Raw genomic sequence first — 245,398 nt, forward strand, 5'->3', positions numbered from 1 at the left:
GGGGAGTGGCGACTCCATCCCCGCGCAGCCAGCTCATTTGGGAGAGGTTCGGCCAGGCACAGGTGGTCCTGTTGCCTCCCCGGACTCCACCCATTGTCCGCTTTGGTACTCCCTGTCCGAGGCAACCCTTGGCACGGATGCCCTTGCGCACAGCTGGCCGCGGGACAAGCGGAAGTACGCTTCCCCCCAGTGAGCCTCATTGCACAGGGTCCTGTGCAAGGCCAGGGAAGAGGAGCATCAAGTGGTACTAGTTAGTGGTACTAGCCTCTTCTCGTCCTGGTGCTCTTCTCGGCGAGAAGACCCGCGGAGTTGCTCGGTTGGGTACGAGCTGTCCCGTCCTCAAGAGAGACTGGGGAGTAACCTCTCCCCCTCCACACTGGGAATGTATGTAGTCGCTTCAGCCTCTCATCATGACCCAAGTGCTGGGTAGCCTCTGGGACAGCACGGCCTGGTCATTAGGTTCCTAAGGGGCGCGAGAGGGTGACCACCTTCCGCGCTCTGTACCCTCTTGCGACCTAGGTGGCGGGCCTCAGCAGGCCCCGCCCCCTTCGAGCCTCTCGGGATTGCCGCTCTTTCTCAGTCCTGATAAAGACCTCCAAGAGGTAGGGGATCTGCAAGCACCCTCCGTGTCCACAGATTGCCTAGAACTCGGGGCCGGGATTCTCACGTTATCTTGAGACCCCGCCCCGGCTACGTGCCCAAGGTTCCCACCACTCTCCCGAGAGACCAGGTGGTGAACCTGCAGGCGCTCCCCACCGGGGAGGAAGACTCAACCTATCCGTGTTGTGTCCAGTAAGCGCACGGCACCTCTTCTTGGACCGCACGCAGAGCCCAGAAGCTCTGAGCAGCTTTTTGTCTGTTTCGGAGGTCAGCAGAAGGGAGGGCTGTCTCCAAACAGAGGCTGGCGCACTGGATCGTGGATGCCCTCGTTAGGGCATACCGATCTCTATTCGCCCCTGCCCGTGGGGAGTGAGGCACACCCCTCATGGGCACTGGCTCAGGGCGCCTCTCTGGCAGACATCTGCAGAGCTGCGGGTTGGGCTATGCCCAACAACTCCGTGAGGTTCTAATACCTACGCACGGAACCGGTGTCAGCCCGCATCCTGGCAAGGTGTGGGACCGGCAGCCGGTAAGGCGTACGCCTGCGGAAGCCCTTCCCCCTCCGGGGGGAGCAGTGGCGATCCCGCCTCACTTCTTTCCCCTCGGGTAAAGAACAGGCATTCCATCCATCACTAAGCACCCTTCCAGGGGACAGGCTGGGCAGAGCAGCCCTGCCCCCTTAGGCCGGGGAACAGTTGAGTTATCTCCCACATAGCTCTAACCGGACCTAGTGCTCCAGACGTGGTAACCGGGGCTCCGTGGGCTGTTCCGTCTGATGTATCCTCATGAATGGTTCCCACCTTGGCAACCCATGACCTCCCCAGGTGGACTCCCACCTTGCGGTTAACTCCTGCAGTCCGCACATTCCTCCCATGAGTTCTCCCCTGATGGTGAGGCCATGTGGTGTCTCCTCTATTCCTCCCTACGGTAGGCAGTGGCCTCTGCAGCGTTTTTTCCCCCAGGGGGGAATAATGCTTACCCAGTGGCCCGTACGGTGCCGGGCGGCTTCTCGCCATTTAGAGAACTAGGCCTCCGCCCGTGACGGCCAGTGACAGGGGCTTCCCAACTTTGTGTAAAGCTCTGGGTCCCCCTTCCTCTCCACTGGAGGGTCATAATTTCGCGTTAGGGTGTTCGTCTGACTCGCCCAGGCCAGTCAACGTCGCTCCGCAGAGATTGTGACGCGGCTCAGTGCTGTGGCGTTTTCCATAGGAACCCCATTCTGTCGGTTCGACACAACGTCGAGAGACCGACAGAAAGGGAACGTCTTGGTTATGGATGTAACCTCGGTTCCCTGATGGAGGGAACGAGACGTTGTGTCCCTCATGCCACAACACTGGCCGCCCACCCCAGCGGTCGGGGGAGGATGCTTTAGGCTCCTCAGACCAAAGGTGAATGAATGAGCACGCCGGCTTCCCTCTTATACCCGGACATCCGGGGAGGAGCCCGGCATGCAAATTTCATTCGCCAATTTTCATTGGCCTTTTCTAATTACTCAGAAGATGATAGGTTCTCAAGACAAACCCCATTCTGTCGGTTCGACACAACGTCTCGTTCCCTCCATCAGGGAACCGAGGTTACATCCGTAACCAAGACGTTTTTCTGTGTCTTTGGTGTGTTCAAATGCTCTTTTTTCAGTTGAGAGCTACTTTTGAAAAATTAAAGTGGCTGCGAGCTACTCACGTCACACAACACTTAAAACTCTTAGATGTATCATAACTTTCATATAAAAAACTGAAATTGTTGCATACGTTGACATTTAATGTTGCCCTTTAAAAGAACAGAATTGTAGAATACAGTTCTTTTTCATATTATCATAACTTTCAAATGAACAAATACACCTGAAATACACCTAAAAGATGTCAAGCTGTACATTTGGAGAACAGAATTAGAGTTATTTCATTGAAACAGTTCTTGACACTATCAATTAACAAATACACCTGAATTAAACTGAAATACACCTAAAAGATGTCAAACTGTACACACTGAGAACAGAATCAGAGTTATTTCATTGAAACAGTTCTTAACATATTATCATAACTCTTAAATGACCAAATACACCTAAAATACAGGCAACAAATATGTTGCATTCACACTTTTACAGTCAATGAGCTGACTGACACTGCATTGTTTCAACAAGAGATGTGTATGCTGGTGTGTAAGAACTTAGCTTCACTCTTATGCAATCATTCAAATGTTCATCTGTCAGTCTTGTTCTGAATTTACATTTAATCACATTCATATCAGAAAATGCAGCTTCACAAAGGTATGTAGATCCAAATAAAGCAGATTCTTTGAGGGCAGCTTGGTGAATGTTCTTGTGCTCTTGTGGGTCTACCAGACTCCAGAAATTAGGTGAATGTTGGTGAGATTTCAGCAGGACATTATTTTGGAGATTAATAATCTCCATCTCCAACGCATTGACATTGAAGAGTTCAGCCATCTGCTTTGAAATGTCATCAATGTCCATCTCCATAAAAGGGTTGGCAAGGAATGCCACACATGGCTCAAGTTTTTCAAAATCATTAAACCTTTTCTCAAATTCCTGTTCAAGCCTGGACAGAATATCACAGTACTTGCGTACATACAAAACTTCAGGTGCATCTGGGTGGCTTTCTAACATCTTTACAACTGAGGGGAAGTGTTGCAACTGTTTGTTTTTCAATTGATTCATGTAAAATGACAGCTTTGCCTTAAATGCCTTCACAGCACTGATCATGTCACATAAGGACTTGTCTTTACCTTGTAATTGAAGATTGAGCTGATTCAGTTTCTCTGTCACATCAGCCAGGAATGCAAGGTCAAGCAGCCACCCAGCATCAGACAACAGGTCGGTGTCCTCCCCCCTTGCTTCCATAAAAGTCTTTATTTCACTCAGCAAGGAAATAAACCGCTGCAGTACCTTACCCCTACTCAACCATCTGACTTCTGTGTGAAAAAGAAGATCGCCATACTCTGCAGAAAGTTCATCAAGAAACAGTTTGAAACATCTGTGCTGTTTAGACTTTGCTCTGATTGAGTTGATAATCCGAACAACTGGTGTCATGACATGATCAAACTGCATAACCTTAGAGCAGATTGCCTGTTGATGAATGATGCAATGATAGTTCAGAAATGTAGGAAAGTCTGGGTCGGCCTTACAATGTGCAATAAATCCAGAGTGGCATCCTATCATGGCTGGAGCTCCGTCTGTTGTTATAGAAACCATCTTTTCAAGGGGCAGGTGTTTTTCCACGCAGTAGTTCTTGAACACGTTATAGATGTCGACTCCTCTGGTAGTGCTTTTGGGAGGAAGCAAAGTTAAAAACTCCTCTCTGGTGGAAAAATCATCAAAAACCATACGAATAAAAACAGCTAACTGGGCTGTATCACTTGCGTCCACTGATTCATCACATTGAAGTGAAAACCATTTACACCTTTCTATGTCCTGTTCTAATTGTCCCATCGCATCTGAAGAAAGCATAGAAACTCTCCGTGTCACTGTGTTGGCACTGAGCTGGACATCAGCGATAGCAGACATAATTTCCGTCTTACTTTTGTGGTCCCTGAATAAAGTTTCGGCCACTTCGGTCATCGCTTCCTTTATCATGGTGCCATCGGTGAACGGTTTCTTGTGTTTCGTCAGGATGCGCGCCACTTTGAATGATGCCGCCGTCACAGCATTTCCTCTCTTTATCGGTTTTGTGAATAAGGATTGCTGTTTCTGTAGTGTTGCTTTAAGTTGCTTTACCTTTTCAGTCCGTAGCCCGCTACCCACAGGAAAGTCGCGCGACATTACATTTTTTACCAACAGCAACGTTGGCGCCGCAAATTAGACACACACATCTTTCGCCTACATTTGTGAAAAAAAACTCACCCTCCCATTCCTCATGAAAATAATATGTTTTTTTCCTTTTTTTGGACTGTGCGCTGTCTTTACTCATGTTTAAAACAAAGCTATTGACGCATAAGCGTGATGACGTTGTTGAGTTAAACTTTGACGTGATACGTAATTTTTTTTTAAATGTTGGTTGAAATTTTAAAGTTAATAATAAAACCTTAAATAATAAAACAATGAAAGATAAATTATATAAAATTCAAAAAATAAAAAGAATACATTTGCATTGGAGGGGCGGGACGCCTTATGTTAGCTGATTTTGATTGGATGTAATGTATGTCTTGGAGAGCTACTACCAATCAAGCCGCGAGCTACCGGTAGCTCGCAAGCGACGTGTTGGAGACCCCTGTACTAGGAGGATTAAAGCTGGAGTAAGCAATGAACAACAAGATTTTTTTTATACGCACAAGACATAGACAGCTATTGGTTAGTCAAATAAATGCGGAACAGGTATGTTTTGAGCTGTCTTTTGAAAGTTGTGAAGGATGCTGCAGTTCGGGTGGAGGCTGGCAGTTCATTCCACCGCAGGGGAACAGAATAAGTAAAGGTTTTTGCAAGCGATTTGGTGCCTCGCTGTGATGGAACAACCAGGCGTCGCTCATTTTCAGACCAAAGATGATGGGAGGGGATGGAGACCTGGAGCAGTGAGTAGAGGTAAAGGAGCAAATTTGCTGTTATCGTTCTGAAGGCCAGTGTCAGGCCAGTGTCAGTGTTACATGGGTTCTTTTAGGCTGATTGAAAACAAGACGTGCAGCTGCATTCTGGATCATATGCAAGGGCTTCACAGCATTGGTTGAAAGGCCGTCCAGTAGAGAATTGCAGAAGTCCAGTCTTGATATGACCAGAGCTTGGATCTAGCAGATGAGAGGCATGATCCGACAGGAAGGGCCTGATTTTCCTGATGTTGTAGAGCACATACCTGCATGTTCGAATTGGACCCAGGGAGATGGTATACATAGAAAGGAAGAGAAGAGCAAGAACTGATACCTGAGAAACTCCAGTTATCAGCTGGTGAGATCTGGATGTCTCACCTCTCCAGGATACCTTAAAGCAGTAGAGAACCGTGACGTTTGAACCTTGGCCCTCTGCGCATGTGCACCAACCCCTCCCCCCAACACACACACTTACAACAGTACAGTAAGGTAATTTAAATTACTGTGCTTTCTTATAGAAGTGAGAATACATCATTATACCATCACACTTACCACATGATACGTTTACAATGCTACCCCAGACTTGAAACGCAACAAGCCGAACACAGCAAAGAGAGATATCACTAAAATAACACACAATACAAATATAAATCATTATTACACTTGTGCTAAATGATCGGCATGTCGCATGTATGTGCACTTTAACGGAACAATGGACCATGTGACAGACACTGCCTCCCAGTCTAATCATAAAACCAACACAGACTAATGTACAAAATGCCAGTTTAAAAAGCGACACCTCATGAGAGCGCTCTCAGCAAAGAAAACCGGTGCTACACTAGCAGACAGTAAACAGAGATTCACCAGCGAATAAACTAGGATTATAATAAATCTTAATATTAAACTGGTGACGTTACAGTTACTACGGTCAGTATCCTATTTTCTGATTCCTGCCTGTTTCTATTGGATTTATGATTGTTTGCTGCCTGCCCCGACCCACGCCTGTTTTTGGATTACGAACTGGTTTGCCTTTGACAGTGTGTTTGCTGGTGATCGACCCTGCCTGTTTGTGACCATGTCTAATAAAGCTTTGCATATGGATCCGCACGTCTCACGTCTCGTTCGCCCCGTTACAGAATACTTGGCCACACGAGGATCCAGCGGCTTTACCGAAGAACCCTGGCCAGGTATGAACACAGCGATTCTGCTATTAGCTCTCAATCAGGGCACACGATCACTTGAGGATTACATTGAGGAATATTTATCCTTAGCAAAGGGCTCAGAATTACCGGACTGTATGCTGATAGACTTTTTTGCGATGGCATTAACCAACCACTAAGGTCTAGGCTAGCACTACTTAAAGTGACAAATGATCTTCTCGTAGCATCTGGTTGCGGCGCCATCTCTCTTTTAGTCCTAATGGGCCTGAGTGACGCTTTTGATACTATAGACCATGCCATTCTAATAGATAAACTAGAAAACTATGTTGGCATTGGTGGTAAGGCATTAGCCTGGTTTAAGTCCTATTTATCCAACCACCAATCACATAAATCTCGGGTTAAATTTAATAATAAAACTATCCATAGTTAAAAAATATCCCAGTAGCTTGTTTAATGGTGCATAGATATTACAAAAATGTACGCAGCATATGTTCATGCTGACTTTCTCCCAGTCATAAAATTGTTGTCTAGAATAGTAGGTCATGCATATACCACGTAATATTAAAATAGGTACCCCTTAGTTTTAAAATACTTACTGTATAACTATTTTTACATTTTCCTTACCCCTTTATTCCCCAAATGTTACATATTTTTTCCTTTTACCTACAGATATGTACTGTGGAGTTACATCATTGTTACAATTAGTTATGCTGTAAATTCTGTTTAAATGCGTGGTACATTGCGGGCCGTAATCTAAAGCGTTACCCAATAAATTTATAAAACGGTCAGTTCTGGTCCTTCTGATTGTTTGAGCTGAGTTCTAAGCTGTTATAAAATACCCTGATTCATAACTGCTGACCGCATTACATAGCCTAAATATTACTTTTTAAAAAAGTTTTTATGTGGTTGTCCACTTTTTAAAAGTGGACAAGATAACCAAAGCATCCAAAATTAAAAAGATAAGCAATAATCTTATTGACCTCAGACTTAGACAATGTGAACTGTATTGCATAGAGGGAAATCTATGAGTGGAAAATTACATTGTGGTAATATTACTCCAGTTCTGTAAGACTTCTGTAAGAGTTAACATTTGAGCTGCAGTGATAAATATAGACATGCATGCAGCACCTGCTAACTATCAATCTGAATGAAAGAGCAGTTGACAATGTAAGATCATTGTGACCATAAGGTCACCTGATGGAACAAATGCTTGACAAAGTTTTAGCTTTCATCATAAACGTTTATAAATATGCTTTTCTTAAAGCATGCCAATAACATTTCTAAACCAAAAAGTTATTTAAATAAGCTCTGTAATTTGTTTACACATGAGGGTTTAAAATGTTGACATTTTGTAAAACTGAGTTCCAAGTTGTTTATGGTCCACACTATCACCAAGTGGGAAACCCCCTGCAAAAAGACCATAATAGGAGTATAAAACCGCATTCATCACACTGGCAGATGAAGAAGGCTGAGCCATAAGAGCTGAGCACAGGTTCTAAGCCAACATGACACAAACACGCCATCGCACATAAAGAACAAGCTCATCCAAACATACCCCCTTCAGCTCTCCCTCTTGTGGTCCAGCAAAAAAAAAAGCAAAACTGCCTGAATCTTCTGCAGCTCCCAAATTATTTTTCAGAACTACGAACAAGATGATTAGTCCCATCACAAGATAAATTGAAAGGGGAGAAACCTTGAATCAAAATGCACATAACAACAGTCTTCAACAGGCCTTTTACTGGAGTTTTGGACATACTGTACATTACTGTGTTTGTGTAGATCAAGATGAGCTGTCTAAAATTATTAGATCATCTAAATCAACAACATGCATACTAGACCCTATACCTACAAATCTACTGAAAGAGATGCTCCCAGAAATTATAGATCCTCTTCTTGGTATTATTAACTCATCTCTGACATTAGGACATGTGCCTAAAGCATATAAGGTGGCTGTTATAAGGCCCCTTGTCAAAAAACCCCAACTCGACCCTAGAGAACTAAGGAACTACAGGCCTATATCGAATCTACCTTTCATATCTAAAGTTCTGGAAAAAGTAGTTTCAACTCAATTATGCTCCTTCCTCCAAAGGAATGACATCAATGAAGAATTCCAGTCTGGATTTAGAGCATGTCACAGTACAGAGACTGCTTTGATCAGAGTTACAAATGATCTGCTATTGGCGTCTGACCGAGGTTGTATCTCGTTATTGGTGCTGCTAGACCTTAGTGCTGCATTCGATACCATTGACCACAGCACACTCCTACATAGACTCGAAAATTATGTCGGCATTAAGGGAATAGCTTTGAAATGGTTTAAATCTTATTTATCCGACCGTTTTCAATTTGTAGCAATAAACAATGAGGTGTCACGCAAATCGCAAGTCCAGTACGGTGTACCACAGGGCTCAGTCTTAGGGCCTCTGCTCTTCGCATTATACATGCTACCTCTAGGAGATATAATAAAGCGACACGGAGTTAGCTTTCACTGTTATGCTGATGATACTCAACTTTATATTTCCTCGAAGCCTCATGAAACACAGCAGTTCCATCGAATAATGGAATGCATAGTCGATATAAAAAACTGGATGAGTAACAACTTTTTATTACTGAACTCGGACAAAACGGAAGTGTTACTTATTGGACCGAAAACTGCTATAAGTAACAACCAAGAATACTGTTTAACTATTGACGGATGTTCCATAAAACCCTCGTCGTCAGCAAAGAATCTTGGCGTTCTATTCGATAGTAATCTGTCATTTGAGAGCCACGTCGCCAACACCTGTAAAATTGCGTTTTTCCATCTTAAGAATATATCTAAACTACGTCATATGCTGTCAATCTCAGATGCAGAGAAGTTAATTCATGCATTCATGACATCAAGACTAGATTACTGTAATGCACTGTTAGGTGGTTGCCCTGCAGGCTTATTACAAAAACTCCAATTGGTCCAAAACGCGGCAGCTCGAGTTCTTACACGTACAAAAAAGTATGAACATATTAGCCCGGTTCTGTCAACCTTGCACTGGTTACCTATAAAGCATCGCGTTAACTTTAAAATCTTGCTTATTACCTATAAAGCCTTACATGGTTTAGCTCCTCAGTACTTGAATGAACTCCTTTTGTATTACAGTCCTTCACGTGCATTACGCTCTCAGGCGTCCTGTCAGTTGGTAATACCTAGAATTTCAAAATCAAGTGCAGGTGGTAGATCCTTTTCCTATCTAGCGCCTAAACTTTGGAATAGTCTTCCCTGCACTGTCCGGGAGGCAGACACACTCTGTCAGTTTAAATCTAGACTAAAGACGCATCTTTTTAATCTTGCATACACTACTCTTCCATAATATAAATCTTCAGAGGGTTTAGGCTGCATTAGTTAGATCAACCGGAACCAAAAACACAACTGATGTACTTGTTGCATCAAAGAGTACAGAACAGTACTCTACTCTCAGCCAGTCTTGTCTCATTGTTCCAAGGTTACCACAGCGAGCAGGATGCAGTTCATGGCCTGACCTGATGGTAGAGCGGAGAATGGGAAGTGGGGACCTGACAAGAGCTGAGATGATAGAGCTGGATAAAGAAGGACGCGGTCTCTTGACATGTCTTCACCACAAAATTTCAAATGCTATTAGATTATTAATGATAATCTTAAACTATAATTTATTTTATTATTAAGTTTATTTATTTTATTTAGCCTTGTTGTGCAAGTTCTCTGGAGCTTGTGCAGAGGCAGCAGCTTTTGCCAGAGGGGAACTGGAATCCCCTGGTTGGGCCTGGGTTCTCCTGAGGTTTTTTTTCTCGATTAGAGTTTTGGGTTCCTCGCCACCGTTTGCATACTGTTTTTGCACTATCTGCCTGACCGGGGGGGCTGCTTTAGAATTTTAAAGTTTTACTTAATTAATATTGCATATAGGAATTTATAGTCTGTTATATTTGACCTGTGCTTCTCTCTCCTTTATCCTAAATGTGTGCTCTCACTGAGCGTGTGTGTGTGTGTGTGTGTGTGTGTGTGTGTGTGTGTGTGTGTGTGTGTGTGTGCGTGTGTGTGTGTGTGTGTGTGTGTGTGCGTACTTGTCTGTGTACGTACGTGTGTGTGTGTGTTGTGTGTGTGTGTGTGTGTGCGTGCGTGCGCATCCGTGTGTGTGTGTGTGTCTCTATGTCTATGTGTGTTAGTACGTGTGCATATTGTGTGTGTGGAGTGTTTTGTATGTGGGTATGTCTGTCTTCTGTGTTTTCAACCTTTTCTTGTTTTTGCAGGTACAACTTTAATTATTTTGCTTATAGTCAATATGTCTCATGTACAGCTGCTTTGTAACAATGAAAATTGTAAAAGAGCTATATAAATAAAGTTGAGTTGAGTTGAGTGTTGGTCAGGCAAAGATTAACTCCCTTCGGAAGCAATGCTGGTCCAGAAGATCTTCCTATTTCAGTTATTTTAACACTACACAAATGAAACCGGAAGTGCTGCTGGACCGGTGTTTACATCTTGTGAAGTCTATACAGTACTGTGTACATTATGGCAGTTAATGACAAAACATTTTTTATAGAAAACTGTGCTAAAACTTCTGGAGGACTCACAAGAGGTAACAAACTCTAGGCCCTGATGTGCTACTTGGCTTTTAGTCCTCCCAGGCAGGAAGTCTCCAAGTCCAGTTGTGCTAAGGGAGATAAAACAAGAATACAGCGACTCCAGGTAACTCCAGTCATTCTCTAACAGACAGTAAGTACCAGCAGGAAGCAAGAAAAACAGCGCTGCTGTGTAGATGGTGAACATGCTGCAGTGCAGCAAAGCAGCATGGTTGCAAGACAATCCCCAGTAGACTTGAAGTTTCTTTATAAGAGTGTGTGTTATCCAGGGCAGAAAGGCATGTGTAAGACAGGGCAACAGCAGTAGGGTAATGGGGATACCCACAAAGCAGTATATGACAGAGAACACACAACCTTCATCCAAAAGCAGAATGGTGGTGCCATAGCCTGTTAAAAAAGATAACTATATTTTCCAGGCAAATGTGATTTTTGGACATGAAAGCATGATAATGTAGCCCGAACTGGTTTCCATCCTCCGTCAACTTACACCATCTGCACCTCCGGTTAACAATATCACCACCACCATTCCCATGACCATTCCCAATAAGTTCTCAGGATCGGTGGAGGAATTTAGAGGGTTTATTCATCAATGTAAATTATACTTTGAGATGCAACCTCATCTGTTTCCGTCCGAAAAGGCAAAGATTGCTCATGTTATCTCCCTGTTGTAAAAGCCCTGCAATGGGTGCAAAACATTTGGAACACTTGGGGGCCTGTCACCAACTTTCCTTCTTCCAGCACTTTCAGGAGGTCTTCAGCCAGACAGCCAACCCTCTCTCTGTGCAAGATCAGCTGCTTCACTCGCGATCATCATTTACATCTTCGGTGGCAAAGTATGCATTACAATTCCGCACGTTGGATGCTAACAGCGGTTGGAATGAGATGGCTCTTCTATATGTTTATCGTCAGGGTTTGGGCTCTGAAGTTCGCACTCATCTGGCTTTATATGATGACTCCATTGGGCTGGAAAACCTCATTCAGCGTTCTGTCCGAATCTCTCAGCGTCTTTCTGCCTGTCCAGCTGCTGCACCCGCTACATGTCCTTCACCAAACCCACCACCCTCCAGTCCCAGAACCCATGCAAGTAGACCAAAATCGTTTCTCCAAAGAAGAACGTTGAACGTTCATGATATTGTCCTCAGCTCATTATTTAAATCTTGATGTCAAGTCATCATCACATTATTTCATCTGTTACACAATTGATCTTCATTAAAATGTTGACCTTTACCTCTAAAATGTCAGCAGTAAAATAACTATTTTAATTGTTGTTTTTTTATTTAAAGGACAGCAAGTGCAGTGAGATTACACAATGGGAGGTATGATCCCACCCAACTGCACTAACACCAATGCAAATTACCATGGTTTCTGGCTAGCATTAAGCCATCAAATCTGCATGTCATTTACAAAAAAATGTTTTTTTTGGCATGCCAGATGTCATAGTGGTCCAGCCACTTATCACAGGACTGGTGATAAATGGTAGGCTATATGTGCCCCTGTCTGTGAAAACCCAGCTGAAGTCATTTTGTGTGATTATTGTTTTTAACATAAAATAATCCTAAATAATGTAAAGAACATCCTTCAAAAATATATATTTTTTAATATTCACTGAGTCAAAGACTGAAATCAGTCTTTGATGCTTGTTATTGTAACAACTCCAACTCGCTGTCTGCCACGCCCCCTGCATCAGCACCTTCTCCCGGCCATTCCTGTTCCCTTTCACCTGACTTTTGAACTCACAGACTACACTTCCCATAACTCCTTGCACCCGATTATCACCATAATTGCACTCACACCTGAACACTTTTGTTGTGTTCGTTGTCGGTTGGCAACAACTGTACTGTGAATGGATCCGAGATGGCAGAAGAATGTGACAGGTATGATAGTGAACCAGGAAGTATGGAGGTGGACAGTGGGAAAATAGGGGACTGGAGTATGGTAGGATTAAAAAATGGCACAAAGCGAAGAAGGAAAAATGGAAAAAAAGGCAGCAATTTCATTTCGTGAAAAGTGATAGTAATCTCTGTGTAGTAGCAACATCAATAGTGTCATGGTCCTGCCTTCTTGTTCTTGGTTCTCTAGTCTTGTGGCAGGATCGTGTCAGATCCCTTACATTTAGTGTGAGAAAGTCATGGTTTGTTTATCATTGACATTCCATGTGCTTTCTCGTGTCTCGTCATTGGCCCCGCCCCTCTCGTTTCCCGTATTGCCGTCCTGCCGTGTCTCATGTTCCTCACCTGCCCCTCGTTATCTTCCCTTGTTTGTTCCCTATAAGATGCCCTCGTGTTCATTGTCCTGTGCTCGTTCGTTGTGCTTGTATGCGTGTCCGCTTGTGATTGTACCCTGTACTTTGTGCCTCGTGTATGACATTGTGTTATTGTGCTCTGTTCCCTGTCTGTCGGTCTCTCAACGTTGGGTCGAGCCGACAGATGGGGTTCGCTCTTGAGAACCTATCAACTTCTGACTAGTTTAGAAAAGGCCAATGAAATTGGCGAATGAAATTTGCATGTCGGACTCCGCCCGGGTATAAAAGGGAGCCTTCACACTGATCGACTTCGAGACTTCAAATTCTACGCCGAATTACTGCTGGAATCTTACGACGTGGTGCAGCAAACAGTCCCTTCCTGCAGCGACTTCCCCTGGGCGTCTCGGCAGTGCCAGAAGTGTTCGGGTGTTTTTCTCTAAAAGAGCAAATTTCTCCAGCGTGGCATGTCCCGCTGTTCTCATAGGTGCAACACACTCATCGAGGAGGGGGACAGACACAATGTCTGCTTCCAGTACGCTGGGGCAGACGTTGTGGATACGTCTTGCCCGCACTGCGGTGGTTGACGATTCAGACGTTGCGTCACGGGTGGCTGTGTTCCCACGGGACTCAGCCACCACCTCGTCTGCTCCCCGTTCCGTTGCTACGGCAAGCAGCGAGGGTGATATGAGCGTTAATCTGCCAGCCACTGGCTCACGGACCGTTCGCACCTCGTCTCGCTCGTCTGACCGTTCCCCAGGAGACAGTCCCACCGTCTTGTTCCTCAACCACGTATTCGGACACGATGCGTGATGATGAGATGTCTCTTGCAGCATCGGGGGGTGACGTACTGCCATCCGACTCCGACGATTCCTCGGGCTCCCTCCCTCGGGGGGTCGAACCCAGGAAGAAGCAGACGTCGAAATGTCAGCCACGCTTTCCCGGGCCGCCGTGAGCATTGGGTTGCAGTGCCCGCACTGCCTCTCCCACCCCCAGTGCCGTGTTTTCCGGAAGTGCATGAGGAACTTTCCGGCACGTTTCACGTCAAACAAAGTTCTGTCACCCTCTCTTCCCTCGAGGGTGAGACAGCTAGTGGATACGTCTATGTCCCCCAGGTGGAGTATGCCGCCGTGGTGCACTCGTGCCCGCAGGCGGCGGCCACCTGGGGGGCTCGACCTAGACTCCCGTCCAAAGCATGTGGGGTCTCGGCATCTCTGGTGTCGAGAACTTACATTGCTGCGGACCAAGCTGCCTCCTCTCTCCACGCTATGGCTCCTGCCAGGCCAAGGCGTTGAGAGAACTCCACGAGGGTAAGACCGACCCAGCGCTTATGCAGGAACTCAACGTTGCACTTCGCCATGACGCAACGTCGTGTATAAACACCAGCCCTCAGCACTTTCAGTCAGACAGTGCGTTGAGCTGCGTAATGCCAGGCAGGAAAAACAGCACAGCCGATCTCCTCCCCGGGCCCCCCCCCCGGCAAGGGATCCAACCCCGGTGCAGAGCATCCTCTATTTCAGTATCGAACTCGACTCTGTCTCCATGACAGCACGACTGACTACAGAGCGCGCCCAGTCAGTGTTGAACTGCCTGAAGCTTTTCAGGCAGTCAGCGGTCCCCCTGAAACAATTTCAGAGGCTCCTGGGATACATGGCATCCTCGGCGGGGGTGGTCCCCCTCGGGTCGATGCACATGCGACCGCTCCAACACTGGCTACAGAGTCGGGTTCCTTGGAGAGCGTGGCACACCGGCAGCAGGCGTATGGTTATCACGCCTTTCTGCCGACGCACGCTAACGCCCTGGTCTCCCATGACCTTCTTGCGGACAGGGGTTCCCCTAGGGCAGGGGTCAAGGCACGTCGTGGTGATGACGGATGCCTCCCTGCAGGGTTGGGGTGCCGTGTGCAATGGGCACGCAGTGTCGGGGCGGTGGACAGTGAAAATATCACAAGGAATAACATATGCTGAAGCATTGAGGAAAGTTCCTAATCAGTCAAGGAAATTAAAAGAGGATGTTGCGATAATTAACAAAACAAGATCATGTGAAGTATGTGAAAGAATCAAAGAGGATACTTTGATTGTAAACAAAAGTGATTTTGTATTATTCATGGTAGATGTAATAAATTGTGCGGCTTAAACGGACAAGAAAACTGAAAAAATCAAGATAATTGTGAAATCAGCAGAAAAGTATCTTTTTATAATAGGACTGGATAAAGAAACTATAGGAAAAATGCTAAGCGGAGGAACATCCCATTCACAATACACTAAAAATACTTCAATGGAATGCAAGAAGTCCTTTTTTAATGCATTTTAAGTGACTTACATTGCATTATACTATACATTTTTTTGTTTCTAAGTATGTGCAATCCCCTGGGATCGAACCCACGGCCTTGGCGTTGCTAGTGCCATGCTCTAACCACTGAGCTACAGGAAAGCAGTCTGGTAGCTAATTACCTACCATATTTTGACACCGAGGTCCTGTGATAATATTAGTCCAGTGCGAATTGGCATCTCTGCGATTTGAAATTTTGATCAAGATTTGGCGGGATCGTATCTCATTTTTTCAAGGTTTCTGTGCACCTTTTCAGTCATCTTTCGCAAAGAATGGAAGCTGCGTTGGAGTGTTTTCACAGTATTTTGGGTGCTGGGTTATGTCGCTACATACGAGACAACAATAATATTGGCAGAGAGAAAATATTCACAGTAAAAAAACATGACAGGATCAGAAGAGCGAAACAAAAAAGAAGGAATATATGGAGATGGATGACATGCATGGCAGCATGCGGTAAGGAACATTCTTCTGTTTACATACAACTACACCTACAACGACAAGACTTTCAAGAAGGGCTGTCAACGGTAACACGTTAACGCATGCAATCAATTATTTCAAATTAAGGTGTGAAAAATATTTAACGCAATTAACGCAGCATCCGTTTTTTTTGACATCCTTTGTCTAGCGTTACATTATGTAATCACGCTCTTATTCGCGCGATTTGAAACAGTTGCTTTGACATATTCAATGAAGATAGATAGCTTCTAAACTGTGGGACGCGGCAAAACGCAACACGAGGTCCAGCCTGGTGTGTACAGTAACGGGCTAAAGGCTGCGTCGGTGAATCTCTGTCAGACAGCGCATCTGTGTTAAGCTCTCTTTCGCGCCATGTTTAGAAAGAGGGAAGCGCCTTCACGTCATTTCCGGGAGATAAGTCAGTAAATTCGAGTAAAATCACAGAGTTCACTTATCCAGTGCGAATGCTCAACATGATCACAGACAATCTCTGCAATTATTACAAATGACCAGAGGTCCCCAGATAATACTAATCCCGTGCGAATAGGGCTTAAGATGCCGGCTGACTCACGTGCGCACTCGGAGGCCCCTCTCCCCTCTGATACAATTTTAACAAAGGAAAACGAGTTTGTGTCACTCTTAACCTACATTATGTGATAAAAAAATCTGAGAGTGCAAACTTTTAAATATGCTAAATGAACACTCATGCGCTATCTCCGTCACTGCATCCTGTTTACTGTCACCGCTCGGAACTTCCCCGCATACACACAGGCATATAACCGGACGACCGTTTAATCCTCGCACAGCAAACACTAATAACGAAGTGAGATATTTTTCCTGCTGCCCGAGAAAACGTCTCTAATCCACTCGAGTGACACGAGCCAGTTCACATGTGCTCAAGGCAATGTAAGCGCCAGCCGTTTTCTTTCCGCTTCTTCTCGCATTCACGATTACAAAACACATATACGCAAGAGCTCCCCCTAAAGGCGGGTAGGTACAACCACAGGCTGTTGTTGCCCTGGTTACATTCTCCCATGCCTCAAGTCTACATCCTCGTGGACTGCTAATTTAATTCCCACCAGCCCCCTTTAGTCTTTCAGAGGTGTACATTACCATGCCTGCCAAAACTTGAGACAAGATATCTGGAATGAATGACACCGCGTTGCAAACAGACCTGGGCAAGTTATGTGGATTACTGTGTTTACCCGCCGTGTCCCTTCGGGCCCGACGCGGCACTGGTATAGGTGCTCGTGCTTCGTCTGGCGAAGCCGAACTACCTCTCGGGGCTGGGACTGGACGCTTCATAACAGCATCGGGAAAAGAGCTTATTGAAATGGAGTCTTCGCCACAAGCTCCTTCCTCTACGTCTTCCTCTGACAGGGCCCCTTCCACACACTCCTCTAACTCAGGCTCAACCAAAACCTCTGCCTGTGGACTAGGCGGTCCTACCAAAGGCATTGACTGCATGTTCTAATGTTGCCACGTCTGCTCCACAACTACACACTCAACCGCTGAGGGGATCGATGGCTGTTCAATCTGTAGACTAGCCACTTCTTTTACCGGGCGTACTTTACTACGCGGAGCCGGCAGCGGAGGTAGTACGGGACAGGGTCGAATATCTGACCTGTGTACTCGTTTCTGCACACCTACTCCCCTTGGCTCCACAACATACGTAGTTCCTTGGACATCTTTTACCAAGAAAACCTCGGGACCCCATGCGTCCTTGATCTTATTTCTCCCGGCAGGACGGTAACTTAAGTACACTTGCTGCCCAATGCCGACTTCAGGACAATACACATGATTTTTATACCTGGCAACTCTCTCCGCTGCCTTTTTCGCAGTATATTCTTGTGCTTTAGCATGAGTGTCTTGGAGTCGCTCCCTGTGAACAGACAACCAATTGAACTCTGGGACTCCCTCAGGCTCTCGCTCCAACAACACATCCACCAGAAGGTGCGGTTGCATGCCAAACAACATGTAATACGGGGAATATCCTGTCGAAGAATGCGGAGTTACTAGGACATTTTCGCGACCATCAGAGGCGGGCTCCAGAGTGGTAAAGTCAACACCGACCACCTCCAAAAAACGGGAAGCCAAAAAAGGGACCCAGGAGGAGCGTATCTTGGGCTGGGGCATTTTAGCAAGTACACAACGTTGGCAATTTTTTACCCACTTGTCCACAGCTTCATGCATGCCCACCCAATAGCATCTTTGCTTCTGCAAACTCAACGTTCTTTCAATCCCCTGATGCCCAATTTAGTCACGTACGCGCTGTAACACCTGCTCAACCAAGCACACAGGAAGTAATAGTTGCCGACAGTCCCCTAAAGCTGCATCATCAAACACCCGAAACAAAAGTCCATTCTCCTCCTTAATCTTGGTCCATTGCTTGAGCAATGACTGCACTCTCCGAGGCAAACCCCGTCTCTCATGGGCCGAGGGATTCCTCTTTGCCTGCCAAAATTGCTTCAGGATGCCCAATGTAGGGTCTGCCTCCTGAAAACAGCAAAGCTCCTTCTGAGCATACCCTGGGAATGTTGGCGTGTTTACAAGAGCAGACTCTGTGCTCACTATGTCTTCAGACAACTCTACCCAGATTCATCAAGGTCGAGCTCTACGGCTGTTCTGGCATGCAACTCATTACAGATGGCCATGCAACCATCGTACTCTGCATCCTCAGTCAGTGCATCCCTTTCTTCTGGGCCGGGCCTACGTGAGAGGGCGTCGGCAGTGGTGTTGCAGCGCCCGGGCCGGTACTGGACCTCAAAGCTAAACACTGCCAACTGTGCTGCCCACCTTTGTTCCACCGCCCCCAGCTTCACAGTATTCAAGTGACAGAGTGGGTTGTTATCGGTGAGAACAGTGAACTGAGACCCCACAAATAACCCCAGAATTTCTCAACTACAGCCCACTTTAGAGCTAGGAGTTCTAACTTCATGGTGCTGTAGTTCCGGTCATTTCGCTCAGCACCTCTCAACCTATGGCTGGCATAGGCGATGACCTTTTTCCTTTCCCCCGATACTGGTACAAAACAGCGCAGAGTCCCACACTACTGGCATCTGTCTCTAACACAAAGGGAAGAGAGAAGTTTGCGAATCCCAGCATGGGAGCGCTAGTCAACTCCCCTTTAAGATGCTCAAATTCCTGCTGGCACTTAGACGTCCAAGCACCCTGCAGAACCCCAAATAATAACTGCAGAATGCCAAAAAGGATCGCAGTTCTTTCACTGACCAAGGTACTGGCCACTGCTGTACAGCGCTCACCTTGTCTGGATCAGGGCTTACCCCCTGAGACAACACGAGATGCCCTAAAAACCTTTCCTCACTTTGGAGAAAACTGCACTTCTTCACTTTGATTTTTAATCCTGCCTGGCCAGGTGGCTCTCAAATGTACTTGAATAGACCAACAGGTCATCCAAATACACCAGAACCATTTCAAACACCAGTGCACCCATAACGGCCTGCATGAGCCTCTGGAATGTCGTCGGAGCGTTACAAAGACTGAACAGCATCCTCACAAACTCATACAACCCGAACGGTGTAACAAAAGCGGTTTTATGTCTGTCCTTTTCATGGACAGCGACCTGATGATAGCTGCTTGCAAGGTCTATGGTGGAAAACACCTGAGCCCTGACAGCGCATCTAAGCTCTCATCTATCCTCAGCAGGGGAAATGCGTCACGCTGAGTTTTTGCATTCAGCTTGCGATAATCTACGCACAATCGTAGATTTCCATCAGTCTTCCGCACTAACACTACGGGTGATGCGTACGAACTGGAACTTTCCTTTATGACTCCCTTCTTGAGCAGACCAGAAATATGGTCCATCACCTCCTCAAATTGATTTGGGGGTATCCTCCTGTATGCTTGGGTGACGGGAATTTCATCATTCACAGGGATCTCATGCTTCACCAGTTCGGTGTACCCAAGATCCTTATCACTCATAGCAAACACATCTGAGTACTGCCTCAACAACGCTCGTAGCGCTACCTGTTGCTCAGGAGTTCCCCCGATCTGTACCCTGTCTGATGGACAATGGAAATCACTTGGGGTTTCTGTCATCGATCTTACTCTGACAGTGACTTCTTCATGATCCCCAGTCACCCGCCTAAACGCGACTTCACAGGTCCCACCCTCGACAGGAAGACCCTGGGACAATACACCGAGCCAGGCTTTAGGAGGCAGCCAGACATCCTCAAGTGCTAGATTCAACAACTGCACCGGAAACACACGTTTGCTCAAAGATACTACTGTAGCCACTACCACCAATCCCCCTGGCAATGTCATAGCCATTGGCTCGAGAACCATTACACCATGGTTTATGGGCAGCTGCTTATGCACTCGAATCTGAATTGTGGAAATGGAGGCTGCAGGCACACGGGTCTTAAGGTTTCCAGCTACTCGAACTGTAGAGATTGGGCCAATTACGGCTGCCTCAAGTACCTTATTAAAAGCCGCTCGCCAATCTGAATCTAATGTCCCTGCAAAAGCACTATCAAACTCAGCCAGGATCAGTTGCTTACAACGCTGAGCAATGTTGATGCCAAGAATGCCTGGGGGTGAATGGTCAGCCCCCTCATCACCCTGGTTGCAAACTATCAAAAATCCACAGCCCGGTATCGTCACCCCCATCACCTGGATATACAACTCAACATACCCCAAATATGGGAGAGGCAGTTTATTTGCAGCTGTGATTTTGAGCCACTTCATGGTGCTATGCATATCCCTATCCTCCCCATGCAAGTGCCCCCTGAAAAAGCTTTCTGTCAATGTGCTCACATTGTTGCCTGTGTCTAAAAGACACTTGACTATGTGTCCCACGCCTTCACACCTCATACAAATAGGCTGACCATCTTGAGTATATCGGGGCTTAAACTTAGGTTTTTGAGGATTTTCAGAGCCTGGATTGGATCTTTGAGTCATAAGGCCACGAACAGCATCAGTCAGTTCACTAGGGCTGTAGTCAAGTCCACCGTTGTCGAGTCCAAGTCCAAAGAGGTTCGAGTCCAAGTCAAGACCGAGTCCAAAGAGGTTCGAGTCCAAGTCAAGTCCAAGTCCAAAGAGGTTCGAGTCCAAGTCAAGACCGAGTCCAATTGAGACAGTCAAGACAGAGACAGAAAAAAAATCATGACTACAATTTACGCAATTCGCGCCGGAGTATAGCGTCACGTACCCCCTCTAAACTGATCCCTCAGTGCTAGCTGCACATCGGGAACCGCAGCAGATGACTGTTGTTGCACAGCATTTAACATCGTTGATAAGGCGTGCAAGTATTCTCCGAGGTCTTCCCCCTCTAGCTGTTTGCGAGCATAAAAGGCGTGTAACAGTTGAGGGATTGTTCGCTTTTCCCCAAAAGCGGCCCTTAAGCAAACAAACAGGTCTTGCGCATTTGCAGCTTTTCTCCCTAAACACAGTTTAACCTCATCTGCTGACCCCTTTAAGTGTGACAAAATAAAGTCTACCCGGTCTTCTTGGCTCAGGCCCCTTACTTGTATTACTCTTTCGATTTCGTCAATGAACTCATCAACAGTCTGGGAATCTTTACTAGAGTCACCACAGTAAGGTACAATTTGTTTTTCCCTAGGTATGTAAATATATGACCTAGTATTGACAGTGTTCAGACTAGTAAGTGTAGACATCATTTGATCATGTCTCTCTCCCAATTCCTGAATTTGGGACTAGAGCTGCAAGAGAGGGTTACCTCTTTCGTCGTCATCAGCACCGGAAGCCCCCCGTCCCCTTGGTTGTCCTCCTCCTGAGGGATTTCCTGCTCAGAAATGTCTGCCTCCATAACGCTACGCCTCGGTTATTAGAGTCTCAGTCTTTGTGTAGCCACAGTCTGAATTAGTCCTCTCGGTCCAGCTGGTCCTGATGTGGTGACCCTTTGGTCTTCTGCTGAGTTATGTCTTCGCAGTCCTTCCTGGCTTGGCACACATCCAGCCCTAACCACTACCATTGTTTACACCCCACTTAATCTATGCGCTAACAAGGTACTCAACACTATAGAAAAAAATAAAACCGCTCTCCTCACAAAAAGGAAATTCACAGAAGGAATAATCCCACTTCTGACACCACTAAGATGTGGCCGTGTGAATGTGCACTCTAGGGCTGCAGCTATCGATTATTTTAGTAATCGAGTATTCTACTGATTTTTCCATCGATTAATCGGGTATTCGGATAATAAGTATGTTTTCTTTATTAAAGAGCAATACTAAATATACAAGAGAAAATAAGACAGCCCTCTTAAAATGAACAACTAATTTGTTTCCTTTTTAGAAAAATTAACATATTTATTGCTGAAATTGCATACATTCATATCTGTGAAAACTAAACCCATTTAGTACATTCCATTGCCATATTACATTCAAAATGCAATATAGGCCTAATACAAATGTATAAATATGAAACATTAATAAAAACAGAAAGAATAATTTCAAAGGTAAACAACTAACTTCAGCTTATGCATGATGCATTTAGTTTATCTAAATTAGTTTTAGTTTCTTTTTTTACTATTAATTAGTAATATATTTGTCCACATAAAAATACAGAGTTACCCGGACTTTTATTTTGGCAGGTCGTCGGAAGATGCTTATTTTTTAGTGCGTTAGCTTCACTCAGTAAAATGTTCTGAAATAAACTCTCAGAGCAACTCCGGAGATGAAATTCATGTGTTCATGTCCTCATAAAGCGCAGACGCAGACAAATTCATGAGCATCACGCGTGTAGCACGTTAAACTGTGCAGTTCAATCACCCAGACACGCAGAACAGACAGATGGCATGTGTAAATAACATGATTCGGCGTCCACAAGTCCGCATCTAGGTTTATGGACTCAATAAAGCCGGAAAACAAGTTTCACTCGCAAAATAGACTAAAACCAAGTAAAATAGAAGTTCACCATTTCAATAGCTATCACTTTTTTATCAGTGTAGCGAGGAAGGCGGGACGAGAGCCGTGGGGCAGGAAGGCGGGGCCGGTGGCGTGAGTGATAATGAGTATCAGCTGTACGCGCACCGGTCCCACATGCCTCACGGGGAGCTAGGGAGCATAAGAGGACGAGCGACAGGACGACGAGAGAGGACTGGGCCCGGAAATAGGTTAAGTTTGTTTATGTGTTTGTGTGGCCGGCAGTCGACCGTGAAGTGGCTGCCGGCCTGTTATTTGCTGTTTATTTTTTATTTATTTTTTAATTAAAGTTTTATGAATGTTCGCCGATTCCCGCCTCCTTCCTTCGCTACATTGAACTTTGTTACATTGGTGCCGAAACCCGGGAGGAAGGAGGGACATGCTGTCGAAGAGCCCTCGCCGCCGAGCGGCCTCGCGGTGCTGAGGAGTTCGGGCAGCGCGGACGAGGGACCCCCTGGCCTGTGAGGGGCGATGGGGGTATGTAGCGAGGAAGGCGGGACGAGAGCTGTGGGGCAGGAAGGCGGGGCCGGTGGAGTGAGTGATAATGAGTATCAGCTGTACGCGCACCGGTCCCGCATGCCTCACGGGGAGCTAGGAAGCATAAGAGAATGTAACAAAGTTCAATGTAGGGAAGGAAGGAGGCGGGAACCGGCTAACATTTAAACAATAAACTTTAATCAAAAATAAACAAACAATAACACGGAAGTAAAAGGCCGGCAGCCACCTCACGGTCGACTGCCGTCCACACAAACATAAATAAAACTTAACATTTCCGGGCCCGGTCCTCTCTCGTCGGCAGTCCCGTCGCTCGTCCTCTTATGCTCTCTAGCTCCCCGTGAGGCATGCAGGACGCATTCCTGCCCCACGGCTCTCGTCCCGCCTTCCTCGCTACAGTAATATTAAGCTTAAAGATAATATTTATTAATCTTTGTCAATAAATATCTGCTTTGAATCCTCTACATTGAGTTGAAGTCTTTGGTTATTTATGTCATTTACTTCAGTAGCCTATCTGAATAAAGAGTCTGATGCTGATGTACAGCACTGTGTTAAGTTTTATTAATCGTCATATTTTGTATAATACATATTTAACTAGAAAATTATTTAAATTATGCATAAAATTGAATCTTTAATGCACAGATTAAATCACAAATTAATTTAATCCTCCATGCAAGGGACGATGTGTTTAAATACAATTATAAAAACGATTTTAACTGTTTGGTTGTTGGGATGTACTCGTCACGTCCCATAAACGTTATTTGGTACGTCGTGGCAACGAATATGGTCCGGTCGTCACTGTGGTAGCTGAGCGGACCCATTGGAAGTGGCATTATTCCTCGTTGATGAACTAGACCGTTATGGGAAGCTTCGTGGATATAAACTACTACATCTGAAATGTATTCAGGCTGGATTTGTTGTCAGTCAAACATTTATTAAATATTCTGTATCCGTAAGCACAACTCAGAAGAGAAATCACTCTCTTGATTTTGGCTACACTGTAAAAAAGAAATCCCGTTAAAAAACGGATAAAGTAGTTGCAGAAAATTACCAGTACATTTTCCTTTATTTTATGGACATTTCCGTTAATGCTAAAATGCAATTTAATGCAGTGCAAAATGTAAAATACAGGTAAAACAACTGTAAAAATGAATACAGAAAATTCCTTCATATTAATACAGTATATTGTGCCCTATTTTTACGGATTTTTTTAGTGTAGCGTACAGCGGGCCGTGGTTCGAAAACATGACATTTTACCTATGTCCAGCTAGAAAACATGTCACTTTCACGTAATAGATTAATGTGTAATTATTATGAGACGTCATATTATCCCTTTACTACGGTGGCGTATTTGCTGCCACTTACATTTTATTTTTTCCACTCAAATACGTTGTTAAAACTAAATAATATGTCATTAAAATGAGATAATATGTCAGTTAAAACGACATATTATTTCGTTTAAATGACATATTATCTCGTTTTAACGACATAATTGAGTGGAAAAATACGTGGCAGCAATACGCCACTGTACGAATCCGCTAAACTCACTATTCTAAATTTCCACATATCAGATCTGCTTCCATTTGTTTTTAAACTATATCATGTTTTCATTAATAGATCATTTATAGCATGTTGTGCTTTATTATATGTAAGGATGGCTGTTGCCGTACGTAATTAAACGTATTAATTTGTGATAAAATAAAAACTACTGAAACGAATGTGTTTTCCCCATGTTAAAAATGTGTGTTCGACACAGATTACCTGTTGCTGGGTCAAGGATTGAGAGGTTTGGGAACCCCCTGCTAATAAGGACAAACATTCAAGTAAGTTATACAGGGGAAACAGATGGAAAAATAATATCTTTAAAAAAATCTTACTTTCCCTTATTATACGGGCATTGCCAGATAGGCTACAAATATACAACAAACTTTCTAAATTTTGTTTTGAACTCATGAAACTACAAAGTTGTGACTTTTTCCATTTATTTGAGTTTTCTATCAAGTATCAAAATGTAATTAATCTTGCAATAGACGATAGCAACGGCATGTCGAGAACAATAAGGACGAATATATAGCATCAAAGTGCAATTAAGCGCAAAATGTTTGGTACATGTATGACTTGAACAGACATTTTCAAATATTTTCATCGTTTATTACAAATAAATACCTTTACAATCAGATATGTGACAGGGAAAAAGTTCAGCGAACAGCAGTCCCGAACCCACAACGACATGAAGTAGGTAACAGACGCTCTACGCCACTGGAGAAGTTGATGTTCGTGTGCGTTTCTTACACTTTGTCTATTCCAATCTGAAACTGATGGGCGGAGTTGTTAGAAATTGCCTCTGCTTACAAAGCAACAAAATTGACTTTGGCAAAAAGTGGTGGGGACATGACTCACCCGTCCACCCGCAAATTACGCCTATGGAAATATGCGTTATAATTTAAGCATTCGAAATGCCACGTGTTATGCATTGCAAAGTTAGGAAACGCGAATGTAAACTGTATTTGCAGACGCGTTTCAAACGCATTGATAATAATGCTTGCGTAGACTTCAGTGAAATGCGCTTGTTTCTCTCGGCGTTCTGAGCTGGTTTGTGCGAGTCTCATTGACAAACAACTCAAGTTCTTATCAGCTCCATCCAGCGCATTTACAATAAATGTGATCACTAGTGGATAATTTCACGCGCTTCCATGTCCAAGTGTATTCTTCCAAGTGTCTCATAGCAGACCTGTTGTTGTGCAGTTTCTGTTCATGTGTGCAAAGACATTTTAGAAATCTCGACCGAATAATGTTTTACGGCAATGTCCCTAATAAAGAGTATGTAGGCTATGTGTGGTAACCCTATCTACATACAGTTAGGGTGATATTAAATGACTAGATTGCCTTCTCTATGCAACTTCGTCAACCTCGTTTCGTTTGGTCACACCACAAGGTGTCCCTGTGGCCTCAAAGCTTCAGCACCGCCGCTCTGAGATCGATTGCTAATGTCTGAGGTGAAACACGCCCCCACTCATTAGCATACAGACAAAGAAATACATAAATAAATAAATGTAAAAATAAATAAATGTAGGAATAAATACATACATACATGAATAAATGTGGAAATAAATAAAAATGGAAATAAATAAATGTATAAATAAATAAATGAAAAAATAAATAAGCGTGAAAAAATATATAATTACCCATAAATAAGGAAATAAAAGTATAAATACTCATTTATTTTTGATTTTTTACATTTCTTCATGGATTTATTTTTGTATTTATTTATTTTTAATATTGTCACTTTTGGAATTCCATACATGTAGCTTTATGTAGTCAGAAACAGCACTAAGATCTTTCCTTATGAATTTGGTTTAAATATGTTCAAATTAGAAATCAGGGTGTTACTGCAGTAATTACAAAAACGATCAAATAACTTCATAACACCAAACTAAACCAAACTTTGAATAAAAGCATATAATTTTGTTTTATGTGTTTTTTTTGTTCCATCTAACTGGTCAAATATTTGGTCAAATATTTTTCCTCTATTTACCACTGACCATTATTTAAATCTGCTATGTATTTAAAAGCAACCCTTCTATATTATATTTTGCAGCCCAATGATGGTGGAGAATACTGCTGTACTTACTAAATGGTTAACATAATATAAATAATACTGTATGTACAGTAATGTTTATTACAATGTTTTTACCCTGTTAAAAGACCAGTCCCTACCACCAACGTTATGAACTTTTGTCCCTCTTAAGAATGCTCCCACTACTGTATCTGATTTGAGTGATGAGATTTTACATTCGTGTTTCGCCTTCAATAACATATACTTCGCTGTAAAGCTGTATGATTTTCTTTTGACAAATGTGAACATGCTTGTCTCGCTTTCCTTTCACAGATAGACAGAGAAGTCATCCTGCTTATGGAAGATGCAGAACTAGCAAAGTATCTTCCTTCATATGGAGACAGGATTGCCCTTACATATTTTTGCAAGCATCAGACACCATCTACATAGCGAAAACTGGGTCTTTTTGAGAAATTAAGAGAGAAAATGAAGATCCAAGCTCTCAATGACTTTTCCTCGGTTGACGTGGATGACCTTCTGGACATCTTGAACACTTATGAATGCAGGAGAAGCTTCCTCTCTACCTGGAATAATTGACGAAATTGCTCACAAAGAACTCATACAGAAACCAACATTTCTAATTGATTGTTGGAGGGAAGTGACAAAAGGCCAGATCTCTCTAAGTCGTGAAGAAATGTTAAAACTAGGATCTGAAGCCTACAACGAGAAAAGTAACTGGGCTGTTGAAGTTCCCACAAGGTCTGGCAGAAAATCAGGCTGAGGTTGCCAACCACCTGAAAATGTATATCAGGGAAATTGCTGAAAACAAGCTCAGCAGATTTTTGAGATTCTGTACCAATTCCGATTTAGTGGTTGCAGAGGCTATTCTGGTGGAGTTCACCTTCCAGACAGATTTTACTAGAAGGCCAATTGGACGTGCTTGTGGTATGGTCCTAGAACTCTCTGACTCCTATGACAATTGCCCACAGTTCCGTGCTGAATTTTACTGTGTTCTGGAAAGTAACATCTGGGTCATGGACATTGTGTAGCTGTTAACACACACACATGCACACACACAGCTGGACAGTTGTAAACTCTTGTCTTTCCCAATAAACCACACATGCACAGAGCCAATGCCAATAAAATTCTAAAAGGATTCTGAAGGAAAATCAAGTACACATTCTTAAATGCTTTTTTAGAGCTTTGTTAAAAATACACTGTATATGTTGTGTATGTTTGTTATGTTTACACATTGATTCAAATTTACATGATTGAATGTAGCATTACAGGTTCATACTCAAGCTGAGCAGCATTACACTATGCAACGCAGAAAACTCGTGCACTGTTTTGGGCAATTATATAATGTGTTTTGGTAACGTGTTATGTTAAAATATTGATTCTTATTCATATACTTACAGTACATGCAATGTTACATAATGTTCAAGTAGTAGGTACATAACAGGGTTTATTGCAGCCTTTTGAAATGCTAGTCACTGTAAGGCTTGCAGTGTGCTTACTGTTTGTACCTGGCAGTCTACCTGGTGTTGTTTTAAATGGTATGATTGTTGAATCTGAAATGTGCATTTGTATTAAATATTTTGCATGTATTGCCTCTACTAGTGCACAATTAGTTTTTTGATAGCTGTTTGTTACTGGTGTACTGTAACTCCGTTTGTATAAGCATACACCACATCTTTTTTCTTGAAAGGTTTATTACACTTTATTACACAAAGTCAAAGACACATTAATTGAATTCAATTTTATTTATATAGCGCTTGTCACAATGTGCATTGTTCCAAAGCAGCTTTACAGGAGAAAATAGGAAAAACACAAAAAAAGGTCAAACACAGCACAGTGCATGTTGTTTATAGAACAAGCAAGATTATTCTAGTAAATAATATCTAATAAATGCAGTTAAATGCAAACTCCCGGTGGTTTATTTAGCATATTTTGCATTAAGTGAATGCTTGGCTGAAAAGATGTGTCTTTAATCTAGATTTAAATTGGCAGAGTGTGTCTGACCCTCAAATAGTATCGGGAAGGCTATTCCAGAGTTTAGGTGCTACGTTTGAGAAAGCTTTACCCCCTTTGGTGGATTTAGTTATTCTAGGTGTTATCAAAAGTCTGGAGTTTTGAGATCTTAGAGAGCGTGATGGGTTGTAGTGTGGTAGAAACTCTGTTATGTACAGTAGGTAAGGGCTAAACCGTTTAAGGCTTTGTAAGTAATTAAAAGAACTTTAAAGTCAATACGATACTTAATGGGTAACCAGTGAAGGGTTGATAACGTTGGGGTTATGTGATCGTATTTTCTGGACCTGGTTAGAACTCTGGCAGCTGCATTCTGAACTAACTGTAGTTTGTTTATTGATGATGCAGGACAACCACTAAGCAGTGCATTACAGTAGTCAAGTCTTGAGGTCACAAATGTATGAATAAGCTTTTCTGCATCAGCAATACATAAAATATTTCGCAATTTGGCAACATTTCTAAGGTGGAAGAAGGCTGTTTTTGTGACATTCGAGATGTGATTTTGAAATGACAGGTTGCTGTCTAATATAACGCCTAGGTCTTTAACTGTATTTGTTGGAGTAACAGTGCAGCCTTCATGTTGCAGGTTATAATCCGAAATATTCTGCTCACGTGTCTTTGGTCCGATAAGTAATATTTCTGTTTTATTAGAATTTAAAAGAAGGAAATTACAAGTCATCCAATGTTTTATATCTTCGATGCACATTGCCAATTTGGATAGCTGGAAGGAATCATCTGGTCTTGATGAGATATATAGCTGAGTATCATCAGCATAACAGTGGAAGCTAATTCCATGTTTTCTAATAATGTTTCCAAGGGGCAGCATGTATATGGAGAATAGCAAGGGTCCTAAAACCGATCCCTGACGTAATCCATAATTTACTTGCGTTAGATTTGATGATTCCCCATTTAAATGGACAAATTGATGTCTGTCTGATAAGTAAGATCTGAGTGCCTGTCCCTGAATACCGGTATAACTGTGTAAGCGATCTAGAAGTATTTTATGGTCTACAGTATCGAACGCAGCACTAAGGTCAAGCAGGACTAGAAGTGAGATGTTACCTTTATCTGATGCTATAAGCAGGTCGTTTGTAATTTTAACGAGCTCAGTTTCAGTACTATGATGCGGTCTAAAGCCTGACTGAAATTTTTCGTGTATGTCAGTATTTTTAAGAAAGAGCACAACTGAGTGGACACTACTTTTTCTAGTATTTTAGACAGGTATAAGGGACAGTGTAAAAGATAGTTTTTTCTTGTTTTAAGATCTATCATTTCATTGTAATACAAACATTAAAACTTTATTCTAGATATTCTCTAGTATCTCATTTCTTAACAGAGTGTACAGTTCAGCTGCATGGTATAGGTCCACAGGAGCAGTCAATCCTTTTTCTTCCATAAGAATTACACAGAGCTGAAATACAGTCTCGTCACATGGGTACTGCCCCTTTGGGGTGCATTCCTCTTTCTAAACAGCCACTTCTTCAGAGAGAACAGATTTGAGTTTGTCTTCCCCAGCACCATAAAATTCTGGCATAGAGAACATCAGAACTGGGCAAACTCCGGACATTCCTTGGCCTGGTCGTAGTCTTATTTGGTGGGTGATCCATATTCGCACAACTTCATCTAGTTCTTCATCAAATTTGTTACTGCTAAACTGAATCTACATTAGCCTACCGAACAGCTCAATTCATCTCTTTATCTATACCGTTTAAAATGTTGTAATGTTGTGGTTGGCCTGTATGAGATGTGATCGACTTCTAATTAATAATTTACAGATTATCTCACACTATTAACTAGAATACTATGCGTACCTGGACTAGGTTGAGGAAGCAGAACTGTATTAGGTTTTTGTCCAAGAAATCACCAGAGAAATGTCCATCGTCTCTGAGGGTCTGCTAGATGTCCATCCATAGCTCTGCACTTTGTTTACACAGGATTCCCCACTATGCCTCTATGAGCTGGTTTGCCGTGCTGCATCCATACATGAAACTTTTTTCACCTGTGTAACTGTCCGTGTGGTTCCTGCGCAAGCATATGTGCATATGTTTGACATGTCCGTTTTCCGTTCCTGGGTCGGTGCGCAATCGTTCGGGACAACCACCAAGCCCGGTGTCACGAGGGTGAGGGAACAAGGACAGAGGACCCAGACGCAGACAGCGGGTAAGGGGTTAACAAGACATTTAATAAAATATAAATACAAAACAAAGACCCACGTGGGGGTAACATAACAAAACAGGAGGGTATAAAACATGACTAGACTAACTACACTTAAACAAGACTAAAGTTAAACATTTAACATAACTAAACTAACAAGAACTCACCAAACAGGACACACACGCAACAGTACAATGAACCAGCACAGGACAATGAAACAAGAGGACTATATAAAGGGGACTAAATCAAGAAGGGGACAGGTGCGGGACATGAACTAATTAACAAGCAATAACGAGACAAAAGGGCGGGAACAGAGACGCCACACCGGAGAGAGGGAGCATATGGAAGGCCAAAACTGTCTCTCTCCACATAAAACAAGAGGTTCTGTCATGGCTCTGCCACAAGATCAAGAAAAGCAAGACAAGATGGGGCAGAACCATGACAGAAGCCCCTCCTTAAGGAGCAGCATCCTGATGCTCCTCAAGGAACAAACAGGACTAGACAGACTGTGACAAAACAAAACATAACCATACATAACCAAAAACGTGATACATAGAAAAAAACTCCAACAAGACATGGCGCCGGCTGGATGGCCGGCTGGACAACACTTGGCGCCGGCTGGATGGCCGGCTGGACAACACATGACGCCGGCTGGAAGGCCGTCTGGACAACACATGGAGCCGACTGGATAGACGGCTGGACAGTACATGACGCCGGCTGGAAGGCCGGCTGGACAGTACATGGCGCCGGCAGGAAGACCGGCTGGACAGTACATGGCGCCGGCTGGATGGCCGGCTGGACTGGACATGGCGCCGGCTGGATGGCCGGCTGGACAATACATGGCATGGCTGGAAGGCCGACTGAACAGGACATGGCGCCGGCTGGATGGCCGGCTGGACAGGACATGGCGCCAGCTGGATGGCCTACTGGACAGGACATGGCGCCGGCTGGATGGCCGGCTGGACAGGACATGGCGCCAGCTGGATGGCCGGCTGGACAGAACATGGCGCCGGCTGGATGGCCGGCTGAACAGGACATGGCGCCGGCTGGATGGCCGGCTGGACAGTACATGGCACCGGCTGGAAGGCCGGCTGGACAATACATGGCGCCGGCTGGAAAGCAGGTTGGACAATACATGGCTGGGAGGCCGGCTGGAAGGCCGGCTGGACAATACATGGCTGGGAGGCCGGCTATCACCGGCTGGGCAGGCCTGGATGCCGACGAGACGGGACGGGAAGTCGGTGACTGGGCAGCGCTCTCTGGCGGCTGGGCAGCGTTCTCCGACGGCTGGGCAGCAAACAAGAACAGGAACAACACAAACACATAGGGTGTCGACTTCGACAGGCCTGGTTACCAGCTGGGATGCCGGCAGGGATCTGTGGCAGGAACAGGACACCGGCGGGCTCGACCCTGGAGGGGAACCCGATGACCTCAACCCTGGAAGGGAGCCCGGCGGTCTCGATCCTGGACGGGGTTCGGCAGTCTCGACCCTGGAAGGGAGTCCGGCGGTCCCGACTCTGGACAGGAGCCCGGCGGCCTCTACCCTCGAAGGGAGTCCGGCGGTTTCAACCCTGGAAGGGAGCCCAGCGGCATCAACCCCTCCCACTGAGATCCCTCTGTCTGCTGGGTCCAGAAGGGTTGGTTCATTCTGTCACGAGGGTGAGGGAACAAGGACAGAGGACCCAGACGCAGACAGCGGGTAAGGGGTTAACAAGCAATAACGAGACGAAAGAGCAGGAACAGAGATGCCACACCGGAGAGAGGGAGTATATGGAAGGCCAAAACTGTCTCTCTCCACATAAAACAAGAGGTTCTGTCATGGCTCTGCCACAAGATCAAGAAAAGCAAGACAAGTGGGCAGAACCATGAAACCCGTTACAATGGAATGTACTGTTGCAAACTTTGGGTCGCTGTTTATTGTACGCTTCCACCACAACACAAACGATGCAGCCATCAATGCCATTATTGCAATATCTATATGCAGGAGTCTTCAACTAAAATTGCTTGAGGTCCAGTAAACAACCCTCCTTCCAGTCGAGGTCCGGACAATTAAATACCTAAAATACATGAATTGATGGTTTTTGCAGACCAAAGAAATAAACATGTCTTTTCATATCTATACAACGGCATAACAATGTCTGACAACAATATAATGAAGGAAAATGTGCAAAATGCCATAATCTCTAAACCTGCATTGAACATACATTCATTTCAACATTATACAACTTTAAAAGAAAACTAAAGTGTTGTTTTCTGCTGAACTGAGATGTAACAAATAGCACATCAAGTTGCGACTGATCATCATCTGATAACATTTCAGCTCTTCTTGTGGCTGTTGCAGCTGAAAGGGGGTTAGTTTAATATTTTCTTTTAGTTCATGTCTTTATTTTCCTCTAAAGTGTTTCACACGCAGGCTCCATTCACTCTTTTACTATTTTCCCATCAGTAAAGGGCTTGTTATGTTTTCCTAAGATCCACTGTATTCTTAGCCGAACATTCGCTCGTTGTTGGGCGGTAAGTGAGTGAGGGAGGACCCATGTAGATCGCTACTACTGGGCTTTGAGCTAATATATTTTCCGTGTCCTTACCCGGACTGCTGCTTGTAAGTTTCTTCAAAGTGTCTCTGTCTAATTTCATAATGCCGTTTAAAGTTTCCACTTTTGACAACCAGCAACAGACTCTGAGCAAATGAGACAAACCGGTCTCGTGCATCTCGATGCAGGAAGAATAAATGCAAATCTCTCGACCCATTCATCTCGGAAAACATGGTTTTCAGCTCAACTTTTCTAACTTTTGAATAGGACATTGTTTTTCAGTCACTGACAGTTACATCTGTCTACGCGCTGTGCAGCGAGTCTGTCCCGGCTCTCTTCTCTCGTCGAGACGTCGACGTCTGAACGTGGCAACAGTGCGCAATGCATATGTTAACTGTCCGTGGCGCCGTAGGACCCAAACTGCTACTGAGCGGACCTTGATGTGCCTGGTATAAATTTGATTGCATTATAAAATAATGTTAGGCGTTCATTTATTTATTGTGTCAAAAGGCTTTGAGGTCCGGACGGATGCATCTCGCGGTCCGCATCCGGCTATGTGTGTATGTAAGTATGTACAAGTACTTAAGAATAGACTATTGTAGTACAAGGTATGTGCTATATACAGCAGAATGAAACATAATTTGCAGAAACAGTTTTATAAAAAATAGATCGTGTATTATCTGGAGGATAATTAATTATGCAATTAATTATTATTGCACAGAGTTATTAATTGCATGGTGGGTAAAAAACATTTAACTGTTCAAGAGGTAGATGGCCTGAAGGAAGAAGCTGTTTTTGTGTCTGGTTGTTTTGGTGCTCAGTGCTCTGTAGCGCCGACCAGACGGCAGCATTGTGAAGAGATGATGGCTTGGATGTGAGAGGTCCAGGGTGATTTTCTGAGCCCTTTTCCTCACTCTGGATGTATACAGTTCTTGGAGGGTGGGCAGGGGAGCACCAATGATCTTCTCAGCAGTCCGAACCATCCTCTGTAGTCTTCTGTTGTCTGACTTTGTGGCTGAGCCAAACCAGACAGTGATGGATGTGCAGAGGACAGACTCTTTGACTGCTGAGTAAAACTGTTTTAATAGAGTTTGTGGTAGGTTGAACTTCTACAGCTGATGTAAGAAGTACAACCTCTGCTGGGCTTTTTTAGCAATGGAGCCAATGTGATTGTCCCACTTCAGGTCCTGAGAGATGGTGGTGCCCAGGAACCTGAATGACTCCACTGCTGCCACAGTGCTGTTCATGGTGGTGAGAGGGGGAGTGCAGGGGGGTTTCTCGCCTCCACTGTTTTAAGCGTGTTCAGCTCCAAGCTGTGAGTGCGCGCTCGCTACTCCGACTGTGTGCGCTCTGTGGGAATATTTTTTAGATAAAAGTATGATTTAAATATCAATATAATCAATAAGTGTTTTCTTTCATTTGTTTCATTAAGCTGTGTGTTTTTGTCATGTGCTTTCTATTTCACTCAGTGGAAAGTACTGGGGCAAACAAAGAAAACAGAGAAAGTTGGGGGTTGGAGTCGTAAATTATCTAGATAAACACACACACATATAAAGAGTCACAAAGAAAAATAAATGTTATGAATCAATCCACTGTATATGTTCTAAGTATAATCATGAGTTGTGATGTGTTTTAATGAATCATAGGATTAAGAAACAACGCTATATAATTAAAAACATTAGATGATTAAGTGTTTTCTTTTTACTAAAAGAATGTTAAGAATGTTGGTGTGTTGTCCGGCCACAATAAACTGTTTTTAGGAGACCACTCCTTGGGGGAGGGTGCCCCTGGAGAACATTCCTCAATACTAGAGACCGACCACAGGATGTATGTTTTGAGAAGGTTTTATTTTTCAGGAACTACGCAGATAAACGTGGCGTATGGTGATTGGTGGAAAGGGAGCNATATGACGTTCATCTGGGCCTGGCGGAATCTCTCCCTACCTCGGGATGGGCATCCCGAGGCGAGGGCAGAAAGAGAATAATTAGCGTAGCTGCTGTTCATTAGCTATGTATTAGTGAATGCTTGGCTGAAAAGATGTGTCTTTAATCTAGATTTAAATTGGGAGAGTGTGTCTGACCCTCGAATAGTATCGGGGAGGCTATTCCAGAGTTTAGGTGCTACGTATGAGAAAGCTCTACCCCCTTTGGTGGATTTAGTTATTCTAGGTGTTATCAAAAGTCTGGAGTTTTGAGATCTTAGAGAGCGTGATGGGTTGTAGTGTGGTAGAAGCTCTGTTATGTAGGTAGGGGCTAAACCGTTTAAGGCTTTATAAGTAATTAAAAGAACTTTAAAGTCAATACGATACTTAATGGGTAACCAGTGAAGGGTTGATAACATTGGGGTTATGTGATCGTATTTTCTGGACCTGGTTAGAACTCTGGCAGCTGCATTCTGAACTAACTGTAGTTTGTTTATTGATGATGCAGGACAACCACTAAGCAGTGCATTACAGTAGTCAAGTCTTGAGGTCACAAATGTATGAATAAGCTTTTCTGCATCAGCAATACATAAAATATTTCGCAATTTGGCAACATTTCTAAGGTGGAAGAAGGCTGTTTTTGTGACATTCGAGATGTGATTTTGAAATGACAGGTTGCTGTCTAATATAACGCCTAGGTCTTTAACTGTATTTGTTGGAGTAACAGTGCAGCCTTCATGTTGCAGGTTATAATCCGAAATATTCTGCTCACGTGTCTTTGGTCCGATAAGTAATATTTCTGTTTTATTAGAATTTAAAAGAAGGAAATTACAAGTCATCCAATGTTTTATATCTTCGATGCACATTGCCAATTTGGATAGCTGGAAGGAATCATCTGGTCTTGATGAGATATATAGCTGAGTATCATCAGCATAACAGTGGAAGCTAATTCCACGTTTTCTAATAATGTTTCCAAGGGGCAGCATGTATATGGAGAATAGCAAGGGTCCTAAAACCGATCCCTGACGTAATCCATAATTTACTTGCGTTAGATTTGATGATTCGGCATTTAAATGGACAAATTGATGTCTGTCTGATAAGTAAGATCTTAGTGCCTGTCCCTGAATACCGGTATAATTGTGTAAGCGATCTAGAAGTATTTTATGGTCTACAGTATCGAACGCAGCACTAAGGTCAAGCAGGACTAGAAGTGAGATGTTACCTTTATCTGATGCTATAAGCAGGTCGTTTGTAATTTTAACGAGCTCAGTTTCAGTACTATGATGCGGTCTAAAGCCTGACTGAAATTTTTCGTGTATGTCAGTATTTTTAAGAAAGAGCACAACTGAGTGGACACTACTTTTTCTAGTATTTTAGACAGGTATAAGGGACAGTGTAAAAGATAGTTTTTTCTTGTTTTAAGATCTATCATTTCATTGTAATACAAACATTAAAACTTTATTCTAGATATTCTCTAGTATCTCATTTCTTAACAGAGTGTACAGTTCAGCTGCATGGTATAGGTCCACAGGAGCAGTCAATCCTTTTTCTTCCATAAGAATTACACAGAGCTGAAATACAGTCTCGTCACATGGGTACCTCCATAACTGTAACATGTTGCCAACTTCGATGTACATAACATCAAACTACTGCAATAGTGTTTCGAAAGCATATACGCAGCAGTCTGAGTCTTGGCTGCGCGCACCTGGCCTAACATGCAGTGCGACACATGTCCCCGCAGTCATTGACGTTGTTTGTCATCACGAAATATGATTATTTTTATGCGTTTTAAAACGCCCATATAAACTTTCTATCGATTTCTCACGCGAAGTGCGCGTACAGTTCTCATACAGCGCAAGGCTACAAGCAAGTTCTCTATCGCGTCTTTTTGCACGTCTTATATAAGTTACTATGAAATACAAGGTTATGTCAAAACACATGAAAACAGTCCGTTATGTCTTAAGTGAAAGGAAACAGTCGGATATGTATCCCTATTGGATCAGTGAATTAAAGTGATTGTTGTTATTGCGGAATAAACCCCTTCAGTGTGATACAAGAAGACCCTCCTGTCATGATTCTGCCTCTTCATGTCATGTCTTTCTCGGTCTAGTGGCAGGATCATGACAGAGCCTCATGTTTTGTGTGGAGAGAGATGTTATTGTTGGTTCTGACATAACGTGCTCTCTCTGGTCTCGTCTTTGTCCCCGCCCTCTCGTTTCCTCATTATTGATTTTTTAATTATTTCATGCCCTACACCTGTTGCCCTATTGATTTGATTCCTTATTTAATGCCCCTGGTTCATTTTGATTCGTGTGGTTGAGTTCCTGTGTCTAGTTCAGTTCAGTTTAGTCTAGTCTAGTTATTTGTAATGTTGTCTCTAGTCTAGTTTAGTGTAGTTAGTCCGTGTTCCTGTTATCCGTCATGTTTTTACCTTTGTTCTTTGTATTTTACCCCCTCGTGGGTTTTTGTTTTGTCTTTTTATTAAATAAGTCTTATGTTAACCCCTTACCCGCTGTCTGCACCTGGGTCCTCTGTCCCCTCACACCCCGATCTTGACGCCTCCGCTTCACGTTTGTGTCAGGCTTATTCTCCTGCTGCATTGCATTATCCCTTACGTAGACTGCTGCTGTTTTTGTCATCAATGAAACAACAAAATACAAAATCATGAACTGCTTTTGACTAAAGAAGTTTTGTTTCTTTATTTTAAATTAGTGTGTTTATTTAATTCATACAGTGAAGAAACAGTGTTTCATTTCTACATTGTTCAGTTTCTTTGTTAAAATGCTAAATAACCCACTGTAATACTTGTCCACCAGCCAAGACAGGCAGCAAAAAACTAAAGTTATAGTCCATCGGTCCAGTCTCTGAATGTAGGCTATAAAGAGAATAAACACTTTCATGCAGCTGACTAATTATTTAAGTCATTTATTTATGATGGTGCCTTTTCCCATTTTAAATATATACTCATCCAAAAGAGTGGAAATGTGATGGCTGTGTTACTGTAAAATTGTTGCAAAAAATAACAAAACAAAAAAATCCCAGCTGCCATAAAAATTTAGACTTTTTAATAATATCATTAACTGGTTAAATTGTTACATTTTTACAGTGTAAAAATACTTTTAGAATAAATAAAGGTGGAGGGGATGGGGGTGCTGTGAGGGGCCTCCAAAATAATTTTTGCCTAGGGCCTCCAAATGTTTAGAACCGGCCCTGATGGGAATACTCGGGCTGTGATTGAATGCTGTGGATGTTAAACCTGAGCATCGGTGATCTACTAACTCCCAGTGAGGACTGAAAAGTGTTTATTTCCTCCATTGATGAAAATCCAACTTGGCTGTGTAGTCTACTTCTCCCAGACCACGTGGCGTTTCCTGTTTTATATTTTATTCATTGTGTGTATATGAGTGTATTTATTAGTGGCTGTGTGATTTTAAAAGCTTATATGCAAAGTTTATAACATTTATAATATGTATGCGCTGAGCATGGGAAAATGCTAAATGTATCATGTGCAATGAATTGTGTGTGCTCACGACTTCTACATGGGGAGTTTCGTAGTGCGGGGCATGGATTAACCACTAGGGTGTAGTGTAGGTACTGTGAATTGTATTTTATGTCGCCGTTTGTCCTGTGAAGGCATGCAAAGTAGATGTTTGTTGAACTTGATTATTTTAAATAACTAATTACCCAGATTAAATTGTCAATAAAAGTGATGTTCTTTACTAAAACCCTGGTGTGTCTTGTACTCCACAAATGTACTCTCTTGAAAGTTCATCCTCTTTAAGAGGTTAATTACAGTATGTGTATTCTTATTTTTATTAAAAACTAATAAATTAATAACATTTAATACTGGCATGTTTAAGGAAAAACTCAAAAACTTGTTCATTGGATGCATTGGAATCATTATGAGATTAGGCGATTTCCATTGTCAATAAGACACATCATCAGTGTTTGCCCACCACAGCTGCTGGAAGAGTCCTCATTGATGATGCCATGGCTGACTAGTGATGTAAATGTAGATAAGTATAAATTGCTTTGAAATTTAACTCACAAATGAAATGATCAGAACTGATGTGACTGTAAAGCACAAAAGCTGGCTTTTTACTTAGAAATTTATAGATAGAATATTTATATTATATCTTTGTGTCGGCCGGGATTACAAGCAGTTCTGTTTTAGCAATGTTCAGCTGCAGGTGATGGTCATTCATCCAGAGCGAGATGTCGGCTAGGCATGCTGAAATGCGTGCAGAAACAGTCGGATCATCAGGCTGAAATGACAGGTAGGGTTGTGTGTCATCCGCATAGCAGTGATGGGAAAAGCCACGTTTCCGAATGACAGAGCCTAGGGATGTCATGTATATAGAAAGTAGCAACGGACCAAGCACTGAGCCCTGATAATACTAAAACATAATACTGTGAAGCCAAATTGTGGGAAGGGTTTTATACTGTACAATGACATTACAGTATGGATAGTATACTGTAAAAAGAAGTCGCAGTACAGTCATATTACTGTAAGGTACATATACAGTTAAGCTGCTGTAAGGGGGCACTTACAGTAAGTCACTAGTGCTGCCAGTGAATTACCGCAAAAATGCAATGAAAAGTCTAACAGTGTAGCATTAAAAACAACCTGAGAAAATCTCTTCTGTGGTGTTTTTATGTGCCAAGTAAGTTTTAACACGTGTTATCCGACCACGCTCTCGTTTAACTTTCACCTCATCTGTTCTTTTCTTTCCTTTCCTTGTCCATAGAACTACACCATTTTTAAACATTTATCCAAACGAAAAATTAAGAGATAAGTAATTTAATTTGAGTAATTAATTGGTTTGGGGCTTATTTGTGTTTTGTAAATATTCGTTTATGAAAGGTGATTAGAAAGTGTAAATGCGCCAAAGTGTATCCACCTGATTAAAATGATCTTGTGAATTACATGTATTTTGTTATATCTGCGAGTTAAAAAATAATTGAATACATAATATTGTAAAGGGGAAATATACATATAAAACACAAACGTAAATAAACTGCTGAAAATAAGCTCAATATTAATGCTTCGTATTTAAATTCTATTAATCAAAACTATGCACAATATAAAACACGGTCAATTTAAGAACAAAGCAAGGTCAATGTCAATGTTACATTAGCTTTACAATAATTAACAACATGTTGAATTGTACATGAAAGTTGGCTGAGACTGTTTTGCGGGCTGTGCGTGGTATTCTGTCCCGTGGGCTCATGGGATATAGAAGTATCTCAAGAATCCGTCGCTGAATACTTCAGAATCTGGGCATAACCAGTAAGCCATCCGGGAATTTCCCACCTACTCTTAAGAGTACTGACGATACGCAAGTAGGCGTTTTCGGACGCACCATTAGTATACGCACATCCACATCTCGCGAGAAATAGTCCACCACCCGGGTATTTCTTGCCTACTGTTTTGTGAATACTGAAGATTCGGACATACTATTCGTTCGCCTACTGCTTTTTGCCTACAATAGTAATTAAGTATTTTCCATTTCGGACTCAGCCCAGATTTTATATGTCTATGGTAATACACTTAAAGAAATTCAATTTTAAATTTTAACGGTGTACAGTATATATTATTATACAAAAAAGATTTGTAATGGTTACCAATACATGTGCATTATGTGCACAAAGACAAGTGAGCAGAATATTTCGGATTATGACCTGCAAATTGAAGGCTGCACTGTTATTCCAACAAATACAGTTAAAGACCTTGGCGTTATATTAGACAGCAACCTGTCATTTAAAAATCACATCTCAAATGTCACAAAAACAGCCTTCTTCCACCTTACAAATGTTGCCAAATTGCGAAATATTTTATGTGTGGCTGATGCAGAGAAGCTTATTCATGCATTTGTGACCTCAAGACTTGACTACTGTAATGCACTGCTTAGTGGTTGTGCTGCAACATCAATAAACAAACTACAGTTAGTTCAGAATGCAGCTGCCAGAGTTCTAACCAGGTCCAGAAAATACGATCACATAACCCCAATGTTATCAACCCTTCACTGGTTACCCATTAAGTATCGTATTGACTTTAAAGTTCTTTTAATTACTTATAAAGCCTTAAACGGTTTAGCCCCTACCTACATAACAGAGCTTCTACCACACTACAACCCATCACGCTCTCTAAGATCTCAAAACTCCAGACTTTTGATAACACCTAGAATAACTAAATCCACCAAAGGGGGTAGAGCTTTCTCATACGTAGCACCTAAACTCTGGAATAGCCTCCCCGATACTATTCGAGGGTCAGACACACTCTCCCAATTTAAATCTAGATTAAAGACACATCTTTTCAGCCAAGCATTCACTAATACATAGCTAATGAACAGCAGCTACGCTAATTATTCTCTTTCTGTTTCTGCCCTCGCCTCGGGATGCCCATCCCGAGGTAGGGAGAGATTCCGCCAGGCCCAGATGAACGTCATATGCCCATCCACAACTAGAGATTACGCCAGCTACATCGGAAAATCCCGTGCCATCCTCCTGCGAGAGCCTGCGGACTGACTGACAACCCAGCTCCATCCAAGGCAATTCCATCACCACCCAAGAAAAAGGCGACCATCTGGCCGGCCCAGCTCAGACAATTCCATCCCCAACCGAGAGCAAAGACGGACTACCTGTCACATAAATGCTAAATTTACAATACTTGGTATTTAATGCTAAACTTACATCACACGACAGCAGTTTGAAGTTATGGCTGCACTCAGTGACTTTGATTGGAGGTAGCTGGGTGGGTGTTGTAGGGAGTGGGGGGGCTTGTTGGTTGTGGTTCGGGGCGTTTCATTTGTTGGGACTGTGTGGGTCTGGTCTGGTTGGTCTTGTTTTGTGGTCGATGTCGGACAACAGAGGAATAAAGTTAATTATGCCATTACTACTTTTCCCTGGTTGTTCCTCTGTTGTCTGTTGTTGATCGCGGAATGGGACCGGGTTGGACCTGCACGGTTTCGGCGGGTGGGGCTTCCTGGGTCGCGGCTCGTGGGCTCTCCCTGTTCTTCGTGGACGTTGCTCGGTGGCTTTGGTCGGGGTCACTGAGTGCAGCTATGACACGTCAGAGGAGATCTGGCCCTCCCGGCTGAGCCTGGTTTCTCCCGAGGTTTTTTTTTCTCCATTATTCAGCATTGGAGTTTGGGTTCCTCGCCACAGCAGAGCAGTGCAGTGTTGGCTTGCTCACCGGGAGACTGCATTTATTTATTTATTTATTCATTTATTTATTAGATATTATTTATTATAATGATCTTGCTTGGTCTATAAACACCATGCACTGTGCTGTGTTTTACCTTTCTGTGTTTTTCTTATTTGCTCCTGTAAAGCTGCTTTGGAACAATGCACATTGTGAAAAGCGCTATATAAATAAAATTGAATTGAATTTTGTGATAATGCTGAAACTAAACATTTATTTTTTCAATGTATGCATGTTGATGACTGGCTTTACCTAAAGGTTGTGTTACTTGGAAATGTTTCTCTACAAGACATTATATGGAACATGATGATGATTTTTTGCTTAACAACATTCTGATTTTAGGAAAAGTTAATATACATAAATCTAAGTTTATGAAAGTGAAAGCAGTGTTTTATGCCTTTCACAACGAGATTTTGTTATATTGTACATTCCTTCAATTTGTAAAAAACAAAGCAACCATCTTTTCGCCACAATAAAAAAATATGATTTGGAATACGTCATAAAATTATTCATGTAATGTGTAACAAAACCTGAGCACTGACATGGAGTTGAAAGTTTAATGCATCAGACTTCTCTGTCTAATAATCTTGCAAAATACAACCAAACCCCTTCTGATTTGATTATTAGTATTGCTAACAAAAGCACATTTTTTATGGTGTTAGTTAAAATCCTTTTTGTAGAACTCAACAGTAGTATTAGAGCATCAAGACATGTCCAGTTCTTGTAGGACAAGCAGCACTATAAACGTAGTCCACTCATGCTCCATAATTAAAGTCTACCGAAACCGTAGTTTGGTGAGGAATATCAAAATCTATGGAATATAAATTATTTCCCGCCACCATAGAACGCAAATCTAAATACTAGCACATAATCAATCTTTGTATGTCAAGATTTTATAGGAATCACACAAGAATGACAATTTACATCACTGACATCAACATTTTATCTCCATGTTGTCAAATATTGAGTATGCAGTGGTTACCGTATTTTAGAGTAAAATGATCATGACTGCTAGATTTAAGACCCAGTATATTACTAAACCTCTGAAGACAAACTCACAATTTGGCAACAGGTTCTATTAAGAGCCGAATACAATTCTAAGAATTTCAGAGTATCAAAAAAGTGGTCAAAATGGTTGTGCCTTTATATTTTCATTTCATTACAAATAGCTCATAACCGCACCGTCTGCTTTATTAATTTACTTTGTAAGGAGAGATATCATTGCAATCACGTGTCTTGACACAAACTTCGTCTTTGCGCATCCTAAAATGGCAGGTAAAGTGAGTAATAGGAAGCCGTCCAGCGCCGCACAGGTTTACTGACTCTTCCTATGACTGGTAATTTGTGAGCGTAGACACGAGGTGGAAGGGAAGTAAGAGGTGGGGTTGGAATAAAACTCGTCTGGAAGCGTCTACCCTGGCAACGGCGACCCATCTGACGTCCACCAATTATGAAAGTAAAGGCCGGAGGTCCAGCCTGAGGGGGTGGGAAACGGGCCTTGGGGAAAACTTCTCGGGATTGGCTTGTTGAACGGCCTGCTTGTGATGAAGAAGATCTGGAACGTGAGACTGAGGATGAAGAAGAGCGGGCAAATGATCTGCAAATAAGAGACCACAGGTAAGAAATGTACATGGCTCAAAATCTTTGCTGCAGATAAATAGCGTTTATTGTTCAACATAATTAACCAAGGTCAGAAAAATGCCCCAAAGGAAATAATTCGTTATTTATGTGAAATGTGTAATACAGTTATAAATTTGAAAGTGGATATATGAGGTGAAACCTTCGTGATTACTATGAGAATTAACTCTGTGAACTAAACTGGGACTAAGGTAAATAACAGTCAAAATCCTCATTTGATAGTGATTACTGTAGTCTACTGTAAACTATACTTTAGTGTAAGCCAGGGGTCTTCAACGTTTTCTGGGCAAGGACCCCTTAGATGAGATGGAGCAGGGACCCCCTTCTACTAAATGTGTAAGCAGAGCTATTTAAATAGAAACAACCTTTAGTCACAGCAATATTATGTTAAGACATTACATTAGCACTATTATGCATGTTATTGTTACACATACATACTTTTCTGTGTATTATTTTTATTGTTAATATAGATTGTTTGATTATTTTAAGGGATTTGCAGCATCATACGTTTTCATTTTACTGTGAGATGGACAATTAAACATTTACTTATCCTGAACCTTTTTTTTCATTAAGGCTTCAATGAAATAACTGACCCTGGTTAATGGCTCAAAGACTATTCTAGTGGAGGTAGAGATTGTCTCTGGATGCGAAAGAAATCAGTGCAGATGTTATTCTGTTGTAAAAGCATGCCATTTTATTAAGTTTAATTCTTTATTTTCCGCTTCTCTGTGTGTTGCAGAACACACCACTATTTTATCATTCTAAGCTCCGTTGTCTTTCTCATGGATCAGCGGCTGTTCGAGGACAATTCACAAGTTTTTTTTCTGCAGAGCATATCAGACTAAGGAGAGCAACATGCTACAAGTCCGCGTTATTTTTGGGGCAACTTGTTTGACGTGCACCATCAATACACGGTGCGCATTTCATTGACAAAAATATTATACGTGTTTAAAATCAGAGTTTACAATGTAGAAGTGGTGTGATGCCATTTACCTGTCAAATTAGCGCTTTACAGCTTTAACAAATTTGAACAGAAGTTCAGAAATATATGAGAATGCACTTTATTTGCACGCAACTCCTTTCATGCGTACTCTGAATTTATCGGAAGGGAGACAGAGAATGCACTGATTCTAAACCTACAGTCTTGAAAGAAAGATAGGTACTTATTTGATTTAGGCCCTACCGGTTTTTATGATGCAGATGTAACGTTTCTTCTATCGCTTCTGCTGCCTGAATGGATGTTTTTGTCTGCACGCAGGTTAAAACTGAAATGTGCGGGAGCTTCAATGTGACCGCGCGGTCGTGCATGTGTGCAGCTTAATGAGAACATTGGTTGTAATATTTCTGTACCCATGCTTTACATTTTTAACAAAAAGTTGCCTGTGAATAAACCGTAATTAGCGGACCCCTTGCAGTTGAAGACCCAATTGTGTAAGCCAACACAAAAGTTACTAACTAGCAATAAGATTTTTAAAGTGGAGTCAATTACATGAGTCTCCTGATTCCTACCTCCCTGGGGCAGTAGCAGCCAGACTGGGTGGTTGTTCTGTGTGAGGGCTTTCATCTTGTCGCGGGCTGATGTTCATATTGGCAGTCAGTTGGGGCATCTTTCGTGTACTTTCAAGATTGGTGGCACCACTAGCTGGCTCCTTCTTGTTATGAATTGGCTGACAGGACGATGCAGTTGGGATGCCAACTTGTGGTGGGTCAGTACTAAAACGCATAGCCAAACTGTCTCCAAAGAAGGAGTAGAGCTCACAGTACATAGCAGGAAGAGAAACAGGGGTCCAGTCCTCCCATGGGCAACCAGCTCCACCAGCATGTAAATGGCTTGCAATGCCAAGAGGGGGTTCAGAGATGGGTTCAGGAGGAGGGCTGAGACCAGGTGAACTTTCTCTGAAACCTACTGTTCTTGCAACAGATCCTTCTAAAGCGGCACTGCCTCCTCCAGCTGCTATGGTCAGACTATGTGCTTTCATCTTCAGCAAACGTTCTACTGCCACCTTCAAGAAGTAAAGGTAAGTGGTCACTGATAGATGACAGACCTTTCGCTTGTACAGAGTATTTGACAGAACAAAATCTATACTTTATGTGCTGTGTACTAATAGAGTCAATTAACTCTATAGATATACCCATTTTTATACCCTGGAATACTTAAGAGACCCTCCGCCGAAAACTGAAAATTCTTTCATGAATTACTCACCCTCAAGTCGTTCGTCAACCCTAGGACCTTCGTTTATCTTCAGAATGCAAATTTAGATAATTTTGAAGTGGTCCAGTTGTTTTTTATTTTAAATTGATAGCTTAAAAATGGGAAAACAGCTCCTTTTTTCAATTAAAAAAACGAAAAACAAGAATTTAGCACGACTTTTCATTTTTCGTTAAATAATAGAAAAATGAATAAACAGCTTGAATATTGGATCTCTACATGGAGGCGGGAATGAAACTACCCATTCTGCTGATTGGTCTGCTAAAGATCAAACCGCACCTTCATCAGCTCTTCTTCAGCCCTCCGCTGCTGCAGTTGTACAGATTTTTATCGCGTTTAATGGAACTACATTTAATTTCTTAACAAACAGCCAGACTAACAAATGGCTAAAGCTTGCCTAGACAGGGCTTTCTTCTGTTTGTTTGTTTGTTTGTTTGTTTGTTTCTTTCTTTCTTTCTTTCTTTCTTTCTTTCTTTCTTTCGTTAACAGGGACATTGTACATTAAATCAACACTGCTGTAAACGTACCAGAATTAGAAGAAGCTATTTTTCAACTGTAGTCCCATGTACAGAATGTTACAGGTCACCCTAAAAGAATGTATAGTTAAAAAAAAAACATACTAGTAGAAAAAAATTAAAACAAAATGAATAAACACTAAATTAAAATATGGGAGTAAATAAAACAATACCAGATAACACAGAAAGCCAGCAAATACATTAAAAATCTAATGTTGACCATGCTGAGTACTAATTAACCATTTCTTAAACTGAGCTCAAAATAATCCATATGACTCCAAATCTCTTATAGATGTTAGAATAGTATTCCATTCACGTGCAGCTTTAATGGATAAAGCGTACTGACTAAAATTACTCTGAGTGGTACAATACAATCACCTCTTAGTGCACTTCTAGCAGAGCAATAAGCTGTTGTTCTATTACTAAAAATTTAAAAAGAGGAGAAGTTAAACCATGGATGATTATGTACATCAAACACACATTTGCATATTTAAGCACATTTTCCCAACTGAGCAGATACATTTTTTTATGAATTTAACCTGCTTACAAACCTTTTTAACCTGAGCTTTAAACGTGAGTTTGGAGTCAATCAATATTCCAAGATATTTAATTGAGAAACTACCTGGAGCCTCACCCCTGACACAATAACATCTGGCTTTTTACCAACACTGTTTGATTTAGAGAAGAACATGCATACAAGTTTTGGACAAATTTAAATGCTAACAATTATTCTCTAGCCATACTGATACATGAGCCATAGAGTCGGTTAGTTCATTGGCAACTTGTGTCGGATTATTACCATCCAAGTAAATTTCAGTATCATCCACGTACCTTTGTATGTTAACGCCCAGACATGCAGAAGGTAGATCATTTATATATAGAGCTAAGAACAAGGGTCCCAAGATTGATCCCTGAGGGACACCAGTCGATGTACATAATAAACAGATGAATGGTTATTTTGAACTCTAACATGCTGAGACCGACCTGATAGGTATGATTCTAGTGTATGTCTGGAAAAATGAAAACCAGATAACTTCGATACACTGTAAGACCGAACAGTAAAATAAAGAAAGTGGGACGTAAATACTCAAAAAACAAAAAAGTTAATTTGCCTTGAATTTTCTGTGTACTCTGAATGATTTTTTTATTTTAAGTTTACAGTGCTCAACTACTTTGATGTAACTTTGTCTTTACACTTAAACAGTTTAACCACACAGCAATCCTGCGTTATGACGTCACGAACGTGCATACGTACGTGCCAGGCTTCATGGGGGACGTCCGCCATGTTTGCCCAGCTCACCTCGAGTGATTTATGTAGAGAAAGGGTGGCAGTTTTTAACAACTTGAGGAGATATATCTCAAAACAGAGATATATTCCTCTCGGAAAATGTGCTGTGGGATCGTCTGTGAAAAGATTTGAGCTGAAACGCGCAATGGCGCGCTCTCTGCTATGATGACCACGCTTTTCATCTTTATATCGAATCTTCTGGCAGGCTAATCTGGTGAGTAATACGTTTTAATCACCACATTTCACTGTTGTGTTATTGTGATTTTTGCAGCAAACGTATTTAATTTCTTGGCAGTTAATATGTCTTGTGCATGAGGACGACAGTGATTGACTTGAGCCCCAAAACGGTGAGCTGTTACGTGCATTTTCGAGTATAGATGATAGTTTGTGACAAATCTCTTTGAAACAGCACCGTCATAGTTGGGTTTCAGTGTCTCACATCTATTTGAGTCTGTTGTTAAGTTTAAAGATAAAAACAAACGTCTTTTCTTGCGTTAGCAAACTTAAAACTTAGTTAAACCTAAAGGAGTAGATATGTGTCAGGTAAAATGCAAAAATATACTGTTTTATGTAGGTCAAGTCCAACCAGCAATACTTATTTTTATTAGTCCACAGATTGTTCTGATGATCTGAGATTACTTCCCATTCACAACTGACCCAAACCAGGCATCACAATCTTATGTCAGAGCACAGATTTTTATGTTGCTTTTCAACTTTTAACATTTGTATTTTATTAAGCAAACTGTACAGTAAAGTAAAATAAACACTGATGTGTTTTTGCAAAAATTGTAACCTAACTAACTTTTCCATCCTGCCACTTTTCAGGTGAAAACTGAAGCAGCCAGCTAATCAGTGGAGTTTTCACTTAGGTACGTTGATAATAAATGATTCTGGCTAATTTAAAAGGATCCCTGGGTATAGAGCGATGTATGGCTTAATATATGAACAATGGCATTGACTTTTTCTATTGTGAAATAAAAAAAACAGTGTAACTGTCACAGTATTCATAAACTTTGAAAAAATATTTTTACTTGGAGGCCGCCATTTTTTTGCGTCAGAATCCGTGATGTCAAATGGTTGCGACCTAAACCTGTTCTCTTTTGCAACAGCGAAGCACACACGTTTTCCATATATAACAGTAAAATATGACACGTAAAACATAAGATCAGATATACAAACACACAGGGACAGTAGGTGGCGGTATGTCCTCTTGACACAAGCCAGCCTGCCAGCCATAAAAGAAGAACGCATTCAGTATTAGACGTCTGTTCAAGGTGAGCGTGCATTAAATCATAGCTTTAAACTACCGCCTTTGAGACATTTAAGACTATTTAAGACATCAGCATCCACCATAATCGTATACTTTATACATTATGAGAATATACTGATAAACACAATAATCATGCTTGCGGTTTGGTTATTAATTCTGTATTGGAGCACACATGAATATTAGCCCCCGTCAGCTAATGACCGAGGGAGAGAAGACAATAACATTAGGCTACTGATGTTGATAAATCAACATCAAAAAGTCAAAATCTGGATAAAATGCATTGTATAATGGCTAAATCATCTTGTATATGATAAATTCGAAATGATTTTGGTTATTAATATGCATGTTTGTGTTGTTTCTGACAAACAATATTAAAATGTAGGAAAATACACCAAATAGCGTCTTTATTTTCTTTCTTTCATCTTTTAGCATTATATAAAAGGAGGAGTGACAACAGTAAAAGACGAGAGAGAACCAGGCCTGGACTTTACGTTATGTTTTATTATGTGCATTTTACTTTCGTTTTGTTGTTTGTTTATTTTATTAAAGTTTTGTTGTTCAACGTTCGCCGGTTCCCTCCTCCTTCTTCCTTGCTGTGAACATTGTTACACATTATATATATATATATATACACTCACCTAAAGGATTATTAGGAACACCTGTTCAATTTCTCATTAATGCAATTATCTAATCAACCAATCACATGGCAGTTGCTTCAATGCATTTAGGGGTGTGGTCCTGGTCAAGACAATCTCCTGAACTCCAAACTGAATGTCAGAATGGGAAAGAAAGGTGATTTAAGCAATTTTGAGCGTGGCATGGTTGTTGGTGCCAGACGGGCCGGTCTGAGTATTTCACAATCTGCTCAGTTACTGGGATTTTCACGCACAACCATTTCTAGGGTTTACAAAGAATGGTGTGAAAAGGGAAAAACATCCAGTATGCGGCAGTCCTGTGGGCGAAAATGCCTTGTTGATGCTAGAGGTCAGAGGAGAATGGGCCGACTGATTCAAGCTGATAGAAGAGCAACTTTGACTGAAATAACCACTCGTTACAACCGAGGTATGCAGCAAAGCATTTGTGAAGCCACAACACGCACAACCTTGAGGCAGATGGGCTACAACAGCAGAAGACCCCACCGGGTACCACTCATCTCCACTACAAATAGGAAAAAGAGGCTACAATTTGCACGAGCTCACCAAAATTGGACAGTTGAAGACTGGAAAAATGTTGCCTGGTCTGATGAGTCTCGATTTCTGTTGAGACATTCAAATGGTAGAGTCAGAATTTGGCGTAAACAGAATGAGAACATGGATCCATCATGCCTTGTTACCACTGTGCAGGCTGGTGGTGGTGGTGTAATGGTGTGGGGGATGTTTTCTTGGCACACTTTAGGCCCCTTAGTGCCAATTGGGCATCGTTTAAATGCCACGGCCTACCTGAGCATTGTTTCTGACCATGTCCATCCCTTTATGACCACCATGTACCCATCCTCTAATGGCTACTTCCAGCAGGATAATGCACCATGTCACAAAGCTCGAATCATTTCAAATTGGTTTCTTGAACATGACAATGAGTTCACTGTACTAGAATGGCCCCCACAGTCACCAGATCTCAACCCGATAGAACATCTTTGGGATGTGGTGGAACGGGAGCTTCGTGCCCTGGATGTGCATCCCACAAATCTCCATCAACTGCAAGATGCTATCCTATCAATATGGGCCAACATTTCTAAAGAATGCTTTCAGCACCTTGTTGAATCAATGCCACGTAGAATTAAGGCAGTTCTGAAGGCGAAAGGGGGTCAAACACCGTATTAGTATGGTGTTCCTAATAATCCTTTAGGTGAGTGTATATATATATATATTATCCTACAGAACCTTATATTTACTGAAGAACTGATTAGTGTGTCGGTGTTTAGTTTGACTGCCTAGCTGTGCGTGCAACCAGTTTACGTCATCGAAAAAGAACATGGCGGCCTCCTTAGGTTAAAATGAGTATTACATTTAGGGGTTTTTTTAAGATCTGAAAATATTTGATGTGTTTCTAATGACAAATGCTAGTAGTGTAAGGCTATTACAACGCATTAAGCCATACATCTCTCTATACACCGGGTTCCCTTTAATTGACATGCATATAGTTTGATGAATATTATATTTCATTTCTTTTATGGTTTCTCTTTAATGTCTGACAGTTTAAAGCATGAATAAAATATATACACTGTACTCTCTTATATCCATATTTGTATTTTTATCTCTGCTAAACTTTTTTAAACACTTTTGTGCTGTGTTGGAACAACCTGTGCCCAACTTTAGAGCTTGTTCAGGAAAAGGGTGCTCGCACTACACAGAATTTCTGGATTTATGACCTCCAGGTTAAATGGTTACATTTCTTGATGCCTGATTATAGATGTAACAGTGTGAAAATTTCAGATCATGATTATAGTGAACAACATTATCACAATTATCAATATTAATCAATATTATCACGGTTTTATTAACGTGTTCTGTAAATTAAACTGATGTAATCCAAATTTAATATTGAGTTTAATAAACAACCTTAAGTGATTAAATCAGATTTTCATAGAACACACACAGATGATTTGCTGAATTGTGTTGTTCATGTGTTGTGAGAAATCTGGTGTACTTTAGGACCTATGAGAAAGTGGCACGACATCTGCGCTCATAGCAGATGAAACAAGCTGAACGGAGTTTCAAACTCATCATATCACATCATTTCATGAAAAATGAATAGAAATTATGGGTCTGTATAAAGAAATATGAAGTGAACATGTGTCAGTATATTTAAATTTCCACAAACGTGCACATTTTTGGTTTAAAGTCCTAATTAGTGAAGCACTGTCATCACAAACTCACAGGAGCAGATGTGAATAAATAGGTATGTCTTGCGTTATTTTGTTCCAAATGTCAATACCCCTGACTCCTGATTTACTCTCCTGACATAAATGAACAAAACCCACGTTTCATGTTGCATCTATGTTATAAGTTACTCTTGATAACTTTGTTTGATGCTGGACAGGGTTTTTGAAGCCGTAACAATGGTAACGTTAAGGTTTAACGGTTATTAAAATATGACGCGGTAATACTAACCGTTGGGTAAACCATCAAACCGGTAATCGTTACATCCCTATGCCTGATTAACATGCTACAGTTAGTTTTCAATTAGGCTATCTTTGATTGAATTTCGGGTGATGTAAAGTGCTCCCCGTCTATATGTTTGAGGGTCACCCTTCAGGAGATTTGGTATGAAAGTGAGCTTACTGCTGAGAATTTATATGTCGGTTAATCATGGAATACAGTTGATATTTTTCACAATTCTTGTAAAATCTGCCCTAGGTTGGTTTTGTAAGTGTAGGGTGTATTCTTCAAACCTTTTATCTCTCCTGCCATTCAGATCTCATGGAATAGGTTGTCAATCTATCAATTGAAATTGTAGTTATTGCATGTGATAGAACTGTTTGGAGTAAATAGTTTAAAATTTAAAATTTAAAGCAATAGTTCACCAAAGAATGAAAATTCTATCAAGAATTACTAATCCTTAAATCGCTTCACAACTATAAGACCTTGGTTTATCTTTAGAACACAAATTAAGATAGTTTTGATGAGGTCCTTGAGCTTTCCCAGATAGCACAATCCATCTGGCTTACGTCTATTTGACTTCTGCATTTACATCTGCAATACATAGTTTGCTCATCTGCAATACGTCTCGGAGACGTCTGAACGTCTGCTAAAGATCTTGAGATCTGCTGCGTAAAAACATCTGCTAAACATCTTAGAAAGAGCAGCTTTACAGCCATTCTAAATCATAAACATCTCTGAGACGTATTGCAGATGAGCAAACTATGTATTGTAGATGTCTTGCAGATGTAAATGCAGAAGTCAAATAGACGTAAACCAGATGTATGTGTGCTATCAGGGTTCTGACTCCCCCATAGACAGCAACGTAACATACAATCAAAAGTGCAGAAAGTTGTTAAACACTTTGTTAAAATACTCCATGTCACTCTAGGGGTTCAAACTTCATTTTATGAATCGACGAGAATACTTTTTATGCACAATAAAAAAATAATGACTACACAATTATTTCCTCTCTTCCACATTACTCTACAACAAGCTCTCTGTGTTCTGTAGATAAATGGAGGTCTTACGGTTGTGAAATGATTTGGGGATGAGAAGTAATCAATGACAGAATTTTAATTCTTGGGTGAACTAAGTTCTAGGGCTGCAACAACTAATCGATAAAATCGATAGTAATCTATAATAAAATAGTTGTGTTGATTTGGGGGTTTATTTACTTCAGAGGTCGGAAGTCAGTCTTGAGTACTGCTCTTTAGTACACTTTTTGAGATCTGTTCTATACTTGCGTATTATTTTTTCTGGATACTTTTAATAGTACTTCACTACATTTGAATGACAAATATCTCACTTTTCAAACAAAATGATTTCCTTGGCCAACCGCCCCATCCCTCCCATGCTTGGGAGAGACTATTGTCTGCTGCTTCTAATATGACACACCTGAATCAACTCAGCCTTGGTGTTAATTAGGGAGACATCCACAACATTTTGGGGGAAGGCAAATGAGTTCAGTTGTGTATACTTTTCTCATCTCTGATTTAGTTATTATAAGCCAAAAATCAATTAATTGGAAAAATAATTGACCAATTAATCAATTTTTCAAAATAATCTTTAGTCGCAGCCCTAGAACTAACCATTTAATAGGTCCATTTAACTGTAGACTAATCAGTAATATCACTAATCAATAATAAGTCCAGAAATGAATATTAAAGTTTTATTTTGTTTAAGTCTATAAAATTAACAATTATTTTTCTTGTTTTTGTTTTGACAGAAAACTCAAGAGAAATTGTCAGACTGGCTGATGCTCATTGCTGTGATTTAGGCCCTGTGTATAGGCTACCCAAACGAGTTGTCTAACAAATTTGACTGTCCATAAAGACTTTGTGGGTATGCAGAATGAGAAGTTAAGGCCCAGAGTGTCGAGTCTTACAAATTAATGTGTAAGGTGTAAGTCAAGTTTTTATTTGTTTGAAAATATTTTACAGATGCCTACGAAAGTATTTAACGCATGCTTACAAAAGTACACTTGTTTTTTATGTAAAGTTTAAATGTGTTACTGTTGAATGATGATGTGTTTACACGTGCACTTGCACATGGATGTATGCCAAGGATTACAGAAACCTTGCCACACTGTAGCCATATCTGGGAAACAGTTGTATTGTTTGTTTTATGGCTATTTAATAAAATAATAACTTAACTAGTGTGGGTTCTTCTGTTATTTCAAAATGTGAATGTTTTTGCAATGTTTTAAAGTGAATACATTTCTTGCAATAATTAAACAATTTAACTGTAAAACTAAGCCAATAACTAAACCTTAATTGAACAAATGATTACTGAAAAATTAAATGCTTTAAGATTAAGGTAATAAAAATGTTTTCAGTCAGTACTTGATATTAATTTGTGTACTGTGAACTCAAAAAGAACAAGTTGAATGTACTTAATCCAAAATAGTTGACTTGTTAATTTAAATGCTTTTAGGTTACACTCCCTCAAAATCTTATGTAATCAGTTTTAAAAAAAATTGAGTTAAGTTAACTTCGAGTTTTACACTGTAAAAGAATTTTGTGATTGACAGAATCAAAGGCATTCTTCAAATAAAGGAACATGGCTCGAACCACACCACCTTTATCTAAGAGGGATTTAATATTTTCTATTAAGAAACAATTGTCAGTCTCTGTGTGCAGATAAGTTATCTTACACCTTGCAACAATTGGGTATATGGCAGGGTTTTACGGCTGTCATATCTTGGTCATTATATCAGTTGTAAATTAAACATTTTTAAACACTAATACACAAAGGAAAGAGTAATGCATTGACTTTGGTATATGCCTACACATTAACATTTGCACAAGAACTATTATTAGATGACTGTCTGACAACCGGAGCACAACAGAGATAATAAAACACATATGATGTTTATAACGCAAGTCTTGTGTTATAATTGATACGTCAAAAGGATGCGCAGCCTTGTGCGCGACTCGAGCTGCTGTGCGCTCGCACACAGGACTGCAATGCAAGATTTTCATAAATGTAATACCTAACCTTGCCATTTCAGTTAGTTTCTTACCAAACTCTACAGTCTACCTTCAGAACGTTTGAAATATATGGCACAAGTTGCATAGTTTTATTTTATGGAAGATTTGCAGCAATTAAAAAAAGAAAGTCACAATACGCGCCCGTAGATCTCCACAGAAAAATCAGCAGGATTCCGCAGATTTTAGTGTTCGTCACTGACAAGTATGTGTGCATTAGCCTCCTATGATTCGCTATTTGCTATGATGGATTAATGAGACTGTAGGAGTCATGTAATGAAGTGAATGTCAAGTGACGAAGGGGGGTGGGGGGGGAGTGTCACTAAATATGTTGGGTTTAAACTCCTGGGGCCCGTTTCAGAAAGGAGGTTTAGTGAAAACTCTTGAGTATATTAACCCTGAAATGAGGGAAACTCTGGGTTTTCCGTTTCAGAATGTGAGGTATGTCAAACCCGAGAAAGCGGGATAACTCAAGCCTACCCAGAGTAAATTGAACTAACTCAAATCAGCTGTTCTGAAACCAAAGTTTCTAATTTCTAAGTAAACCAACTCTGAGTTCAAGGTTTAACCTAGACTTGGTTGAACCTCCTTATTGAAACCCTGTTGTTCTATGTGTTCCTATGTTTGTGAGGATGATTGGGGTGAGTGCGGGAGCACATATTTTTTTGTTGATCGTACATTTATCGTACTTCTTATTTTCATCATGATTAATAAAACTGAAAATGCAAGTATTACTATGATTGGCAAGTCATGAAGTTTCTCACTCAGCTCCCAAGCGGTTTTGGTTTTATTTGTGCCGCTACAGAGACTGAAGACAAACAATTTGATATTTGAGACGTTTTAAATTAAACTTAACTAACTACGGAGGAGTTCAGAAAACAATTTAACTGTCGATTATTTGAGACAGTGCTCCATTTTATTTGAAGTTATACTAATATTGTGTTGTGAACATGAGGAAAAGTGTCAATAATAAACACTGAAATCATGGGAACGAATTAACACAAGCCCTTTCATTTTGCTTTAATGTATTGTTAATATAACACTATAAACAAAATGTATACACTGCCCGTCCAAAAAAAGTCACACACTAACATTTCGTTGGACCGCCTTAAAATTGGATTACGGCACACATTCGCCATAGCATCGTTTCGATAAGCTTCTGCAATGTTTTCCAGTCCAACATTTCTTCCCGTCCAGAGTTGCATTCATTTTTCTCCAAGCTCTTGTATTGATGATGGGAGAGTCGGTCCTCGGAAAGTCTTCTCTAGTACATCCCAAAGATTCTCAAAGGGGTTAAGGTCTGGACTCTGTGGTGGCCAATCCATGTGTGAAAATGATGTCTCATGCTACCTGAACCACTCCTTTACAATTTGAGCCCGATTAATCCTGGCACTGTCATCTTGGAATATGCCATGCAATCATGGAAGAAAAAACCCATTGATGCAATAACCTGGTCATTCAGTGTTCAGGTAGTCAGCTGACCTCATTCTTTGTGCACATAATGTTGCTGAACCTAGACCTCCAATCCAATGGGAGGCTCTTACCCATTTCCTGAGTTAAATCCAGGTGGTGACTTTTTGGACGGGCAGTGTATTTTTGCATACAAAATATTCAGTATCTATTTTATAATATAATAAATATATATTTGACATGCACATTTTCTGTTGGTTCAATTTAATTCCAAGTACCAATTTGGTTTGGTGTATTCTATATATACTTCGCACTAGGGTTGTTCCGATACCGATACTAGTATCGGAAATTCCACCGATACCACATAAAATTCTGGTATCGGAATCGCCGAGTACTTGAATCCATGTACCGATCCGATACCAATTTCTTAAACAGGACCTAGTTATGCCCGCTAGCTTTGCTTAACGCTGCAAATGGCAAGGCTTCTTCACTGTTCAGAATGCAAACACAGAAAGTTGTGCTGTGAAGAAGAAATGAAAATGTGCTAGGGACATACACAAATATTCGATCCGCAATAATTATTAGAAAATTAAAAATGCTATTTGAATATTTTTATTTTTCATTAAAAAAAACTGCATCACCACAGGTTTAGAATTGTCTTGTCTTATTTAACGCTTCTTCACTTCATTTATAATGACTTTATAATGTACAGAAAATATAAAAAATAATTTGCATGTGTCCTAAATCTTTCTACAGTCAGATCGCAAGCTAGTTTAAATATTTAAAGATGACGGCCTGACGGCTCACGTGTTATGTTCAGCTCACATCACCAAAAATGTTTTAAAAACTGGTGAGCCACAGAATTCGTTAACATTACATTACTTATATATAAGTTGGTATAAAAATACCAACGTTATATTAAATGATTCGATGATTCATTTATTTATTACCATGACTTTTTCGGAGCGGTTGTTTGTTCGTTAGAAATATGTTGGGCTAACTAATGCTGATTTCAATAACTTTAAACATTAAAATGTACATTTCACTGCAACTAATGTTAATAAATTTGGCCTTAGCATAAGACTGGTACCTTTCTTCATACCTAAAGCCTGCATTTTCCTCCTAAGAACTTCAGGGTCGTCGCCTTCAAGTTATAGCCTGTAAATAAATCCGCATGGGTGTTTGTTTTAAAACGCGTTGAAATTCTTTAGTTAGGCTTAGTTGAATTTACTTATTGATGTTAATGCAATGCAAAGCTAAACAAGAAAGACACTGACCATGAAACGACAAAGAAAACAATATTTGCGGTGGTGATCAGCAGAATTAGTCATTCTTCCTCAAATGCCAGTCACGTAATAAACAACAAGCACTAAAATGGCTCCGTCTTTGTTTTTAGGATCAATTAACAGTCGGTATGGAGGTATCAAGAAGCCTGTTTACTTTATTTATTATCAACATTATAAACAATAAAGCCAGATATTCTTGTCAGATCTGGGTTTTGTTACCGGGAGTTAGAGAAGAGCAACGCAACGCATTATTCACATTCTCCGCTGTCGGCTTGTAAACTGTCAGCTTGTTGAACAGACTTTCAACAGAGTAAAATAGACCTACTGTATTATGCTTGTTTTTCATATCAAGAACATGTTAAACAAAATAAACAAGATAACCATATATCACAGACTTTCAATATGCGTTTTGTTTTGTATGTTTGGTTTTTGTATGATTTCGCTTCGAGCAGGTTTAAATGCAGTTTTTATGTATTTTTTTCCAAAGTTGCTAATCTTTTCAAAATTAAAAACCCTATATACAGGATCTAATATTAGTGCATTATGAATGTTTAATGATAGTTATAAGCTTGATGTGAAATTGTGACAAAATAAAAACGAAACAAATTACGTATTTTTTCACTTAATTTAAATAAACGAATATTCGTTTTTTATGAGCTCAAATATTCTAATATGAAATTATTGAAAAATGCCCATCCCCAGTGCTAGCGCTGTTTGGCAGTATTTCAGAGTGGACCAACCAGCCAGTAAAACTGCGACTTAAGAAAAATAAATATTACTGTCAAATGTCTATCAGATAATAAAAATACTCTCTAATTTACTGTATGCATTTGTTCATGTTTTATTAAGAGATAAGTCTAAAGCACACCATAAAATAATTATATCAATTCACACAGGGCTAGTATATACAGCTGTATACAGATACGCACCCTGGTATCGGATCAGTACTCGGTATCGGCTGATACCCTGAACCCAGGTATCAGAATCGGTATCGGGAAGGAAAAAAGGGGAGGAACATCCCTACTTCGCACCAATCAGTAAGCTTCTCTTGTAGGCTCTGACACTGAAATCCGCAAATTTTTCAGGAAAAAATTAGCTCAGAATTAACAAAAAAGCCTGCATATTCGGTCTGTGATGGGTTAAATAATCTCAAACTAAAGCCCCATTCGCACAGGATTAGTATTATCTGGCGACCTCGTGTGATTTAGAAATTACCTCCCCACATCTGTATTTCATGTTGCGCATTCGCACGGGATAAATGAAGCCTGTGATTTTTGTCATGTCCTCGGTCTGACCCGGCCAATTTCTGTTATTTTCCTCGTGTGTGTGTTTGACAGTTCCCCATGTGCGCATCCCTGCCCCGCCCTCCTTGCTATCCCATTCATTACCTCATTGAGGTTTACCTCGTGTTCTCTCGTCCTTTGTCAGATCGTTGTGTGTAATTGCGCCATGTTTTGGCTTCTTGCTAATTCCTAGTCTAGTCTCAGTCTTTTCATAGCCTTGTCTTAGTCTTGTTCGACCCTAGCAATATTCTCACGCCAACAATCTTGTCTCAGACTCCAACGCTATAGACATTTACGGCGAGCAGCCCGCCCTACAACCAGAGGACTTACTATTATCTGCAGCCTCTCCCTACCGGGCACCCACCTCCCGCCTGCCGCTTCGTGGGATCATCGGCACGGCCGTGTTGTCCTGCTCACCGGCTGATTTTGCCCACCTGCAGCGCGGGGATCTCATCGGACGATCACGTCCCTAGGAATATCTGCTTACTGACTTTCTTACGTGTGTTCTCCGGCTAAATAAAGCTTGTTGTTTGTCTCCGCAGAATTTACTCAAATTTACTGACTTATTTCCCAGATGTGATGGCTAGGCTTTGCATATAATTTGTATAGCCTATAGTTGTATGGTGTTTAATGATATCCGTACCTGTCAGTATTTAAAACCCGTGATCGCGAACCGGACAGCATATCACAGCGATCGCGGGTCTCAAATGCTACGAGAGTTTCCATGATAAACAAACAAATAAACAAACTGGAGACTCCCGGTAATTTATGGATATGACCCAGCACCCGAAATAATACCAAAAGACTTCAAAACAGCCTCCATTATTCGCAAATGGTGGAAAAAACCTTGAAAAATGTGTCTTAAATCGACCTGAAAAAAATACATCTGTTCAAGGTGATGCAAAGCTTTTGTTTGTTTCATGGGGTTTTCAATAATGACATCATGCATACATATTTATCTTAACATCCTTAAAGGAAACACTGTAATTACCAGAATGGCTCCATAGACTTTGTGGCCGTCTGCTTTCACTTGAGCATTGGACACGGAGTAATCATCTAACACAGCTTGTAAATTTGCCCAGTAGGCAGGCAGGTGAGGATACAGCACTCGTTCAACAGCCTGTGCCGGAAAAAACACAGACAAACCAGTGTAACATTGAATCTACGTCATTGTGCATTTCATTCTGGGCAGTCACCGCCATGTTTTGCAAATACAAATCATCAGAGGAAAAAATTACTGTGTGTACGTTAAAACTTTTTAAGAGCTGCTTGCACTTGCTTAGAATAAATAGACTAATATTTGAATCACTTGTTCATTCAAAGTAGAGCTCCCTTATGGACACTGAGTGATCGCAAAGAGCTATATCACATATCTAAAGGTATTTTGCAAATTTATATATATATACATTAGGGCTGTCAAAATTAACGCGTTAATAACACGTTAACGCAAATTCCTTTTAACGGCACTAATTTTATTAACGTGCGATTAACGCAGCGCGCATTTTCTGTTTGACCCTTGGCCTTGCCCGTAGTTTGAGAAAGTAAACGATGCAGCAGCAAACAGAAATGGAGAAATAAATAGGTCTTCTGAACGTAAAATTCATATATAAAACGATGTCTGATGGTTCTGTCGACAAGACTAAAGTGATCTGCATTTATTGTCGATGTGAATTAAGCTATCACCGCAGCACGTCGAGTTTAAAATATCACTTGATGGCGAAGCATACAACTGACGCAGAGAGCTCTCCTCTCCTCGCGGCAGACCACACTAGATTGTTTTCAGCAGAGACGGATGGACAACTTCACAAGCAACAGACTCACCACATCGATAGCTAAATGGGTGGCTACAGCATGTAGGCCAGTTAATGTAGTGGAGGACGAGGGTCTACTTGAAATTATTCGCATCGCATCTAACGATTACACATATGAACTACCTTCGAGAGCCACTGTTACAAGCAAGATTCACGACTCTTACGAAGAGGAGAAAGCGAAAGTCGAGGAGGCGATAAGACAGACAAACACGGTTGCGCTCACCAGAGATTACTGGACTTCCCTCAGTAACCATAGCTACCTGGGGGTGGCTGATTATTTTGACACACACTGGAAACTACGGTCGTACGCTTTGACCGTTATGAAGACAGACGAGAGGCACTATGCTAACGTTTGCGCTGAGCACTTTCTGCAGGTAGCCAGACAGTGGAATATTGAATTCAAAATTAGCCCACTGACCACCGATAGTGCACGCAACATGATTGCCGCGGCCAGGCAGCTTCCGTTCGAGCATATGCCTTGCATTGCACACAGCCTCCACCGAGCTATCACAGTTGCGAAAATGTAAACATGCTTGTGTAAGTAAATAGCTCAGTGCAAAGAAAGAAGTAATGGGAACCTGTGTTTTTCCAGTTTTTTTCATGTGTTTAATAGACATGTACAAGTTCTTTGAAAAACATCTATGACCTTTGAAACATGTCTAGTCTTCATGCTCTATGTTGAGTATGGTTTCACTAATAATAAACAATATACATTTGCATAAAGCATCAATATTTGTCCATGCCCATGTTGATTAGAGTATTAAAAACTTGAAAAGTATTCATTTAAGGTACATTTATAATGGATAAAAATGTGCGATTAAGTTGCGATTAATCACGAGTTAACTCATTACAATCGTGCGATTTATCGCGATTAAATATTTTAATCGATTGACAGCCCTAATATAAATATATGGGCTGTCAACTTCAACTCACTTCATCACTTCTCCATTAACGCAACATCCGTTTTTTCTGTCATCATTGTCTAGAGTTACATTATATAATCACGCTCTTTTTCATATAAAGGACTTTAAACTATTTAGGCGTGATTTGAAATGGTTGCATTGACATGTCCAGTATAGATTGACAGCATCCGTCTGGTGTACACATGGGCTAAAGGTGTCAGAATCTGTCAGAAAGCGCACCAGTATTAACTTCTCTTTCATTTACATTTATGCATTTGTCAGACGCTTTTATCCAAAGCGACTTATATAATAATATTGCACTATCCTATACATTTGTTTCTAATTATGTGCAATCCCCTGGGATCGAACACACGAACTTGGCGTTGTTAGCGCCATGCTCTAACCCACTGAGCTACAGGAAAGTGCTTGAATGAACAAAAACACACAAGATTATGCCAGAAAGCACATTTTGTCTAGAATATTCACAAGCACAGTCTTCAACGAGTTAAATAAGTCTTAAATTAAAGCAAAGAGTAGTTAAAATAGGAAGCTCAATAGACCTACTTAGAGCGGCAGCTGTTAAAGGGGCCGCGTTCTTAAACGTGCTGCTGTGACTCCAGTCACTAATGTTAATCAAAGAACAAAAGAAAAGAAGAAATCAATGTGATTTGTAGCTTTAATGAGGACTCTTTTGTATTTCATGTATTTAGCAAAGACTCTAAAGTGTTTGAGAACTTTATTTCCTTTATATTTCACTACCTGTTAGACAGACATCAGTTGCAATATTAGAATGTTGGCTTTCATTCATAAAATGATGCCGTTAAAGAAATGTTTTGTTTCTACATTAATTTGGAGATAAAATGTGAAATTATTAGATGTAAAAGCATATTTAAAAAGAATCTGTGTGATTAGTTAGTTATTTTTTTTAATCGATTGACAGCACTAAAATAAACATGTTAAACAAAATAAATAGTGTACGTTTAATTTCACTATACTTGTGTGATCAATCGCAGTTAATCGCACGAAAAGTGTGCGATTAATTGCGATTAAAATTAATCTATTGACCGCCCTAATATATTGCACATTTCTTATAAATTCTAGCAGATCAGATATTATGAAACTGTAATAATAAATACTAGAGGTCGACCGATTCATCCTTTTTGCCAATAAATCGGCCCCGAGAACGAGAACTATCCTAGCAGGGAAAGCTTTACTGTGATATGGAATGAGAGAACAGAGTAAAATTGCGACCTCTAGAGGCAGAAATAAAAATAATACTGACAGCCTGGTGGAGACGCAAACGTCAGACTACACTATGCACGGAGCGGAATAGGCTACATTATTTTTAAGTTTGACAATGACAAGGTAGAGCACATTGCAGTACACAGGACATGTTGACAAGTAATAATTTGTTGACTGTTTGCTGCATTAATGGAGAACAGCAGTATTTTTCAGACAAGAGCGCACTAACATTAGTAGTCTTACTAGCCTATTAGCTCAAGTGGTAAGGACAATGTGAGACAAAATATGAAAAAATGTTTAAATGTCATGACTGTAGTATAGGTGGGCATTTGTCAATAATAGTTAAAAACAAACACGCATGTAATATGTATGCCTACAGCCAAAGCACAATCTGTTGTACAAAAACTAGCTGCGTAATGTTATTAATGTTTTCAATGGATATTAGAGAATAGACACATTAATAAAATGTATTATATTTATTTTTGATAAAACATTTTCATTTACGGAGTGTCTATTCACACAGAGTAATGTTACAAATAGCCGCCCAAGGCAGCAATGCTTTTTACTCTAACAGAAAAAAATAGCTGTATTTTCTTTGGAATATGTTGAAATAGTAGTCAGATGCTATTGATACTTATAAAAATAACGTTACTATTTGCACCCCAGTATTGTTGTGCATTAAAAATTACGCAATAAGTTGTAAATAATTATCTTATTGAAAACAAACTCGAGAGTTGGATTAGAACCCCAGCCTACTGTGTCATGCTATACAGCAGGGGTCGGCAACAGGCCCGCCAGCAATAATATCTAGTAAGTTTTGCATGCAACATCCAAATGACGAGTTAGGCATCTATTAATCAGTTGCGAGATTCTATAGAAAGAAACTATCAATTATGTGCTGCACCCTCATCATCGTTTGGACATTTTCGCCGTTTTGATCACGTACAGGAGCTTAACATTTATCAATCCGGCTACAGAAGCAACAGCGCAACAATGCCGTCGTTTAGGCAAAGCATTTGTCTCCCACTTTCATTTAGATCCCGCGACCAAACGCTGGTGCAAGATCTGGACGCATGAAATGGGTTTTTGACTTAAAGCGGCGCTGCCCAAACCAATCCGTGTATATCAGCAACTACTGTGAGAACATGCTGCCTCGTATGTTTTTAAATGGCTCGTTGGTTTAGTCTGCACAGTCAAACACACCTTTTGGTAGTTGGCATGCAGGTAGCATCATTTAAAGTGAATAACTTTTATGTTACAGTATCAACACTTCAATTTCATGGTGCGAAGACTGACAATACTCTTAAAGAAAATATATTTTCCACTAAATTAACTATAAATAATATATAAAATCAATACATAGAGTGCTATATTAGTTAAAATAATATATTAAATAATACATAAAGAGTTGATACTTTTCATTATGTAATATATTGCATTATATATTTTTGTTTCATAATAGAAGGAATTTTATAATCGACAATAGATTTGTATTAAATATAGTTTAACAAAGGGTAACTAATTGCTTCATTTTTTTGCTTTTACTTTTGTGCTCAAGATATTTGTTCTCAAAATACACCAGATTTTACCTTAAAATGTACATAATGTTTTTTTACAATTAGATGGTTTGTGTGATGTTTTGATTACGCTTAAGAGATGTTCTCAATAACATTGCTTTAAATGTATGTATTTGTACATACAGGACATGTTTCTGTGTGTTGAGCACACTGTGCCCCCTTGGCATGACGCCCCTGGTCACAATCACGTCTTTAGTGAATTTGATATAGCGTTTATTCAGACTCAAAACTCACGCATACTTTGTTCGATTTTTAGCATGTCATTCAATCTTTTAATGTGCAGTACGACTCACTTCATCACTTCTCTAATCGGTACAGAGGTGGTTGTTTTTGGCTTACTTTATGTTGCATATCACGTTATGCAGCAGCTCACGTTAGCGGATAAATTAACATTGGCATATAAAAACGTTTGCGCTTGCCTTTGTATTGAGTTTCGGGGTGACTCGCCAGCAGTCACGGTCAAGTTTGCCGTGTTCCCAAACTGTGGATTGTGCCCCTCAAGTGGGTAGCACAGGGGAATAAGGTGGCTCACGCAAGTCACTTGGCTGTTGTGGTGCATTAAAGTTAAAACAATGAACATGGGCAGTATAAAACCCCTAGGTCCATCCGTGCAGTAAATGAGCTGGTGTCACATCCGTGAAAGCAAAATAAATGTCATTGTTACTTTTTGGAATAAACTTTTTGTCTAATGCACTGAAGTAGACAAGTGACTTGATGGGTCATGACTTGCGAAGCTTACAAACAGCATTTATTTTATAAAACTCATTACTCCATGACTTATTTTTTAAAACCAAAGCACACCCACACATCAGCTCTGAGAGCTCAAAGCGTTCTTATATTTTTCGCCATGCTCGCTTCCACTTTCTTTTGGCCGTATGTATATGACATGATTTAAAAATGTATCGATAGTAGAGGTATCACTGTAAGGTATATCGATAAAAGCCTACTTATAATTTTTCTTTAAACCATACAGGTTAGTTCAATACTTATCAATGTAGTTAATATTTAGGTGTTTTTATGTATTACAGTTTCATGGCTCTGGCAATACTGTTTATTGTTGCAGCCTAATAAACTTCAAAGCTATTTTACTTAGTCTTTTTATTGATTCTGAATCAAAACATAACACTATTCTTAATGAACCGTTATCAGCAGGTACTGCCCACCTTAGTTATCGTTATCAGCAAAATCCAATCTCAGTCGACCTCTAATAAATACTAATGACAAGGCCACATTTGGTCAAGTTGTTTACTTTCATTCAGTTGCACTTTCACCATTGTGTTGTTTCTAAGCTGAAAAGCGGAAAATTCGCGGCTTCATTTCAGATCCGTTTTCCACTCAGGTCGTGAGAGCAGATATGGCAGTTCATGACACAGAAAGTGTTCTGCATTCTAATGTGTTTTTAAAAGTATAATAAACATTTAAAAATCTACCTCCACTATTTCCCAGTCTCTACTGCAGTGTCTGTGTCCTAAAATCCCAGAATGCATTGCGTTGCTGATATCACGTTCCCACATCATTCAGAAGATAAATTGTGTTTGTATTGCTGGGACTTTACCTTCCAGCCGAGAGCATGCAAACCCACTACAGCTCCATAGTGGGAACAGAGAGGTCGAACGGGATCAGAAAGAACCTTTTGCAGAGAAAGCAAGATCTGATGGTACAGCCCACTCACAAGATCGCCATGTGTCCTAAAAGTCAGAATGGGGAGTGCTAATCAATGTTTGTAGTCAAAAAATGATCACAGCAAACAGGGTTCTGAATTTGTAACACTTTAAAAATTAAATGATTTCTGTAAGCAGTTTGATTTGACAGTCTCTATAAAATGTCTCTGTATAAGTAAAAAAGAACCAAAAGCACTGATCGGAGAAAACACAGGTGTAGTTCATTACATTTACTATGGACAAGTTTGACAACAAATTGTTGTTTTATTCTTTGAAACCTAACAAACGTGCCTTAAAGTAGTGCTTGTGTACAGTGTTGTTAAGCTTAGCAAATATCCCAACATGAACTGCATCGAAATTAGCTTGGAGTATTAGATGAGTGCCATTTTGATTAGAATGTCTCCTTAAAAGCCAGCTGGCTATAGATGGAGTTCAGTTCAGTTTTAGGTTTTGAAACAATCTCTATATACCAGAAGATGTGGCTCAAAAGCAGGGCAGCATAGTCTCTCAGGGTCCAGTGGTCATTGAGAGGATTGATGGAGGCAGCTAGAGGCTCCAAGATGCAATACATGACACTGGACACCAAACTACGTACATATGAGCCCAGGTACAGATACGGGTTCTGCACCAAACTTTTCACCATATGTAAAAGTCTGTTTAACTGGTCCAGGTCATGACTTACTGACTTTACCTGAAAAGGCAAAGAGGACAATAAAAATTATAAAAAGAACCATTCTTACACCACTGAACTTGACTGAACCTAGTATTTTTTTTCAGTAAATATATGGATATCTAAGTAAAATGGTATTATACAAGCTAAAATGTATATACGTAATATAAAAAACCTGTACTTCTTGGACAAAACTGTCATACCCCACTGATGACATATACAAAGTATGGCAGGAGGGCAGCAATCTTTGAATTGTACTGAAGGTCTAGCAGAGCTACCTAGTGAAAAAGATTTCAGTAAGAGAACGCAAACAGTTTTTGTCTGGAATAGAAAGTAGGGATGCACTGATATGTAATTTTTGGTCGATAATGATAATCCTTAGGTGATAACCAATATATTGGGCGATATACAGTATCTAAATATTAATGTAAAATTCCTTAAGACTGAAATAAAAGGCAAAAAGTGGACAACTGCTTTAATTTGAAAACATTCACTGCAGAAAACAAGGTGACCATTAGATCTTTTTTCCCCTAAAAATCATGTACATAGCCTACTTTACACTAGTTAACGATTCTTTAACCTTCAAACTTTTCTGGTACATTTTTTATTTAATAAACAAATTAAAGATGTTCTTCCAAAGCAACCCAGAAAAACGTTCTTAATAGCCACAATTCTAACAGGTCTCAAAACCGAAAGAATGCAGACAGCAGTCTGATTCAAGCAATATGCTTTTGTTCCTATAATTTACACATTCGTTAATACTGTATCTACATACTGTACCTACATCAACAATGTTCTGCTAATAGCAGTAAGTGAATTATCATGACAGTAAGATAACACTGCACTGTATCTTACCTGTGAGCAGGGTGCAGCTAAAGAAGTTTAACCAGAGGAAATTATTTATGATTTATCGGCTATAATATATCTACCTAAATGTTATTATTGATGAAACTGATAACATTAAAAATGATAATTTATCGGCCGATAATTGATCGTGCATCCCCAAAAGAAAGTGTATATTTGAATGCTGTAAGTTTCAGATTAGTAGTAAAGTGAATAAAAGAGTACCTTCATGAGATGTGGGTCCTCTCCTAAAATGGCTCGAGTTACTTGTTGGTAATACTTAAGCAGATCATCTGATAGAGACTGAACAGCAGTGGGTACTTAAGAACAGAAGAACAGAAGTGTTTAGTGTCTAATACCCAACACCAAATTGGGCTGGCCAATATATTAAACAATAACATTATTTCAGAATTATTTTAATGTGCCTTTTATGATGGTTCGTCTAGTTTTAATGAAAAATCAGGGGGACTCCCAAGTTCATTGTTTTCGGCATTATGCTTATAGGAGGTCTGGGACCCCCCCAGCCCAAGCCCCTTTTAATTCTAACACTGGCCTTGAGGTTCAAGAAGGTTTACCTGTGGCTTGAGGTTCAAGGTTGCCTTTCCCATCAAGATATGATACATGTACTGAAAGTGAGACAAAACATACAACAGAACAAAACTACAGTTTTTTATAATGCATTATATTAACATTTATGCATTTGGCTCATGCTTTTATATGAAGCAATTTACAATGCATTCAAGCTGTACTATTTAAGTCTGTCACTGGGAATCAAACGTATTAACTCTGTCTGCACTACGGTGGCCGTGAAGTGCAAAACAAAACAACAAATGCAAAACTAATAACAAATCTAAAAGCAAACAAAAGCAAAAATCACAATTACAATTTTGAAAATGCAATATCAAATCTAAAAACAAAATAGTAAACCATAAAACACCACAACAATTCGGGAAACAAAATAACAAGTCAGAAAACAAAACGACAAATCAGAAAACACAAGTCAAGTCAACTTTATTTATATAGCGCTTCTTCAACTTCTAATTGCATTTCTATCGAGAAATTAGTATTGTAGTTTTTAAATATGGGCTTAGTTATTGCAAAGATGCTCTCTGTTTATAATTCAAATAGACTTCCGTTACGCTGCCTTTTCTATGGGCTGCCTTCGTGCACGAAGTCATGGCGTTCGGCTGCTGTTTGTAACCAAACGCTGCGGGCGTTTTTTTACTAAAAAAGAGCTTTTGTCAACTTTTTCTTGTCAAAAAAGTGCTACTTTATGCTAATTAGTTTGTGACATTAATAAAACGTGCTAACCCGACATGATGACATCACAAATATGCTAATTAGTTTGTGATGTCACCAGCACCACAAGTCTGTCAAAATCCTATGGGAAACACTGCTATAAATTCCTATATGTAATATTAATAAAGTATACATATATAAATAAATAAACAACAAAACAGTCAAACTGGAAAAGGTAGGTCTTTTGTTGGAATGGAATACCTATGATTGGACGACACTCCTGTCAATCAAGATATCCAGGACGTTCACTATGAGGAAAGACATTCATATGTGATACGGAGCATATTCATTTATTAACGTTCAAAGGCCACATTTTGTTAATAAAGTTAAAATTGGCTCATCTTGCATTAGGAGTAGATGCGTGTCCGGTGCGCTGCTGTTTCACACTGGATGCATGAGCAGAGCCTTCGCGTCGCATAAGCAGCGTTCATTGTAATGCAACAGCGACAGGCATGCCTGTGTACCATCCGTGATTTTATTCCCCTCACATGATACATACCATATAAGCATATAACATGATATGTACTTATATCTGTGCCTCTGCGGGTTATGGTGAGAGAGTGGCTGACAACATGACGCAATCATTTGTTTTCCCTTAATAAACATAAGCTTATATGCTGCGTATACGCGCATCTGATGCATGCGGTGTGGCCGAGTTGTTCTGCAACTGCACGTCTTTATATTAGGGGTGTGACAAGACACTTATCCCACGAAACGAGACAAGAGACTGAGTTCACGAGAACGAGACGAGATTTTTTGACTTTTTTAAATCCTCGATGAAATATATTGGGGAAAATAGTCTCTTATTCAACTTAAAAAGACAAAATGCTAAAGATGTAGGCATTATAAAATCAACTTGTACTTTATGAAACAAATTAAACTTCTATTTTATTATATTATGCAGTAATAAACCATATGTAACCACTGCAAAATGTTTTGTCACAAACTAAACTGACAGGCAGTAATTGCACAAACTTAATGCTTTGTTTTCTTAACAGGTGCAGCTGTAAAGAGCTGTGGTTGTTTGCTCTGCTTTCTGCATAGTGCTCGTGTTAGCAGTAGATATCTGCCCGATTAACTAACAATATATATCACGTGATTTATGCACAACTTGTGAGTGAAGTACGGTAAAATGCTGCTGCATCCGAAAGCCAGAGGGCGCTCTCGTGCAGAAACTCCAAATATGCACTGCAGAAGACAACCATAACACACGTTGTTCTAGGAAATGCCTAAGGACATGTTTTTATCACTGTTCCTCAAGCCTCCTCAGGTATTTTCTTAGTATATTTATAATGATCATGTTTGAAGGGTGTTGCTTTTTTAAATGCACGTTGTAAGCGACTCAAACTCGAACTGCTTTTAGATCGAGCAGCATTTCCTACTGATCCCAGAGCCGTGCTTCACGGACAAGCTACGCATAAATAAAATAATCGATACCTTGCATAATCGCAGCCAGCTCGATTTCAGCACAATTTAGTGGTGACCGCGATTAATCGTGCACGTCTAGTTAGCAGAGGTGGCGATCACATCACACTGTCAAACCTCCTTCCTCCACTGATTGAACCCTCATAGCTTTCAGAGAAACAATTAAATCGGAAAACAAAATGGATGAACAGTTACTGTGTGTGTGTCGGAAATTTTGGAACTGTACGTACACGTTTGCACTTGAATAGGGACATCGGGAGAGACGCTGTGTCATGGAGACATATCTCAGTTCAAGTTGGCATTTCAGGCATGTTTTAAGTCAGGTATCTTGTCAGGTAGGCAATATGCGTGTGAAATGGACACAGGCAGCAGCAGCATGCCATTTTTCCTCCTCCTCTAACCTCCTCCACGGACTCAAAATAATGCTTTTTTGCTATAGAAAATGTATAGAACTCCCGCTGTTTTGAAAACTCTGCCTACTTTGCTCTGGCCAACGCACTGAGCGCAGCGCAAATCGAAGGGCTACGCTGAACCCAGCGGCCAACGCAGTGCATTCCGCGTCCTAGGTGAAAGTCGCATAATGCGCGAGGCCCTGCGAACGCAAAAGACATGCGCGAATGTTGAAACCGTCCGTTTAGTGCATGTTTACACAGAGAAATGGTGGGAACGTAGCGCTACGGGATGGAAAATCACAATTCATGAAACATTCGGAAATATATGAGTAAATTCAGAGTAATTTGCACGTAAAACATACCTTCCCGAAAACTTTCCTCTGGATTCACAAGTACTTTGTAAACGTATGATTTGATAGTAAAGTGTGTGTATGTTAATGAATTCCAATCACTCGTAAACAGGGCGCGCTCATTCTTAATTAGCATAAACCCCACCTATGAATTACAGCTACGCAAATTACGTGTCTAGGAATGCTGGAATCCTCTGGACTTCATTCTCTGGTTTAGGACTGCAACTAACGATTATTTTAATTGTCGACTAATCTAATCATTATTTTTTCGATTAGTCGACTAATATAACGATAATTATTTTTTATTAATCTAATAAAGATTTTTTGGATTAATCCTTTGGCAAACTTTGCAAATAAACAATAAGTTCTAGTATTTTCTTACATTATAAAGCAAATCATACTTTTTACTCCACTACATTTTATAAATAAATATTGTTGTTTTTACATTTTAATCCGTGTTTACATTAAAATCATCATCTTCTTTTAATTAAGTAGTTTTAATTTTAAAAGTAAAAAAATACTGATTTTTCATGTACTTACAGTAAGTACTGTATTAAAGGTAAAAAAATGTTTTATTGCACTTATGCTTTTTGTTGTCCTTATGTTGTTCCAATTGCTTCCATTGTTTCCCTCATCTGTAGGTCGCTTTGGATAAAAGCGTCTGCTAAATGACTAAATGTAAATGTAAAAACATTAAAAAATGTGTATATGAAATACTAGAGCATGATATATGCTCTGTATTTTTTTCCTCCAAGTAATATCCGACTCTATTTTCAGTCTCATAATATAATTGAGTAAAAGTAAAATACTACTGTCTGTCTCTGTTTATTGTACAAAACTATCACCGTATAAAAGACTCTAATGCAGAGTGGCGTTAAAGCGAGCCCGCGCACCCGGAACTCAGAATGATGCGCTTAATGCATTCGCTTCGTTATTTACAGTTATGCGCATCCCGGACGCACAATGATGCGCTTAAAGCACCTACTCCTTCTGAAGTCCCGGGGATCATTTTGCTCCCCAAAGCAGAGGTGGACGAAGTACACAACTTCCTTACTTGAGTGAAAGTACAGATACTACTGGTCAAATATTACTCCACTACAAGTAAAAGTTGTAAAGACAGATTCTTACTTAAGTAAAAGTACAGAAGTACGTGCTTTTAAAAGTACTCAAGTATTAAAAGTAAATTTACTTTATGTCAGCTGTGCATTGTTTTATTGTCATATACCTTATGCTTCTGAAGCACCCTACTGAATACACAGAGTAGCGCACAGTATCAGTTGTATTAAAGGAGTAGTTCACTTCAAAATTTGCCCCCATTGACTTTCCATAGTCATTTTTATTCCTACTATGGAAAGTCAATGTGGGAAAATTTTGCAGTGAGGAACTCCTTTAAGAGCTTTATATGTTTAGCACATACAGTGAGGGAAATAAGTATTTGATCCCCTGCTGATTTTGTAAGTTTGCCTACTTACAAACAAATGAAGGGTCTATAATTTTTATGGTGGGTTTATTTTAACTGATAGACACAGAATATTAAAAAAAATCAGGGGAAAAAAATGTTATATAAAGGTTATAAATTGATTTGCATTTCAGTCAGTGAAATAAGTATTTGATCCCCTACCAACTAGCAAGAATTCTGGCTCCACAGATTGGTTATGTGCCTATATGACCACAGATTAGTCCTGTCACTTTAAGAAAGTACTCCTAAATCAGCTTGTTATGTATATAAAAGATGCCTGCCAACAGAATCTGTATCTTCCAGTTCAACCTCTCCAACACCATGGTCCAGACCAAATAGGTTTTAAAGGATGTCAGCGACAAGATTGGAGACCTGCACAAACCTTGAATAGGCTACAGACAGAAGCTTGGTGAGAAGGAGACAACTGTTGGTGTGATTATTTGGAAATAGAAGATATACAAAATAACTATCAAATGCCCTTGTTCTGGAGCTCCCTGCAATATTTCCCCAATGGGGTAAAGATGATCATGAGAAATGTTAAAGATCAGCCCAGAACTACACGGAAGAAGCCTGTTAATGATTTCAAGACAGTTGGGAACACAGTTAGCAAGCAAAACATTGGTAACACATTGGTAACACGCTATGCCACAGTAGACTGAAATCCTGAAGCACCCGCAAGGTCCTCCTGCCCAAGAAGGCCCGCCTGGCTCGTCTTAAGTTTGACAATGAACATAAAAATGATTCAGAAAAGGCTTTGGCGAAAGTGCTGGCACTGCTGTGAGACCAAAATGGACTCCTGTGTTTGGAGGGAGAGAAATGCTGACTATGAGCCCAAGAACATCATGTCTACAGAGAAGCACAGTGTTGGAAACATTCTGCTTTAGGGCTTTTTCTCTGCTACAGGTATACAGGATGACTTCACCGCATTGAGGGGCTGAGGGACGGGCCCATGTACCGTAAAATCTTGGACGAGAACCTCCTCCCCTTAACTAGGTCACTGAAGATGGGTCATGGATGAGCCTTTAACATGACAAAGACGCAAAACATATTGCCAAGACAACCAAATAGTGGCTTAAGGAGAAGCACATTAAATGTCCTAGCCAGTCTCTAGACCCTAGTCCTATAGAACCTCTGTGAAGGAGGCTAAAACTCCAATTTGCTGAGCGACAGCCAAGAAACCTTAAAGATTGACAGAGGAGTGGACTAAATGTATCCGGACACATGTGCAAACCTGGTGACCAACTATCAGAAATGTCTGACCTCTGTGCTTGCCAACAAGGGTTTCTCCACAAAGTACAAAGTTATGTTTTGCTTGGGGATCAAATACTTATTTCACTGACTGAAATGCAGAAAAAAACAATGAATTTTTGAAGTAGAATGAGATTTTTAAATTAAATTCCTCTTTGGGTACCATCCCACCAATAGAATCCATCACATAGCCTACAAGTAGACAACAAGTATCCATATTACAATTCCCATTATTACCATTAAATCCATTACATTTTATGTTGTATTTTGGGCTGGGTTCTATTGTTTTTATTTCAACAGGAATACTTCAACTATAGTTACTTCAGTAAAAACATCATTCATTTTCCAAATCGCTTTAAATGATATAGCAGCAGATATACAGGAACACTTCAACTATAGTTACTTCAGTAAAAACATCATTCATTTTCCAAATCGCTTTAAATGCAGCAGATCAGAAGTTAACACGCACGCGTAGCTCAAGGTGTATGTGACGCTTATTTACCGTTCAGCCGTTATGCCGATCATTTTCATGACAATGTTTCTACGATCTTTGACTGATCGTAACCCACAGATGATTACGCCACACTTTAACATGTGCCTTTTTCGTCTTATATTGTTCTATTTGTCTTTTTAGAGCGCTATCAATGGTGTAGCAGCGCCTACGTTTACATTAGTTTAGCGGGGAAGATCCCAGAGTTGCCAGATTTGCGTAAAAAAATCTGCCAAATGGCCATTTAAAGCTTGCCGGAAAACAGCGAGCTTAGAAAAACTGAAATACTTGGCAACAGTAAAAGGTCCTGGAAGATCGCAAGCAAGATAAATGACGCACACCGGAAAACCCGCTGCATAGAAACCATTTTCTACTTTTTGACCTTTTTATAAATGTAGTGGAGTAAAAAGTATGATATTTGTCTTTCAAATGTAGTGAAGTTAAAGTACAAGTACAAGTAAAAAAATAATACTCAAGTAAAGTACAGATACTCAAAAAGTGTACTTAAGTACAGTACTCAGGTAAATTTACTTCGTTACTGTCCACCACTGCCCCAAAGTAAATAATAGTTAGAACACAACGAGAAGAGATGATATGTTACATGTTTAACACATAGTGAGTTGCATCAATCCGACAGTATACAGTTAAATCAGAGGTTTAAAAAGAGTTATTTCGTATGAAGACGCAACATATTCAGACCGCTTCCAGTGCTTCTAATAAGATAAGCTATACTCAACGAGTAACGTTAACTCACAGTCTCTAGCAAAATACATTTTAAACAAAACCATAGACTGTCATCTTGTCATTATGAAGAATAATGAAAACATTGGAACATGTTGGAAAGAGTAGCGTCCTGACCGTCACCGTACACACGCATGCTGACTGGAGAGTGACAGACAGCACCAGCGGAGGTCAGAGTTTCTTAATTATGCTATATTGGTTTATTCCTCGCATAAAGATATCGAATGACATAAAAAGTGCATTGGTGGTTTCATGATAGTCAGTCCTTTTTGAAGTTTAAGAGTAATTTATGCAGGGTCACAATCTGCAAAGGTTCACATACACTAACTTACACTAGTACAATAGCGTTAATGTAAATCATTAATGTAAAGCGTAGTTTTACATTACAAAAAAGTAAATTACAAAAAAGTAATTTATTATGAAAGTCTACATCTACATGCCCCTCTCCGTCCGTTTGTGATTGCGTGTCCATGCTGTGATGATCGCATTCCGGGGGTAACGTTAGGGGGAATTCCTCCATCCATTCACTAACTTACTGCGTCCGAGGCTCTCGATCGCTTTTTGTCGGGTGAATTATACTTTCTCTTGTTCAGCTGATTAATTTACACACGCCCGGGAACAGAAACTGTTATTACAGCAGATAAACGTAAATAATACGAAGCGTCGGCGCATTTCACGCACGCGTCATTGCAGCACTACTCTGGTTTGGCTATATTATATTGCATAAATGTATAAGATACTAATAGGTTATATGCTTACCAATAACTGATTCAATTAAATTTTGTCCACCAAAGCATTTTTAGCCAGCTAAAAAACCCTAACCTCTTCTGAAAATGACCAGCTGGTGGCGCCTGAGAATGCTTTGGAGGCACTGCGTGTTTTTCCGGAGATGCGTTGGTTGATGTGATTGAGAATATCCGCAACAGTTCACCTACTTGTTACTAGTATCTTATTTTAAAGAATATTACTTATTATGAAAATGCAGTAACCATTAATATTAACTTCTCCATTGTTGTGTAAGATGTTTGGTCAATGTATTGTTTGTCCCGCCTCTTCTTCACTGTTATTGGATGGCTGTGTAAAAAGGACAGTGACGAGCTCTACCGCGGTTTACCCAACAATAAAAAAGGAAAAAATGATAAAAATAACAGGGCAAAAGAACTCGTGAAATATTATTATGATACAAAGTGCATCAAAATGCAGTGTCATCAGTTTGTCTAAAAGAATACATAACTTTACGTGCGGTTTTACGCACTATTTACATGTGGTATGGAGCAGGTGTACATTTCTTTCGTACAACTAACATTTTGACAAATATGAACATTTTCATGAGTCTGAAAATTTACGTCAAAACGACTTTACGAACGATTTACACAAAAAAATCGTTTCTGCTCGTGTTTCATGAATGAGGCCCGTTGCCTTTTAAATGGTCAGGCCTGACACTTTAGCTCACAGCCCACACATACTTTGTGCAGTTATTAGCGTGTTCTGTACAGTAATGAAAACAGGTCGCACCACAACAAATTGTGCATTCACACAATATATTTGAGGTCACACGGGTTAAATATATGGAACATATGCGACTAAAATGGTCACAATTTCAAGCCAAGCACTCCATCATGCCAATTGATTGAGGATAATGTGTTCTCGCGAGACCAATCGGATCTCGTGCCACAAGATCTCGTCACACTCCTAATTTATATTGTTCTATTTTTTGCAGTTGTACAAACAAAACCATAGCAAAGTTATCGCTTTCCAGCGGGGGTTCACACATCAGCCGAGACGTGCAGCACCGCATCACGTTGCAGGACTCACCGCACACGTCAGATGAGCATTATTATAGGCTTATATCACATCATGCTGTCAATCACTCTCTCACCATAACCCACATTGACACAGACAAAAGTACATATCATGTTATATGCTTATATTGTATGTATCATGTGAGGGGAAAAAAATCACGGATGGTACACAGGCATGCCTGTCGCAGTCGCATTACTATGAACCCTACTCAGTGCTTATGCGACGCGGCGGCTCTGATCATGCATCCAGTGTGAAACACCAGCGTACCGGACACGCATCTACTCCTAAGGCAAGATGAGCCAGTTTTAACTTTATTAACAAACTGTGGCATTTGAACGTTAACCAATGAATATGCTGTGTATCACATATGAATGTTACATGCTGCCCCTTGGAAACATTATTAGAAAGCATGGAATTAGCTTCCACTGTTATGCAGATGATACGCAGCTATATATCTCATCAAGACCAGATGATTCCTTCCAACTATCCAAATTGGCAGAGTGCATCGACAATATAAAACATTGGATGACTTGTAATTTCCTTCTTTTAAATTCTAATAAAACAGAAATATTACTTATCGGACCAAAGACACGTGAGCAGAATATTTCGGATTATGACCTGCAAATTGAAGGCTGCACTGTTACTCCAACAAATACAGTTAAAGACCTAGGCATTATATTAGACAGCAACCTGTCATTTAAAAATCACATCTCAAATGTCACAAAAACAGCCTTCTTCCACCTTAGAAATGTTGCCAAATTGCGAAATATTTTATGTGTGCTGATGCAGAGAAGCTTATTCATGCATTTGTGACCTCAAGACTTGATTACTGTAATGCACTGCTTAGTGGTTGTCTGCACATCAATAAACAAACTACAGTTAGTTCAGAACTGAGCGCTGCCAGAGTTCTAACCAGGTCCAGAAAAACGATCACAAATGATGCGAGTTCATTATTGCACCCCGAATGTTATGTATACCCTTCACTGTCGCGCGTTTTCCTTAATTTACCAGCACTAATTAGAGGTGTTCTTGGGACCTCTAGTCTATTGAATCTGATTAATAGTTCTTTTATTACTGAGGGGGATAGAGATTTCCGCGCAGGCCTCAAGATGAAGACGTCGGTCATATCGCCCGATACCAAACTAGAGGATTACACGGCGCTACATCGGAAAATAATTATCCCCGTCCATCCTCCTGCGAGAAGCCTGCGGACTGACTGACCATTCTCAGCTCCATTCCAGGCAATCTCCAGTAATTCACCATCACCATTTAGAGAAAAGGCGGGACCAATCTGGCTGGCCGGCACTCCAGCTCTCGGCAGAACAAAAATTTCCAAGTTGAACCGCCACACACCCGTGTAACGAGCATTAAGAACGGATCGATACCTGTCACCTAAAGCTAAAGGTTCTCAATATTAGATGGTATTGTAAATGTAGTACTTACATCACACGACAGCAGTTTGAAGTTATGGCTGCACTCAGTGACTTTGATTGGAGGTAGCTGGGTGGGTGTTGTAGGGAGTGGGGGGGCTTGTTGGTTGTGGTTCGGGGCGTTTCATTTGTTGGGACTGTGTGGGTCTGGTCTGGTTGGTCTTGTTTTGTGGTCGATGTCGGACAACAGAGGAATAAAGTTAATTATGCCATTACTACTTTTCCCTGGTTGTTCCTCTGTTGTCTGTTGTTGATCCGGAATGGGACCGGGTTGGACCTGCACGTTTTCGGCGGGTGGGGCTTCCTGGGTCGCGCTCGTGGGCTCTCCCTGTTCTTCGTGGACGTTGCTCGGTGGCTTTGGTCGGGGTCACTGAGTGCAGCTATGACACGTCAGAGGAGATCTGGCCCTCCCGGCTGAGCCTGGTTTCTCCCGAGTGTTTTTTTTTCTCCATTATTCATGCATTGGAGTTTGGGTTCCTCGCCACAGCAGAGCAGTGCAGTGTTGGCTTGCTCACCGGGAGACTGCATTTATTTATTTATTTATTCATTTATTTATTATTAGATATTATTTATTATAATGATCTTGCTTGGTCTATAAACACCATGCACTGTGCTGTGTTTTACCTTTCTGTGTTTTTCTTATTTGCTCCTGTAAAGCTGCTTTGGAACAATGCACATTGTGAAAAGCGCTATATAAATAAAATTGAATTGAATAATGAATTATATTCGCATTTAGTGAGCTTGCGATATCTGCAGTGGTGTTACATCTGTGACATGTCGTCATGTCACAGTATATCCCTCCCAAACGATATTTTTTTGGTTATCTTATTGTTCTTTCCTGTTTTCTGAACTTGTCGTTTGGTCTCATTTTGTTCGTAGCACTTCAGTTTGATTGTGTTGCTCGTATTACTGACATGTCGGTTATTTGTATCGTTGACTGTAATGTTATTGGTATGTTGTTTCTGTGATTGTTGTTGTTGAGGTTAGTGTCAGTTGATCTCATGCAGAGGTGGGTAGTAACGCGCTACATTTACTTCGTTACATTTACTTGAGTAACATTTTGGAAAATATGTACTTTTTAAGTAAAATTAAAAGTGTGTACTTTTACTCTTACTTGAGTAAATTTCTAATAGAAAATCTGTACTTTTACTTCGTTACATAACTTACATTGCGTGACGTTCCTTCCTTCATTTTAAAATATGCTTTTTAAAACGTGTTGTTTATTTCAAGGTTGTCGTCTCTTCTTACGGGCATTCCCGAGTGATCGATTCTTTTGAGTCGATTCTTTTGAAAGCATTAATTGAACAATGGGCAAAACCATTTGAATAGGCTAATGAATCAGTTCAAATGATTTGTTCAGTTCGCAGCACGATCTGAATCATCTGAAGCAGGATTACTCACTCCTCGTAGCGCGAAACTTAAGAACACGCAGAACACAAAGAGCGTTGGATGAAGTGGATATTAATCTATATCTATACAATCAAAACTGCAAATGTGTCATATTGTTTGCCAGCAATGATAAATGCCCGCCATATGCGCGCACCCGCGCGACCTGTTCGTCAGACACAGCAACATGCGCGTTACCTGTCAGACACAGAGACGTGGGCTTGCAGAAATATACATTTGAAGAACAGAAGGAAGAAAACTTGTTGATGGCGTGTGGTTCACTGTTTACTGTTTGTTTACAAGTAAGAGCGTTTCACAACACACACGTGACACAACACGAGAAAACATGAGCTTGTTCAAAAATGTGTATTTCATTTAAGAGAGCACTGCAGATGTTCTAGATCATCTTAGGAAATGCTCTGAGTTTAGTTCATGCTTTAGTTTGACATGGTCTATTATTCTAAATAAGTTTGTGTAAACTACATTGACATCAGGACTAGATGAAATTTACAGAAATGCTCGTCTCTTCTGTGTTTGTCTATTCTTTAGTCTCTCTAGTATATTGCAAAGATATCTGCTTATGATGATTAAAAATATTGATTAAAATGTAATATTAAAATATTGGCGTTAATATTAATTTGATGTAGTAGGCCTATATAATCAGATACAAAGTAACTAAGTAACTAGCTACATGAGTAGTTTTTTCATTGCGTACTTTTTTACTTTTACTCAAATACATTTTAAAATAGTGACTTTTACTTTTACTTGAGTAACAATTTCTCTAGTTACTTGTACTTTTACTTGAGTAAAGATTTTGGCTACTCTACCCACCTCTGCCAGTATCAGCCCGATAACAAGCTCATGTAGTCGTACTCGTAATGACACACCGATACCAATGACCGATACTTCACGTGACCTACATAGAGCCCTATGATTTCCGAAATACGGAAAACGCAGACAGAATCCAGGCATAAAAACTGAATTTGCTGTACAACACGGAATGGCACGGAATCTGGCAAATGTATTATTTCCTAACAAGAAATTAGAGCTGAAGCGCTAACAGCTAACGTAACTGCTAACGAAATATTCAGATCCTGTTTAAATATGTATTCTGCTTGTTTTGCGTGAATGTGTGTGAAAGAGTGGTGCGGTTGTGTGTACTGAACCTGAACGCATTGTGCTTGTGTAGCTTTCAGAGCCAGCGTTTCACTGCACGAGGACACGAAGGCATAAACAAACACCATTTGCAGCGATCCGTCAAAATAAAAGTCCGATTAACTTAAACAAACGCTCTTTGCGGCGTCCCGTCAAAATAAAAGTCCAGTTGACTTGAACAAGTTATAATACACTCACATTTTACCACACCACCCCCCTTAAATTTTTTATCATTCGACCACAGAGTATATTGTTTACTATAGCAAACTGAAGTAAATGTGCTAGTAAAATTGTGCTACTTATCATAAAAAATTGAACTTAATTTAAAAATAGTACTTAAGTTTAAGTAGACCTAAAAACAAAGGAAAAACAAATGTACCAGTAAGATACTGGTTTATTAACATTATTGTACATTATACAGGCATCGGTTATAGGTATCAGCGAGTACCAGAAAAAAAGTATCGGTACTCGTACTCGGTCTTTAAAAAATGGTATCGATGCATACCTAATTTTTAGATTTGATATTGCGTTTTCAGATTTGTTATTTTGATTTTGGATTTTTGTTTTTTGCTTTAAAGTAGGGCTGCAGCTATCGATTATTTTAGTAATCTAGTACTCTACTGATTTTCCATCGATTAATCGGGTATTCGGATAATAAGGATGTTTTCTTTATTAAAGAGCAATACTAAATATACAAGAGAAAATAAGACAGGTCTCTTAAAATGAACAACTAATTTGTTTCCTTTTTAGAAAAAATATTTTTTTATTGCTGAAATTGCATACATTAATATCTGTGAAAATTGAACCCATTTAATACATTCCATTGCCATATTACATTCAAAATGCAATATAATACAAATGTATAAATAGGAAACATTAATACAAATAGAAAGAATAATTTCAAAGGTGAACAACTAACTTCAGCTTATGCATGATGCATTTAGTTTATCTAAATTAGTTTGTTTCTTTTTTTACTATTAAATAGTAATATATTTGCCCACATAAAAATACCGAGTTACCCGGACTTTTATTTTGGCAGGTCGTCAGAAGATGCTTATTTTTTAGTGTGTTAGCTTCACTCAGTAAAATGTTCTGAAATAAACTCTCAGAGCAACTCTGGGGGTGAAGTTCATGTCCTCATTCAGCACAGACGCAGACAAATTTATGAGCATCACGCGTGTAGCACGTTAAACTGTGCAGTTCATTCACTCAGACAAGCAGAACAGACAGATAACATGTGTAAATAACAAGATTCGGCATCCACTAGTGCGCATCTAGTTTGATGGACTCAATGCAGCCGGAAAACAAGTTTAACTCGCAAAATAGACTAAAAACAAGTAAAATAGAAGTTCACCATTTCAATAAGCTATCACTTATTTATCAGCATGAGAAATACGTGCGAGTGTGTGGACAGACTAAAATGCGTCTCTCACGGTGAATGCGTGAGACTTGAGAGCCCTGTAACATGAACAGAGTTTAGCGGGCTGTGCGTCAGTAATAACGGTCCGTGGGGAAACGCAGTGCTACGTGTGAACTGTAGTTAAATGGATTAAACAAGGCTTCGAGGCAACAAAAATTGCCTCGATGATTTTTTTGTATTCGAATAACTCGAGTTACTCCGAATTGAAATCGATTTCACTTTTAAAGGCGCAGTTCTTGATTAACAGCGGCCACTAGCGTTGTATTATAGATTTGCCACGAATCGCTCAGTCCAAACACGACGGTGGCCACCACAGTCAAAAAGATGTCGTTCTCCATGTTGACGCAGGGAAGAGATTTTGCGGGCATTAGAAAGACTGTAGAAAGAGCTATGACTTATGTATTACATAAAATAAAAGGTTTGTGGATTTTAAGTTTAAAAAGAAGGATAAAAGTCAGGCAGGAGCTAGGACCTGTGTTAATATTATAAAGTCTCCACAGCACGCGTGTACTAAGGCTTTTAGCAGATACACTCACAGATATCTATGGAGATACTTTCCAGCAGAGAGCATTAGAGCTGCGTTAATAAAAAAACAAAAAAAAAAAAAACAAAAAAAAAAAACAAAAAAAAAAACAAAAAAAAAAAAAAAAAAAAAAAAAAAAAAAAAAAAAAAAAAAAAAAAACAAAAAAAAAAAAAACAAAAAAAAAAAAAAAAAAAAAAAAAAAAAAAAAAAAAAAAAAAAAAAAAAAAAAAAAAAAAAAAAAAAAAAAACAAAAAAAAAAAAAAAAAAAAAAAAAAAAAAAAAAAAAAAAAATCAAAAAAAAAAAAAAAAAAAAAAAAAAAAAAAAAAAAAAAAAAAAAAAAAAAAAAAAAAAAAAAAAAAAAAAAAAAAAAAAAAAAAAAAAAATCAAAAAAAAAAAAAAAAAAAAAAAAAAAAAAAAAAAAAAAAAAAAAAAAAAAAAAAAAAAAAAACCAAAAAAAAAAAAAAAAAAAACAAAAAAAAAAAAAATAATAAAAAAAAAAAAAAAAAAAAAAAAAAAAAAAGAAAAAAAAGGGCTTTTAGAGATATTCAGATGATCTGTGGAGATCTGACTTGTCCACAGCAGAGAGACGTTGGAGAGAAAGATCATCTAAAAATCATCCCCGAGGAGGTTGCTTTGATTCGGATCAGTATGTGAGTAACATACTAACATACCAATATATGTTGTTGTTGTAATATTAGCTGTGTGACGGAGCAGTTTTGAGCGTCATTGTTTATCTGGAACCGCTTTAATATTTTACTCGTCCAGATACTTGAGAGAGCGAGCGAGAGAAGTAGAGAGAGAGAGAGGGGGGGAGAGGGAGAGAGAGAGAGGGGGGAGAGGGAGAGAGAGAGAGAGAAAGAGGGAGAGAAAGAGGGAGAGAAAGAGGGAGAGAGGGGGAGAGAGCGTTGGCGCTAAAACTGTAGAGAGAGAGCGTGGTTTATTCTTTTACTCAATGATGAATAAACTTTCAGTTAATCCGCGGGTCACATGCGTTCCGCACCGGAGAGCCGATCCGTACCACTATACCGCAGGGGAGAGGAAACGCGCGTTGTAGAGTTGTTTGTCCGTTTAGGGCTGCTGTACAAAACATGGCGGCGAATTCAATGTATGTAGGCTCGCTCTGTATGTAGACATAAACAGCTTATTCTAAGGTATTAAAGAGCGCAACATACGGATAATCGATAAAATCGATAATAATCGATAATGAAATTCGTTGTCAACGAATGTCATTATCGATTAGTTGGTCTGTGACGTCAATTGACGTCACGCAGTTATAAATCAAGCGTGTCTTCTTACCTTTTAAAATTACCATTTTAGATGTGTCTCTCCGTGCAGCGCGAGGTGCGCAGTTTTAAAGTCACACTTGTCTCTCCGTGCAGCGCGAGGTGAGCAGTTTTAAAGTCACACGTTTCTCCTTGTGCAGCGCGAGGTGCGCAGTTTTAAAGTCACACGTGTCTCTCAGTGCAGGGCGAGGTGAGCAGTTTTAAATTCACACGTGTCTCTCAGTGCAGCGCGAGGTGCGCAGTTTTAAAGTCACACGTGTCTCTCCGTGCTGCACGAGGTACGCAGTTTTAAAGTCACACGTGTCTCTCCGTGGTTGCGTCTCTCCGTGCAGCACAAGTTGCGCAGTTTTAAAGTCAGACGTGTTTTACATGCATCTCTTCAAGCTGCGCAGTTTTAATGTTTAAAAGGGAGAGGTGTTTAAATGACAAAATTAAAGATTATATTAGTAAAACTCAATTTGTGGCGTTTGCACTTTGCTAAGTACATATTAGGCTAAATACACTGATTTGGTGGTTTATTTAGTTCAGAGGTGGGTAACGAAGTACATTTACTTGAGAACTGTACTTAAGTACATTTTGAGTATTTGTACTTAAGTATTACTTTTTCTGTTTACTTTTTACTGTACTTCACTACATTTGAATGACAAATATCTCACTTTTCATGGCACAAAAAAAATATTTCCTTGGCCGACCCTCCCCTCGCTTCCACGTTTGGGAGAGACTATTGTCAGTTGCTTCTTATATGACACACCTGAATCAACTCACCAGGTGTGTTAATTATGGAGACATTCACAACATTTTGGGAGAAGGCTAATGAGTTCAGTTGTGTATACTTTTCCCATATCTGATTTACTTATCATAAGCAAAAGATGTAATTACATTTATATCCGATTAATCAAAAAATAATCGTTAGTTGCAGCCCTAATTACAAGCATAGCCATGTAATCATTAAGTAAGGTCTGTATAGCACTCTGATATGGGCTGTCACGATTATGAAATTTGACTGACGATTAATTGTCTAATAAATCATTGCGATTATGATGATTAATTGTCTGTTTTAGGGCTTTGACGATTATGACAATTAATTGTCTGTTTTTGAGCTATGACATTTAATTCTCATACATTTTTTATTCAGCGATGAAACGACCATATTGTTCTGAATACAAGACTATGTTTTTTTCTTGGAAATACATAGGAAAAAATTGGGTCATCATATATTTAAGGTTTAGGCTTTTACCTGTCAATAATACAACCGCCAAATACTTGTAAATTAAGTAAATTGATCAGGTGTGAATTGAAGCCACCAAAAATGCTATCAGTCATAGAAAAGTTTCTAGTCTGTTTTTTTCTCACTTGCAAGACTACAATAAAATTTTACTTGTGTGTTAATGAAATTTTGGTAGACTGGTTTTCACACTGAGATTTGCTTAAATAATATTAAATTGTACTGCAGGTAATTTGTATATGTTTTTTTTTTAAGTGATTGTGTTTTGGTGGTACATCTTACAAGTACTGTATTACCATGCTTTAGTAACAATATATACACTAAAATATGCAATATGCAGATGCACTACAGCTCCCCCTAGTGTCTTCTATAGAGATGTGCAATAATTGCGATGATCTGAAACCATCGTGATGAGGTCAAACAATTGCGATGAGACGATTATTTAATAATCCTGACAGCCCTATGTGTAAGTAATAGGGATGTGCATGAATGTTTGAATATTCGAACCGCAATAACTATTCAAATATTATAAATGCTATATTATTATATATTTTTATAAGAATAAAACTGCGTCACCACAGGGTTAAGTTACCGCTACAGAAGACCTAAGAGTTGTCACGTCTTATTTAACGCTTCTTCACTTCATCTGTAATGATGTTATAATATACAGGTGCTGGTCATATAATTAGAAATCATCAAAAAGTTGATTTATTTCACTAATTCCATTCAAAAAGTGAAACTTGTATATTATATTCATTCATTACACACAGACGATATATTTCAAATGTTTATTTCTTTTAATTTATGATTATAACTGACAACTAATGAAAATCCCAAATTCATATCTCAGAAAATTAGAATATTACTTAGACCAATACAAAGAAAGGATTTTTAGAAATCTTGGCCAACTGAAAAGTATGAAATGAAAAGTATGAGCATGTACAGCACTCAATACTTAGTTGGGGCTCCTTTTGCCTGAATTACTGCAGCAATGCGGCGTGGCATGGAGTCGATCAGTCTGTGGCACTGCTCAGGTGTTATGAGAGCCCAGGTTGCTCTGATAGTGGCCTTCAGCTCTTCTGCATTGTTGGGTCTGGCATATCGCATCTTCCTCTTCACAATACCCCATAGATTTTCTATGGGGTTAAGGTCAGGTGAGTTTCTGGCCAATTAAGAACAGGGATACCATGGTCCTTAAACCAGGTACTGGTAGCTTTGGCACTGTGTGCAGGTGCCAAGTCCTGTTGGAAAATGAAATCTGCATCTCCATAAAGTTGGTCAGCAGCTGGCAAGCTGACGGTCCCAGTATAAGGTTCATAGTGGCTAATATAACGTTGCTTGTTTATTTGCCCTGAGGTGCAGCAGCTGGAGGCGATCCGGGAACCATTAGGGCCCAGTGTTTTCCGGGATTAAAAAGGACTGGCTTCCGCTGCGGCTTTCTCTCTCTCCTTACACTCCATCCTCGAGCTCGGACCTCGACGTTTGGCGACTAGCCGCTTGCCGCGTTTTGCAGCTACACATTACACTTCAACACTTACATTTTACTACACTGATTTTCTAACTGACTCCTATTCTCACTACACGCACCACATTACATTATTCATTTACACTGTCAACAGTAATATAAATATGAGTGGTTTTAATAAAATGTCCCAGAAATGGGCTTAAAAATGTGAACGCGTGCTCACCTTCCTTGTTTTGTTGCGGCTTTACGAGCTGGCCGTAACATGACACAGACTGATCGACTCCATGCCACGCCGCATTGCTGCAGTAATTCAGGCAAAAGGAGCCCCAACTAAGTATTGAGTGCTGTACATGCTCATACTTTTCATCTTCATACTTTTCAGTTGGCCAAGATTTCTAAAAATCCTTTCTTTGTATTGGTCCTAAGTAATATTCTAATTTTCTGAGATATTGAATTTGGGATTTTCATTAGTTGTCAGTTATAATCATAAAATTAAAAGAAATAAACATTTGAAATATATCCGTCTGTGTGTAATGAATGAATATAATATACAAGTTTCACTTTTTGAATGGAATTAGTGAAATAAATCAACTTTTTGATGATGTTCTAATTATATGACCAGCACCTGTATGTTGACACCTGCCCTACCTCGAACCATCGTCTCTGCACAGCCTTTGGGGATGTTGGTAGCAAGTGCCAACTCCACCAAGTTTATCTCCCGATCCTCTACAAAGAAAAGTTCACATTCCTTTAATGGACGGAACGGTAAGGCATCTTGAGCACCGTAGCCACAAATGCTCTAGAACACATACAACAGATGTAATGTTATTCTCAAAGAGTTATGTTGTAACAGACAGCAGTTCATCATGAATTATCATACACATACGTCTCCCATTAATATACACACTAATAGGATATACCTCAGTATTGCTGCACCGCAACGCTCTATTGAAGTCTTCTACGCTCAGCTTTTTTCTTTTAGCATGTCTCATGAACTGTGAGCTGTTCTGTTGTGGCACCGGGAAAAAGTAAGGCTTTATGTTGATACATTTAATACTTTGGGAGCTTTCTCAAAAAAAATACTCCAATGCAACAAACAGACATAAAACTTAAAACACTTATGTACAAATTTGTAAAAACCTGTGTTGCTTCCCTGAGACGATAACACACATCCTCGGCCAGCAGAGCAGCGACCTCTTCGCTGAGCTCCACGCCAGTGTTCTCAGCCATGAGTTTAATGGATTCTCGGGGCACCTCCACGAAGCGCCGCTCTTCCCTTTCCGTCATCTTCGTTGTATCGGGAAAACGCACTCAATTTGAGATCGGGTTATACGAAAGGTTTAACGTTAAAACTAAAGCGACATGGCTACATTGCGTCATAAAAACATGCACACGTTAAACAGTTTATTCTTAAATATACGATCTATAATGGCTTAATTTACACTACGTCCGACAAAAACATTCAGTTGGCCAGACTACCGCTCACCATGTTCTTCTTCTTCTTCTTCTGGTGTTTTATGGCGGTTTGGCAAACCCACGAAAAGGTGCATTACCGCCACCTACTGATCTGGAGTGTGGAGAGTACTTCGATTTGGAAGGAAGAAATAAAATAAATAACTAAATTAATTAATTTTAAAAAAGGTATTTTAATTCCTATATTCTATCTATTGTTCCTGTGTTTTTAAGGTATTTAAATAATATTTCATGTACTCTTGATTGCCTTGACCCGTTTGCTAACAATACTTTTAAAGAGATAATGACATCCTTCTTCCTATTTCCATATCTTTTCCTCTTTTCCAACATACTCCTGAATCTGGAAAAGATGTCTTCCTTTAAACCCACTGTTCCATAACGTTTGCCATTTCTTACTTACTTCAGATGATATCACTCTCTTGAATTCATCTTTACTTAAAGCTAACTTAATTTCTACTTGTGGATGATTTAATGCTTTCTTTGCTAGCAAGTCTACTTCTTCATTTCCATCCACACCCACATGTGCAGGTACCCAGAGGAAATTTACCTCTATCCTTAACTGCCTTATTCTAAACAAACTTTGTAAAACTTCAAATACTAAGTCTTGCCTTTACCACTTAGTAGATAGTGAGCGCAGCCATGGAATCACTGTATATCACAGTTCTTTCTGGTTGAACTTCTTCGATCCACTGTAGAGCTATGATAGCTAACAATTCAGTAGTAAAAACTGACACATGCTCTGATACTCTTTTTGCAATTTTTATGTACTGCTGTGCTGTTCTTCCAGACTCTGGTTCCTTAGACCCATGTAAATACCTGTAATACAGCATAATATTTCTTTATTATATACTGTTGAACCACTAATTTAGTTGGTATGTTCATCTCTGGTTCTTTCATTATTTTGTGAATTTGTAAATCTATTAGTGGTATAGGGAACAACCAGGGGGGAATTGCTGGTATAGCAACAGAAGGAGCAATTTCATAGTCTTTCAACTCCAAGCTGTTCTCCTCCTTCCTTACTACCCAGCCAAAGCTTGTTATTTCTTTATATTCATATTCCCAACAATTTTTCTAAATTACTCTAACTGGATGGTTTTCCAGATGTCCCTTTACACCATACCAGTACCTTAATCTCAACTGGGACCTACGTTGTTCTAGAGGCAATTCTCCAATTTCAACTTGCAATGAGGCTACCGGAGAAGATCTAAATGCACCACAGCAAATGCGCAAACCTTGATTTTGTATTACCTCTATCTTTTTAAGTAATGTTTTGTTTGCAGAACTGTATACTACACAACCATTGTCTATGTTTGATCTAATCACAGCATAATAAATTATTTTCAATGACTGACAGCTTGCCCCCCACTCAGCTCCTGACAAGCGCCTTAATAAATGTATTCCTTTTTTGCATTTTTCTATCAATTTCTGAATATGTATTCAACTTAATTTAGAGTCCATCAACATACCCAAAAATCTAACTACATTAACTTGCTCCAGCTGATAACCAAACATTTTGACATTCAAGCTTGGATTATTTTTCTTTTTTGAAAAACATATTACTTGTGTTTTTGCCACAGAAAAATGAAAACTCCAACTATTCGCCCATTTTTCCACCTCATTCACTGCTTTTTGCCCCCTTTATAGTGCTCCATCATCCGCATATAATGATCTTCCTATTCCACACAGTAAAAAGAAAAAGTGCCTCAAATATCCTGTTGTGTACTCAAAGAACCTTAAACTGTATTTTAAGCGCTCCAAAGCTCTTTTTCTCAATAAAAGGGTTATGGTGGAACCATCTATAGTCTTTGTGGTTCTTCCAGGAACCTAGAAGATTCTTGAATAACCCCATATTCAGTTGTGAAGTTCTGGAGTCACCTTTTCACTACACTGGGACCTCAAAGTGCTTTGCGGGTTATTGAAGGAACTCAAATTCTAAAAAATGGTTCTTGTAAGATCAGTAAACTTGTAAGTGGTTCCTGGAGAATCTCTCTTGTACAAGACAGTATCTAGAGGAACCCCAAAAAATTCTGCATGAAATAGGGATTTTTAGTGTCTGATCATTTTGATGTTTTATGAGAATAAGAATAGTCCAAAGTTTGGTTTTTGGCCCCTGCTAAGTGAACACACATTTTAAAATCATGCACATGATTAGAAAAGGCTCAATGTTATTTAGAAAATTTTCAGCAAGCTTTTTGATTATTTTATATTTCTTACTATTTGTATTATATGATTAATTATATTAATATATTATACATAAACTTTTTTATTCTATAAGTAGATCCTAAGTCACTGAAATCTTTTGAAAATGTAAAAGTTGTTGTGCTTTCCATCCAAACAAACTGCAGCTGCTCTGTGTGTTTATTGTGCAGTCTCGCCCTCCACAGTACTTTGGCGCTGTTGGCCCAATGTCGCAGCGTCAATGCATGTGCCATGTGGCGCTTTCGTTAGTATGTGTTTAACTTTTTCCAGCTCTGCGCAGACCGATCACCTTATGACAAAAAAGCATGCGGACTTAGAATAACATCTCTAAAGCATACAGAGCAGTCAGTTCACAAATAGCTCTCACTGTGCTTTGATGTCGCCGATCCGTCTGCGATCAAACATCAGTGGCACGAGTGTTCACCGGTGTTGTTCCGCTCGCGCGACAGGCGGGAATTCAAAATAACGGATCGCAACAACCTCTCGACTGTCCCATTGGTGTAAGTAAAGTCAAAATATATAAATAACTTAAATATACTAACTATATACTATTTATATAAATGTATACTCTGACAGACACACTCTGTCAGTTTAAATCTAGACTAAAGACGCATCTTTTTAATCTTGCATACACTACTCTTCCATAATATAAATCTTTAGAGGGTTTAGGCTGCATTAGTTAGATCAACCGGAACCAAAAACACAACTGATGTACTTGTTGCATCAAAGAGTACAGAACAGTACTCTACTCTCAGCCAGTCTTGTCTCATTGTTCCAAGGTTACCACAGCGAGCAGGATGCAGTTCATGGCCTGACCTGATGGTAGAGCGGAGAATGGGAAGTGGGGACCTGACAAGAGCTGAGATGATAGAGCTGGATAAAGAAGGACGCGGTCTCTTGACATGTTCTTCACCACAAAATTTCAAATGCTATTAGATTATTAATGATAATCTTAAACTATAATTTATTTTATTATTAAGTTTATTTATTTTATTTAGCCTTGTTGTGCAAGTTCTCTGGAGCTTGTGCAGAGGCAGCAGCTTTTGCCAGAGGGGAACTGGAATCCCCTGGTTGGGCCTGGGTTCTCCTGAGTTTTTTTTCTCGATTAGAGTTTTGGGTTCCTCGCCACCGTTTGCATACTGTTTTTGCACTATCTGCCTGACCGGGGGGGCTGCTTTAGAATCTTAAAGTTTTACTTAATTAATATTGCATATAGGAATTTATTATCTGTTATATTTGACCTGTGCTTCTCTCTCCTTTATCCTAAATGTGTGCTCTCACTGAGCGTGTGTGTGTGTGCGTACTTGTCTGTGTACGTACGTGTGTGTGTGTGTTGTGTGTGTGTGTGTGTGTGTGTGTGTGTGTGTGTGTGTGTGTGTGTGTGTGTGTGTGTGTGTGTGTGTGTGTGTGTGTGTGTGTGTGTGTGTGCGTGGCGTGCGCATCCGTGTGTGTGTGTGTCTCTGTGTGTGTTGGTGTGTGTGCGTGTTGTGTGTGTGGAGTGTTTTGTGTGTGGGTGTGTCTGTCTTCTGTGTTTTCAACCTTTTCTTGTTTTTGCAGGTACAACTTTGATTGTTTTGCTTGGTCAATGTGTCTCATGTACAGCTGCTTTGTAACAATGAAAATTGTAAAAGCGCTATATAAATAAAGTTGAGTTGAGTTGAGAGTTGACACGTCTAATTGTATGGCCGCTTTTGGCTGTTTAAACCATTTATTTACACAGTGTAGGCAGCGCATGTTTTAGCCGAGATGCTAACGAATATAAGTTAAGATGAAGCTTGTGGAGCTAACGTTAAATGGGTAACGTTAGTGTTAAATGACAAACAATGACTTTTAGCCTCTTTTAGCTTTTAGTGAATGTATAGCTCTTTTTTTAACTTATTGATGTTTGTGTTGAATGATTTTCCCACCCATGCTATATTAATTGTCTGTAATTAAATATTTTTATCATTCAGTTCTGTTTTTAGACTGTAAATCTTATTATATTGTATTGTCATTGTGTTGAATGTCTGTACTAGCTTCCAACACCAAAGAAAATTCCTTGTGTGTGCAAACACACTTGGCAATAAAGCTCTTCTGATTCAGATTTATCCTTTTACCTCAGAATTTTCCAGTTGAGCAGCAAAAAAATGTAAGTATTATATTTATTGTGATATTTTCATTATTATGTTATTTGTTATATTTGCACATGTAAAAATACTCATTGACAATGGAAAATCTGAATAAAGTGGATTATTACAGTTGTTGCTATAAATAGCCTATTGTACTCCTTAACCATAGACCAAAACAGTGACTTCCAGGGATTGTAATATTTTGTTTATTGTTACATTTGTAAACCAATTTGTGATGTGCTAAATGATTCAATTTAATGTTTTATGAGACGTTATCTAAATCCCTCTTTTTGGTCTCCATGTCTTATTCGCAGGGGCAACCAAGGCCAACAGATCCAGCCCACCCTAATGCTCATCCTTGCACTGCCTGGGACACCTAAGGCCAACAGGCGCAGCTCCTGTTCTCTTTTTGCCATAAATACATATCTACTTTAACAATGCAAAATTGTGAAATGTACTATAGAAATACTTTTAACTTTGACTACATGGATCCTCACACCACCTGGTAATAGCAGGAAACCCATTTGGAGAGAACAGCATTGTTTTCTCTAGCTCGTAAGGATTTGCTATTTGGCAAATTACAACTTTACCATGCACTGTAAAAATAAAAGGTGCCTCAAATATCCTGTTGTGTACTCAAAGAACCTTAAACCTTATTTTAAGTGCTTCAAAGCTCCTTTTCTCATAATAGGGTTATTGGTGGAACCATTTATAGTCTTTGTGGTTCTTCCAGGAACCTAGGAGATTCTTGAATAACCCCATATTCAGTTGTGAAGTTCTGGAGTCACCTTTTCACTACACTGGGACCTCAAAGTGCTTTGCGGGTTATTGAAGGAACTCAAATTCTAAAAAATGGTTCTTGTAAGATCTGTAAACTTGTAAGTGGTTCCTGGAGAATCTCTCTTGTACAAGACAGTATCTAGAGGAACCCCCCAAAATTCTGCATGAAATGGGGATTTTTAGACTGATCATTTTGATGCTTTATAAGAATAGGCCAAAGTTTGGTTTGTGGTCCCTGCTATGTGAACACACATTTTAAAATCATGCACATGATTAGAAAAGGCTAAATGTTATTTTGAAAAATTTCAGCAAGCTTTTAATTCTTTTATATTTATTAATATTGATATTATATTAATTGGAGACAAAACTATCATTCAATAACTATTCATTCCATAAGATCCTAAATCACTGAAATCTTTTGAAAATGTAATGTTGTTGTGTTTTCCATTCAAACAAACTGCAGCTGCTCTGTGTGTTTATTGTGCAGTCTCGCTCTCTACAGTACTGTGGCGCTGTTGGCCCAATGTCGCAGCGTCAATGCATGTTGCGCTTTCGTTAGTAATATGTGTGTTTAACTTTTTCCAGCTCTGCGCAGACCGATCACCTTATGACAAAACGCATACGGCATTAGAATAGCATTTCTAAAGCATACAGAGCAGTCAGTTCACAAATAGCTCTCACTGTGCTTTGATGTCATACGCCGTTCCGTCTGCGATCAAACATCTGACTGGCACGCACGAGGTGTACGAGTTTTCACCGGTGTCCTCTCGCGCCACAGGCGGGAATTCAAAATAACGGATGGCAACAACCTCTCGACTGTCCCATTGGAGGTAAGTAAAGTAAAAATATATAAATAACTGAAATATATTAACTATATACTATTTATACAAATGTGTACTCTGACACGTCTAATTGTATGGCCGTTTTTGGCTGTTTAAACCGTTTACTTATTTTATACAGTGTAGACAGCGCTTGTTTTAGCCGAGATGCTAACGAATATAAGTTAATGATGAAGCTTGTGGGGCTAACGTTAAATTGGTGTTAAATGACAAACAATGACTTTTAGCCACTTTTAGCTATTATGTTCACTTTTAGTGAATGTATAGCTCTTTTTTTTCTTGTTGTTTGTGTTGAATGGTTTCCCCACCCATGTTACATAAATTGCCTGTAATTAAATATTTTTATCATATTCAGTTCTGTTTTTATCCTTTTTCCTCAGAATTTTCAGTATTTTCCAGTTGAGTAGACAAAAAAAGTAAGTATTATATTTATTATGATATTTTTATTGTTATGTTATTTGTTATATTTGCACATGTAAAAACACTCACAGACTAGGGTTGTCACGGTACCATAAACATGTCTTACGATACTATACCAGCTGAAGTATCTCGATACCAAGTAGTATCACGATGCTGTGCCATATAATTCAAATCTATACAAAAAACACAGATTTAGATTAAACATTTTGTATTTACTATAGTAAACTGTATTATACTTTGCACTAGAATATGTTGTTGTATTAACTGTAGTAATTTGATAAATTGTAGCAAATACATTTACATTTAGTCATTTGTAAATACTGTAGTATACTTAAATATTTACTATGATAAGACTCAAAAACACTAGTATCTATGAGTTTTAGTAGTTTACTGTAGTAAATACTAAAGTACACTAGATCATTTTTCACGTAGGAACTAATTCAAATGTTGGACAAATTTAATTGATACAGCAGTCTTTATAAAGGGAAATATTAGGCTTACTTTAAATGCAGAACTAAAACGGCCAGTAGGTGGCGTCAATTTTCCACTGAGTTAGTGAATCATTTAACCAACTCGTTCAAATCGCCAATTTGAATCATCAACTCGCCCGAGACATTTAAAACACACATTCATTTAGGAGATAAACACCGCAAAAAGGCAGATGTAAGTGTTCAAATAAATATTAATGCGCATATGCAACATTAACTACGGTACTACGATACTACCGGTATTTTGAAGCTTTAGCATCGCGATGCTACCGTAGCACCGGAACACCGTGCAACCCTATCACTGACAATGAAAAAATCGGAATAAAGTGGATTGTTGATATAAATAGCCTACTGTACTCCTTAACCATAGACCAAAGCAGTGACTAACAGGCATTGTAATATTTTGTTTATTGTTACATTTGTAAACCAATTTGTGATGTGCTAAATGATTAAATGTAATGTTTTGAGACGTTATCTTAATCCCTCTTTTTTGTATCCATGTCTTATTCCCAGGGACACCCAAGGCCAACAGACCCAGCTCCAGCCCGCCCTGATGCTCATCCTTGCACTGCCTGGGACACCTAAGGCCAACAGCCGCAGCTCCTGTTCTCTTTTTGCCATAAATACATATCTACTTTAGCAATACAAAATTGTGAAATGCACTATAGAAATTATTTTGACTTTGGATCCTCACACCACCTGGTAATAGCAGGAAACCCATTTGGAGAGAACAGCATTGTTTTTTTCTTGCTCGCAAGGATTTGCTTTTTGGCAAATTACAACTTTACCATGGGTGTAGGCCTTGCTATGAGAGACTACTTTTTTGCTGGACTTTTTTACAATTGTACATTTGTACAAAGTACCTGAAATATTTCTGTATTTATATTTAAAGTTAAGGCAAATTATTTGGTTAGTTTTGTTAAGATGTTGTTTTCATTTATAACAATATCACCAACACAGTATTAATTATACATTTGATTTCATGAATTTAGAATTGTAATGTACAATATTTACTATTTTGTGAATATTTATTCAATGTAAATTGTTGTTGTTTATCAATAAACTGTTTGCTTTGTATTTGCTTTTAGTAGTATTTCTGCATATTAAAATATTGTGAATAGCAAGTATAAACTGTGAAATGGTGCCTTGAAGCACCCAAGATGGTTCCAGACCATTTTAATAAAAGGGATCCCCAAGAAGCCTTGAGGGTTCCTCAGAGAACCGCCCTTCGTGAAGAGGTGCCTTGAGTTTCCCCTGAGGGTTCCGCCGGTGTGGCAATGTGAAGAACCCCAAATGGTTCCTCAAAGAACCTTTCATTTTTACAGTGTGGGTGTAGGCCTTGCTATGAGAGACTACTTTTTTGCTGGACTTTTTTACAATTGTACATTTGTACAAGTATCTGAAATATTTCTGTATGTACAGTATATTTAAAATTAAGGCAAATTATTTGGTTAGTTTTGTTAAGACTTCATTTATAACAATATCACCAACACAATATTCATTATACATGTGATTTCATTAATTTAGAAGGATAATGTTTAATATTGACCATTCTGTAAATATTTATTCAATGTAAATTGTTGTTGTTTATCAATAAACTGTTGTATTTGATTTAGTATTTCTGCTTATTAAAATATTGTGAATAGCAAATATAAACTGTGAAATGGAGCCTTGAAGCACCCAAGATGGTTCCAGACCATTTTAATAAAAGGGATCCCCAAGAAGCCTTGAGGGATCCTCAGAGAACCGCCCTTCATTAAGCGGTGCCTTGAGTTTCCCCTGAGGGTTCCGCCGGCGTGGCAATGTGAAGAACCCCAAATGGTTCCTCAAAGTACCTTTAATTTTTACAGTGCAGTATCTACGTTATGATAGAATAGGACTGCTCACACTTCCCTGGGGAGTTCCATTCTCAATTGGAAGAATCTGAGAGAATGCAGTCCCTACTCTTACTTGAATTGTTCTTACAAACAAGAAACTCATAATCCAGTTATACATTTTTCCGTCAACTCTCAAGCTTTCCAATTTTAATAAAAGCCCCTCTTTCCACAACATATCGTAAGCTTTTTCTACATCAAAAAAGACTCCCACAAGCACTTCTTTATTAACTTGAGCTTTTCGAATTTCAGCTTCCAGACATACTATTGAATCCATCGTATTTCTCCCTTTTCTAAATCCACTTTGACATGCTGAAAAAATCCACTTTCAATCTATGTCAACCTATTCATAGTCTCCGCCTCAGACGCCCACGATCCGTTGGCTGAACGTCTGATACATTTGGCACACTTTTTTGGAAACATTTCAACGAGTTCGAAGTCATGTCTGATTGGTTAAATTCCACAGGATTTCCGGGAGACGTGTGTGTCGCGTTCTTTAACGGTCCGCCGGGAAACAAAACAAAGCGGTCCGATCGAATTAGAAAGCTTCCGTGTTACATCAGTAAGCGGGTTTCCATCACTCTGGTTTTATTCGCATTTTGAAGTTTCGCATCAGAAACGAGTGATGGAAACGCCAAATTTCGAATTAAAAACCCTTAATTCGCAAAAAGTTTTTACGCTCGCTTGAGGTGGTTTTTCAGTTTTGCGAAAAAGGGTTAATGCAAATAATAATGGGAGATGGAAACGCATTTGCCGAGTAAATTCCTCCAAAAAGCCACGTAACTGCACTATGAGACGGTGTAACCTGACTAATCAGAGTACTGATCTTGTGACACAGCATCAGAAATGTTGTTATGGTCATTCTTAAATGCCTGAGCAAAGTCGTCAAAGTATTCTGTAATTTCCTCTTAGAACAGACTGTGTTTCCCAAACAGCAGACATCCACAAAAGCACCGCATTTATTGTGTTTCGTAATCGTCTGCTTGCGCAAGTTTTATTATATATGAAAATTATTATATTCAGTGGCTTCTCTTACTTTTCTTACTGATATTTAGTGGCAGTTTATTAGGAAGTGACGGTTGACTATTTGGATGGAAACGGTGCTTATTCGAAAATGTTTTATGCGATATTCCAATTTTGCGCATGAGGTAAATTCGCAACTTTGGATGGAAACCCGGCTAGTGACAATGAGCGTTCATCAAGACCGACTAAACGCTGCTTTTTTTAAAGTATGCGAGGTTCATAGTATAGATTCTTTAAAAGACGTCCAAGAGTTTTGTTTGAGGTACTTAGTGGAGTCTAAAAGAGATGTTTTAACGTGTTTGCCGACTGGATATGGCAAAAGTCTTATCTTTCAAGCCTGGCCGACTGTCTCCCAGAATTTGGAGGGGTTCCATAGAGCAGTGTTTCCCAACCCTGGTCCTCGGGGCACACCTTCCAGAATGTTTTAGTTCTCTCCCTATATGAAACACCGCATTGATGAGTTGATTCAGGTGTTTTATATAGGGAGAGATCTAAAACATTCTGGAAGGTGTGCCCCGAGGACCAGGGTTGGGAAACACTGCCATAGAGATACAATTTTGCTTGTTGTTTTCCCTCTCACATCTATTATGGAAGATCACGTAAAAAAGACTTGACTACTGTAATGCACTACTTAGTGGTTGTCCTGCATCATCAATAAACAAACAAACTAAAGTTAGTTCAGAATGCAGCTGCCAGAGTTCTAACCAGATCCAGAAAATACGATCACATAACCCCAATGTTATCAACCCTTCACTGGTTACCCATTAAGTATCGTATTGACTTTAAAGTTCTTTTAATTACTTATAAAGCCTTAAACGGTTTAGCCCCTATACCTACATAACAGAGCTTCTACCACACTACAACCCATCACGCTCTCTAAGATCTCAAAACTCCAGACTTTTGATAACACCTAGAATAACTAAATCCACCAAAGGGGGTAGAGCTTTCTCATACGTAGCACCTAAACTCTGGAATAGCCTCCCCGATACTATTCGAGGGTCAGACACACTCTCCCAATTTAAATCTAGATTAAAGACACATCTTTTCAGCCAAGCATTCACTAATACATAGCTAATGAACAGCAGCTACGCTAATTATTCTCTTTCTGCCCTCACCTCGGGATGCCCATCCTGAGGTAGGGAGAGATTCCACCAGGCCCAGATGAACGTCATATGCCCATCCCCAACTAGAGATTACGCCATCTACATCGGAAAATCCCGTGCCATCCTCCTGCGAGAGCCTGCGGACTGACTGACCATCCCAGCTCCATCCAAGGCAATTCCATCACAACCCAAGAAAAAGGCGACCATCTGACCGGCACAGCTCAGACAATTCCATCCCCAACCGAGAGCAAAGACGGACTAGTTGTCACATTAATGCTAAATTTACAATACTTGGTATTTAATGCTAAACTTACATCACATGACAGCAGTTTGAAGTTATAGCTGTACACAGTGACTTTGATTGGAGGTAGCTGGGTGGGTGTTGTAGGGAGTGGGGGGACTTGTTGGTTGTGGTTCGGGGCGTTTCATTTGTTGGGACTGTGTGGGTCTGGTCTGGTTGGTCTTGTTTTGTGGTCGATGTCGGACAACAGAGGAATAAAGTTAATTATGCCATTACTATTTTTCCCTGGTTGTTCCTCTGTTGTCTGTTGTTGATCGCGGAATGGGACCGGGTTGGTCCTGCACGGTTTCGGTGGGTGGGGCTTCCTGGGTCGTGGCTCGTGGGCTTTCCCTGTTCTTCGTGGACGATTCTCGGTGGCTTTGGTCGGGGTCACTGAGTGCAGCTATGACACGTCAGAGGAGATCTGGCCCTCCCGGCTGAGCCTGGTTTCTCCCATGTTTTTTTTTCTCCATTTATTCATCATTGGAGTTTGGGTTCCTCGCCACAGCAGTGCAGTGTTGGCTTGCTCACCGGGAGACTGCATTTATTTATTTATTATTTATTTATTAGATATTATTTATTATAATGATCTTGCTTGGTCTATAAACACCATGCACTGCGCTGTGTTTTACCTTTCTGTGTTTTTCTCATTTGCTCCTGTAAAGCTGCTTTGGAACAATGCACATTGTGAAAAGCGCTATATAAATAAAATTGAATTGAATTGAAACAATGTTTCTATAGTCCCTTTAAGGATGAAAAATGTATATTTCTCCAAAACGCTACGATAAAATAAATCCATATATGGTGTGCATAGTGTGGGATGTCCCCTACAGAAACTCACCATCAGTTGTTTCTACTTATTAGAAATAATGTTTCTGTAGTCCAGTATATAATGTATTCTTATATGTAAAATATTTTTACAAAACGCAACAAAATGCTTTCAAAAATACTGTAGCCTACCTACTTAGTACCTGTTCAAATCCATGGGTACTGTATTAAAACCATGGTTTGCCTATAGTAACCAATACACAAAAAAAACATGTTTACTACATTTCTACCACAAGAAATTAGGTCAATTTTCGTAAGACTACAGATAATAGACAAACTACTTAACTGCATAAACCGTTTTATTTGCACGACAAAGGTCTAAAAGGCATTAAAATAAAAAATAAAATTTACAGACAGAGACATTGTTTTCACAATATACAGCATTGATAATGCAAACATTCTTACAAAAACTGCAGAAATTACGACAAAACGAGATATTCTAAACGTAAGACAAGAAATATGTTATTGACGAGACACACGGATCATCTACATAAAAAAAAGCTTTAAAAGCGGCGTTCCTGGAATATACCGTAAACCACACAGTATGCGAGCATCAGAAACTGCGGCTGGTTTGACCGCAGTAGAATACGGGCCCAGACGTTTAGCCAATGGTCCATGGCGTGACGTCTGAGGCGGAGACAAGTTCGTGAGGAATAAAACACGATTTAGTTGTTAACATTCTTTTTACACAAATGAAAATTTTTGAAGACACGTCCCAATTCTTACAGATTTCACAATTGTGTCAGTATTTCTCATTACGAAGATTTATGATAGAGAAAAATGGCATTTGTTTATGTAACCTAATAGATTTAAAACTGGCAGAAAAGCTTAGTGTTTTTTATTAGTAGTATCGTTTTATTCCATATATAATTGCAATATATTTTTGTCTGTTTTAGAATGCTTGTCTGGTTTTCACCTTTTCTATTTTGCATCAGCTTTTGTTCGTTATATTTTGACTGTTCAATAAAAAAACCCAGCACATTCACGTACAGAAAAGCACCTGATTGGCCATGAGAGCCAAGCATGCACAAAACATTTGAGCATTTTACCTTACGAACAGTGCAAGAATAGTCATTATTCCAATCGTGTTGAAGAAAGTATACATGTAGTACATGAACTCACAACTTTTCAATTCAGTTTAAACCAAGACAAATACTAAGAAAATTTACACACATACCAAAATCTGAATATTGACGATACATACACATGCATTTTTTGAGACTTTATTGAGATGAGACAGTCCAGAATAATTTAGGGTCATTAAGTTTAAAAATCTATAAGTTACAAAACATTCATATAGCAAGCAAAGCCTTCATAAATAAAGCCAGTAAAATTGTCTCAATGTACACTTGAGGTTCTCACTCAGTGAAAAAAAATTAAGAAATACAGGACAGACATGAATTAAGATAAAAGCAAACCATTTGAGACTTGATCTCAAGAGGCAGTTAAAAGCAAAAAAGTTGCAGAAAATAATATACACACATCTAGTAGTAAACATGCATTCCGCACAGTATTAACACAGTTAAAGCCATTAAGGCTTGAGAGTTCACAGGTGGTCAGTGCATCTGGGACCTCTCCCCATGCCACAGACCTCATGAGAGCAGTCCTCCAGTTAACTTTGTGGGGCAGTTTTGGCAGCCTTCTCTAGCTGCTGAAGCCTAAAGGCCACAGGTAGCAGCAGGTCATTCAAATGCTGACTGCTAAATGTAAAGGCATTGTTGGCCACTGTATCTACTGAAGGAGGGGTGATTGGACCAGAGTCATCAGGGTACACTGGTGAGGCTAGTGCAGATGGAGGCAATGAGGAAGGTGGAGAGGGTGAAGAACATGTATCTGATGCAGGCGAGAGTGATCCTCCATTTAGCATTTGATGAGACCAGTTTGCATATTTAGAGCAAAGACCTTTGATCGTATTGGGGAGTCCATGCTGGAACCGGCAACGGGTGCCATACAGACAGAATCCAAAAGCACTAAACGTACGACAGAGGGCACCACGAGGTTTCCAATCTTGGGAACTTGGAGGTTGCCATGGTCTCTCATCCTCTGCACTGTCAGATGCAGAGCCACCAACATGCAGAAAGTGGCATCTGGTGCCAAAGGGACAAACCCCAAATGCACGATACGTACGGCATGGTACATTTTTGCACCGGGGACGGGCAGGCCTTTGCTCTTTAAGGTTGTGCACAAATAGACAGCGTGTGCCATAAACACAATATCCAGCAGTGTGATAGGTACGACACATCTCCGTTTTATACTTAGGATGGCGTGAAGGTACATGAAGATCATGGAGGCCATGAGCAAACTGGCAGCGTTCTGCATACTTGCAGGTACCAGTCTCAGCATAGCGGCTGCACAGTTCTGTCTTGTAGCGGGTGGAGCAGAGCCAGGGGGTCATAGGAGGAGATGGATACTCAACTAAAGGAAGAAAGGCTTCAGCAAGAGAAATGATTCCACTGCCTAATCCCTCCTCAGGGAAGAAAGGCTGAATCTGGCTTTCAGTGGGGAACAGCAGATTATCTTGACTAGTCTAAAAAGAAAATGACAATTTACTCATAGTTTCGGCCAAAAATCCAAGGGTAAACAGTACACATAATTCATTCTGATTGGTTTCATTAAACCTAATCATAGTCCAAAATATTACAGTTTACAGGCAGAAATAAGTCTTCATATTTACTACGTAGCTTTAACATAACAGCTACATTTAGAATTATTTAAACATCAAACCAAGATTAAATAAACTTGACTCACCTCAAACATCATTGTACTCTTTGGACTCTATGAAACGCAAAACGTGTTTAGTACTACAGCAGAAAACAGCCGATCCTGTTGTACTACACCAGATTAAAGACACGAACTGCACCTTATACCTGGCAAGTACCGCTGCCGCATACACACAACTATTCGCTCCGTTGTTTTAAAGCTGACCTGCACTTGGTTCCCGCGTTCCCTTTAAAATATGAATCAGCTGTGAAGCGTAAACGTTACGGAGTGGTTCGAATCGACCAATCAGGTTTCAAGGAGGTTGGCCGTCGAATTTGTGACCTGAATTATTCTGCTCGCATCTGAGAGTTTCCGTGACCAGAGTTTACGTGAATATTCATCAGTGTCCTGTTTCGGTTAAAGCGCCATTGAAAATTGTAGGTGTGTTCGACTTTGTGCAGATCAGCTCAGACCTGTCAGCGTTGACTTAAAAAGTAAAACATATATAAAGTGCCATTGTTATGTGAGCCAGTCTGTGAAAACCAGGCTAAAGTTTGATTTCAATCATTAATTTCACTATGACTTTCATTTTTCACATGGCTTAACGCAATCAATATGAAAGATATTAAGATTATATTTTCACAGAATGTTCAGTAAGTAGAAAGATGTTATGTAGAAAACAGTATATCACAAAAATTACTTTTCACAAACTTATTATCAACACAACTTTGACTGAAAATAAACATGTTAGGGTTAGTTGTTCTGTTGTACGTATTTTTTTATTTATTTCAGCCCGTTATCTACATTATGAGCCTCAGACAATGCAGCACAGAATAATCACAACGCTGTATGGTATGTCTGTTGAAATTCTTAGCTATTAGCCAATATATCATGTCCTAACCATATACACTTTTCTGAAAAAAAATTAACATCAAAATGGTTGCTGTCTTTCTTCCATTCATGGCTGCAAAATATGCAACACAGTTCCTATCTTTAACATGTACTGTAAATGTGCCAATTACTATGTGTTTGATTATTTAGCCACTTTTAATTACAATATTAGAGTTGTTGTTGTTGTTATGGTAAATTTACAGATTATGACAGTTTATGGTTGCTCATTTTACCATCTCACCATGTTTCTAACTATGGAGCGCTGCATGTTTTGGGGGAAAATAGGAATGTTTATATTCCACTTCAGAAAAGAACACTTAACATTTTTAAGTCTGGTTCTTATGTAGACTAGCAACTGAGCAAGCGATGAGGAATGCCATCACATCTGAATCTTTATTATGCAATTAAACATACATTTATACCAGCTATCAACAGCCTCTCAAAGTGAACATAATATTTCCAAACACTGGTCTGATATCCTTCATGCTTCGGTGATGTTTTTTGTCTGTCTTGGGTGTTTTGAATCGGATCAAATTGAGTTATTACGGCTGCCTTACAGCCTTTGGGGAATAAACATTTTCAAGTGGTCAACTTCAAAGGGCAAACTCTGAATATACACACAGGCCTATCCTGTATTAAGTACCACATCACACCTCAACGTTGTTAATTGAGTATTGTCTCTGAAGTGTAGTGCATGGAAGTCTTTGTGATATGCTTATTGTGAGGCTTGGGACACAAACAGACATTTACATTTCAAATTTAAGTATACAATTTATAGTACAAGAAAAATAAAAGATGCTGTTGCAAACTCTCTTACACACACACACGCACACACAGCTCTCTATTAATGTGCCAAATTGCTGTGTTGCTTGGCCACTCAGCCTTCAATGTGAATACTTTCATTAAACAATTGTTTATTGTTAGTTATTTTTATTGGAAATTGCTGCCTTTTGTGAGTGCGATTGCCTTAGTTCTATCAAAGCACAACATTTTAACAAGCGTACACGTTAGTGACAAACTTGTAAACAACCATTTTACATATTTGAATCTGTAAATTCTATCGGTGTAATAATGTACATCAATGTTATTGCTCTGAGAAAAGATGAAAACAAGCCTGTTTTATGATCACAAACAAAAATCTTTATTCATTTTCTTCTCACAAGAAACATTAAGGATACAGACACTAGAGTTTAAAAAAGTTCCGGAGAAAGGTTTCAGTTGTGAATTAAAACAAATTTTGATACACAAAACAGAAATCATTCACACCTTTGCATCAAACCCTAAAATCAGCCATTCCTCCTTCCCCACCCTATGGAAAACATTTTTTTGTTAATGCTTTGCCAGAACATTGAAGGGGCATAAACCCTCTTCATAAAAAAACTGATGATGCTTAAAATGGGACAGGTTAACAATTATTTGTGTCTTTAATATGCAGTGCATTACAAAACATTACAAAACCCCTAAACAGGGCAGGATTTACAATAAAAATTTAGTTAACAAATTTCAAGCCAGGAAATCTGTCAAAAAATTCAACTGTTCAGCTCTAGACATCAGCCAACATTTACAACAAAAAAGGGTGGTGGGGGGAGAATATGCATTAATATCTGCCTATAGTTGAGCCACTACTACAAAAGAATCAAAAACATGATCTTTACCACTGTCACTGAATTCCTACCATTTTATTATCTACAATCACTAACATTATCTTTCCAGTTGCCTTTTGGATAACATTTTGATTTACTCAAAACAAAGACCTTTAAAACACAAATGTGAACTTTTTATGGAAAAGCAAAAGTGAAAAACAAACTTTTATGGCTTTGTTCAGGGTGTCATGTAAGGAAAATATTAAATCTTGAGGCACACAACAGGATAAACAAATTGTGACACCTCATGGGAATCTCAAACTTAGATTTGCCTTACAGTCTTATGAACATCTTTCAAAACCTACAAAATTAGAAGCCTTTTTCAACAGTTTGTTTTTATACTAACACAGCCTTTCAGGTTGAACCCTACAAGACCTTAATATCACTGACGTTAGTATATACATTGTAAGATTTGGGATCCAAACTAAAATGTGTTTTACAAAAAGAAATATTTAGGGAACATTTTTTTTATTGCTCTTCATGATGAGCAATTCTGCAGAGTCTATAGTCACATGTACTGGTTAAAAAATTGCAATCATTATTACGAAACCGAGAACTGCCCATACTCCATGCTTTAGAAATTAAGAACACAGTGTTACCAAGAGTGTAGGCTCCCTTACACAATTTAAACCCCTCCATTGATACACATCACACTGTTGGATAATCCTGTTAATATTTTTACAAATTAATACAGAACTGGAGGAAAATAAAGTTTGCTTTTAAACCACTTATGAATGAACAATCAGCTTGAAATTAATTACTTGCATTAAAATTATAGGGACTGGAGAAATTTAAACGAAGTATAACACTAGGAGTAAAAAGCTATGAAGTCTTGTGTTTGCTGGTGTAGGAGTATGTAGTATATAATATTCTGTGCATTTAAGTGTGTTCTTGTTTAGGTGATAACCAAAGACAAGGAACAGAGAAGAACAGCTGATGATCGCTGGATTTAACATGCTCTTGCAAACGATATTTTGTTGGAACATTGTTTAGTCCTCCAACACTATTGGCTCGCTTGTGCTAGAGGGTAAAATGGGTACAGGAAGGGGCCGGGGTGGCAGTGGAAGTTTGGCCCTAACTGGGATGTGTGGTTTTCTGGCTGCCCGCCTCATCTCTCCCTGAGTGAGGTGTTTCCTCATGGCTCTGTAAACCCAAACACAAAATCAGCCTCAGGAATAAACCAATACATGTGACTTCAAATATAAATGTGAGTTACCTGGAACATACCTAGTATCTTTTGTAGCCACAAACACCACTGGATTTGGTGCATCTCCTTGACTGACCTTCTGCCTCTTAATAACTGACTGGTTGGCTGCTCTCATCCCTGATGTAAATGGTCTTCCATTAGTGGAGAAAGAATTACCTCCAATGACCTGCAGCCAAAGACAGTTCTTAGATGATTTTACCTGTGAAAAGGTTAATTTACCTTTCTATGAAACATGTTTGTAATACTGACATTATCAAAGGGCCTCTTGCCCAGCAGGGCAGACGCACTCCGTGGCTGGTTGCCCTGGTTACGGTTGATAGGAGTTGGAGCACCTCGAGGGGCTTTCAGTTTCAGGGGAGCTTGATCAGCTATAGAACACAACAAAACCTTTCAATTTATTATTTAAAAATGTTTTACGAAGAGAAAATCAAGTTACAAGGTAAGCCACTGAAAGTGTTTCAAAATAGACGAACCCATTGCTATATTGTTAACAGGCCATATTGAGACTGGTTAAACCTGGTGATCCGTTCACACAATGAAAAAAACATTTTGGTCGAACAACACTATAGATCAATCGGTTACACTTTATTTTAAGTGTCTTGTATTACAGCGTAATTATAGACGGTTTCATCTTAACAACATAAACAAATGTTATTGCGCATGCGCACTTTTGTGAGCCCAGCTTAACTTCCGGTACACATTCACAAACAATAGTCCCTGTAGATTATTTACAGTATGATAACAATGAAAAGAAACAAAGAAGAACCGTCACTTGACTAAACTTGTCTCTCCAATATTTTGAATTTAGACTGCGATACCAAGCTCAACCGCTAGATGTAAATGTACCATACGGTTTGTTTAAATGCATCAAAACTACAGGAACCATTCAACAAATTGTTTATTTAATAAAATGAACATACAACAAAATTCAACCAATCGTTTATTCAATACAATTATTATACAGTAAAATAAGCATATAAATTACTATTAACATAAATAAAATAAAATATAAATAGTTATATTATATTAGACACTAGCCAAACACAAACCGGAAGTTAACTGGGGTCAGGGTGTGCGGGCATCCGATGAAACGGTCTATATATTTATGTACTGCGTATTAATAATTAATTATATGTACTTACTATAGGGTTAGGGTGTGGTTTAGGGTTAGTTACTTCTAATTATGCTAAATTTATAGTAAATACTACAGTAAATACACATAATGTGTAACACCGTAAAATAAAGTGTTACCGATCAATCTATTAATGCCTACATGTGGGTGCATTACCTAATTCTTTTACTATATTTATGAGGGATGGCCGAGGAACAGTGCGGTATTTGATACCACTCTTTGCTGCTTTAGGAAGTCTTATCATACCTAAAAGAGAAAAAGAGAGTCAACAAATGCTCTGGGAGGACAGGTGTGCTACTATGCAAAAATGACTGTAAAATAAAAAAAGGCCTCAATTAGGCCTCATTACACTGCAACATGCCCAAGAATGATTATGAATAAATTTAATAGGCTCTGCTCACACTCTGCTTTGACAGCATTGGCGTTAATTGAAGCATACGGGCGACGGGCTGCTCTGCGAGACTGCAGGATGTCCTGGCACACCCGACGAGCGATTCGTGTGAGTTTGGTAGTCTGCAGGATGAAGGTCTGCCGGTTTTTAGCTAGAAGTTTTGCTCTTCCAGCACTGCTGGTGAAAGGGGACATGCCCTGCACTTCCTGACGGGTCATGTGACCACGTGGAGCTGCATCCTATTCGAGGACATAAGAAAACGTTGTTCAGATTGGCTTATTTAATATTTGGTTGATAAACTAACAAATTTAGAAAATGTGGAAAAAGCCTCTCTATGGCTTCTGCATGCATGAAAATGTACTACTCTGAAACAGTAAACATCCAAGACACCACAGAAAATAGGATTCACATACTGAGCCGGCCCTTGCAGCACCCTCTAGTTGGGTGGGGGTCTTAAGACCACCGTACTTCTTCCAGTAAATCCAGCAGGACGCACAGAGTCTGCACTGCATATTGGGCGGGCCCCATGCATACCACTGCTGAGACTGGGTAGCTGGAGAAGCAACATTCAAACAGATGAATCAATTCATTATAGTGCACAGGAAAATTTAAGCTTGTAAATGAACATGAGCCACAGATGTATGAAGTGACTTCACTCACTGTGGCAGCTTTCACAGCTGAGGCCTTTCTGATACCCGGCGGCTCCGTTAATGCCAGGTTTGTTACCAGGGGCCATGATCTGATTGGGGTTAGGTTTGGTGCTGACAAGACAGAAATATAGCAGACAAAATTTGTTTCAGGTCTGTATAGGAGATAAAGCACTGACAAACACACCATTTACGTTTGATGAAAAACTTGATATTCATTTAAATCTATTAAACGTTTAGCCTTGTAAGAAAGGTATCTTAGCTATGTTGTGTACAGTGTGCTGTACTAACGTTTTATTTCAAACACAATAAATACTTCGTACTAGGGCTGTGTTTAGAATGTTTGCCCTATGTTTGTCTGTTTTATTGATGTGTTTTTTAAATCATATGGACTGCTCACAGTTTATCTACAATCACTTTACACTGTTGAACCTTCGATCTATGGCATTTGATACGTGTAGCCGCGATCTAAACTTAAAGCTGTTTGTAGTGCAGCGACGTATACTACAGGCACCGATCAAAGTTTGCTGTGTATCGGGCTATGTGTGTGTGCTGAGAAACAAGACGTTGTAGAAGACGACGGGGGTCGCCTGCTGGAGTCCTGGTGAAACTCCAGAAATTGAGAAGGCTAGAAGGTGGAATAAGCCATGTGGCAGAGATGCGGCCTTCTTGTTTAATATCTGTTGCTCCAATCACATCATCACCACCATTGATTCGTGCTACGCGGAGCGGGGCAAAAAGCAGAGGAGTGATTCACGCAAATCTGCTCCCTGTAAAACAAGTTGGATCCACTAAGCTAAGTGCTCTTTTCCCAAATTTAAGTGCTGAATCGACCATTGTAAATCTGGGATTGATAAATGCTCGTTCAATTGTAGATCAAACTTATCCTGAATGATTTTTACATCTCCCATGGACTGGACTTCCTTTTTATCACTGAAACTTGGCTGAACGATGTTTGAGGATTGAAAATAGTCTTGCCCTGGCCATCCCAGTCCCCTGACTTGAATCCCATAGAAAACCTGGAGGAGAGTCCACCAGCATGGACCTCAAAATCTGAAGGATCTGGAGATTTTGTATTGAGGAATGGTCTCAGAATCCTTGCCATGTATTCTCAAACCTTATCAGCCAATATAGGAGAAGATTCAGAGCTGCCCTCTTGGCAGCAGAAAGTGTTGGCTAGAAGGGTGCCAATAATTGTGGCACACATATATTTGACAAAGATATGTTTTCTTTGATTAAACTGTGTTGTATTCGTAATTGTTTGTTTTCAATGAGAGCAGATGTTTTTTCTTAACATTTTAAGCAAAAGAACAAAGGGGTTAACAATAAAGACATTTTTTTCACAGCCTTCTTTACTCATATTTATCAAAGGTGCCAGTATACCACATAATACAAGTAATAAACAGTACTTTGTTCCAAAATATGTATTATTAGGAAGTGCAGTAACACTAAGAACTCACTAGGTGGGGATGTACACCTGTTTCAGTTTACTGTCTGCCTCAGCTGCCTTTAGTCGTTTCTAAAAATAAACAGACATTTATATTAAAATTGTCCAGATAGTCCAGATGATGGTTTTGACATTCAAAGGGACTATTCAAACAATGTTTATTTTGCCATTAAAAATGAAAAATTGTCATACCTGCTGGATGTAACGATCAGTAGTCTTCCACATGTAGTAGAACTGGACCACACTAGCTAAGGACTTCCAGGGTAACTGCACGACAACAACAAACACAATGCCCGTATGTAGATTAGATTTAGGGTTGGGTATCAGTTGATTTTTTTATTGATTCTGGTTGCAAATTTTGCATATCGATTCTTTGGTTGGAAGGTGTGCATTAAAACCGTTTAATGCACGGGTAGTTCCAGTCAGTTTGATCAATGTTTGAAATTAACTGACAAAATTAACATTTTTATATAATTTTCACCTGTCTGATAAAAAGTAACAGCTTTAACTTGGCAAATAACCATGGTATAAGCAGGATGATCCACAGCTAGCCATGCATTTAATTATTTTAATGCACTTCGCGGAGGCAACAATCTGTTGGGTGGTTCTTGGTCTTCTTGTTGTGCATTAAATTCCTTTAATGCATGGCTAGCTGTGGATTATCCCTTACATATTCATAAACAGTGTTTTGAAGAAAAAATAACAGCCAGATCATTCATATATCCCCTGAGAAAAATTAACCATGGTTTAATTATAGTCAAAGTAGGGATGCACGATAAATTATTGGCCATATCGGTATCAGCCGATAAATGGTCATTTTTAATGTTATCAGTATCAGCCGATAACACAATTTAGGCCGATATGTTATAGCCGATAAACTGTGAATAATTTAGTTGAACCACTTCAGCTGCTCACAGTTAAAATACAGTACAGTGAGGTCATTCTGTCGTGATCATTCACTTACTGCTATAGCAAAACATTGTTGATGTAGTATGTAGATATTTATGAACATGTATATTATAGGAACAAAAGCATATTTTTTGAAGCCCACTGCTGTCTGAATGATTTCTGTCTTGAGACTTGTGGCTATTGAGAACACCTTTCTGGGTTGCTCTGGAAGAACATTTTTAATTTGTTTATTAAATAAACATTATACCAGAGAAGTTTAAAAAGTTAAATAATTTTTATTTAGTGTACAGTAGGCTTGGTACATGATTTTCTGGGGGGAAAATAGTTTTCAGTCTCAGAAAATGTTATATTAATATTTAGATACTGTTTATCGGCCAATATATGGGTTATCGGCTTCCAATGTTCAAGAATTATTGGTTATCGTTATCGGCCAAAATTTACGTCAAAGTGCAGTGATCTTTTTTTGGAAAATTGATTTTTACAACAAATACCATGATTAACTTCTGGGTACTAGAGTAAAACTCATGTTTTATTTAAGATGCAAGGGCTGTTTTAATCAAATAAGATGATAAAAATGGCTGAGTTTATCGATCATTCCCCCTTTACAAGAATACAGCATCATGTAATGGGAAAGTCTGCATTTATCAAACATTTAAAGTAGGGATCCACCGATATGTAAATTTTGGCCGATAATGATATCCGATCATTTTTTAACATTGGATGCCGATAACCGATATATTGGCCGATATACAGTATCTAAATATTAATATAACATTTTCTGAGACTGAAAATTCTTTTTTTACCCTGAAAATCATGTACCAAGCCTACTTTACACTAGTTAAAGATTTTTTTTAACTTTTAAACTCTTCTGGTAGAATGTATATTTAATAAACAAATTAAAGATGTTCTTCCAGAGCAACCCAGAAAGGTGTTCTCAATAGCCACAAGTCTAACAGGTCTCAAGACAGAAAGCATTCAGACAGCAGTCTGATTCACACAATATGTGTTTGGTTCCTATAATTTACACGTTCATAAATATCTACATACTACATCAACAATGTTTTGCTAATAACAGTAAGTGAATGATCATGACAGAAAGACAGCACTGTACTGGATTTTAACTGTGAGCAGCGTGCAGCTGAAGTGGTTCAACCTGAGGAAATGATTAATAATTTATCAGCTATAATACATCGGCCTAAATTTAATTATCGGCCGATACCGATAACATTAAAATGTTATATATAAACCGATATGGCCGATAATTTATCTTGCATCCCTAATTTAAAGACATCGTGTCTGCATGTGTTAGCTCACGCAAAAACAGCATTTTGGTTTTATTTTCCAAAACTTACAAAATCTTGGCGGATATCATTGAAGTCCTTGCCATATTTTTCCAGAGCCTCCTCAAACAGCATGGCTTCTGATGCACTCCACTCTTCCATCTCATCTCTGCACAGCACCGGGCCGCCCTGCGGCACCAGTGTGGACATGGCCTTGGCAAGGTCATAGCCATTCTTCTGCAGAGTGTCCATGGCGTGGAACTACAGATGGACGGAACAGTATGAATGTCAGATGTGCGTGTAAACAGAAAACTGTGTGTCCACATGCGCTCTTGCCTCACCAGTGTGATGTCCCGAGATGCTGCAGCTGCACTCATGTGCAGACTAGGCTGGCGGATGGAACTGCTGCAGTCAAGTGCACGGGCAAAGGTGCCAACAGCTCTAAAATACACATACAATTTTTGCATTAACGTCATGCAAGTCATTTTACTGTATTTTGCATTTACTTACAAAATAATAACAATAAAAATTCTATAGATTTCAATGTAACTTATAAATGCTTATAAATGCAATTCCAATACTGTTTTCAGAAACTATAGTGAAAAAAATCCTAAATTTAATCAATTAAGCCTCAAACTGAGTAGGGATGCACCAATATGTACATTTTGGCCAATAACCATAACTGATAATTCTTTCCCATTGGAAGCTGATAACCAATTTATTGGCCGATATACAATATCTAAATATTAATAAAAATCTTTCTGAGCCTGAAACACAAAGCAAAAACTGTTTTTATTTCAAAACACTGACTGCAGAAAACAAGCTAACATTAGTTCTTTTTTATATTTACAAAGCCTACTTTACACTAGGTAAAGATTCTTTAACTTTTGAACTTTTTGGTATAACATTTATTTAATCAGCAGATTATAGATGTTCTTCCAGAGCAACCCAGAAAAGTGTTTTCTTAATAGCCACAAGTCTAACAGGTCTCAAGACAAAGCATTCAGACAGCAATCTGATTCAAACAGTGTGCTTTTGTTCCTATAACTTACACATTCATAAACATCTATACTGTACCTAAATCAACAATATTTTGCTTATAGCAATAGTGAATGATCACGACAGACAGACAGTACTGTACTGTATTTTTAAAATAGACTATACGTAGTAGATGCTACAGAACAACATGTATGTAATGACACTTGTTGTTTTATTTTATGTATTTTTATAATTTATTTAAAAAGTCAACTGTGGCACTAGTTTTGAAATAAAAGTTTTGGTACTTTACAATAACACAAACACACTCAACTGTAATAAATGCAGCCTTTTAAATGAATTATAAACATGTAGATTCTGATCATGTACACATATACTGGTTTAAAAATGTTTGCTTAAAAAAACACATTTAGACAACATCTGCGTAGCGCGTTTGATGTAGTGACGTCATCAGCAGTGGACATCTTGGAACATTTTGCGCGCTGAACATGCACATTGCGATTTTGTGCCTACTGAAGGTAGGACTGAGAAGTGGTGAGTATAGCAGTAACTGTTACCTCTGTTAAAACGTGAAATGTTGTTACATCCGATAATTCTTCCATGGTATAAGTAATGGTATAAGACATGGTATATTTTGTCACGTTGCAAAACTAGATTGTCTGTTTAATTTAACGTTTCTCCGCTGAATTTATTAGGTGAGTCTAGCACATAATTAGATGTAACGTTAATTAGCGCGTATTGGTTCAATGAACATGATGAAACAAATGTTTTTTGTGTTCTTGTTTTAAGTTCACTTGTAAGAGCTCGTTAGAAAGTTGCCATTCACGTGCTTTGTTGAGCTTGTATTAGCTTGTGAAGTCCTGATTTTCGCAGGTTTGTGTCATCCCGTTTAACATGTTTACCTGTCAGTTCTGTAATAACGAGAGCAGTACACTCACAAGTTTTGTGCAGCATATGAAACTGCATAGAAATGTGCCCAATTCGCAATTTCAATGTGGTGTGCCTGACTGCCCACATGTTTTCACTAAGTTTTCTTCATTGAAGTCCCACATATACCGACGTCACAATGAACGTCACAGGTCTGATAAGGACTCTCAGGCAAAGTTATGTGATAAAACATTGAAATGCCACGTAGAATTTTGTGAAGTTCAATGTGAGACCCTAACACAGTTTCTGTCTCATTTGAAGAGCCATATTCAGTCAAGACTGGAGATCCAGTGCCCTTTTGGTTGCAACAGGACATTTAAGGTAAGCTCTACATTCGCATCACATGTGTCACGGACACAAAAAAAGTGCTCTGTAGATCATTTGAAAGAGCCTGCTGTGGCCGTGGAAGCACACATTTGTGATGTTGTGTCTGAAAGAGATAGGTCAGAGGTTGCCGAGCAAAATTTTGCTGAAGTTGTGGATGAATCTCTTTTTCTAAGAAATTTAACCCTTTTTTATCCGAAACTCCAATCGAAATTGCTATTACCTGAGTCTACCATTCAAGGCATTGTTGAAGAATTTCAGAATATTCATGACATTGGTCAGTCTTACTTTCTTAGCAAACTAAGAGAACAGCTTGCTTTGCTGGAATTACCAGAGGTGAGGATCAATGAGGTGATTGAACAGCTGTCTAGAGAGGATTTGCTGACAGCCTGTAATAGTGGTGTTCTAAGTACAGCACAGAGGAGAAAGACTGTTTTCAAGAAAGAGTTCCAATATGTTGAGCCAGTCCCTGTTTTTCTAGGAGTTAGTGTAAGAAATGGGAAAGAGTGCTTAGTACATCCCAGTCAAGCAGATTATACGTTCCCTGTTTCATTGCCAGTCTGTGAGAGATCAGTATGAACAGATGCTCTTACAAACAGCTGAACATGGTCTGCTTCGGGATGTAAAGGATGGTAAGAATTTTGCTGAAAATTCTTTGTTTCAAACTGATCTATCATCTCTTGGTTTGATCATATATCAGGATTCATTTGAGGTTGTGAATCCTTTGGGCTCAGCTAGAAAGAAACACAAATTGCTGGCAGTTTATCTAACCTTCGCTGAGATTTTACCTCACAACAGGTCAAACATAGATCACATGCAACTTGTGCTTCTGTATAAAGAGCAAGATTTTAAGCAATTTGGTTCTGCTCATGTTTTTAGATCACTAATTGAAGATCTGAAAGATCTTGAACAGAATGCTGTTGTTGTTAATGATGGCAAATTTTTAAAAGCTTCTTTGTGTTCTATCATAGGTGACGCACTATCGGTGGTTTTGTTGAGAACTTTAGCCGAAGTCTACATTTCTGCAGGTATTGTGTCATTGACAGACACACATTTCATGCCAGATCTTTAGAACTGTAGAGTCATATGAGAGAAATATTCAGGAACTGGCTACCAGTGGCGATAATGCAGTTGATGGAGTCAAATTTAACTCCCCTTTCAATCAGTTGAGTTCTTTTCACGTTTGTCAGCCTGGCCTGCCCCCCTGCCTTGGCCATGACCGCTTTGAGGGGGTTGTGGCATCTGATCTTAAGATGTTCATTGATTACATGGTAAATCAAGAGAAATGCTTTACATACACAGAGCTTAATTCTTATATTAAGCAGTTTAAGTACACAGGAAATGATGCTGCCAATAAACCAGCAGAGACTTCAGGAGTGAGAAGCTTTGTGGCCATGCGGTTCAGAACTGGTGTTTTTTAAGACTTTTGCCAGTTATTGTTGGACACCGGATTAAGTATCCAGAATCAGAAGTGTGGCAGCTTGTTCTACTCCTAAAACAAATTGTAGACCTAATTTGTGCACCAGCAATTCTGGCAGATCAGGTCGCTTACCTGAATGTGCTGATTGATCAGTACATTAATTTTAGGTGTGTGACTTTCCCTTCTGAGCCTCTCAAGCCTAAACATCACTACTTAGAGCCATTATCCTGAGCTTATAATACAATTTGGGCCACTCATTCGCTTATGGACCATGCGGTTTGAAAGTAAACATGCCTATTTCAAACATTGTGCTAGAAAATTGCACAACTTCAAAAACTTATGTTCAACACTTGCAGAGAGGCACCAACTTCTCCAGGCCTATTTAAGTGCAGGAAACCTCTTTCAGCTTTCAGTGCAAATTGAAAAAGTCTCCGGATTTTATTCTGATGATTACAATGAAGCAATCAAGGAACCAGTTGATCATTTAAATTTTCAGCCAGGCAATACATTAGTAGCTACTGAAATCACTTTGAAAGGAACAAAGTACAGGAAAGGCATGGTTGTCCTTCTGGCCTGTAACGATGAGGGTTTGGAGGTTGGCAGAATTAAGCTAATCCTTGTCCATCAGAATTCAGCAGACTACTTTGTGTCTGAGAAACGACGTGCTGTGCACTTGGTGGATTTGTGTGTATACTGCATAACAGATGATGACCAACAATATTGCTGTGTACTTCAAGAGGCGCTGTTAGATTATTACCCTCTCCAGGAGTACAAAATATGTGGCTTGCCTGTGGTTGCTTTACACCACTCTTTTCCATCTTTTTAAAGTATGTCCAATTTGGAGGAGATAAAACTTGCCATCTGCTCTTCGTTACCTGGTCTCTCTGATGAAACGCTTCAAAAATTGATGCATGGCCTTACTGCTGTTGGAGTTGAGACTAAAGCTGACCTCCTCTATGTGAAGGAAGAAGACCTTATGGAACACCTCAGACCAATTCAATGTCGCAAACTACTAGATGCATGGACAAATAAAGGTATTTTAATTTCTCTTCAGCTAGACAGAAAACTAACTGAAACTAGTTTTCCACCACTGAAATTATACAAAAAGGTTATTGCGACTATTCTCAGAATTGTTATATAAACTTGATAATTTGCAATTGCTAGTTTCTAACAACATTAAAAAGAGAAAAAGAATAACAAAAATGTCTTAATTTTAAGATATAATACCGTGTCTACACTGGAAAACAAGCTTCTATAGAAATTGTACTTGTTACTAATGTCCATTTGAAAAATATTGTTAGATGTTCCATGTTCAATTTTGGTTGTGTTTAGAACAAGACAGCTGCTTGAGTCCCCAACACCCATCAAGTCAAGTTCTTTCAGATACTCTGAGCCCAGGATCAGCAAATTCTTCAAGTTCTACAACATACTCTTCTTGCTCTTCTCAACGTTCTTCTGCATCCTCTTCCTGGCATGAAACATTTAGGACGCCTTGGGAAGATATGCCTTCTGGAATTAAATTGGAAATCGTAAATAAAAAAATACCATCCCCAGCTGATCGAAGGCAGCTGGTAAGGGTGTTAGTTGATTACATCCGAAAACATGAAGTTAACCCATCAAAGGCACAGTGCCAGATTGTAGTCCAGAACAGTGTTGGGTGTAACTAGTTACTAGGTACTTAGTTACTGTAATTTAATTACTTTTCCCTTGAAAAAGTAAAGGGATTACTCTTATTTTTTCTGTAATTTAATTACAGTTACTTCTGATGTAATTAAACTAAATCCTTTGTGTTATACTGTATGTGTGTGCAATAGCGGAATTGACATCAAAATTCAAAGTCTAACTTTAAAATCCTTGCTTTAATGTATAATTCTCACATTTGTAATACTTTGGTCAGTTAATACTACTACTTTATGTAGTTTAATATTGTTTATTTGAATGAATTAAATAAGACGTTTCATGTCTATCCTTCAATCACTTAACTAATCAAGGTTGATGTAGGACAGGGGTCACCAACTAGCGGACTCCGGTCCGAATGCGGACCGCGAGATGCGTCCGTCCGGACCTCAAAGCCTTTTGACGTAATAAATAAATGAACGCCTAACATTATTTTCTAATGCAATCAAATTTATACCAGGCACATCAAGGTCCGCTCAGTAGCAGTTTGGGTCCTAAGGCGCCACGGACAGTTAACATCTGCGCACTGTTGCTACGTACAGACGTCAACGTCGTGGAGAGAAGAGAGCCGCGACCAGTGTTGCCAGATTGGGCGGTTTTGAATTTGATTGTGCGGGTAATAATTGGCTTGGGCGGATGGACAAAATTTGGGCGGATTTGGTATCAGTTTGGCGGGTTTGAAACATGTACATTGTATAGGCTTATTATTTAACAAAACCCAAGTGTGCGTGTACTCCATCCAATTAGTAATCTTTTAGCCAATCACGAGTGATTTTTCCACCGCCAAAGACAGTTTTGCAACCGCCAAAAGAGAAGAAGCAGCCAGCACTCAGCGGGAAATATAAACAGTCAATATGACGAAGTCTAAGTGGGCAAAATATAAAAAATGTTACAGAAAGGAGCGGGAGAGTGATTCTGAAAAGTTGTGTTCAGCTGTGTTCTTCAGCATCCTGTCAAGTTACAATCGACACCCTGTTACTGTTCTGCATTTAAAGGTAACGTTAGGCTTAAGATCTCTCTCTGTCTGTCTCGCTCTTACTTACACACCTGTTTATAATGAGTAAAATGTAGTAATAATAATAGTTAAAAAATAATATTTGAAGTATAAAATATAATTTCAATACACATTGTTTAGCTCGTTATTAACGAATTGGGTATGTGAATGATCTTTAAACTAAATCTACACTGTAAAAGTGCATTGTGTGTGGTGTGAGGGCGGGGCTATGGGCCAAAGATGTGAACGTCTTATGTTGTCATTTTGTTACTGTGGTTCCGTTGCTGTTGGTGTATGTCGCTAGCCATAGCATGGTACATTAATTGTGGCATTTAAAATAGCTAAATATTGATCAAATTTAACCAAATATTAATCAAATATTTTGGGCGGTTTTGTGTGCGTTTGGGTGGGTTTTGGACCGTTTTTGGGCTGGAAACCTTCAACTCTATCTGGCAACACTTGCCGCGACAGACTCGCTGCACAGCGTGCAGACAGATGTAACTTTCAGTGACTGAAAAACAATGTCCTTTTCAAAAGTTAGAAAAGTTGACTCTGAAAACCATGTTTTCCGAGATGAATGGGTCGAGAGATTTGCATTTATTCTTTCTGCATCGAAATGCACGAGACCGGTTTGTCTCATTTGCTCGGAGTCTGTTGCGGTTGTCAAAAGTGGAAACATTAAATGGCATTATGAAACTAGACATAGACACTATGAAGAAACTTACCCGCAGCAGTCCGAGGTAAGGACACGGAAATATATTAGCTCAAAGCCCAGTAGTAGCGATCTACACGGGTCCACCCTCACTCACTTACCGCCCAACAACCAGCATATGAATGTTCACTAAGAATACAGTGGATGTTAGGAAAACATAACAAGCCCTTTACTGATGGGAAAATAGTAAAAGAGTGCATGAAGGCTGCGTGTGAAACACGTTTAGAAGGAAAATAAAGACATGAACTAAAAGAAAATATTAAACAAACCCCCCTTTCAGCTGCAACCAGAAGAGCTGAAATGTTATCAGAGGATGTTCAGTCACGACTTGATGTTAATTGATGTTGAATATAGTTGTTAATGTTGAAATGAATGTATGTTCAGTTCGGGTTTAGAGATTAGGGCATTTTGCACATTTCCCTTCATTATATTGTTGTCAGACATTGTTATGCCGTTGTATAGATATGAAAAGACATGTTTATTTCTTTGGTCTGCCAAAAACCATCAACTCATGTTTTTAGGTATTTAATTGTCCGGACCTCGGCCGGTAAGGAGGGTTTGTTTACTGGACCTCAAGCGATTTTAGTTGAAGACTCCTGATGTAGGATATAGAAAGTAATTAGTAACTAGTAATTAATTACTTTTCAGAGTAACTTACCCAACACTGGTCCAGAACATTATTAAACAGTATCCGGACAGCTTTGCTGATGTTCTGGCTGATGGTACAAAAATAGGTAGCGGGTATGCCTTTTTACTCTTACAAGTTAAGACTCGTGTTGAACATGTTAACAGGAACAACACTTTAGCTCGTCGGAGAAAAGAACGACTACAATCATCATGTGGAACCATTAGCCAAAAGGCCTGCTGATCAATATGGCTGTGTCTGCTGGCAGCTAGTGTAACTTTCTGCAGGAGAATATGTTGACACTCTAGAAGAGAAGCGCAAGCAAATATTACTGCTTCATTCCACTGAAGGATCCTCTGGAGCCAGTAGAGTACTTCACAAGTTGATGGAGGTCACATATTACCGTCAGCGCCGTGATATAAATGCCAATCCACCTCTGCCAGTGTCTGAACTAAAGAAATCATGGCGTTACCTGTTTTGTCTCAAGGGGATGTTTTTGCACTTCCATTTGCTTACTGACATTGTACTGCTTCAGAGAATCGTGGAGAGCATTGAAGGGAAAGACGATTCTGAGATTTTTTCAAGAAAAGCCAACAAACAATGAGGTGCGTTCCGTTCTATCAAAGTATCGAGAGGGAAATTCTCTGGTCCTGTGTCTGCTGCACCTCTTAATGGCCCATTAGAGTCCCTTCTAATTAAAGCTGATGTAAGTATTATTTCTTTTTTTATGTCCCGTTTATATAAAATTTAAATATAAAATATTTTTTTTAATGCAAGTGTTTATTTTAGGTAGCAGCAACTGCAGCCGACATGAAAAGAGGTGGATTACCGGATTCACCCACACTGATCATCCAAGGTAATTTGATTTGTGTCCCTGTGTAGAATTATACACAATATTCTTTGCTTTCTACTGTAATCACCAGTATCTCTTAATTTGTAATATTGTAGTATCGGTATCATTTTTCGGTTACATGAGGTACCCACACTGCAAGAAAGATCTTATTTTAGTAAGTAAATAATCCCAAAAAAGATTATATTACTTATCCTACTATCAGATAATTTTACTTGTTTTCAGCAAACTGCACCTTAATTTACATTTCCCCCCCTTGAAACAAGACTAAATATCTTGTAATTTTTCTTACCTAGTAAATGCATCTTGATTTAAGAATTTTAATATATTTTGACTGGAAAAAAGACAGAATTACTAAGTAAAATAAGCTCATTTTTGCAGTGCATGAACCATACTTTTACAACCCTTATTAATCTAAGTTTACTCTATATAGGTGAATCGATGACCCCAAGCAAATGGATGTTGTCAATTAAAAGGGAAGTTGTCAGGGGCCCATGTTCAGAGGCATTTGTTGAGGGTCTGGCAGCATTGTTTGCGACCTATTACAACTTAAATCTGGCTTATCAGAATGAAGCTACATGCACACTCGAATTTATTCAGAGGTAAATCAGAGCATAAACTCCAATATTTATTGTATACTTGAAAGTTTTCTTGACTTCTAGGTTTTCCAGTTAGAATGCATTATCAGGATTAGATCTGTAGGGCTGGCGCAACACATTGACGTTGATTACACACTGTTTATCCATAATTCCCTGTCATGTTTCACACCAAACTCTAGTGCAGAACTAATATGGCAGTGCCGCTACAACCCTGCAAATTTCTTTTTTTCGTAACTGCATTTTTGATAAACCCAGGCTGAACAAATGGAACTGCACTGGACAACTACTTGTCTTTTTTTGGCAGAACTAACCCTTAAAAATGACACTTCTTTTTCAAGCTAATTTTGTGTTTTATTCTATTCGTACATGCTGCTTTTTGGTAACTAGTGGTTCTGGTTGTTTTTTTTACAGAGGAATAGTGGGCATCAATCTGGAAACAGGATCAAAAGTTGCTGCTGGAAAGCGAGACAAAAAATGCATGGAATGAACCCAAATGTATGCACATTGCTACGAAAACTAATGGACTGTGAATGGCTTGCCATTTAAAACAGTTAATTCCAATGGAATTGAAAAAGAGACTGACGCCATTTTCTAGTTTGTGGTTCATGTACAAGTTAATGTACATGCAACGTCTGGCCGTTTCATAGATAAGCAATTTAAAGGTAGACACAGTTCAAACAATTTCTTATGTATTTGTTTAAACTAAGTTTATGACTGAAGTTCAGTCACAATATAGTAATGTGTTCCTTTGTTGTTAATTAAATGCTGCTGTTCTTAGTGGTACTTGTTGTTGTATTTCCAAGGCTAAAGCCTTATTTTGCAATCTGCATTGTTACAGAACAAAGTAGTTTCTTGTATTCTGAAGGCTTAAGCCTTATTTTGCAATCTGCATTTTTGCAAAAGAAAGTAGTTTTCTTGTAATGCCAAGTCTAAAGCCTTTCATATATTGTGCAATTTCCATTGTTGTGGAAGTAAGGATTCTTGTACAGTATTCCCAAGGCTAAAGTCTTTCATTTATCGTGTAATCTTCACTGTTGTGGAAGGAAGTATTTTTGTATTACTAAGGCAAAAGCCTTATATTTATTGTGCAATCTCCTTTTCTTTTTCTTTTTTACCTAGTTTTGGAAACTAGTGCTTAATGTTTATGTTTATTCTATAATAAATGTATTTGGCTATATCTATGAAATCCTGTTATTTTAAGTGTTATTATTTACAGTACATTAAATTAACACATGTAAACGCTACTGAAATTTACAGCAAAAGTAGGTTTACACAAATGTACCAATGTAATCACAAAAGTAAAAAATCGTAACTGTGGTTAATTTAGTGAATTGAATTTTACAGCAAAGGCTATGATTCATTATAAAAGTAGGCTATAGCAGTCCATGTAAATTCACAGTCGCTCTTGCACATTTTACTGTAATTTTACAGTGACAGCTGTTCATTATGTCTTGCGGTCCGGATGGAACGAAGGATAAGAAAGGTGAAAACCTCTAATCCGGTGGTAACTGGACTGTTGCTTGTCAGGGGCAGGGCTTGCGTCTTTTCTGTACTTAGACTCGGAGCAGGAGAGCGAATTTGCCATTTTCACCACCCTGGGAGCGTTTAAAAACGCAAATATTTGTATCTGCTTTTCAGGTGGTTGACGCTACATATTTTCCCACACGCGCTCTGTCTGCTGGTGGGAGTGTGCATGCACGTGTCTGTGTGGGCATTGGGCGGAACTCGATACAGAGAGCAGAGGAGAATTGTAAAGGCGCGACCACGTAGAAACAGAAATGACATGTCACCATGTAAATAAGATAAATAATATACTGCTATTTAGTTTGATTAGTATGAGAACAAGGTATAGACATGTTATATAGGAAAGGTAACCTTAAATGACTTCTTTTGTGATCTGGCGCTACATAAATTTTTTTTTAACTTGACCTTCAAGGGTCGTGGGAGGTGCTGTTGGAGGGGCGGGGTTCCCCCAAGGTAATGGTAGGGGAAACACTGCGGTGTTCCCAACATGCACTGGGCCAAAATAACTCATTCAAATGTGTGTACATTGAAGTGTACAACTTTTTAAATGTTTCAATTTTGACTAGCCATTGCATCCAAATTAGCTGAAAGTCACTCCATTAACCAGAGCTTAAAAACAGTTTTTTTTACTTCGAGCAGAATCAATGTTTGTATGTTGAACAATCTGGTTAAAACCAGTGACTACTGTGAAATGGCAGCTAAGAACCAGGGAAAGACCTGCTGAAAGCCTGGAGAGACTGCTGGCAGGAGGGAATAGACCCCACCGGGGCAGACATGGGCTAGCTACCCGTGTTGGTAGGATCTGTTACCATAAAGCATAATGGGTCCACCCATCTATGGTTACGAAAAACACAAGAGGAAAAATACCCCTGGAGTCTGCGAGAGTGGGGGCACAAGAAGACTCATGGACGAATCACATTGCAAAAGACCTAGGAATGGAAATGACAAAGAACCAGGAGATCAGCACAGCAGAAGTTGGAACAACAGGACAGAAACTACAGAGATGCATTTGCAGCTGGACAAAGGTTACATCAGAGAAAGGTCTAAAAATTCATCAGGGCAGGAAGAAGTGTCTGAGTGAGCTTAGTGAGGGGCCTAGCAAGTGTCTGAGAGAGCTTAGTGAGGGGCCTAGCATTGACCAATACTTCACAAGGGTAGGGCAAATCAGTCGGGTGAAACCCAGTGGCGGCACAAGCACCACAGCCCACAGGGTATAAGAACCCTGACAGACTTGTGAGAGAAAGGAGGGGCCTGAGGAAACAGTGGAAGAAGGCCACAGAAGAGGAAAGGAATGGCCTAGAGGCACTACAAGGCGATATTAAAAGTCGCCTGGTTTCGCTGCAAAGAGCAGAGAGCTTGAGAAAGCAACATAAGACAAATGAGTGAACCAGGACCGCTTTCTACAAAGATCCTTAAAAGTTGAGTCAGTAGCATCTTTAGCAAAGAGAAAACTGTGACCCTTAAAGTACCTATAACAGATCTTGAGGAACACCTACAGAAAACGTATTCCAGCTTCAGCTCCTGAACCATACAGGCTCTGCAAGACAGCTCTTGGAGTGTTGAGGTACTTTTGGAGATTAATGGCTGTTGCATGGAAAAAGCAGGTGATACCAAAGGTCTGGAGAAGGGCAGGATGCATACTGATCCCCGAGGAGAAAAACTCCTCAACTATAGAACAGTTTCGCCAAATTAGCCTCTTGAATGTGGAAGGTAAGATTTTCTTCAGCGTTGTGGGAAATAGACTCTCAGCATTTCTGAAGAGTAACAACTTCATCGACACTTCAGTGCAGAAGGCAGGCATAGGGGTTTTTCTCTGGATGTTTGGAACATGCTAACGTCATCTGGCACCAGTTGCAAATGGCAAAAAAGGAGAAGAAAGACCTGCATGTTTTTTCCAGATCTTGCCAATGCCTTTGTATCAGTGCCATGATCTGCTGTGGACAGCCTTTGACTTCTTCCACGTTCCAGAGCAGGTAACAAAGCTGATTAAGGCATATTTAATTCCAATTCTGTTTTACCACACAGGGTAATACCACCACGTGGCAAAAGCTGGAGGTTGGCATAATGGCAGGTTGCACAATTTCATCACTGGCTTTCACAATGGCAATGGAAATAATAATCCGGGCATCGCATTGGGTGGTTGGAGGAGAGCATTTGAAAAATGGGTTGCGCTTACCTCCAATCAGGGCACACATGGATGACATGACAACCATCACAATGACCAAAGCATGTACAAAACGGCTGCTGGATAAGCTCCAGGAGAACATTAGTCTGGCACAAATGGATGTCAAACCCAGCAAATCCAGCAACATTTCTATTGCCAAGGGCCGTCTTACCGACGACAGGTTCTGTATAAAGGCCGAGCCCATACAAATGGTCAAGGAAAAGCCCACCAAAAGCCTTGGATGGTGGTACACTGCAGACCTTAAAGACGCCGAACAGGTGGAACAACTCAGGCAAGAGACAGCCAGTGGACTCAAGAAAATCAATAATACAGCTTGTCCTGGGAAGCTGAAACTCTGGTGCTTCCAATTTGGCTTGTTGCCACACCTGATGTGGCCAATTTCAATGTATGAGCTCACAGTGTCTCACGCCAAGAACCTGGAGAGATTGGTGAGTAGATTGGTGAGTACACTGGTAAGGAAATAGCTTGGGCTACCAAGATGCGTTAGCAAAATATATCTCTCTCTTCCCATTTCAAGACTTGTGGAGGAACATAAATGCACCAAAACAAGGTTGGGGATGACGCTCAAAGAATAATGTGATCCCTGTGTAAGAGATGCTGCTCCAACAGTAGCGACAGGGAGGAAACCCAACAACAGCGGTAGCAGATCCGAAGGCAGTCCTCAGACATAGGGACATCGCGGGACCTGTTCAATGTGGCAGAGGGGGACTTGGTTTGGCATCAATCACACCCAAGTGACACCAAAAGAACAGCGTCACCTCATAGTGGAGGAGGTTCGGCGTCAAGAGGAAGCAAGTAGATGCGCCAGAGTGGTCTCTCAAGCCCACCAAGGCCGCTGTATGAGGTGGGAAGGCATTGAATGGCGCAAAATCACTTGGAGTGAGCTGTGGAGTATGGAAACAAACAGGCTAGGTTTTATCATAAGAGCTACATATGATGTGCTGCCCTCACCAACAAATCTGCATGTTTGGTGTGGACAGGATCCAGCCTGCCACCTATGTGCAGCTCCAGCAAACCTTAAACATATTCTTGTGGGTTGTAAGAAGAGCTTGACACAGGGGAGACACAGAGACAACCTGCGGCCAGACATGATTCTATGGTCCAGCTCCAGTAGGACAGTCTTCATAGTTGATTTGACTGTACCTTGGGAAGAGGCCATTAACGAAGCATTTGAAAGAAAGAATCTCCGGTATGCCAACTTAGCAGCGGAGGCTGATGATCGGGAATGGACAGCGAAAGTGTTCCCTGTGGAAGTGGGCTACAGGGGCTTTGTTTCCAATTCCACTACAAGGCTGTTTAAGGAAGCGGGGACAGGCCCAACAGACGGTAGTCAAAAAACTTGCCACTGTTTCTGAGAGAAGCAACCACTGGCTGTGGTTGAAACGGAAGGACACAATATGGGCTGCCAAATGACCACGTTATAAAATGGTTTGGTGTGTTGTAATGTTATGCCATACGGGACCGGGGGCACTGAGTATGCATTAACGTGCCAGTGGGGCTAGAACAGCCTTAGTCAACGGGTTGGCGTGTATGGTTGCGTTGAGGTATGATGCCACCGAGCTACCATCAAAGCAAGTGTTGTTGAGGCTGCAGCCACTAATCTGGATGAGCAAATTGACACAGGATGTGGGGTTCAGAGGACAGGTCCTGTGGCGGATAACCAAGAACTGGCCAGTGGTGCGGAAAGAAGAAGCCAATGGCTGTGGTTGAGGCGGATGGACACAGGACGGGCTGCCAGATGACCTTGTAACAATGTGACACACACCCAGGTCTGATCAACCTGCGGTGGGCCTACCTTGGCTGAGGGTGTCTTGTGATAAAGGGCCGAAACACCCAATGAGGCTGAGGTGCACAATTGACGATGTGTCGCATTGATGGGAACCATACAAAGGGCATTATCAGCAGCACCTCACCAAAAGGCATCTTTCACCCAGGATAATGGATGTGATGAAAGTGGGATCGGACACACAACTCATGAGATGTCTCTCTAATAATAGCAAGGAAAGGTAAGTATAAATATGCTATGTATTTCTATAATCATTTATCCCCCAAACACAGGATGCCTACCTGACGAACTCAGTGAAATCTCAGACCTCCTTTCCTCTATTCATATTCTTGACTGCTCCCCCTGTCATGCATAAGACGTGGGAAATGTCCTATTGGGCAATTCAACCGTGCTGAAATAGTGGGATAAATAACTAGAGATGCACCGATTGCAATTTTCTTTGCCGATTCCGGTTTCCGATTTTATTATAAGTGAAACCTGCCGATTCCTATTTTTGCCGATTCCGATTTTCTATCCAGAAACTATAATTGACAGTATACTGTATATAAAACCATATTAACTTTTCTTCAATTCACATTTTTTTATTTTCATTACATAACAATTACATAACATTACAATTTCCCCAAATTTCCCTAAATGCAGTTCTCCAAGCTGCATTAAATTACAGAATCTTCTCTTTCCCAAACAACTCTTATCACATTTCAGTCACAGAGCTCTTCAATTTAAAAGTTGTGTTGACTATTCGATGATGTAATTAATAAATAAAATAAGATCTAGGGAATGTTTGATGGGTGTGGGCTAGGGGTGTAACGGTTCTCGGTAAAACATTGAACCGTTCGGTTCTCCTTTCACGGTTCGGAACACACGTGCACTCTGATGTCGCATCTATAATACAGTTTTGTGGGGAAAAGGCGCATAAATCACAGGGGGTTGCGTATATGCTTCCGATGAATAATAGCCTACGCTCCACGTGCGTTTTACGTGAGAGTATCTTACCAATCAGCTGTTAGTATGTACCTTTGTTGCTGACGTCACATCACCGTTCCTCGCGTGTACAGCTGCTGTTCAGCATGGCAAGTGAAGGGGATAAGCCGCAAATAGAGCCTCCTCCAGTTTCATACAAGTCTGTTGTCTGGGAACACTTTGGGTTTCCAATACGTTACAGCAGCGATGGTCACAAAAATGTGGACAAAACAGTCACAGTGTGTAAAATTTGTATGACGCGAGTGCCATACTCCCAATGCAATACAACTAATATGACCGGACATTTACGCCTTCATCACCCGTGTGTTGTCAGCTCTCGAGCGCAGGTGAGATCGAAGCAGTTTCAGCAGCACATACTGCTTTCTGCGTTTAAACAGCCACTAAGCTCTCATTCTGACAAACACAAGACCATAACAAAAGCGTTTGGTGTTTTTTTTGCAAAAGACATACAGCCATACTCCGTCGTTGATGATGCGGGATTCCAGCATTTGATTAAGACGCTTGAACCGCGTTACGAAATCCCTTCGCGTGCCCATTTCAGCAGCAAGATTATTCCTGAGTTGTACGATGAAATGCGGAGCAAAATTGAAAACAAACTGGCAAACGCAAAACATGTAGCTTTGACAACTGATAGCTGGACCTCCAGGACAACTGAAAGCTACTTGACAGTTACTGCACATTATATTTCGGACTGGCAATTGGAGAGTGCTGTGTTACAAACATGCCCTCTTTTTGAAAACCACACCAGTAGTCCTTTGGCTGATGCACTCATGAGCGCAGTGACAGACTGGAAGTTAGAGAGGCCTAATATCACCATTCCAGTCACTACAGATAATGCACGTAATATGGTGAATGCCATTAAAGAAGCAGCAGGACTAGGACCACAAATTGGATGTTTTGCGCATATTCTGAACCTTGCAGCAAAGAAGGCAGTAGCACTTCAACAGATAAGCCGTCTGTTAGGTAAAGTCAGAAAAGTTGTAGCATTTTTTCATAAAAGCACAACAGCAGCTAATGCCCTGAAAGTCAAGCAGGAGATGTTGAATATACCTGCACACAAACTAATACATGACACCCCAACTCGCTGGAACACCATTTATGACATGATGGAGAGATATCTGGAGCAGCAGCCTGCCATCTACTCTGCCCTGATGGACAAAAATATTAAGAAGAACGTCAAGGACATTGCTGTGTTGTCTGACAGTGAACTGACACTGGCAGAGGAAATGATTCAACTGCTTAAATCCCTTAAGACAACCACCACTCTCTTGAGCACAGAAACAGCTCTCTCTCTCTCTCAATGGTCCTCCCTCTAAAGACAATGATACTAAAATCAATGGATCCTGCAGATCATGACAGTCCTGCCATAAAAGATGCCAAGGCAGCCATCAGTGAGGACTTAAAAAGCAGATACACAGATCCTGACCTTCAGGACTATCTCAACAGAGCATCATTCCTTGATCCAAGGTTTAAGTCTTTACCTAACCTGGATGCAGCCTTTTGCTTAAATGTTTGCAGTGGGGTCATCAGGGAGATCATTGAACAACAGGTATTTTTGAATAAATAATATTTTATTAAACAAAATATATATACTATGTAAAAGTAGTTTGATAAAGTTTTTAAAGAAACATTTTAATTGCGTGAAAAATGTATTCTATGAACTATTATTAATTTAATATATTTGCAGGGTCAGCCTGTTGCAGCAGAAGCTGGGCCATCCGGAAGCCATAATCCCCCTGAATCCCCACCCGTAAAGAAGTCTGCAATGTCCGAGCTTTTTGGAGATTTTTTTACAGCACCTGACAAGACAAAGACTTTTGACAACATTGTAGAGGAGGAAGTAATGTCATACAAAGCAGAAGATTCCATTGACACAGATGCATATCCACTCGCATGGTGGGAGCTGCATGAGAGCAAGTACCCTCATGTTGCAAAACTTGCAAAACAATACCTTTGTGTCTGTGCAACATCAGTGCCAAGCGAGAGAGTGTTCTCCACTGCAGGAGACATTGTTTCTGCAAGCAGATCTCGACTTGCAACGGAAAATGTTAACAAACTGATCTTCTTGCAAAAAAACATGAAGATCTAAATTGACTAAAATAAAGAATAAAGAGTGACCCAGTGTTCTGACCTTCCAAATATTTTATGTTGGTTTTGAAATGCATTTATGTTAGTAGACTACTTGAAGCACAATAATGCACATGTTCTGAAGTTAGAAGGTTGACTTTTGCAGGGGTAAGAAACTGCATCATTTTTTGTTTTTGTAAAGAAACCTGTTTTTGACAGAAGATTTAAGTGTTTGTTACCTAATAAATACATAAAAATTATTGAATTTGACAGTAGCCATTTTTTCTTGAACACACCGAACCGAACCAAAACCGTGACCCTAACCGAACCGTGAGTACTCCGAACCGTTACACCCCTAGTGTGGGCAGTAAGACACTCGTGTGTGCGTGCCGGCTGCAGGAGAATGGCGGGTCTCCCGCAAAATAGTCTCTCTAAATATATAGTATCAAAATACAATAAACTGTTGTTCATCTATTGCACAAGAGCAACAACAACTAAAATAAAACAACACAATTTTAAAGCGTGTCTAGTTTGTTTGTGACGGCCAATGACTTTAGAACCACGTCAATATATTTATTAGCCTAATGCAACAGACGCTTTATCATAGCAGACTTACAAACGCAGCAACTCAGTGACACAGCAGCCAATATGAGAAATTTTATTTATTCTATTTCTTTCATGGTTTATTAAATGGGGAACAAGTACAAAAATATAATATTAAAAGATCTGCATGTAGAAGCACAGCGCATTGAAATCTATGTAACATTAGGCTTTAATGTTACCTGCAAGCTTTTGCAGCGTCAGAACAAACCGTGAATGTTGAGGACGAAAACAGGACACATTGTGAATGATGCATGCAGAAGCAGGACAAGATAACATATTATTGCCGAGAGTGTGACAGAATCCCGCTGAAGCGGGTGGAAATGACATCCCTCCTGCACGCAGCTCTCTTGGAACAGTTAGACTCTTCCTAAAGGTACAGTGTCAAAATCACATGACCCGCGACTAGTCGACATCAAGCTTTAAATGTTGCATCAGAGCATGAATGTCAACTAGTCAACTAGTTTGTGCAACCCCTACTATGTAATGCGGTCAGCAGTTACAAATCAGAGCGCATGCGCACTTTTGTGACCCCAACTGAACTTCCGGTACACATTCACAAACAATAGAGTGCCTGTAGATTATTTCTGATCAAAACAATTAAAAGAAACCGAGACGAACCGTTACTTGGCTAAACTTATCTGTCCAATATTTTGAATTTAGACTCCAATAACAATCTCAACAGCTTGATTTCAATGTACTATACGGTTTGTTTAAATGCGACCAAACTACAGGACCCATTCAACAAATTGTTTATTTCATAAAATGAACATACAACAAAATTCAACAAATCGTTTATTTAATATAATTATTATACAGTAAACTAATATTACAAATGAATATTAACATAAATTAAATTAAATATACATAGTTACTGTATATTGTTAGACACTAGCCAAACACAAACCCTAAGTTAACTGGGGGTCAGGCGTGCATGCATGCATCGGATGAAACTGTCTATATGAGATATTCTAACAGACAGGGTTTTCTTGACATTGACCAGTCTAAAAAAAGTAATTGAGACTTGTATTGAAAGCTTATAGACCCAGTAAATTTCTTCACATTCTACAGAGTAACACTTTCGTCGCTGTCCTTCTGAAACCTCACATGTCCAAATTCACTGTTTTTCAGGAAATGGAAAAACACTGTACTTGTGTGACGTGAATACTGCGAGTACTTTTTAAATGATTGACAAACACTTTTTAATACTTTTATTGGTTAGATATTTACAAAACCCAGTGAAAAACATAAAAGGTGACCAATAATGATTTATATGACAAAAAATCAAGAAATATGGACATTTCAGAAGGACAGCAGCGATTTGCTGGCTCACATTAAGCATACATGTGTAGCAATGATAAACATAATTATGTTAACTTAAGTCTCTAAACACGTTTCAAGGCCGCTAAACATCCATCTGTTCAGTTGACTGATGCTTATTTGTGGTTATATAAAACAAAGTTTATTGTGGCATTGGCGGTTACAAATGACTTGCCTATGATGTTTTCTGAGTGCATCAAGTTGTGTCTATGTCATGTTGGAAATACCAGAATTTTGATTGTCTGACATGTAAAAAGTGTTCACATGCTCCTAGAACTCATCATTACAACTGAGCTCAAACCTGTAATACCCTGACCACAGCCGCTGACAGATAAATTAAAGGGGTCAAAGTCATCAAATTTTCCAAGTCTTGATTATAATACATTATATTAACCATTTAGGCAATTCCAACACTGTTCAATGATGTGTACTACGCCCCATAAACCCAGAAATTAATAAATAAGTGCCCAAAATACTGCATGCTAAACATTTGTAACCAAAATAGCATTGCATTAGCATTGAAAGGACATATCTGAGGAGCTGGCTGTTCATTTACTTAACCTCAAGCCATCTAAGAGTATGTTTACACGATAAAAAAAGGAAATGTTTTTCCTTTGTGTTTTTAAAAAGTTTCACACACACAATATCTTTATCAAAACGATCTGCATTTACATGGATCCGGGAAATGAATAAAAACTATGTATTATCCATGCCAGGCCAGTGGACGGCGATGTTGCGCTGTAAAGAAACACTATGTGCCTGCGCACACGCAAACACTGTTTTAATCTAAAAGCGCTTTTATTATATTTTGTGTATTAATACATTTTATGTTTATAGTAGTGTGCATATAAACACTATGTCTCCGCTGGTTGTAGTGGTGCAGTAAACCTACTTTTTGCTGGAGATATGATAAGTATGTCACGCGGCACAAACATGCAGCATGGAGGCCAGCATTATTGTTTGGGGAATACTTGTGCACGCCTACAGACTGAACGCGTAATATGCATGCGTATGACACTATCGTTTTTGGAACGCGCCGCCTTCAGAGTTTACACGGAAATTATTATGCCGTCGTTTTGAAAACTCGCACTTTGAGAACCGTTTTCAAAAACTTGCACTTTGAGACCCATTTTCAAAAGTTTGCATTTTCAGTCCCCCAATATGCCATTTTCGTGTGAATGAACAGCTAAAATGCATAAAACGTTTTCCGTTTTTAGTTGAAAACGCTCTTGTGTAAACGGCCTCTTAGATGTATGTGACAAGTAGAGCAATAAAGATTTTTACCTGAAATTGTGGTCCATGGTCTTTCATAAAATGCAAGTCCAGGTTCATATCTTTAAAAGTTCAACATACAGATAGAGGCAACATAAAAGTAATCCCTGCCGCTTCCTTCTATCTATTAATGTCTTGTTTAAGCCAATCGATCGATCTGTGCAAGGAACTGAACGTTGTTTTCAAGATTATAACTGGTAATGTATAGTTTGCGAAACTGTTTCGCATTCAATCGCATTCAGGTTCCCTACTCACTTATAAGGGCAGATCACTTGATGTAGAGACTCTGGAGAGAGATGGACAATTGTAGCACCTAATATAGCCATTTGGAGGACACTTGGCGAACGTAGTAATACAGAAACACAATATTTCTCCTTATCTCGGACGAGCCTTCATATTGTGTTCCTTTCCCGCTGTGTCTTTCAAGTGCGCAATAACGCCCTTTGATACGCACCCTGCCTGCCACGCTGCTGAAACAAGCATACTGATTGCTACACATTATCGATTATAATGTTGAAAATAATGTTACGTTTCTTATTAATCTTGTGATTAGCTTCAGACGATAATATATGGCCAGGAGGCACGGGGATTGTGTTGCCTGTGTCTGCTTTGTGAACTTTTCAAGATCCAGTGAAATCAAAACGAAAGTTTTTTTTTTTAATTAAAAATGAGTGAGCCTTAAGGACGTAAATAAACTGATATGCTATTAAGCGATGACAAAATTTGCATTTAAGAGATATAACCATTCAAAACTGATAGTCTGGCACGTGCGTTAAAACAAATCTAGAAATTCCATGACATCACGCTACACTTCAGCCTTCGTCGAAGTTCTTGTCTAATCAAATCCTCTTTATAATCCGAAGAGTCCCACCCCTTCACTAGCAGAGCTGCTAAAGTGGCACCTCATATCCAGTGGCGGAGCTAGAATTTTATATATGGGGTGGCCAAGGCTACTTCAGGGGATCCACAGACCATGACAGAAAATGTGTGTGTAACCCTGACCTGGCATCAAATTATAAAAAAAATCCTAGGATTGCTGATAAGAGGTACAAGTGATAATTTACTTCTAAATGTATGTAGATGAAATAAATAAAATATAAATAATGAAAATGTTGAAAACATAGTTTAACCCTGATAACTTGTTTAATTTAAACAGAAACAAAGCAGCACCAGAGGTGTCTTTAAACTGATGTGGATCAGAGCAGCATATATCTGATAAAACATAAACTCATTCCATAGGACTGCAAGATCAAAACAAAATCATTGATGCAGATTATTGCCCTTGATGTTGTCATCTTGATTATTACTTTCAGATATTAGGATACATGAACACTTGTCACACGCTTTACACGCTACAAAACAAGCTGAGAAGCGTTTATGAATAATTTTATTGCTGTTTTATTGCTTTTTTGATTCTCTCAGGAACACAATAAGCAGTTATTCAAACGGGAAATATATAGAAAACAAACAAAGAACATCCAACATCAGTAAAACACTCAATGGCTTCAGGTAATACAGTAAAGAGTCTGACTACTAATGAATCTCTTTCTTACATCGTATCTGTACGTGGTTGTTAATGATAAACTTTTTGAGCGTGACGCACTTCAGCACAGCTCTTCTTCACCGGTGAATCATTTAAACGCCTCTGATTGGTCAGAATATTCATACCCTGAACTTGATTGGCTGTAATGCTCAAAGCTGTAGCAGAAAAAGCAAGGCTCTCACTAAATCCTTGGTGTTTTGAGTCTGACGTCATCACGCAACCGTGTTTTTAGGCAATTTTAACAATTATGGGTAGTTTAGATGGTTAGAGTAAGGTTAGGGTTAGGTGTGGGTTAGGGTAAAGGTTTCGTAAGACTTGAAACACCAAGGATTTAGTCAAAACCAACAAGCCACGCCGACGGATCTGACTCGAAGGATTTAGTGAGAGCCAGCAGAGCAAAGGAGCTGTCATCCACATTCGTTCATTTTCACCTAATCTTATTTAGATTGTGACTGTCATAGCTAGTTTTTATTATGCATGGACTGTTTTTCCTCTTTTTGTCTTGATTTTTTTCCAAAGCCTCTGTTAATTTCCGACCCTGATGTAAACAATGTATGTTATGTTGGGAACCGATTTACTATCTGTTAATGGAGCCTAACATAAACTTACACAATGAAAAGTTGTTTAGGAATCCTAAAGCCAAGGCTAAAGAGGCAAACTTATTTCTTTCTTCTAATGTTTGCATGAAGTACACCTGCTTAGAATGTTAAAAGAAATAGAGGATCTCTCCCAACACTGTTTATATTTATATTTAACATTTAAAAGTGTAACGTTAGAAAGTAGGTTGATAATAATAATGGTATGGGTCAACAAAAAAAACGTGCCTGGCTGGGTCGGACTTGAAATGGCTAGCAAGCAAGCGGATACTTTTGAATATTCCATTTGTTTAGCAAATTGCAGCGGTCCATTTGCTTCTTTTCTCTCTTTCGTCAGTCTTTAAAAAGAAATCTCAGATTTCGCGCTGTACAATCCATCGCACAACTTTTTTCCGTTCTCAACTAGACTCGCTTGAATTTCGTGTGCGGTGACGTCACGTGCAAGCATGGACCCCGAACGTCAAAATAAAAGCATTGTTCAACGAGAGGTGAAATCAGATGTCAATCAACATAAGTACTGAATCAAATGTTGGGGTGGCACCCAGGGTAGCCAATTGGATGTCAGGGGTGTTCAGTGCCACCTTGGACCCCCCTCTGGCTCCGCCACTGCTCATATCAGCCACTTGTTCGCACATTTATTATGTCCTACATGGTGAATGACAAAGAATGCACTAGATGGTAGATAGGGGATGATCCAGACAGTGTAAACTTACATTAAAGTCTTAATTTCACGTTAGTGTAATGTGAGCGGTTGCACGTGAGTGTGCTCCGTTTAAGAGACACGATAGCACAAAGCCGATCATATGCGCAATCATACGTGCAAATCCACTGAGAAAATGAAACGTATCCAACCCGTTTCAAGTCTTCACAGAATATTGAATGTTAAGGCTCTATGGAAGAGATCAGACATCACAGCCTTGGTGAGTAAAGGAGAAGACAAACGCCAGTGTCACTCACCAATAGGGCTGTGTATTGGCAAGTGCCTCCCGATACGATACATATCACGATAGATGGGTCACGATACAATATGTTGCTAAGTATATTAGTACGATACACATTTGCGATATATTGCGATACTTTAAATAGAAAATGTAAAAAGTAGAGCTAGAAATACAACATGCTGTGCACCACCTGGGGTAAGTGACAAGTGTAAAAACATCCACACCTCTGCAGAGTGGCCATGATGTGCGATGCATGGACCTTTAGATCAGTGGTTTGGGTTCCCAAACTGTGGATTGCGCCCCTCAAGTGGGTAGCACAGGGGAATAAGGTGGGTCACGCAAGTCACTTGGCTGTTGTGGTGCATTACAGTTAAAACAATGAACATGGGCAGTATAAAACCTCTGGTTCATCCGTGCTGTAAATGTGCTGGTGTCACATCCTTGAAAGCACAATACATGTCATTGTTACTTTTTGGAATAAACTTTTTGTCTAATGCACTGAAGTAGCCAAGTGACTTGATGGGTCATGACTTGCGAAGCTTGCAAACAGCATTTAATTTATATAACTCATCACTCCATGGCTTATTTTTTAAAACCAAAGCACACCCACACATTAGCTCTGAGAGCTCGAAGCGTTCTTATATTTTTCGCCATGCTCGCTTCCACTTACTTTTGGCCGTATGTATATGACATTATTGAAATGTCTTGAAATTATTGAAAATTATCGATAGTAGAGGTATTACTATCGATACACTATCGAAGAAAAAAATATTGCGATAGTTACATGTATCTATATTTTTGCACAGCCCTACTCACCAACATAAATAACAAGCTTCAAATGACACATCACTGGTATTACTGATCTGTAGGGGTGTCCTCGACTAAGGATTTACATAGTCACATCAGAATTGTCACGTCTTGCCTATAGTCGACTGAAAGTCGAATCGCATGCGCGCGCGTGTGTGTGCGTATATGCATGTGGGGACGACACCAGGTGGTTAACAAGGGGTACAGCGCAAAGTGCAGCGGAACATTGATGCACCAAAAAACAACCAAACATTAATTTACAGAATTTGTTTAGAACAGGATATACCTTTATCACATAAATAAAAAACGAAATGCAAAATAAATGTGTTTAGGCAAAATGTCTGTATTGCAGGGGAACATATATTCAAAACACAAGCCACAAAAAGTAAAATTAATGGGCATTTTCCTTAAACATCATGTAACAATGCTGTGCCACTTACTAGACCAGATCTCGCCTCAAAACTATTTATAAAACTACTCGATAATAATGAATTATTTTTTACAAACGGGAATGGGAAAATGACAGAACGTTAATGCACTGGCAGTGGCAGATAGCTTTGGTTTTATATTTAATTTGATTACATTAATGTTTAAGTTGAGATTTAAAGTTTAAAATTTTAATGCTACTATGTAAAGGAAATACTGTTGTAAAAAAGCACATTTGTTTAAAGTGTTTGCAAACTACCTTATTGCACTTTTGTTCATATAGCACAATACACTACTTTTGAATTCATTATTGAATTTTACGTTTAACAATGCGATTAATCGTGATTAATCACAGAAATGTCATGCCATTAATGCGATTAAAATTTTTAATTGTTGCCCAGCACTAAAAATAATAAAACTAACGGATACAATAGGGGTCTTCGCCCCTTAATAATAATTAATTATAATTTGGGGATAGTTTGCCCAACAATAAAAATTCTGTTTCTTTACATTTACTTACCCTCATGTCCTCTCAAACCTGGATGATTTTAATTGGGGAAAGGAAGATATTTCTTAAGAATGTTGGTAACCAAACTGTCTGGTCTATAACAATATACAAATACTAATTCAGCTTCTCAAAAACAAAACTTATGGCTGTTTATTAAAATATTTAAATACATTTTTTTAAAGCTACTCTTGTAATGTCTTTTTGTAATAATGGCTTTAAATTATCTTTTGGAAGTCATTTGTCAACCAGATTAAAAACTGTAATTGCTTGACAGCCCTACTATTAACCCTTAATCTAATATTGCTTCACTAATTACAGATTGGAACTCCAGTACAGCACTTAATGGTCTGTTTACTAACCGTGCCACTACCAGGAACTGGTCTATCTGAGCATCTTTCAGCTGGTTATTAGGATCCCAAACCTTTGTCTCAAGCTTCTCCTGCGCTCGAATATCTGATTCCCCTGAAGAGACAAAGAAACCAGTAATCAACCTTTAGTTGTTAAAATAACAAAATTAACTATCAATTTGGAAGTTCCTTCAATTACCAAAAAGCAGCAAGACAATCCTATATAGGTGTAAACACGTACAATTTTGATTGTCAAGTTATTAGTCAGTCCTCCCTGTAAGATAGATCTTATGACATAATAAAACCACTGATAATCAGAAAATAATATATACATTTCGGGACAGTTCACAGAAGAATAGCAATTTCTGTCATTAATTACTTACCCTCATGTTGTTCCACAACCGTAAGACCTTTGCTCGTCTTTTGAAAACAAATTAAGATATTTTGGATGAAGTTTAGGAGCTTTCTGACCTCTCTTATACAGCAACTCTCATGAGATAATAGGGGTGGGCGGAATGACCAAAAATCTATTTCACGGAATGAATAGTTTTATTTCACGGTAATAATATATTTCATGGTCACAATCTCCTATTTCAATTCTATATCTTATACCTCATTTTTCTTAGATTTCCTTTATTTATGTATTACAGTTCATTTAAATGCTCACCATATAGTTAAAATGTAATAAAGTTATGAGAATGTAATAAAGATATCAAATTAAGTTCTGATAATGAGATTTATTATTCATTTATATTTATCTTCTAGCTATATCATATGTATATACAGTAGGAAGATAGACAACATGTATAACAATGAAGTTTGAATATATGCACAAACAATGAAAGTACAGTATACGACTGGTGTTATAAACTGGTGTTCATGGGGTTTGTACTGTAGGTCTTTATCGCTCTTCACTCTCTATTAGATGCGCACTTTTAGTGTGTTGCGACTCTCTGTCTTTAGGTTTGTTTATTCTTACGCTTGTCTTCGCACTGCGAGTCTCTGTTGACTCCAAACGCGTCTCCCAGTAGCAGCACTCACGTGGCGAGCATCATCGCGTGTTACAATGCAAGTTTCGCCTCGGCTCGCCTAAAGTTAAACTTTATTAAAACTATTAACAGCTTTACAAAGCGACCTGACTTCTGAAATACCTGAGAATGAGCTTTATTATATGCACGCGCAGATCACTGCACCCCTGCACGAGCACTGCGAGTGAGAGAGAAAGCGCAGGGCTGGAGCGGATCACGAAACTACAGACTGAAAGAAGGTCAAAAGAATGTTTGATTTGTTAATTTGTTATGGGTGCATTAATTCACGTTTTTTTTCATCATGACGCCCAACTTGCAGAGCGCCGAGTTAACCACGCCTACTTATTTACATTCCGCGGAATACACAGAATAGAAAAATCTCTTAGAGGCCGTGTCTACCGAGGCGTTTACGCCTGCGGCCGACGTGTTTTTTCAATTGTTTCCTATGGAAACGCCGCGCTTTTAAAAAAAGCCATCAGCTGACGTTTTTTTTCCGCGCTGGTGCTATGCATTTTTCCCACGATCAGCGCCAGCGTTTTACCGGGCGCCCAGAGTTGAAAAATGCTGAACTTTGGGCAGAACGCTGCGCCAGCAGCGGGCGTTTTCAGCCGAGCTCCTGCCGTTTTCAGCCGCGTGGATGCGCCTCGGTGGACATAGCCCCTTACGGTTGACATTTTATTCCGCAGTAACGGAATATTCCGTCATTCCGCCCAGCCCTATGAGATAGTAAAGCAACAGGAATAATTTTCTTTGTAAAACCAACTTTTTTAACAATTCCATATCTTCCATATCAATTTCCAACACACATTTACCAGAGCACATGACACATAAATGTTGTTACTTCATACAATTACGGTTGACTAGTAGTGATGGGTCGTTCTTGAACGATTCGTTCATTTTGAACGAATCTTTAATGTGACTCGGGAAGAACGAGTCATCTTAGGGAGTGATTCGTTCAGTCACGCATGCGCATTGCGCAACATTCTATGGGTCCTGTACTGGAATTCAAGAAGAACGAACGATTCAAACCCGAAGACTCGAGAGGTGAACTAATCAATTCTCTTTCCGGCTCTGACTGCATTGGTTTAGTTTACGACGCTGTCACGTGATGAACGAAGGAGTCAAACCCGAGGACTTGTCAGATAAGAGGTGTGGTGAGCTAATCATAGACTAAAGACCCAGGTAAACAATGAATTAATCTTTTCTGTTTCTTATAGCATTATAGTTTTGTATTGTTTGTAATGTGATCAACGTTTGCATAAGTAGTAGATGTGTTAGGAAAGTAATATGTAACATTTTAATTATATTTTGCTAAAATGAACGAAATGAACGATATGACTCGAAAAAAGATTCGTTCATTTTGCTGAACGAGACTCAAAGATCCCAGTCAGTAAAATGATCCGAACTTCCCATCACTATTGACTAGTCACATGGAATACTTTAACCTCTTGAGACGCAACCATTGGAGGGCGGTATTTACGTCACTTTTTTTAGTCTGCTTACATTGTCTAACTAGATTGCTATCTAATAACGTTAATAAGATTAACAAACGATACATCGTTTGAAAGGTCTAAGGGTCTAGCTCCAGTATATGGTCTCTGTTTTGATATACAGTATATATATGCTCCAGCGATCGTAATATAGTAATTTGTGTAGGAAGTGCAAATAACAACAAGCAGAATAAAAAAAGGGACTTCGTGCCTTTGTTTTGATATAACGATCACGAGTCGAATCCCATCATGCCGCAGCTGTGTAAAACGTCTATGAAAACCATCTAGTAAAATACATCCAATGGAAGTTTTTGTCCTCAGAAGCGTATAATCCGTAAAATATTGATATATAATCCATTGTTTACATCACATCTCGCCTGAACGGAATGGCCTCCATCATTGTTCTTGCGTTCCCACACCAGCCAATGACTTCATGGAAAAATATTGACAGACAAAACGTGTGGCCAATAAGAAGACGACTTCCAAGTGTGGCCTTAAAGCCCCCCAATACAGAAAATGAACTTTTAAATGTTGTTTTAACATATCTGTGTGTCAGGAGTGTGTGTAGAGAACCACCCCATTAATTTTTTTTAAAATCCCCAATAAACCTCAACTGTCCTCTTGAACGAGCTGTTGGTGTAACGGAGGCCAGCTAGTGAAGAGCTGTGCAGTGTGTAAACCTCACTCCCCGACCAACAGAGACGCTCTAGCGACAGACGCTAGAGACTGCGGTCTTTAGCCTCCTTGTCGCAGAGCGGGGAGAGTAGGACCGGTTACATTGGTGCCGTGACCCGGATGGGAGTGAGGTTTAGGGGGGTGAGTGTAACGGAGGCCAGCTAGTGAAGAGCTGTGCAGTGTGTAAACCTCATTCCCCAACCAACAGAGATGCTCTAGCGACAGACGCTAGAGACTGCGGTCTTTAGCCTCCTCGTTAGAGCGCCCGTCTCCCATCCGGACCGACGCCGGTTCGAGGCCCGCGCAGAGCGGGGCGAGTAGGACCGTTTACATTGGCATCTCTCAGTAACTTGATGTCACATTGATTGAGCCTCCCTATGACTGCTGATGGACTCTGCTGTCTCCGCCCTCATCGAGATGTACACTGTCCGCCATTGTTTTCACTCTGGACTACTTACAGTGAGCTACAGGAATGTTTTGTAAACAAGGTCTTTTGTTGTTAGATGCAAGACTGAACATAAGTCTTCATTTACTCCCGACATCGAGCCTCTGAAGACGATGTGGATTAGTTTTATTTCTCTACGGAATGTGCAGAAGACATCAGGTGAAGTCACTTTACACCGGGATGCTTCACAAAAGAATGGTAGTAAAACGCAGGATTCATAATGGGTCATGTTTTCAGTTTTTAAACATATGACACGTTTGTCCCGTGTATTGTCACGTATAAAAACAATGTGCACGTTGTAAAGACATAACGCAAAGTGCATTCACTCAAAGAGAGCATGTTATCGGTTTTTATAGATGTGATGCATTTGTCCCGTGTATTGTCACATATAAAAACAATTTGCACGTTGTAAAGACATAACGCGTGCATTCACTCAGAAAACAGCGTCCAAAGTTTTTAAACAAATAACGTGTTTGTCTTATGTACTCTCACTTATACAAAACAATGTGTTTGGTTTTTAAAGATGAGACAAGTGTTTCTCATTCGCTTAATGACCATTCTCTTCAGTTTTGTTGTTGGAAGCACCGGCTCACACAGCCCTACGCTTTCTGCTGGAAAGGGGGTGGAGACCAGCAGCTCATTTGCATTTAAAGAGTTTTTTATTGCTCACTACCCCTGACGCACCTGTCGTTGCTTCTAGGGCTGCAACAACTAATCGATAAAATCGATAAGAATCGATAATGAAATTCGTTGTTGTAATGTATTGATCAAAGGAGACCGCATGTGGTTGAACTGCATTGTCTGTTTTACTTGTGTATCGTATATCAACAACACTGGAGTCAAAGCGCCACACTGTGGTTACTCCAACACAGTATATACATACAGTATGTGACAGTTGTCAACGAATTGCTTGCAGCTGCACAGTTACAAATCAAGCGCGTCTTCTTCCCTTTTAAAATGACCATTTTAGATGCGTCTCTCCATGCAGCATGAGCTGCGCAGTTTTAAATGTCAGACGTGGTTCTCCGTGGATGCGTCTCTTCGTGCAGCGCGAGATGCACAGTTTTAAAGTCACACGTGTCTCTCCGTGCTGCACAAGGTGCGCAGTTTGAAAGTCACACGTATATGCCGTTATTCTAATGACAAATGTCGCGAGCGCATTATTACAAGGCGAGAGCGCATTCTTGTAATACGAGCGTGCGAATCTCTCCGTTCGCACGCCGATTTCCTTTGCTCATGCACAAAACTGGACGCACGCTCCCAATTATCCGCTGCTCTCTTATGAATTTTCTCTCCTCTTGCTCAGTGAGCGTGTGCGCACTCAAAATGCGTGCCGTGCGTCCACGAATCCTTTGGTACTCTTGCTCTCGAGAGGTTCTGCTGTGTGTTCCAGGCATTATAGGCTGTCAAAAGTAGTCAACCAATCAGGGATAGGCTTCCACGGCGGGCCAATGAAAACGTTTCTCTCGGTGCATGCATCTCTCCGTGCAGCGCGAGGTGAGCAGTTTTAAAGTCCGACGTGTTCTGCATGCATCTCTTCAAGCTGCGCAGTTTTAAAGTTTAATGGGGAGAGGTGTTTTAAATGACAAAATTATAGATTATATTAGTAAAACCCAATTTGTGGCGTTTGCACTTTGCAAAGTACATAATAGGCTAAACACCCTGATTTGGTGGTTGTTCAGAGGTGGGTAACGAAGTACATTTACTTGAATACTGTACTTAAGTACACTTTTTGAGTATTTGTACTGAAGTATTACTTTTTCTGTTTACTTTTTACTGTACACAGTACTACTGTGTGTATATCTCACACTTCATGGCACAAAAAAATTATTTCCTTGGCCGACCCTCCCCTCACTCCCACGTTTGGGAGAGACTATATGCCCTTTTCACATGACGTCACGCATCTTCCATTCTGCCGCGAAGCAGTGTATCATTACTTCCGCTAGCACTCCAGTTCATAAAGTGGCGGTAATGCACCTATAAGCTGATTTGCCAACCGCCAGTAAAACTCAAGAAGACGTTACTTCCGCTAGCGCCTCAGAATGGAGTTTACCAAGTGGGCTTGCACATCTGCCACAAATGCATCTAGATGATGTACAACGTCTTGCAGACAAATTTTCGCTGACGACAAGATCAAAGCTAGAGCACAAATTCTTCATTGAACAATACCTGTTTGATTATGAAGGTAAGTGTTTTGTTTTCTTTTTGTGTTAGCGAAGGTGCTAGGATAAGTACTTGAATACGTGTTCTGTCCGTTTTTTTTCTCACTGTTGTTAAATTCCAGCGCGACGGCAAAACGGAAGTTCTTCTTCTTCTTGTTTGTTGCAAGACGGCTGTTATGATACCCTGCTTTGCAAAAAGGCGGAAGTTAAGTGACGTCATTGTGAAAAGGGCGTATTGTCAGTTGCTTCTAATATGACACACATGAAACAACTCAACAGGTGTGTTAATTATGGAGACATTCACAACATTTTGGGAGAAGGCTAATGAGTTCAGTTGTATATACTTTTCCCATATCTGATTTACTTATTATAAGCAAAAGATGCAATTACATTTTATCCGATTAATCGAAAAATAATCGTCCAACTAATCGATTATCAAAATAATCGTTAGTTGCAGCCCTAGTTGCTTCAGCATCGTTTCTTTCCGTCTCGTGGCGTTCTATGTGTATTGCCAGTCACGGTTGTGTTTGGAGGCTAACTGCATGATCATCAATGTAATATCAGCATATGTAAAGAAAAAAATGTTTTGCGAACTGCATCATCCTGATTGCCCGTTTAATTTGGAGCTCCAAGTGGCCGTTTTTGGAAAAGGCACTTGTCTGACAAAAAACCTTGTAGGAACCTCACTATAGGAACTATTGTCCACAAACTTGAAACATAACATCTTTAGACATGTGGCTTTGGTATTATTGCATTTCTGCACGCCTCAGACATGTTTAGCATTAATATTTTTTAATGATATAAAAGTGTTAAAAATACTTTTATTTCAATGTACTTCAGCCTCTCTAACTTTTTTATTTTTTAACTTATAACAATTTTAAAACATGTTTTAAAACAATTACATGCACAAAATAAATGGATATCTATCAAAAATCTGCTTATAAAAGAAACCTGTTTTCACGTGTTTACATGCATATTAATAAACAGGCTACGCAGAAAACCACGTTTACATGGAAATTTGAGACTTGCCAGGTTTCTCGCATGCAGTGACGTCACCATCGATAATATGTTTAGTAATTAAAAATGCAGCAGGAAATTGTCAGATGCTGTATCTCTTCTCTTGTCCGCAGAACCCACATATGCAACAATAGTTTTTCATTTTGCCGTTTCTACATCATGCATGGTTCGAGACTGTTACTTCCGTTTGGGACTTTTACTATTGCGCTGTCAGACATGCGCACATAAACAAAACTGAGAGAAAACCAGTAAAGGCGTTTACATGTAGCGCAAAATCAGAGTAATGGGTTAAAAACTACCTCTGACGAGCCAGTTTTGCTTACGCCGTTTATGTGCTTTCCCCGATAAAAGAAAACCATTTTACACGTTTACATGACCTTACTTGTTATCAGCTTATTAAGAATAATGGGAGTAAGACTGTGCATGTAAATGCACTCAATGTCTTTACTACCTTTCTGCGCCTTGAGAGTGGTAGTTGCATTGCTGTCTATGGTGGTCAGAAAGCTCTCAGAATAAGATATCAAAAAATAACTTAATGTGTGTTCCCAAGAACATCGAAGGTATGGTGTTATAAATTGGACAAAACTGTGTGAGCGGGAAAACACAGCATGCAAGCAAATTAAAGCAGGGCGAGCAGAATTACAAATCTTAAACATATAATATAAAGCTGCAGAAAGCGCAAATCCCACACTCGAACACAAAAAAATATGATTGTGCACATAAATCAACAATTGTGAGGGGAAATAACACTCCAGAGTCTAGGCAGGCTGCTCGCGTGCAGGGTTGACAGCACATGCGCACACTGATCTGAACACATGCATGAGCTGGGACTAGCGCTGGGCGATATGGCAAAAAAGTAAACTTGATAGTTTTTTTCTATATTGATCGATAACGATATTTATTTCGATATATATTTAATTAAAAAACTGTATTTAAATTAATCTATTTTAAATACAGTTTATTAACAAACGTTAACCTTTAACCAGTTAAAATTCAATTAAATTAATGCACTGTTGCAACACAGAGGATATTAGGCCATAAACAACATGTACCAGTTCATTCAGTCTCATTTTGACTCAATTGACTCGTTAAGTAAAGGGAGTGTTCATTCAGTACATTCAACCAATGAAAGGGCTCCGTTACTGTGTACATTCGAACGCTATTGGCTCAGCACCTGCGCACATACATAACGCTGCAATAATGTCTTGCTCGAGTAGTGGGATTCATTTAATGCATTCTGTGAACCTTAGTCTTTCAAAAAGACATCTCACATAAACTGTAGTACATTTCTTTAATCATGCAAGCATCTTACATACAAGGATCAATATTTTAATGTGCACACAAACTCACTTCATTACATCTCTAATCTGTACAGGGCAGTGCTGGTTTGTTTCATATGCACCAGCTCATGTTAGCAGATATGTTAACGATGGATATAAAAACGTTTGTGCTTGAGTTTCGAAGTAACTCGCTTGCAATTGCGCCTCAAGTTTGTTTTGTTTAACCGGCGATTGCGAAAAAAAGACACTTGATAAACCGCGTGATGACAACTCGAGGTTAGTTTCACCTTTGTTTCCACTTCCAGTAATGTTTTCCTCCTCATGTAGAGTGTTCTTTGCCAAGTGCAGTATGAAATTTGACGCGTATGATAAAAGCTGCACGCTGACTGACTGTTGTTGCGTTTATTTCTGCGTTCTGTTAGACTATAAGATTAATCCATATCGAGTCAAAATGCCAATAGCTTATCATCGTTTTTGAAATACATTCTATCGCAATTCGATATGATATGGTTTATCGGCACAGCCCTAGCTGGGACTCTTCATGTACACGCATCATTTGGAGTTTGGCACTCGGAGGGCAGGGCGCTACCACTGTCAACAAATGCTATTGGCCGCTGCCACTGCCATTCTTTTGGAACTTCCGTTGTGATTGGCTGTTGTTGGCACATTTTAAATTGATGGCAAGCATCTTTATATGAATTATCAAGTGTATTCTTAGTAAATGACTGCCCATTTGCTTGTAGGTGATTTAAATATCTAGTAGAATTGTATACACCTAAACTGACTAATGATGTTTAGATATGACATCCGATATAAACACGGATAAAATAAGTGATCTTACCGGAGGCTGCAGTGTCAGGCAACTCAGTGCTCACATTAGTTTTTGTGACATCACACCTAACACAAGATGGACAACAATCAAAGGTGAGTAAGTGATTTATGCTTTATTTCTTTAAAGTTAAAAACAATTTTGGTGTCTTGAAGCAAAGTTAGCCGAAGTTTGAGTCTTAGTCACACTCAGGGGTGCCTCACATGTCCTGAAAAGTAAAGCTGCATGCTCTTTGATCGCCCCCTGGTGGCTGGCTGCAGTACAGGTCATAACCCCACCCTCTTCATGTAAACAAATGGGACAGGAGCCAAGCTATAAAATCCACTTACCCTTCAAATATTTTTTTCCCAAAGATGTTTTTTGTTATTTTAGTCAGTTTTTATCACGTTGTATGTCCAAGTTTGGTTTTAGTAAGTTATAAGATGTTTTAAAAAAGGGGTGCGGTAACATGATTTCTTCATTTACGATTAAGTCATCAGGGAATATAGACAGGACCTTGATACAGCGCTCCACTTCGTGCTCACTACGGCGCAGACTCTGGCTCCACTGCCGATTCCTTTTGTGCATGCCCAGGCTCCAAACTGACGTTTTTGCGTAATATGTCAGCGCCTATCGTCGGACGTTTTAAGATCAATTCATTACAATGGAAGGAAGCAGCGTCACGCTGTCCATCTTTTTTACAGTTTATGGTCATACTACAACTGCTCCCGGGCGCCGAAGCAAAAATGGCTTCCCATTAGGGTGTTCACGGTGTGTTACTCACTGTTGTGTGTGCACTTGGATGGGTGAAATGCAGAGCACACATTCTGAGTATGGAACACCATACTTGGCCACACGTCACGTCGTCACTTAAACGAAGTCGTGCCACCTACAGTCTTGGAGTGTGATTTGCTTTTGTTACACGCAAAACATCATACTTTTAAATAAGGCCACTTTTCAGTTCGTACATGTATTAGTTATAATAATACACAGTACAGTACAGTACAGTACAAAAAGCTTTTTAAAACATAAATCTTGTGCAATATTATTGTATAACAATGTGTTTCATTGTATTAGCCTATGTGTTTTTGTTCATGATTTTAGAAATAATGTTTCAAACTTGTGGGCATTTTGTATGAATCTATCAGTTGTATTGTTTAATGGGCATCTACAGCATGCATGCTGTGTTCCAATTGACATGATCCCTAGACAGTGTTTACTGCTGTCTAATCCCTGCACACAGGAAATCAGATGAAGTTAAAAAGCACGGATTTGCACCACACAACTGCCTGCACCATCTTCACACACAGACAAAAGACAAAACTTACTACAAAAATGTCAAGGGTTATAACTGCAATTATGAGATTCGTGTACGTCTTCTTTCGAACTTAAATCATTGCAAAATATCCAGTGATGTTCACTTCGCAGGGCACAGATGGTCATATTTAACAAAACTCTGAAGGGATAAGAGAAACATACAAAATATGCAGGGGGGGGGGGGGTCGCAAGAACCAGGATTAAGAGCCGGTGAACTAGTACTTTTGTATAAAAAAGCAAACAGAAGAATGATTTTAAAAGAAACTATCAAACATTAAACAACAATTTTTTTTACTAAAATTTATCAAATGAACAATTCACTCTCAGGCACATTTTGTCATGACATTCCTGCTAAAACAACTCCACAAATTCAATATTTAGCAAAAAAATGCTTAAATTTAACATACTGTATGTGCTCTCTGCCAAGAAAGTTGAGTCAGACGGGAGAGAAGCTGGATTGCAATAGCATTCCCATCATTACAAAACGAACGTGACAGAGAAGACAGAGGCTGCTGTTTATTTCTTTTAGTGTTCGATTGGTGAAAGAGAGAGTAAAATAAGATGACTGAAGTTATGCAGTGTTTATGATAAAAAGCATTAAGAGTGCTATCCCCGACAAGAAGCACTCTGCATGAATTTATGCAGCAACAACACTGGTAAGATATATCTACAATTAAATCATTTGAAATAATGTTTCGGTGTACCCTTGCTTTGTGATCTACACTCAGTTGTTTAATCCAATTGCTGTTACATTAGACAATATCAAATCAATAAGAATCGTTAACCATACAGAGTGATTTCCAGATAAAAGTGTTCACATACATAACGCCAGCAAACGATCTACACAGTATTTGTAAAGAAAATCAAAATTTAGTCAGCCTTGCTTATTTATTTTGGAAGCGGAATGGGAAGCGGCGACCTGACAAGAGCTGAGATGATAGAGCTGGATAAAGAAAGACGCGGCGACTTGACACGCCTTCACTACAAAATTTCAAGTGCTATTAGGTTATTAATGATAATCTTAAATCTATAATTTACCTTATTAGTAAGTTTATTTATTTTTTGTTTAGCCTTGTTGTGCAAGCACTGTCGAGCTTGTGCAGAGGCAGCAGCTTTTGCCAGAGGGGAACTGGAATCCCCTGGTTGGGCCTGGGATCTCCTGAGGCTTTTTTTCTCGATTGGATTTTTGGGTTCCTCGCCACCATTTGCATACTGTTTTGCACTATTTGCCTGGCCGAGGGGGCTGCTTTAGAATTAGAATTTATAAAGTTTTACTTAATTAATATTGCATATAGGAATTTATAGTCTGTTTAATATTTGACCTGTGTTTCTGTTTCCTTTATCTTAAATGTGTGCTTTCACTGTGCGTGCATGTCTGTGTGCGTGCTTGTGTGTGTGTGTGTGTGTGTGTGTGTGTGTGCTGCTTGTGTGTGTGTGTCCGTGCGTGTGCGTCCGTGTGTCTGCGCGTCCGTGTGTGTTAGTATGTGTGCATATTGTATGTGTGGAGTGTTTTGTATGTGGGTATGTCTGTCTTCAGTGTTTTCACCTTTTTCTTGTTTTTACAGGTATAACTAATTGTTTTGCTTATAGTCAATATGTCTCATGTACAGCTGCTTTGTAACAATGAAAATTGTAAAAAGCGCTATATAAATAAAGTTGAGTTGAGTTATTTTGTTTAATGCATGCACATATGTGTATGTATGATTTGTTATATTACCAGATCTCTGACTATGTCAAAATCTTACAACATAAGATGTCTGGTTTTCTAATACGACTTTTACATCTCAGATAATTTGAATGGGGGGACACCACAGTAAGAAAGACTCCTGTCAGACAGCTATTAAAAAAATGTGCCCATCAGGTGTTAACTGTCTGATAGCGAGGACCTTATTTGCATTTAGCTAAAGGTGACTAAAGGGCCATTCACATTACAACTTTAACTATAAAAAATAAAGTTTTAAAAATCGTTCTTCATTTAGGAGAATATTAGGGTTCACATCACAACTAACGTTAAATATAAAGAGAACGATCTCGTAGGGATCACTTTCAAAAAAAATTTTTCTAAGTGATGAACGATAAAACGTACTGTGAAACAGTTTCTGGCAAATAACGTTTGACTATTGATGTATTGTGATTTTTGTTACATTTTTGGATTTCCAGATTTTTTTTATCAACTGTAATTTTTGGAACCTACTACAAGAACCAAGAATGGAAAGACTGCATACACAGTTTTACAGTTTTACTGACAGCCTACTTATTCATCTCTTCCTTAACATGCTAATAGTCATGTTTCATCCAACATATAGGCTGTGCACGATTAATCACGATTATCAATAAATCATGCTGAAATCGAGCTGACTCGATTATGCAAGGCATCAATAATTTTTTTTATGCGGAGCTTGTCCGTGAAGCACGGCTCTGGGATCAGTAGGAAATGCTGCTTGATCTAAAAGCAGTGCGAGTTTGAGTCGCTTATAACGTGCATTTAAAAAAGCAACACCTGTCAAACATGATCATTATAAATATACTTTATTATCATGAAAATACCAGATGAGGCTTGAGGAAAAGTGATAAAAAACATGTCCTTAGGCATTTCCTAGAACGTGTGTTATGATCTTCTTCTGAAGTGCGTATTTAGAGTTTCTGCACGACAGCGCCCTCTGGCTTTCAGGTGCAGCAGCATTTTACTGTACTTCACTCACAAGCTATATATTTCGGTTAATCGTGCACAGCCCTCATGTAAATAAGTCCTTTTTATTGGGACATGTCTTGCCTATTCCTGTTTTTTGCCTATCTGAAGGTAGTAGTCAACAGACCACAACACAACTAAGCTTCACAGATAAAGTGAGTTTTAAATTGTGGTGTTGTGTTTCCATAGGTATGCCTAACCATGTAATCTCAACATTTGCTGTTGCATGTCTGCCATCAGGGGTGTAACGATACACTAATTTGCCGATTCAATACTATCCCTATACTTGTGTGCCGATTCAATATATATTGCGATTATTGAGTATTGCGGTTACATAATTATTGTGAGTCGATATTACAATTTATTGTGATTTTTGTTTGCTTATTAAAGACTAGGAAAATACTTGATCATACCATTTAAGAGACTGTATATTATGAGTCATATTAACAAAAACAATGCATCACATCTTGAACCATGAAACTTTCAAGGACCAAAACACTGAACTCAGTGTATGGCAGAGTTTGCATACCGTTTTAGTCATATCTAGCGCTGCTTTTCCCGGTAAAGTGTAAAATCCAAAGTGTTTCCACACTTGGGATTTAAAACGTGAAGGTGCCGAATTAATTTTCGAGCTTTGATCCGCTGGCTCGGCCATGATTTTTGCGTCCTCTCGCCAGCTTAAAACGGACATGACATCATCTAATACAGATACAAACATATGGTTTACACCCTCTGTTGGAATAAAAGTGGTAACTCCACCACCAATAAAAAAATAAATCGATTCTGAGATAAACCAATCGATTTTTAAATTATTTTAAAAAGAATTGCGATAGTTAGGTGAATCGATTTTTCCCAACACCCCTATCTGCCATGGTGTTATTTGTGTATGGACCTGTGTATAATGTCCATTTCATTTTTATTTTTGTAAGCCTTACTAGGAACAGGTTACTGACCTGTTCCTTCGTCGTATCTCTGGCAAGGGGATCAACTATTATGAGGATTATTGAACTACATCTGGGTCGTCCTTTCTGCTGTATACCACTCTGCGTTATGGATAATGCTTCACTATCTTTTCCTCCACCATTTCTGTCCAGCTGTCTAGCTGAAATTAAAGATTGGCTTTCAGCTAATTTCTTGAAATTAAATGGCAACAAAACTGATTCCCTACTCATTGGCACTAGATCTGTTTTGTCTAAATCTAACAAAATGTTCCTGCACATTGACATTAAAGTAAACCATCCTTCCTCACAGGTTAAAAGCTTGGGTGTTATCATGGATAACACACCATCCTTTGAAATATCACGCGGACTACATATTTCCACCTACGTAATATTAACCGTCTTCGTTGTTCTCTCTCAACCAACAATACAGCAGTTCTTATTCACGCACTAGTCACCTCACATATAGACTATTGTAATGCCCTTCTCACTGGTGTTCCCTCCAAATTTCTATATAAGCTCCAGTTGGTTCAGAATTCTGCAGCTCGTGTTCTTTCTAGAACACCTTCTACTGTGCACATTTCTCCAGTTCTCCAGCAATTGCACTGGCTTCCAGTAAAGTATCGAGTCGATTTTAAGATTCTGTTACTTACTTACAAGGCACTCCATAATCTTGCACCCCAATATCTTACTGAACTTCTTCAAGTTTAAACCCCTTCACGTGCTCTCAGATCTTCATCTTCAATTGCTCTTGTGGTACCTCGGATTTGACCTTACTACCATGGGTGTGAGATCTTCTAGCTGTGCTGACCCCCGCCTATGGAACTCCATTCCCTTAGATATCCGAAACAGCGATTGCTTGCTAACGTCTAAAACACTTAAGATGTATCTTTTTACTCAGGCTTTTTTATAATATGCTCTACTGAGTCTTTACTGCATTTTATCTGTGTATGCCAAGTGTTTGTTGTGTTTTTTGTCTTGTGCAGGGATTTGTACTTTTATTTTATTCTTTGCCTGTTTGTGAGGTGACCTTGGGTGTTTTAAAAGGAGCCATTAAAGAAAATGCATTATTATTATTAATATGCCAACATGTGTAGCCTGGCATTGCAGAATTTGTTCTTGCATGATGTATTGTTTTACCCTTTTCTGTTAAACCAGCATTGATTATGTTCTCCATTTACAATTTTAGTGAAGTGGAGGAAGAGTCACAATGTGAAGGCTGCGCACTTCGAATGCTGCATACTGTACATCATGATGGTTTATTAATTAAGGTTTTATTTCAGATAAGCAACTGTTACAATTTAAGGTAAGAATGAAACTAGAGTGATTACGTATTTTAAGGAATAAATGTTTTCTTTTTTTACTGAAATTAGTAAATGCGGCCTTCGAAGTGCGGCTGTAGCCGCTGTTCAAATTTTTGGTGGTTTTGATAGATGATGGTGTGGTTATTAATCAGGATTTAAGCAGTTTAATCAGGATTAAAGCAGTAACTTCTGGTAAACATGTAGGATTGTGGGGTTTTAGTCGCCAACAGAAACAGTCTGACAACAGAAACAAAATATATAAATGAGAACAGCTTTATTGTCCATTTATTAGTTTTACAGTATGTGAGAGTAGTTCAGAGAGTAGAAGCAACTGAAGTGCCAACACAGGGCTCCAGACTGTGATTTTTCGAGACATTGCAAGCATTTTTACAAGTACTCGCGCATGTGCGACCTGCAAATTTGGAATTTCTTCTAGTTGTTATTTCAACTAGAGTAGAACGCCAGTCCGCCACCAGTGCAGGCTGTGTGTGAGTCAACTCACTCTTCACTGATGTTTTCCGCTGAGGTGGACAATCCAGATCGTCATTGACAAGTTTACACACACACACACAGCGTGAGCGCATTACTACGAGTTGCTGTTTGCTGTTACGTATTTCTTGAGCCCGAGGACGAATGATCTTATGTACGAGACGTTTAAAATGAAACTAACCGCTGAGGAGTTCAGGAAACGTCTTTTATCTGTGGTTTACTTGAGACAGCGCTGGATCATTTCAAATCCATTCACAGCAAGAACGAAAGACAGGCGAATGCTCTTGTTAAGTTTTATTTGAAGTTATATTTACATGTTGTGAACATGAGGAAAAGTGTCATTAATACACAATAAAATCAATGTAAGAACATAGGCCTTCCATTTTGCTTTAATGTGTAACACTGTAAACATTTAAATATATACTTTTTGAGAAGCACAATTTCTGTTGGTTCAAATGAATTCAGATTACAGTCTCTCTATGTAGCACCAATCAATAACAAAGCTTCTCTGTAGACATTGCCTCTTTTTAAATAAGCAGAACCAAATCTGCTGTCATCAAGTAACTTATTTGTCAGTATCAGTAATACAATTATTTGGGGGGAAAATGTGAATAATTACATTGCAGGCTGATTTTAGGTGTGCCCCTAAATTTTTTGCTTGCTCTCCTAAAATTTTCAGTCAGGGGCTACAGTGCCCCTAGTAAAAAAAGTTAGTCTGGAGCCCTGCAACACTAGTCTGAACTAAAACACAGAGCAATGATGTCACAAATATGCTAATCAGCATGTGATGTCATTCAGCGCCACAAGTCATACAAAATCCTGTTGGAAACACTGTAATTCCTATAAAAAACATGCCTGCCATCAATATGAGAAGGGCCAACAACAACAACCAATCACAACGGATGTTCTAAAAGAATGGCAGCAGCCAATAGCAATTGTTGACAAAACGTTGTAGAGCACCCTGAGTGCTCACGAGTGTAGTCAACCCTGCGTGCGAGCAACCTCAGGAGTGTTATTTCCCCTCACAACTGTTGATTTATGTGCACAATCATCATTTTTGTGTTCAAATGTGGTATTTGCGCTTTTTCTGCAGCTTTATATTTTCACGCAAGCTTCGTCACTTGTGCCCTGTGTTTACATGCTCACACAGATTTTAAACACCATACAAAGGTCTTATGTTTATGGAACGAAATGATGGTGATTAATTAGCAGCTCAGTTAATCAGTTCTTTAAAGCTGGATTTTGGACCAATTCTATTTTTTGTAGGTGGATCTATCCAGCAAGACTTGTCAAACATAAAAGGCTACAAATACCAAATGTCCCTAATAAATGGTAACTGATACATCATTAAACTTCTCAAGTTCTGAAGCAAAGTTCATAGACAGTTGATGCAAAAGGAAAGGATATATCAGAAAGAAACAATTTTACTTATTATACTAAGGCTCAGATATAAAATCTTCTAACCTTCACCCATTTTGTCAGGAATCTCTGCCTGGTATTTGGATCCAACTCTTATTTCCCCCTGGTCAGCCAGCAGCGTCTTCTGTACTGGGTCAAACACCAGCGAGTAAAAGAAACAGTCCTGCAGGAAAATCCACATCAAGACAACTAATTAGCAAACATTAACATCCAATACATTTATTCATTTGGTCATTTGAAACTACAAATTTTGTTGGTGCTCACTTGGGGCCAGTTGCACCAGCTGGACGTACACCCAGTCATAAGACTGATCTAGAAGTAAAATACGCCTTAAGTCCTGTGTAGACTTTATACCTGTTGCACCACAAAGGTGGCATTTACATTATAAAACTAACTATAATGCTTACTGTAACTATAAATATATACCTATTAATGTAGATGACCTACTACTGATGCTTTCAGTTTTATTCCCGAAAGTCTTTTCTCCAAAATATGACTGCAAAGGATGGATGCCCTCTAAGAAGGTTGAATGTGCTGAAGATATTTGAGATGTTTAAAATAAAACTTAATTTATTAGATTACCTGACAGCTTTTGTAGGTGGAGTTCGAAATATTATGTTTCTATATAATTCAATATGGCGGACAGGAAGTATGGTGGAATATGACAACTTTGATATCAATAAACTCTGCTTGAGCCAACAAATATACTAATGTGAATCGAATAACATTTTGTTGATTTTCTCATGTTACAAGCATTTTAATAAAATTAATTATATCTCTTGACCACTAGGGGACGCTGGCCTATAACTTTACAGGTCCTCTCAGAACATGACCTTGATGAACCATACCAAATTTCGCAGAGATTTTCCATTGCGTTTGTAAAATATTTTTATTTACAAAATTTCAAATGGGCGACTCCCACAATGGCAGACCAAGGAAATATTTTGGACATGTCAGATGATCACATTTTGAAAACCAATTTTAAAAACACAGGGAAAGGCACTTAGAACACAAGAAAATTGCTTATAACACCAAATTTTTAGGAGGCAGACAAGATGTGCCACTGATGATGCATACCAAGTTTCGTGTCAATACACAAAAATGTCGCGAAGATACAGCCACATGATACTTTGGAAAACTCGCCTTACAATTCATTGATGCTGAATATGAGAACCATTCGATCAATCAAAAATATTTTAATACATTTTTGTCAGTACTGTCTCCAGATGCAACATACCAAATTTAATGCAAATCTGACAAATTGGAGGAGTTCTAAAAAGTACGTTTAGCATATGATTCAATATGGCGGACAGGAAGTATGGTGGAATATGACAAGTTTCTCAGGTTCTCTCGAAACTTGACCTTGATGAACCTTACCAAGTTTCATAGAAATTCACCATTGCGTTTGTAAAATACTGCATTTTCGGCATGACTCAAGGAATCAAGTGAGACCACTCACATGATTTTAGACCAAAGTTTTTAAAAGTAATAACAGCCATTTTTAATATCTCTGGACCACAAGGTGGCGCTGTGCCGAAACTGAGTATGTTACCTCAGGTAACAGGTGACTGCGATGACCTGTACCAAGTTTTGTGTCGATACACAAATGTTTGGCAAAGATACAGCATCAAATCCATGGAATGCCATAGACTTACATGGCAGAAGAAGAATTAGAGGCAGCAGAATAATAAGAACACTAACGGAAGCAATAGGTATTTACGCCACTTCGTGGCTTGACCCCTAATTACTAAATTGACATTTAGCGCCGCAAACAGTCAAACACAGCTTATATTTACATTCACAAGATGTGCCGGTGTTCGGTAATGCGGTACACCATGGTAGTGAAAATGTAGAACTGGAAAAATCAGTAGAATACTCGATTACTAAAATAATCGATAGCTGCAGCCCTACATAAAAATGTACTCTCGGCACAAGACCATAGATTACTGCTGTGTGTCGTGACTCACGCTAATTTTGCGATCTGAAAATTATCTTTCAAACATGAAATGAATTTCAATTCAGCAGGTTAAAAAATGTTAATACAAATGATTAGAATGAAAAGTAACTTGCCTTGGAAGCGGTCTGAATATTGTGTGTTATTCACACATGATAACTCGCCCCAGGGAGAGCGTTAGCAGCGCCTGTCTCGTTACAGTGATTGGAGAGAAGAATATAAAAGCCAGCACGAGGGGAGGATCGAGAGAGAGAGGTTGGCTGAGTACTCAAGGTAACCGAATGAGCGGACACTGGAGAAGACGGAGAGAGAAAACTTGCATGCCAGGAGGCTCAATTTAAATATTATTTCCTTTTGCTTTAAGTTTTATTATACTTTAATAAAGACTCTTCTCAGCCACGCCGACCCAGTCTCCTTCTTTCCTGCTGAGTGAACCGTATTACAGTGGTGCCGAAAACCCGGGAAGGTTGGAGAATGCCGCCGCAATGCAGAACCCGCCAGCCTCGCCGTTTGCGGAGGTAATCCACACGCTCGCAGGTCTCCATCAGGAGCAACATCAAGCCCTGCTGGGCCTACAAGGAGACCAGGAGAAGAGGTTCCAGAGACTCTTCCAGGCCCAGGCGGATGACCGCGAGATATTCCGGAGCTGGATTGCTTGAGGTGGGAAAACCGAGGGAGCACCAGCGGCCGCCGTCACTGCGACTCCCATACTGCTCCACAAGATGGGGCCCCAGGACGACCCGGAGGCCTTCATCTGGCTGGCCCCGCGAGGGCTGGGCTGCCCGCCTCATACCATTGTTGTCGGGGGAGGCACAACTCGCGGCTCAACAGCTGATGGTACAGAACCTCCTAGATTAAACGGACCTCCGAAAGGTGGTCCTCCAGCTAACCCCAAAGCAGCAGCGACTGCGGTTTCGGTCGCTGGAGCTTGGGGACGGCGGCCACCCGTTCGTGATTGCCCAACAGCTCCGAGATGCCTGCCGCAAATGGCTACTGGATGGCAACAGCGACGTCGACACTACAGTGGAGAAGGTGGTTCTGGAGCAGTTAGTGGGACGGCTGCCCGCGGGGGCCGCCCAGTGGGTCCACTGCCACCGGCCGGCATCACTGTCCCAGGCTGTCCAGCTGGCGGAGGATCATATGGCGGCGTGCCGTGGGGTCGGCGGACCTCAAACCTCTCTCCTCCCCTCTTCCCCTCTGGTCTCTCCTTTCCCTAGGTCCCGTCCGGAGCCGCAGGTAGCGGCCCATGTCCGAGGCAGCCCAGGACCCCGGTTCCTACCAGACGTGAGGGCCACCCTCTGGCGGGGGACGACGTCCGGCGGGGCAGCGCCCTCCCGTTTTTCTACACCTTCTCGCCAATCCCTTGGCCTGCTTCCGGCCACTGGGGCGGCGGGTAGGCCTGGGCCGGTCTGTTGGCGGTGCAGCGACCCGGACCACCTCATCAGGAACTGTCCGGTTATGGAAGTTGGTGCGGTGATCCAGATCCCCGACGCCCCACGGGCTGCCCTCGATCAGGCGGGGTTGTACCAAATACCTGTGAGTATTGAGGGGGGTACGTATCAGGCCTTGGTGGATTCAGGCTGTAACCAAACCTCGATCCACCCAGGCATGATTCAAGCTACGGCATTGGATACGGGCCACGAGGTTCAGGTAAGGTGTGTGCACGGGAAGGTGGAGAGTTATCCCTTAGTCTCCCTGGCGATCAAATTTAGAGGGAAAAAGCATACAATTGAGGTAGCTGTTAACTCACACCTCCGACATCCGCTAATTTTGGGGACAAATTGGCCGGATTTTAGTGTGTTATTAGGTTATTCATGTGTGGGTGTCTCTTGGAGTAAACGAGAGCGGAGGGGGACGGTGGCGCAGCATGGGGAGGCAGAGCCGGACCATCGACAACGGATTCAGGGGAACCGAGCGCATTTGCGAGAAAGATTCTCTCATCGTGCGATGATTTTCCCCTGGATCAGTCTCGAGATGAGTCGCTCAAAAACGCATTTGAGCAGGTCCACGCGATCGACGGGCAGCCTCTACAACCAGCGCACCTGCTCACCTACCCGTATTTTGCTATGATAAAAGACAGGTTGTATTGAGTGACCCAAGACACTCAGTCAAAGAAGGATACAACGCAATTGGTCATCCCAAAGAGCTGCCGGGAAATGCTTTTTCAGGCGGCTCATGCAAATCCAATGGCAGGACACTTAGGGCAAAGCGCAACACTAAATCGTCTAACGGCCCGTTTTTTTTTGGCCGGGCATCCACGAGAATGTGCACAGATGGTGCGTCGCATGTCGTGAATGCCAGCTGGTAAACCCACCGGCCACCCCAAAAGCACCATTGTGCCCTCTGATCCAGGTCCCCTTCGAACGAATTGGTATGGACCTGGTCGGGCCGTTAGAACGATCAACACGAGGGCATCGTTTTGCATTAGTCATCGTTGACTATGCAACACGATACCCCGAGGCAGTGGCGCTCTGCAACATTTCCGCCAAAAGCGCGGCGGATGCACTGTTCTCGTTAATCTCCCGCGTGGGAATCCCCAAAGAGGTTCTCACAGATCAAGGCACGACGTTCATGTCACGGACAGTCCGCGAACACTGCGGGTTATTGGGGGTGAAAATGATTCGGACCAGCGTCTACCACCCACAAACGGACGGGCTGGTCGAACGTTCTAACCATATGTTAAAAACCATGATCCGGAAGTTCGTTCACAAGGACGCCAAAAATTGGGATAAATGGCTGGAACTCCTGTTATTTGCCATGCGCGAGGTTCCCCAAGCCTCCACGGGGTTTTCCCCCTTCGAGTTACTCTATGGGCGTCAGCCCCGAGGGGTGTTAGACGTCCTAAGGGAAACTTGGGAGGACAGACCTACCGCCAGTAAGAACGAAATTCAATATGTAATGGACCTGAGAACAAAACTCCACACGTTGGGGCGGCTCTCTGTGGAGAATTTGTTACAGGCCCAGGACAGACAAAGCCGGCAATATAACAGGGGTGCCAGATTACGATAATTTACACCGGGAGAGAAAGTCCTCGTATTGCTCCCAACATCCAGCTCAAAGTTACTCGCCAAGTGGCAAGGACCCTTTGTGGTTACACGGCGAGTGGGGAAACTCAATTATGAGGTGGTACGACCAGACAGAAATGGGGCACATCAATTATACCACCTCAATCTCCTCAAAAAATGGAGTGAGGCGGACGCAGTGATGCTGGCGATGGTGGTGGGTAGAGAGGATGATCTCAGGCCAGAAGTGGGAGGAAAGACTCGGCCTAGCCCTCTGGTCCCTGGTGGAGATCACTTCTCACCGTCCCAGATCACTGACGTTGCCAGGTTACAGGCTCGTTTTGCCGATGTGTTCTCGCCTCTGCCTGGTCGAACTACACTCATTGAGCACCATATTGAGACCACACCGGGAGTGGTAGTATGTAGCCGGCCGTATCGTTTGCCTGAACACAAGAAGAAAGTGGTTCAGGAAGAATTAGGCACCATGCTGGATATGGGAGTAATAGAGGAGTCCAGCAGCGACTGGGCCAGCCCGATAGTTTTGGTTCCCAAAACCGACAGCTCGGTTCGGTTCAGCGTGGACTACCGCAAGGTGAATGCTGTGTCGAAATTCGACGCATATCCAATGCCGCGGATTGACGAACTGCTTGATCGGCTAGGTGCGGCTCGTTTTTATTCGACATCTGTTTTTTCAGAAGGTTATGATGACAGTGGGTTTCAGACAGTACACTGACAGCGTAATGCGATCGTTTTACACTCCTACATATGCAATATAAGCATAACATCTAAGATATACTTACAGTATATTATAAATCCTTTAAATGTGCTGTTGTGGTTTTGGCCAAAAAAACTCCTGGCAAAAGTGTTTTTGAAACTCATGGAGACTGTTAAAAACACATTAGACACCACTTACATGCTTTAAAGGTAAAAGTGTTACTTTTTCCTGTCAATCCATGTGGATTTTGTCCGTAAAGAATGCACTGTCACTTTAATTAAGCGTTAGCAGCACAGCAAAAATAGACTCTGCACCAAAATGATCGCTGCACTGCTTACGCGCCGCTTCTGCCCCCACAAACACGCACGTGCAGTATGAATGCTCTCATCTTAAAATGTGTGCTGAAAAAAATATGTGCTGCTTACGCTCTGCTTACGCTTGCTGTGTGAAACCGCTGTTAAGAGTTGGGTTTTGCCATTTTTTATGAATGACCCTCATCGCAATACACATGAGCAAACACGTTTTGCACAGGCACTCTGATCTCACTCGCTGTATTTCTCATTTGCACAAAACACAGAGTGATTACAAACATTAAACTCTGTATAATGCAACCTAACAATAAATGAAAAAATCAACAACTGTACCTACACTTTTTATATATTGAAAATGATTCAAACCGAATAAAGCATTGATTGAATGCATAGAGCAAATTTAAATCCTTGTTAAATTAAATTATGAATTTACGACTTGTATTAAATATAATTATTAGTGCCTGTGGATTTAAGTTCTTGTAACTTTGATATTGTAGACAGCGTTTGTCTTTTACGCCTAAACCTCTTCTGCCGAGTGAGGCAATGAGCTTGACGCATCAACTCGCGCTGAGTGAACATCTGTGAATAGACTGCCACTCAGCGGTAAACAAGAGTCAACATACATTAAAGAAGTACCGCCGTGGAAACGGAAGAAGGATCATTCTGGTTGAGTACCTACTGTAACTGTAAAGAACATAGAAGCGCATGCATAAAGCACATCATTCTGTGTCCACAATGGCATGAGCGCTTTAGTGCCGCTCTGCATTGAAGACTTTTTATATGGTGCAATAAACACAGTTGGATAGTCGTAGTTTTACTTTTACTCAAGTACATTTTTCAAGTATTTGTACTTGACCTCACTACATAATAAAGCACATACTGTATGTTTCCTCATGTACATTTAATTAATTTTTTACATGTTTCTACCTTTAATAGAGTACTTAAGTACAAAGGTACAAGGAAAAGAAATGAGTAGATTTTAATGTCCTCAAGCATTAAAAGGTGAAAAAACAACATGTAGTGGAGTAAAGCGTTATGATATATGCTTTATAATGTAGTAAAGTAACATTTTTCTGAGGAAAAAAAACCCCACTAATAAAGTGCAGATTTTTGAAAATGTACTTAGTACTACTATCCACCTCAGGCAATAAAAGATAAAAATATATGCAATTCTACTTTGATCAGGTAAAAACAGTGCAAGTATCAGACCGGGCGATACTCTGGTATTTTAGGTATCGGATCTTTAAAAGAAAAAGTGGTATCAGAGCATCCCTATTTGTATAATGTATGATGGGATATTGTTTTTGTGAAATATATCTTTACCATGAAATATTTCATAAATTAGATTTTTGATCATACCGCCCACGTTTGCACATTTAAGCTTTGCCAATTTAAATATTTAAATCACAAGATAATGCAAAAGAGAACTCAATTTGGTTTTTGTGGGCTGTCTGAGATGTTTTGTGTGCATGCCCAGCCGCATCTCAGACAGCCTGCAAAATACTGAATTGAGCTCTTTTTCGCCTCTTTTACTCTTCAACAGACATTCACACAAAATTATTGTAAAAAGACCATATTAGCAAGTATCCTTGTAAATTACACCTCTGAAGTTATAGTTATATATACTGTAGGGGTGCAACGGATCAAAAAACTCACGGTTCGGATCGTTTCTCGGATCAGAGTCACGGATCGGATAATTTTTCGGATCAGCAAAAAAAAAAAAGACAAGACAAATAAACATAAGTTTTGTCTTTTTGTTTATTAACACTTTTAAATTATTAAATTAAAATATATAAAATCAACTTCGCAATCTTTTCGCTGAAGTGGGTGCGCGACGGGATGTCGTAACGTGGCTCAAGCACTTTCAGCATGTGTTTAAAGCCCTCGTTTTGCACAACCGAATATGGCCTCATGTCAGCACCTATAAACACACCGATAGCGTTTGTGATGGCTTTAGCCCAGTCTGATTGTGCAACAAGGGGCTGCTTAAATGCCGCGGTTATAAGCGGTTGTTGAGCAGCCTTCGTTTACACTCCTGTCAGTGAAACACCGGGGTGATGTCGCTTCAAATGCGTGGCCATGCTTGATGTGTTTCCACTGTCATATGTCTTTCTTGTGCCACAGTGCCTACACACCGTCACAGTTTTATCCACTAACCTCTTTCCTTCATCATTATATTTGACAGGGAAGCCAAAATGCTCCCATACAGGGGATTTAAATGACGCGGGGCGTTCAAGCTCCTACGTTCCTCCGCTCGCCATGACCACGCTGTGTGTGGACTGAACATGCGCACAACTTTTTTTTTCATAAATCAATCCACGGATCACGTGTGTGCCGAACCGAAGATATTGATCCGAACGGATCACGGATCAATGATGATCCGTTGCACCACTAATATACTGCTATATTATATTGCATTTCTGTCAACAGATCCTCCTTAATATTCCACATTGCAGCTTTAACACAACAATGATGGAGTAGAAAACGTCAAAATATTTTGTTTGCATTTTTAAAAAGTTTCACATACATTTGACAGCATTGTCAAAACTATCAGCATTTACGTGTATTTAAAAAAATAGTAAAAACACTGTATATATAGGCCAGTACTTGACAATGTCACTTTGTGAAGAAACATTATGTGCCTGCGGCCGAAGGGCTTTATAACACCCTATTTTTTCCATTATCATTTTACTTGCGCATGCCTACAGACTAAAAGCGTAATATGCATGTGCATGACGTCAGAGTTCCCACATTTTTGTGTTTTCACAGTTTACACAGAGGCAACATGATGTTGTTATCAAAAACTTGCACTTTGCAACCTGTTTTTAAAGTAGGGATGCTCATATTGATCGTTTAACCGTTAACCGATCGTTAAAATTTTGACCGGTTAATACTATCAGTTAAATGATTTAAAAGGTATGTTTATTTTAAGTTTAATAATATTAATAATATTTTTTATGATAAAAACAATTTAATAATACGTTTTTAAATAACTATTAAATCGTACATGTTTTTAGTTAGTGAAAGAAAAACATGCTAAGCATTAACTCACGGAGCGTGCAGACCTGTGCGACAAGGTGTAAATTCCCTCCGAAACGTTTTCGAGACAGATTTGTTTTAAATGTAGACACAAGACAATCGTGCTCACAATGCGCTGTGACATTCTCTGTCTTCCCGGCGTGTCTACGGCTCAGCAAAGCTAATAACGGAGCTACTTGCAAGGGAATTTCGGTGCTAGCCATCAATTTATCCTTTACATAAACTTATCTCATGGATGCTTAGCATCGGCTGCCCGTGCGCTTTGGAAAGGAGAAGAAAACTGCGCGAACGGTGGTTTCCCTGCCTTCTTTTAGACGTGACGTAAAAATCTGAATGTGAAGTATGAGTAAAGTAAAGAGAATAAGTAAAAAATAATGTTTGTATTTTGGGTGGTATAGCAGATTGGATTTATATATGTTTAGCTAAGACTGGCTGGTGGAAAGCAAATGTGACGCGCTTCCCGAGGCGTTAAGTCTACATTCCTGGGACATCCGTGCCATCTGAGAGGGTGTTATCTGCCGTGGTTCTAATTGTCAACAGGCTCCAGACTGTCATCACAACACGTAAACATGTTACTTTATTATGTAAAAATTCCAAGCTTTGGATTGAGGTAGGCCTGCTATTTTTATTTGATGATAAAACTTTCTGATGGAAATAAACTTTGCCGGTTCTTCTGTGTTTTCTGTTACTTTGTTAATTAATTCCGATTTTTTCTTCCCTGTTTATTTTATGCTTTGGATTTATATTATTTTCGTTTTTCTCCATTGTCCAAAAAGCCGCAGGTTCGTGAAAATGTGATAATATATGAATGCAGGTGCTGTTGTTGATGTATTCATTAAAGAGTACATTCCTCGAGATCATAAAAAATACATTTCATGAAGTGTTTAATTTTGCCGTGTTTGAATGTAAGCAATCTGCCAAGTTGTAAATCCGAAGGTGAACGAATAACAAAGTTATTAGCTTATAAAAAAGGTAATCGACTCTGAATCACGCGAACAAGCCATGACCTGTCCGAATCTTTAACCACAATGTACCTACGTCACTAGAAAAATCCCCGCCTACTGACTGCGAAAACTTAACTCTCTCCTCCCCAAACACTGTACTAGCTCGTTCGTGACGTTTGCATCATGTCTAAGAGAAGCTGTGTTCTATGTAGTGAAACTAAGTCAGTCTTATTTTCACTACCAAAGGAAGAACTTCTGAGTAAAAAATGGTTACTATTTATTTTTCAAACGACACCAAAGGAGTATAAACCGAACGTTTTACTTTGCGCGCGTCATTTTACCGAAGATTGCTTCATCAATCTTGGCGCCTTTACTGCAGGATACATTAAACGTCTTTCCTTAAAAGATGTTGCTATACCAACTTTATTTGGACCTGTAAGCTCCACCGAATCACAACCTGTAAGTGTGACTCTTTATTTTTGTCTTTACTTAAAATTAAATTTGTGTGACGTTATCTCATGTCTGTGTTTAGCTAACGTTACCGTTATTTTTGGGGTTGTTACTGTTTGTTTACCTAACGTTAGCTATAAACTCGTTGCGCTAATGTAAGTGTTCAACCATATTAACTCGCAAAGTCTTTATTTCAAGAACTGCGTGGTGTACTATAGTTATAATAACATCTGAAGATACGAACACCGTACACTGTATGCCGTGATAACTAACTGTTACAAGAGAAGTGTCTAAAACAGTCCTTTTTCTTACTGGCATCTGTATAAGGATTAAAGAATGATTCGTCAGACTCGGGCTCGAACTGGTAAGGTAAAATCGACGCCATCTCTCTCTATACACTGTTAATATCCAACCACCTGCAAACCGTAATACAGCAGTAATGATAGGCGGTCCATTTGCGACACATGCTGAACGCGTTTGACCAATCACAGCAGACTAGACCATTTGACCAATCACAGCAGACTAGACCATCTGACCAATCACAGTAGACTACACTATCTGACCAATCAGATCAGACTACGCTGGCGGAAAGGCGGAGATTACACAGATGAATCGCGGAACGAATCATTTGAGAGTCAGTCAAGAAGTAAGGTAATAAAAACTGCTTATTATTATGAAATAATAGTATTTTTATATCATGTATGTACATAAACTTGTTGTCGGACACTCCATAAACCAAAATAAGCCCTTAAAAATATTGAGGAATGTACTCTTTAAGCTGCCGAAACTAAACGGCTTTTCCTCGCAGAAGGTCTGCATTCGTTAAAAATGAGTAAATAAAATATTTCAAATTCACTTTTTATGTCCAGTTTTTTTTCTCATGTGGCAAGTAGCCGTGTAATAAGCTGGATAATGTACAAGCAGCCGGCTGTTATAGCAAAATAAGCCCCTTCCGTGTGATACAAGACTGATCACACTGTCGGGCTTATTTCTGTGATAACAACCGGCTGCCTGTACATTATCCCTTACTTATTACTTACTGATTGGTTGTCTTTGACAGTGTTCGAAATTTCTGCGGGTTAGGCTAATAGTTTTCTGGTGTTATAACCTTATTTATTAAGAAACCATGTATCAAGATGTGTTGGCTAGACGAGGTACGCAACAATGTAAAGAGGATTTTCTGTCATATTGCCGTTTTACCATTTTCTTTTAATTTTACAAACACCCATATTTGCTATACAAAAATTCTATTTTTCCATAAGGTGTTACACGACCAGAATTAAGGATGCCCACACTGGAGTCCCAGGAGCTTACTGGTGCTATTTTGTGCACAGAGCCAAAATGGTTTTAATATTTTATCTCTTAAAATTTCCTTCAAGTGCTCATGAACAACTGCAGGTGGACACTTACCTCTCTTTCTAGGTAACCAGTTAAAACATCAGTTTCATTCAAAAGCGTGACATTGCATTTGCCTCTGTAGAAAAATAAAACATGCAATAACTTTAGTATCAAATCATGAAATATATATATACCACAAAACCAATCATAAGTCGCACCGGTATATTTGTAGCAATAGGTCAAAATTATTATTGATTTTGCTTTTATGGCAAAAATCATTAAGGATATTAAGTAAACATCATGTTCCATGAAGATATTTTGTAAATTTCCTACCGTAAATATATCAAAACTCCCTTGATTAGTAATATGCGTAGCTAAGGTCATGATTTGGACAACTTTAAAGGTAATTTTTTGTAATTTATTTAGATTTTTTGCAACCTCGGATTCCAGATTTTCAAAAAGTTAGGGATGCACCAAATGTTCGGCAACCGAAAATATAAATATAAGAATAAGTGAAATGGCCGAATTTCTGAATGAAAGCGTCTTTACCGGTCGGTACTTGTGTACTTCAGACTGGAGCGGGAGGTCTGACAGACAGTAGCCCCGCCGCTCGTGACATCCTTTGACATCATACAGTGGTCGCGTGCGCAGTCTGCGCACAGATCCCTGGGCTGCACAATAATTTATCGCGATACCACTAAATCCAATAGTAATCGAGCTGGCTGCGATAAGCAATGTGTCGATATTTTTTTAATGGGTAGCTTGTCCGTGAAGCACGGCTCTGGGATCACTAGGAAATGCTGCTCGATCTAAAAGCAGTGCGAGTTTGAGTCGCTTATAATGTGCATTTGAAAAAGCAACACCCGTCAAACATGACCATTATAAATATACTTTATTATCATAAAAATACCTGATGAGGCTTGAGTAACAGTGATAAAAAGATGTCCATAGGCATTTCCTAGATTCTAGAACGTGTTATGATCTTCTTCTGCAGTGCGTATTTGGAGTTTCCACACGAGAGCGCCCTCTGGCTTTCGGATGCAGCAGCATTTTCCCGTACTTCACTCAAAAGCTGTGCATAAATCACGTGATATTTATCGTCGGTTTATCGTGACAGCCCTCAACTTGTCTACGTAAGTTCTGTGCATCCCCGGGGCCACGATTGCACCTTCTGAGAGAACAGTGACAGTCACAGTCAGCTTTTGTGGGCGGCGTTTGGAGGAGAGACGTGAACTGAAATGGTTGTCAGACAGAATTGCTTGTATGGATGTTTTTTTTTCTTTAAATCATTTTGCAGTATAGCCCATAATAATCCAACAGTTTTTGTTTATTCATATTTTTAGCTTATAATGTTGAATGACACTTTTCAATGAAGTGTTCTGTTGCAGGCTTACAGATAGGGTGACCACCCGTCCCGCTTTGCGTTGTACCGCACAGAATTTTCACCCTTTGTCCCGCACGTCGCATATTGAGAAAATGTCCCGCATTTTCATCAGTCTTTTGGTTTTTAGTTGTCACATTAAGAAACACGTTCTTTAACCCGAAACGCACATGAGACGCTTGTTTGCGCCATTGTTTATTTAACTATTTAACAGCGCTGTGTCAAAAGTAGCAACCCGTGCACTCCAGTGTCCAACGAGCTCATACAAATGCAACTATTTTTTAAGCCTGACTTTTACCCAATGTATGAGAAGACAACAGTGATTTCAGTCATCAAGAGGCTGCGTCGTCTGTCAGTAGATCGGGTGGCGATCCTCCCATGTCAACTTGCCGAATAAAAACTTACTAAAACATCATAAACTGTGTATCTTTGAAACTGTGTTTAGCCTATAGGCTGTGGTTAGCGTACCAAAATAAAAATGATTTGCAAATCATTAAATGCATTATTTAACAATTATACATTTTAAAAGGGAATCTCTTTTTCAGTATTTGGTTGTTCTTTATTCCTTTACAGTTTACAAAATGATAACTCCAGGTCTGTTCTGTGCTCAAAATTTAAAGAGACAGTGAACCTTAAACTGAAATTGCCATTAGAATTTTTAATGTTATATAACATTTTATCTATGCCTTAATTATGTTGTAGTTGGAATGGACTAAATAACGAATTATTTTTATAAGCTAAAAAATTATATAAAAATGCTTTCATTCCGTTATTATATCACAGTTTCGTGCTCCATTTCAATGGTGTCCCACATTGTCCCACACAAACGGATTACCTGTCCCACATTTGGTTTGTTGGGTGGTGGTCACCCTACTTACAGAGTACAGTACATTCTTTCAGCAGTCAGTTATAGGCCTAATATAGGCTTTTCAAGAAGGGAGAGGGATCCATTTTTTTTATTTAGCCTACTTGTTTTGCTCAGTTTTATTTTAAGTTATATTGTATTATATTGAAAAGCAAGACAAAATATAAAAATCACATTTTGACCATTCAGTTTATGCAATAGTGGAAAAATTGGCTAATTAAATAGAACAAATACGAAAAGACATGTTTGGTATTCAGCCTTCGGCCAAGTGTTTCATTTTTATTCGGCTTCGGCCAAGAATTTTCATTTCGGTGCATCCCTAGTTATATCTCGGCCAAATATTATCCTATTTGTCCTAACAAACCATACATCAATGGAAAGCTTATTTATTCAGATTTCAGGTGATGTATAAATCCCTATTTAAAAAAAATGTACCCTTATGACTGGTTTTGTGATACAGGGTCACATATAGAGGATACTTTATTTCATGAGACTTAAGACTGTGAGATGCTTGAGTTAGTTTACCGTATGTGTGTGGCTGGGAGAGACTCAAACTGTCGAGACAAAAAAAGTTCTCTGTGCTTGAGCTGGTGTTTTTGCTGTTCAGACATTGACGGTTGCTTGGACTCTTCTTCAAAATCCCCTAAAACACATACAGACATCTATAATGTGTCATAAGCTTAACCTAAATTAGTTCTTATTTGAACCATCTTCCTCTTAAAACTCAGACATCCATTTACACATACAGGCATCCACTGAACAGTCTAGTCATCATTCGTGGTTCATAGGGATGTAACGATTCACTCAGCTCACGATGCAATGCGATTCACGATTCTGATCTCGCGATGCGATTTAATCACAATTTTTTTACAGAACGAGTTGAGGAAAATTTTAAATGAACAACTGCCCTTTTATTATTTCTCTAATGCTGCACAATTCTTTGTAAAATAAAAATATATTTGAAGTCAAATAACAAAACTAAATTGCAGTTTTAAAACAAATTCCAAATCAAATAAAAAATGTGTAATACAAAAGTCTCTTTAATATAAACAAACTAAGACTTTGTCTGTGCTTTTCCTAAGTTTTACTTTTTTAAGAAATATTAGCATATCCACGTTTACCAAGTTTGCAGAAAAACAGCGCCCCCTGTATGGAAGTAAAATAGAGACAAATGTATTTGAAGCAAAAAGACGTGCTGAATAACACTAACTGAAAAAAAATGCATTGTAATAACAGTGATTGCATTTTAAGGTTCTGCAATTCAACATGGTTGCATATTTAAGGTGTGATTTTTTCAAATGTAAAATTTTCACACACAGTTTCACCGTTTAAAAATTCAATAATCAAAATTCACCTTTTAAATTTCGTTAAAAAAATTCAACTTGTTTTAAAATACAACCTTTAATATTCGACAGACAAATTTCAGTTCATATTATTTCAGTTTAAAAATTCGCTTCCACAAATTCAATGGTTCAAATTCGGCTTGAAATTCAAAGTTTCACATCCGGGAATCCCAGGAGAAGCAATAGAGCACCGATTCCGCCAATGCATGATCTCTACCTGCTGCCTGTCCGCTTCACCAGCAGGTGGTCCAAGTCGCTTCTGACGAAGACCAAAGCAAGAAATGCAGATACTTTTTATATGTTTGCAGCACAGTCCACTCATCTGCTCGATTAAGTGAATTTATTTGATCTCATAGATCTCTTCTTATGCATCATCAACATCAGAAATTTTAGGTTTCCTGCTCTGGCTCGAAGGAATTAAGTTATTTTTTACTTCAGCACATCGTGTTCACATAAATACATCATCAGCATTTACAGGACATGTATTGTGTTTGAAGCGGTCAAATAACTGAGATCTCAACTAGGAGCTTATTGACAAATGCTCTGATTTTAATGCGTACTCTCCCATGTGCTTCTGTTTATATGACGTAGCTGCCATCTCAATAAACATTCTTTTTATTTTCCTTGCATGATCTTGTTTTAATTTGAGACTCTCAGAAAATGCTGAATGTTGTTGAATTGTGGCAACGTTCGTTTGTTAATACGAGACAGAAAAACTGATATTTTTGCCAAGCGAACTTCTTGAGCAGGCCAGATAAAATAGACCAGATAAAAATAGACAGCACTTTCTTCAGAACCCGACTAGACCCGAAACGTCTTGTGCAGCCTGCAGCCAAGCAAGATACCTCACGGCGTTATGGATTTATACAGCTGTAAGATGGTTTTTAAGCGCAAAGATAAAAACTTTTGTTGCATGCTGTGTGCGTTTCCCAATAATGTGCCACACACTAACATGCGAGTATGACTACACGCCAATTGCTTGAGTTGCTGTCTGTTCATTAAATGCTAAAATGTCAATCACTCACGGTATATTAACCTAAGTATGTCTTGTAAAGTTTGTGGTAACAAATATTTGTTGTTTACCTAACCATAAAATGTACTTAATTTGTGCCTTTCGGGGCGATTGGAAAAAGCACATTCATTATAAATTACCAGAGACCCGATGCCATATCGGACACGACCTGTGCCCAAGGCATATTTTGTCAACGTTTTAGACCCGAAGCCACTGGGACACATGAGGACCTCTCTAACATACACCTCAACGCAAGTCAGTTTGCATGGCCGAGCAGTGAAAAAATATATTTAATTACTGGTCAGAAAACAATATGAGTGCTCCATGGCAATATGCACAACTATCTGTAGATGTTGCTGTTTGGCGCATTGTATTTCGTATACTTTTATATTAGGCTATAGCCTTTCTTTTTAATTCGCTTACCCAATACTAATATAACATATCAAAACGAAATTACGATTTAGTATAATAATTTTTAATCTATATGCTCATATAATAAGTCAACATATTGTTAAATTTATGCATTTTAAATGACAGAAATACACTGAAACCACATTGGAGAAAGCACGTAATGTACGTGTCTCATGTGTACAGTTCAGTTAAATGATCAAATTTACCCTCTTTGAACTTATGCTAAACATTTAGCTGAACATCCACAACATGTATGGTGGCATGGTGGAACAAAAATGTTATAAGCTTGCAAGATTTGCTAAGTGCCTTTAGCCTACTTCCCTTTAGCGTCCACGGACCACAGCATCACGGCCGGTGTACCGTGCTAAAACGCTTAATTTTGCTTAATCTTCAGACCAGATGACTAAAATTAGTATAGCCTACACCTTTTTAATAACCGTAGGCTACAGAAATGCGGAAGAGCCCTAAATATGAATGCAAAAAGCACAAAATGACACAATAAGAATTTTAGCATGGCCCGCCGTATTTCTCACATAATACCAGAACTAATAGGTATGTCTTTATTGTTGCAGTTTTTCAGTTTGTTTTTTATTCATTCATTCATACAATAGGCTATAATTGGCTTTATTTTGTTTGCGTTCTGAGATTTCAGATGAAAAGTATAGGCATAATTATTTCCATTGATATTTCTCTTTTAAGTGGTGTAGTTATTCGTTTAAGTTACATTTATATCCTACATTTACTAAATATTTTACAATTACGTTTTTAAGAAAAGACTGGACTGTTATTTATATTGTAGATTATTTTACGTTCTGATGAAAAATTGTTCATGGCTTGTTCTTACATCCATTTACACTACTATTTTAGTTAGCCTACTACTATTTTGTAAAATTTTAAAATGTATAATTATTGCTATTTTTCCTATTTAGTTTTAAACCGAAATAAAATGTTTTATTTGAATTTAAATGTTAAGTTTATTGTGATGGTGTTATGTAACTAATGTAATGCTTTAAAATCTTGTTGTCTTGTTTTCTGGCACATTTATTCAGATACCATTGCATGTGTCATTCAAATAGCTTCATGCAATGGTAACACTTTATAATACTGTTTCATACTTAATAGGTAGTTATGCAGGGTCTAATGCAGAACAAATGGTTAGTGCTGCATTAACACTGTAGTCATTACTGATAACTAATAAGGAAGAAAGATTAACTAACCAGTAGGTAACAGCATACCGAAGTTTAAAGTAAGTAACAATTAGTTACTTATTACTTATTTAATAGTCATTAATGACAACTAAATGTTGTATGTCTCCCGCAGAACTAGACAGTAACTAAGACCCATTTAAAATAACTATCCATTAACTACTCATTAAGAGTTGCTAAACATAATTTTGCCAGTAAGCAGCCTATTAAAGATAGATATTTGGTATTAGAGTTAATTATATGAACAGTTTAAATTAATTTTAACAAATTCTTTTAGGAATTTCGTAGAAATCTCAATACTGTGATATTTTTATTTTTATTGATTTAAAACAAATCAATCTATTGTGCCTTTCAACCAAAAATAGTAAAAAAAAGAATCCCCCTCTTAATCACTGTATTGTCACTAATGTTTCTGTGGTAAAACTGAAAGTTTTTCTTGTCAATCAATCGTTACAGTACTAAAATACTACAAATAATGCTGTTACTTTAAGGGGGAGGGGCATGAAAATGACATCACCGTATGCGGAAGTCACTGCAGCAGCGTTCAGATTGAATGCTGCTAAAACGCTAAAGCGCATCTAAAATGAAAAAGACCTGTTGTGCAGTTTACTTTATTGATATATTCAACATGCAATCGCTAATGTCTTTATGCAAACAGATTAAAGCTACAGAAAAGAGAAGCAAACAAGGCGCTCTGATTCACAGAAACAACTGGAAACTAATAACCGATACCTGCATTTACAGTTAATATTTTGTGTCAGATATGTTAAGTTATGCGATAAAACCATATTCAATTTCATATATTGCATTGACTATTGTGTAACTGTAAAGTTTTTGTTAGTATTTATTAAAATGTATCTATTGTGTCCATAAAAGTCAGCTCTATTCAGGTGTGTGTGTGTGTGTGGGTGGGTGGTAAATTAGTCACTACAAGCTTTTGTTTCAACAGTACTGTTTTATTTATTGGTCATACTTGGAATATACCCCAGAACTACTTTTTTATTACCGGGTTATCATGATTTTCACTTTATAATTGTTATAATCCATCATAAGTAATTACCTAATACTAATATGGTAAGACCTGAGTAATTATTAAAATGTTATCATGTTTTTCACTTTATAATACGGTTCCGGATCATAAGTAATTACTTAATACTGTTGTGATAAGACCTCAGTAATTACTAAAAAGTCACTATGATTTTAACAGAATAATTCAGTAAGAACACAGAAATACAATTTTTTTTAATAATTACTAATGGGTTACCAAGAATTTCTTAATAGTTAATAATGAAAACACAACTCTTCAGCTATTGTCCACAAGACTCATAATAAGCAACAAGGAGAGATATGTCAGATATGTTTGTGAGGTAAGTTGGCTAATGATGCAGTGATTAGGATGTGTATTTCTTAAGTTTCTTTTAAATAAATAAAATAGAAAAAAGGATAAAGATTCATTCGATTTATTTCATTTATATGATATGAAAAATAAAATCTTGATGAGGACAATATTGGACAATAGTTTAGAGATATAAAATAATGAAGTTAACTGAAAGTAAACAAAATAGGTTAAAACTATTTTAATAGTAATCAAGATTATATATAACTAGTTTAATTGACATAATTTTTAGCCGCTGTTAATAAGTAGTTAGTAGATAGTTATTTTAAATGAGTCTTAGTTATTGTATAGTTCTGCGGGAGACATACAGCATTTAGTTGTCATTAATGACTATTAAATAACTAATAAGTAACTAATTGTTACTTACCTTAAACATTGGTATGCTGTTACCTACTCATTAGTTAATCTTACTTCCTTATTAGTTATCTGTAATGACTACAGTGTTAATGCCGCACTAACCATTTGTTCTGCATTAGTTCCTGCATAACTACCTATTAAGTATGAATCAGTATTATAAAGTGTTACCCATGCAATTAGCTTATTTTATTTAAAAAACTCAGTCGAACTCTGACTCTGTAACATACAATTTTCCTCATCCCCGAAACGCAAATCATTATTTGATGACTTAAGATCCTGCTTATCAAAAGCACGATTTTATGTTTGTATTTGGCGAGCTACAGAAATTACCTTTTGCGTGCATATGATACGCATGTGTTTTGCGTGCACTTTTTATGTACATACCCACTTAACCCACACCATCTTAACCAAGGGGGTAATCATATGTACGTAAAAAGTAATTAATGCATATAAATAGCAAGCCAAATACAAACATAAACTCTTACTATAGATAGGCAGTACTAGTAGATCGGGTAGGATATTTAAATAATTAAATTAATATTATAAATGTATGACTAGTCCACTGATTCTAGGCCACCTGGAATTGTCCCCGGGCTCCATGTCCGTTCCAGGGCTGATAGTGGTGAGCTAAGCTGCCAGTACAAGAAACAATACATTTTTTCTTGATGATGCATAAGAAGAGATCTATCAGATCAAATAAATTCACTTAATCGAGCAGATGAGTGGACTGTGCTGCAAACATATAAAAAGTATCTGCATTTCTTGCTTTGGTCTTCGTCAGAAGCGACTTGCACCACCTGCTGGTGAAGCGGTCAGGCAGCAGGTAGAGATCATGCATTGGCATCGGTGCTCTATTGCTTCTCCTGGGATTCCCGGATGTGAAACTTTGAATTTCAAGCCGAATTTGAACCACTGAATTTGTGGAAGCGAATTTTTAAAGCGAAATAATATGAACTGAAATTTGTCTTTCGAATATTAAAGGTTGTATTTTAAAACAAGTTGAATTTTTCAACGAAATTTAAAAGGTGAATTTTAATTATTGAATTTTTAAACGGTGAAACTGTGTGTGAAATTTTTACATTTGAAAAAAATCACACCTTAAATATGCAACCATGTTGAATTGCAGAACCTTAAAATGCAAGCACTGTTAATACAATGCATTGTTTTTCAGTTAGTGCTATTCAGCACGTCTTTTTGCTTCAAACACATTTGTCTCTATTTTACTTCCATACCCCTGCCGTTAAAAATATGTACTGCGATATTTATAACGTCTCAACCTACATGAATCATCACATATTATAATCGATTTTCAACCGGCTCATGGTGAATCGTTACATCCCTAGTGGTTCAACATTTCACCCCTAAACTAGTCATTTGAGAAAACCATCATTAGATCTGAGGACTTGAATTGTTCAATTGACCAGTGGAAACAATTGTGATGAAAGTGAACTAAAATAAAAATAAAAAAATTGTGCAAGATGCCATGTTTAATGAAGAATTTAAACAAGCATGTGAATTCAAACCAAAAGTAATTATGATATTTTTTAAAAACAAATGATCATGACAGGAGAGAATCCTTGGGAGGACTTCTTCAGAGAATGTGATTTTCACTTCACCCCTGCACAGAGCCTAAGGAAACCCTGTCATTGAGGGTGGGACCTCAGACCACACCCTTTTCAGTAACTACTGCAATCACAAGGACCCTGGACCCTGCCCCTTTCTTTCTCTCCCCTTGGCTAAGCTTCCCTGCCAGCTTTGCTGGGAAACCCTATGCAACAAACCTAAGGCGCCCATCCCCCACTGAGCAACAACCCCTAAAGGCAAGTATGCATTAAAAATGTCATAGACAAGCTGTCTTTCACCCACCCATGCAAAAGCAGATGACATATCCATCATACACACACAGTCGCCACCATTTACACACATGCACACAAGCGTTTACAACTTTCACTTCTTGACAAAGACACAAACCAGCCAGCGTAAACCTAGTGTTAACCCATTGAGTGCTGCAATCTAGTTCCCATGAAGGCTCCTTTGTTCTGAGACAGGGTTGCCAGGTCCAATAAATATTTCCAGCCCAATGAACCCTCAAAACCTGCCCAAAAGGAATGAAAAGTAGCCCATTTTTTCCCCGGTGTAAAATCAAACTTAACAGCTGCCAAAAGACGTTTCTATTGCTATATTTACTTATCTGAATGCTTTCCTATGTATTGTATTTGTATATTTGTTGTTCTGTTGAACTCAAAAGATGTTTTGGGGGATTTAGGAAAGCAAACAATTCTAGGTCACCTTTGACTACCATTTTTATTTTTTCTGCTATGGTTGTCAATGATGCCAAATAATGTTCAGTTGCTAACATTCTACCAAATATCTTTGTGTTCAACCGAACAAAGAAATTTATACAGGTTTGGAACAACTAGAGGGTGAGTAATTCATAACAGAATTTTCATTTTTGGGTGGAGTGTCCCTTTAAAAAGATCCCATGTGTGCTCGAGGCCACGCACGGAAATGGAGGAGAAATGTGTTTTCTCTTCTTAAGACATGCGAAAACTTGCTTAAGAAATAAGCATGGTTAAATTTATTGCATATGTATAATGTGTACAAGCACCTAAATGTTTTAGTTGTTCTAGACTGCGTATAGCGCTGCTCAAACGTGATATTTGGCAGCCGTAAGAATCAACTTTTGTACACTCACGCGTGATTTCTTTCATTGTGACATGCACCTTAGTATGAAACATTAGTAAAAACATAATTCGGATGCATTGTCTAATACCACCGCTATATTTTCCTCTTTGGTTGAGCTGAGCTCCCGCGTCCCTCCCTGTACTGTACCTGTCAGACGCTCGTTCCCCACACTTTTGAGAACGGGTCCGGTCCTTGAGTTGCCAGGTATTTACTCTGAGTATGAATACACATTAGAAACTCATCAATTAACATTTATCCTTAGAATATAAATAAACATTTTGGCGGCCGCAGTACATTATGAAAGTAGCCCAAAAACCCGCAACCCGCGGATCCATCATTTTTCCCACAACTGCATTTTCAAAATAGCCCAATTGTGCGGGAAAACCGCGACCCTGGCAACACTGTTCTGAGAGCACAAGGCAACTGGCAGCACAGAGGAGCTCATTTGGGAGGGTTAGAAAAAAGGTCAGAAGAATGAGACGAGAGATGGTCATGTAAATGAGAGTGCTGAAGAGTGTGACTCATAGAGATAAGTACGGTATACAGTTCTGTAACAGACTTTAACCTCTAACAACCACAGTAAACTTGAACACCAACCCCTGTCTGTTTCAATGCAAAAACTTAATCAACCTAAACATGATCTGTCCTGCTCTAAAACATCTAGGTAAACACACACTTAAATGCCACACATAACAATAATGTTGTAATGTAGGGTATAATATGAAACACTTACTTGCATTGCTATCAGCCAAAGTGTTCAGGTTGGCAGATATATCTCTCCGCCTAAAGAGACAGACCACCTTGGCTTCTACATTTCCATTGGCCGTCTACAGAAAGAAACATTTCATCAAAATAAAAACACTGCTAAAACATTTAAGATGTAATCTAAAGTTTAATCACTTACATTAATTCATCAACCCGGAGGTTAAAATGTGTATTTATGACATTGCTGAATCCTGACTAACATATGTAAATGTTCTGAAAATATCCATGCACACACTCATGCTTGAACACAGACATTACTTCCATTAGTTTAGCTGTCCTAAAGCCATTCAAAATTAGGTGATATGAAAGTGTTTAATACTTGCTCAGGACTGTGTCAAACACCTTTTTCCTGTGTCAAATGATGATATAGGGTAAACCAGGGGTCTCCAACCTTTTTGTAAGCGAGGGCTACCTTTTTGTAAGCGAGTGCTACATGTTGGAAATAATGAGAAAATACTTTCAAACTTTAAACTGTGTGATGCATAATGTGATGCATTATTTTTTGTTATACTTAACTTCTAAGGTTTATTTTTTTTGTTACAGTCAATTTCACCTGTTATTCCATCATAACCATTCACAGAATAGCTATTAGAGTGCTTAAATGATCTTTTTTTATGTTTTAATGGTATACAAAATTGTTAGAAACAGTTTTCATAAAGAAATTGAATAGAATGATCAAATGTAAAATAACACGGCATAAACTCGACTTTAAATTAAATATACATTAATCCTAACTTCACTTTAAGAGCTAATACACAGACCCAGCATACTGTTACACGTGCATTTTGTTTTGAACTGTTTACATTTGTTAAATCAGGGCCAGCACGTTTGAGACCACTGGGGTAAACAAACCACTAACATAATATTTTAATTAGGGCTGTCAACGTTGATGCGTTAAAGCTAAAAACGTTAATTTTTTCTGATTAACGCGTTAAAAATATTTAACGGCATTAACGCAACATCCGTTTTTTCTGTTATCATTGTCTAGCGTTACATTATACAATCACGCTCTTGTTCATATAAAGGCCTTTAAACTTTTGAGGTGTGATTTTAAATGGTTGTATTGACATTAATGAGGATTATTCTGTATTTCATGTATTTAGCAGTAAAGACTATAAAGTGTTTGGGAACTTTATTTAAGGGCACATTTATTATAATGGGTTTGATTAGTAGAAAAAAATAATATATTTAATTAAGACATCAGTTGCAAAGCCAACAATATTAGAATGTTGGCTTTAATTCATAAAACGATGCTGTTAAAGAAATGTGTTGTTTCTACATTAATTTGGAGATAGAATGTGTTATTAGAATGTAAAAGTATATGTAAAAACATAATGCTGTGTGTGATTAGCTAGTTATTTTTTTTAATCGATTGACAGCACTAAAATAAACATGTTAAACAAAATAAATAGTGTATGTTTAATTTCACTACACGTGTGCGATTCATCGCAGCTAATCATACGAAAAGGGTGCGATTAAAAATGTTAATCTATTGACAGCCCTAATTTTAAAATTATGGTATTTCCTGCATAGAAAAATTGGAACCTCCGCCTCTCGCCAAAATTATATCATGTGTCTACACAAATAACACTGCGTGCACTAGTGATGCGCGGATTGCTCTTATATCTGCGGGCGCTGCGGATAATCCGTGGGTCGGGTGGGTAGGGTACATTCTGATTAATTGCGGGTGGATAAGATCAGTCATTAATTGTGCAAATATTAACTACATTCTCTAAAATATGAATGTGTTTTAAATGCATTTTCATCAGGAAGACAGGCACTAATTTGCAGACTCTCAGTTAGAGCTGCACGATTAATCGATAAAAGATCGTGATCTCGATTCAAACACCCACACAAGCTCATTAATGAAAATCACCGATTCTCCTGTGTCTACGCCCCAATCTGTGCTGGTGCTGCCGCAGAAGCAGAGAAAGCACTATCATCATTAGGTATGAAACGATGTCACAAACAGTATTTTCAACCACACACTATCATTATTTCTGTGTCAAATGATCACAGAAGGACTGGGAGTTGCCAAATCGCACCGTGAGACACGCGTTTACAAGCTCTCACTCTGCCCAAATTGATCTCACACCAAATAACAATCCAACATAAAGTATATACAGCCTGACAACAAAATACTCTTTTGATTGTCTTTCAGGATTTTGTTACATTGTTCTGATAATGCTTCACATCTTAACAGAACAGGTTTGAAACAAAACTAACGATTGCACTTTGTAGCGCGGACAAATTTGTGTGCGCACTTATATCTGTCATTGCGGTAAAAACAATTAATGCGAGTGTGTGGCGCTTATCACTGTATACTGTATATGCTAATAGAGAAGCTGCGCTATTAGAGCTTTTCATCAAGTTGCCCAACATTTCATGTTTTCAGGTTATTTTAAACTGTTGCAGGTGAGAATACTGTGTTGTTATGTTAATCAGTTGTGTCTTTCTTTAAAGACCTCTTCAAACAGTCTGTAGATGTCAGGCAAATTGATAAATCTTTATAATATACACCTATTCCTTTTACAAAATTTCTCACTATAGTAACTGTAGGTTAACCATGAAATATGTAATAATTTTGAAGTAAAGTCCTAAATGTTACTTACCTAAATAAACTATTTTTGTCATAACCTCTAGTAAACGATGTATTACTTTTAGTCGTCATCCAGAATCGAAAAATAATTGTAATCTCTATTTGAAACAATAGAATCGTGATTCTCAATTTATCCAGAATCGTGCAGCTGTACTCTGTTAAAAAAAAAAGTGCGTCGCGAGGATGGGACGGGGGTCCATTCTTAAAGCAGAAATAGAGGCGAAACAGAGCCGAGAGAAATTTTAAAAAGGAGAATTAATCAAATCAGCGTCAACTGCACCGCACTTGGCTCCGATGTTTATTAGTTTATCCAGTCATTGCTTTGGCTAAACATATAGTTTTGTGTGTTGCAATGACATTTTAATTCCCATTAAAGTCTGAAGGGAGTAATAAAGCCTGTGTTTATTTTATTAAAAATGTAGGCAAATCTGGGCAAAGACAAACTTTTGTTTTATAAATAAAAGCATTTATTTAAAAGCAGCCTAAAATCAGAAACAAAGAATTAGAATTAATAATGTGATGATCAGGTGCGGATTTCTAGATCAGAGAAAATTATAGGTGCGGGTGGGCGGCGGGTGGATGATTTGTTTGAAGCAGCGGATTTGGGTGACATTTGAGCTGATCCGCGCATCTCTAGCGTGCACCCAATGGACTGTCATTTGTAACTGCAGTTGCGGCATTACGCCACTTTGGAGGCGCTGTTTTGTTATCAGCAAAGTGAGGCGCTAAAGAGTTGCAGTTTAATTTTTTCTAAGATGTATTTTTTGGCTTTTCAGGTGAATATTGTTTCTTTTGCATCCAAGTACTTTCAATTTCTTGATAACGTTCCTTAAAGTAACGTGGCGTAAATTATTGTAATGTTTCAAGCTGTGCAGTTAGCTCGTTGAATCAGCATTATACTGCACACACCAAGTTCACCAGTAGGAACATTGTGATCAGAATGACTTGCAAACGAAAGACTCCTTTGAACCGATTCATTTAAACAGAATATAACTGATCAGTGAATCATTCAAAGCTCCGTGAACCACAAAAGAATACAGGATGTGAATGAGCCTTGCTCATTTAGTAAGACTGGCCGTTTCTTAATATGCGTTCTTCAGAGGTCTTGTGTCATGAAAACGTGAGGAGAACCCAATTGCAGGCAGCAGGGAATTAAGGGGTTAAACAAAAAGACTTTATTTAAACAATAAACACAAAACAAAGACCCACAATGGGGTAAAAACAGGAACAAGGATAATAAACACAAGCACAGAGCGAAAACTAACTAAACACTAGACATGAACTAAACTCAACACTTAAGGTCTTTGCACATACCGTCCGAAATTGTCGTATGCGTTTTTTCGTATTTGGCTCTCGTTTGTACGGTGTCTCTGAATTGTTAAAAAGGCCACTCAAAATGCTTGATACGGATGCGAAAACGCAGAAAATCGAACCCGGTCCGAATTTTTTTATGACGGACGAAAATATCGGAGGCAGTGTGTAAATGTGATTGACACAACGTGAGGTCTTATTTATTTTTTAACGTGTGGAAATTTCGAACGCAAATTTCGGACTCAATGTGCAATGGGCTTTACTGGACTAGACACGGAAACAGCAAAACTGGCACTGAGGCACGAACGGCAGAACACACGGGTGGCACACTGAACACAAGGCAACTGGAAACAATGACCGAGCACAGGACAATGAAACCTTAGGGCATTTTAAAGGGAAGACAAACGAAGGGTAATCAACGAGGGCAGGTGGGAAACATTAGACATGGCAGGGAAGCAATACATGAAACGAGAGGGGCGGGGCCAATGACAAGACACGAGAAAGCACATGGAATGTCAAAAAGGTAAACACCCCATGGCTTCTCACACTAAACATAAGGCTTTGCCACGACTCTGCCACAAGACCAAGAAATCCATGACAAGATAGAGCAGAGTCATGACATCTTGTGTCCTCGTGTTCATCCATCATCGTTCCTACATCATCAATAACCATCAAAGTCCGGTTCCAATACTCAAGAACAGAGAACACATGAAAGTACCCGGATGTGTTCTTGATATCAAGGATGCATCGAATGCAGCCTTGCGCGCGCAAGGAACCCATTTGAAGTCACAGAAGTCACTGCAGCGCATCCATCCAAGTTTGTTCTTCCGAGGCTGCCTCGCAAGACCAGTCTCCAAGAAACACAAGTCCGTTCTTTGCATTGTTAGAATTGAGAAACGGCCATTGTTTAATTCAGTTGGTTATTGTGGGCTGAAAAGTTAGTTGAAAAGGATAAAAAGCCTATATTTTTTAAACAACTTTTCGGTTTGGTTACATAAATGTAATGTTTTATATAACTTAATAATTGTCATTTTTATCTAATTTTAAGGACTTTTATATTTTGTATGTAAAGTGTTTTGGTTAAACCACCTAAGGGTACGGTAGGCCTACATGTGCGTGTGTGTACAAGATCAGCAAAGTACCGCCTCTCAGAATAGTGTGCCAGACCACGACTAACAGGGGGGAAAGTGGCTCCCAGTGGGAGGGCACACAATCAGCATCATTAATACAAAAAAGTCAAAACTACCACATCTGTGCAAAGGCACACTTACAACTCATGCAGGATGCTATTTTACGTACAAGTGAACAAGAATAACACAAATGAAACAATATTACCACACACAGTCACAACAAAAACAACAGCTTGACAATTCTAACCTATGCTGTGATATAATGCTCCTTCGCACCAAGGCTTGCTAAAATAAATGCACGTACCTTTTAAAAAAGCTGAATCAGAATCAGAATCAGAAGAGCTTTATTGCCAAGTGTGCTTGCACACACAAGGAATTTTCTTTGGTGTTGGAAGCTTCTAGTACAGACATTCAACACAATGACAATACAATATAATACGATTTACAGTCTAAAAGATTCTAAATTGTGCATATATAAAATAAAGACTATTTTACAGAAAATGGGGGATAATAACATATAAGAGACATTGTACAGGGTAGTATATAGTAGAATAAACATATTAACAGATTGTATGTACACTTGTGCAAATGGATAATTTAGTAAGTAGAGGTAGTGTTATATACATGTATACATAAGATGTAGATATAATAAGGCACTATAGTGCACACTATAGGAGTAGTGGAAGTGGAATATTGCTCTTAAGGAGCAGTTATCTGTTTAGGAGGGAGATTGCCTGGGGGAAGAAGCTGCTTCTGTGTCTGGAAGTCCTGGTGTTTGGTGCTCTAAAGCGCCGGCCAGAGGGCAGCAGATCAAAGAGTTTGTGTGCTGGGTGTGTGGAGTCAATGATGATTTTTCTTGCCCTGTTTTTCACTCTGGAATCGTACAGGTCCTGAAGTGTGGGCAGAGGAGCACCAATAATTTTCTCAGCACTACGAACTGTCCGTTGTAGTCTTCGTAGGTCTGATTTGGTGGCCGAGCCATACCAAACAGTAATTGAAGTGCACAGAACAGATTCGATGACCACTGAGTAGAACTGGGTCAGTAGCTCCTGTGGTAGGTTGAACTTCCTCAATTGACGGAGGAAGTATAACCTCTGCTGGGCCTTCTTTACAATGGAGTCTATGTGGGACTCCCACTTCAGGTCCTGAGAGATGGTGGAGCCCAGGAACCTGAATGACTCCACAGTATCCACAGTGCTGTCCAGGATGGTGAGGGGAGGAAGTGATGGAGGGTTCCTTCTGAAATCCACTATCATCTCCACTGTCTTGAATGCATTCAGCTCTAGGTTGTTTTGACTACACCAGGCAGCCAGCTGAGCAACCTCCTTTCTGTAGGCAGATTCATCACCGTCTTGAATAAGGCCAATGACTGTGGTGTCATCTGCAAACTTCAGGAGTTTGACAGAAGGGTCTGTAGAGGTGCATTCGTTTGTGTAGAGTGAATATAGCAGTGGAGAAAGAACACATCCTTGAGGAGCTCCGGTGCTGATGGTACATGTGCTGGATTTAAATTTTCCCAACCTCACTAGCTGCTGCCTGTTCGACAGGAAGTTAATAATCCACTGACAGGTAGAGGTTGGCACAGAGAGCTGGGTAAGCTTGGGCAGGAGGAGGTCTGGGATTATGGTGTTGAAGGCCGAGCTGAAGTCTACAAACAGGATCCTGACGTAAGTCCCTGGTCTGTCTAGGTGTTGTAGGATGTAATGCAGTCCCATGTTTACTGCATCGTCCACAGACCTGTTTGCTCGGTAAGCAAACTGGAGGGGATCAAGAAGTGGTCTGGTGATGTCCTTCAGGTGGGCCAGTACAAGTCTCTCAAATGACTTCATGACCACAGATGTTAAAGCAACAGGCCTGTAGTCATTAAGTCCAGATATTTTGGGTTTCTTCTGTACAGGGATGATGGTGGAGCGTTTGAAGCATGAAGGGACTTCACACTGCTCCAAAGATCTGTTAAAAATATTAGTGAAGATGGGCGACAGCTGCTCCGCACAGACTTTCAGGCAGGAGGGTGAGACATTGTCTGGGCCTGGTGCTTTTCTGATCTTTTGTTTGCGGAAAAGCTGGCAAACATCCTCTTCGCAGATCTTAAGTGCAGGTTGAGTGTCAAGAGGAGGTGTTAATGGTATAGCAGAGATAGGGTCAGGGCGGGTGTGAAGGGTGAGACTCTGCATTTCAAAACGACAATAGAAGTCGTTCAGGTCGTCAGCCAGTCGTTGATTACCCATAGACTGAGGGGATGATGGCTTGTAGTTGGTAATGTCTTTCAGGCCTTTCCACACTGATGCAGGGTCGTTGGCTGAAAACTGGTTCTTCAGCTTTTCAGAGTAGCTTCTCTTAGCTGCTCTTATCTCCTTTGTCAGTGTGTTTTTGGCCTGATTATACAAGACTTTGTCCCCACTTCTGTAAGCATCTTCTTTGGCCTGACGAAGCTGTCTCAGTTTCATTGTAAACCATGGTTTGTCATTGTTGTATGTTAAGCGAGTCCTGGTGGGAATACACATGTCCTCACAGAAGCTGATGTAGGATGTCACTGTGTCAGTTAACTCATCCAGATCAGTGGCTGCAGCTTCAAAGACACTCCAATCCGTGCAGTCGAAACAGGCTTGTAAGGCCCGCTCTGTTTCGCTGCTCCATCTCTTTGCTGTTCTTGCTACAGGCTTGGCAGATTTAAGCTTCTGTCTGTAGGTCGGAAGAAGATGAACCAGGCAATGATCAGAGAGACCCAGAGCTGCTCTGGGAACAGAGTGGTATGAAGGCGCCACGTGCGAACATTAAACCTCCTTAAAACTGTGTCCTTCCATTCGGTTGTAAATTTTCCTTTTCCAAAGCTGAACTAACTGAGCCTTCCATTTGTGAGGCATAGAGCGTCTGCAACTTTGTTAATTGCTAGCGGCTTCCCTCCACATGTAGGCCTAAACATACATTAATACGCTGCGTAATGACGCATCATCACAACAACCGGACTAGATTAATCTTTTTTACAAAGTAAACACATCGGCTAGGCTACCAATTTCCACTTCGTTTAAAATTCTTTAAACGCTAAAACTTTTTATTAATTATTTTCAGTATGCATTACATGAATTTAAAACTGTGTCATGTGGGGGGGCACAACAACCCTGTGGGGGGCATGGCCCGCGAGTTCCCCCCTGGCGCCGGCCCTGCCGCCTCTGCCTCATTTTAAGCCAGGAAAAACCCTAAATATTAACGTTATTTTTCACAGGATGATTTTATGTACAAAATAAAATAAATGATAAAATATGCACAAAATGCAGCTTACGTCATCATACGTCAAAGTCAGCCTTCACCCAGAACTTGAATTTCTCATGAACGTGCATACTGCCGTTGCCAGAAGCCATAGATTAGAAATACAATATTAAAAAAAAAAAAAATCAATCTGCTTCAGAAGACATGTGTTAACCCCCCGAAAGGAGTATGGATTAGCTTTATGATGGATACATGAATTTTTTGGAGCTTCAAAATCCAACACAATTACCAAGCTGGGAAGAGCTAGGATATTATTCAATATAACTCCGACTGTTGTCCACTTAACCCCCAGGGGTTGAAAAACGCGTGGCGGGGAACATTGTTTTTCTAATATCAGCAGAATCAACTTAATTATTTAAATATTTTAACTTTTCAGAGTGCCACGTGTGCGTGGGGTGCGCTGATCATTTGACAAGAGAAAGTGGCACGGCTCGCGTTTTTTGACACGAAATGTGAATCGCCCCTAAAGGTGCGTTTAGACCACCAGAGACTGTGTCGCTGTGTGTCGCTATTCTCTTGCTAGGAGGTCGTTAGAAGGCGTTCCACACTTTCTGTTATTAGTGCTTACCTCACCTCATTCACTGGTCTGTTGTATATTACCCACTCAGATGTATATAAGGGTCTGTGTCTGTTCTTTTTGTTGAAAACTCAATAAATAAATCATATATTAAAAAGTCCGGTGACGGTCGGCCGCTGCTTTGGTCCTCAGAGAGGTTCGGGCCAAAACCTCTCTGGCCCTTGTCCAAGTCCGGTGGCACCGTCGGACAAAGGCCAGAGCTGAGGGAACCGCAGCATCGAGTTCCTGAGGGGGAAACAGAAGGGGTTGAAATCCAAGAGAGCATTCAAATGGAGACATACCTGTGGTAGAGACGGGAAGGGAGTTGTGAGCGTATTCCACCCATGAGAGCTGTTGGCTCTAGGAGCCGGGGTTGTTGGATGTCAGACAGCGGAGTCTCCGTCCGAGTTCCTGGTTGGCTCGCTCGCACTGTCGATTGGTCTGAGGATGGAAACCTGAGGACAGACTCGTAGAGGCCCCGATCTGCCTACAGAATTCTTTCCAGAACCGGGAGGTGAACTGAGGACCCCTATTGGACACCACATCGACCGGAAGGCCGTGGAGCTGGAAGACGTGGTCACCATCAGCTGGGACATCTCCCGGGCAGAGGGAAGCTAGGGAAGAGGAATGAAATGGGCCGCCTTGGAGAACCGGTCCACCACCATAAGAATAACGGTAATGCCTCTAGACAGGGGAAGGCCAGTGACAAAGTCCAGGGCAATGTGTGACCAGGGTTGGGAGGGAATGGGAAGGGGCCGAAGCAGACCTGCAAGTGGACGGCGAGAAGTCTTGCTCTGAGCACAGACCCGGGAAAGCCAACACGAACTGTCTGACATCATCGGGAGCCGACGGCCACCAAAACCGTTGACGTACGCACGCCAAGGTTCCCTTGACTCCTGGATGGCCCACCAGTCTGGAAGAATGACACCACTGGAGGACCTCCGAGCGCAGCCGAGGAAGAACAAACAACCGACCCGCTGGGCACCCCCTCGGCACTTGCACCCTGCGACCTGCCTCCGCCACCCGCTGTTCGATCTCCCAGGCAAGGGCACCGACCACTCTATCCCTAGGAAGGATAGAGTCGACGGGATCCTCCCTGCCCGGGCTCTCGAACAGACGGGAACGAGCGTCAGGCTTAGTATTCTTAGAACCAGGCCGGTACGACAGGGTGAAGTTGAACCTGCCGAAGAACAATGCCCAGCGGGCCTGACGAGAGTTCAACCTCTTGGCTGAACGGACATATTCCAAGTTCTTATGGTCCGTCCAGACCAAGAACGGCTGCGTCAAACCCTCCAACCAGTGACGCCACTCACCCAAGGTTAGACGAACCGCCAGCAGATCTCTGTTGTCGATATCATAATTCCGTTCCGCAGGGCTCAGGCGATGAGAAAAGAAAGCGCACGGATGCACCTTCTCATCATGACTGGCACGCTGGGACAAGACTGCGCCTACTCTGACATCGGAAGCATCGACCTCGACAATAAACTGACGTTCCGGATCTGGAAAACAGAGCACAGGAGCAGAGACAATCCGGGACTTAAGTTTCTCAAAGGCTACCTGAGCGAGGGAGTTCCAGGAGAACGATACCTTGGTGGAGGTCAACGCTGTGAGCGGTGCGGCCACCGGGCCGAAACCCCGGATGAACCGCCTGTAAAAGTTGGCGAACCCCAGGAACCACTGCAGAGCCTTACGAGAGTCGGGAACGGGCCATGTGGCGACAGCCTTAATCTTAGCGTCATCCGGTCCCACGCCTCGGGGCGAAATCACGTGGCCAAGGAACGAAACGGTATCGGAGTGGAATTCGCACTTCTCCGCCTTGACGTATAACTGATTCTCGAGAAGGCGCCGGAGAACCCCTCTGACATGTTGGGTGTGTTCCTGGAGAGAGGGGGAAAAAATGAGGATATCATCCAGGTACACAAAGACAAATCGGTTAATCATGTCACCCAACACGTCATTGATGAGGCTCTGGAAGATGGCAGGAGCATTGGTCAGCCCGAACGGAAGAACCAAATACTTATAATGTCCCGATGGTGTATTAAATGCCGTCTTCCACTCGTCCCCCTCGCGAATGCGTACCAGATGGTAGGCATTGCGGAGGTCTAACTTAGTGAAGACCCGAGCTCCCTGTAAAAGTTCGAAGGCAGACGACATTAAAGGCAAGGGGTATTTATTCTTAACAGTAATCTCGTTCAAACCTCGATAATCAATGCAGGGACGAAGGGAGCCGTCCTTCTTCTGTACGATGAAGAAACCCGCACCGGCCGGCGAGGAGGAGGGGCGAATGAGCCCGGTGTTAATACACTCACAAATATACTTGTCCATGGCCTCTCTTTCAGGACCCGAAAGGGAAAATAACCGACCCCTAGGCGGAGAAGTGCCCGGGAGTAGGTCGATGGCGCAGTCGTAGGGCCGATGAGGAGGAAGGGATGTGGCCCGGGACTTGCTAAACACGGATCGCAGATCGTGGTAATCCCCCGGGACCCCGACAAAGTCGACGTCACTAACCTGCAACACAGGAGACACAGAGACAGGAGAGGGAGCAGGACCAAGACAAGACACATGACAAGCAGGGCTCCACGCTAAGACAGAAGTGTTCACCCAATCAATGTGAGGATTATGCTGTGACAACCACGGATGCCCTAATACCAGAGGGTTTGTGGGGGAATCGAGGATGTACAGCCTAATCTTCTCACAGTGATTACCAGACAGAAAAAGGCTTACGTGAGAGGTGACGTGGGTGACGGTGGATAGGGGCAGTCCCGCCAGCGTCACGGCTGAGATCGGCGGATCTATGGAGTGAATAGGAATGCCCCACTTCTGAGCCGTGGCCCCATCCAGGAAATTGCCTTCAGCCCCGGAGTCGATCAGAGCCAATCAAGAGTGGGTCGTAAGGTCGAAGGTGAGGTTAAATGGCAGCAAGGTGCGTGAGTTCGGAGAAGAATCATAGATGGCGCCCAACCGTAATCTCCGTTCTACGGGTGGGCGTCGGCCCTTTGCCGGACAGTGAATTACTAAATAGCCCGCCTTGCCACAATAAAAACAAAGACCGTCCATGAGTCGCTGGTGTTTCTGGGCCGGTGTAAGGCATGACCGCCCGATCTACATGGCTCCGAGTCCGGCTGAGGAAGGTGGGTGGGGTTGGCGTCCCGGCTGGAGGGTGGAGAGGAGCGGCGCTGGCGACGGGCAGTTATCCGACTCTCGACTTGGAGGCAGAGGTTGATCAGCTCCTCCAAACCACGTGGAGAATCCAGTGCTGCGATCTCATCAGCGATATTGGGGTTAAGGCCATTGAGAAAGCGTGCACGCAGCGCCCCTGCATTCCAGTCACAAGCCGCGGAAAATGTCTTGAAGCGAATAGTATAGTCCGTAATCGTGCCTCTTCCCTGGACAACACGTGAGAGCTGCGCCACCGCCTCATCACCACGAACCGACCTCTTGAACAGGCTAGTCATCTCCTCCCGGAACTCTCGAAAAGAACGGCAACAAGGGTCCTGAGCCTCCCACACCGCGACCCCCCATTGGCATGCTCGTCCAGTCAACAAGGTGAGTATGAACGCAATCCTGGTTTCTTCTGTCGAATAACGGCGTGGTTGGAGGGCGAACACCAGAGAGCACTGCGATAGAAACGCCCGACAGGAGTTGGGATCCCCGTCGTAAAGTGGGGGACTGTTGGCATGGGGCTCTGGATCAGTAGAGGCTCCGCGTGGTGAAGAAAATGGTGATCCCGCAGCTCCGTCGGTACTACGGAGGAGTTCCGAAACCTGAAGCTGCAACGCCGCCACTTGCCGATGAAGGGCGTCAACCTCCTGGGCGGCGGCGGTGAGGCGTGACGCCTGCTGTCCCAGCAAAACGCCCTGTTGTTGAAACGCCGTGCGTAAGAGATCCGGTCCCGCTGGGTCGTGATGTTGGTCTGACCGTTCTGTCACGGTCGACAAAGCTGAGAGAGACCCAAATGCGGGAAAAAGCTTTATTAGTGAATGGCAACAGTCAATAATCCAAACAGCCAAGGAATGCATAGCCGCAGGAAGAAGAAAGATACTCCACCGGAACGGGAGAGTACTCCGAAGAGCCTCGAGGTAAGGGGTCAGTAATAGGGATTCGAGGGTCTTCCTCGAATCAACTCTCAGGAGGAGAGAGAAGTGGTAGCTCGTGGCGAAGATCGTGCCCCTGATGCGACTGTTGTTAGGTCGGGTGTGGAGCGAGACCTGGGACGTGATGGGAGAGAGGAGAGAACACACTGGAAAAGCTAAGGAAAACAGAGTCAAGTGAAGCACGTTCGTGAAGGCAAAATGACTAGAGGAGCTAGGACTAAGGCTATGACTAGGACTGTGGCAAGGCTAAGGCTAAGGATAAGGAATCCAAGTGGATATCGAGAAGCAATAGGTGAGCCGCAGCAGCACCTAGGTCAGTCTGTAGTGAAAAACACACAACGGTCAGACACAGGACAAGAAACATCAAGAGATTATAAAGGAAACCTAGACGGGCTGGAATAGTCAACAGGTGTGGGACAATTGTGGTAACAAGCAGGCTTAATGAGGGAAGTGAGAACAGGGGTGTGAGAGCTGAGTGGAAAAACACCAGTGCAAGGAAAACCCTAACGGAGACACGAGGGCGGGAACAGTGACGCAGACTCCGAGCACGTGGTCAGCTGTCAGTAGACAGCTTCCACGTGCTCGACAAAACAAGACCGTTCCCGTGCAGACAATTACCCCGACCTGACCCGGGTCGTGACACCTTTATCTCCTCTCCTTAAGGAAAAAACCTTCCGTGGGACACGATCACATGCAGACCTGTGTTACCGCGTCTCAAACAGCTTCAAATATTAGGTTTGTCGGACATTATACAGTGCTGTGCATACCGCAGGAGTTATTTCTCGTGTTACTTAAGCGGATGGGTCTGCGCAACACGCGCATGAAGTCTAACATAATAAATCACAAACTTAACATTACTCTATATTGTGATGAGAGAGTGTGTGCTTTTCTTACCGTTTACCTCAAAACAGTCGCATCATAATAACGTAAGTGTGCTTCGGTTCAGATCGTAAAGTGAGGACAGTAGGAGTGGGGACAGTAGCGCTTGTGCACAGATGCCCGGCCCTAGGAGCGTAAATGATTTGGGTCTCATCGGGCTAGGATTGAAATGCAATACGACATATTTAACGACAAATGATTTTGTCGTTATATATCCAAAAGCATCTCATTGAGGACAATATTTCATACATGACAACGATCTGGTAACATTTACTGTTACACCGGAACTGTTCATTTACCTGGTCGACAGTGCTTTCTGGCTCTTTAAAACAACTTTTGGCGTCTTTCAATATGCTGTGAGGTGCCCGATAATAACAAATTTCTATGGAGTGTTTGTTAGCTATGACATTCATTTAAAATGTTGCATTTATAGCCTAAATATTGCTTTTATCCTAAAGTATGCATTGTTATTATTAGTGTTTTTTGGGGAGTTTATATAGTTTAATTTAAGGCATTATTTTATTAGCATATTGTTAGAATAATACATATAGTCTTCTCACACCTTAAAAATTCCACGTGTATGGCCCATTATAGGGGTTGGGTCTTTACCTCTCCAGGTGTGAAATACATAAATATTCATGGACATTGACACTCCCTCACATATCGCCTTTCCACAAAGAAAGTGTCTTACAAGATAAATCACAAAAAATTTTAGCTGAACGAGTGAGCAGAATGGTTTACACATTTTTTTTGTAGTAAATTTCCAGTGTACAAGGTCCAGTACTCAAAAGTCTTGGGTACATATGTTTTAGCATGTGTTTGCTGCCTTTATTTCAGTGACTTAAAACAGGTAATTTTTTCTAACTGCACATAAACAGTATTTTCTGAAAAACAAGCATGTACGTTAGGGCTGTGCAAAGATATCAATACATGTAACTATCGTAATTTTTTTTTCGATAGTGTATTGATAGTGATGCCTGTACTATCGATATATTTTTTTAAATCATGTCATATTCATACGGCCAAAGTAAGTGGAAGAGAGCATGGCGAAAAATATAAGAACGCTTCGAGCTCTCAGAGCTGATGTGTGGGTGTGCTTTGGTTTTCAAAATAAGTAATGGAGTAATGAGTTTAATGAGTAAAATAATGCTGTTTGTAGGTTTCGCAAGTCATGACACAAGTCACTTGGCTACTGCAGTGCATTAGACAAAAAGTTTATTAAGAAAAGTAAAAATGACATTTATTGTGCTTTCACGGATGTGACACCAGCGCATTTACAACACGGATGAACCAGGGTTTTAAACTGCCCATGTTCATTGTTTTAACTGTAATGCACCACAGCAGCCAAGTGACTTGCGTGAGCCACCTTATTCCCCCGTGCTACCCACTTGAGGGGCGCAATCCACAGTTTGAGAACCCAAACCTCTGATCTAAAGGTCCATGCATCGCACATCATGGCCACTCTGCAGAGGTAAGGGATGTTTTACACTTATCCTTACAGAAAACCCCAGGTGGTGCACAGCATGTTGTATTTCTAGCTCTACATTTTACATTTTTTATTTAAAGTATTTCAATATATCGCAAATGTGTATCGTATCAAAATACATAGCAATATATTGTATTGTGACCCATCTATAGTGATATGTATCGTATCGGGAAGCACTTGCCAATACACAGCCCTAATGTATGTAGATGTTGCTTGCATATTATCGTTGCTTAGTTTGTGCTAAATACAGTGATATGTTTTATATAACTACACTACTGAAAAAAAGCACAAATGTCAGGGTATGTCTAAACTTTTCCAGGGCCTCAAAACCCCCTCAGATCACAGAGGGTTAAAGAAGAAAATATACCCCTGGGACGGCTTGAGGTTGAGTAAAATATGGGCTAATTTAATTTCTCAGATGAAGTGTTCTTTTAATAGGTACGTTTATCCTATAAACTCATGCAACTGATGGTATAAAATAAAAAGAAAAACTAATTACAGGTAGTTCAACATCAGATTCATTCTGTCATGTCACTGAATGGCCAAATGAGAACATGGAAAAAATAAAGTACATAAAAAAATACATACACATAAAATTTTGTTTAGTTTCATCCTATAATGGATGTTCCAAACTCACCTTGTTGAGTTCCTCTATTCGGCGGATCAGATAAGGGTTACTTGAGGAGTTTTCAAAATACACGTAATCTGTTGAAGACAAAGAAGCCATTGATAAGAGACAGAGCTTCCTTTCTAAACATGAAGCTACTTTTAGGCATAAATAAATCCAAATCGTAAGCCATCACAAAACATTTAGGAATTTTATGAGTTTGAATTCATTTTTATTTAATTGGATTTAAATAAAAAATTCTAGAGAAACAAAATATAGTAAAAATGGATTATTTTATATAATGTATAAAGGGGTGTTGTCATTATAACAACATCTTGAATTCTAACTGTAACTAATCATAAGTTTCACGTGGCATCACAAAGTGGTGGGGCCAGCATTTATGGGACCAAATTGCAACATGCGTCTATCTGTAAAAACAGCAAATCACAAAGAAATGAATTCATGTTTTATAATATCTTCGTAGTACGGACCATGCAATTTCCCTGTTGGAGGAAAACCTGCAAATTTGTGGCCGCAGTTTTGTTATTTGTTCCCTCAGGTAATTTCTGAATTCTGCACCCACAAGTTCATAAACTGTGCAGACGCTTTAGATTCCTTACAAATGTAATAACAGGGCTCTAGACTCATTTTCCCCACTGGTCGCACCAACTTACAATTTGGTCGCACCCTTTTTATAGTAATCATAATGACCTTGCATAATGACCTCAGTTGATGAATCGTTCTGTTAATTTGTCACTCGGTCTTTTAAAATAGTCGGCTATAGACCGCTTCATATTTGCGGTTTAACACTTGCAAGCCCAATAAATCCAAAATAAATGCAAAGAAACTTTGTATTTCTTATTTTATACAGTTGTTATTATTTAGTTTTATATTCAAGTTATACTGTATATTGGCTATGAAATGATCTGACACAAATATAACCTATCACGCTTATCAATCCTCCTTTATTGCACTCTTTGCAAAAAGATGTAATTTTTCCACTGGTCTTCTTTATTTTTACCACATCTAATTAAATTAAATCAGCTAGCTCAAAACTCAAAAGTAACTCAGAACTAAATTATTATATATGTACTTTACTACACATTGTAATAAAAAAACTTTAAATACGTAATCTTACTAACCACTCTTGTTAAATGGTCTAAGCACGCTTGTGTTCTGAGGTGTTTTGAGTGACTGATTTGTTGGGTTCAGACAGTGAGTCTCGTGAGTTCAGTGTTTGACAGACAGTGAGGGAAATAATTATTTGATCCCCTGCTAATTTTGTAAGTTTGCCTGCTTACAAAAAAATGAAGGGTCTATAATTTTTATGGTAGGTTTATTTTAACTGATAGAGACAGAATATAAAAAAAATCTGTGGAATTTTTTTATATATAGGTTATAAATTGATTTGCATTTCAGTCAGTGAAATACAACAATTAATCGGACAAAACAGAAGTGTTAATTATTGGACCAAAAACCACCATACGTAACAACCAAGAATACTGCTTAACTATTGACAGATGTTCCATAAAACCCTCATTGTCTGCTAAGAATCTTGGCGTTCTATTCGATAGTAATCGGTCATTTGAGAGCCATGTCGCCAACACCTGTAAAATTGCGTTTTTCCATTTTAAGAATATATCTAAACTACGTCATATGCTATCACTGTCAGATGCAGAGAAGTTAATTCATGCATTCATGACATCAAGACTAGATTACTGTAATGCACTGTTAGGTGGTTGCCCAGCAGGCTTATTACAAAAACTCCAACTGGTCCAAAACGCGGAAGCTCGAGCACTGGTTACCTATAAAGCAATGCATTAACTTTAAAATCTTGCTCATTACCAATAAAGCCCTACATGGTTTAGCTCCTCATCTACTTGAGTGAACTCCTCTTGTATTAGAGTCCTTCACGTGCATTACGCTCTCAGGCGTCCGGTCAGCTGGTAATACCTAGAATTTCAAAATCAAGTGCAGGTGGTAGATCCTTTTCCTATTTAGCGCCTAAACTTTGGAATAGTCTTCCCTGCACTGTCCGGGAGGCAGACACACTCTGTCAGTTTAAATCTAGACTAAAGACACATCTTTTTAATCTTGCATACACTACACTTCCATAATATAAATCCTCTGAGGGTTTAGGCTGCATTAGTTAGAACCGGAACCAGGAACACTTCCAACAACAACTGATGTACTTGTTGCATCAAAGAGTGCAGAACAGTACTCTACTCTCAGCCAGTCTTGTCTCATTGTTCAAAGGTTACCACAGCGAGCAGGATGCAGTTCATGCCCAGACCTGATGGTAGAGCGGAGAATGGGAAGCGGTGACCTGACAAGAGCTGAGATGATCGAGCTGGATAAAGAAGGACACAGCGACTTGACACGTCTTCACTACAAAATTTCAAATGCTATTAGATTATTAATGATAATCTTAAATCTATAATTTACCTTATTAGTAAGTTTATTTATTTTTATTTAGCCTTGTTGTGCAAGCACTGTTGAGCTTGTGCAGAGGCAGCAGCTTTTGCCAGAGGGGAACTGGAATCCCCTGGTTGTGCCTAGGTTCTCCTCAGGTTTTTTTTCTCGATTGGAGTTTTGGGTTCCTCGCCACCGTTTGCATACTGTTTTGCACTACTTGCCTGGCCGGGGGGGCTGCTCTAGAATTAGAATTTTAACGTTTTACTTACTTAATATTGCATATAGGAATTTATAGTCTGTTTAATATTTGACCTGTGTTTCTCTCTCCTTTATCTTAAATGTGTGCTTTCACTGTGCGTGCGTGTCTGTGTGCGTGCTTGTCTGTGTGTGTGTGTGTGTGTGTGTGTGTGTGCGTGTGTGTGTGTGTGAGTGTGTGTGTGTACGTGTGTGTGTGCGTGTGAGTCCGTGTGTGTGTGTCTATGTCTATGTGTGTTAGTACGTGTGCATATTGTGTGTGTGGAGTGTTTTGTATGTGGGTATGTCTGTCTTCTGTGTTTTCACATTTTTCTTGTTTTTACAGGTATAACTTTAATTGTTTTGCTTATAGTCAATATGTCTCATGTACAGCTGCTTTGTAACAATGAAAATTGTAAAAAGCACTATATAAATAAAGTTGAGTTGAATAGAAATCTTTTTAATTATTTTAGAGAGAGACATTCTCTCTCTAAACAGTGCTCAAAATTGTGACCATTTAAAAGGATAGTTCACCAAAAAATGAAAATTCTGTCATCATTTACTTACCCTCAGATTGTTCCAAACCTGTATAAATGTCTTTGTTCTGCTACACACAAAGGAAGATACTTGGAAAAATGTCAGTAACCAAACAGATCCCATCCTCCATTTACTGCCATAGTAGGGAAACTAAATACTATGGGAGTCAATGCAGGATAGGATCTTTTTGGTTACTGACATTGTTCTGCTAAACAAAAAGGAAGATATTTGGAACAAAGAAATTGATACAGGTTTGTAACAATTTGAGGGTGTGTAAATGATGACAGAATTTTCATTTGTGGGGGAACTGTCCCTTTAAGTGCTCATGAAATTGAACCTGTGCAACCTCAAAATATTTGTGCGGGTGCCCATTTTGTCGCGGTGCAACCTGTTTTCATTACTGTACAGAGCGTTCACTATTACAGCACACAGTATGTGCGTCCTGTGAGCTACAGTGACCGGCCCTGCCATTCACAAAGAAAAGTTTTTCTATACCGCGGTTCTAATTTTTCATTGTTTTTCTATGTAAACACACGCCAGACGGACATTTTTGGCCGTTCACGCTTGTCTCATGTATTTGGCCGCATCTCGTGCTTGACCACTATGTGTTTACGCCGCGTCGAGTCAGCAGCGTGTTTCAAACACATTCTCCTCACATATGTGCAATATAGTGCTGTAGTACTCGAGTCCGGACTCGAGACGTTTTTTTATGGTCTCGGACTTGTCTTGGACTCGTTGGTATTTGAACTCGGACTTGTCTCGGACTTGGTCATTGGTCTAGCAAATGTTCTAGTCGGTCTCGTCCGAGTCCAGCGATATATGTTTTATTTTCTCTTTCAAAACAAAACATTGATAGAGCAATATTCTTGTGATCTGAAAACTAATGACCCGAAAACTGTTGTCGACTCGTTCTAGAGTCGAGAGTCATAATTGGTTCAAGTCCGTGCTCATAATTGGTTCAAGTCCGCGGGACTGTCATGCACGCCAGAAAGTGAATAACTGAATTAATTTGTGGATAATATTAAGTGTTTACGGGAGACGCTAAACGGGAACGATTCAGCTGAACTGGTTTGACCGGTTCACTAAAAAGAAAGAACCGGTTCGAATGAATGATTCGTCCGCAGCGAACCAGCATCAATCATTCATCAGGCACGATGTCAGCGAGCAGCGGCATAATACAGATTGGTTTTACAAACCATAATAAATGTATCGACAGTGCGCTTAAAAGGAAACTTTTTGCAACAAAACTTCCAATTTCGTAAGACACCTGGAAAAGCATCACAAAGAGAGGTAAGTTAATGCCATGTTTCAGAGTTAGCATTGCATTTGAGTATTTTAGAAAGTTTGGAAAGTAGGGCTTAAAGATAAGATTGATCGTATTTTTATTGTCATTGTGATGAACATGTTATTTAAGGATGGGCACCGACGTGCTTATAGACGTGCTTATAAACGAGCCGTGGAGCGTCTGCTCTTTCTAGCGGCTCCTCTATCGAACACGCACGTGCACGGGCAGGCGCGTAAAAATAAAATGACCTTATTTTATCTGCTTTTTGATCATTACAAACAATAATGAAAATGATTATCATAGAATAGAAGATATGCTGTCTCTTGCATTACCTAAATTATCAATAGTTAAGTATGTCGTCTTGTAGTCATGATTTTTTCTGTCTCTGTCTTGACTGTCTCAATTGGACTCGGTCTTGACTTGGACTCGAACCTCTCTGGACTTGGACTCGAACCTCTTTGGACTCGGACTTGACTCGGTCTCGACTAGTCCTGGTCTTGGGACTTGTCTTGGACTCGACAATGGTGGACTTGACTACAGCCCTAGTGCAAGCACATAACATGAAGTGTTTATGTAGTTTTAACGGTTTCTCTGAACGCTATGATGAGAAATGAGGGTTCAGTCAGTGGAGGAAGGAGGACTGAGAGTGTGATACGATCGCTTTCCCTCACACATCCAATTTAAGCATATAACATGGTGGGTGTTTGTGGTTTTATTGTTTCAAAATTTTGTGAAATCATGACCATTGTGACTATATAAAACATCAAGTGCATGTTTAATGGTCAAATTGTTACTATTTTGTATTAGAGTATTCAAACAAACCATGGTATTATTCATTTTCGGGTGAGTGCTCCTAAATTTTTGATGGTGCTCCTACAAGTCAGGCCTCACCAAAAGATTTTTAAATATTATAAGAGTTTCAAACTGTGAGAGACCACAGACATGAGGACAAAAAAATCCTAGGTGCGCCACGATGTGACGACGACAGCACACCACAGATCTTCAAACAGAGTCCCGACTGTCCTGGCCATTTGGAGCTCTCGTGGACCGGAGCTCATGTGGACCAGTACAGCTCAATGTGCCACGTTCGGAACTCAAACAAACAGAGGGGACTTCCGACACGGACAAAAGGGCGTTTCCAGACCAGCGGAATGCGATGGCAAACAAACAGTTGGTAACCCTGCAACAAATGCTAGTCGCCTCGTTAGAGCGCCCGTCTCCCATGCCGGACCGATCGGCGGTTTGAAGCCCGCTCGTCATGGATGCGAGTAAGGCCGGAACAGTGGGAAAGCGTTTAGAAATTGAGACAAGTGGACTCAAGTTGCTAATGAAGTCAGTCTGTGTCAGGAATGCGGTACCGTGACCTGAGGACTCTCTTCAAATGCGGTAACTGTCATATTTTAACTAGAACAGTTATACTTGCATTTTGTTAAAAATAAATACTCATATTACATTTAGTGGTTTCTGTAATAGCGTTGTGGCTTGAAAGTATGATTCGTGCAATGACCATAGACTGTATAAAACAGTATAGACTGTAATGACTAATATATTTTAAGATATGGAATCGGATAACTTTCTCTCATGCCCCACCCACTCCCCCGACTCTTCTTCTCACAGCATTCACGCCCATTTTAGTTGCATTTTTCAAAATGACAGTGAGGTATACTGTAGCTGAAAGGGGGGGATTCATGACCCTTTAAGGCGGCACAGCACCAGATATAATTTTATTACAACTTACAAATATTATTGTATTTATATATTCACAGTAATTAAAAAAAGAATATGTTTTGTAAAAAATAGCTGTTGACATTATCACCTAAAAGAGTCCACTGGCTCCACTGGACCTATTGTTTCTGTTCTACCTTAATGCATTAGCACACTCAGACTCCTGCCACTATTGTGATACTAAATATGGCAAATAGGTTGTCAGCCCTCAAGTAGTAACAGATGTTAATAATATGTAAGCGTTTCATTACGCACATAACACATCAAAAGGTGATATGAGCTTTGATATGGTTTGATATGGTTAAACCGTGCTGCAAGGGACAAATCAAAATGGAGGTCCCTCTCCAAGTTCATGAGCTTCATCAACCAGGGAGACAATAAGAGAGGAGTCTGGGCTGCATCGTGGATCAATAATTTTCCTCAAGGAGAATCAGTGTAGCCATCTGCTCTGCAGTAATTTGCTGTTAAGATAGAACTAGTGTTTGGAGATATGCTTCATAGCCAGATCATTCTATCGCCAGCCTGTGAGATTGCCTATATGTGATAGTATTGAGGGGCGAGACAATTTATCTATGACAAGCTGGATTTGTGCACAAAAAAAAAAACACAAGCCGCTTTGCTTTATTGGAAAACATGGCTAGATAATACAGTGTACTGTATGAACGCAATCAGTGCAGTTTAGTACAGCTGGCAACATTGTTACATCCCACCGCAACCTTTTAAATGAGAGAAAGTAAACGATTGCTGTAAATCAGTGTCATTGATTCAAACGCGTCATTGACACCCGTGTGCATGTTTAACTACTAGCGTGAGCAAATGGGAACAAATCACACACTGGTTTTAAACTTGGACCCATCACATTACACTCTCTGGCCCGAGCAAAAGCCTGAGCCACTTGTGCATTACAACCTCTCTCACGCGAGTAAATGCACAATACGTGTTTGTAATATTAAATTGCAACATTCATTGGCAAACAAGCCAACTATTCAGCTATTGTCAAAATGTCTGACTAACGTCAATACAGAACAGGATAGTATCATCTATCGGACAACTCTAGTTAGCACACAGCTTATAGTGTTCAGAGATCTAATGATAGGAGAGTGAATTGTCAACGATTCAATTTGATATCCTGATGCATGCATGCATCATCAAATTTAAGTATAACTGCACAAGTCTGTCTCCCTCGCACTTTAACACTCTGTCTACACTTCACGAGAACGGTGTAATGCAACAAAAGACAACAGAAACCATTAAGAACAAGGCGTTTGTCGCGCCACATCCAGTGGGGACAGAATTTCTGTATATAATAGGTTCGATAGTCTTTTGTCACATCGCACCCCTCGTGTGCGGTGTAGACAAGCTGTAACTGTGGCTCTTTCTCATCTTTATGGTCAAAGCCCTGAGTATACGCTCCAGAGGCGTGCGCTACGCAAGTAGATGCTTTTAGATGCAGCGTGGTGTCTTTAACATGTCGATCGAGCGCTTTACAACTTTAAACAGTGGTCCAAGTTAAAAAATATACATGCTTTTGTCAAAAGCTACGTTTTCATATAAGACATAATAACAACACTTTCTTTTATAGAATAACACAGTAACCACTGGCACATATGATGTTTAATTGCATGTTTTCATAATCGATTATTAGTTTTTATGCATCAATGCAGTAATCATTCTGCATCGCGATGCATCATAAAAACGATTATTTTTGACAGCCCTATCTAATATAATCCATCAGCGCTTTAAGATACTGAAAGGTAAAAAATAGCAAAGAATATTAAAGGACACTAGAGTCCCTTTAGCTCCTAAACTATGACTATGATCATAAGTGCTGGCAAAAATGAATGAAAAGTAACCCACGTCAAAACACAGGAGGTAATGCGATTATTAAACTGGGTGTAAACAAGCTTTGGCCAAAGTTACAACCTCTACTTTACCACTCACATGTCTGTATACCAAATCACAGTTTTTTTTTCATAAGCAGGGTCATACGGATTCTGCAGACTTTTTTGTTAATCCCACCCTAAAATTTGGGGAAAATTTGCAGAATTCCACAGAATAGTTTTAAATGTGTTAACCTTTGTACAGAAATATAAATGTGTTCAAATAGTCTTCAAATGCGGCCTGTCTATGCATTTAAAGGCAGATGACAGCAGATTTGGTTCTCAGGGTTTTTCCTGTATAGAGAAATTGGAGGCAGCCGCCTCCGTCAAATGTCTTCACAAGAAATGATGCGTGGATTTAACAGACTGTCATTAGTGATGCTTTGAAAAAGCATAACTATTGTTATTCGAACATACATCTTATAATTATTCTTGTTCCGCCAAAAGTTTGGCATGCTACTTGTCCCGCAGTTTTTGACGTAGACCCATGAATGAAAACATCACATCGACGGGCCTATTCGGGAATGGTGTGCTATGACTTTTATAAGCGATCGGGTGGGGGGGGGGGCGATAGGGGGGCGAAAAACCACCCGAAAAATCCCATTGACTTAACATTGCGCCCAACTTTGAGGGATCGTACCTCCGAGCGAGGATATCGTAGAAACATGAAAATAATACACGATTTGAAGGGGTTATCAGGCTCTATAAGAACATCACTCACAATGGGGTGTAAGTTGCACCCCTGGGGTGTGAGAGCCTCCCAAAATTTCCGTATACTTATAATGGCGCCCATAGACTCCCATTCAAAACCTAGATACCTATATATTCACATGTTATTTTTTGGCTTTGGACCCATGAATGACTACATCAAATCGAGCGGCCCATTGAGGAATGGTGTGTGATGACTTTTGGAAGCGATCGGGTGGAGGGGGTGCGATAGGGGGGCGAATAAAAACCCGAAAAATCCTATTGACTTAACATTGCGCTCAAATTTGACGGGTCGTAGCTCCGAGTGAGGATATCGTAGAAACATGATAATAATACACGATTTGAAGAGGCTATCAGGCTCTGTAAGAACATACATCACAATGGGGTGTAAGTTGCACCCCTGGGGTGTAAGAGCCACCCAAAATTTCCCATCGACAGGAAGCATGCCCACATACGGCGTAAAACCGTCCCGTGTTGAATATCTTCGCAATACAACCACTTAGAGACAAGGGGGTGGGCTCATTTGACTCAGGCTACCAATCAGTGTCACATGATCATTATGAAGCTATGAAGCCACGCCCATAGCAACCATTTACAGCAACCTAGCAACCGTTCCCATAGACTCCCATTATAAAAAGTCCAGGTGGATATCTTTGGAACACAGTGTCGTAGAAACAAGGGGGTGGGCTCATTTTACTCAGGCAACCAATCAGTGGCCCAGGAAGTTCATTAAGCTACGAAGCCACGCCCATAGCAACAAAACATGTCAGCCTAGAAACCATTTAGCGATACCTATATCTCTGCATCACAACATCGTAGAGACACGGGGGTCGGTTCGTTACACTCATAGCTTAGAGAATCATCTATTGGCAGATGCTAAGCCACGCCCATAGCAACCAAACAGGTTAGCCTAGCATCCATTTAGCAAAACCTATATCTCTGCATAGGAACATCGTAGAGACACGCAGGTTCGATCATTTCACTCATAGGTTAGAGTATTATCAATTGCAGATGCTAAACCACGCCCATAGCATCCAAACAGGTTAGCCTAGCAACCATTTAGCAAAACCTATATCTCTGCATAGGAACATCGTAGAGACACACGGGTTGGATCATTTCACTCATAGGTTAGAGTATTATCAATTGCAGATGCCAAGCCACGCCCATAGCAACCAAACAGGTTAGCCTAGCAACCATTTAGCAACACCTATATCTCTGCATCAGAACATCATAGAGACACGGGGGTTAGTTTGTTTCACTCATAGGTTAAGAGTATTATCAAGTGCAGATGCCAAGCCACGCCCATAGTAACCAAACAGGTTAGCCTAGCAACCATTTAGCAACACCTATATCTCTGCATCAGAACATCGTAGAGACACAGGGGTTGGTTAGATTCATTAGTACTTAAAGTGTCATCACCTCCGCGGTTTGCCACGAAAGCATCACTCACAGTTTCTTTAGAAAATGTACTATCTAGTTTGTAACTGCAGTTGTGGCATTACGAGTTGCTGTTTCGTTATCAGCACACTGAGGCACTAAAAAGAGTTGCAGAACAAGAGCTAGCTGTGTTTCACGGCTGTTTGTTTTGCATCCAAGTACAAACCCGATTCCAAAAAAGTTGGGACACTGTACAAATTGTGAATAAAAACAGAATGCAATGATGTGGAAGTTTCAAATTTCAATATTTTATTCAGAATACAACATAGATGACATATCAAATGTTTAAACTGAGAGAATGTATCATTTTAAGGGAAAAATAAGTTGATTTTAAATTTCATGGCATCAACACATCTCAAAAAAGTTGGGACAAGGCTATGTTTACCACTGTGTGGCATCCCCTCTTCTTTTTATAACAGTCTGCAAACGTCTGGGGACTGAGGAGACAAGTTGCTCAAGTTTAGGAATAGGAATGTTGTCCCATTCTTGTCTAATACAGGCTTCTAGTTGCTCGACTGTCTTAGGTCTTCTTTGTCGCATCTTCCTCTTTATGATGCGCCAAATGTTTTCTATGGGTGAAAGATCTGGACTGCAGGCTGGCCATTTCAGTACCCGGATCCTTCTTCTACGCAGCCATGATGTTGTAATTGATGCAGTATGTGGTCTGGCATTGTCATGTTGGAAAATGCAAGGTCTTCCCTGAAAGAGACGACGTCTGGATGGGAGCATATGTTGTTCTAGAACTTGGATATACCTTTCAGCATTGATGGTGCCTTTCCAGATGTGTAAGCTGCCCATGCCACACGCACTCATGCAACCCCATACCATCAGAGATGCAGGCTTCTGAACTGAGCGCTGATAACAACTTGGGTTGTCCTTGTCCTCTTTAGTCCGGATGACATGGCGTCCCAGTTTTCCAAAAAGAACTTCAAATTTTGATTCGTCTGACCACAGAACAGTTTTCCACTTTGCCACAGTCCATTTTAAATGAGCCTTGGCCCAGAGAAAACGCCTGCGCTTCTGGATCATGTTTAGATATGGCTTCTTTTTTGACCTATAGAGTTTTAGCCGGCAACGGCGAATGGCACGGTGGATTGTGTTCACCGACAATGTTTTCTGGAAGTATTCCTGAGCCCATGTTGTGATTTCCATTACAGTAGCATTCCTGTATGTGATGCAGTGCCGTCTAAGGGCCCGAAGATCACGGGCATCCAGTATGGTTTTCCGGCCTTGACCCTTACGCACAGAGATTGTTCCAGATTCTCTGAATCTTTGGATGATATTATGCACTGTAGATGATGATAACTTCAAACTCTTTGCAATTTTTCTCTGAGAAACTCCTTTCTGATATTGCTCCACTATTTTTCGCCGCAGCATTGGGGGAATTGGTGATCCTCTGCCCATCTTGACTTCTGAGAGACACTGCCACTCTGAGAGGCTCTTTTTATACCCAATCATGTTGCCAATTGACCTAATAAGTTGCAAATTGGTCCTCCAGCTGTTCCTTATATGTACATTTAACTTTTCCGGCCTCTTATTGCTACCTGTCCCAACTTTTTTGGAATGTGTAGCTCTCATGAAATCCAAAATGAGCCAATATTTGGCATGACATTTCAAAATGTCTCACTTTCAACATTTGATATGTTATCTATATTCTATTGTGAATAAAATATAAGTTTATGAGATTCGTAAATTATTGCATTCCTTTTTTATTCACAATTTGTACAGTGTCCCAACTTTTTTGGAATCGGGTTTGTACATTTAATTTCTTGAAATGTCTTAAATTAACATGACGTACATCATTGTAATGTCTTCAGCTGTGCAGTTGGATCGTTGAATCAGCGTATACTGTTCACAGCGAGATCGCCAGTATGAACGCACAATAGACCAAATTAACAGAAAATGTGCATGTCAAGACCATATTTATATATTATACTGTAAGAAAAAGTAGGCTATATATTTTATTTTGTTATTACGAAAGGGCTTGTTACATTATTATGTTGATTTTAGTTTTTAATAATGACACTTTTCCGTATGTTCACAACACAACGTAAAGATTTAAGATTCAAGAGAATTCCCCTGTCGTTCATTCTTGCTGTGAACGGATTTGAAATGATACAGCGGTGTCTTATAACAAATAATATTGTCAATAAGAAGCGCTAAAATTCACAGAATTCCACAGAGTTTTCTGCAAAGATTTGCAAAGCGCTTATTCCATCCAGAGATGGGCAGTATTTTAATTACATGTATTTGAAATAAGTATTTAATTACATTTGAGTATTTTGTAATTTGTATTTTCCTTAACAAAAAAAGTCAAATGTAATTTGTAATTAAATACTTTGAGAGACTGTATTTTGTATTTTAAAATACTTAAATACTTTTTAAAATATGTCATTTTATTCTTGCCTACAACAACTTCACCAGGCAGTGGTGGCACCACTGTTCCGAAAGTGGTGGGGCAAATTTTGATACTGAAATATGTAATAAAATTTGAGCTATCAATAATAATTTTAGCTAAACAGCTTGTGGCACAGCAAATGCAAGCAGAACACAAATATTTAAAAAATATATATTAATTTTATTAAACAGTAAAGAACCCTGTTCTAGACTTTGGTGATCTTTCATTCCATTAAAGGATACTTCACATCTCATTTCCCTTTACTGCCATAGTAGGGAAAATAAATACTATGAGAGTCAATGGGAATGAGATCTGACATTCTTCCAAATATCTTTAGAAATCTTTATAATCTCAGAAATGTATACAGCTTTGGATCAATCTGAGGGTGAGTAAATGATGACAGAATTTTCATTATTGGGTGAAGCATCCCTTTAAATTGCTGAAAATATTTAAGATGATAATATTTTAAGGCATATTTAAGTATAACCTTTAATACCTTTAAAAATGTCAAAGTTATTGATGTGCTGTAGAAAAACAGATAGACATTCATTGCTAGATTTAAATTGATTCTACATGCATGCCTGACTGTTTCCAGAGAAATCAGTTTAATCATCTTTTTGTCTGAGAAAAGATGTAGATGTATACCTGTCATTTGTCTATAAAACACTGTGCAGTTTGCTTTTAACGCTATACACTCTAAAAACAGTTGTATTAAAAACAAGACATTTTGTGTTCATTTAAGGACAAAACATTAATGTTGTTCCTGTAAATGCTAGCAAAAATGAATGGATGATCATAGCGCATCTGGATGAGTGTCAAAGCACGGGTATCCCACCCACCAGCTGAAAATGATTGTTTTTTCAACCGAGTCAGACCTGTCTGTTATTAAGTGCATTTGACTTATTCCGAAGCTGTGCACGCAGACCGATCGGTGTATGACATTAACGTGTTTGCAAGTAGGGCTGTCACGATTATGAAATTTGATTGACGATTAATTGTCTAATAAATCATTGCGGTTATGGCAATTAATTGTCTGTTTTAGGGCTTTGGCGATTATGACGATTAATTGTCTGTTTTTGAGCTTTGACATTTAATTCTCATTCATTTTTGATTCAGCGATTGAAATGACCATATTGTTCTGAATACAAGACTATGTTTTTTTCTTGGAAATACATCGGAAAAAATTGGGTCATCATATATTTAAGGTTTAGGCTTTTACCTGTCAATAATACAACCGCCAAATACTTGTAAATGAAGTAAATTGATCAGGTGTGAATTGAAACCTCCATTAAAATACTATCAGTCATAGAAAAGCTTCTAGTCTGTTTTTTTCTCACTTGCAAGACTACAGTAAAATTTTACTTGTGTGTTAATGAAATTTTGGTAGACTGGTTTTCACACTGAGATTTGCTTAAATAATATTGAATTGTACTGCAGGTAATTTGTATATGTTTTTTTTTTAAGTGATTGTGTTGTGGTGGTACATTTTACAAGTATTACCATGCTTTAGTTACAATATATACACTAAAATATGCAATATGCAGATGCACTACAGCTCCCCCTAGTGTCTTCTATAGAGATGTGCGATAATTGCGATGATCCAAAATCATCGCGATGAGGTCAAACAATTGCGATGAGACGATTATTTAATAATCGTGACAGCCCTAGTTGCAAGAGTTTTTCAAAAGCAACCTTTTCCAATCACTCGCGGTACTTTGATTTAAGCAAAGAAAGTAAAGAAACCGCTTTTGTGCTCGAAGTGCTTTAAGGTAAAGTATCTAGTAAAATCTACTATCAGATATCATTCACTGAAAGTCATAGGACAAAAGGTTAGCGCAAATAGCTGGAATTTATCTGCAAGCTAAAGAGTGACTTGTGTTGTCTAGTGGCTCTCCTGTTTTTGCCAAGTGGTTGATATCCTTCGGACAACATCATGTTGACATTTAAATCAACCAATCAGATTTCAGAAATACGTATACAGTTTATTTTAAGTTTAATCTTCCAACCAGGATTAGATGCTTCTAGACCATTGTTTTTCACTTATCATTTCCCTCTGATTTTAGGGTTGGGATTTGGTGTGGGTTTAGGTTTTATCTATAAAAATGTTGTCCTGACTCTGAGGACATCAACCACTTGGCAAAATCAGGACGAGCGTTGTCTAGTGATGCCTGATCGCAGTAATTTCCGCGGGCAGGTGGTTCAAGTAACAAAAAATAACATTGATTAATTGCGGGTGGGTTAATTAATATTAACAAGATGCGCCACTGCCATAACAATTAATGGGGGGGAATAAAACGCTCAATATGGCCACTCTAGTGAAGGAACTCTGCCCTCCAGTGATATGAGCCAATCGTCAATCAGTATTGACTGACGATTCTCTGGGGTGGGGCTCTTGTGAGGCATGCACAGTAGATGAAGCGATCTTGAAAAAGATGGTTTTTAATGCAATTTAAGCTTAGCAAACCCAAGTTATGGTACAGTTCATGTCAGGTTTAATTATTGATAGGACATATGCTGTTTAATTGTGATTTTTGCCAGCGATTTAAAAAATATCTGCCTTCCCCCATTAAAGTAGATAGGACAGTGGACTTCCTATTAACTACCCAGAGGCGTTGCAAACATGGCTGCCAAGTGGCACGACTTCCATAAACAGACTTTGGTCGCGGGAGAATGAGATAAATCAATAATGATAATAATATTAAAATGACGTGAAGGCCTACATATTTATGTAAGTGTGTTGCTAAAAGCTGTTCTGCTGTTTAGAAAACTTTTCTTTCTTCTGTGTATCTAACTCCACTGTTTTTGTATTTTCAAATGACAAATTACTTGTATATTATTTAAATACATTTTATGAGTAAGTATTTGTAATTTGTAACTAAATACTTTTTGATGTATTTGTGCCCATCTCTGTGTGCTGCCTCATCGAGCATTGGTAGTGTGGAATAAACGAGCAGTGTGGAATAAACGGAGAGCAGAGCGCTGGCGCTGAGCGTGCGGGAAACTGCTTGTGTAACCAGTCACTTGCACAGCTCCTGCTACTAGGGGACCTCGAACCGGGCGTCGGTCCGGCATGGGAGTCGGTCGCGTCCGCTGCTAGAGCACCTCTTGAGGTCGGGAAGTGCACCTTCCCTGAGACCTGCACAGTTTCTCCCTCTCGCTAGCCTGGCTTTTTTTTTTAGAAGTGTGGCGCTTCCGTTGGAAACACTTTAAAAACAAGTAAATTTGCACAGTAATATTTTTGGTCAGAGCACTGTAATCAACTTAAATCAGCCTGCAATGCAATTATTCAAAATTCTCCCTAAAATTACTGTAATACTGATACTGACAAATAAGTTACTTGATGACAGCAGATTTGGTTCTGCTTATTTAAAAAGTGGCAGAGCCTACACAAGCTCGACATTAACGCTTGTCCGCTTGTCCGCTTGTCCGCTTGTCCGGGACAAGTGAGTGTTACTTGCCCGACCGGACAAGTAACTTGAAAAAAAGAACAGTGCGACATATATGTAGAATAATAAGAATATATGCATTAGACAGAGCTGCGTGTTTGTCGTGGTTGTGCTTGTTTGTGTGTGACAATAATCAATGGCGCACCGCACTGAGTCCACGCGGACGCGGAATCCTGTTACTGTATGACGATATGAACACATGAACTTCATCTCCAAAGTTGCTCTGAGAGCTTATTTTAAGAGCGTTTTAGTGAAGCTATCTGCAAACAAGCGTCTTCCCAAAGTCCCATCAAAATAAAAGTCCCTTTAAATTGAACACTCAAAAAATACTGCACAAATGCACAAAAAATACTGTAGTGTACTATTGAAAATTGAAGTGCCCTTGTAGTAAACTGATAAACACTGTATACTATAGTAAACTTCAAAAACAATATAGTAGGAATTTTACTGCAGTTTACTATAGTAAATACTATAGTAACCTACAGTAATTTATGTGGACAAATATACCACTATTGTATACTAAAAAAGGAAAAACACAGAACTTAGAAATATTAAAACAAATTTAGGTAATCTAAAAATGATACAGCCCTAATTTATCCATCTGTATGTAATATCAATGTCTTTTGTCAGTTATCTGCCTATTCATAATGAACTACACTTGCACATTTCTGCCTGTGCTACCAAACTTTAAACCTCTCTAGTACCAGTGCTATGTGCAAAAAAGTTAACCTACAGCCTTAACACTAATAATAATTACTGCTTGCCTTTGTTTTATAGCAGTCACGGAGAGTAGGCCTATAACCAAATTCATGTGGCCAAATCGGACACTAGTTAAAATGCTTATTAGCAAACTTGACCAATCTAAATCCGAAACAATTATATTGATTATATTATATTATAATTCAAATTAAATATCATTTTTTTATCTTTGGACAAGTAATTTTTGTACTCGGACTAGTGAATGTCAAATTTAGTTGTCCGAAGGACAACCACATGACAATGCTTAATGTCAAGCCCTGTGTAATGCACCACAACAGCCAAGTGACTTGCGTTAGCCACCTTATTCCCCTGTGCTACCCACTTGAGGGGCGCAATCCACAGTTTGAGAACCCAAAAGGTCCATGCATCGCACATCATGGCCACTCTGCAGAAGAAAGGGATGTTTTTACACTTATCCTTACAGAAAACCCCCGGTGGTGCACAGCATGTTGTATTTCTAGCTCTACTTTTTACATTTTCTATTTAAAGTAGGGATGTAACGGTATTGTAAATATCGAAGTATCGCGATAGCATTTTTTTTCGATACTATCGTGGTCGCATGACGATAGATCTTCCAGGTAGAGTGTAGTTTTTTCAGCCGAATGGAGCGAGTTGAGGGAAGCAGGAACTACAATTCCCATCAACCCATGCGTGCCCATCATCCTCTGCGCTCTGCTGCCGCCCGCTACAGATCAAGTTGAGCGAAAGTGGCGGATGCCGCTAGTGGCATAGAAACGGCATAGTGGCATTCAACAACAAATTGTTGAAGCTTGGGCTGGGCGGAATGACGGAATATTCCGTTACCGCGGAATAAAATGTCAACTGTAAGAGAATTTTCTATTCCGTGTATTCCGCGGAATGTAAATAAGTAGGCGTGGTTAACTCGGTGCGCTGCAAATTAGGCGCTATTCTGAAAAAAACTAATGAATTAATCCACCCGTAACAAATGAACGTATCAAACATTCTTTTGACCTTCTTTCAGTCTGTAGTTTAGTGATGCGCTCCAGTCCGGCACTCCGCAGTGCTCATGCAGGGATCTGCGCCAGCATTTAAAAAAGCTCAATCTCAACACGTATTTCAGAAGTCAGGTTGTTTTGAAAACCTGTTAATAGTTTTATAAAGTTTAACTTCAGGCGAGCCAAGGTGAAACTTGCGTTGAAATGCGCGATGATGCTCGCGAGCGCGTGCACGAGCGCTTTGATATGACGCGCTTCTACCTCCAGTTTTGGGAGACGCGCGTGTGAGGAGTCACCAGAGACTTGCAGTGCAAAAACAAGCCCGAGAATAAACAAACCTAAAGACAGAGAGTCGCAGCGCACTAAAAGTGCTCATCTAATAGAGAGTGAAGAGGGATAAAGACCTACAGTACAGACCCCATGAACACCAGTTTAGTCATATACTGTACTCTCATTGTTTGTGCATATTCATATTTTACTGTTATATATGTTGTCTATCTTCCTACTGTATACATATGATATAGCCAGAAGATAAATATGAATAAATAATACATCTGATTATCAGAACTTAATTTGATATCTTTAGTACATTTTCATAACTTACCTACATTTTAACTATGGTGAGCATTTAAATGAACTGTAATAAATAAATTAGTTAAATCAATCTAAGAAAAATGAGGTATAAAATATAGAATTATAATGGGAGATTGTTTCATGAAATATATCGTTACCATGAAATAAAATTACTCATTCCTTGAAATAGATTTTTGGCCATTCCACCCACCTCTAGTTGAAGCTAAAGCGAATTATAAATCGCATGTGTGGAAGCATTTCAGTTTTCCCGTAACAAGAAACAAGAAAAGGTGACGGACAGACAAAAAACAATATGCAGACACTGCCAGACTGCGGTGAAGTACAATTCGGGGAATACGACTAATATGAAGAGCCATTTGTTACATCACCCCGAAAAGTTTCATGATGATACAAGGAGAAAAAAAAATAGCAGTGAGTGAAGCAGTGAATGAGGCGAGTACCTGACTGGTTGTGAGTTGTTAAAAGTTGACAAACAACTCAAACTTTTTTCATTTTAATTTTTTCATGTTTCATGTTCTCAATTTTTATGTTATTAATTTTTATGCTATTATATTACTGTTCTTTGCACTTTAAAATTACCTAATTTAAAAATAATAAATGTGATCTTTGTTCAGTCATAGTTTAATAAACACTTATGCCACATTTTTCCAAGTCTTCATTTGTTTTGTTTTTTTCCTGCACAAAATTCAATAAATATCGTATCGTAGTCTTCATATCGAGGTACTACCGTATCGTGAAATGTGGATACCGTTACATCCCTAATTTAAAGTATTGCAATATATTGCCAATGTGTATCGTATCGTATCGAAATACATACCAATATATTGTATCGTGACCCATCTATTGTGATATGTATCGTATCGGGAGGCACTTGCCAATACACAGCCCTAATAGGAGTAGTGGAAGTGGAATATTGCTCTTAAGGAGCAGTTATCTGTTTAGGATGGAGATTGCCTGGAGGAAGAAGCTGCTTCTGTGTCTGGAAGTTCTGGTGTTTGGTGCTCTAAAGCGCCGGCCAGAGGGCAACAGTTTAAAAAGTTTGTGTGCTGGGTGTGTGGAGTCAATGATGATTTTTCTTGCCCTGTTTTTCACTCTGGAATCTAATATGTGATTACACTAATATGTGAAGCATAATCAGAACAATGTAACACAATCCTGAAAGACAATCATAAGAGTAGTTTTGTTGCTAGTCTGTATTTACTTTATGTTAGGGGTGGGCCGATCCCGATACCCTGGATCGATATCATGTCGATACGGACATTTTTTGCTGGATCAGGTATCGGAAGTGGCGGGACAATCCAAAATCTGATCCTGTGCTGAATAATATTATCAAGCTTTGAGAAGGATGAGCCATTAGGAAACCGCTGCAAGAGTTTTCATGCCCTAAATTTTTACATTTTCTTATGTCATGCGATAGCTTTATGTGAGGACAAAACAAAAGATCATTAAGTTCATGAAAACTCCACTACTGCTGTCATCTGTCACTCTCCATTCAACATACTCTAGTGTTTGATGACAGTCAGGACGCTACTCTCTCCAATATGTTCCCATGTTTTCTGCTATTCTGTTCCAATTATTCTGCTATTATCACTAGATAACAGGCTTTGGTTTTGTTTAAAATGATTGTATTTTGCTGAAGTTGGTCATCACTCAGGGTTCTTCACCTTTTACAAAGTCAAATTCCAGCACTTCTCAAGTACTTTCAATGTGTGTTTTCATGCTTTTCCAGTATACAGTACATCCGGGCTATTAAACTGGCGGCCCTTTCATGCTTTTCCAGTATACAGTACATCCAGGCTATTCAATTGGCGGCCTGCGGGCCGAACCCGGCCCTCGATGTAATTTGTTCCGGCCTTTCAAGTAGCACAGTGTGAAAAAGAATCTCTAAATTTAGTTCAGTCGGGAACGGACTGACGCGCGTCTGTTCCATTCAGCACGAGCTGCAGCAGCACAGAGCAGGAGTCACGTGACGTTAGGCGAGAGGCACGACTCGCAAGCAGTCTATCCTGTGAGATACGGTAAACAGGACGATGACGGACTAACTTTTATTAGTTTCATTTCTGACATTTTGCTAGCACAAATAGGACCACCATTTCAAAAATACATAGAATAGCGGAGAATAGCGCGTCGGAGAACAGCGCCTCTGTAGGTTAATATTGTTTCACTGAATTTCTCTTTTTTTGTTATACAGTTTTAAAATACAACACATGAACATGTTTGAATGTAGAAAAGCCTGCTTGGGCGTCTTACAATGCACCAATGTTTTTGTTGTGCAGTATAAAATACAACATCAGCACGTACATATGGGCTCCCATAGTTAACTTAGGACCCTATGATTGAATCGCGGAATGTTGCTGTATAACGCGGAATGGCACAGAATATGGCAAATGTATCATTTAAAAAAGTAGCACCGCACAGCTAACACAATTCAAATTGTGCATGAGTAACTTTAGAAATATTCAGATGGTGTGTAAATATGTAATCTGCAATTGTTTTGCGTGTGCTCGTGGAGCTTTAAGAGAACGCATGCACATGACAAGTTTCACTGTTTCATGTGAGAAAAGCAACTGTCAAACCAAACACCCTTTGCGGCGACCCGTCAAAATAAAAGTCTGGTTAACTTGAACGAGTTATAACACACCCACATTTTACCACACCATCCCATCCCTCTTGGTTTTTTTTTTATAGTTCAACCACTGAGTATAATATTTACTTTAGTAAACTAAAGCCCTGGTAAACTAAAGTAAATGTGCTAGTAAATTATACAAATTAGAATTTATTATGAAAAATATTACTTACATTTAAGTAGACTAAAAAACAAAAACAATTTAATTTTTATTTTTCCCTGTTTGGTTCAACGTATCTACTGCAGGTTTTTTAATATAGTTTATAAGTGAATACTGTAGTATACTGAAGTATTGTTTCATGTGGGCAAATATATTGTATAGTAAAGGACGGAAAACACAGACGGAATTTGGAAAAAATAAAACAGATTTCTTATTGTTGTTGTGTCATCCCTCATATTGCAAGCCATATCTCTCCGGCCCCTCATTTGGGATGCTTTTCATGATCTGGCCCTTGTGACAAACTAATTGAATAGCCTGCAGTACATACTTGATCACAAAAAGTGATGGTATTGTGTTAAAAAAGATCCTAAAATTACATTCTCAACTTAAATTGTTGACTGGCAAATTAAATAGGCCTACATTTTACATGCTTCACAAAAAATGTCATCAATCATTTGCAAGAGCTGGCAGGGCCTGAATTTTATTTTTTAACAAGTGTTTTTTTGCTAGTTTCTAGGGATGCCACAACACTCAATATAGTATTGAACCGTTCGGTCCGACCTCCACGGTTCAATACGAGTAAGTGAATTGCGGTTTTCCGTTTAAATTATTTCCGTGCGCTCAATTACACTCTGAACTGGCTCTGTCCGTGTTTGTCTGTATCTAATAGCAAGTGGTGGTCGGGCGGTGAAGCGAGGCTGCCTGCAACATGAGAAGCAATGTGCTGTTGAGAGACGTGGGTTGGCTTTATTGTATGCCCGTTGTACTAAAGTGATGATCTCTGAATTTGGCACATCAATAATGTATTTTTACACTGCATACGAAAGCAGCACGCTCACGTTGCTCTTACCAAGCACATGCAGAAAGAGCGTCTACGGCACCATGCCAAAGTCTGTTTAATGAAAGTAATGCCACTCAGCGGCCTTTCAGACAGCTATTTACATCATAGCAAATGCGCCTCCAGGCAGCTATTTAGAATTGCATTTCTTTCAATTTATCGCAATCGCAGTGGCGCACATTGAGCACTAATGTTTGCAGTGTTACGTGCACCGCACGTAGTGGGTGAGCTGTATTGTTGCATCCCTACTAGTTTCAGTACAACGCAGTTATCATTTTCACATCATGTTTAAATAAAAAATGCATTTCCGCCCATTGGTGTGCTGGTCTAAAAACTAGGTGTGTTCAGGTGCATTGTTGGCGCGTTGCTATTTTGAGGCAACTGACATAGACTGCGCCACTGACCAACACAGCAATATTTTTATAGTTATTTAAAGAGCGCGTTATATAAGCCTATAGGCAGGTGCTCAGCGTGCGTACAATCTGCTTATTACACACAGAGGGACTTGCAGCAGCACACAATAATGCCAAATATTATGAATAAACGGATTACAATGTAAAATATGATTGTGTACATAGGATAAAAAATCTGACTTGTCCTGTGGTCATGCGTTTCCTCTCTGGAGAAGCGTTCAGTTGCTCTTGCAAATTCCGCCATGTAAATAGCGAATCTGCCATGGCGCCAGCACAACTGGCTATGGTGGGTGAATGGGAGATGACACTCTGATTGGTTTACTGCACATTACGCCCAAAACACACACGACTCATTAAGAGAATAGGGACAACCCTTTTAGATCATGTGCCGGGCACGCCGACCATGTCTTCCATCGTTAAACTAGCAAAAATGGATTCGGACACACCCATAAGTACACTTGCGCCGTGCGCTTTTGACCATGCACTTAGATTCTTAAAATAGGGCCCAAGGAGATGATCCATCCTTCGTCATCTTGAGTCTATCACACGCACACACCATAAAGAGCAAAACAGCTTTTAACGTATGAATCTGATAAAAAAATATATATCTAACTTGGAACTCGAGATTTTCTTTACAAACAGTTCGTTGTGACTTCAAAACGTTAGTGCGCACTGGACGAAAAGCGCCGCATTGGGTCTAAAATTCACAGGTTTTGCATGCACAAGCTCAAGTTCAAAGTCCATTTCTGATGCAGGATGGGTCAGTAATTAGGTTTATTTTTATTCCGTTTTAGTTTAAAAATGTGGCGTTTGAACGTTAATCAATGAATAGGCTCTGTCACTTTAGTAAATCCGTTACTTTATCCGTAAAATCGAATAATAATACTTTTTCTCCCTTACGGAAATTAACCATGGTGAAATGACAAAACATCAAATCAAAGGAAAACAATACTTAAATAACGAAAATATTTATATAATAACTGGTGGGAATAGGCTATTTAGCACATGCCCTTCGGGTTCGTCCATTGGCTACTGCTCTGCAATTTTCAACTACAACTCTTGGGGTTCCCAAACTGCGCACTCGGCTGCGGTACATTACACTTATGAAACAGTTACATGACTAAAAATGACACTTGTTCATTGATTAACGTGTTAATTGTGCTTGGACAATGGATGCGCAAGCGGCGCGTTTGTACACGTTTTTATCCTTTTACAAATGTGCGACCATTTATAGCGGTCACAAATAACAGATACAGTGGCTTGCAAAAGTATTCACCCCCCTTCATTTTATTCACATTTTGTTATGCTGCTGCCTTATCTTAAACTACTTTAAATGATTATTTTTTACATTAATCTACACTCCATGCACAATAATGACAAAACATCTACATTATATTAGTCTAGTGTTGTCACGATACTGGAATTTCTAACTTCGATTCAATACCTAAAGAAATATCGATATTCGATACCATTTTCGATACCACGGGGAATAAACTGCCATAGCAATAAGGCCCTAATAAGCAATAGCAATATAGGCCTTTTTAATTTTTATTTGAAGTTAAATTGAACAAGACTAGACAATGAGGTATATATTTTTACATTATTTATTAATTGTTAATCTAATGTTAATTTTACGAATACATTTACTATTTAAAATCAAAGTTGTATTTGTCAGTATTAATGGACCAGACCCTGTTGAAAAAACCAGCCTATGCTGGTTTGGTATGTTTTGATGCTGGTTTGCTGGTTTGTGCTGGTTTAAACTGTTCATGTGCTGGTTTAAGATGGTCATATGCTGATTTAAGATGGTTCTTAGCTGGTTTAAGATCAAACCAGCATCGATCAAAACATACCTTACCCAGCATATACTGGATTTTTCAACAGGGGAGCTTACATAAATAGTTGTATTTTTTAACTAACATTTAAAAGAGATTAATAAATACTTGATTAAATGTATTGCTCATTCATTGTTCGTTAATGTTAGTTAATAGCCTACATTTTTATTTGGCTAAATTGGCTTTTATTCACATAGGCCCATACTGTAATCATTGATCAGCGCACATATAGACAGAAACGCAAACTTAAATGCAAGAACTGTTGCAGAGACTCCGCACTGGACATCTTTCTAACATTAACAACTTTTAACCGGAGCGAATGAGACGAGTGGATGAAATCATTGAACAGCGCACACACATAGAGCGCTATGGTAAACACTGAAGTGCAAACGTGTATCACACGCGAGAACTGTTGCGGAGACTTTACTCGCACCAGCATTATTTCAAACATCAAATTAACCGGAGCGAACGAGACGAGTGGATGAAATCATTGATGAGCGCACATAAAGACAGAAACGCGTGCATTAAACATGAGAACTCTTGCGGACTGTGTACTAACATAAACAACATATAACCAGGGCGAATATAAAACGAGTGGATAAAATTATTGATCAGCGCACATACATGGATCGCTATGGTAAACACGGGAAGCGTAACGAGCGTGCACCACGCCAGATGTGTTACTGAGACTGGCCATCTTTTCTAACATTAACACTATTTAACTGCCGCAAACGAGTCAAGTCTGTGAGAGGAGGCGGGGCTCTGTTGTTATGCGTTCCCGTTCAGTGTGTGTTAACTCACTGTCGGAAAAGAGAAAGAGAGCGGGAACGCGCAGCTGATATCGATACGTGGGACATGGGTATTGGAACCATTTCAGATTCTTCAGTATCGATACTTATCGAAACGTCGATATTTTTGACAACACTATATTAGTCTACTAAAATCTATCTTAACTCATTTAATGGTGTAATTAAATGTTCCATACAAATTACTGTTAATTGATATAATCCTGTTCCACGTTTCTTGAAGATTCTATTCTTTTATTATTTTGACAGTTGTTGATGCAAAATAATAAAATGTTATTGTGTACTGTTGTACAATAAATGAACTGAATTTTGAGTATGCATTTGTCATTTATATATGAATATATTAATAACTATCTGACGTTGTCACAACGGTATGATTACGTAATCTGATGACCACACTTTCGTTGTGACAACGTAATCTAGTAACGGTTTGACAACCGGAAAAGTGAAATTCCTGGATTCGTTGCCCCAACGTAACTTCGTGACGTTGTCAGTAAGTAACCGTGATGTTGTGACCCTGTCCTGATTGGTACATGGTCACGTTGCGGTTACCTACTGACAACGTCACAAAGTCACGTTGTGGCAACGAATCCAGGAATTTCACTTTTCAGTTGTCACACCACAACGAAAGTTTGGTCGTCAGATTACGTTTCAGTTACGTAACAATCACGTGATATGGTTAGCTGGGTAAGCATTTTAACTAGTGTCCGCTTTGGCCGCCTGAATTTGGTTATAGGCCTACTCTCCGTGACTGCTATAAACCAAAGGCAAGCAGTAATTATTATTAGTGTTAAGGCTGTAAGTTAACTTTTTTTGCACATAGCACTGGTGCTAGAGAGGTTTAAAGTTTGGTAGCACAGGTAGAAATGTGCAAGTGTAGTTCATTATGTATAGGCAGATAACTGACAAAAGACATTAATGTTACATACAGATGGATAAATTAGGGCCATATCATTTTTAGATTACCTAAATTTGTTTTAATATTTCTAAGTTCTGCGTTTTTCCTTTTTTACTATACAATAGTGGTATATTTGTACACATAAATTACTGTAGCTTACTATTAGGCATGTGCCGGTATCAAATTTCCATGCTGCGATTAATTGATGAAGGTTTCGTCGCGCTAAACGGTATTATCGCAGTATTCAATTCTATGAGAAATGCAGGTTGAAAATATAAACCAACTTCAGTGTTTTCCTCTTGATAACAACTTTATTTAAAATAATAAAGAGAACCTCAAACATTTAAATACAAATAAATATAAATAAAACAACACACAGTAATGATGTATAAAGTGAGTTTATTCAAACAGAATAAAGTGCAAACTGCAAAAGAATAACTTTTGTTAACTGCTTTTAAATATACTTATGTCTGTACAACGCTAGTACTACAATTCATATTATTATTATTATTGTTTGAATAACAAGCCAAGCCAGTGTGTTAACTATTATAGCAAGCTAAAAATTTATAAACAGCAAATTCACTCGCACATTGTGACAGTGTATGACTTTATTCCTTTATTCCATCAACGTATAATTAAAATAATTATTCTGCCACACTGTCAAATTTCATTACTCTGCTTACTTTTAACCCAAAATATTTCCAAACCTCAGACTTCACCCTTTTAGAAGGGGGATAAATCGTCGGCAGCGTTCCTCCTTCCGCCATGCTTCCTCTCCTTTGTGATGATCGGTTCGCGAACGAATCGTTCATTTGAACCGGTTCTTTTTAGTGAACCGGTCGAACCGGTTCACCAAATCGGACTGAATCGTTCGAAACGGTTCGGGTCTACAAAAAGCACTTATCCACAAATTCCTTCAGTTACTCACTTTTGACATGCATGAAAACCCATCCGACTCAAAATAAACCAGCCAGTATCAACGACTTTTCAGTAAATCCAACAGTACACTACTACACGCTGAACTGAACTGTTAAGCACGAGCGGAGAAGCTATTCAAGTTATAGCTAAGCTATCTGATATAGTGAGCATGCGTGCAGTGGCATGTTCTATCGAACGCTCCGCCTAGAGCGATCCTCGTTCTCGATTCAAGAATCGGTTGCCACAGTTTTCGGATCACCACTGAACCAACCGAGAGCTGTCTTTCGGACACGTCCGATTTGTGAACCGGTTCAACCGGACAATCGGTTCAACATATAAGAAACTACATTTGCAACATGAACATAAACATTTGAACACAGATCACACTTTTTAATGGTCATAAATATTTGTACAAACATATTCTTTATATTAATGTTGCTTAAAATGCATTACAGAAAACGTTTGTGCAGGTGTGCTTTTATGTTAATTATTGTAAAGGTTAAAAATAATTGTTGGTAAAAATAATAAACTAAACATTTATTTGTTTCATAAGTAATCCATGGTGTTTTCATGAACATCTTATTTAATTTCTAAACAAGATTATATAAATCTAAACATGACGTAATCATCATGTGCGAGAAGCAAGCGGATTCCGGTTGCCGGTTCTTCGGACACGAACCAGTTGCAACAGCTTTTTATTCAGCAGTAGCCTACACGAACCGATGAGCCGCTTCTTTCGGACACGTCCGACTCAGAACCGATGATACTGCGCATGCATGTAATTTTAAAGCAGATAAAAGCGTCTAAGTCAGATATTTTTATAAAACAGAGGTGTGATACTATAAAACACATTGGAAAGATGTTTAGGACTTTATTAATGCTTTATCACTGTAAGTAAACCAATCTGCAGCGCCGTTTACGTTCATGCCATTGCTAGAGCGGTTCTCGTTCTCGAGTCAAGAGCCGGTTCGCAACAGATTTCGATTCAGCAGTACACGAACCGAAGAGCTGCTTCTTTCGGTCACGTCCGACTCAGAACCGATGATACTGCGCATGTGTGTAATTTTAAAGCAGATAAAAAGTGTCTAAGTCAGATATTTTTATAAAACAGAGGTGTGATACTATAAAACACATTGGAAAGATGTTTAGGACTTTATTACTGCCTTATCACTGTATGTAAACCAATGTCCAGCGCCGTTTACGTTCATGCCACTGCTAGAGCGGTTCTCGTTCTCGAGTCAAGAGCCGGTTCGCAACAGATTTCGATTCAGCAGTACACGAACCGAAGAGCCGCTTCTTTCGGTCACGTCCGAGTCGGTCCGACTGAGTGAGAACCGATGAGCTTAGCTAGTGAGCGTGCGTGATTCACCGTGAGGCTACAGAACAGTGTGGACAACTGATGCTGTGCTAATGTTACGAGCGCACGTGAACCGAGGACTTAAAATATATGGAGCAATCTGGCAAAGCGTAAGTTTATTTAATAACACATAAATCGTATTGAATTATGCATGGATCATATAGTTTCTGTAAAATGCTGATGAAGATTAATTATTCACTTTAGTTTTTATCTTTTAAGACTTAAAATGTCATAGTTTGCTGCACTTCACTTTGCCTATTTGGGTGCTTTAGTTGCAAAACGTATATGTAAGAAACAGATCATGACGTGATATGTTAACTGACAGAAGTTATGATTACAGGTTTTGGTTTATATTTGAATGTGCCGAGTGTATTTTCATCCCAGCCGGTAGGGATGATAGACTTGACGCGTTTCGTCAGGGCGAGTGATGTCATTACGTCACTAACGTCAGAGCGTAAGAGAATCGGTGAACCGGTCTTTTGAACCGGTTCATTGAAACGAACTGTCCGAAAAAAACGGTTCGCAGAAAAGAGCCGGACTTCCCATCACTATCCTCTCCGTGTGGTACTGTTTACATCAGGGTGCGCACGCGTCTTTTGCTCAGCAGCGCACACACACACACGTAGGCATCTCCACATGGGGAATGGGATTGTTTAGATCAGAGTGCGCATTCCTACGCAGCATACACGCAGTGTACTTTTATCCGGTTGATTAAAAATAAACAAATACGCATTCTAAAAATCAAAATGCTGATCTATATATTTTCGCGGTATTTGAAAGTGCCCGCGATAACAACATCACACGAACCAATTACCGCGGTTAATCGCGTTACCGAATATCGGCACATGTCTACTAACTATAGTATTTACTAAAGTGAACTGCAGTAAAATTCCTACTATATTGTTTTTGAACTTTACTATACTATACAGTGTTTATCAATTTACTACAAGGGCACTTCAATTTTCAATAGTACACTACGGTATTTTTTGTCTGAGTGTTCAATTTAACGGCACTTTTATTTTGACGGGTCTTTAGGAAGACGCTTATTTGCAGATAGCTTCACTCAAACACTAAAACGCTCGTAAAATAAACTCTCAGAGCAACTCTGGAGAGATGAAGTTCATGTGTTCATATCCTCATACAGTGCAGCGCAGATATATACTCGACCATCACTCGTGTTGTATGTTAAACTGTGCACATAATTCACTCAGACACCCAGAACAGCCAGATGACATTTAAATAACAGGATTCAGCGTCCACGTGGACTCAGTGCGGTGCGCCATTGATTATTGTCACACGCAAACAAACAAGCACAACCACGACAAACACGCAGCTCTGTCTAATGCATATACAGGTGCTGGTCATATAATTAGAATATCATCAAAAAGTTGATTTATTTCACTAATTCCATTCAAAAAGTGAAACTTGTATATTATATTCATTCTAGGGCTGTCACGATTATGAAATTTGACTGACGATTAGGGCTGCAGCTATCGATTATTTTAGTAATCGAGTATTCTACTGATTTTCCATCGATTAATCGGGTATTCGGAAAAAAAGTATGTTTTCTTTATTAAAGAGCAATACTAAATATACAAGAGAAAATAAGACAGGTCTCTTAAAATGAACAACTAATTTGTTTCTTTTTTAGAAAAATTAACATAGTTATTGCTGAAATTGCATACACTAATATCTGTGAAAACTAAACCCATTTAGTACATTCCATTGCCATATTACATTCAAAATGCAATATAGGCCTAATACAAATGTATAAATATGAAACATTAATAAAAATAGAAAGAATAATTTCAAAGGTAAACAACTAACTTAAACTAAATGCATCATGCATAAGCTGATCTAAATTAGTTTTAGTTTCTTTTTTAATATTAAATAGTAATATACACTCACCTAAAGGATTATTAGGAACACCTGTTCAATTTCTCATTAATGCAATTATCTAATCAACCAATCACATGGCAGTTGCTTCAATGCATTTAGGGGTGTGGTCCTGGTCAAGACAATCTCCTGAACTCCAAACTGAATGTCAGAATGGGAAAGAAAGGTGATTTAAGCAATTTTGAGCGTGGCATGGTTGTTGGTGCCAGACGGGCCGGTCTGAGTATTTCACAATCTGCTCAGTTACTGGGATTTTCACGCACAACCATTTCTAGGGTTTACAAAGAATGGTGTGAAAAGGGAAAAACATCCAGTATGCGGCAGTCCTGTGGGCGAAAATGCCTTGTTGATGCTAGAGGTCAGAGGAGAATGGGCCGACTGATTCAAGCTGATAGAAGAGCAACTTTGACTGAAATAACCACTCGTTACAACCGAGGTATGCAGCAAAGCATTTGTGAAGCCACAACACGCACAACCTTGAGGCAGATGGGCTACAACAGCAGAAGACCCCACCGGGTACCACTCATCTCCACTACAAATAGGAAAAAGAGGCTACAATTTGCACGAGCTCACCAAAATTGGACAGTTGAAGACTGGAAAAATGTTGCCTGGTCTGATGAGTCTCGATTTCTGTTGAGACATTCAAATGGTAGAGTCAGAATTTGGCGTAAACAGAATGAGAACATGGATCCATCATGCCTTGTTACCACTGTGCAGGCTGGTGGTGGTGGTGTAATGGTGTGGGGGATGTTTTCTTGGCACACTTTAGGCCCCTTAGTGCCAATTGGGCATCGTTTAAATGCCACGGCCTACCTGAGCATTGTTTCTGACCATGTCCATCCCTTTATGACCACCATGTACCCATCCTCTAATGGCTACTTCCAGCAGGATAATGCACCATGTCACAAAGCTCGAATCATTTCAAATTGGTTTCTTGAACATGACAATGAGTTCACTGTACTAGAATGGCCCCCACAGTCACCAGATCTCAACCCGATAGAACATCTTTGGGATGTGGTGGAACGGGAGCTTCGTGCCCTGGATGTGCATCCCACAAATCTCCATCAACTGCAAGATGCTATCCTATCAATATGGGCCAACATTTCTAAAGAATGCTTTCAGCACCTTGTTGAATCAATGCCACGTAGAATTAAGGCAGTTCTGAAGGCGAAAGGGGGTCAAACACCGTATTAGTATGGTGTTCCTAATAATCCTTTAGGTGAGTGTATTTGTCCACATAAAAATACCGAGTTACCCGGACTTTTATTTTGGCAGGTCGTCGGAAGACTCTTATTTTTTAGTGCGTTAGCTTCACTCAGTAAAATGTTCTGAAATAAACTCTCAGAGCAACTCTGGAGATGAAGTTCACGTGTTCATGTCCTCATAAAGCGCAGACGCAGACAAATTCATGAGCATCACGCGTGTAGCACGTTAAACTGTGCAGTTCATTCACTCAAGACACGCAGAACAGCCAGATGACATGTGTAAATAACAGGATTCGATATAGTTTTACGGACTCAATGCAGCCGGAAAACAAGTTTCACTCGCAAAATAGACTAAAACTATGTAAAATAGCAGTTCACCATTTCAATAAGCTATCACTTATTTATCAGCATGAGAAATACGTGTGAACAGACTAAAATGCATGTGTATCACAGTGAATGCGTGAGACTTGAGAGCCCCGTAACATGAATAGAGTTTAGCGGGCTGTGCGTCAGTAATAACGGTCCGTGGGGAAACGCAGTGCTCCGTGTGTACTGTAGTTAAATGGATTAAACGAGGCGTCGAGGCAACAAAAATTGCCTCCATGATTTTTTGTATTCGAATAACTCGAGTTACTCAAGGAATCGTTTCAGCCCTACTGACGATTAATTGTCTAATAAATCATTGCGATTATAATGATTAATTGTCTGTTTTAGGGCTTTGACGATTAATTGTCTGTTTTTGAGCTTTGACATTTAATTCTCATACATTTTTGATTCAGCGATTGAAACGACCATATTGTTCTGAATACAAGACTGATTTTTTCTTGGAAATACATTGGAAAAAATTAGGTCGTCATATATTTAAGGTTTAGGCTTTCACCTGTCAAATACTTGTAAATTAAGTAAATTGATCAGGTGTGAATTGAAGCCACAATTAAAATATTATCAGTCGTAGAAAAGCTTCTAGTCTGTTTTTTCTCACTTGCAAGACTACAATAAAATTTTACTTGTATGTTAATGAAATTTTGGTAGACTGGTTTTCACACTGAGATTTGCTTAAATAATATTAAATTGTACTGCAGGTAATTTGTATGTTTTTTTTTTTTTAAGTGATTGAGTTGTGGTGGTACATTTTACAAGTATTACCATGCTTTAGTAACCATATATACACTAAAATATGCAATATGCAGATGCACTACAGCTCCCACTAGTGTCTTCTATAGAGATGTGCAATAATTGCGATGATCTGAAACCATCGCGATGAGGTCAAACAATCGCGATGAGACGATTATTTAATAATCGTGACAGCCCTAATTCATTCATTACACACAGACTGATATATTTCAAATGTTTATTTCTTTTAATTTGATGATTATAACTGACAACTAATGAAAATCCCAAATTCAGTATCTCAGAAAATTAGAATATTACTTAAGACCAATACAAAGAAAGGATTTTTAGAAATCTCGGCCAACTGAAAAGTATGAACATGAAAAGTATGAGCATGTACAGCACTCAATACTTAGTTGGGGCTCCTTTTGTCTGAATTACTGCAGCAATGCGGCGTGGCATGGAGTCGATCAGTCTGTGGCACTGCTCGGGTGTTATGAGAGGCCAGGTTGCTCTGATAGTGGCCTTCAGCTCTTCTGCATTGTTGGGTCTGGCATATCGCATCTTCCTCTTCACAATACCCCATAGATTTTCTATGGGGTTAAGGTCAGGCGAGTTTGCTGGCCAATTAAGAACAGGGATACCATGGTCCTTAAACCAGTTACTGGTAGCTTTGGCACTGTGTGCAGGTGCCAAGTCCTGTTGGAAAATGAAATCTGCATCTCCATAAAGTTGGTTTCAATATACAGAACTGTTTGGTCACGAAACAAACTGAATACCTTTACAAGGTTTCTTGTTAATATGGGAATTTTTAGGTTATTTTGTGTTAATATGTCCGTTTCAGAGTAAGAAGGCGTGAAAGAGAACTCTGTTTAGCATTTTGTGCTCTGACTCTCTGGGCGCGCGCATATCTCAAACAACCCGCGAGACCTGAAGGCTTTTAGTGATTATTCTTCATGAAAGCTGCATTGATACACGTTTGGCTTCTATCAATAGCGACTTACAAATAAATAGTATTTAGCGTGATGATTAACGTTTTGTATGCTTTGCAGTATTGTTAGAGATCTTTATACAATAGTTCAGCGCTTAAAGTTTAAACACGTGTTTCGTGCATTAGCTTCACATGCATACAATACTCACAACACATTTCGTTATCTTTGCTGTTTTGTACCTTATCAGGGGAAATTCTTGTATTCTGCATATTTATTTCAGTTGCAAGATTGAGTGCTTCACTCGTCTGCTCTTTCGGTCCTTCGCCTCTTACCCGTAACCAGCGAATTACGTCTTTGGGGGCGGGCCACTCATAGATAAGAGAATGGTTGAAGGAGGGGAGACGAAAATGAGTGACTGAATGCGCGCAATATAACATTTCTGCGCATTAAATTTATAATACGCAAAAATTATATATTGATCAGTTTGACAGTCGCACCGGTGCGACCATTAAGAAAAACTTGTCGCACTGGCAGGAAAATTTGTCGCAAAATGAGACCATTTAGTCGCAGTCTAGTGTGTCAGAGCATTGGTTATGATTTTCGGACGGATCAGGCCTTATCTTAACATTCTTAACGAAAAAGTTGTCAATCGTTCTTTTCATCTTTTCTCATCATCCGCGGTTACATCCACTCTGTTTATCTGACGGGTCTATAGGCTCCTCACCTCTCTGTCTGACTGCAGCACAGCATTTTCACACGTACACACACGTACAGGAATATCTGGACCACAGCCAATCAGAGGGGGGTCCGCCCTTCACTATCTCTGATTGGTTTAGACCACGATATGGGCCTAATGTGTCTGTTGTTGAACCACAGGGAGACTTTAGCAGAGACTTTTTTTCCCTCAAACGGCTGGTCGCACCGGTGCGACCTCAGATTTTTTTTAGTCGCACCATTGAGAAATTAGGTCGCATGTGCTATCAAATTGGTCGCACTCTAGAGCCCTGGTACACCAAGCCTACCTGTTGTCAGTGGAAACGCAAGCCTGATAATGGTTACCCGTAACGAAGCGTACCATACTGTACTGTACCGAACCGTACTGCTCAGTGGAAATGAGGCATTAGTTTTGCTCTTAAAATGCACCAGATTGCAGCATTTACCTTTAAAATATGCTCAATTTTCTTACGGGGGAGCATGCCCCCGGACCCCCCTACAGGAAAATATGTTTAGCCCCCAAGCAAAACCCGCTCGGCAGAGGTAGATTTTTTGCCCATTACTCAGATGTCGTGCTGCATGTAAATGCTTTTACCGGTTTTATCTGTTTTGTTTATGTGCGTATGTCTGACAGCGCAATAGTAAAAGTCCCAAAACGGAAGTAATAGTAAAACGCATAAAAGTCCGCTCTCGAATCATGCAATTGATGTACTGCAGAAACGTCAAAATGAAAAACTATTGTTGCATATGCAGGTACTGCGTACATGAGAAGAGATATAAAAATACAGCTTCTGACCGTTTTCCCGCTGCATTTTTAATTACTAAACAGATTATCGACGATGACGTCACTGCACGCGAGAAACCTGGCAAGTGTCAAACTTCCATGTAAACACGGTTTTCTGCATAGCCAGTTTATTACTATGCATGCAATAGGGCTGTGACGGTGGCCGTGACAACCGCACCACCGCGGTGGTAAAGTGCCATGACGGTGGTGAGCTGCCACCAGCGGTAGTTCACATCACTGTGACAAATATAAGTGTAATAAAAATGATAGTTGCAATCAGGATTGCTATTTGTACCCTTTCAGTTGTAGATAGCGGTGCAACGGATCATCATTGATCCGTGATCCATTCGGATCAATATCTTCGGTTCGGCACACACGTGATCCGCGGATTGATTTATGAAAAAAAAGTTGTTCTCATGTTCAGTCCACTCACAGCTTGGTCATGGCGAGCGGAGGAACGGAGGAGCTTGAACGCCCCGCGTCATTTAAATTCCCTGTATGGGAGCATTTTGGCTTCCCTGTCAAATATAATGATGAAGGAAAGAGATTAGTGGATAAAACCGTGACGGTGTGTAGGCACTGTGGCACAAGCAAGACATATGACAGTGGAAACACATCAAGCATGGCCACGCATTTGAAGCGACATCACCCCGGTGTTTCACTGACAGGAGTGAAAACGAAGGCTGCTCAACAACCGCTTATCACCGCGGCATTTAAGCAGCCCCTTGTTGCACAATCAGACCGGGCTAAAGCCATCACAAACGCTATCGGTGTGTTTATAGGTGCCGACATGAGGCCATATTCGGTTGTGCAAAACTAGGGCTTTAAACACATGCTGAAAGTGCTTGAGCCACGTTACGACATCCCATCGCGCACCCACTTCAGCGAAAAGATTGCGAAGTTGATTTCATATATTTTAATTTAATAATTTAAAAGTGTTAATAAACAAAAAGACAAAACTTATGTTTATTTGTCTTGTCTTTTTTTTTTTTGCTGATCCGAAAAATTATCCGATCCATGACTCTGATCCGAGAAACGATCCGAACCGTGAGTTTTTTTATCCGTTGCACCCCTAGTTGTAGATGGCTTCATTTAAAATATTTTACATTAACACAGAAATTATTGGCATACGTTTCCGTTGGCGCATTCGAGCGTGGGCCTGCCCGGCAAAACCCAGGTTATTCTGCGGGTTCTGCAATGGATCTCATTGTAAAATTAACAGTTACATAAAATCAAAACCGGCTATGACCCGCTTGCTTAGTGTTGGAGCGCGCGCAGGTTTTGCCGCGGTTGCGGAGAGACATCAATTCGTTTGCGCTCTTCTGAACGCGCATTTATTGCAGCTGTAAACATTTTAATCTGGACAATGTCAACATGTTAGTTTTCCACCAAAGAGTAGGAAAAAGTAACGTTTTAATGGCAATCTGAATAGGAAAGCCAAGGTAGGTTTAAACAGTTTGTTTCAAATGGAATTGTCAAGGACTGTAAGGGTTAATACGCGACTGACTGAAGTTGTCACTGCAACAAGAGCTTTTTTATTTGATATTTAACTTTCTTATATCATTTAAGTTTTCCTTATTTACTGATGTTTATTTAAATGTTTTATGTGCTGTAGTGTGCCGTTTCACTGATGGATTTGCGCATTATACATGGACGCATGTTTCATCCTCATTTATTTCAGATATCATATTTCAATTTCAAGTATTTAACTATTTAACAATTTCAAGTATTTAAATAAGGTCTATATTTCTCTTCCACTCGTCATGTGGTTGCTACACGCAAATATAATAATATAAATATTATTTATATAAATAATAAATATTTTCCAACCACTGCACCACCGCGGTTGATTTGTCCATTACCACCGCGGTGGTAAAAAACTGCCACCGTCACAGCCCTAGCATGCAAACACATGAAAACAGGTTTCTTTTTAAGCAGATCTTTGAAAGATATCTGTTTATTTTGTGCATGTAAATGCACTCATGATCTCGCATCAGTTGACGGAATAGGCATTTACATTTACATTTACACATTTGGCAGACGCGTTTATCCAAAGCGACTCACATTGCATTGTATTATACATTTGTTTCTGACTATATGCAATCCTATATATTATTCAGACATGATAATACGCCGACGATTAACACCTTAAAGCAGAACTATAGATGCCTTTACTGTTAGTAAACATTGTGATGCGTTTTTGTGGGCGGAGCTTGGTGTGGAGGCAGAAAGATCCTGCTAGGTATCATGTTTTTTTGCTTGCTTTTTGACAATAACTACAAAAAAAATTTAACATGTAAGGGCACTCACTATGTAGGGCCGTAATTGTTTTTGAAAAAGTTAACTTTAACGCAAGGTACCTGGCCGACCTGTATGCGCTCACACAATGGATCCAGGGACGAACTGACAGGATTACCTCCAGTTAAGTGGCCTGACATCTACACCTACCAGACAGATAAACCAAGGGTGTATAGCAAAGATAAACTGCTGTCACGATTATGAAAATTGGCTGAAGATTAATTGTCTAATAAATCATTGCGATTTTGACGATTAATTGTCTGTTTTAGAGCTTTGACTTTTAATTCTCATACATTTTTTATTCAGCTTTGAAATGACCATATTGTTCTGAATATAAAGATTATGTTCTTTTTTTTGGAAATACATGGGAAAAAATTGGGTCATCATACTTGAGATTTAGGCTTTTACCTGTCAATAATACAACCGCCAATTACTTGTAAATTAAGTAAATTGATCTGGAGTGAATTGAAGCCACCATTAAAATTTCTATCAGTCATAGAAAAGCTTCTAGTCTGTTTTTTTCTCACTTGCAAGACTACAATAAAAGTTTACTTCTATGTTAATGAGATTTTGGTAGACTGGTTTTCACACTGAAATAATATTAAATTGCACTGCAGGTTATTTTTATGGTATATGCTTTAGTTTTTTTTAAAGTGATTGTGTTGTGGTGGTACATTTTACAAGTATTACCGTGCTTTAGTTACAATATATACAATAAAATATGCAATATGCAGATGCACTACAGCTCCCCCTAGTCTCTTCTATAGAGATGTGCAATAATTGCGATGATCTGAAACCATCGCGATGAGGTCAAACAATCGCGATGGGACGATTATTTAATAATCGTGACAGCCCTACCCAATACATCTTTAGATGCCTGCGTCAGGCATGTGATCAGCCAAGGACAAAAAAGAAGGAAGATTCTTCAATGTTACTAATTAAATGTTACATGATTAAAATATTTTTCACTTAGCAACACAAAAACAAACTATTATAATTACACAATTCTGATTTTGGAAATATCAGTTCAAATGTTTATTAGTTTAACAGTCACCTAAAGAATATTTAATAAAATAGATTGATGCTTTGTCCAAATATCTTATGCTAATGTCAAATAAGATGGCATTAACAAATGGCACCCCCTGAGGGGTTTATATTAGGCCTACTTTTAATTTTATTGTAATCAGCAATAATTCATTAAACAATAATTGAACACAAAAAGTAAAGAATACTGTGGCCTCAAGAGACTTCTATACACAGCCACTAGATGGCGCATCTACATCATCAATCAGCGTTTGTCAGCATTAATCCGCATGTAATAAAGGTTGCAAATGCTGCATGTTGCGGTTTTAGTTCATTTAAATGTATGCATTCAGTAGAGACTTCAACGTGTTTATATTAAACAGTGATTAGATCGGCCATTTGTATTCGAGCCATTAAATCGCGGAATTGCCTATTTTAGTCTCTGTATACAGATAATGTTATAATGTATATATGTCTCAACTTCCAGACTCGGAATTTTCTGTATACATTACAAAACGCTGTTCAGGTCCCCACTTAATTAAAAATGACACCACGTGCTTTTTTGAGCACCAAAACAGCTGTGTTTGGTGTCTATTTTTCACGGACTCTCTGGAAACATAAAGATAACTCCCAAAATGATGTTCTGAATGAAGCGGTCGCTCTGCATTTATAACAAGCGTGTGCATGACATAGAGAGCGTTGAAAGGATCCTGGTGGCCGGCTGTATGATGACTACGCGCACATCCCCAAACCCCCAATCCCGTAACGAATGAAAATAAATTGAATTCATGCAATTTATGCGGGAGATCCCAGCGAGGTCAAAAAATACGGAAATCCGTATTTATATGAAAAAATCTCCGCTGCGTGTACTAACAGTGGCACATTTTAGCAAATGCATTTAACTTGAACACAAACCTGACACATAACGTGAGCCTTCTCACCGTTCCCTCTCCCTTTATACTAATGCACTTGTGACAACTAAAGAAAAAGAGATGACTAACAGTTTCCTTTATGTTTAGTTTCTGGCAGATAGTTAACTGCTAGTTGTATAACTAACAAAGTTAGCTAGCATACCCTATGCGTTCAAAAGTTAGGTCTGTACATGGAAATTGCATATCGTGAGCCTCAAACATTGTTATTTCCTCCTTATGTAAATCTTGAGCATAGAAAAGACCACTGAAAAAGTCTGTTTGTCGTGATGTGCACGCTCCCATCGTTGCATATACCCGCCCATGTTCTAGGCCAGCCTGACGTGCACAGCCAATTCATCGGAAGTTCTGCAGGTATTGTGAATAGGGTTGGCCGATGTCTACCAATTGGCATCGGACGATGTCTACAGTGAAACCTCGCGATGGACGATCATCCGTGAACAGAAAATGTGAATTTGCAGTGTTTCCCACAGAATTTTGTTAGACCATGGGGTTCCTCCAAGGGGGTCCGGGGGCATTCTCCCCGTAAGAAAGTTTTGCATATTTTAAAGGTAAATGCTGCAATCTGGTGCACTGCATTTTAAGAGCAAAATTAAGTGACTCAATCTATAAGAATACAATGGCTATAGCAGTAATTTAATCATTGGCTCATATATAAATGAGGATAATAGGGCACAACACATGGTAAAAAGGGAGATCACAAACAGTCAAAACATGTAGAGCATGAGCTATCAAAAAATTAAGCAAAAAAGTGTTTAACAGTTGAACTAATTTATTTATTACCATGTTAAAACGCAGGCTGCCCATCGGGCCTTTTTCACAGTGCCACCGTCAGTATCACTTGGACCAGAGCATGCATACATTATTATGATGCGGCGACTGTTTAGCGTTAACACGTAAGAAAAGCACACACTCTCTCAGCACAACAGAGTAATGTTAAGTTTGTAATTTATTATGTTTTCAACTTTAAACACCCCACACCTGCCCTGAACACCTCTCCACACAACCATTCACACCTTCAGCAACCCCCCTCTCTCCCACACCTACAATTCAGATCACTGAAGATGATGTGTTCCAGGTCTTCATAAAGTACAAAAGAAGGAAAGCATCAGGCCCAGACGGTGTTTCACCAGCCTGCCTAAAAATATGTGCTGACCAGCTGGCCCCCATCTTCACACAGATCTTCAACAGATCACTGGAGCTGTGCGAAGTCCCCTCATGCTTCAAACGCTCCACCATCATCCCAGTCCCAAAGAAACCCAAAATTACTGGACTTAATGACTACAGACCTGTGGCTCTAACATCTGTGGCCATGAAATCATTTTAAAGACTGGTTTTGGCCTATCTGAAGGACATCACTGGTCCCTTACTGGACCCCCTGCAGTTTGCCTACAGAGCAAACAGGTCTGTGGATGATGCTGTCAACATGGGACTGCACTTCATCCTTCAGCATCTGGACAGACCAGGGACCTATGCGAGGATCCTGTTTGTGGACTTCAGCTCCGCTTTTAACACTATCATCACGGACACCCTTCAGAATAAACTGGCACAGCTCTCCGTCCTAACCACTGTCTGTCAGTTGATCAACAGCTTCTTGACAGACAGGCAGCAGTTAGTAAAGCTTGGCAAATTCAAATTCAACACCTGCACCATCAGCACTGGAGCTCCTCAGGGCTGTGTTCTCTCCCCACTGCTCTTCTCCCTTTACATGAATGATTGCACATCTAAAGACCCCTCTGTCAAGCTCCTGAAGTTTGCAGACGACACCACACTGATCGGCCTCATTCAGGATGGTGACGAGTCTACTTACAGACAGGTGGTCAAGGAGCTGGCTGTCTGGTGCAGTCTTAACAACCTGGAGCTTAACACGCTTAAAACTGTTGAGATGATCGTGGACTTCAGGAGAAGTCCACGACAGGCCCCTGTTCTCCCCAAACTCACCATCATGAACAGCACTGTGACTGCAGTGGAGTCATTCAGATTCCTGGGCACCACAATTTCTCAGGATCTGAAGTGGACACTCACATTGACTCTATTCTTAAAAAGGCCCAGCAGAGGCTGTACTTCCTTCGCCAGCTGAGGAAGTTCAACCTGCCACAGGAGTTGCTGAAACAGTTTTACTCTGCCATCATCGAATCCATCCTCTGCACTTCTATAACTGTCTGGTTGAGCTCAGCTACCAAATCTGATCTCAGAAGACTACGGAGGGTAGTCCGGACTGCTGAGCGTATCATTGGTACAACCATCCCCACTCTCCAAGAACTGTACTCATCCAGAATGAGCAAAAGGGCTGGTAAAATCACTCTGGACCCCTCACACCCAGCACACTCCCTTTTTGAACTGTTACCGTCTGGTCGACGCTACATAGCACTGAGCACCAGAACGACCAGACACAGGAACAGTTTCTTCCCTCAGGCAATCCATCTTATGAACACTTGACATTAAACGCGGAACACACAACTCTATTTCACATTATTTATTCACCAAATTTGCACATATCAGACCTGTACATACATAATTGTCTATATTGTATATTGTGTTTTTGCTGTTTTGTACATTGCCTATTTCTATATTATTGTATATTATTGTTATTTTTTCAAATTTTTTCATTTATCATCTGTGCTCTGTCCTGTTGCTGTCTTTCTGTTGCACTGTGGAGCTTCTGTCACTATAACAAATTCCTCGTATGTGGAAACATACTTGGTCAATAAAGCTCATTCTATTCTATTCTATTCTATTCTATTCTATTATGCGCGAGTTGTGCAGACCTATCCGTTTATATCAAAGTAACACAAGATAAATTAATGACAGACGCTTTCTCCTGGGGTACACGCCGATTGGTCTGAGAAGAGCTGCTTGATGTCTGACAAATCAAATGCATAGGTACAAAAAACATGACGAGCTTTAGTCAGACTCGGGCTGAGAATCCTGATAAGCTGTCAGACATGGGCCGGGCTAGGGCCTGAGTGTCTCAGGCCAGTGCTTAAATTTGAGGCCCGTGCAGGGCTCTAGCTTGAAGCACGATCGGAACGATGTGGAAAGGGTTAAATGATGTGCTTTTGGCGCTAAATAAGGATATTAGAGGATATAACGCCGAAAGATCATCATTATAAATGTCATGGGAGCGCGTGATTCGTACAGCTCCGTTGTGTAGACGCGCTGCCCACATTGCGCTGAAGCAACAGAGAGGGGGAAGCATTTCGTCTAGCTGTGAACAATGGCACAACAACAAATCAACGGTGCAGAATTCAATGAAATTCAAAGAAATATTTATGTTGTTATAAGAAAAAAATGTGGCTCGTTTTAAGACTGGCGGAACAAAGTAGGCAGGCCGCCATAGTCTCGTCAATGAATGGGAAACACTGATTTGACATCTTGAGTTGCACAGACCGATCGGCATTTAACGCGAGAGAGATTTAAGATCAAACTGCTCCATAAGCTTTTGAATCATTCTCGCGGTGCTTGTTGTCATATGCCAATAGATATGCTGCAAACACCAAAATACACTGATGTGGTATCATATAAAATTCGGGATCGGCACCTCTGTCACGTGAGAGCTGTGTCATATCACCTTGACGTCAGCTGACTGTAGGGGCAGATTTAACTTAATAGTGAGAGTGTAAAAATATGAAACAAATATGCTACCTACAAATTTCTCCATTTGCTGTCGGTAACATCTGTTCCTTTCATTGCACATTTATGAGTTTGAGTTTTCATGAACAGAATTTTGCATGAAATATTTATTTTTAAGCCTTGGAAAATATTTTCAATAAATTATATTTATATAAATATAAAAAATATATATTTTTTATATTTATACATTTATATGATGCATCTCACTCAGACCCCCGCGTCACGTGCAGCCGTGCATGCATACACACACACAGGCGCACAGTGGTGCGGTGTTTACAGAGTTTCTCCTTCAGAAAAGTGACTAGCATCTTTTTGGATAAGCATTAAGCTTTCAGTGAGTGGAAAAATGTCTCTCTCGGCGTCTTCTCTATTCAGTGAACGAGCGGCAGAATCAGCATATTCATGACCAAACCGCAGCTTACTTGTGAGTGAGTGAATACAAAACACCTTTTACAGGCACCTGTCATTGTTACTGACTGGACATTTGAACATAAACATTTGTCTGTAATTATTATTTTATGTCTGGCAACAGAAACATTTAATATATAAATGAATATAAACAACAACAGCTTTATTAGGCATTCGGTTGTAATAAAGTACAGTAAGTTCAGAGAGTAAACGCAAGTCTAGCGTGATGACGTCGTGAACATGCTCATTAGCACGTAACGCCACTTTGCCCCATAGTGACGGGTTATAATAGATTATGACAGATTTTTTTACAAGCCTGTCTGTCAAAATGACAGACAATTAAAAAAGTCTAGCGCAACCTCTGACTTACATTTTTTTTTTAAGTAAGGTGAATCTAAGTAGCTTTTTATGTTTTTATTTTGCATCTAGGAGAGTATTGAAACTAAGTTCAAACATTCTACTTCACATCACTTTTGCTCTTTGGGAAAGTATTATATTAAAATATTCCAACTGGCCAATCAAATCTGTTATTTGACTTTCAGTGACATGCTTTTTATTTATTTTTATTGGTATTTCACGAGACAAAACAAATATACATTTAATGAGATGACCGATTATCGTATGCGTTTTAAATTATATTATAATAACAAATAATTTATTATCACTATTATTAAGACATTTAGCCCATTATTTTTGTGGGGGCAGTAAGGGGACCTGGAAAGTGGATAGGGGGGCGCTGGCCCCAAAAAGGTTGAGAGCCACTGTGTTAGTGTGTGTGTGGGGAGCCATACATTTCTTATTTTTTTCTTTTTTGCATGGTATGTGAAATGGGAGTGTATTTATTCACTTTGTTCTTTTACTTAGCTTTTATAAATTTAATGTTTTGCTTATAGTGAATATGTTTTATGTACAGCTGTTTTGTAACAATGAAAATTGTAAAAAGCGCTATATAAACATATTTGAGTTGAGTGATTACTCATAATTACCCGCAATAGCTGCACCAATGTTATTATATCACATGCTATGTTATATCACATCACAGAAATTACATCTATAAAGCCATGAGCACTGAAATGATGCCCAAATACAATAGGAAAATTTTATAAACATTAATCATTTGTATGGTTTTAATGTTGTAAACCCTTTTAATGACCACTAAAATCTGGGTTCAGCAAGTGTGAAATGTCTTCACTTTTTGATATTACTACAATGGTGCTATTGTTTGACTATTTTAATCTAATAGGTGACATCTGAAAGCCGTGACACCACGTATTAAATGACCCTCTTATTCAGTTGTCAGAACTTTAACAGAATGACGCATTTTAGAAACGCGTGAGGCAAAAACTTACAAGAAAGTCCTGAAAAGCCTGTAAAATTAATCATAAATGAAATAACTCATTTTTTTCCCTCACAAGAAGTTTCCTCATATTTAGCTAATTTGCTTGCAAAGGCTAATATTAGTTAACACGTATACAAATAGACTAGAAACGAGATGAAATTGTAGACACTCAGTGCACGTATCTACATTTGTACGAAAAGAGTTAACTTAAAGCGCATTAAAATATAAAGAGGATCTGACCATAAAAGCAGCCGCAATGAAATTAGCATAGCTCGCTTAGCAACGGGATCCCGCTCATTGTAAAGGCGGAAACAGCCGCTCGGGCTAATGCTAGCCCCCGCGAGCCTGCTGCTAGCGTTAGCCTCAACAATAACACTCACCTCCAACTCGGTACATGTTGGCCGCCATTCTCTCGCTTTCGTAAACAAATAAAAAATTTAAAATCTCCTCGTGGTGATGACAAAAAATACGTATCCAAAAGTGGTGCAGCTGTCTATATTATCGCATGTATTGAAGTATTTCCCCTGACGCAAGACAAAGCCGGGTCCCGGCACGGCCGCTCTGGCGGGTAAAAGTTTAAAGTTTCTGTTACAATGTTTCTCTGGGTAGTAAAAAAATGCTTCTTTGTTCCCGCGCTGAGAAAAAACTCCCATCGAAGCCTCTTTCAGACATTTACGCATTCACACGTCACACATACATGCAGACACAAGCCCTTGATAGCCAGCCAGCCTGTCTGTCTTTCTCTCTCACACCACTCTTCATCCCGTGCTCCGCTCCCAGCTTCATCCTCCTCTTCTTCACCTCCGCTCTGTTTTACACATACTCGCACTACCCCCTTTTTCGACGTCATCTTCGGAAGCTTATAACGTCACTCAGAATATCGAAAAACACATGCGAAGCGGAAACACCAACCCATGCATACAAAAAATAAGTATATTTTTACTGCTTAGTATTCACTAAAAACAGTTGGGTTAAAATTGACCCAACAAATAACCTAATGCTGGGTTACTAGCACCGACCCATTGTTGGGTTATTTTAATCCAATAAATTGGATTAAAGTTTAACCCAACTGTTGGGTTATGAAATAACTAATTTGTTGGGTTATTTTAGCCAACATGTTATTTATTATTTTATTATTCTTGTTATATTTGTTGTTTGGTATTTTTGGCCATTCTATTTATTATTATTTTATTGCCGTGTAAACAACGAATGCACAACATAGATAGCTACCTTTATAATTCTTTATTTCCAAATATACAATAAGTTTTGGTTGCAGTTGTTTTATTAATGTACTTCCTTTATCATAAAGGTACTAGCAATTAAGTATCAATTTACAAGTATCAAATAAATAAATAAACAGAACAGAGGCTAGTCTAGCTCATACAATTATAAACTACCTAAGCAAAAGCTACCAAACAGCAGCACCACAAGACTTTGCATACTCCAAAATATAAATAAACAACATGTGTCAACTGCTGGTAAAAGACGGTCTTCCTCCAGCATCATGCTTCCCACAATAACGAAAACTTAAGAGGAACTGGTTTTATCCCCAAGATGCAGAACATGAAGGTCTTCCATTGCTCCTCCTGATACTGAATGATGTTTGTTTCAACTTCCAACCTATAAACATTTACATTTAGTCATTTAGCAGACGCTTTTATCCAAAGCGACTTACAGAGAGTTCAGGGAGCAATAAGCGATATGTTATACAGGAGCAATAAGACAATAAGTGCTAATACAAAGTTACTAGTTTCAACAAAAGCTAGACCACTACCTAGAGAAAGAGAGAGGGTTAGTTTTTTTTCTTTTTTTCTCATTTGTCTGTCAAGTATTCACAGAAGAGATGGGTTTAAGTAGTTTTTTTAATGTTGTGAGATATGTGGTTGACCGGGCTGAGTTAGGAAGAATGTTCCACCAGGAAGGAGTTGTGAAGGAGAATGAGCGGGAAAGCGATTTACTGCCCTTATGAGAAGGCAATACAAGACGCCGCTTGTTTGCTGAACGCAGGGTTCTTGATGGGGTGTAGGGGTGTAGGAGGGTGTGAAAGTATGCCGGTGCAGATCCAGTGATAGTCCTGTAGGCAAGCATTAGTGACTTGAATCTGATATGGGCTTCCACCTGTAGCCGGTGGAAAGAGATGAAAAGGGGTGTCACATGAGCACTTTTGGGCTGTTGGAAGACGAGGCGTGCTGCTGCGTTCTGAACCAGCTGGAGTGGTTTGATAGCCTTTGCAGGAAGACCAGCAAGGAGAGCATTGCAGTAGTCTAACCTTGAGATTACCAGGGCCTGGACAAGGAGTTGTGCCGCATGCTCAGTGAGATAGGGTCTAAACTTTCTAATGTTGAATAAGGCATATCGGCATGACCGCATTGTTTTTGCAATGTGATCATTGAAAGACAGCTGTTCATCAAATATGACTCCTGTTTTGGAAGGAGTGATTGTGGTATTGCCAAGTTGGATGGTGAGATCGTGTTGCACCGTGGGGTGTGCCGAAAACACGAGTAGTTCTGTCTTGGCAGGGTTCAGCTGGAGGTGATGCTCTTTCATCCAACAGATAAACAGATATTCTCTTTTGTAAATATGCACACATACATAGTATTATTATTACAATAATTATTTATAATTAAAACTGTATTGTCAAAAATGATGTACAGTCATGAGGAAAAAAGTACAAGCACACTTCAATATGATGAATAATTCATAGATCTTTACATAGCCTGATGACCTGTAGGGGTCACACTTTTACTATTGACTTTAATTGTGAAAATTAGTACACAATGTTAATTTCATGTGTCATATGATATATTATATTAATTTATTATTATGTACACATCTCATTACGTATTTGTTTAAATGTAAAAAAAAACTATTTAGGTCATTTTTCACATGACTGTATAACAGGAAGTTTTCAGACATTAATTTCTGTCATATAACTTCACACCGTTATATGTAAATAATAACTTTATTAGAACACAGCCTGAGTTAGGCTCACATGTCACATACACTCGGCTAACGGCACACCTCTCACATAACATCCTTATGTGACGTAACACCCTCTTACGCCAAGCAGTATGGGTAATGTAGTGAACTCCACATCATCACATCTCCCCCTTTCACAAGTAACACAGTTAACCCATAATAATAACATAACCAATGTAATATTAAACACTGTTAAACCCCTCTAGTAGTTTCTTGCATATACACTGTACCGACAGCAATATATACTTCAATCAGAATAACATTTCCAACTAAATACAATTAAGCTCTACCTTAATATCACCTGCAAAACACAACATTTATGAAAATACTGTTTTCTGAACAACAACCATTTCACCAATTTTCTCCAGGTATCATACCAATAACATTTAAGCATTTCAGTAAATAACACTTTAGTAAATGACATCTAAGTATGACTTACTTTCCTCATTCCTTTTCTTTCTCTCTTAGGAAAGTGACCCACACTTAAGTCTCTATACCGAACTGGAATTTCAATTACTCTGCCACTAGAGGTTGTTCTAGCAACAGGAACAGTGTCCAATGTAACTTGCTCTGAGTGTCTGACAGGTTCTGAACTTTCCTGATCATGCCTTGGTTCTTGCCTTGGTTGTGACAGTTGCAAATAACTGTTCATGTCAATTCTTACAGAATCAGTCTCTGAAGATACCACTCCCTGTAAGTGACGTCTGTTTCTTCTGAGAACAGCTCCATTCCCGGTCTGTACAAAATATGAACGTGGCTCTTTAGCAGTCCTCACAACTGTACCAGATGTGCACCACGTTTTCTCTCCATCCAATTTTAGGCGAACTTTATCTCCAGGTTGTAAAGGAGTAAGTGTACAAACAGAATGTCTTTTGTCATAGAAACGCTTGTAATCCTCTTTCGCACGTTTGTCTTTTTCAGCCACTCGTTTTCTGCTGATGTGATGTTGTTGCAAAGTTTTCTTCAGAACAGGCAATGTAGTACGAATCTGCCATCCCAGCATTAGCTGTGCAGGGCTTACTCCCGTAGCTGCAATTGGAGTAGCTCTGTAACTCAAAAGAGCCAAATGAGGATCTGGCTGATGCAGAATGTGTTTCGCTGTGCCCACGGCTCTCTCAACAGCACCATTCGATTGTGGGTAGTGAGGGCTGCTGGTCACATGATAAACACCCCAAGTTTTACAAAAATCTGTGAAGTCCAGACTACTGAACTGGGTAGAATTATCTGAATGCAATTCTCTCGGAATTCCCCATCTCACAAACATTCCTTTTAGCGCGGAGAATACGCTGCGACTACTAGTGATATGTAAACGAGCAATTTCAATGTCTCTAGAATACAAATCTACTACTACTAGATAGTTTTTACCTCCATTCTCGCACAGGTCCGCTCCGACGGTTTGCCATGGACCAGGAGGAAGAGAAGTTGTGATAAGAGGTTCCTTTCTTTGTGTGGGCTTATGCACTTGACAAAAAACACACTGTGAAACTTTGGCAGTAAGGTCTGCTGCAATTCCAGGCCACCACACTGACATTTTAGCACGTTCCCTGCATTTGTTTAGTCCTTGGTGCCCATCATGCAATTTGTCAAGAATTCCTTGTCGTAGTGCTGTTGGAATTACAATTCTGTCACCTCTTAGAAGCAATCCCTCAGCCCATGAGAGTGACGCTCGTTCTGTATAATAATCCTTACATTCCTGTGGTATGTGATGTGGCCAGCCTCCTTTTATGAACTGCTTCACTTTCTGTATCACAGGATCTGCTAAACTGAACTCACGAATTTCGTTTAGCTTAGGTTCAGACACTGGTCTTGTTCTTATCACTGCTTCTACATAAACTTGTACTGCCTCTTCTGTGTTAGAGAGTTGTAATCCTTCCAGCGGATTACGGGACAGTGTATCTGCCACTACCAGCGATTTTCCCGGTACATATACAGCTTTAACGTTGAACCGCATCAAACGTATCAGTAGGCGTTGACAACGCACAGGAGTTTTGTCCAAATCATAAGTGTTAATCAGAGGTACCAACGGTTTGTGGTCTGTTTGTAGTGTAAACTCACCAAGACCCAGCAGATAACAGGCAAGTCTCTCGCATGCCCAAACTGCAGCCAGACATTCTTTCTCGATCTGGGAATATTTCAACTCATCTGATGACAGTGTTCTAGAACAAAAAGCAACAGGAAGTGTCGTGTTACCGTGTTGTTGTAGCAAAGTAGCGCCTAGCCCAAAGCTGCTCGCGTCTGCAGATACAATGGTAGGTTTTTCAATGTCGTAGAAGGCTAAAACAGGAGCTGACGAAAGCATAGCCTTTACGTTGTCGAAAGCTTGTTGTTGTAGCGCATCCCACACCCATGCTGACTCTTTCTTTAACAGTTCATTTAGTGGGTGAAATGTTGTAGACATTTTAGGCACAAACTTTCCGAGATAATTCACCATTCCCAGCACTTGTCTAAGCTGTGCGACATCTTTGGGACATGGTAGATCTGTGATCGCTTTCACTTTGTCAGGGTCAGGTTTAACCCCATCACTGCTGATGATATGTCCAAAGAAGCGA

At 39.7% G+C, this 245,398-nt stretch overlaps 3 protein-coding genes, 1 long non-coding RNA gene and 2 pseudogenes across 5 annotated transcripts; 2 read left to right on the forward strand and 4 right to left on the reverse strand.

Moving 5' to 3' along the window:
* Positions 1-7,782: 7,782 nt before the first annotated feature.
* Positions 7,783-17,364, reverse strand: LOC130548357 (potassium channel subfamily K member 1-like; annotated as a pseudogene).
* Positions 17,365-41,103: 23,739 nt separating this feature from the next.
* On the reverse strand, positions 41,104-89,030 carry taf6l (TAF6-like RNA polymerase II, p300/CBP-associated factor (PCAF)-associated factor). 2 transcript variants are annotated; one of them, XM_057352618.1, is made up of 11 exons: positions 88,660-89,030; positions 88,440-88,526; positions 88,168-88,318; positions 68,999-69,049; positions 68,649-68,743; positions 67,784-67,858; positions 67,381-67,601; positions 66,805-66,937; positions 60,709-60,837; positions 45,839-46,332; positions 41,104-44,288 (listed from the first exon to the last, which is right to left on the reverse strand). In XM_057352618.1, the coding sequence occupies exons 1-11, from the start codon at positions 88,804-88,806 to the stop codon at positions 43,955-43,957; spliced, it is 1,917 nt and encodes a 638-aa protein (XP_057208601.1). In that variant the 5' UTR covers positions 88,807-89,030; the 3' UTR covers positions 41,104-43,954. The 2 variants fall into 2 exon arrangements, with proteins under 2 accessions (XP_057208601.1, XP_057208689.1); XM_057352706.1 differs by lacking the exon at positions 88,660-89,030 and having other exon boundaries at positions 88,168-88,245.
* A 5,603-nt stretch (positions 89,031-94,633) lies between these two features.
* LOC130558572 (uncharacterized) lies at positions 94,634-96,850 on the forward strand. Its single transcript, XR_008963444.1, has 3 exons — positions 94,634-94,909; positions 95,299-95,334; positions 96,340-96,850. It is a non-coding gene; the product is annotated as an uncharacterized LOC130558572 (long non-coding RNA).
* Positions 96,851-102,194: 5,344 nt separating this feature from the next.
* Positions 102,195-103,830, reverse strand: cth1 (cysteine three histidine 1). Its single transcript, XM_057342875.1, has 2 exons — positions 103,683-103,830; positions 102,195-103,461 (listed from the first exon to the last, which is right to left on the reverse strand). The coding sequence occupies exons 1-2, from the start codon at positions 103,692-103,694 to the stop codon at positions 102,547-102,549; spliced, it is 927 nt and encodes a 308-aa protein (XP_057198858.1). The 5' UTR covers positions 103,695-103,830; the 3' UTR covers positions 102,195-102,546.
* Positions 103,831-105,648: 1,818 nt separating this feature from the next.
* Positions 105,649-240,717, reverse strand: mta2 (metastasis associated 1 family, member 2). Its single transcript, XM_057350094.1, has 18 exons — positions 240,251-240,717; positions 195,405-195,472; positions 179,414-179,507; positions 170,797-170,914; positions 168,098-168,161; positions 156,318-156,435; positions 139,224-139,326; positions 113,523-113,622; positions 113,254-113,442; positions 111,185-111,259; positions 111,006-111,064; positions 109,559-109,659; positions 109,312-109,451; positions 108,909-109,137; positions 108,664-108,753; positions 107,625-107,743; positions 107,396-107,541; positions 105,649-107,311 (listed from the first exon to the last, which is right to left on the reverse strand). Exons 1-18 carry the CDS (start codon positions 240,276-240,278, stop codon positions 107,158-107,160), a joined length of 1,995 nt encoding a protein of 664 aa, XP_057206077.1. The 5' UTR covers positions 240,279-240,717; the 3' UTR covers positions 105,649-107,157.
* On the forward strand, positions 117,678-123,554 carry LOC130564224 (uncharacterized; annotated as a pseudogene).
* Positions 240,718-245,398: the final 4,681 nt, after the last annotated feature.

This window comes from Triplophysa rosa, linkage group LG1 (genome assembly GCF_024868665.1).
Source record: "Triplophysa rosa linkage group LG1, Trosa_1v2, whole genome shotgun sequence".
Classification (NCBI taxonomy): domain Eukaryota; kingdom Metazoa; phylum Chordata; class Actinopteri; order Cypriniformes; family Nemacheilidae; genus Triplophysa; species Triplophysa rosa.

Coding starts and splice junctions, on each gene's coding strand:
- taf6l (XM_057352618.1), bottom strand. CDS start 88,806: ATGACGGAAAGGGAAGAGCGGCGCTTCGTGGAGGTGCCCCGAGAATCC. Junction 68,744..68,998: donor CCTTGAACCTCAAGCCACAG/GTAAACCTTCTT, acceptor TCTGTTCTTAAG/TACCCACTGCTGTTCAGTCT. Junction 44,289..45,838: donor GCTGCTACTGCCCCAGGGAG/GTAGGAATCAGG, acceptor TCTTATTTGCAG/ATCATTTGCCCGCTCTTCTT.
- mta2 (XM_057350094.1), bottom strand. CDS start 240,278: ATGGCGGCCAACATGTACCGAGTTGGAG. Junction 109,138..109,311: donor GTGCTGCAAGGGCCGGCTCA/GTATGTGAATCC, acceptor GTCCTCGAATAG/GATGCAGCTCCACGTGGTCA. Junction 107,744..108,663: donor AAATATAGTAAAAGAATTAG/GTAATGCACCCA, acceptor TGTGTTCTATAG/CTGATCAAGCTCCCCTGAAA.